This window comes from Bombus bifarius, unplaced genomic scaffold (genome assembly GCF_011952205.1).
Source record: "Bombus bifarius isolate JDL3187 unplaced genomic scaffold, Bbif_JDL3187 scf7180000008210, whole genome shotgun sequence".
Lineage (NCBI taxonomy): Eukaryota > Metazoa > Arthropoda > Insecta > Hymenoptera > Apidae > Bombus > Bombus bifarius.
This window is the reverse complement of record NW_022884513.1, coordinates 38,761-327,118: the sequence shown is the minus strand read 5'-3', so window position 1 is coordinate 327,118 and position 288,358 is coordinate 38,761. Positions and strand designations below refer to the sequence as shown.

The window sequence follows — 288,358 nt, the reverse complement described above, 5'->3', positions numbered from 1 at the left end:
TCTACTGATTTGTAGCCAGCGCCCGAATAAAAAACACGAGCCCGCGCCTTATTTCATCTCGCGCAGCTTCGAAACGCTGCATTAACGTCGCGCGCGGCCCTCGTAAAATACGTTTCAATAGAAACGCAACGAAAATGGAAAGTTTGGAACTGGCGTTCGTGTGTTTCCATCGTTCGCGCGAGAACCTAGCCGATTTTTTGAAAATTTTAGAAACATTGAAAAGTTAGAAAATCGTAAGTCACGCGTGGCCTTTTATCGACGAGATACGAATCGCGCGTTAATTAAAAGCATAGGATAAGGGACGATTTAGAGTAGCGACACCCGTGGAGGACTACGGTCGGGCGACGGGTCAGGGTAGTGCAAGTACGTTCGCAAATTAACATAAACTTCCATGCAGCCAGTTCCGTCAAATTGTACCATTTAATTAAGGTCCCGGATACACATAAATTTTATTCCTGGCAAGGCTCACCGGCGCAAAAACGAAGCACGAAAGTGCAGTTAATTAATTATTCCCTTATTACGAGAGGGCACACAAGAGATGGGGGCATGGTTTAGGTTGGTGGAGAAGGGGTAGGGAATTGCGGAGGTAAGGGGTCGAAGGGTTTCTCTGGAAAAGTAGAGAGGAGGCTAGGAAAGCGACTATGTATACGTGTGTATGTATGTGTATCTATATCCGTGAATGTGTATGGGTGCGTGTGTGTGCATGTACGTATACACATGTGTGCAGGTCGTCTCGTTCCTGACTACCTGGCGAAAATTTCGCTAAAGTGCTGCTCATGTGGAAATGACATAATTCGCGTGCGGCAAGGGCAATTGGCAGTAATTAAAGCGGGGAGGAGGTAAAGGTGGCCGGGGGCGGACGGGGTCAGTGCAGAGGGTATGAATGAAATTAAGGCGGGTAGCGAAGATGGCCGTTTACACGGGTCCACGTCTGGTCGACTCTCTGTGCCGCGACAATAAAACGAATTTGCATACGGGACAACTCGTCCCCGGACGGATGTCCTCTCTGTCAGAAGAGACAGAGAGAATTTTCCATGGATAGATGGCAGACCGGTCGAAATCATCGGCGGAAAACGTGGAAAGAAAATTGTCGAGGGGCGGATTAAAACGGACCTGGATCGGTTCCCTCTCGCCACACCCCTGTCTCGTATCAAGAATATACATACACGAGACAGGACTTGTACTTACTTGTACGTGTGTATTAATTAATTTTACAGAGAATGTTCTACGGCGATTTATAAAATCGGATAATAAAGGTGACGTCGAAATACGACCGATTAAATAGGATTTCCCGATGTGCAGCGTCTGTTGTAAAATACAGACAGTGGAAAATTAATTTTCTCCTTTCCCCGGGGTCGCTCTCGCGTCTTTTTCGCGTAGCTGTACTCGTCGACGATGGGCAGGTCGATTTTCGTTCTGTACGTCTCAATGATCGGTCCGTGTCCGTTAAAATGTATTTGTAAACACCCGAAGCTCGCACAACGTTTGAGAAGACTATCAATTAAGACTGCTATCCTTTCTTTCCATTCTTATATTTCTCATCTGACATATTACTTTCTACGAAATCTATGTATTTTCTTTTCTTTGTACGATATTTACATGTTCTTAGATGTGTATCAAACACATTACGCCATACGTTTACTGATCCAACGCTACTAAATGGTCAATAGCTTTTGCGGTCTACGAGAACCAAAGTTGAAAACAAATCGCTAATTAAAAAAAGAAGAAAATCCTCTATTCAACATATAACTTCAAATTTCGACTTAATCGTCGAAAACCGAACTATCCACGGCTGTTGGATCGCATTCGACGTATTCGAATAGCGGTCGTTACCTCCTTCTCTGTTCAAGCGGGGATTGAACAATTAAAAGTTAAGGAAATCCAGCGTTAATTAACTGGCTGTTGGAGGCCTAATCACCGAGCATAATGAGGTAAGAGGTAGCACAGAGAATCTGGCCGACGCGACGGTGAATCGAGCACAGTACGAAAACAGAGCCGTTGATATAGCGCAGGTCAGGAGTGCATCGTTGTTTGATTGAGACGTCGCTCAAACGTGTATGTTGACTGATAGCTCCATTAACACGCTGACGCACTATCTATGTTTGCCAGCGTACCTAGGAGTCTGCGATGTACGTGAGCCTACGCTTCCCTCTGTATCTCCTTCCGCTAGCCATCCACACTCATCCTCACTCGTTTACGCTCCAAACACCGGCTGATCGCGAGCGTTGCGCTTATACGCGTAATAACGCGCCGCGAGCCAGCTGTATGAGTCGAAATTCTAGTCGAGAGGCGAATAAACATAGTTCACAGTGTATCTGTACATGCATTTTAATGGGAAACTGAATGTACGTTCATAGATGTTAGGACAGCTGCTGATCTTATACGAAACGCGAAAATTGAGTTGCAGTGTGGAGAAAGCGATTAACAGACCAGAATTTTGTACTGATGGAAAATAATGATACAAAGCGTGCAACAATGTTGCAGGAGTTACGGAGCAGGATGTATTCAAAATCATAGATTGCTTCTGACAATTTCTAGATTGAAATCTTATTAAGAAAATTGTGCATGACTTAAGGAAGTTTATCTAAACTCCGAGAGAGGCAATTTGATTTTATAACGATATTACTTGATATTACTTATATCATTAAATACATGAACTCTTTTTCATAGCCTGAAGTTTCTCACGGAATAGTAATTATTAAAGGTTTTTATTATTATTATTTAATTTGTACTTTACAATTTATCCAGCTGGACATTCGGTAAATTTTTCTAGCTTTATAGCTAAATAACATGTGGATGGCTACCCCCAGCGGGATACCATCTTCGAGTTTGACTATTTTATTTCTTTAGTGAGGTCAGCGGGGTCATCTATTATTAAAGGTGTTAATAATTTCCTAGGAGATTTTTAAATTTGCTGTGTTTCCCACATATTTGCGAGTGGAAGTGAACAAGATGCTACAATTCGTGCATTTATAGCATGACATTTCCCGATTTGATTAATTTCAGTCTCTAATGGGTACTTCTCGTGCGAAAATATTCACAGGGAAATGAAAATATTTTGGAATAGAATTAAATCCTATAGTGTTATCAAATGATTGATAATTAAAAGCAAATCTCTGGCAAACAGAGTGTATAAACGGAGTGAATAAACGGAGTGAATAAACGGAATGGTAAACAGGTGAGTCGAAAATCCGTAGAAGTAAGCAGACTGCGATCGAAATGTTGTGCTACAAGTTGCGTGCGTGCTGTGTAGAAAGGCGGGAAAAGTTTCCATTGCGCGATGAAAACTTTTAATTTGCGTGGTTATAAGTATCTGATATCAACGCTACGTGGAAAAAAAGATAGCTCGTGGGGCAGACAGCAACGTGTGTTTGGCAGTTTTAAACGAGCAGCTGCACGGTTCTGATGCGAACGATAGAGCAAGTCGATGCATTCTTAACGAAGTTAGTCCGGCGAATATGCGCTCTAATGGGATACGTCCGACGAATTAATTTACCGGATTCGTTCGTATCTCGAATCTTAACGGTCGATACCAGCAAAAAGCCACGATTCTACGTATCGAAGTTGATGGAAAAAAGAGACGAGTGCAAAGCAAATTTTTCGTAGGTTCTCTTTAAATATATTTGAATTTACAAATCCTTTACAGTCTCAACAACGTTTAACTCTATTAGTTCATAGTCGGTAAACTGTTTCCAAATTTCACGCAATTCTAAAAAATGTAATAATATACCTAATACATTATAATACTACAAGAAAATATTTGTCATATATCAAAAATTGAAAAGGTCAAGTAGAATCGAATGTCAAGCCCAGACATAGGACCAGAGTCTAAAGGGATAAGGGTTGATCGATCGAGTAAAATCAACGAATTAAATCATTCGAGGACCGATGTAATCGGTCCATGAATTCCCGAATGGTCGAACGCGCACGAGGCAATAATAACGCTTGATGGGAGTACATTTTACATTGAAAATCCGAGTTAGAAACAATAACTGTATAATTTATTTAGTATCCTCGTAATTACACATAACCGAAACTTTCATATACACGAAGTTACGGAGAAACAAACAAAGACACCGCTAATAAATTTCATTGCTATTGAAAACGCGGATATGAATAACTTAGTTTCGGAAATTAAACATTTGTTTCACGAACGCCGCCGTATTTCGATCGGCCGGTTGAACGCGTATGTTTATGCTTATACGATATACTACTATATCGAAACGAGAGCGAGAAGGGACAGAAGATACAATTTTCGTAGTATCTTTTAACCTCTTGCCCGCGCACTTTATTGCCTCTCCATTATTCACCCCTCAGCCAGCAAGTTATGCCGCTTTGAAACATTCAGCCGAACGTCCACCGAAGTGTCGGTCGCGCCTCTTCTCGCGCTCGTTCCCGTGCTCGTAACGCGTTAAGAGTGGAAAAAGAAAACGAAAGAAATAAAGACGTACGTACAACGCCATGATAACGCCAGCAAGTTAATATTAAGAACCGGAGAAACAACCCAACGGTACATATCAAGACCACGCAAATCTAACGAATCGAAAAAAAACCCCTCGGTATTCCCGTCCGGGACCGATAATGGAAACGATAGAGCCGGAAAGCGATGTCGGTTGCGCGCGGATAAAGACGAACGGGTTTCGATTTGAATAAAAAGAATGCGGCAAAGTAGCGGAAAAAGCGGTGAAAACAGGCCGCGCATCGATCGGTTCAATTAAATTATTCGCGCCCATCCCGTGTTACCTCTCTCACCTCCTCCTGGCAAGCCACCCCCTGCCGCCACGCCACCCCATCCTCGTCCGCAACACCACCCTCCTCCCTCCCTTGCCCCGACCAGCACCGCCGGTCGGGGTAACAAACCGAGGCAATTAACAATCAATCACAGGTGTCTCTCGCGTCATTGAAATGACGTCAAACATTGTATTTGTGTAATTGTCCATTTATTCCAGTCTCTCGGCTGTCACCTGACAAATTGCGAGCCCCCCGGCCACCCCTCCGCTTCCGCGTACTCGGTGACGAACTCCCTCTACGCCGACAGGCTGCCACGACACGATCGACGCGCGCGAACGGAAGCGAGCGAACAGAAGCGGACGAATGGAAGCGCGAGCGGAACCGACGAACGAACGAGCGAGCGGCACCAGGCGAACCAACTCGAACGGTGGCTATGAGGTAGCAGCCGGTGGCCACGATGTCGGCCTCCGCGCATTTTCCTGTCAATCGCGAACGAATCGTCGCCGGTTATATTAATTAGCGGCGGCCCTCCGGGAATCGTTATCTACTGGATAATTGCGATTGTCGGCTGGAATCGACGTAACCCGACGACCACCCCGCGAAGAGGTCCTTCATCCGCGCGTCGACAATTTCTATACTCGGGTCGGGGCAAAAAGGGAAGTCAAAAACGCCGTTCGTGAAAATCGGTGCAACTTTTTTTCCCCCCCAAGTGGACACGTTCCAGCGATATTTGTTGGTTAAAGTGGCACATTCTTTCGTCCATTATCCGTATTATTATATTTACAAAGGATTGTGTATTCGAGCGTAATTGTACTTGTTAAAAAAAATGAAGAACGTAGTTCGTAATTATGGAGATTTTCGGTCATAATGGAAACGCATCGTTAGATCAGTAAACGAAGCGATAAAGCTTGGCTGCGTTTCGGGTAGCTAATGGAAGGCCGCGATTTACCTCTCTGTCGGACGGTTCTGCCAGCAAAACAACATTCTAAAAACGCTACTCGTCGAACGGCTTTGTACTTTCACTGGTTTACAAAGTACCACGTGCGCATCACTTACGCTACACTGGAATTTACTTTACGATCGGTATTAACATAAATTACCGAATGCCCGCCACAATTTACAGTCCAATAATTATCCATTTTCTGTTTGCATTGTTCTCTGCGGAGGCAACCGACAATTTAAGGAAATTTCCATAATAAGCTACGGTTAAGAGTAGTATTACTCGAGACATAAATCCCTGGCGCCCCCTTTCTCCACCTTCGTCCTGTTACATCGGCTTCCACCAACACCACTCTGACCCTGTCTTTCCTCCCTCTCGTTCTTCCCCATCCCCTCGCCCTGTGTTAAACCCTCGACACGAGTTCGACCCACGTAGATGTAAACGATAAGGTGTGCTTTTTATTTCCATACAATTACATCGATGATATTACACCGCGTGTCGGTTCCACGCCATGCATTCTTACGTTTGGCCAGTTTCGCCGAGCCTTGGGCAAATCTGAATTTATTCCACCCCTCCACTTCCACTTCCACTTCCACTTCCACTTCCACTTCCACTTCCACTTCCTCCACGCACAGATTTATTGCATTACATTACATCGAGCCATGACACTGCCTTATTTATGAACGTTATATGATTTTCCGCTCACGGTAGCATACACTTACGAGACTATTACACATCGTAAAGACTAATAGCTCGAATTCCAGCAACTTCCTTATCGCATACCATTTGAATTTCGTTATACCATTTGGTTAACCAGGATAGCGGCAGCCACGTTCAATTTTATCTCCCCAATCGACTCGACGGAGGCTACTTTTAAAGGGGTGCTCGATATACGGGACGATCCAGAAAGATACACATCTCGATGTGTCTGTCTTCGATCGCGTTAAAACGTTTTCGTTAATACATTATGGAAACAAAAGTTGGCCCACTCGAAGAGTAGAAAAGTTATAAAAGTCCCGGTGAGAGAGTGACGGATCTCCCTAACATCCATTTGCACCGACAGAATCCGATGCAGAAGTTGCCGAGTTGTTCCACGGAGTGAATTTCGTTTCATCAAGTAATCTACCTACGCTCTAAACCGAGTTACGTGTAAGAACCGGAGAAAGTTATTTTAGATGTCGTAAGGTTTCGACGCCGATTTTAATCTGTTAGATTTTCTATAAAAAAGAAAGGAAGATTTATACAAGTAGTTTTATGGGATAGTTCGATGACGAGCGCGATTTAATCGTACGTTCGATCATGGAAATGGTATCAAAACTAAACAAAGGTAGGATATACCTAGGTGAAAAAATCGTTTTCATATCGCAGGCTATTCCACAGCCTACGATTCACGATACCTGTTTCGGCCTGACAGATGCTTGGAAACCTTCATAAATCAATACCACTTTATCCCACGAAATCTCTATTTTCGCTTTAGCCTGGATCACCACTATGCATATTCAATGAAACTGATACAACTGGGCATTAACAGGAGAAAGAAGAACGCTCCGTACAAACTTGTAATGAATTTTCTATGGTAAACATTTACCGAGTATGGCAACTGTATAAATGCACGTGATTAAACTGGTTCTTATTACCATACATCACAGTTTATTGCCTAAATCGATAGTAGCTTTTGCGAGTTATCAAAGCTATCTAATTGAAGAAACAAATTTTATATCATCGAATCCATTATTTTTAATTTAGTTCGTTACGAGAAAATTACTTTCTAGAGAATTTTAAAAGTTTGGGGTTATTTTCTACGGAATGCAAAAGTTCACGAATAACTTTAATTAGTTTTCCTATGCCGATCCCGAAACTATTTCATTTATATTTCATTCGGTAATTTTTCTTTATTCCTCTATTAGCGTGTCCCTAATCGTCCAAATATAGCCGAAAGCATTCTATCGCCATAAGCGTAAAACGTTCGACCTTTCTTTTCTTTCTCTCTACATTCTTTTCCTTTTTACGTTTAAATGAGCTGTTCCCGCCAGAGACCACGACACTCCGTGGATGTTAAACTTAAGCTTTAGACATGCAAATCAGGACTCAGAGAAGTGTATGTAACTAACCCGTTCCCCCTATCTTCTTCATTCTTCCTTCTCCGTCGGCTAAAGAGTGTCTTCGCGACGTATTTATAACCCCTTCCTTCCTTCCTTCCTTCCTTCGAGCTACGCTCCTCACTGCGTCCTGATGAATGCCCACCTTCGCTTTAAGTTTATTAAACCAACTTGCGAAAATTATGAATAATTCCGTGCCATTGTATCATTCCGCTATGGCAGCGTGCCATCTATTTCGCGTTCGCGACAAGTCCCGGCGAAGCCTGTTTGTCGTCCCGTTCTCTATCCCTTCCGGAAGAACGATAGAGTCGTCGAGATACCAAGAAAATGAAGATGTCATCGAGAATTCGCGTTCCATACGGCATATTCGATACGTTCGCTGATATTCGGTAAATTATCGCAATGCTAGTGCTCGAGTAAACAGGCTATTGAACATCGATTACTCGACGAAAATGTCTGCTACGATAATTTTAAGTCGTAGCACTCCATCAGCTTAGACGATTTTAGGAAGAAAAATTCGAGGAACTCGTTCGTTCAAGATTAATTCGTTGGCTTTCACGTGAAACGCGTGTACATACATCTCTCTATGACTATTCGAACGCCCTACAACCGCCGGTTCTATGTCATCGATTATTCGCCAATGTTGGAGCGATTTATGATAGCGAACAGGGTCAAGAACCGTGAAGGCCGAGACCATTAGGAATAGATCGAACATAACGACCATGTAAGGCTCGTGGATGATCTTTTGTTGCCGTTCCAATGTCCAGCCGCCGCGCCGTTTGAATAACAGCCAATCGTAATAGATTCATGGCAGTAGTAACGGACTTCATGAATCAGCCATAAGGAGGCCGATGTAAAAGTTCGATCTCGAACTGCAATAAGCTATTTTCGGGATTAATGGCTCCGAAATTCATGGTTGATTTATTCGCGACAATATAGAATGCTCGTATTACGTATTTCAAGTAGAAATTCTATCTTAAAGTGTACTAATACCTTCCACGTTTACCATTTATATCTCCCGAACGATTTTACTACAATATCATCTTATAACGTTAACGGGATTAGTTTGAACTATATCGTACTCCTGACGCAAGAAAGAAAGTTCCGTTCTTCCCGGATGCCATTAAAGTTGATGGTATATCAAAAGTACAGCGGCATTGTTGGAAAACATAATCAAGAATTTGGAGCGTGTTGCTCGCGCGTATTTAACTGCGCAAACTGGTTTGTACGGATTAGGCCGAGCATGTAGAACCGTCTAAATACGCCGTGTTGCCCGTGCGTACTGAACTGCACAAACTGGTTTGTACAGGCTGCCTCTCCTGTAGCCTTAACTCTGCAAACCAGTTTACGCGGTTATTCCAAGAGGAATAATTGAGCGTGTAGGCCTCGGTTTATACCAAATGAGATAAGGAAATAAATTAGAAAACAGAATGTCCCTCATTTAACTATCGTTCCGCTAAATTTTCCCTACAAACCTTTCTTTCTTTTGTTTTCTTCGACCGATACAATTTATAGCTATCTTTCTTATTTTCATTCTCCGTTACGCAAGTCTATTACGCGATCGAAGTACCAAGTAACTTAAACAGTTTTCTCATCGTCGATTATTATTTAAAGAAACAATGAGACACTGTAACCGTCGTTCGATTTATTAAAGAAGATAGCCGTATCTCGTGGATGTTCTAGTATCGAGTGGTTCGAAAAGCAGCAATATATTCTGCTATAACGTACATATTACCACTTGATATCTACGTATGTAAATGTTGCCTGAGAAATTCTGGAAATACATTTATCGAGAGAGTTTCTAACAAGATTTCCAATTTTTTCAAAGCTTTTTTCATAATAAGAAATTGTATAATTTACAAACCTGAAGAAGGCTACAATACTTTAATTCATCGCTAAAATAATTTTTTGGGAAAAGCGATCATTATGCTACTCGACAAATAACAAAAAGTTACCGGAAGATACGCTGCATATTCTGTTTAACGATCTGATAACTCTATAAAGATACGATATCTTCAAATTTGCTCTCAAATTTCTCGACGAACTTTATGAACAACCCAGTAGAAACATCGTTTATTTTCATCGATTTCGAAGATTTCGACGGCTAAGCGGATATCACCGCTAAACTGGTGTTATTTCACGGATAGGCAAACACGGTATTTTGCACGCGCCTTACGCACCGCTCGATACAAAGCCGAAAATTTAATCCGACTGTTCTAAATCCGACGACACCAAGTTGGGAAGCGCGAGTACGACGAACGATGTAAATTTTGGAATGGAACGGTTTGCACTGTAGACGATGAAGAGGAGAACGACGACGACGGGGGAGAAGGTATCCCAAATACCTGCAGGAAATCTGCGAAGCCCATGACATACCATCGTGTTTGTCTTGCGTTTTAGGTGACTCGATTCCTGTGCTTACGTTTCCACCAGGTCGAGACCTCACGGCTTACGGATTTGATTTCGCGCATAAATATTAATGCATCGTGATCACCCTGGCCTCTGTGCGCCGGAAGTGTCGATGGATGCTGTGTGACTGCATCGACGAAAGATTAAAAAAGTTCGATTGAATATTTCGGCAATTAGATTGTGTTCTATAATTTTATTATATTCCATTATTTGATTACCAGAGAGAGATTTAACCTATTAATCTAGTCGTCTTGTAATCAGAAACTTCTAATCACGGAATTAAAACTTCAAGACTGCACGACAGAAGTACGATAAATTAAGTAATTTTTTAAAAAATAGATAACGTCAGTTTAGTTATTACGTTAATACAAAAACATACTTCAGCCCGAAATCACATGAGAAAATAATATTGAAGTGGAATTGATCGACAATATATTGAATTTTTAAATTATTCTTCTACGAGAGAAGTTTGACTTATCATGTTCTCCACCTACGTTTGTTTTATTTTTTGCAAGTATAAATACAATCTATACATAAATTTATACATGTATATTATTCTGCCTAAGAGCGACGACTGAACAGGTTGGTGAAATCTGGGTACTAGATTTACTTATCAAAAGATATCATTCTAGGAAATTATTCGTTTCGATTCATTCTAATCGATTACGGTGGTAAAACAAAGAACAATTGTAGTTGGTTAAACGTTGGTTATGATAGCAATCCAAGAGATGACTTGTGCAGACTGGCTGAATCTGAAGGCGCTATGTTGACAAAGGGGAAAGGACAGCTGAACTCGACATAATCGTTCCTAACCACGGCGAACGCGGTTCTGACAAGCGTAGGCGAAAAGGAAGGAATAGGCGTATAATTAACGTGTATCGTATCGCGAGAATCTAAAAAAGCCCGGATATTACTACATGTCTCTCAACGACTTGGTATTAAAACTCGTAGCATTTTTCACCTTTTATAATTGCTATGCCAACATAAGGCGATAAGAATCGAAAATTCCAATATCGCCGTATTTATACTAGAAATAGTTTAATAAATATCTGCAATCGCGTGATTTCACGTTCATTAACTGTGCCGTGGTATTTAAAAGAAACTGTATTGCCACATCATTTTGTCCCATATGTAGTTAATACTTTACGATGTACGAAGATACAATAGCCACATATCCAATATATTTTCTATATATTCTATATATAGTCTTGCTTATATATTTATAAATACAATTTTTTAAAAAATATTAATGGAAACCGAAGAAGACGAATTAACTCGTCACACGAATTCCTAATCTCTTGGACAAAGTGATTTCATTATTTATAGATCTTCGTTCAATTTTTCAATATACCGTTTTCAATATAAAGTTTCATTTTTGTTACTGATAAATTATATTATACTTAAATTTCAAAGGATTAAAATCAACCTAACTAAACTTGATCTGTCTGTACCAACTTTAAATACCATGATTATGGATCTTTTTGGCTGATCTATGATCCAATTAACAAATTAATAAGCGCATCGTTAAAGAAGTTACCACCCTAAATACAAATTACCACACGCTCCTTAACCCAGAGAACATCTTCCAACGTATAACATTCAATGTATAACACAAAATTGTATAAAAAAGAAAAAAAAAGAAGTAAATGAATAAGAATGTTCTAGTTGTTTATCGATGAAGTTCGTTAGGGGAGTAAGTTGGTCGTACAAAGCCGGTCACACAGGAGGCGAGCGTCGGCGTCTAGACGCGGACGAACGACGTTGGAACGGAGCCGGTCGATAACGCGGTGCAGCACCTCGAGCCGTGACGAGGCTGCGACATCGGGATTGTGATTAGGGGCTGGTCGGCAAACAATGCCTAATTACATAATTATTGTGCCGCGGGTCCGTAATTAAGACACATTACTCCTCCCGGCTAGTAATTCATTACGCTTAATGTCTTCCCTGCCTCCACCGTTTCATCGCGGATGACAGTCGCGACGGTTCCGCTAAATACCGTTACCGTGAAATATTACCGACCACGACCACGACCACGGCCGTGGCTACGACCACCAGCACGAACCTACGCAGACATTCTCAGTAAGAGGAGTCTCGTTGCTTTCTCCTAACAAAGCAGACCCTAGTTAGACGCTTGTACACGGGGATGCCGTTTGATCCTTGTAATGATATTCCTCGCTCGTTTATTTTATTGGACTACGCGAATAATTGTAAGATTAATTGATGCCGATTGTTCGCTTTAGTGAGAATAGGAGACGAATTGCTTATATCTTGAAATACATAGTTAACGTTATTCTGTAGGCGTTTTTGTTGCAGTTTTAATGAGAAAATGGATTGTAAGAAGAGATGATGTTTCTAAGTATAAAATTGTTAGTAAGTTACTGTGTTAGTTTCATGAAATAGTAATATAACTATATATAGTGGGAATTTTTAGATATTTTTGAGAAATTTAAAAATGCAAAAGTGCATGGGATGCACGCAACCGACCAGAAGTATTAGGACACGTTCTAATATTTAGCGCGCGCATTTCAACATATGTGTTTTATAACGTAAAATATTAAAATAATCAATGTAGAATATTCGTTATAATATTTAATAAGCAAACCAGCTTTCTGTTTAGAACCAATCTTTCTGATAGTGTCTATAAAGGTATAAATTTTCATAAATATGACGAATTGATCGATCTTCTTCCCCCATAAATCCTGCCATTAAATACATTTCAAGAAAAATCCCCGATATTGAATTCCGTGTTCCAATTCTCGATTCCGTAAATTTCAAACGTTCATTTGCAAATCCATATTCCCTGGCGTCTAACTAAATGCACCACTTCACTCTAAAAAACTAACAAAACACGGAAAATTAACGAACATCTCTACCAATCACGAAATTCATAGAATACATTGCATTATCGTCGACGTGTATTTAAACCCGTGAAAAGAGGGAATAAAACGAACAGACCGACGAAACTGAATGTTTTTGTTGGAAGGGTGACGCGTGGATTCCTAGGACAATCCACATGCCAGGGAAAAGTATTCAGTATCATTATGTTCAACACGAAGTCACGAGATCCCAGTGGACCTTCATTGAAACTCGCGGCCGGAGATTGGTGGATGCTTGATAGGCAGCGTTTCCTCGCGTAATCTCGATATGACGCCAACCTCTGTGTCCTGGATCCCCGAGGACTCGGGGCGGGTTAAAAAATTACCGACAAGTCACCTGGCCGCGTCTTTTCAAACCGTCTAACCTTTTGTCAGCCTCTCGCTTTGCCAACGACGAGCCATGTTTATTGCGTCACGCGTTAAGTAATTATGACGTTTATTGTGATTAATTGCCTCGTCCGCGATCCTTTTTACCGATCACCGAGGCGCGTGTTGAGGGATTACGCCGAATGAAAACGTGAAAGTTTCCAACGAACGTAGGAAATGATAATGTTGCAACTACGATTGCAAAGATATGTGTTGAAATACGTGCATTAACGGTTTGAGTAATTGGAGAATTCAATTGGAAAGAAGATTCTATTAAGGGAAGATCATTCGCGATCTCACACGCTAGGTCGTGGTTTAAATTTAACGACTTAAATCTTTAAATAATTGAAATAGTTCTTTTTTCATTTATTTCACATTATTACTTATTTTTACATTATTATTATTTAATTTATATTACAGTGAATTTTGAATCATTAATTTTAATATGTCAAAAACAAATAAAACGAATTTAGAGGAAAAGATCTAGTGGTAATTTAAACGAAATGAATGGGACAAGTAATCGATAAAATAATTGATTCATCAATTGTCTTGGAAATGAAAAACACGCAATTGGGTTTCAGGTTCGGGGCGTTTCCTTCTCGCCTGGCGTATGAAGTCAAAATTCATGGATATAACGCGCTCGTTTGATCGACCTAGCGTAAATTAAATATCAACAAAATACACGTTTTCAGTCGTATAACCGTCCTAATTACGTCTGTGGTTGTTTACAATGGACGTTTCAAACCGAAATCATATATAAATTAACCCTGAAATTGGCAATATGTACGACCAATAAAAACGATCGTTTACAAGATGGAAATGTCAAATATAGAAGGGATTAATATTTAACCGATGAATAAACGTTAATAGCTTTATGTAAAAAGAGAAAAAAGGGAACCACGGTTATCTGATTCTTCAATTGCATGGTACACATTTCTCGAAACAATGCCTTACTTTCATGTGCGTTTAACCACCTGTGCTTTGTATCAACACACAAGATATCGAGTTTGTTGTTTCAATTCGTTTTTATGTGTCATGTTTCGATTGACATTTCGAACAGTTATTTGAAATAGATGAAAATTATGTCCTTCGTAAAACCTTGACTTGTCATTTGAATAATGCACACTCTATACTTCACGTCTAACAAACCTGTAGTTACAGTGGATCCGTGTCCTGACAAATTGTCATTCTGACGAATACGTCAGAACAATCGAATATACGAGGGTCGTCCAGAGAGAACTACCCGTTTATATATAGAAGTCACATAAAACGATAGAATGTAATAGGAGGTTGTCTAGCTTCGTTCATGTATCGACATAAATCATACAAAATTTTGTGTTTAAATATTTAATATTGTCGTTGTATCATACGTTTGAAATGATGATGCGAATTTCGAACGCTGAAAAAATTCTTCCAAAAGGAATTCACCAGTTTACAGGAATTACAGGAATTACCAAAGGAATTGCCAGATTACAGCAGTTAATGGAGGGTTTTGTTGAATTAAATTAAGTAAATTATTAAATAAATTAAATGGAAATTAAAGTAGGTAGTAGAGTTATGAATGAACTGTTGGTAAGATCATGGATGCGGGAATTCAATAGGGACAGAAAAACTGTACGTAATTGCGAACATTCGTCTCTTACTACAAAGGAGCTCAAGAACGTGTCTGCGATTTTGCTGCAAATGATGTTCATCGCAGTTTTTTGCAAAACTTAAAGGATTGTTTGGTCGATAATGCTTCACAAGAAACGATGATTTAAAAGATTGCGTAAGACGATGGTTATGTGAATTGGCGGCGGTAACGTATGACGATAACAAAAACTCGTATAACATTACGATAAGTGTTCAAATAGAGCTGGCGGTTATATTGAAAAATAACTTAGTATATATACTAAAATTATAAATATAGATCGAGAAATCTGTTTAAAATGTATAATATTTGTATTGCTGTTATTTCAAAACGAGTATTACTTTCTGGACGATCCCTCTGTGCCCATTGTAATCATAGCCTAACATTTTTACAATCGAATAGACAATCGAATTTTTATATCGAATCGAACTTTTATATCGAATAGACAATTACATAGCAAAATTAATTATATTTATTTAATAGACATTCAGGGCATCTATTGAGTGTCATGATATTATAATGTCGACCCTTATTAAATTGATACTTATTAATTTCATAATTAGCATATATTTAGATACCAATATGCATAGTGTCATTTCGTATGAAATTGTAAGGTTGGAATCGTACTTACCTAACTGCGATTCATCCTTTATTATTGAATATATCATCCATCCACATTTCGGCTTCATTTACACGTCTCACATTATAGGGAACACACATTTATTCAGTTGTTTGAAAGAATTGCAACAAAAATAGCAACAGAACGATCCAAACATCGCTGTACGAAAAAATGTACACACCGAACGCCTGATTCCACAGTTGCCGCCTTTTTGCATCGTGACGTCACGCAACTAACGAATAGAAGCGTAGATGCGAGACATCGTTAGCTCGATTCCACGCTCGATTCCCATGGTCGGTAGATAAATTCGCGTCATTAGAGGTTAATGGATAAATTCACGTGTCTTATTGGAAACCTTTTTTTATCATCGGATTATTGTGTGCTAATAAACGAACAGCATCAATCATCGTTAGTGAAATGAAACAGACGAATGCACACACGGAACATATAAACGGTAAGTAAATATATACGATTGTGGAAAAATTTACTAAACGGTCACGCCAAAAATAGAACAATTGCACGTAGGAAAAAAAATTCGAACGCCATTCGATCACTCGAAACAAATTAAGCGCAACGGCTGTTATAAATTTCATCTTGACGAACGATAAAATCGCCGCTACAACCGCACTCGATTCGATTGGATTTTTTCCTACCCCTATTAATAATAGTCACGCACAACACTGTTCGCGTGTTACGTGTTAAAAAATTTTAAATTGAACATCGAGACCTTTTAAAATTCGTACGGGCAACACTGTAAAGTATACGCAGGGGAATTATAATTTTCAACACGTCGCGCACACGTTTGTACCCATTCGACAGCGTAAATGCGAAAACTCCCTTAATAAGTCGTAACCGTTACTACGAGCAGCAACTTGAATTTTATACAAAACGTCGAACTGCCGGATAACTGAAAAAAGATCAATTTTTCATTTAATTTTTTTTAAATAAATTACGATGCAAAGGAATTTGATCGATTCGTTCGTCATACATATTCGAAAAAAAAAAGTAACAAGTAGCATTGACAATTGTAAATAGGCTCTCTTGACAATACCAATTCTTTTTAATTTCGATAAAACGGTAGATAAATACAACTCGTTCGCTGAATCGGTCAATTTAATTAAAAGCCTTTTCGTGTGTGCAATTTTCTTCAATTAGCGAAACGGCTCCCTTTAAACACGCTCCTTTCACGAGTGTGTCACTCTATCTTCGTTACAATTTATCGAACGTCCTACTGGTAATTATACGCCTTTATGCCTCGCTCGTCCAGCTAATACGTCACGTTTGCGCGCGAAATTTTTATCCTAACAATCTCGCCGTATCGCGAACAATATTTCGGAGCGCAAGCCCGCCACAATCCATGATGGCGCTACTCGATCTGCATTAATTGGCATCATTACTGCGCTGCCCATTTTTTGGGATAAACCGATTTCCCGTCCCTTGTTCCGCATTATACGGTGCACGCTTGTTTTACGCTTTTTGCCTCGAGTGGTGTTTCTTAAAACCCTGTTTTTTCAAGCATTAAAAATATTTTTCATCGAAAACGTGGAAATTTAAATCCATGAGTACAATAGTAATAACAATAATCCGAACTTGTAATTAGCCGCCTTTTTCTCCCTTGTTCTTTTTTTTTTTTTTTTTTGTTAATGATCCTACTTTGGTGCTATTCTCTTTTAAATATTGTAACGATTTCAGCTGTCGTTTAAAAATATAATATCATACCTTTTTTTAATACGATACAATATGATTTATAAAATAACGCGTTGTAAAAAATTTTATCGAATAAATAGAAATATACGTAATTCAACAGGATAACATCGGAATCCTAAGCTTTCTGGAGATCTTCCGTAGCCAAATACAACGACGACGACGCGACAACATGCTCTGGGAGTTCGGAGGTCTGTTTACACGAGTTCGCAAATATAGCCATAGGTATCGGAGCCAACCGAAGCGAAGAATTGATAAATTAGTTATTCCGTCAGTCGTCTGCTGCTGTTCCTCCAGGTACGTTTGATTTGAGGTTTCGAATAGTCATGCCTATTTATATTGAAGACCTTTGGAGCTTTCCCAACGTTCGACTATCTAAGTACATATACGCGATGACTGGGATAAAATTCGATGGAAATATTCTCTGATCATATTCTTTTTGTTCTTTCTTGATTTCAGAAATGAAGGACTACAGGTCTTGTGACGATCTAATGTTGCAGAATCAAAAAGTATATTTTTCCGTGAAACTGACATAATTTGATGTAATACATGTAATCTGATACATGTCAGATGTTAGAGATTATACAAGGTTATAAATTATTCGGAAAAGCTTTAATAGTGGGCGTAGCTGGCCCGTTTATCATCGGATAACAGTTCCAGAGTATATCCTTTGAATGTAACTCTACTCTTGGGCAAACAAGACTAAGGGTTATGACCATTCTCGTTTGTCTTTGCATCCAGAGAATCTTCGCGCGAAATCCCTAGCCAGGACCCAATTAACTCTCTAAGAATTCGATCCTATCCCATGGTAATTCTAAGATAGTACGACTCTAACAGCAGATTAGAAAAGACAATATTTGCTTCGGTGCTTCTGCGTCTAATCGCAGATGCGCCTTCACTTAATATCGCTTACTATTTGTCTTCCCTTACAATGGAAATTTGCGACGTGGGTATTACACAGATAGAACAAAAATCGAGGCTAGGATAATCCTTAAAATCGCTCCATTCAATTCTTTAGCATATTTAAATTAGTATTGAATTTATTTTTTTTTTTTTTTCACAATTCCAACGTTCACGAGTTCCATATTTTTTCTAACAGGTCACGTCCAAAATGGCCAACATCTCATGCGAACTGCAACGCTTCTAAGAATCCTTCGTCTCTGACCACAGAAACCCGTATCCGCATCGACGACGGTTTGAATTGAAGATTTTTGCGGACGGTAACTCGTTGGCTCACGCGCTAACGTATTTGCAAGATCCGCTGCGCTGATGGACATATAATGCGACGTGTGATTGTAGGCCCGCCAATCGCGGCCGATTGTGCCTCTGAAGGCCCGCTAACTATCTCAAACTAGCCCCATTCAAACCGCCACGACCTCTCTCTAGCCGTCTCTATCTACCAGCCCAGCCTCTGTGTCTCGCTCGTTCCAACCCTCATTCACCGCCACCCTCCCCCTGGTACCCGTGCGTCTCGTTCATCACCAAACTTCGCCTCTCTGTTGCTCTCAACTCGCGTCTCGTTTGCACCGACTTCACAGGACGATTTTCCCTCCTACTCGGTGAAAACTCAGTTCCTCATTCGCCGTTCGAATTCGACGTACGTTTCTTGCCGCACGTTTCTTCTGCACGCCCTGTATCCCTCTCTAATTTTCGACCGGCTCTCTCGCCACACACGTAATCTTCTATTTCATTCGCTTTACTTTTCCTAATGCGATAGCTCGCTCCATACACATACAATCGTAGCCTCATCTCTTTTCAATCTCACCTCGCGGATCGAATGTTTTGCCTTCCATTTAACATCCTTTATCTCGCTCCCTCTATTCAACTCTCTCAAAAAAAGTTTTTCTCTTCGAGGTTCCGGCGATTCCATTCGCCCCGCTATCTGCTCTTCCGTCCATCTAATGTTCCCACTTTCTTTTCATCCGTTAAATCGTGCATCTCGTTTAACTCGACTTCCGTCGTTTTCTATTTCGCAAATTCATACATTCTCGCCTCTAGCCATTCCTTTTAAGAATGTAAGCCCTACATGCACTTTCTTCCCTGCTCCACCCTCACCGCTTCTCACTCGTTTGATTTTCGCGTTCTTTTTCTCGACTATGCAGCACTGCTTCATTTTCCCCCTTCTTGCTCCTTAAATCTATGTTCTCTCTCACTTTCGTCTATCTTTCACTCTCTCTCTCTCTCTCTCTCTCTCTCTCTCTCTCTCTCTCTCTCTCTCTCTCTACCCTTTCGAACCGCAACCAACTACCTCTCCTCTTTCAACCTATTCCCCCGACGTACCTTATCTCCATTCTCGGTCTCTGTTCGACCTGCTTCATTCATCGACACAATCACGCATGGTTACGTAGGTACATTCCGCTAGGCGTCACCGAGTATTCGTCCCGATTCGAATTCTCGACCCTATATAACCGTGGCACGTTCTACGTGGGAATTTCAAATCTATCAGCGACCCAGACGAATGCAAATCGCGCATGAAGCGCGCTTAATAAAGCCTCGCACGCGGCCCGCAACTCGCAATTTTCTTTTCGACGCTACGTGTCGCACGCTCCTCTTAATGAAACCTTCGCATGCACCGTGCGCAATTCGCGGCTACGCTCCTATTCTACACGCATCTCCGTCCCGCGATACCGTTAGAAAAAGAACGCACTCGGGATCGTTAAGCTTCGGCCCAGGGGAGAGAACGAGGACCATTTCAACTCCCTTGTAGAAAGAGATCCGTTCATAAGAATACAAGTTCCATAGAATAAAACTTTTCTAGTAAATCACGGAAATTCTATTATCTAATAAACTTTATGGATATCGCATAAATAAAATGAAAGACTTAAGAACTATTTTCTTTTATTCCCATTATAAATAGAAGACTTTATATTACGAAACTTCTATTTTGCTTCTATCTTTAATGGTCAAGTTCAAAGCGATAACATTTATAGGACCTTCCCACAAAATGGTCTCTATCAAGCTTAAACTTTTGACTTACTTTCGTCAAGAAATCGCTTCTCGTACCATTGCGCCATAAATTCATCCCCACCACCCTGAGAACGTACACCGATGAACCGTTCCTCTTTCCAATAAATTCTTCTCGAATCACCTGTCGTCATTTCGTCCAGCTTTCAAGCGATTCCGACCAATCGTGAGACACGCCTCAAAGCGTCAGTGCAAAAACTGTGACGACACAGCGGATATCGATCATGACGATCAGCGTCAGGAACAATATCGAGCTGAAGGAGGATGTCGCTTTTGACCGGGCGTATTTCGACCAGGCGAAAATTGAATTTCGAGGAAGCCGAGTCAAGAGATAAGCATGGAGAAGCGTACCAGCTATTTGCGTGGCCTTAATAAGGACGTTTGACGGCGTTAGCTTTCCCTTAACAAGACGGCTAATATCCCGGGGCCTTGGCTCCCCTTGGTCTACCTTCTCTGTCCTTCCCTCTGTTCCTTCGTCTCCCTTTCTCCATCGACTCGCTCGCCTTCCGCACGGCGGACACCGTCGGGAATCACCAAAGCTTGAAAACCGAACAAACTCAGTTAGAGAACTCGGTGTGAGGAGCAACCGGACCTGCCGGCAAAACTCATCCTTCTCCGCATCCACGATTCTCTTACGCAGCTTGCCACGTTTATGGACTGACTTTGTTTCGTCCTGGGCGATCATTAATTTAATAGCGGCGATTGTACTGAAAGATTGTACATTTTTACTGACAATCACAGTGCAATTTTCTGTAAAATAATTTTCTATAAAATTGAAGTAAAAAAGATTGAAAAAATTAAGGTAGGGTTGTATATAACGAAAAGTAATACATGACATGACATGGCTCATAAAATATAATATAAAAATTTATTCTGCATATACTCTAAAAGTTATATAAAACATTTCGTAAACGTTTCTAGTAACTGCGTCTTAATATGACCTTACTAACGAAACCTTGCTTTATGTGAGTAAGTCGATCTACGACTTATAACGATGTGAACACTATTGTCTACAATGGTGTTTAAACCTAAATAAGTACCGAAAGAGGGACAAACAAGAGAAGTAAAATTTCACATGCGCCCGACCCGAAAATTTTACTTTCAGTATTGCATTATCCACAGCATCATAGCAGTGGTTTAGCTCCAATGTGTTTATAAATGTTCAGCAAGCTATTCAATCCTGATGCATGGATTATGTTGTGACCCCATTAGGAAAATTTTGACTTCTCTGTAAATCAAAACAGAAGAAATTTTTAACTAGAAAATATTTTTAATATTTAATCTTTGACATTTACCCTTTTCTTCTTTAGATCATATAATAAGAGACTTGCTGTTGTTGCCAAATCGTTATTTCCAGCGTTATTTCCAATAGGAACAATATTTTCGTCCTTTGGTGCCGGTAACAATCTAAAAAATACAAAATTTTGTAGGAGTTCTATGAGTAGTTAAAAACATATTATTTTTAACTCACGAATGAATTAACGGCGAAAGCAGTCTTTTGTCAACAGAAGAAAGATCCGTAGGACCAGTCCACCAGCTAATGAAATTGCCTACGACGATAACGATTAACGTGCCTAAACCAGTAAACCAGTGGTACGATAATCGATACAGAGGAAACACATCGTCTTCGCTAAAACAAAGGAGAGTTCTGTTCAATACGAGGATAAACCAGTATCGTTACAGTTTCAAATAAGATAATAAAACAATTTACAACTCTGATCATACGTTTCAACGATGACGCTGGTGGCCACTTAGGATTTAATTGATTATGAAAGACTTAATAATTATAGCCAAGGCTAAGGTTAACTTACTTCGGACGATCAAACTGTTTCAGGAAACTTTCGGAGATATTGCCTGGGCAATGAGAAAGGGGGACTGGAAGTTTCTTAGGAACCAGCAACCCAGCACCGATAGACCAATTTGCACCTAAGCTCGCCCAGCCAGCGATCACGAATCCTACGATAGCACCCATAAACGCACCCTATTCGACGGAACAAAAGTATTGAAATTTTTATATCTGTCTATTGCGATGTTGACGAAAGATATCAATAGACCGCTTTTATGCATTTACAGGGAATTTAATGGCGTAAAAATGTATAAAATGCACATGATGTGAAAAAATACGGTACTTGCTACAATATTTAATAGATGGCACGAGTCTCTGCTTAGATCTCATTTTTAAACATCCCATAAATGTCCACAGTCGAGGTATCAGATTAAGAAGGCATGTAGGAAAGAAATATAAAAAAAGCAAATTCAAGCCTTTCAATAATTCACCTTAGCATTCGTCCATGGGAAGAGTATACCTAGCGTGAACACTCCGAAAGAAGTGCCTGCAGCTATTGCTGCTAGACTTCCAGTTATCTATAACAAAATAAGAGAATCATGCAATCTTATCAAAAAATACTTAATTTATAAGTAGAATAAATGAAAAAGTATTCACAGCTAAAACTCCTCCTAGTTTCTCGACCAGGAATAGCAAACCCAGAGCTATGCAACCAAGCAAGACAACCAGACATTTTACAAAGATGTGGGAGCATCGGTCGGTCAGTTTCAAGCCGAAGCAACCCTTCACGAAATCTTCCAGGACCACTACGGCCGTTGAATTAAGGCCTACAGACAGGGTACTGAGACAAGATGAAACATATTTTAACAAAAAATCATTTATAGATAAGGATAAATTCATGATAAGTACTTACCTAAGAGCTGCTCCAAAAATTCCAGAAATAAAGAGGCCCGGTACTCCAGGTAAATTTTTCGCAATTTCCATTACATAAGCGGGCAATAACTGATCGTCAGCAGTTATCAGACCGGTAGCTCTAGGATCGCACTTAGGTGGAGACCACCAGGCTATAAGGACGAGGCCGCACCAGCAACATAATGAAATGAATAACATAATACTGATAGTAAATATCGCTAATGATCTGAAATCACACATTTATATACAATAACAAACAAATAATATATTAAATAATTTTACATATATCGAAATGAATATTGTACTCACTTACAGTTTGGACGTTTTCAAATCTTTCAACGACCTATACCGCTGTACCATAGTTTGATTGACAGCAATGTAAGCGGTGCTATAGAGCCACGAACCAATTAACACGGTCCATACTGTATGCCTTATATAAGGAGACGTATCAAAGCTACAAAAAGGAAATATAACATAAAACGATGGAGTTGCAAACTTATTTTGTCTTCTTAACGTAATGTTGAATACTTCTTACTTTAAAAATTCAATTCTATTGGCTTCCAATGACATCTTCCATATTTCAGCGGCGCCCATTTGATAAGTACCCAATATACTAACAGTTAGTACAGCTGCAATCATGACTCCGACCTGAAGCGCATCCGTCCAAACTACTGCCCTGATACCACCCTAGTAATCACATTCTCCAATTAACCCACCTTTCATCTATGTATCCATCGATAGCCATGAACAATCGTGACTAACTACCCTTTCATTGAATTCCGTCTCATCCATCGTTACACTTAAATCTACAAGAAATAGTATATGCCACCTGCAACCTGCAAAGCGTCATTACGCGCAGCTCCTTTATCATAACAACAAGAACCATCAAACTTCATGAAAGAATGGCCTCAAAAGCTGCACGAAAAAGCGGACTACAGTCTTGGTAGACGCGATCGTTAAGCGAAAGACAAGCTTACAGACACGCGAAAGCGACCATGGCGGTAATAAACAAATTTCCAAGGAGTCACTGGGCCGCGATAAATTTTCATTAATTCGCGGGCTACAACAAATTGCTTGAATAATTACAAGCGCGCGCGAGCATGCGATTAATCACTTCGGCGCTGGCTTTGTGATCTGCTACCACGGGGAACGAGCACTCGACGTGCTCCGCGCCATTGTTTCCGCTGGGCCATTGTCGAGCTTTCAGTTTCCGTCCATAAACATTTCCAGTAGCCGGGTCCGCGTGAGAGATTCTTCGCGGCATTGTCCACCGAAAATTGTTTCCTACCAGCTACCGGCATCCTCCCGTCCGAGGAACTCCAGCTATCCCCGGGAGAATTCGCTGAACCGGCGTCCTTGGAAAATTAGCTGCCATATACCTAGACACCGAGTCACCCGGTCGGGGCTGGACTTCTAGTCTACCCTACGCTCGTTTTACATGTGTTCCGTCACCGCGATACGTCTTGTTAAGTCCTCGAGGGTTCACGATGAATCAGCTTCGTCACGATAATTCAACGCGATCACATTCTCCTAATTAAATACGTTTGTCGATTTTAGATCTCGATGCGTAATCGTTGAATCATTATTACCGTCATGGTTTCTACGAAGGTGTTTCTATTTACGATTTGTTATTTCTGTTTATTTTATTTATTATCATATCTAGTTTATTATTACTTATATTTAACAAGACTGCAAAGACATAGAAAAATATATCATTACCACTTGGATCAGTGCCTTTCAAAGTTATATCAAGTTTGTTGGAAACTCGTTCAAAGGCATTTCAATTCGCCTGAATTTTTAGAAACCCTCAACATAATTTTCAATACGGTAAACGTCACTATGTATAAATATATCGTTATTAACTACCTATAGAGTTTAATCTCGTTTCTTCGGATATTTATAAACAAAGCTAGCGAGGATCAAAGAGAAAGCTTCATGAAACTATTATTAAGAGGAAGGAAGGCTGGTAAAAAAAATTCACACGAAATACTGTGGAGGCATGCAAGTTTTACAGCTCGTAGAAGCTACGTGTCCTTGCCTCGCACTGCCCGAGTATTTTTAACTTCAAATACGTGACCCCAGAATTTTTTGTGTACAACAGCGCACACAGTTTTCTACGTATTCAATATTTATACGAATTCATGGGATCGAGACGTTCACGAAGCAAAATCGAATTTATTGATATAGAGGTATTGCGAGTTATTGAGTTTCGAAAAAGTCAAAGTAAGCGAAAATCACTAGTGATATAACTCTAGTCTAACACAAAGATCATTTGGACAACAAAGGAACAGTTTTTGTAGAATATTATTTCGTTTTATTAACGACAAATCGGCTAAACGTATATCGTGATGAATTTTCAAAACGAGAACTTACCAGAACAGTGTAGAACACGCATACAAGGCATACAATGATCCCGATCAAATGTACATCAATGCCGCTGACTGTAATTAATCAGAAAGATTTTGGTAATATTCGGTTAATATTCTATTATAGATAATATGGGCACGTAATACCTTGATTTAGCGCCAACGCTGGAACGTAGACCACGATCGATTGGTAAAGTACCTAAAATTGGTTTATTACGATATTATTAATGCAACATGGGATCAGTCGGTACCATTGGTCATTCTCAAAGAGAAGCAAATTAAAGTTTCGTGTTTTCGTAACGTAACGTGATGTAACTTTGTTATTAATCATTTTTCGTCGAATTAAAATCGTTAATAAATTATATTTTTCGAACTTTCGAATTTCTTAATTGTGCCTATCGAATTTTATACCCAAGCTGATAGGATAAATAGGTGCTACATAGCAGCTTCATCGATACTGTCGCACTTACCACATCAACGAGGAAAATCGCCGATATGAGAATCCTTACACCACGATTGAATCTCATTTCCAAATACTACAAGAAAATCATAAATAAATTATGCGTACATGTTATTAGCATGTTCATTAGATACTCCCGGTAGATATACCTCGTAAACGGAATTCAATCCTAGCGAAACGAAGACTGGAGCGTAAATAAAAGCCACGACGACGCCCGAAAAGAATATTGAGATAATAGTAATCCAATATTGTGTTCCAAAATTGTATATCTCCGCGGGTGTTCCAAGAATCGTCACGCCAGATATGAAGCTGGAAAGAATAAAAATTCCATTTCCTATACTTATATTTTCACGGATCAATCACGATCAAATTTCTGACGATTTAATTCAGTGGCAATTAGAAAGATTCAAGGGAGAAACTACCTGGCGATGAGGGAAGCGGACACGGGAAAGAGACCCATACTCTTTCCTCCTAAGAGATAATCTTCCGTGCTCGACTTCTGCGCTCGCCTGTAATGCCATAATCCTGCGGCGGCAGATACGGCTAGCATCAGCGCGAACACCAGCCAATCTGCCCAATGAAAGTATCCCCTCTCCTGTGTTTCCAGCATTCTGGCTCCGGGAAGCTGGAAACGAGCGAAAACCTGATTTATGAAGCCAGATTTGCTTGATAACACCGATAATAGACGTAATGGAAGTCAAGTAACACATATGAAAGCTTAATAGCTCTTGCGATGATACGCATAATGGATCTTTGACGGCCATTTACTTGCCCTCACTACTATGCAATATGTAGTAATAGGCAAAAATCCGTTTTTACTAATAAATAAGCTTAAATAAATTGTAGCTTTTATTGAAATTTTGAAGAAATACGAAATAAAGATTGTTGTTATTAGAATGGACCTGAATATAATATAGTCTTGAAAAACAAAAATATACCGATGCGCATAGTGTTAATGGAACGTAGCAGACGTACAGAGGTCCATAGTTCACAATGAGTTTGTGGAATTCTTACACTATTGCATGTATCTATTGCGTGTATATCCCTAATTGGTAATTGACACATGCGACCTTAATGCGACTCGCAGCTGTTAGTGTTTCAATAAAGCTTGTTAACTTGCTAAACGTTGCACTTTCTGAACACAGTATCGGAACAAACTGCTCGTTTCTCTATGTTTTCCTTCGATGAATAAGCAAATTAATTTTGCTACACTATTCACATTTTTTCGATAGAAACATTTGTGAGACATTTATTTATCATAATTACATATTTACTAATGTATTTAGCAGCAATTATGGAATATCAAATGTTTGAATTTGGCGCCGTTTGCATTAGTATCACCTGATGAGTCACAGATGTCAGAGCCATACGGAAATCAATTTCAATTCAAGAAAGTGAACTGTGTACCACATTACCGGGTAATATGAATAGTCAGGGGTCAGTAAATCATGGGAGAACAAAGCGAAAGATACTAAAGGATTTAATGAAACACCATTCCAGGAATACGAGCAATAATTACGTATCACGGATATAGACTTGCGTAAACACTACACCTCATTGTAAGTTTTTACGTCTTTCTTCACAAAACAAAAGTCTAATTGCTTCTTGAAATTTTTTTATCCTATGGCGATGACATAATTCTTGATCATATTAACCATTACATTGAAGAGAATTCTAATATATAATATATTTCACGATCCACATCTTTCTTAATTACATCGGTTCGTTGTGAATCGTGCTAGTGGAAAAAATATTCGGTTTCATATGCTTTCTTGATACATAACTATCTTTTCTCGTTACTACTTACATGCAATTATACGCATGCAACTTAATACAAAAATAATATGCACATACGTGAAGGTTGACTAAATGATATTACCGACTGAACTGGACAATTAGCAAACGATGAAGTAGAGACCGATCGTTGATAAACGTTTGCTATTCAACTTTATAAATAGTTTTCTGTATATTTAGTAACAATTTGTGATGCACTAGTATCCGCTTTACACGACTAAATTTTTGTCCTCTACACATTCACGTCATGAGAATATTACGGACACATCTATTTCGCGTTCACAAAAAGGGTTAATTATATTTCTGACAGGGACACTTTGATGTCGATCGATAATCGGTAAAAGGTGTGCAAACAAATAACTTGAATTCTTCAGTTTTGACGTAAGTTGCTTCTATTTTACCTGAGTTGATCCCCATCTTCTCTGTCTCTCTCTTGCCTCGTTATTCAAGAGATACTTTCCACGAAACAATTTGCTTCTAGAGAGTAATGTTAGAAAGCAATCGATCTTTTTCTTATTTGCTTTCTTTTTTAGTAAAGTATTTAGTAAAGTATGCATGGCATAGTTAACTTTAAATTCAACAAAAAAGTGGAAAAATTAAATTTGAAATATAAAGGAATTATAGAAACTGATTATATCGTTACGAAAATTCCATATGATAACAAATAAAATTATCATAAGCTTCGAAAAAACATTTTCAAATATTGAGAATAAATGTATATCAACCACTAATTTAAATACCCATACAATAGAATGTGAATAAATTGCCACACAAAAAACAACTTAATATTCGTAGGGCAGAAACGATATCCATAGGGAAATGATGTGACATAATATTGTTTATTTTTGTCGCAAATATTTTGGATTGATATCTATTTTGTCACGTCACAATCTATCGAAAACAATTAGAGAAAATAAAGTGCCGCTGATCATTTCACTTGTATATTTTATTTGTCTTGACTTACATACCGTAACAATATTTCAGAGCTACCAATCAGGAAATTAAGCGCGTTCCTTTCACACAAGTAATGACATAGAACGTCAAACAAAACCGCGAAAATTACAATGAGAAAGTACGATTACGCGGCCCGTGATGTTAATGTTGATATACATATTTCCATCGATAGGTTCATACGATTGAAATATTAAAAAAAAAAAAATTAGACAAAATAACACAACGAATAAGTATAGTCGAACGAGGAGAATAACGTAACGAACAACCATGTACCGCGATCAACAACCAACTGTCGTGAAGTCAGAGACTCAACACAGAGCAACCGGTTTCCTCGATAGACTTAAGTCATTCAACTTTTTCCAAGCATTAAGCATGCAGTAACAAGTTTAAACACATAATTCATTCGATCGATCCTTATATCGATCTTTGAACAAGGGCGAATTCCAGGAAAGACCGTAATTATTACTGAGGCCGTCACAAAATTCAAAAGGCGATTGAATCAGAATAATCATGGAAATATTCTTATGTCACTTCAAATTTTAATAAAGGAATATTAATTAAGAATATAAACTTCCACAATTTGAAATTAAAATAATAATCTCATAAATATACTAATCATGGATGTAAATAAATATCCTCCTTCTTAATAAATATGGTTTAACCTACTCACGTATCCTGTTGCTTTTTTGCTTTCCTCAATTGAGACATGATAGATCTATGTGTATATTCCTGCACATCATTGATTAATGATGTAAGGTAGATAAGTATATAAGATGTAGAATAAAACAGAAATAAGTGTTTACAGCAAATTACGATCAGTGTAAAAAATATTCGTACAGTATCTAATTTCAACAAATAAAAAAAATATTGTAGAATATCGTTTATTAACAAAATTTTAACAAATAAAGAATATGTCCATATTCTTACAAGTCTGCAGAATAATTTTCATAAAAAAAGATGGGATATCTATATCCTTTGTGAAAATATTAGCAAATATCTAAAAACTGGCAAAAATATATGCGTAATAAGTACGCATTCGTAGTTACAATTTAATAGAAAAAACTAATAAGACTTACCTAATATCCAGAAGATGAAATTACTAGGTTTAATTATTTTAATATTTAGTTGGGTCTTTTTTGATTTTATTATAACTTGAAGTAGTCGAGGCATTAAATTTATCAAACTGATGAGTATTCTACTCGAAATATTTCTCCATTCTTCTAAAAGAGCTCTCTTTAAGTTATTTCAGTTTCAGGTATTCCATATATTTTCAATAATATCTATATTGCGATTGTGGAGATATTTCTATGTGTTTCCGAACATCATACAAGATCCACTCTCGCGTATTAATAACATTATGCTTATAACGTTATGATCGTTACCTTGCATCAGAATGAAATTGTCTTTTAAACCCAGTTTTTCTGCAGTTTGACGCAGATTATGTTTTTAAATATCTATGTACATTTTATCCTGTGAAACGGTAACTGTACGAATACTTATTACGCATATATTTTTACCATTTGCAAGATGTTTATTAATATTTTCACAAAACAAATAGGTATCGCATTTCTTTTTCTTTTAAAATTATTCTGGAAACTTGGAAGAATATGCATAAATTTTTATTTGTTAAAATTTTGTTACTAAACGATGTTCTGCAATAATTTTGTTAAAGTTTAGTACTTTACAAATAATTTTTATACTGACTGTATTTTACCATTCTCATTATAGATAATTACAAGGCAACAATATACAATCAGCTTGCAGGATTTTTGATATAAAGCTTTAAAAATTCGCATACCGTTTTTTCGCAAAAACCACATACTGTTAAATTTTGAATATTTTCTATAACGTAAAGTTTATTCTGTTGCATTTAATTGTTGTAAGGATATTATTATTAACCAAGGTATACACATTCATTAACCACACCCAATATTTCAGTGTGTACACATTATTTGTCAACCAAAGAGGGACACAAATATTTTTAGTAGACAAAACCATATACAATTCCATTTATTTATATTCTACTTATCCTCCTAAATATATGATAGAAAAAAAATTGGAATGTTGGAATTAAAAATCTATTCTTCCTACTAGTAGCTCCTCTAAATTTGATTCTATTATACATGAAAATAGTATAAAAGTAAAGAAAAGATACAAACCCTGAAATTTAAGTATAACTGCTGACAACATTTACTGCTGAGTTAGCTTAAACATTGATGAACCATGTGCATATCTTACGATGTTAGTGAAAATAATTATTTTAAAACAGACATGTTAATTGTACAAAATTGTAAAATTACAACATAACAGTTTTTGCTGGCATAATCCAGCATATAATCAGTCATATCATTGTATGTGTGAAATTCCACCATCAATTTCAAACTTCTACTAGTATGCAATTATTTTTTTTTACACACTATTCAAAGTCAGTTTTTTATAAGTTTGTGGTACAATACAGGAATCTCTTTTATAAATTTCCATAAATCAGGTTCTCAAGGTACACTTACATTGCTTTTAAACAATGATATATGTAATACTTATGACATTATGTATTATTTACTTATCATTTGTACACACTCACATTGCATGCTCTTTTTACTATTTCACATTGTATAGCAATAATTACATTCATTAAAACATACATACCACATACTTATATACACACATAAGTATATATACGTTGATTTTTCTTGTTCCACAAAGAATTATTCGCAAATTCTTAAACAATATGAGTGTTTTTAAGTAATAACTTCTCAATTATTATTGGTCAGATTTTTAAAAGCATTATATTCCACGTATGAATCGTAATATAATTCATGAAGTAGAAAGATATTAATAAACCAAGATAACATTCGTTTGTTGTGAAACAAGAAAACAAAGTTGTATATTCAATTTTTCGCACTTTTGGAGTTAAAAGTTGAGTATAGAAATTGTGTACTAATCACAGTTTTTGATGTCTTCCTTCTCCAAAAAGCCATAAACAGGCTCTATCAACTATATATGCAAGGACAAAGTCAGCTATTAAAACTTGAACTAAAAGACTTCGAAACTAGAAGCAGAAAATGTTTAAAAAATTAATATTTATACAAATATGAAAAATATTACATTTTCCTTGCATAAACTTACATCACTTGGGAAATCCACAATTTCAAATTGTGCTGCCAAATCGGGTAAAAATCCACATGCTAATCCCAATATAACAGTAGCATTGCCTATAAGGCTGTATAGTAAAGATTTATTTTGTAACAAACTCTCCATGTATGGATGACCCTGTATCATAAAATTATGTTAAATTAAAATAAAATACATAAAGTCTTCATTAATAAATATTTTATTTATCAAAGCACTTTACCCGATAATTAATTGCAAAAGTAGAAATTTGAATCGCCATGGCAATAATATAAACTGTACTGTTTAATAGATTGGGTTCAAACAATTCTTCTTCGTCAGTCAAGTTCATATTTAAAGCTGTACTTCCATTAGATGAATTACTTGGAGCTAGTATTGCTGCTAATTTTTCACTCCTGGTTAAATTGGAACAAAATTAATATTAATTCAAGTATCATTGTACACATAATCTTTTAATCGTTTTACTTACTTTGGAGATAATAAAGTAGCTTCCTTAACCAAATAGACAAGAGAGATAAAATGTACTGCAAATTGAAGGAGTACGGTAGCAATCGTGTATAAGTTAAAAATGTTCGGAAGAGGCCTCTGTTTAGACAATGTTTTTAATGGCTTTGATCTTGATATGAATAAAAAGCAAGTGGCCAATAAAACACCCTGTAAGGTAGCTTGTGCATCACTGAATTTTATTCCACCTAAATAAAGAACAGATTGGCTGTATGCAAGCCCTAATGCATTAAGTGCTAAAATTTTGAACATCTGCAAGGTGGTAACCAGGGTGCATCGACCTTGCTTAATAACATGGCATACTATAATAAAACAAATATTAACATAACATTAATATATTATCATATCTTTGAACTGTTATAAATCATATACAACAGAACCTACTGCATTGAATTGATGACATTTTGCTTGTAAAAGGTGCGGCAATTGAAGCATCTCCTAACTTAACTATAACAGATTGTTCTTCGAGTTCTTTTAATATCTTTTGTATTCTCGCCTTGGTATTAGCAGAAACTCTCGGATTGTTTCTTGGACCATTTGTTACTGCTGAATTTGAGACAGTATGTTCGTTCTTTACATTATCTTGCTTTTCGGCAGATACTCTTTCAGGTTGGCTTGATAAAATGGCGACACCTGAATAAATTAAGTAATTAATATGTATGATTTATTTTATATATAAATTTAATAAGCTTTTACTAACCCACTTGAGCATGTTTTAAAGCACCAACATCATTAGTGCCGTCTCCGCACATCAACGTTGTGTATCCTAAATTTTGCAACGAGACAATTATAAATTCTTTTTGTTTTGGTTCACATCTTGCAAAAATTACGATGTGTGGTAACAATTTACGAAGTAGATCTCGTTCGTTATCTTTTAAATATGTTAAACCCTAAAAATTGTATCTTATAAATCTAATGTACATTGTATTTTATAGTATGAGTATGTATTTTATATCTTTTTATAACTTACTTCTCCCGTTACACAAAGAGTGTATTCTCGCCAAATTTCATTATTCCGAGAAATATTCTTCATTTCCAAAGGTAAGTTTATTTTTCTATCCACGCTTTCCCATATCCACTTTCCATCAGCTGCAGTTAATATAAGCGTAACTGGTTTCTTTGTAAAATGTAATTCGCGACTAACGTGACATGCTGTTAAAGGATTATCACCAGTAATCATAACAACCTGTAAAAGCGACGTGAATTTGCATAATTTATAAATAGAATAATTAGAAATAAAATTAAATTGTTGAAAGAGCTACCGAATGTGAAGCATTCACGATTTCCTTAATAACAGCTTTAGAATCAGGTTTAAGTGGACAACTTATGATTACAAATCCAGCAAAAATGAGATTCTTTTCTAAGTCTTCTCGTGTTAATTCCCTTAAATCTTGCGAAGATAGAGGTCCAGGAAGTTTTCGATATCCTAAAGCTAATACTCTTGCTCCGCGACGCGAAAGTGACAAATACGTTGATTCATAATTATCTGGTATAGACAACAACTGGAAGAAAAAATTAAAATATTTACAACACATTGTGAGAGGAAAAGAAATTACTTGCGATTTACCACACACCATGTCCTTAATAATTTCAGGAGCACCTTTCACAGTGGTCATGTAATTGATTTCTGATGATCCTGGCATTGTGTATCCTGCTACGACTGACATTCGCTTTAACGCGGAAGAAAAGTGATGTCTTTGTACGATTTTTAAGACAGGCGATTGTCCTTTTCTTGGTATCATAGAATCAGCTTAAATAAATTGAAATTGTTACAACATCGTCAAAAAAGAAAAAATAAAATATAATAAGAATAAGAATATCAATAAATAGAAGTATACTTTTTGTAAGATTCCATTTAATAGCTTTCAGCGTAGCTTTCTCAAGGGGATCTCCAACAATTCCGTCGTCTAATTGTACAAGAGAATGGCACGTTGCGAGTACTTGAATACTTTCTATAGGTGCATCAGAAAGCTGCATAACATCTGGTTTTCCTCTAAAATAATAAACAATATCTTAATATAAGTATTTACATTTGAAAATATTTTGAAACTTATTTGATTCTTACTCAATCCCCGCTATACCTTCGACGACTAAATTATCACTAGTTAGAGTACCAGTTTTATCAAAGCAACATATTTGAACCTTTCCAGCAAATGGAATTCTAAAAGGTTCAGTACAAAATACACCTATACAGAAATTATATATTATTGTATTAAAAAATATAGAACTGAATATCATCTTCATTCATCTTCACTTTATAAATACCTAGTTTTGATAAGGCCAATAATGAAGTATTAACGGCTAATGATAACTCAATAGGCAATTCTGGAGGAACAACTGATGTAAGAATAAGTGTACATTCCAAGAACAATTTGTATCTATTTCTTGTAGGATCTTCACTTCCTGTAATTAATAAATTATTAGTATAGAAATACAGCTTTATTCTTTTTAATATGTTATATACCTTTAATCCAGACATATGATGCTGCAGCAATCGCAAAAACTAGCAAAAATAGGATAAAACCAAACGTTTCCAAGTTGTTAGCAGTAACACATTTGACTCCAAATAATATTGTCCTCAAAAGTTTTCCTTGCGACGTTGAAAAACCAGTACGTAAAACATAGGCTACACAGCCATTATCAGTAGCTAAAATTTTTAATATACATGTATAAATACAAAATATACATGATATTAAAATATAGTAATTTATTATTTACTGTTTAGATACCTTTAAGGCCAGATACACTTTTACTTGGTGGAGTATGTTGTACAACTTTCGTGCCCCCAAAAAGTATGTGAAGCTTATCAGTTTCTATATCCAGCTGTCTATTTCCATCAATTTCTTCTATGGGCTCTTTCATTTGAGGAACTGATTCCCCTATTTATTCATAATGGACGAATGTAAAATATATAATACACTAACCATAAATTAATATTCTTCCTAAGGAGAAAGTCGAGGCTTTCACAGCCTTTTTAAAAAAGAAATTCCTTATGGACACAGCTTCTACTCAAAAGACTCAAACAGTGTTAAGAGTGATTCTTCCTAATGACTTACCTGTTAACATACTCTCATCAACAACACAAGGTCCTCTTAAAAGTAACATATCACATGGCACTAGATTATCATTTTGAGATCTTGTTATGGATACAATATCACCAGGAACTAGTTGGTCAGTAAACATGGAATGCCACCGTCTATTCCTGTAGACCTTTGATGAAAGCAATTTTATTGGAAATATTTGGAACATATTTTATTTACTTATGATGTTTACTAACCATTATAGTATATGGCTTATTTCCCATTTTCCTAATTTCAGCCATATTTCGGAGTTGTTGTTGCACAAGTGTGCATTCAAACATAATAAGCATAATTAATGTAAAGATACTATAATACCAATATTTATCGAAACACCATAATGCTACACAAAATAATTGAAAAACAAAGAATGGTGCAATTGCTCTTTCTTTAAATAGTTCTCTAAATTCTGGTACCACCATATCCAGCCTATGTGAAAGTAATGAAAAAAGTAAATAAAGCAATTTATGTGATTCTCCAACAGTACATATAAAAAGATATATTTACTTATTTTTCCCATATTTTTCTTCTGCTGCTGCAATATCTTTCTCATCCAAGTATCCTCTCCATTCGCAATAATGTTTGATAGAGTGATTAATTGGAAAATGAAGGCCTTCGAAACTTTTTTCATGCGAATTCCAATAGTATTTGGTTTTTTGAAATATGAACCACGGCTCATGTTGTTCAGAATGATGTAGTTTAACAAGCTCTGAACTTCCATTGTTGGGAGTAGGCACTACTTTTGCTATTTTCGCTTTATACGGATCTTTTTCCTGAAAAGATTTCAAATGACCGTATTCGTAAAACCACAAATGCTACATTTTAATAATTTAAAATTTCCCGCCAATCAGCCATATGATTCGTACGATCAGAAGGCCGGTTCGAATGGCTGCCACGTTAACAAAACATATTGGACAACGTAACTTACACGTGCGAATTATTTAATTAGCATATATTGTACCTTACGGTAAACGATTGTCAACTCACCGAGCTACAATTAAGGAAAGTGTGTATATGCACTGACCACTGGCAACACAAACATATGAAAATTTGTAGTACACCGATAGCTGCAATACCCACTAAACCCGCATCATAATATTCGTCAATTCCATAGACAAAAATCCAACTATAAATCCACACAGCGTGTAATATCACAGAGGGCAGAACGTAGCCCGTAAATAGCAATTTTCGAGGATTATGAAGAGTAACAGTTTGTACAAGTTCGTCTACTCGCGACGAGGCAATCGCCATGGCTATGATTACGCTATGCCGCTTATGCCGTAACAGGAGCGTATATGATCTTTAGTATCGAGAGGTTCTAGTTCCTTTCACATCAAATTCAATAACACGAACAGAACAAACTCACACAGCAAAACGTATACATAGCAACTGACCCGTACAAAAGGTGGTTGGTCTGCTGAAATTATGTTTACCCCTCTCACCTTTCGCACCTTTCCACAGTCCACTATATATGTATATACCAATTTATGATAACAAGACAAAAATGAGTTTTATGCGGATCACTTTCGTGGCATCTTGTGGCCATACTTTGAACTATTCTTCTTTTTTCCGATAAGATTACTTTCATACATCACGTACTCAAGCTCTACGAATTAAGATTCATTTGTCATAATTCATTACTCCCACGAAAATCCATTAATCATTGCGTTAATCATGGCATTTGAAACGTTAGATTTTAACTTTGATTTTTGCAGTATATAATATAGATGAGATAGTGGTCTTTGAATTTTGGTGATAGTGATTGAATTTTTTAATTATTTTAAGATGTCGAGATGCTCTTAAAATATTAATTTTAAGATCGTTTAAGTAATTTCAATTACAGTACTATATTTCAACCATAGGTGAATAAACTCGTGGAAATATTATCAAATTAATATTAAGTTCTTAATGGTATACCTAGATGGCACTGTTACATATTCGACAAAGCGCGCGTGACAGAATATTTCATTTCAAAACTAGCGCTTCGCTTTCAAATTTCAGAAATTTAACAAAATTCGGAATGTTATCTTTAACTTATAACTGACGATGATATTGTCAAAAAAAGACATAAAAAGACGTTTCGTATAGTATATATGGAAACGACAATAGAATCAGATTGTAAAGAATATTCTCTTTAAAGACATTGCCTTAAAGCAAATACTTTCTTATCATAAATCAATTTTTATCCTTCTTCATCCAGTCATTCAATGTATGTCAAACGAAAAACACATTGTTATTAAAGCTATTCTTTAGCTTCGTCATACAAAGAAATCGTGTATAAAACTAGACTCGACTCTCACGTCGTCAATAGAGAGATAAAAGCAAAGCTATTAAGAAGTCGACCTTCGTCTCTTTACGCAATTTCATTGATCCCGTTCTAGCGACACGATCTCTGTCAACGTGTAAGGTCGAACGAGGAACACTAGGGAACACGGACACCAGTGAAAGTACGGTAGTGCTTTGGTAATTGGCCGCTAGTCGCGAACGAATCTACCCAGTTAGCAAGGAAAGATCCATACCAGAACCGTTTCGTAGAATTGAAGTAAAGTAATTAGTAAACTTTTTTACATCTTAAAAATGATCTTAAAATTGCAAATTAATAAAATATGAAAAACGAACAATTGCTCGGTATTTTGTTTATCCTGCTATCTCCAATGTTAAAAAAGATAAAAGTAAAAGAATTAAACGTCCACTCTCGAAACAATCGAAAAGAAAGATATAACGACTGGTTTTTAGTTTAGGTGAGCAGGGACATTTCCAAGTGGTGGGGATACGGAGGGCGAGTTAGCAAGGCAAAACCTCGGTCAGTTAGCAAAGTGCAACTATATCCCACCCATGGTTGCTCGATCGGAACTCGTGCACGCGTGCAAGAGGAAGGGGTACGAGCGCGAGTATGGGTATCGGTACACCGAGTTACCCACGTTGCTAGGTAAGATCGCCGCGCGTAAAATCGCACAGGACAAACCCCGACGGAATCTGGACCTAACGCCACGGAATACATATATACGAGTGACAGTGGCGGTGACTAAGGTATCGACAGTCACACTCGTCCTCTACAGTTCGACCATCGTCATACAGTGGTGCTTGTATCGCAGTTACTCGTGACTTAAATAGGATATCAAATTTTCGTATACGGAACGAAGGAACATTTCACTTGCTTCGATAAGCTTTTAATCGCGTTTCAGTGATTCATGTTCGTCCTGTAGCTCAGTTGAGTAAATTTCATGTTTAACAAGTTGTTCTCTTCGGAACATTAATCACTCGCGCGGCGAGACGTATTTTTTCGCGGCCAACGATACTTGTCAACGCTCGCACCACGCATGACTCGATGATTGCACATCGGCGTTTCCGCGATCCGTCTAACTTGCGAAGCGCATCCGCGGTTACCGGCACGTGTTTCACTGAACGGATAATCGTTTATCGTGTCATAGTAATCCCGTTCCGCGAGGCTCGCGTAATGTCATAATTATGTGATTTGACTTCTGATCGAATATCAGCCCTCGCGAAAGGACTCGCGGTGTGGTTCAGATCGGTAAAAAGAAGAAGAAAGAGAAAAAAGAAAAAGAAAAGAAAGTGGTGATACGATTGTTTGAACGTGGTGAAGTGTTTTCGAATTGAATCTGTTACGGTGGCCAGCATCGCTATTCTAACACCTTCGAAAATGAAATTGATCTTTTCCTTATTAACGATCGTAAGTAGAAACATGATTTTATTATTTTTGTTATTAGTAAGAGTTAGAGTATCGCAAGTTTCTATGTCCGTGGTAATTCTAAATTACAGATATGGTAATTATTGATTTTAGCCGGGGTTAATCAAGTATGCCTCGTATTAACATATAATCAATATAAAATATACGAACAGGATACTTGTGCGATATGGTTCGCCTGTTTATTCCAGTCGGTTTAGCGGATGCAGTGATGTAGAACAATCGAGTTCTAAACACACGAGCGTGTGTGCATGTGTCTCACGGTCGAGGCGGAACTTTTACTGTACGTGGTTTAAAGTCAACGTGGTTAGAAACGATAAGGATAACGAGTAACTTTCTAGCCTGCCGGTGAATGAAACGGTTCCGATATAAAGAATCGCCCTAAACCTCATTTCGCTACAATACAAAACTTATCACGTATGAGACGCGTTTGAAGAGGTCTTACTAAACATAGAAAGCTTATGTATATAATTTAATACGTTTAAAAACTAAAGATAAATTCCCTGTGCTGTAAAAATGTCTAATGTAAAAATCTCGGATTTCAAAAGTCGTCGTTACGCGTTTTTATCGACCGATCGAAGATGAAAGTAATTTCGAATCGAATATTTTACAAGTGAATACGCATTTTACGATCGCACACGTGACCACTCTGTGTCAGACATCGTAGCTAGCTCGGATCCGTAGAACGAGTTAGTTTCTTACACCGTGAAAGCTACGAGTGAAATGTAAAACTCAAGCCTGACGTGTATCGTAATATCTGGCGTAAGATTCTCTACGTTTTGTAAGATTGCGTCAGTTGCCGCTGAATTCAAGCTTTTTGTAATACCGGATGCACACTTCGGTGAAAATAAAGGAACGATTAAGTATATGTGTAAATGATCATAAAACGGCCATAATTGTGTAAACGCCTTATCATAGTATCACAGTATACAGGATGATTCATTTTTGTTGATCGAAATTAAAATTACTTTCAATGTATGATTCTTGACTACGAGAAAATTTCAATATCCTAATTTTATCGAAACTGTATGGATACTGTGATTTTATTACGATAATAATGTTTCAAACAGTAAGTACCATTTTCATTTATAACCTATAACTTAACCCACTTTTTTTCCTCAGGGTTGCACATGTACGACGAAAAATTGCTTTTCTTCTTTTTATAAGACATTTGTGTCCCAATTGTATTATCATAGAAACGAAAGTTGCTTCGCGGTATATGAACTTTTAGGGTGATTCGGAGATAGATAAAAAGTGACACCAACCGTGCCATGCGATGAGTCAATTGAAAGTGGCATAAGAAAGCTCCTAAATAACGTTCTATTGGGTTGACAACTAAGTGATTGCGGATTTTGTTATTACCACCTAATGACAAAATCCGCAATCACTTAGTTGCCAACCCAATACTAGAATATTACATCAGGTTTAAATGCGTTCACTGATTGAAGCAAATAATTCGGATAACCTTAAAGTTTCCGGCTGCGGTTCTACAGCAATGAAAACAAGCTCGTGAATAAGAACTTGATCTTTCTTTTTTTTTCTTTGCGCAAACATGATAAATTATTTGAAGTCCGTACAATTGCGAACGCTAACGAGATAGGTCGTTAATAATATTTCCTTTTTCCTTTTTTTTTAGTTTTAATAAAAGCTAGGAGAGCGTAGATTTAATATTCCTTATATAGCGCCGCGAGCCAATGGAACCATTTCAGAGAAGCATGATTCACCGGGGTTCCGCAATAACCGAGTAGAAGATTTCTCCTAATAATCTTTATAGAAATTTTATACAAATAACGTTCTAGTTACGTTAGTATCTCGACGATCTTGTTTCATCAGTGGAAACGTTATTCTCATTAGATGGATAATATTGCAAATATTTTAACCGCTATCGTTCTTCCCGCCGTATCTAAATCAAATCTATAGCAGAATCTAAATTAAGATTTTATGTATTTTGTAACACATTCGCGAACGCATTTTCATTCGTTCATACGGAATATCGAGTAAATATTTCTTTGAAATGTACAATGAAGATGCTCTTCTAATTCATTACGGGCGATGTATTTACGTTGCGATGAAAGAAGGTAAACGTTTCGTACGCTCCAGCCCGTTGCACTTAATCGCTGTTTTAATTGTCTCATCAAGGCCCTTTGAACGTTATTCTCGATTTGGTTTCAGGTGTCCTTGGTGAACGCTCATGGCGAGCCTTGCCTCGAGTACGGATGTCCAGGTCGACCACAATACGAACCTTTTGTACCTGCACCTCCGGGGCACACACCAAATTGCGCAAAGCCAGGACAAACGTTCTGTGAAAGTCTCGATCATTATCCTCGGTAAGAAGACGATTTCGTTTAATAAAAGAGGAAGTCTCAATTGCTAGATACGAGTTCTCTATACGCAGGAAAACGTGATTTATATCCTAAGAAGCTTTCGATGAATGTTGAATACTTATTAGATATTAACCCTGCAAAGAATGTAGTTTGAGAAAACTAACAGATATAGTGTTATAAGTTTCATATTGAAGTATCATTATACATAAAGCCAATTATTAATATTTATTTTCTATAAAGAATTATGATATTGAAAATGCAGAAAATCTGGAGAATAAACCGATAATCATTCTCTGAAACGTTCATTTTCAGTTCTTTCTCATTTTATTGTACCGCTCGAAGGTTAAACGCCATGGTTCAAGCCAATTATTAATATTTGTTTTCTATAAAAAAAAAAAAAAATTATGGGTATGCATCCGACACTGAAAATGCAGAAAATCTGGAGAATAAACCGATAATCATTCTCTGAAACGTACATTTTCAATTCTTTCTCATTTTATTATATCGTTCGAAGGTTAAACGCTTACCTATTTCGCTGTTACTTTCAAACTACAGTAAATTTAAGGAATAGGATAATCATTCATGATCTTCTTTCGTTAGTTGTTGAATAATTATCAAAGACTAAGAGATCACGGTGATCATCATTTGAAAAGATTCTGTCGAAGACTATGTATCTATTGAATATAAATTACATCATCTGTAGGCACATGTGCATACATCTTAAAAGAGACGTTTTTAAAAAGATAATGATCAAGATATACGGACATTCATCTTAAAACAGGGTTTTCTAAGAAATGAAAAAGAAACACAGCCACTGAAAATTATTTCGCGTTAAAAACGATTCTTGAAATGTATACATCGGACAACCTTCTTTCAGATGATAAAGACATTCTTTCGCTCGTGAGCAATAGATTTCGAAAATGACGAACAAATGACATAACACAGATGCCGGATGGGTTTTTGCAAGACTCGCGAAAAAAGCTGTCGTTGTAGTGTGCTACTTACGCGTACACTATGTTCGTGATATACCGCATGGCAGATCTATGATGTCAGGCCTATAATCGTATTTGCATGATAATGCTGCCTCTTAACAGTTGCGCGAGTATTGCACATTATCATTCCAAGGTATTGGTCATTTGTCGTTTATCCTCGGTCAATTAATCGCGCGGAACGATCGAAAAAATTGGATCATTCGTGACGCACGAGGAGCGAGACTCGCTAAGAAGCTCGTCCGATTCCTTGAGTTTGCAGCAAGTCCTTGTGAGATGTAAAATGAAGAGTCTCAGTATGAATCAAAGTAACTGCAAAAATTAGATGACTTGATATACTTGACGACTGTTTGATAAGAAACTCGATAAGAAACTTGTGTGTCTTTCAAATCTTAGTTATCTAATTATGTTTTTCTAGTTCTTTTTTACGATCTTAGTCTTTTCCTTTCTTTTTTTCCTCTTTTTTTTTGAGGATACAAATAATTGGAAAAATAACGGCGAATAAAATAGGGAAGGACGCTCTGATACGCGAAACGGATTTCTAGGACAGCTAGTTTTTTCCGCAAATGTACATGAAATTGTTAGACTTTGAAATCATGTAAGACAGTATCGAAAGAAAGAATTTCGTGGGTGGATTGAGCTGTTTCCTCGAATTTCCAAAAGTCTCGCGTCTGCGGAATTTGTAAAAATATGGTTCACCGTCTCGTTATTAATATTCCCGGCGTGTCGGGCGTTACCGTTCCCGCATACGAATCAGCTGATCGTGCGTGGCGAGACGAATTTGAGGAAGGGAAAGTTCCAGGATAGTGAACTTGCTTAAAATTACCCCGACGATATCCTGGAGATCGTCGCGTTCTTGCGTCATCTGACTTCTATTCTGCTCGTGTTCCATCGTAAACAGTTTAGTCGATACAGGAAGTGTGACGAAGAAGAGCTTCGCTAAAGAAGTACGGAAGACTTACTACAATAATCGATAGGATTATTTTATATCTTGTATCTTCATTAAATGTGTCAACTACCGGTATCCTTCTATTTTCCATCGTTTATATCGTTTCTTTCGATTATTTCTGCTTTTAAATTCCTCGTTAACGGATGAAAACGTCATTGGTAAACGAGGAAGAACGAGATTGCAAAAGTTAACTAGAAAAGTAACTAAATAGGTAGAACAACAGAAAGCAGCATCGTATTATATACAATTCATTCGTTCGTATCATTTTCACGATCTTTCCTCTTTTTTGCGCCGGAGCCAGATCGATTCGAAAGCGACAAACGATTACGTAAAAACCGACGTCTTTCCCATACGTTTTATTTCTCGATCAGCGTAGCGTGACCGTGGCCTTGACGCGGTCATGCCCTGCTAGATAATTATCGGAACCGTTACGGATCGAATTGATACTAGGAGCGATTCGAAGTTCCACCTATGCGTTGTGAGGTTGTCCGTGGAACGTAACAGATTTATCGACGAGAACGATCGTTGCTAGTCATCGCTATGGATTTCCATACAGTGCTGTGGATACTATGTTCGTCACGATGCTTCCATTTCCGTGCTCGTGCTTCTGTTCTCTACTTTCAGAAATTAATTTATCGTACACTGAGAATATCGATCGACGATGAACGATTAGAGAATTTATTTTTCCTTCTGAAGACAGAAATGTCAAATAAGTGTCATAGAATAACGAAAATGCGTGTTGATCGCATTGACAAGTGTTGACCAGCTTGAACAAAACGAAGATGCTTGTTACGACGTGAAAGGAATCCTATACGCTTCAGACTTGTTTCAGCACACATGCAAAATACGTATTCAAGGAACAGCGGTTACTTTGAATACTTTCTATTGAAACTACATTGTGTAATTTACAGAATTTCTATAGATATTAGGTAATTGTTAAATTAGAAAGTCGCGTGTTTCTTAAACCACTTCAATGTATGTGTTACACGAATGTTAAAAAGGTTTTTCTGTCTCTTGTCATTGATATCGTAATTGCTATACAATTTTTCGTCTTCGTCGTTTCATTCATCATCTTTGATCGATACCGCTTCTAGATAACGCGATCGTGTCAATACAAGCACCATACACTGTCTCATAAATCTGGATAAATGAACGCGATCAATTACAGCAAATTGGTATTTACGTGCGCTCACTAGAGATTACGGAAGATTTAAGGAAACGATGATTGCTGGTGTTTATCGTTGATGAACGAGTTCTCGACTGCGCGGCACGACGGCGGCATGCCGCTGCAATTGTGTGCAGACGCGTGGTAATGCGGCCTGCATAACAGGAAATGTTAATACCTCGCATTGTCCGCTATTTCCCGCCAATTCTCGCGGATTTTCATCCGATTCAGTTTTTCCCCACAAGACGTCTATCGACTCAAGAACTTCTCTCCTACCTGCTGCGACGACACGCTAATAAAAAAGTTTCCTCGTATCTTTTATAAGAAAAAAAAAAACTTTAGATATACATACGCATCTTTAAATTTTCTAAACAATTTTTACAACATTGTGAAAGACGAACGACTTTGTTACTCGATGCAATATGATCGAGGAGAATACAGTAGTATCGAAAATATAATATGTATGGAAGATATAAAAGAAAACATAATACAAAAGACAAAAATAAAAAGCTATGGATATAAAAAAACAAAAAATCGTAACATTTTTTTACCATCTCCCCTGTCAAACGACAATTCGAAGAATACGGATGAACGGCATGGAAGAAACGTTGGAAACTACGTTGGTCAAATACAACGACGGTATCGAGATTGTAAGTTAAAACGTTGTGTTGGGATTCGAGGTCAATCCCTGTCTCTCCCGATTTCCGTCGTCCATTGACGAATCACACACGTTCGAAAGTTGGCCGGGCTCGTGGAAGCACCACGACACTGATCGAGATGCAGCCCGCGAGAAAACAGCTTTTAGGCGTGGACCATGAATTAAACATCGGGACATATCTTCTAGCCGGTGTCTTTCACCGGTAGAGAAAGTTCCAAGATTCGCGGGCCTTCGACCACGCACGAAATTCATGCGCGTGTTTGTATGAACACTTCGCGCGGCATTATGGGTCGCGGACTTTTTCAATTCGTTTATATTTTACTTATCTCGTGACGTGATAATGATTTAAGTATACATCGAAATTTTTCCTTTCCTCCTGTTTCTTCTCTGCAATTGAATGCTTTAAAATTTACCGACGAAGAGCAACTTATTTTAAGAACCGTGAAACATCGAATTATGTTTATCGTTTTCTTTCGTTCTTCTCTTTTCTTTCTCTTTTTTTTTTTTTTTTTTGTCTTTTACAGGCTTTTGAAAGTTTCGAGAGAGACGTTAATGTATGTAATCTTTTTCTGAAGTTTCTCTTTGAAAAATAGAAATTAAAATTTTACACCTTTTTTTTTTTTTTTAAGAAGAATGAGAATACTATGGTAGAGGAAGATATGAAGGAATATAATTATCCAATTTTCTAATTTCGCTCGAAAACAGTTGCGAGATATAGGAAGAACGACCACAGGTCGTGGAACCCGGCTTCCGCGAATTCATGAATAATCCATGAGATAGATAACCAATTTTTTATTCATTTCTGAAACGATTCTATTAAAAGTTAGGTCAAGAAATCATACGCGACACTTAGTAGCGCGACGCGGGTCAAAGATCATTTCGAGGATGCAATTGAAAACCTACGCTTTTGCATTCTCTCTTTTTTATTAATACTTTGTCTTTCTTTGATTTCTATTGCAGACAGTTAATTAAATTTCTTGTGGACAAATGCAGCTTCGACTTCAGTTCTGTATTAAAGGACGAGTCCAAAGAGGACTTCGGTGATTACAGGTATATATCTCTGTATTCATTGTATCCACTTATAGATCAGAAATTACCCAAGCTTTTTCTAACAACGTACATTGCGTTATCCTTCAAGAAAGAATGCAGGTTATCCTAGGTTTTTCATGTCAAGAAAAAGATGCTGTAATAACATAAATCGTCCATAAAAAATTTAGAACGCAATTTTATAATGTATCTATTGAGACGAAAGAAAATCAATAAGAAAGTCGTAATGAGATAAGTTCAAGTTAAAACGTAAGTTAAAGTGTAATAATTAAAATGCTAATAATAATACATATATACATAATATGATATAAAATTAATGTAATAATAATCAATTATTATTAATTAATGTAATAATAATAAAAATAATGTAATAAAATTAATGTAAATATCAGCATCGTTCCTAGACTATATTAAACGAGGAATGGATCAAGGACAGAGTGCTTCTGTTCAAGGTCGGTGCCGGATTACTCCGAGGGATATGATTATCAGGCGCACGGGGAGGGTCAGTTTCACTCGTTACCATTCTTGCCGCCGCCTCAGTATCCCGTTCGAGGGCAGCCGCCGCTCATTTACGGGACCCCGACGAACGACACTCAGCAGAATGGGTAATTTCGATGCTAATTTTGCGCCTACCGAATTGTCAACTAAATTGTCCGTTTTCCGTTGGACGAGTAACTCGTGCTCTTGTTTATAGATACAGGTACACGACACCGGCCCAAGGGAATCCGTTTTTACGCGAGGAACCGGCGCCCGCCAAGTTTCATCCTACAGAGCAAAGAGTCACGCCGGATCGTTCTTTTTACGCTCAGCCACAGACTTTGAACTTTGGACAGGGTCAAGCGTGGTGGTCAAACAGGTGATCATGTTTAATATTGAATTTCTCGATTGTAACGATATTGGTCAAATTGTAGTGCTGTAAATTTTGGTATAAATTTGAACTGGTATAATTTTTGTAAATTTTGTTATAATTGCGTATATATGTTTATATTTATATTTATTCAGATACGCTAGGAGCAGTAAAATTGCACCACGTACGTCCTACGAAAATCCGTTATTGAAATACAGCAAATTGAGTAAGACGCGCAACAAGAGGCAGTCGAATCTCGATGCAATTCCACTTTGCCCAACGGAGACACAATATATCACTCCGAGAGCGGCTCTGAACAACCAAGGGAACTGGATGTACGTGGTGAATCTTCAAGAGAACGACCGGAAATATTCGCAGGTAGTGAAGAGTGAGAAATGCACGTGAGTAGATTTATTTATAACTTTGTTAGATACGTTTCGAATCCGAAAATTTAAATGCCTGTTGAGATATGAAAATTTAAATTGGAATTGAAAGACAGACAATGGTATATTTCACTGCGATTCAATAAGATTCTAAGATAATTCGAATTATATTTTGATTTTCCTTAGGATGGATGTTTGCAACGGTATCTGTTCCGTTCCTGCGGGATACACCAGTAGATGTCAGCAACAGTATGTCCAAAAGCGATTGGTGGCATTGGAAGGAAGCGGAAACCAGTTGTACACCGACGTTTTCTGGTTCCCCCATGGCTGCGCCTGTGAAATTATAGCAAACTATTGAAAACACGAATGAACCACGAAGTCTGAAGAAATTTCACTTGTGGACAAACTCAAATTGTATATCCTTGTCAGCAAAAAATGCAGTATTACGAAAGTCTTCGTGATGAATTTTTGGGACAAATTATTTTGTCATACTTTGGTATTAAAAAGCAGAAGAATATTGGACCGCCATGATAGCCAATGGATGAAAAAATGAAGAAAGAACTTCTCGAAGTGCGTGATTTATGGATTCGTACGTGTATAAATAATTGAATAATCAATGATTTCGAAGGAAAATTCTTAAAGGAGATCGAAGGAGCTTCAGTTTACATAAAAAGGAAAATGAATTTAAATTATTAATTCTACGTATTAATTAGTTACACGACCTTTATATTTTCTACATTTTTAATTTTATTTCAGTCGTTTCACTTCAGATAATGTTAATACGAGTAATTTAGTAGCACTTAAGTAGTTCGGATATTTATAGATCTTCACGAGATATCTTTTGCGAATTTTTCTGTAGTTGGTAATATAGATGAACACGTGTATACATAAATTAATCGATGCTCATCGCGATTTTATAATAAGGGGGAATAAATCTTAAGAATTAATTAAAACATATAAAAACAGTGGGAGAATAAAAAAAACGTTTCTACGTTATAATGAAACGGGATAATGCTTTGATTCGTCGACAGGTGTCGCTACTTGTCTCGAAATTCAAATTGTTACTCAAAGCGCCTGAAGTACAAACTTCGCGAAGTCGTACCTTTTACATGCTGTTAATTCGCCTTCACTTTGTATCGCTATCATCGATAATTAATGCAGTCTCTGCTATATCTCGTACGACAAAATCACTTGACTTATTCATCAGTTCGTGGGCCATCGATCGTCGCTTGAAACAAACTCCTGGAAACTGGTCTTAAAGTGCAGCACGCGTTGCCACTTCAAGGCCAACATTCTCGACATTTACACATAATACGGCATCCTTGCAGATATTTAGAAAAAATCGGTAAGAGAAAAAAGAATATTTCTATGGTTAAATTTGCCAAGATCCTTTTCTATGAAAATAATCAGGTTCGTGGTCGATCGAGGAACGACGAATCTCTCGCTTCTGCTTCGATAGAGACGCAGCGAAATCCGATCCAAACTTCCAATTTACACGCGATAAACGTCGTTGGACTAGCGAATATCACGCGGAAAGCGATTCACGGCCGATCGTAACAGTTTATCAAGGACAGAGGGCGATATAGGTTAAGCCGCGTGGATCGTTGTGAAACGCGGATGCGACCTCGCAGCCATGAAATAAAAGTATCTCGACTCGCGTCGACCGCGATAAAAAGGACTAAAAGGAGAAGGACAGGGGCGGCGGGAGATGTCGGGGGTGGAAATGGCGCTTGAGTGGCAGGGGGCGGGGAAATAACTGCCAGGAGGTCAGACACGCGCAGGATGCGCGGAATTTTCTCGCTGCGAGGCCACGCACACCCTTCGTTCTACGCGGCTTTTTTACGATCGTTCGACTTTTCAACCCTCCGCGGTGCCACGGTTCCGTTCCTTCGATTTCCGCACCGTGGTCCTACCAAGGTCGGGAAATTTCTCTTAATTCCAAAATTACGAATTTTATATTCATGTAAAAGAAAATTTCGATCACGAGGAAGAACAGAAATGAAGGTTTGACGAAGAGTTTTAGAAAATCACTCGAGAATAATCGAGATTTATTTGCGAAACGTAAAAAATTGTATGTTAGATCGAGTATCAATGAGTGACACACGCGGTTCAAGTATTTTTCAGGATACACGAACCTCGCGCTTATCGTCCGTTTCGCCGAATCATAATAGCGATTGTCGAAAAATCGGAGAGTCATAGTCGAAATTAAGAAATACTTCCACCTAGTGCGAGGCAAAGTGAAAAATTCTTTCGTTCGATTTATATAGAAGATATTCATCTACGTTATGCAAATAGCGTCTAAAATTCGGCTCGTCGAATCAAACAATTTTTAAGCAAAGCAATAAACGATATTCGTCGCAACGCTTCGTATTCAAAAAGAAAATAGTAGAAAGAAGAAGACAGACTAAATATGCGATTTTCCGCGATAGATTAAAAATTCTTCGAAACGATTACTAGAGGCATGAAAGCTCGTACATCCTTTAACACGACGGCGCGGAGTATCGCGCTAGAGCTAGGCTACGCCCATGGATGGCGCGTATTCTTCCGCAAGAATCTCGGCTTCCGGCTGGTCGCGAAGGCAGCAGGAAAAATTGAAAGCTTCTCCCTCTCCCCTTCCCTTTCTCCCTCGGTGGCAGTGTCCTCGGGGTGCGGCGGTACGCGTACGCGTATACGCATATACAACCGCGTAAGTGCGTGCTATAGATTTCGTTCCACTCTCTGCGAAACCGTGTACTTGTGCGTGCTGCTCCTGTATGCCGTATTCACTCTCGAGGCCTGCTGGTCCCCTTCCATCCCCTCGGCCACCCTCGCCTGGCCAACCTGCGCCGGAGAGAGAGAAAGCAGAAAAAAAGGGGTGAATTTCTAGGCACGTAAGCGCTCGTGCAACGCACCTAACATCCACTATCCGCGTGCACTTGTGCTCTACGCGCTTCCTACCCTCGGTGCCTGCAACTAGCGATGGCCTCAAGACGCTTCGGATCCCTCGCGATGTGCCAGCCGAGTTCTCGCAACTCGAGAGTTCGATGCCGGAGAGACATTCTCGTCGAGTTGCTTGTTTACTGATTTTCAAAGATGCCAACCTATTTTGGAAATGCATCGTTTTGAGAATTCTTATTGAAGTCTTTGGAAACATCGTAGAAAACATTTACTTATGTTCGAAACCGAGCGCTTTTATGTAACGAGATAGTAAAACCCCGTTTAACTTCTTTTAATCTTTTCGTCCAAATTTCTGAAACGATCGCAAAGAGGCTTTATATGTCGTTGAAACAACTTCCAACTGAAACTATTTGCTTTATTTTACTTTCCGAAAATATTGCAAAAAATCTCTACGTCCTCCTCAAAACCTTCATACCTCCGGTTACTCGCATGTCCCGAAAATTTCAACTGCCTAATTTTCATCCGAAAATTCCCGCTAATTAAACAACAGCTATTTGTGCAAAATCTCATACGTTCCCTAATAACATCTACATTCATTACCTACCCCCACTGTGTCCTTCCAATTACCGCAAACCCTAAAGTTGCCAAAATTCTTCCAAATCTAAGAGTAAAATTGAGAGGGAAGGGAACGAGCGTGGCTAGCCATCGGGTTGCACTATCGTCGTCGAGGCAGCCCTCGCCGAGCCACCCCCGTCCGCCCCCTTGGTAATCCAGAAGCGCGTACAGAGGGAGGTACACGCACACGAGGTGGATGGCAACGCGGGCACCGAGGCTACTTGAAGGGATTCCATTTATATGCGCGCACGCACCCCGCGTGGAAGGGCGCGCGCTTCCGCGCACGCAGCTCCGAAGGGCGAACGAAGCGGCCGACCGGGAACGGAGCAGGACAGACCAATGGGGGCTGAAATCGCCTGCTGGAGGAAAGTATATATTACATTCACCCTCTCTTTCTCTCCCTTTCCTTCTTCCTCTGTTCACGGTGGTAATAGGCCAACTGTATATCGGCGCACGCAATTATCCTGCGCGCTGCTGCGCGACTTTCCGCTGCCCCAGAGAAACCCGTTTTTCCTAATTTTTCCCATTAATTTCGTCCAGTTTAATTTTAGTTAAGATCGTCTGAAGAACTTTGGTAGAAGTGGGATTTTTTGTTCAGCTAAATTTTCTTCCGTATCGTTGGAAGAACGCAAAACGATTGTCTCTACCATTGGAGAGTGAAGTTTGCATTTGGCGGAGAACGAAATTGCTTGTATTTAAGAATGACTTTTGTTGGGTGCTGTAAAATAGTTAGCCTTTGGGAATGAAGGTTTGTTGTCTTTTGAGGGTGGAATGGGTAAGATAGGGGGAAAAGGTGAGAAATGACGTTGGACACCTGTTTTGACGGTTCTTTTGGGCTTATGGTTAGAGGGTAGGTAGCTTCAGGTTCTTTCCCTGCGGGGGTCATTGGAATAGGTCTTTTGTGTTTCTGTTTGTTTATCGTTCTTCGAGGATTACGCGGCAAACATTAACCGATACAAACAAAAACATTACCTGCAATCCGATTGTTATTATTAATTATATTATTTACATATAATATAATTATACACATTAATTATATACATATATATATTTTTTTTCGTCTAATATTTTACAATTATAAATTATGGCCTGCGCTTGGAATATTTTATTTTTACACCGAAATAGGAATTATTTTCCACTTCTTCTTTTTTTCCCTCCCCAAAATGAATTCATAATTTAATTTCCCTACTTTAATTTCACCTGAAAGATTCTGTTCCCGCGCACGCTGTTTACAACGAATTACAAAATGTTCAATTGTTCTGCGCTTCTACTTCCATCGTTAATCCTCAATTTCCCTGTTCTACTTTCCTTCTCTTTGTCGTTTGCTCGTTGCCACGCAATCAGAGAAAAAGGAGGGCGAGTAAGACAGTCTCACAGCGCGGCTCGATTTTTATCCTTCCTCCTTTCCTTTTCCTCCGGGCTCGATTATACCGCAACGTCTCGATGAAAGTAAGACGTACAGTTATTTCCAGCAACGGGCGAAGGAATAAACTGCGCGGCATCAAACTCTATGCGATGCCGGAAATTCTATCCGACGATTTTTATAGCCGAACATCCGGCGAACTCGTTACACTCAACTTTTGTCGAACGCTTTCCACCGATTCGAAAACAACAAATCCTCGTCGTCAAAATAAATTTCCTGCGATCTGGAAAATTTATTACTTCAAGGAAAGACGAAATGTTAAGAAATTACAAACTGTGTCTCGATTTACATCCCGATATTACGAAATTTACTAGCAAATGGAGGGAATACGAGCACGATTTAATTTAGACGTAGAAGATACGTTTCTCTAATCGGAAATATTAAATTTTATCTTGCAAATTATTTTTCATATTATCGTCTGCTTTTAATCACAATATCAACAGAGAATGGAAATCATCGTTTTATAGGATACCTCTGTCTCTTAAACCAAGTTTCAACCAAGATACCACGAGAGAATTTACAGTTAATCAAACCTGTAAGAACTCCGGCTCACCCTCGCATCCGCCTACGCTCGCTTTAAAGCTTCTCGATCGAAGCGCCAACCAAGCGCTCTTCCGACGGGTCCAGGATCCGTCAAGCTCTCGATTCTTTCCCTCTAATAACAATTTTCGATAAGAAACGAGAAAACGTTCCACCAACGCATCCGATATCCACCAACTTCTCCACCTTTTCCTCGAATAACAACGTTCGATGTTATTACCTTAGATATTTCACAAGATCTTAAGAAGATCGATACGGACAAGAAAAGAAACGACAAGAATATCAATCTATCGTTTTCCCAACGTATTCAATATCCACAAAGTTCTCCATTCTTTCTCCAATTGGAAATTCTCAATACTATTACTTATCGCAAAATCTTAAAAATAAAATGACCAGATAGAAGAAGGATGAAAATACTTGCTGGGTTTCCGTGGTTGAACGTTGAACGCGAGTCGACGGGTCGTCCCTTTCTGATTCGTGGCTTTCTTTCGTTCGCTCTTATCACCTATCCCCGTTGATCGGCTGGAGCGGAACGAAGCGGACGGCACGGCCCCGGTCCAGCGACGTTCAGCGTCGGGATAAAGTCACGAGCAGTAATTATGAACGATAGCTGGGGAGAGAGAGGATATAATTGTGATTGATGGAGAGACGAGGGGGAAGGGGCAGGGTGGGGCAGAGGGGGTGACTTCCTTTTAATCTCGAACCTCTAACCCTTTCGTTCACCCATTGCCGCTTCTGCCAGCGCGTCGACGCGCGGCCTTTATTACCTTCAACCGGATTTTTCCGGAAACGGAATTCGTACTCACCTCCCTTTTACCTCCTACTCGAGAGGTAGATCGATTTCAATCGATTCCGAACGATTTTCATTGCGGAGTTTTCTAATTACTAACGACGAACGATATTTTATTATAATTACATCGTAGGTTACTTTATACTTGTATGGATTCAGTTAATGAAATAGAATAGTTTATAATAAGGAAGTTTAGAGGAGGAAATAACACGTTCAAAGTAATTTTCGGCCTCATAAACTGAGATCTATAAAACTTCTAAGTATACCACGAGGATGACTAATCCATCAGATTGTCACTCACGTTTATTACGATCACTAACGATCGTGACACTGGTCGTAATTTATGCTTACATTTCCAAGAATTCTTCTACGAGTAGGAATGGAAACACGAATGTTTGCACGAATCATCTAATGCCGTTGTAAATCCAGATACATTGTACTACTCGAGTCATCGCTGAAACATAAGATAAACGTAGATGCTGTATTGTATACATAAAATATTCACAAGTGCTTAATACCCGTTCTGCTCGTTCCTCTCATCTTGACAGAGAAACGCGCGTTGCCTAAAAATTTCACAGAAGCACACTAGCAATGTGTCTCGTTTGCGTCTAGATCTCACGTGGGTCAGAAATTTCGTCATTTTACATACCTATACAGGCAGCATGGTCACAGAGTTTCGGCGGAGTTTGGTTAATATTTAATTTGACCCACTTCCGCTTGCCTGACACTGGTGCACAATGTCCTAAGCGCGTGGTCAGATAGGTCAAGTTTACGAGATACCCCAATTCTCCATAAACCCTTTCCGCTTAGCCGAAACATCCCGCGGTCTTGTGTTTTGCTTTAGGTAGGGTCCTCCCGCCTCTTGTTCCTCGCCTCCGACGTTCGCCCTCCGACACAGACCCTTCCGTTGCATGCCATTTCGGTCTCACCCCGTGAACATCGTCTGCACCCAGCGTTTCGACGATCGTCCCGCCTGCCCTCGACCCTTCCAATATCGTTCGCGCGGACATAGGAAAGAAAAGCGATGCAGTTCCGTATTTTGCGAACTTTGATTTGATTTGCCAAAAACCTGCTCGATGAATTCTTTATTCTTACGTTATACGTTTCTATGAGCTTCCTACAGAACTTTACACGAAACGATCTACATCCTCCCGCTTCGTCTCTTGTTACGCGTTACTACTTATTCCAATTCCACTCTAAATCCAATCTCTTTGACATCACACACATCTCTTACGATATCCAGAAACATCCCTTTCATCCTTACTCTTCTTAAAAATCCAACCCGCACGAATGTCTAAGAATTTACCGATTTAAATTCGAAAAGCTAAATTCTACCCTTATCTGGTTTCTGAAAATTCGAATGCAAGATATTCTATCGTAAAAATTGAAACTTAAACGGAACTTGGTTAGCGTATCATTACGCGTAAAATACAAACTATCGATGCTCTTGTAAAAGCGAATTTCTACTAAAATTCACGGACCCCGGATGGAGTATGCCAGCACCCGGAAGCTAAGCATGCCCCTGCCCTCCGTTTCTCTCTCTCCCTCTCCGGTTTTTTCCTCGGCCGCGTGGAGGTGTACGCTCGGCAATATATATAGAGTACGTACACAAGTGCCACGTGCTCGTTGCCGCTCGAAGTTTGCGGGACATCGATCGTTGCCTCGGCCCGCCGCGCCGCGCCATGTACACGCGGTCCTATGCGACTTTCCTCGTGGCCCGTAGGATAGCCTCTTCTGTGTGCGTGCCCCGTACGCTTGCGCCTCTGTGCTTACGCACGTGCACGCCTACACCTAACTAAGCTTACGCACCCTGACGGTGTGTGAGTGGCCATCGTTGCGCCGTTTCACGCGTGCAGAAAAGGGTGGATTTTTTCTTTTTTATTTATAGAATGCTCTGGTCGAGCTATGTGTCAAGGCAGAGTCCTGACTGTAGACCTAGATTCTTGATTTTGTATTTGCAAGTAAATGTTCGTTGTTATCGAGTTTTATTTAGATCGGATCACGAGATACGTAAGTGTTCAGTGTCCTGGTTTCAAGGAAATTAAAGTTAATTGTAGGTATGTAAATTAATTGTAAGGCAAATAAGGCGGCGAATGTTAAATTGTTTTCTCGAACGATCGTTGATTGTGGGATGGATAGTGTGGTGATTTATATTTGCTAAGAAATATAGCATTCCGATATTCTCGTTTTAAGAAATTATCATGTTCGTGAAAATGAACAATTCTAAGCTAAGTTGCGAATGCGTAGGTAATTTCTTTTTTCAAGTGATTGCTTCTCGCATGAAATTTAAGTCAAGGTTCTTATACCAAAGGCAAACTTTCTTGTAATACCCTTAAGAAGTTTCGGGACATGATTGCTAAAAAATTCTCGTAGGTAGTTGATTATTTAATTTGAGCCATATATCTCGAGGGTTGTTTTAGTTAAAATACGTAAATTCCCCGAAAATGTCCTCTTAGAGACGAAGTATGATCGTAGGTAGGAAGTGACAGGATGTAGCGTGTGTGTAAACGTACATCGTTATATGTGTATTCTTCTTATATGCATTTCATTGCTTGACAAAGGAAAAGTCATAATACCAAGTGATTTTTAAAGTATATTTAACAGCGTATCTGACTGTAGAAAAATTCAATATCGATTCCTGTCTACTTTTTATACCTTGCTTATTCAAATACTTACCTTGTACTGGAAGATCATCTTACCATAAAAATTTCTAGAATTTCTAAAAAAAACCAAAGTAAATGGTTCGTAACAGAGACTGTTCTAACATTTGATTTGCAAGATTCCCTGGCAAATTTACAAATTATAAGTTACCCGATTATCCTACCTAAGGAAGACCGATGAAGTCATAGAAAACGTGTCTATAACCAACAACTTGCCACTAGTCAATTCGCCGATATTATCACGCGCTTATATAGTAAATTATCGTGCAAAGGCGTGCTGATATCTCAATAAGAAGCGTAAAACCGTCGTTCCTTGTCAGAACCACATCAAGTTACAACAACCAAGGTACCAACCTCCCATTTCTGCCTTCCCCTCCAAACTCCCAGTCCTTTAAATCTTCATCTAAAAATTTCCAAGAAATGCTCCCCGACTTTAGATATTCCGAGACATCCATCAAACTCGATACGACAAGAGCGATATGAAAATGTTACGAAACGGCAGAGGCAATAGTCTGGTACTTCGGTAAAAAATGTCAGCCGTGGTACGATTCGATTCGCGAAACGCAGATTGCGAGTTCTCGCAGCTTCCGCCAGCTCCTAGAGGCTCGAGTGTGTTTCTGAAAACCTCAACCTGGATCCTTACGCACATAAAGCGGCGGTAGGTAGCACGACGCGACTCGTGCCCCTCGCGTACGAACTCACATGCACGCACGCACACACGGCCGCTCGTGTACACCCCTGACGGTGCGGTGGTTGAGCGCGAGCGCACCAGGGGCCAGCGGGGCTACGCGAGCACGCACTTACGCACGATCGAGGCGGATCGTTCGTTCGCTGTGCGTGGCGCGCACCGTTACCATGACGACCGGTGCCAGTGCCACGCATTGATCGCAGACTCCCGCTCGACGGTGCGTCGAGTCGAGTGCGTAGAGACGAACCTCCTGACGGAGAAGAAGGGACGTAGGTAGGTGCGCGCGCGCGCGCGCACGCACGAACGCACGCACGAAAGAGATACGCGCTCGGGGATGATGTATGTGCGCGACTCGCCTAGCTGGCTGGCTACTGTACAAACCGACTTTTGCCTCCTCCTCGTTTTCTATCTATTTCGTTACAGGCTCTCCTCTCTTTTCAGTGCTTTCGCTTAACCCGTATTTGGCAACGAAAATTTTCACGCTTCTTTCGTGATCAATGTACTACAGCTAAACTACGTTACTGTACGTAACATTTTGAAATTTTATTAGCACTGTATCGAGACTCGATTTATCAGGGTCGTATCGGTAGAGTTTGAAACTTGTAAATATGTTTAAGGCATTAATATTTCAAATTTGCTCGCGCAATTATAGCTTAAAAATGTAAACCGACGTAGAAGTATCTAGCGAGTAAAGAGAAGATGATTAGGAAGAAATAGAAATTGGTGTACGGTTACGGAAGGTTACCGAGTTGATTTTAGTACTTTTTACTTGAATTTTCAATTCTATTTTTAATTTATATAACGATGTATTATGGAGGAATTCGTATGGTGTTTGGTGTTTTGCGGGGCTATAGGAGTCCTTAGGATTTTTCCTAGCGTCGTGTGTATGTTATACAATTCCTACATACTTTTTAAACGACAATCTAAATCTTACTGTTTACGTTCGAAGGAGTTTGTATTACGAGAAAGTAGATAGAGTTACTTTTATGTACGTTGATAAAAGAAATTGTTCTCAATATCATATATATATTTGCTACAGTAGGGTTGGTGAGGGAGCGTATGGCTACAAACGTTTTTGCCGATTAATTTATTCCGATTTCTTGGAAAGGGAAACGCTCATCGAACCGCAAAAGGTTAATATCTATATTTCACGGAAACGGATAGGGGAGTGAACAGAGGTGGAAAGTCTTGTGTCGATTTCAACCCCATGGTGGATTTACTGGGCCACCGTTCAATCATCCAGCACGTCGATTTTACAGAATCGAATCAGCTCGAAAAATCACGTAACATCGAAATCTCAGTTATTTTCATTTTCTTAGCCATACTTTCTCGTATTGTCAAATTTCCTAACTTAGAAACATTCTCTCTTACAGAAGCGGTTAGCGCTATTCCTGTGATCACCCCCTGTCGAATTCCCTGCGTCAATCCACGCCATACACATCCGCAATTAACCGCGATTATCGCCTGACTGAATACACAGCCGGAGGAAACGCATTGCAAACCGATATCCAAATAGCAGCGTTCTTCTCTCAGCCAATAATTCACCAGGAGCGACTTCCTCGCATCTGCGCTCCCTTCTATCGAAACAAGACACTGCGTCTTGTGATCCAACGATCTAAAACGATCCAATAGGCGCACAGTTTCCAGATGTCACGCTCTGTTCGAATAGGAAATGTCGGTTCTATCTGGTATAACAGATAGAAGTAGAAGAAGGAAGGGAAAAATGGAAAAGAAAAGGGAGGCCCGCGAAGCGGGAAAGTCGATGATCTTGGGGTTCCTTCGGGGATTATCTCGTCTCCGTCGGTCAGTTTTTGCAGGATTGAGCGCGTGCCCGATCGGGCATAGGAGAAGGGGACGGTTTGGGCGGGAAAAATCAAACAGTAGACTAAAAGCTAAAGAGAAGGGAAATTTGGAACAGCTGTTGACACACTGGGAACCCTGAAAAATCATCGACCTCGGCCTTCTAGACGGCTAATTTTAGGGGATACCTGCCCATGGCAGCCGTGTGTGAAAACCCGGACAAAATTGTCACTGACGAACCATTCTTCTCTCGCCACAGTGAAACAATCGCGCCCCAAATTGTTCGCGATTATTCACGTTTGCTCGAAATCGTAGATTTTATTGGAATTTATAGGTTTGGATTCTTTTGGGTTAGAATTTGTTCGTGGGAAAAGAAAAGGTGAAAAGATTTCGTCCGATCATTTGTATCGAGAATACGATCGTGTGTAGTAGATGTGCGTTTACGTGGACTTTATTTAGGTTGAAACAAATTTTAGTTATTTTGCCTGGTGGTTTAATTCATTCGTTCGAATGAATTTAACTACGAATGAACTTTCAATGTCACGAGTTCAATGAACTCCTGTGAAAGTCCAACGATCCCTCCTTCTTTATGATTTTTCGTTCATATAGTAGAAGTTTACTTTTAGGTAAATGGGTTTATCCGGAAAAAGTTCGTTTAATCAAGCACTAACTGCAACTACTTGTTCGATAGGAAGGTAGAGAAAGATAACTCGATGTACGAAGGTGTGGAAGCGAAGACGGACATCAATCGAAGATGGAACAATGCACAGAAGTTGTCTCGCGACCAGACGGGCTGCATGTGCCCCGTAGGCTACGGGCACGGCAGATGTTTCCGTTGAACGATGAGCCGGCCTAAGTATGAGAAAATATTGATCCTGATACTACAGACCGGTGGCATTAATTGTAACCTGAAATGCGACGACGCCAGATTCGAATCGTTCTTTATAGACCTCGAATGTACAAACGCGCCGTCATTCGTGAGAAAAGAATAAAAACTTCGGTATTATACAGCAACTTTAGTATTATACTTTTAATAGTATGCGATCGAGATCAAGCGATCGAAACGAAATTTCCGTTAGATTATATTATAGACAAAAAAAAAAAAAAAAAAATGCAACAATTGGCAGAAAAATATGTAGGTGTTTAAGGTTCCCTATAAAAATATATTAATAGAAATTGAGTTTGTTATCCGAGAAAGACGAGTTGATACGTCCCCAAATTTTCAACCTCTGAACATAATAATTTCTTTATCCGTGAATTTTCTATTTTATTACATGTCAGTTTATATCGTATTTACATATGTGAGAACTAAAATCCACCTAATTAGAATACATTTTTCTTCCCTAACTTGTAATCGTATAACTAATTACTAGACTGCGAATTTGATAATACAGATTCATATTTTTCAGAATACATTTAAAACAAAGTAGAACCTCGGAAGATTGTTCTACCCAGAAAATATCATATGAAGCACTTTACTTTAGATATTTTTCAAATTTGTTCATATCACGTGTATTTTCTAAGATCTTATACTTTCAAATTTCCTACGAGACTGTAAAAACCTGCGCTCTACTAATTACGTGATCGAATGAGAAGTTAATTATCATGGGACGATAATTTTTCCACCAGAATATGACTCTGCCTTCACAGGAAAATTCATTAATTAGAATATTCACTCGGCCGATCTTCCATCGTTCCGAACTGAACCCGCAAGTTAATCAGGTGTGCACAATAGCAACATTCTTCGTTAATCCGTCGGAACAACATCGAGTGTAGGCACCTTGCGTCAAGGGGTGAAGAAAGAGGGTGTCGTGACCGGTGAAAAGTCACTGAATTCGTCGACGGAATGCCCCTGATGCGAGGGTGCAGGGGTTAGCTTTAGGTGTACGCCCGAAACGGGGGTCCCGTCGGCACCCGGATAGCTAGCGCGTGCCCTCTTCACTCAAGTAGCCTGCCTCTCTGAATTACCACGGTGCCCTATCGGAAAGGGGTTAAATGCTCTTTTCTTCCAGTAGCGAGCCGTTGACCACCCTTTGCGGTGAAAAATCAACCGAGGGTTAGGTGAAACGACCGCGACCGTCGTCGGCCTCGCGGTTATCTGGCTCTTGTCATTCGGCTCGTGTCGATGAGCCTGCTATCCGACGAGTTTGCCGTTCGGTTTGATACCCTTGCTCCGTTATGTTTGCATCGGCAAATCGATTAGTCTCTACGAGGAGCCTCGTTTGATTGTAACTGGACTATGGATTTTCACGCATCTATAGAAAATTTAAAAAATGCATGGAATGCATGTAATATGCAAAGATATGTAAAATAACCAAAGTAGAAAATTTATTATCATATACGCGTCGTCTTGTATCGATATTGATGTACGCGCACATAATTTGTTTTCTGAAAAAATTATGATATTTTCTAGCACCAAAGTCGGGAAACCGACGTTATTCGACTGATTGATCCGCGCTTATGTACATCGTATACTGACTGATTACACGCGTACTTGATAAATTTAATCGATTATGAATCGATGTTAAATTAAATGAAACATCAGCATCAGGAAGGCTCGTTACATCCATACGATTTAATTCAATGATTGCGTAAACGGGATACAAATTGAAAAGGAATTCGAGAACGGTTCACACGGGCCGGTGATGCAGGCAGAATGCGCATAACACAAGGAAAGTTGCCACTTTTGTCCTCGGAGTTCGCTATCGTTTGGCTTTTCCCAAAAAGCGTCTATACGTCGTGGTCCAGGTGAGCATCCCCAACGTAACGAGAACTCGACAGGGCCAGTCGTAAAGGGAAAGGACTACAGGGTAGGGAGGCGATTTTTCATGTCTCGATGCCACGGAATACCGACAATAAACGCGTGTCACGATCTTGCAGCTGCTTTTGCCACTGTATTTGTGCTGTACACATGGTACACGGGGCGATGAACATGTATCGCAATATCCAAAGGAGCAACCTCGAGCGCAAGAATTAAAAATCGAGGAGATTGCCTGAATTTCCACAGCAGGGCTGCACCTTTTATAGAAACTTTGAACTTGGGAATTTCGATACCTTCTTGCAGAAGATTTACAGTGGCTATAAGAAGTATTGGCACATCATTGTATGTATTATTTATATTATAATATACATTGCGTTTACATTAATAACTTGATAATTAATAATTAGATTACTAATATATAAAATTCCATATTATTTAATGTAATTATCTATTTAATCACTTCTTAGTGAAATGTAAGATCTGATGAAAAAAGATTCAAAGGTATGTGCCAATACATCTTGTAACCACTGTAACACTGCTTTACTCAATAACAGAAACTTTGATGGAGACACTTCAATGAACATATTTGCAAACGGTATGCAACTAGATGACAAACAACCGACAAATTATTCACGAGTAGCACCTGGTCACATAGGAACGTGGACGAAGCTTTCGGGACGAAAAGTGAAATCTTCGTATTAGATTGTCCATAGGTCAATATACGTTTGATAAAGTCGATATCAATAGTTATCGACGAAAGGAAGCAAACTACAACGCACTGGTGATTCTGCCGCTTTCTAACTTATTAAATGATACTCGATCTTAATGAAGTTTGCGATGAGCTCAGCAGCTGCTACTTCACGATTCGTTCGGATCGATATTGGAAAGAATCCAGGGGATAGATAAGATCGGTCTGTCGATTTTCGTCGTACGGCGAATATCGGACTAGTCGAAGCTAAATATCAGGTGGACGTTCGAAACCGAATCTCGCGTCAGGGTTTCTCTCTGTGTATTGTTATCTTTTTAAACATTTAAAGCGCGCATCAATCTACCTGTCATCTCCTAACACAAGAGCCTACGAAACAAATATTTAAATACCCTCTTACGTGTGCTCTTATGCACGTAACAGCAAAAAGTAGAAGAAAACAGGCTATTCTTTCTTCAATGTGAAAGAAAAATCCGCAAGTCCGATTATCAGTTTGTCCCAAGCGAATACGCAAGAGAAACATTTACCTCCGGTGTTTTCCACGTACAGTAGCACTTACGGGAAACAAAAACGAATACCGTTTCTTTGAAGCGGAGTTTCTTCGTCGTAAAGCACAGCATCGAAGAGACAGAAGCTCTTTTTCCCGTACAAAGGAACGCTTTTAAGATGAGTCGTGCATTTATCATGCGTTAAAAGTTCCATCCCTCTTCTGTCTTTTATTTTTTCTGGCTCGTTCACTCGTCGATTCATTCGGCACGATTGAGAGTCACTGATCGGATGCAACACACAATGCCTCGTAGACCATTGTAGGTACAACGGAACGTCCCCACCTACCTGGTCTCGATAAACTGATTTATTTCGACATCATTGTATCGGGCCAAAGTCGCATCTGTGCCGGCGAATTTCGTAGCCGAGCGAAGTCCATGATTCCCAGTGCCATTGCCGAAACCTCCGCACACTTCGATGAAATATACACCGTTCGTTCCGACCTTTCACATCCTTCTTTCTACCTCTTCCGCCTTATTTCATCTTTTTGTCTTTTCGGCTTCTTTTATCACGATATCGTCGATCAAGTATACCGGCTGGATTCAAAGCCGTTTTTCTATGGGTATATAAATAACTGTGGAAACGTTATGTTGTTTTCGTGGAGTCGATGTTATGTAGAAACTCGATATTTTGTCACTGAATTTTGCGAACATATGTAAGTACTCTGTACTGCAAGAACAAGAGGATAGGTAGATATTAGCAAATATAGGTTCGATATTATCATATCCTGAGATTACGGTTTCGTTTGAAATTTTAATGTATAGCGTATGATTAACGTTAGTTTCATCAATAGCCACAGAAATAGTTCTTACAGTACGATCTGTTATAATTCAGACGATTATGATTACTAAATTGAGAATTTTTATGAAATCATGGAAAATTCAAAGACACAAGAATACTCAAGAGTCCATAGAATATGCAAAAATCTATAAAATATTCAAAGTACAATACCCTTTACACTATTTAATAGATAAAGCATTTTTCTACTTAAGCTTCATTTTGCAAAACACACAGATAACCTTCTCGTTGGTTCCGAGGTCGCAAATCTATGTATTTGCAAACTTAATAAAAGAACTGTTTCGTGCTTATTAGAAAAATGAAATATCGGAGCCAAAAATTATTATCCAAAATATGATAATGAAATGGTAAACATATTCGATACTTGCTACGATATAATACATGTTCCCATTTACGATGTAACGCTGGTGTTAACAGTAACGTGCTGCTTGAGAAACGGAAGATCCTCACGGGACCCACCGGCAGCAGAAGGATGCATCTCCTGTCAGTTTGTAGAAGCCATCGCGTCGTCGACCCTTTCAAGAAGAATACGCATTAATTTATATCTGCATACGCCGAGCATTATTATGTTAATCATGCGGGGTGCCAGCGTCATTCACTTTGAACAGACATTTTGCGTCCTATGCATGAAGTACTCTCGATTAACTGCGTTCCATCATTTACCACGAAGGACATTCTCGCATGGGAAAATCGTCAGAAATAATCTTCGATTGGAAGCGCTTTAACGTTAAGGGCTAAACGATTTTTCCTTGTTTGTGGTGGCTTTTAAAAGAATTCTATGGAGTTGACGATGTTCAACCCTTTCGAGTTTCGACAATTCAGCATTACCTCAATTTGAAGGGGAATTAAATGCGTCATGATTGCTGTTACACGACGTATCTATCAAACCAAGATTGAAAACCTTCAAGTAGAAAGAGGGAGGAAAATATTGTGGAAGAAGAATGGATTTTAATATTATGGTGGATTTATGTAATTTATGAAATTTCTCTGCTGGATCGATTGGTAGGACTTTTCGTATTGAGAACGGTTCGAGGACTTCTTCCGTTTAGATTGACAGTATCCATCAGGAAACTCAGTCATAGCGACCCCATCGACAGAATTTGTATATATCGGAAAAAAAAACAACCTCAGGCGCGATGTAGACCCTTTTCCGGTACAGTGTACTCGTTCAAACACAATATAAATAGAATTTTTATGGAAAGTATGGCAAACTAAAACGAAACGTATAGATATAGCGCCCGATTGATTTCTCAATGTTTCATTAAAAGGTTCAATAACATCCTGGCCTCGATAACATTTGCGACTTTTCTGTCTGAATCCATAGGCGAAGTACATCGAGTACTTTGTAAAAAGGATCGCGTTTAACCGGCACAGGCTATACGTTAGAATCAAACGACGTCTCTATCAACTAGCACGTTTAAAAATCCTTGAATGTACCCGCACCCATCACGAGTCACAAGGGTATTTGTTAAAAAAAAGTCGGCCCGTATGCACAGCCTGTACCACGCCGACACCTTGGACAAATATCTAACTGCACCATAACGAACAGCGAATACCCTCATGAACTGCTTAACACGGTCATCCCATCTAAGAATTCTTCCAAACTCGAAAACAAACGGAGAAGATTCTCTACACTCGTGAATCGTTATTTTGTCTTAGTCTTCTCGGAAATAATTTCGCTATCGATGTACTTGCCGTGGAATTAGACTTCCATTTGCGAGGCTACCGACTTTCTTTTCTGGGACTCGTAAAAAATGCTCGTAAAACGTGGTCTCGCTATCCCGGAACTTGCTCCGGCCAATCCCAGCGGCGGTATACAACATTTCTCCTCTGTTTCCCCTTCTAGTCGCTAACGATTTATTTCGACGTGCCTCTCCGATTCGATATCAACGACTTTTCGGTCCTACAGCCGAGCTACAACCCTTCTCCTTCAGGGCTCGATTTTCCTCGTCGCACTCGACCCGAAAATTACCAAGATAAAGGAGGTGTCGCGCGTTCGACACGTGATAAACGCCCCGTGTCCTTTTCGTCTGCTTTGTGGTTGGGCATTCGTTCCGAAATTTGGGTTACCAAATCCCGATTAACCCTTCGCACGGCTGTCCTCAGTGTGACCTGCTCGACCGTAAGGAACGGACACTGTGTTGTTGTCCCCTGTGAAGAAGTTGATGTTGTTTGGATAAACTGGAAATGACCGTATAATGTTAGAAATGTAGTAACGCGGTGGAATAATAATTTTTTTTCAATAACGTCAGAAAATAAAATATAATACCGATTTTTTTACTTTAAAAGGATATCATCCCTGTTCGTAATTTATGTATATTACAAACAATTTATAATTTTGTTTTTTATGTCACAATTTTACAGATTGAATAACACCATAGATATGAGAAGGAAACATAATGTACAGGCGAAATTCTATCGGTTCGAAAAAATGTTCCATCAGACGGGAAAAATTTTCTCAGGATTTCCCAACGGTGGGAGAAAATCGTTGGTTAATCAGGAGCAATTCGAGGAGTAGCGAAGAATGTAACTAGAAGAGCGCGGAGAAAAAGGAGGAAACAGAAGAAGGCGAAAGCTTGGCTTTGGGTCGAAGCAGGCTCGCAGCATCCCCTTGTTGCTTAGGCATCGCACGAGGGGTTGCAGCCCGGTCTATCGCGCTTGCGCGTGCTTCTATCTCCCCGCCACTCCCGTTGATCACCCCCCACTCCAGAAACGCATCGAAATCTTTCGTGCTTCGTCTTGTATTCGGTCAACTAACTCACTCTCGTTTCCCTCTCTCTTGTTCTGGCTCGCTCTCTTTTTCTTTCTCCGTTACCGTCTCGTTTGCTTTTTCTCGCGTATACAACAGCAGCAAAGAGAATAGGAGAGGGAGAATAAGAGACGCGGTGCACGAACGTACGCTCGAGTTCCCCTTTCCCTTTTCCCTTTCCCTTCCCACCGATGGTCCTGGGTATATCCTGGGTTCCCGCCATGACGAACGGGATGACACCCGAGAATAGCCGAACAGGCCCGAATCGCGACCGACGGCCGAAACGCGGGCAGCTGCGACTCCGGACGGACAAAGAATACTCTTGGAGCATACAGTCACCGCGCGGCGAGCACACTCACCACGGGGCAGTCCGCCGAACCAAAGGTATAGTGTTTTGATACGTCGTCCAAGAGTAGCCGGCCGACGTTGTGCCTCGTAAATGTGTGTTGTGTGTTTCTGGGTATTATTCGGCCAGGATTACACAGAGTGTGCACGTAGTATGAAGCGTCGAACGCGAACGTGTACGAACGAGGGAGCGCGAGAGGAAACGAAAGAAAGCACGAACGAGTGAGACAGAAAGAGAGAGAGAGGGAGGGAAAGAGAGTGAGAAAGGGAGGAACGTGCGAGGTGTGCGTGCGTGGTTGTATGTGCGTATGCGAGCGTGCGTGAGTAGGAGCAGGAATATTAAAAGACGACGCCGGCTCTAGGTGATTTCTCGATCGACGCGCGACGATTCGTATGACTGGAGTGGAATAGGAACGAAAAAGAACGGTGTTACTATTGTTGCGGTTAAATAAACGGAGAAGTTTCTTCTTTGAATGGCTCTCGTAAAAACACGTGTATGTTCCGCTCGTGGTTCATCGTTTCGATCGTTTAGTGTGTTGATAAAACAAGGAACAACAAAGTGATCGGGAAGTATATGTATACGTACGGTGGTACGAGACGGAGAAACAGTGGGGAAAAGGAGCAAAATTTCGTGATAAAAGCAAATCGAAGGGACAGGATAGGGACACGGGTAGCAGGAAGAACGAGGACGGCAGAGACAGTGTTAAACGGTTTCCGCGACCAGAGTTCCTACGTCTTGCCGTGTCGATATTATCGGTGATTGTGGATGAACGTTGGTTTTTGGCGCCTCCGATATCGATCGCAGCGCCGGCCGATCGAAGAAAAATTTGGAATGTAACGCCGGTAGGGCATTAGAACGGCAACGGTAGTGGCTGTAGTGGGTCCGCCGCGGCTACGACAGCGACAACGGCAAAGGCAACGACGGCGACAGGGCGACCGGACGGGTGGAGTGTGCAGCAAGAGGGAGAGAGCACGGAGGATCACTCTCGCTTTCGTTCGGCTCTCCCTCTTTATCTTTCCTTCTCTCCTCTGTCCCTCTCTCCCTCCCTCTCTTTCTGCTTCTCTCCTTTCTCCCTTGCTCGCGCAGCGGCTGCTGCTGCTACTCGTCGACTAGTAGGAGAACGGAGAGAGAAAGAGAACACAAGAAAGAGAGCGAGAGAGCGCCGGAGGAAGAGAATCGTCGCGCGGAAGACAGAGCTAGAGCGTGTGCCGGCCGAGCAACAAAGAGAGAAATACCTCGTCCAGCCGAAGAAACTGAAGAGAAGGAGAAGGAGAAGGGTAAGTGCGCGAGCTAAGCTAACGTTTCCGTGGATCTATCGATGCGCCCGATACCAATCCGTTTCGGTGGGAACGATGTGTTTCGATGTGTTTAGTTATTCATCCTGTATCGTTGTGTCTTTCTCGTTGTCGTTCGTTGTCTATTGTTGACATTGGGAACCTGTTCCCATTGAACGTACACGCCACCGAGGACACACCAAGTGTCCGCAAACGACACGGATCAACGAAAGCGAACCGTGTCCCGATGTAAATCCCCTTTTCCCTTGCGAACGATCATACGGAAGTTCTCACCCGCGACACGTTTCCGTCGTCGTGCTCTTTTTGCTAAGTCCGCCGATCATCACCACCGCCATCAGTATCGGCACCACCTCTACCACAATCTCACAATCTCACCACCACCACCATCACCATCGCCACCGCCACCACCACCACCATCGCCACCACCACCTCTACCTCTACCACCATCACCATCGGCACCACCACCACCACCACCACCGTCGCAACCGCCACCACCACCACCAGACCACTACCACCGCTGCCACCACTACCATTGCCGTCAACGCCTCCTGCTAGCCGGCGGCGATGCACGGTAGTGTCCTCGAGCACGGCGTGCACGCATCGTGCTGTGAATGTTTCACGAGTCTCGCGCGGTGCGTCAGGCAAAAACACGTTGTGTCGTCGTCAGACGGGTGACGGGCCAAAGTGCATCCCTTCGAGATTCCCGGTGTTTTCGAGGCTCGGCTCCGACGGTTCGTCGCGTAGTGTATGGGAAACAGGTTCTTAAACACCATTCTCTTCCATATAAACCCGCGTGCATCACGACCTATACCGTACACGTAAAGTTACATAGAGAAAGAAAGAGTGAGAGAGAGAGAGATCCTTTTATTTTGTTTTTCGCCTCGATTGCGCGTGAACCTAGCCTAGCCTGACTGGGAACAAACGCCGCTTTGGTAAACAGCATTATCGACTACACACGGAGTGCTGTTCGTCGATTGTGTAGAGTTTGGTGCCGGCTCGCCTGGTGTGGTGAAGAAAACGGGAGAAAACAAGAAACAGATACATGATTGATTTTCTAACGTTCGAATCCTGCAGTCACTGCTCGCGTGTTCCTTGGTATACTTACATAGTGCTTGTATATGTAACTGTATGTAACGTGTGTTTCAAGATTTTGTCTATGCGATAAACCGCGTGGTGCGGCACACACGGTTCGTCGAAATTTCGATCGTGATCCCGTGTCAAAAATTTTCATCGGCAACGGCCGTTATCGGGCTCCAGCAGTGGTATCGGAAGTGGGATATTGTGTGGCAACGGCTTGAGTACACCACGAGGATCAAGCACGAACAATTTGACCCTGATCTATAGACGTGTGTATCGTACAGAGAAAAACGCAGCCCGGTAATAACGTGCAATTTGTAGTTTATGCGATAATAATCGACGCGTACACACGCGATCGACTTCGGGATCGTTAAGGGTCGTTTTAACGGCCACGTCGAATCATAGTCCTCGTGCTAGACAGGGAAAAGATCAATTTCCATCGGACAACCTTTCATTTCCATCTATCGTAAACGGTCCAAATAGTAACATATCCGCTTCTTTCTCAATCTTTCTGTAACAACGCGTGGATCTAAAAAAACGATCGGTCGAAATCGAAAATTAACGTGCGCGTTCCTAACGACAGGAATGCAAAGTAATCCGAAGGAGAAGCTCTCTCTGTTTCGCCGTCGCGAATGCGATCAATTCCCCTTTCTCTCTCGCTCTATTCCTATCTCCTTCCTTTTTTCCTCCGGTTCCCTTTCCTGTGGGTGTTCCTCCTTTTTTGTGTTGGCGAGCCGCGCGCTACGGCCGCGGATAGGGAGGTGGGGGTGGCGGCGGCGGCGACGGCGGAGAAGGTGGTAGGAGGGGGCGAATTTCGGCCTACTCGCTTCACGGAACGGTGGAACGGATCGGAACGGACAAGGAACTAACGTCGTGGACCGCGAGAACAACGGGCGCCAAGAGATTTAAGGGCACGCACAGTATCCCTTTTACCTGTTCCATGTTACTTTTTTCATCCTTTTCCTTCTGTCTTTCTCCTTTCTTCTTCCTCGGCGATTTTTCTTCTGCTTTCTTGCCCCCTTTCGCGCCGGCACTGTTCGAAAGGGTTGCGAATGAACTTGGCCGCGAATAGACCGCGATGAAGTCGGACGCGCGAGTACAGAGTAGGTAGAGTCGCGAGGCAAAAGTCGATGTGCGGTCGTTCGAAAAGCGATCAGTTGTTTTCCGCGTATGAAATAGAGAATACTTTCGTCGCGTACTTTTCTTTTCTTTGCTCCAATAAATATATTATTAGCCGAGGCGTTAATACTAGAATCACTATGAGACTTGGGCAATCCATCAGGTAGGAAAGGAAAGAAATTTCGCAAGAAGGTATTCTGTATAATTTAAATCCTTTAAATATTTATCGATATCAACGACTTGTTGTCCTTTTTGCTACTTTTATAGTCGTTGCCACCTGTGGCTGTTTTCCAAAACGAGGACTTTTTTTTATCAGTTATTTATCATATATAGCATATATTTTGACATTGATGCCATGCATAGAGAAACATAGTTTCAGTACCTTCAGCATAGTTTTTATCAGTTAATTTTGTACTCGTAATCGTTTTTTGATCGTGAATCTTATTTACGGACGATCTGCATGAACCGTTCGATAGTTGCTCTCGCGCCTAAATTCAGACTGTTCCGCAACAAATTCGCGGAGATAACAAGTCGACCGGACCGTGCGCTCGTTGTACATTGTGGTTTGCGTGCCGGGACAGTTACGCGTACTATGCGTGAAATTTTCATATTATCGCGTGTTTTAGACCCATTCGTAACCGTCGTAACCATCATAACCGGTCTTCAGTGACTACGCGTTCCGTGATCTAGCTCGATCGAACGAGGTAAAAAGAACGAAAGTAAACCAACGGAAAAGGCGAAGCAGTTGCATGAAGTATCGAACGACGTTGATAAAGAAACGAAATACATATGCATATGCGGTGCTCACAGCAGTGTAGACGCGAAGCGAACACCTGTCCAACGTAGAAACAGGTATCGATGGCGAAACGTTGTTTTCGAAGGATCGCCGATCGGCCCAGAACGGAGCGTATACGTTATAGTTTCTTGTTCCTTTTTCTCCCTTTCGTAGTACGCCCTTTTTCGAAGCCCGCTCTTTGCGTGGGCTGTCGGACGTCGTTGTGCGCATTAATCCGTGGTTTAGCGAACCAATTTAAATATCAGCGGCGCGCTCGACGCAATTTTATATCATTTCCGATATCATGTGCTTGTGTGGGTGGGTTTAACAGTGTGCCCGCCCCCCTTACCCCCACCACTCTTCTCCACCTAGTCGGACCGTTACGCACCTCTTTACACGAGAATGCCACTGCTGTCGTTTTTCAAACATATACGTAACGTCTTCAACAACGTCCTCAGCATAGGCATTACATACAGCCGTTCTTATTACCTCGTGTTCCTCTAGCGTTCTTTTCTATTTCGTTTCGCCCCGGTTCTTACCCGTTCTACCGTTTCGCTCCGTATGTATGCTCGGTGTACGCCGGTGTACCGCATGTTACGTCGTCACGACGTACGTTTGCGGTACATATCGTGAAAGTGCACGAGCGCATGCGCACTCCCTGTGCTCTTACTCGCGCACGTGCGTGCATGTGCAGTGTGCATACGTATCGCGCGGCCGTGGTCTGCGTGGACGTTCGTGCACGGTACAACACCAGCTGTGGTCCGTTTTACGACGGCCAAACCAACGTGCATACGGCGAATACACGCGCGTGTTACGCGTACGTGTTCCAGCACACAGAGCCGCGCGCACTCGCGCGAATCAATGCGCACTCGAGCGCGTTCGTCCGCCGTCGAACACCGTACGCAGTGCCGTAAAAGCGTCGCTTGACCAATACCCGTCCCCGCGTCCCGTCCGAGCGATTTCGACGCCGGTGCACGCCAGCAACAAGTGACCCGGTCGTTCCTGGGAACAACGTCCACGTCTATGATCGTTTTGCCGCGTTTTTACTCCATTTTCTCTTTCCCTTGATCGATTTCTAGCCTTTTTATCGAACGTGTAACTCGCGACAAAGAAAGTGACACCCAGGGATTTAGAGAACTGAAAAATGGGTGGCTTAGGGTAAACGGGTCGGTCGGGAGGAAAAAGTTGAAATCGGATCCAGGGTGGAACGTTTCTGTTGCCGGCGAATCGATAATCGTGGTACTTACGTACGAATGTTGAGCTACGGTGTGCTTCGTACAACGAATGCACTGGCATCGAAGAGAGGTTATCAATGGCGTAGTATGCGAGGCCGTAGCTTTCAGCGGATGAATAAGTTATATATTCTTCGACGATGCTAGTAATCGCCGCTACAAAAACAGTATTGTTATGACTTGAGTAAGTGGATGACGTCAGTTATCACGGCTTCTTTCTTCGCTATTTATTGCTACTTAATACGGGAGTAAATACCGTTTCATGATACCTTCAGCTGCGACTTTCCTTCCGACGATCGCCGGTTCGTTTTCTCCTCTATGCATGAGGCTATCTTTCACCATATTGGAAACCGTGCTCCGAAATACTTCTCTTCGAATTTTATTCGTTTCGTGCTTGACACTCACGAGAGCGTGCTTGGCCCAGACATCGAGCCAATACTTATCGTTCTTCCGATCCAGATAAACTTCCTCCAAGTTCGATCTCGACACGCGAATCTTATCGATAGCTCGTGTAAAGTTAATGCTTCGCTCGGATCCTCGATTCACGCTTCGCCCTGATGCTGTAAATCTCTTGTAAATTGTGTTTTGCTTAAATCTATTGCTACCACCGTCATCTTTTAAGTTTGTCGATTCTGTGGTTCATGGTTTTGCATTCACGTCTATTTTCAGATTCACGATCCTAATAGACGACAGGCGTTGGACTTTTACAAAGTACTGCCGTCTTCTACAATCGCGTCGTCTTTATAATTTTGATACTTTGTTCAAATTTGAAGCATTTTCTGCCATAGTTTGCTTCATCGTTCACTTTCATTAGCTGTTAATTTTTCCATTTCATAATGTTCCAATTGTATCAACATACCTTCTCTCCTGTCCCATTCCCTATCCTACCAATCACCTCCTACTCCATCAATCTACAAATTCACAGCTCCATCAATTCTTCCAACCTCTCAATTTCCTTCTACATCCAAATACCACCACTAAACTATTTATCAAACTCCTTACACTTTCATCGATTCCTCCAATCTCTCCTAGTTTCCTCTCGTACGTATAAGTAAGTCCAACTCGATATTTCACCAAATCACTTGTATCTTCTTTCACAGCAGCTAACAAATAATTTTATTTTGTGTCGCTGTATGTCCTTCTTAATCTCAAAGTGGATAAACGTAAAACAGCATTTCGTTTCACAAAGTAGCAGTGAACTGACTTACGTCCTTATGACCTTCAGCTCATATGTGCATCAACATGCTGCGAAGACTCGAAAAATCAAACAACACGGGGAACGTGAAACGTTTCAACGTATCTCGAAAAATGAAAAAATGTTAGATAGGAGATTCGAACTGAGGAGGGCTGTGCCGTACCCGTATTTTCGTGGGGCACCATATTAGCTGGCCACGCCGCTGGCAGCATGCGCTCGGACGAACGCGTGCATTCGTGAGCCCGTGTGTATGGATCCAGCGACGTGTGCGTGTGCGTGGGACCTTGAATCAAGCAGCCTTTGTCGCGAGAGTCGAGCGGGCGCGGGTGCGCGCGCTCGCCACCACGAGGTCGGCGAAAGTATACCCGGAGCTTTTTTGCTTGGGGCCGCCGCGAGAGAGGAGAGCTCGTCTTTTTTTCTTCTTCGCCTTTCCTTTTTTCGGCCTCTAGCGGGGACGGGGGACGTGACATGAGCGCGCGCGCGCCAGCGGGCGACCGAGGCGCACCGCCATTTTTGTTCCTCGTCGCCGTAATGCCGGAATTAGCGCGCGACGTACGCCGAGTCTCGTGAAAAACCGAGCTTATCGCTGTGGATTTACGCCTGCGGAAACGGAGATAAGCGGAACCGGGCCCGAATAATAATTATGAACCCCCGCTGACACTCTCGCCGATTTCCCACCGGTTCACCTACTGCTCTTGCTTCCTGCTCCTCGACCATAGGGTAGATTGCATTTCAGTTCGACTTGTTAATGAATTTTTCGTTTCTAGGATCTTTTTCGTTGGTTTTGTTAGTATTTGCGAGAGTAGAATCTTTTCTGGTAGCTTGTGTCTATATTAGGAAAAGTTATAGAGTTTTATTTAATTCTTGGTATGCCATTGGAGTCGCTTTGGCATCTCGTTACAGGCCTTGTCGTTTATGAATTTACTCGTTGCTAAAGTGCCTCTTTCTGTCTTTCCATGGTTTTTGCTGAAAGATGATTTCTTTCTAATTTGCGTATCACGAAGAGTTGTAGAATTCTGGTTGACAGTTTCTATTCCATTTGCGTTGACTTTGATTTTGCTCTTCATGTCTTCAGGTTAATGAATTTCTAATTCTTAGGATGTTTTTCTTAGGCTGATATATTTGGATCTTTTGATAATTTGCGTGTTAATAAAAGTTATAGTTTTATTCTGTTTTGGTGAGAAACAGATAAGGGAAATGATAAATGATAAATCATCTTTCCACTGATAGTATATAAACAAATTGTTAGTTGAATTTATTTTCGTTTAATAAAGGATAAGAGAAAATGTCACGACCAACTTCAGTAAAAAAAATATTCAAATTGTTGATCATTTGTATTAAAAGTTCTTGGAGTACAATTTGTAAGTGGTTTATAGATTCGTAAATGATATTCTAATTTTTGAAGTGAGAATTATCCTGACGTATAATACCTACGCCTTTGTGTGAAATTAAAACTACAGTCGGTTTAGTTGAAGGTTGTGGTTGAAGTTTGTGAGCTACAATGTCAAGTTGATAATGATAATTCCCGTGTAAAATTATGATTGTTTAGAGTATGTTAATGATACAGGAACTGTTACATCGAACATTACACCGTTTGACACGCGATATCTGAGTTACATAACTTGTCGGAACTTTTGGACTATCGAACACCTCCGTGAGGGATAAGATTACCTAAACTGTGATTCTCTCAAGCATATGTATCAATCAGTATATGTATGTATACATTCGTCGAGTGCCTCTTTACTGGTTTTCGTCTGTGCATCATTTGAAACTTGGTTTTGGAGTGCACAATGTTTACAAGAACGTTTAAAATACCTATTTTTTCTTTTCCTAAACTTTTCTTTCGAACAGTTGCATAACTGCTTACACTGAACCTGGGTAAAAACCGGTTGCACTAATCCTTTTTAAAAAAAAAAGGAGAAGACATATAATTGGAACGAATCAACGATTCATAATTTTCTCTAAGAATATTCCGGAAATTTTCAGAGCTTCAAGTAACAATTTTGTTTGCCTCAGATGATATATTTCTAAAATTACAGGATACTTTTTTTTTAAATAGTTACGTAGAAAAAAAAAGGAAGGAAGGAACACGTAACTTCTATCTGAAGCAAATAGTCAATTCGACATTCTTTTACTGTAACTTGCTCTTTAGCTGAAATTTTCTGTTTTTCCAAGCATCGCCGTATCAGTAGGAAGGAGCAAAGTCTGCGACGAATCGACAATTCCATGCGTGCCGTGCGGCCGCGTGCAAAATCGTCGAGGCGAAATTCGCCCGCGTCACGATAACGCGGCGCGACGCTGTGGCCGAGTGGAACAAAGGAGTTCGAGCCAGCCGTAACTGCTCGATACGGGTACACGATAATAACGAAACGAGACGCGCAGAATTCCGCGGCGTCGTTTCTTGTAAAAATAAAAAAAAAAAAAAAAGGAAGAAAGGAGCACGCTACGGTCGAACGACGATATACGCACGAACGTGTCGTTGACAATTATCCTTCGCTCGATGTACAGGGTGCGATGCAGCTTGCGCTTCGATGAGATATACATACTTAAGAGAATTGATTTTTCAAGATAAAATATATCAAAAGGGTAGCGTCTACCGATAAGTGTCTATAATTTAAAAAAAAAATTAGTTTGCAAATCATACAAGGAATGAAAGTTCCCTCGTTAAAATCACATAACGAGATTGGTTTTTTAATAGAATTTTTTATTGTTTAATACCTAAAACTGAACGTAGGTTTTTACAAAGAAGTTTAAGGAGATATGAGTTTTATCAGTACGAGTTACTTCTCATACACGGGAAGTTTAGATTCTTTTTAGCGAATTATCAGTCTTGTACAAGAAGGTGAACAAATTTCCACCTGATACTAATTCAATCATTATTCGCCACTCAAAAGGCAAACTTATTATGTAACATCATTTTCTAAAAGTTTTTCAATTTTAAGTACTAGAATAATTATATACATAATTAACATTTAATTTCTCAAGAATCAAGTTATTTGCATTATTCTCTAATCAATTTGTTTTCGACGGTACATGTAAATTTCATCCTAAGGATATCTCCTTCTTTCTCTCTCTGTTTAATTACACCAAATGAAACCACTTTTCAACACCATATTTCTAAAACTCGAAACATTTGACAATTGAAATTCATACGATAATTATTCAACGTCTCTTGCCACAATTGTTATTAATTTTCAGCAACGTGTGTTCGTGTGCGGCTGTAGAATATTCCGCGCGCACAAAGGTCCGGGTCGCCTCGTAGCACAGGTTTCGTTAGCTCGGTTTTTTCGATGGCGCGCACTCGTCGCCGTCTAATATTAATTCCAAGCGCGCGGAATCTCCGATCTCTCTTTCTGTTGGCCAGCTGGTCCGCGGCGCGTTGCGCTTCTGGGAAGCCGCGCTCCTGCGTGCCGACGACGGGATATATCGTTCGGTGTCGCTACGCACGCTAGCGCGACCAGCGCGCGCGCTATTGAATTTTTCTGCGCGCAACTCGTACGCACACAAAGCAGTCAGGGCCCTCTCGTACACGGTCGATTCGACGAGAGTGCAACAACGCGACCAGGCGCCAGCTGCGTCCCCTCTTCCTGCTTCTTTTCACGGCCGCGACGTAGCTTTTCGAAATTTCGTCTCGTCTTCCGCCGTCGCGACGCCCCTTCCGCTATGCGTACTCATAGATCCGTTCTTGCACTCTCACATCTTATTTTCCGACAATTAGTCTTCGCTGCGCCTGGAAATTTATGGTAATTCTTGAATCTATTCGGTGCTATAATAATTTGAGATTTTTCTAGCAATTTGCATCTTTTTTTATTGATTATTCGAAATCCGGTTGGAGGCTTATTTGTAGCTTACACGAATACATCTATGTAGAAACGTATGAATTAAGTTGTTGATCTTATCATAATTAGTTCTTTAAATTCTATAATGACATTCTTCAAGGGGAATTAAGGTATAAAGACTGCAATGAAATTTGTAGTTTTGTGTTCGATGTGACAGTGAATTCGAAAGATTATGTTGTTGAAATTTTTACGGCATAATACAGACAAGCGCGTAATACACCTACACTTTTGGTAAAACTGGTAAAGTCTATCAGACAGGTTTCTACAAATTGGAGTAACCGTGGGTTATGTTCTGAAAATCTTTTGACTGTAAGTTTTGTGGTAATTTCCGATGATTCAAGTTACGCATTACAAATTACTCATTACAAGCCCATAATTCCTTCTAAATTTCATTGCTCCACGTATCTTGCGTCGCTCACTCCAATATTTCCACCTAAAAACAAGCCCATAAATTCTAATTACGTATCTTGAAACTCGCCTCTCTTCCCAAACGTACAAATGCAGACACGCACGTGCTTACCTATATGTACACATCGGTCCATTTCCAAAGGAAATCGAAATCCATTCGAGAGATAGCTTTAATTTATACCGATCCCGTGGCCGGAGGAATCTGAGAAACGATAAAACATCTCGAGGAAGCGGGAAAGTTTCGCGTCAAGTCGGACGCCGATAGCAGCCGAATCGATTTTCAAGCGACTGCAGCAATTTATATTCGAGCAGGCCGAACATATACCCGTGTCATGAATTCGCCGGTTTCTTTCGAACTTCTTTTCTCGAACTAATGTTTCTTTCGCGAACAGAAGGGAACGCAGACGTTCTCCGCGGCCGTGCTATCAGCGCGGCGAGTTTCGCGACCTTTAAAGACTAAAGTTCGCGGTATTCAGTGTAGATTAGATTTATGGACAGTTAGAGGAGAGTTCAATCTCCTGTGGCCTGCGTGCTGATCCTTCGTGCAGGTGTTTCCACACAAAACTAAAATATCGTGACTTGGATTTCCTAATGAACCGTGAATTTTGAATTGTTGGAAATTTCAACTGAAATAGAAGTGGAATTCTCTTAGTATTTTTGTAGACAATTTATTGCAGGAATTTGCGAAGAATTTATCCTTGGAATTTATTTTAGGAATTTATTTTCCTGCCATTCAATTTGCGTTCTTTCTTTTTTTATTCATTTTTTTTTTTATTTGATGAAATTCTTTTTCGAAAAGTGGACTGATGTTTGAAGACACTTGTGTTTTTCTGAAAGACGTGCTAATAGGTGGCACCCAGTGGATCGTAGTCTCGTGCTGGAACGAAGAATTCCTGGCAGCGAGCTGTTCGCTCAAATGTCGTTATTTCTGATGCACAGCGGTTCGTTCAAGGAAATTCGTGGAACTGTTCGATTCTTCGTTAATTCGACCCAACTGGCCGAATTTGTCTTTGTCCCATGTCACGTGTCGACGCAGCGTGGTATGCGCAAGATGTAGTGTGCCTTGAAATTTTTAGTCTCGTCGATCTTATTTGTATAACTATATCTTCGGAAAATTTTGTTTGTACCTGCGCTGTGTTTCCTTAGGAAAATATCCTGAAAAAATTGCTGCAATTATCGTTGCTATCTTACTGTACTCGATATTAAAGATATCGTAGGAAAGAATCTTAATACGAAGCTTAATTAATCTTAATTGAAAATACTTTCTGGTGTATGAAAGCTTTTTTATTTTTCATTATGAAATGTGAGTTAAATTCTTACGTTCGTATAAATAATATCGAATAGCGTATTATCTTTCCTCGTTCGAAAATGGGAAATATCAACGTTCGAGCCCGAAAATGGCGTGCCATCCAGAGAACTAAATTCTCTTTCTACTACAAAAACAAAATAAAGGTCCCCGATTGACACGCACGATTCTTTATTACATTAATAAATTCTATTTTAATTGCACCATTGCAATTAAATTACGAGCTGTGGCATATACCGTTGGTTATTCTGTATGCTTGTAAACGTCGACAATCTGTCTGAAAAAGTCGAAATGGAGTACGATCGATGAAACGCAAGACGTGTTAAAGCCAGAAGTGTGCGTTTCAAAGGCAAACAAAATCCTTGTAAAGGCCACTTTCAGCTCGTACAATTCTTTCAACACGTTTCACCGTTAAAACGGTTCTTAAACGATTTTAAATTGAGCACAATCGAATGAAACAATTCTCAAGCAATCTCAAATGAAATATACTCGGAAGAATGGAAGAAGGGACGAACAGCATTCGCGCGCAAGTTCGAACGAAGAGGCAACGTGACTCGCGTTTTAATTCACAGCAAGCGAAAGTGCGCGTCGAACGACAGTGCAAGTTTCCAACGATAGCGAAAGCTCCGTCGGCCACAGCTGTAAAGCTATTAGAGAGAGTTTTGCAGCGAGAGTGGCGCGGAGCGATGGAGAACCGGCCGCGAGATAGCGACAGAGCTATTGCTCTCTCTATGTACCGGCCATTATGTGCATCCACCAGCCGTGCAAAAGCTGGCTGGCGTGCGCGCGCCAACAGCACACGTACACATTCACATGTCCACACACACATGAACATACGTATAGAAGCGTAGCATTGCTGATCGTGTGGATGTGTACTTACTCTATGCACTGCGAATAAGAGACAGAGAAAGGGAGAAAGAGAGAGAGAGAAAGATAGAGAGAGGTTGTTAGAAGGACAGAGAAGGGTTAAACGGCGGTCGATATCTCACAGAGGACCAACATCGCACCGCTTTTTGACGATGGCTTGGAACCGCTTGCGAATCGCTCACTCATTGAATTCTGTAGAAGAGTTCCTTTGATTTCTTAATAATGCGTGTATTAACTTGTTGTACGATAGTTTCATGTTATTCGATATTTATCGATCGAATATTGGAGTAAACGAGGGTAGATCGTATAAGAAAGGAAGCGTAGAATCAAAGGTTAGGTGGTATAGTAAATGTACTTCGATGATAGTACAAATTAAACATTTTAGGGTGATTAATTTCTTAAAACAGGGTAAGTTGACGGTGGGTCAACGATAGAATAAAATAAAATACAATATGATGATATATTTATTGGTTAAATAATGTGGTAGAATATCAAAGTTTAGGAGTTGTGGAGTTCCATTTAATGCAATACCTGTATGACTCTTTCATAGAACACCACGTTCTATTCTGCAAACCATTAAATATAGTATATGTAATATATAATAATATATGTAACATAACAACTATACTTTTAACATACAATGCTATTTCTTCCACCTTAAACATTCAAAATAATCTCTCAAAATAATTTCATTTACCATGTTAAATTATTTACCATTTACCATGCGCGGACCTTGAACCATCCATGAATTAACAATACTACAAAATATGAATATTATATTTCCAGAATTAAATCGAGTACAAAATATACACATTACGAAGATCAATGACAAAGAGTGACTGTGCAGTTTTTATGAAAACAAAGAATTGTAGAACGCGAAAAGCTCGTAGCCATCATCAGCGGTCTAAGCAACGCTGAATGAACCGTCCGGGGACTAGGGCACAACATTCGCGGGTATCAAAGCGAGCGAGTAGGTGTGCAGACACGCCGAACGTAATAGTAACCTTGGCTTAGCGATGGTCACGTTATGGTAACGTCTATGACACGTTCCCACGTAGTCGCGTGTCACGTTCTCGCTTACGATCGCCTCACGTGACCATGGAGAAGGGGGAGGACTCAATGAGCCTCGTCATCGGGGCGTTTTTATCTCGAAACGCTCCGTTTTTTCCGAAGCAACTCGTCACGAATTTCGATCGTCTGCCAAATTTCTTTTCCTTTTCTTATATTTTCTTTTTCTTTCCTTTTTTTTTTTTTTTTGAGAAAGTATAGTGAGATTATTTTCATCGAAACCTTTTTTATTCTTTGTGAGAAATTATAAGAATTCTTTCTTTCCTTTTCTGGAGGCGTTGAAGTGTACGAAAATGATGATAGAAAGTGTGGGAGTGTGATGTGAAAACTTTTTATTTCTCAAGAGGCTAGAGATAACTACGATGGCTACAGAAAGTATTTATTTGCATCCCATTGTATTGACTGTAGCATTTACATAGTATGTAGCTAATTAGATCCAAATATATGAGTGGAATTTAATCAGATAAGACTTCAGTAAAGAATAAGGATTCGTGCAAGTACATTTTGTAGCCATTGTATATTCTTTTTGTTTCTGAATGTTGAAATGTTCGTCCCGAAAAACGTAAGAGTGTGTACAGTGAAAATGATCGTTGTGCGAAGTTATGGATGAGAAACGAATTATATTAACTGTGTTATAGATTTAGTTGTAAAACGACTGATTTTAATATCGTGTTGTGTCTTTCTGTTGCAGATCGTACAAATCAACCGCCTTCTAACAAGCCACATTAACCTCAAGTGATTTCTATTTTCTTACGAAACGCGAAAGAAGTAATTAGTGTGTTTATATCGACGTAAAACAAAGGAAGAAAGGAAAAAAGCGAAAAGAAAGAAGAAGAAGAAGAAAGATATTCCAAGAGCTTAAGTTCAGAAGAAGACAAAGCATTAAGAGCTATAGTATCTAATTAGTGTACAAAGTATATCTGAAACAAAAAAAAGAAAAAATAAAAAAAAGTCCGCCAGTGCCAAATCGAAAGACGAAACGAAAGAAAAAAAAAACGAAAAAGGAAAGGAAACAGAGTAAGCAAGTAAAAAAACGGAGAAACGCGTTTAACACGATTGTTGTACGTTTAAGATCAGATTTAAAAACAAAAGACAAACGAAACAAAAGGGAAAAAAGAAGAAAGAAGAAGTAAAAACCGTAAACCAAAGAATCTACCATTTCTTTTTTTCTACTAATCACTCAGCGAGCTAACGATATACTCACTAACCAGCTAGACGAGCGGCGATCTCTTCGCGAGCAGATTTAATTAGAAGAAGAAAAAAAAGCGCAAAACAGAAGCATACGAAATAAGTAAATGAAAAAATCTGACCGACAAAGTTTTCTAAGCTTATAATAAACAAATTTTACGTGATAGGCAAACTAAAAGTAAGGGTTGACGTTCTTTTTTTTAAAAAAACAAAAAAAAAGAAAAAAGAAGAAAAAAGTAAGACAGACGCACCTACTCTTAAAGAGCGCGTATGAGAATATCTAATTAAGGAAAGAAGAAGAGTCCCATCCAAAGCGAAAGACAGACGGAGAGAACGCAGGCCGCCCTATATATCCGGAAAAGGGGACTCGCATATAATTACTCCCAGAGAAACCGATCTACTTCAGTTCGTAGCCTAAACCTGTTGAGTACAAACGACAGAAATAGAGTTATAGAGAGCGAGAGAGAGAGCGAAAGCGTACGTACGAACGAGAGAACGAGAGCAAGTGAGAATAGCGACAAGAGTGAACGCGAAAGAGGAACGAAGAAGAGCTCTAAACGAGAGGCAAGAGGAAGAAATTCAGGAAAATCACACATACACGCTGATACACATCGATACACACCGATACACACGATAAAGAAACACATACACCGAGACAACGCAAAGGTACGAAGCTAGAAAGAAAGGCAACACCAGCAGAGAAAACACACCAGAAGAATCGTTAGGAGAAACCCGCGTTTCAGTATCGACCAACGGAAGGTTTGAGGCACGGAAAGGCATCGATAGAGAAAGAATATTCGACCCGTTCTCCCAGATGTCACGGTGCTGTGGAAACGAGTCCCGAGCACGCGTCGAGCAAAGCGGATAATCCCGATAACGAGCGTCCAATCACGATCGTGGAAAAACGAGCGTCTATAAAATCACCCGATAGAGGAAACAAGATCGAAAGATCGGAAATTCGTGTGCGTATACAGCCGCATACGCACCGTATATTCTTTCGCGCTGTCGTTGATTTCGTCCCGGACCAGTGTCAGAAACATAGTATTCTCGGAAGCAGAAAAGTAACACGACCTCCTGCGTGCAGGGGGTTCACGTCGAGATGACGTGGCGGGGAAGATGAGCGCCGAGGTAACGAAGGAGGTCGTCGCCACCGAGAGGGTAACAGGAAGCCCTCCGGCGGCGGTCGCGACCTCGCCGAGCTCGGTCGGTCCAGGTGATCCGGCGCGTCACCTGCCGCCATTCAGCAGCTTCGCCGGGGATAACGCGATGGACAGCTCGACAACACTGACTACCCTTCACTCCCAGGACGTTGGACTCGGTCTGACATCCTCCTGGGACTACTACGAGGGACTGACGGGTCGCTTGATCGATTCACGGGGTGAGGTGGTTCTCGCCAGCCAGTACAGGCCATGGGAGTCGAAGAATGCCGTTGGTGGCGGTGCGCCGACCGCCGCGCCAGCCGCCGAAGGTCTGCCCAGCTTCGCGAGTCAATTTACGGCTCCTAGCGAGGCAGAGCCTCAATTAACCGCGCTCACGCCATTGTCGCCAGCCTCGATATCGCACTCTCCACCTGTCACGTCGGCGGTCGGCCTGCCTAGCTTCCACACGCTCGGCACGCCGCTCCCAGCCCCGCATCCGCATAGAGGCAGCGTCGGTTATCCTTTGGTACCGGCTCCCGTTCAAGCTAGAGAGGTGCCGGCGCTTCAACAGCAGCTACTCGACGAAAGGCACATTCAGTTGCTGGGTTCCAGTCCGGTGCAGGCGTTCCCGCCTCCGCCTCCTGGACATCCTCATCACACGGTGTTGACCGTGGTGAAGCCAGAGTATCCTCAGTTGCATCACGCCAATTTCCAGAACCCGATGTCCACGGTGCTTGACTCGTCACCTACATCCAGGCCGATCGGCATCGACGGCAGGAAAAAAGAGCGTAGAAAAATGCGAGCCGGCTCGATGGAGTCCGAAGACAGCGCTGGCGCCGGAAATGTCGAGAGTTCCGGGCAAGTAGCCGCGGTTTCATCCACTGCGAACAGGGGGGCCCATCACCTTGGTGGCGGCATGGCCGACGCCGACGGTGACGGCGGACTCAGCGACAAACCGGCCAAAAAGAAACGCAAGAGATGCGGCGAGTGCATCGGATGTCAACGCAAGGACAATTGCGGAGATTGCGCGCCATGCCGCAACGACAAGAGCCATCAGATCTGCAAAATGAGGCGGTGCGAGAAACTCACCGAGAAAAAGGTTAGTATGTTTTATCAATCAATTTCGTTTTCATCGACGAAGTTTGGTATTTTCACGATCACTTATCAATGGTATATGCGAAATCCTTTCGTGGTTAGGAATATGCGAGGATCGTTCGGCACCCAAAGTGAATTTAAACTTAATCTAATCAGAATGGAGTATACGTAGAACAATCTACAGACTTATATAGAGCAGATATTAGTTACCAACATTTACTATTTTAATATACAAAATATACTTTTCTGATTGAAGCACGTGATATTTCTTTAAACGGGTCTTTCCTAATTTATTAAACAGTCCCGAAATTTTCGTTTGCAATCATTTCTTTACTGAAAACTTCTCCCCTTTAAAAAAACACATCGGCGCGTAAAACACTCGAAAAGTTACAAATTCGCTCTGTCTGCATTCACTTTCGCTGGGAGAGGAATCCTGTTGCGCCGCATGCGTTCGCGCCCGCGTAACTGGAGTAATTCCGCGAGAACGAGTGGATCGAAGGGGCGATGAAACGAGCGCGAAAATGAAGGTGGTCGGCACGCGACATCGTTCGAAGGGTGGGGTTGGTTGTCGGCCCATGTTTCCCTTGAAATTCGTGAAAATCCAGGTGCACGCGGCGCCCGCTGGGAGAAAGGGGTGGCGCACGGATGCCAGGATAGGATAAACACTAGCATACAGCCGCGTTATAGAACGCTCCGTGTATATATAGATAGAGGCTGAACTTGGCCCCGATGCCTGAATGTGCCGAGAATCCCAGAGGGAAATACAGAAATACAGATAACCGAGGTGGTTTATTATTGTAACGACATTGAATAGGGGGTTGGTGGGTTGACTGGCTCGTTGGCTGGCTGGCTGGCTGGCTGTTCGGCTGTTCAGTTGCTTTTCCTAGCGACGGATTCGAACTGTGCTCAAAAACGAGCATTGTAAAATTTGTTCTCCTATATTTTCCCTCTCCTGGTTTTTATTCCTAAGAAATTGTTGCGCTTTATGAATTTTTATTGGACTTGAGTGAATTTTTAAATGAGACAGAATATTATCGAGAGCTGGTGACTCTATAATGTCGAACCAGTATTTTTATTAAGTATTTAAAAGGAAAGATTGATCAATTTAGATGTTTAAAATAGACGATGTTCGTTTTTGAAAATGTGGAACAAGTGTTTAAAAACGAAGACTGATCAGTTCAGAGTTTTAAAATAGGAAGAAGCTTCTCTCGTGATTTTTTGTTGAAACAACGGGAATGATTTACTTCCTTTTATTTATCAGAGACGTTGCGCTGCAAGTGGAGGTTATCGTCAATTATGCATTTGCAATGCTACGGTTCAATTGTTTGATACCAAGGAGCTACACATATGAAAATTATTAAAAAAAGAAGGAGACTGTGACGTTCACGTTGATACAACAGAAAATCACATGCCATTCTAACAACGTCGATTTACCAATAACTTGCCGCAAGTTGATTATACCGAATGTACTGCTCCTCGACTACCGATTCTGATTAGAACAGAAAATTGCATTCCTCGCCGCACACCACACGGTCGCAATTTATTTGCAATCGCAATTCATTTCGTAAGAGACCGAGTTAAATATTCTCAGACCCATTTAAGTTTTATCGAAACATCTGCAATAAAATTTTCTCAGAAGTACTACTAAATAATCATCGAACAATTATTAAAATTATATTACTACGAAATAGTGAAATTTCTCAAACATGCGGACAAACGATTATCAAAATAGTGAACCTCTTCAATCCCTCTGCAAAATCTATACGATGATAGGAGATATTTAAAATATCTTTAATTGCTTCAATTCGATAAGATAGTCATCGAAAAGTAAAACGAACTCCAAAAAAATTTCGAAACCCACATTTAACCTTTATTGAAAAAAGAAGCACGCTTTAGAACGATTCGATTCGATAGGATAATGGCATCGAAAGCAAGAACGAGCCACGAGTAGACGTGGAGAGTTCGTTTTGAAAACTCGAATGCACGAGGTCATTGTACTCCGACGCGAGTCAATTTAATGGCAAAGTCGCGGGCAAGCGTGTACAGAGCGGTGTGCAACAAACAGCCGCGCGGCGTCGCCGTCTCGTAAGCAGCTCCGCTTATCGTAGGGCAAGTTCAAGGCTCGTCGCGGGTCATAATAATCGCGTATCGAACTCAGACTCGTTCAGAAACAAACGTGTTGTTTGCTGCCGATACGGCCTAGCGCTACTTCTCTCTTTCTCCTTTCTCTCCTTTGCTTTCGTCTCTCTCTCTCTCTCTCTCTCTTCTCGTCACGATAAAACATGCTCGCCTAACAATTAAAACGAATCGATTCGTTCCTCGACAAGCAAAGTTTTCTCATACTAATCACGTGAAAATCGAGAAGTCGTAGTATTTCATTTAAACAATATTTTTTAACTCGATCTTTCTTTTCTTGCGTAAGATTTTTTGTCCTTTCTCTTCCTTTTCTTTATTTTCTCTGTGAAATGGAACTGCGATAAGAAAAACATTCAGATCAATGTTCGGCAGAGAATCGAACGGCCGGTCGTTGATACTGATAAGAGGAATGTGTTCTATGAAACGCGTTTATCCGTTAGGGATTCTAGAGATGTGGGTGTAAAATGAGCGATGTTAGCTGTTCTTACCAATCGTCCAGCTAGATCTGCCAGTTTCCATCCTATCATTCGTAGTCAATAACGCTTCTCTCTCGCGTTTCAGTAACAGCAATTTTGCTGCATTATAGAAACTCAACAGTACCCTAACATGTATTTAATGCTTCTTAGCGATTATAACATGGTATACGTTCGAAAAATTTTGTTGAAATATTTTGAAAAATATTGAATCAAATTTCTTTCTCGGCTTTCGTAATAAATTACAACTGAATGGAATTGTAAAACAGTTAAACTTCCTAAGTTTCTTAGAACATATGTCGGACGTGGCAAGGAGCGAGATTTTACTGGAAAGTTCAACAGATCGACGATGATTTTCACGAGTCGTCGACTCGTAGTTGCTTCTTGTCTTTATCGTGCCACTTTCCGAGAGCTGACCTTAAGTGAGTCACTGACAGCTATTATCGTGACTTTCACGGACAGCCGTGCGTAGGCAGAGCGCATCTCGTGATGAGCCGCGATTAAACGAGAAAATTGTTGTTCCGCTCGATGATAGCCTGTCGAGTGCAAATAATATGCGATTCTCGAAATCGATCACTGAATAACCCGTCATCGTATATGCATCACCTTCGTTGCTCCATTATGCCGCGACAATGACAACCGATTATGTTAAACTCCTCTATGTTCTACGCCTTGCTAGAAGAGGGACGCGACGTCTCTGCCCTCCAACATTTCATAATAATCGCGACAGGCAGTTGAAACTGGGGCATCCCGATTTTTTAGACTTCTGTCCCTTGTAGCAGGAAAAAGGACATCCTTATTTCGTCATTTTAATTAGATAAGAATTATAAAAACGTATAAAGTAGTTTTAATAACAAATTTAAATTTTCCTCTACCAAATAGCTTTTATCTCTATCCCATTAGAAAACTAGCAAAAGAAAATATAAATAGCACAGAACTGTCGTTTTGTAGAAATAATTAAATAAAAAATGATCGCGCTATAATATCGCGATAGTATTAGAATCGTTAGACGATTGTAACAATTAAAATTCCAAATATGAAATAGCCATCTGTAATTTCACATTCTGTGCAGCTACTTTTGATTTTAAAAAACGAACAAGTTGCACATATAACACTTCTCCAAACATTTCGTGATCTTTACGAGTACATTGAGACAGCGTCGATCGGTTAGGAGTTGCGGGACGACGCACGACAAAGGCAAGGTAAAAAGGAAAAAGAAAAAGAAAAACGAGAGGAATGGGAAGAGATGCTCGGATGATAGATGGGCAGCGGCACGAGTCGAAGGCCCCGACCGGTATACAAGCATTGCCGTCACAACAACCCACACCATCGCGGATCTTAACACCCTCTTTATCCCGAGGGAAGGCTCACCCCCCGTGTCTTTCTGCTCGCGAAACAGGAGGCCACCCTCGAGTTCATCGTACACCTGGCTGCTGTCGAGAGGCCATCCGCGATGCCCCAATTTTTATCGCCTTTCTCACTGTTTTGACCCGTTTCATGACCGAGGGTAAGCGATTTTAACCCCTCAAATTCCTCCACAAGTTCTTCTCCCTTTTCTTTTTCTCACTTTCGTTTGCATCTTTTTCTGTTCTGTGAAACGAATGCGTGTATTACTCGAATAAACAAGAAGCTTGATTCCGACTGGAATTGAAGATGAAAGACGAAATTGCAATCGTGCAATCGACGTATTAGCCACGTCCTCGGATATCGGTTAACCCTTTGAAGTATTTTCTTCTTTTCTTTCGTGTAGAAAAAAAGAAGGTGATGTAAAGAATTTCTGAAATGGACAAGGAAGATAATTTTGATGGATTTGAGGTCGAAAATTGCAGAACAAATCGCTATTATGCGACTGGTGCAATAGTTTTCCATCGAACAACCCTTTGAAACATTTTCTTTCGTTTCCTTTTCTTTCGCGTGAAAACTTGTATTTCTGGGATAGAATGAAAGAGAAAGTTGGTCTCGAATAGTTTGAAGTTGAAAGTCGGAGACGGAATTGCGATCGTGCAACTGGCATGATATCCTCGCCCTCCGACATCGATCAACCCTTGAAAACGTTTGTCACTTGCCGGGTTTCGCTGCAATTGGATCGATACGTATACTCTGCGGAGGAAAAGTATCCCTACGCGCGAACCGGTTAATTGGCTGCATTGTCGCCTTTTTATGCCAAGGTTGCAACGATAAGTTATCGAGGGAGGTGGGTCGAGGCGCGAAGAATTTTCTTAGACGTCGGTCTTACGAAGAGAAATAATTCCAGAAGCTAAGAATGGAGAAGTCGACTTTGGCCTTTGGTTTTCTTTCCAATATGATTCAGTAGAAGTATTTGGTAATGCTGTTCACACCGTAAAGAATGTTTCGTTTTAAATCGTAGAATTTCAAGAGCTGACTTCTTCGCAACTGCAGATATAATTCAATTCCCTTCCTTTTCGCTATCAAAAATAGGTATCAAGCTCAATTTCCCTCAAGATGGAGACAATTTCATATTAAAGATTTCATTCGTATTCGTAAAAACACTTACTTTCTTTCGCTTTCTGCCTTGCGTCTTGCGTCTTACCGTGTTAAAAACGTAAGATATAACATTGGAATTATGAAGAATATATATGTCGGAGATGAAAGGAAAACCGGAGCCTTCCCTTTGCAATTTTGAGGAAGCCTTCTAACGCTTTAGCCTAGATTTTATCATAACTGTAATTAAGCAATTGTCATTTGTAATTGTTTGATATTTGTGAAAGCGAAAGTGGGTTCGAGGTGACAACTGGTCGCTGAACGTAGCCACGGTCACGGGATAAACGTTTTGCCTGACGAAGGTGTGGATCGGTTGTATTGTTCTCCCTAGAAATCACATAGAATTGTACTTTAGAGATGTCGATATAATGGGACACACGTTGTATTAGGAATCAATCTCCAAACAGAAACTGCCTAGTAACAGCGTTTCGATCTTTCTCGATGTTTCCAAAGAGTATACAACAAACTTTTGACAGAAATTGCCTAGCAACAACGATTGGAACCTTCTCGATGTCTCCAGCGAGCATATAACAAACAAATGCAGTCGTATAGCGAAAAAGATTTTCATCAGATATTCATTCGTGTGATCGCCTTGGAAAGTGATACATCGAGCAATTTACCGAGTGTCTCAGCAATCGTATTTTTGTGTTTAAAATTATTCTACGCATAGTAAAGAGTTATCCCGTTGACCGTGGATTCGTTTGAACCCCGGAACATTGTTAATAGCGTTAATTAAATTCATTATTCGTAAAACCTATCAATCGTTAATCTCATTATTCGTTAAATTTATTATTCGTAAGACATATTATTCGTTCCTCTTATTGTTCGTTAAACTTATTATTCTTTAATCTAATTATTAGTTAAACTTATCGTTTGTTAATCTTATCATTTATTAAACTCATTATTCATAATATTTTGTAAAATCCTGTTTACTCGCGTAAATATATTCTCTGTTTCGTAAATCAATGGCTAATTCAAACGAAGAATCATTACGCGCCTTAAATCCTAATGATAACCCGACATATATTATATACACTCGACGAATACTTGCTGTAAAGACAAAATTATGAAAAGAACGATACATTAAGGCGTTGACTAGCATGTAAATGCAATAATAAATACAATCGTCTATAAATACTTTTCGTAGCCACTGTATATAAACAACCACTTGTGGAACACCCTGTAGGTATTTACTACGTCGTTGCTACAATAACAAGAAAGACGGATAGTCCGGAGGCAACCGAAAGAAGTGTCAACGCCCACGCCGCCTCTTGCGCGGTATTACGTCGTGTTACGTCGCCGGGAGCGGCGATTCACACGTGCCGGTCGGGAATCGCGCGTTGGAACCGCCGGGGGCAGCGATCTTCAACGAAGATCGCATCAGTGACGTGCGATACGCCGCGCGTTTTGCGGTCTCTTTTGCGGTCGAGTTTTCGCGCGATTTATTTCTACGCTAATGGCATCGCTGGAAAATTTTATACGTGACCTACGCGAACGAAGGCACACGCAGCAGGTTCTAGAAATCGCTGAACATCATGGGCGGAGCACGACATGAGGATCAAGCAGTGGGGACCACAGTTGAATCAGCCTGGAGCAAATGGGCAATGGGTGATCTCACTGACAACGTGCTCGTCCACGCGCTCCGCCCATGTTTTGTCGCGATTTCTGTCCTAAATATTGATATGAATTTGGGAAACGATACAGAAATTGGGAACGTTCGTGCGAATTCACATTTTTGGAAAGTGGAAAATATCGTTTTGTGTGCATATGATATAAATGCTGCACATATTTACACATACGAAATTCTCATCAACGATAACAATTTTTGCAGACAGTTAATCTGCAGAATACCAGCCACCAACGTCATACTCATATGTGCGACGTTTATGGATTAATTATAATAGAATTTTAAGACACGAAACAAACGGATATATTATAATTGACGTGCTCTTGGTTAAAAAGAATACAAATTGCACGCGATATTGTTGAGGTATGATATATACACTTCATCCTCGCCAAATAGTGTTTGAAGTTTTATATAAATACAATAAGTAGTTCAATTTATTATAGTATAAAAACTATTATCACGCGCTTAGACAAACGAATGGTATCATTTGATCAACAAAACAATTTAAAATCGTATCTATACACCGTGAAACCTATACATTCCAATCCATTACAATCCGATTCCTCACACGGTGCTCCAACTCCGCCAGCAATCCACGGATCATGCCGCTCCATTTCCAAACACATAACCCATTCCATCCTAATCATCATAATCATCAATCACCCTCCCTATTGCAATCAAACAAAAGCACCCTATCAATGTCACCCGGCATCCAGCCGAAACATAGTCATCGTTCAATTTCCTCTGCGATCAAGCAAAGTCAACAAATCATGAAACACGTTTCGTTTTCGCTTTCCAAGGCCGTGGAAAAGTGAATGAGCCGTTTCTCAACGTCTTGCCAGGCCCGAGTAGAGTTGATTGGCCTGATGTACGATAACCCTGAGGCAATTGCAGCCGGTTATCGGACACGGTTATCGGTTCGACGAGTGAAACGCGCGCGAATCGTCGGATCCGACGCCGTCCAGTAACCGAACACTCGCCGGATCCTCTTTCTCTCCTCTTTGCTACCGTTGACAGGCTTCGTACAGTTCGATTTATCGAGAAACCGGAACCGAAAAGCCCGCCCAATGCCGATTATTCGGTTCGCGTTCGAACCAAAGGGAGAATCACCCCTTTCCGCGGATCGATCCAAACCAATCGACCGATCCGTCTACCATTCGATGTTCTTTTCTTTCGGGGTGGATGAGGTTGCCGATGATGGATGAATAAGAGGATTTTCTTTGTAATTTTCTTTGGACTTTTTTTTTATAAGAGAATGACGTGGAATGGTAATAAGGAAGAGTTTTTCGATGGTTTGGAACGAGGGCTTGATTCGTGAGATTATGCATTCTGAATTCTAGTTTAAAGTCATATTCATCATTAAGACTATGAAATTTGTCGAAATGATGGAATTCACATTATTCTTCTTATGGTTATTAAAGTATGCTAATTTTGCAAATTAAAATTCCAACATGATTAGATTCAGATAAATTCTATACATTTACGTGTAATATATTTAAGTAAATTTAAAAGATTAGTAATTCTAGCGTTAGTGGATCGACTATTGAGAAAATTTTGTACTTTTTCCCTTTGTAGAAAAATACCAGAGCAGCATAAGCAAACGTGTAACGATAATTCTTTGATGATAAATCTACAAACACTAATTCTTTTTACTTTTACTATTGCTAAAGTCTCCATTTACATACGCGAGATTTGCCATCATTCCTCTTCGTTTAGGCTTATGTGTATTATATACGTTATATACTTGTTAAAGCGTATAATCGTTCAATCGCGTTATTATCATTTTAGCATTGCAAGTATCGAACATTTGTTTAATTTAAATCTCTATTAACGATCTTTGGGAAACATAGAAAATTATTCGATTATTACTCGTTCATTAAATACGATTGGAATCTCTCTTCCATTTCTATAAAATATTTTACAACTTTGTTATTATACGTATATCATAATTTCGTAGAACTTTCACTATCAATTCTTATTTAGCTTTTACTCGATTTAGGATTAAAGTGGATCGCATTAGGGTTAAACGATCCCACAAATCGGTTGACGCGACGAAAAGTCGATTTTCGGAAGAGGAGGAAAAAGAAATTCAATTCGATTCGTGTAGCAAATGAAGCGAGCGATTAAAGAGCGTTTCGATTCGACGTCGGCGCTTTCGCGTTTTCACCGGTTTTTTTTTTTTGTCGGCAAAAGGGAGGCGCCGAGGTGCGCCCGCGCGCCTATTTCGTCGTAATAATGGATATTGAGAGCCTGCCGGGGCACAAGGGATCGATCGAGCCGCGGAAGTCGAAAAATTCGTCCCACTTCCTGACCGCCTCTCGGCGAAACGTCTCGCAACGGTGAACTACTCCCTGCCCTTGCCTCCTTTGCTCGGGTTCCTTGCTTTCTCTCGTGCTCCTTCTTCGCTCCTTTCCTTTATAAAATCTCCCGACATCGTTCCATCGTCTATTTTTTAGTCGCTTCCACTTTTTCCTACCACTTTACGACCATTTTAGAAACCATTAATGATATTTAGCAGGTAAAGAATGGAATAAAAGAAAGTACGTATAGTCCAAAATTAAATGATATGTCAAACTGTTGTAATATACCACTTATAATCTAACAATACCAGTTCAAGATTTAAGAAAAGAAAGGAACATCTTACAAATGTACAGTATAGTCTTACAACTAAAAGGAATTTATTCGCGTTACTGTATAAGTTTGATCTCAATCGAGAAGCTAACTAACCATAATTATAAGGCAAACTGTGCCTCTAACGCCAGTAAAAAATCATCTTTGAAAAAGAAGAACTTATAGAACGAAGAACTTGTTCACCTTGTCGCGTAATTTTCATCTCGTTCAGAAAACACGGAAGATGTGAACAGATTGCTCGCTTCACTCCGTTCATTCTGCGAAAGGAAAAGTCGATTAATCGTCGCCCAGGACAATTGACTCGATTAAGAGACGCGGACTTAACATTTCGTATAAATTAACACAACCTCCCCTTTCCTTCCTCTCTCCTCCCGTTTTCCCTTTCTATCTTGGTAAAAGGGAAAACGGTGAAAACTCGATTTTCCTGGAAGAGAGGCAGGCGCGAAGACGTTGCGACAGCGAAATCGCGCGAGTAACGATCGACCCGGCCACCTTGCCAAGGGAATTTCGTCCTTGGTACACGGGCCGGGTTCTCTGGGACGCGGCCTTCATCAGCCGAGTGTGAAATCCAGTTTTCGTGGTCGTTAGCCGCGGTTCGTCGATCCATTGCGACGATGGAGCCGCGTCTAGCCAAATTTCCCGAGATTTTACGATGTTTACCGTGTCTTCGATAAAACTTTTTCCCCTTGCATAAAAATATCACAGGAGCATAGGCAAACGTGTAACGATAATTCTTTGATGATAAAACTACAAATATTAGTTTTTTAAACTAATTTTTTTTACTTTTACCGTTCCTGAAGTATCCATCTACATACGCGAGATTTACCACGATTCCTCTTCGTTCGAGCTTCTCTGTCAGAAGATGTAGAAGACAGAATACTTGTTTCTATTTAGCGTAACGGTAGTTACACACAGGTGATTTTATCTCTAACATGGCCAGTTCTCTTTAACATTTGACAATCGTAAAGGACGAAAAGAGGTTCTCTCTGTAAAGAAGAATGAAAACATCGCGACAAAACGTATCATCTATCGGATTACCCGTTCCGAACCGGAAACCTTTGCAGCTCGATCGTCAAAGGCAATAAGAACCGATCTCAATACCATTTCGAGCCAGTCAACAAAAATTCTATCTTGCATTACGAGAATCTAATTATCCTCGTACAGCAGATGGCGTTTCGTGTTTCGAGCGATCGAATCGCCTTTTGGAAATCTCGCGAACGAGATCTGCTTTTCTTCTTCTGGTGTCTGCCATCTGCCGACCGGCGTCCTATTTGCGAAACTGGTTAATGTCAATAGATCGTCCTTGCTCGCATTCGGCTCGACCGAGTTTAATTTTAGTTAATCCTGAAATACATATACGTGTATTTGAAACACGTACGTGTATGCGTGTGCACGCATGAACGTTCGCAAGTGTGTGTACAGGAAGAACGAGAGGCGAGTATCGATCGAGCGACGACTGTTTTTCGACTCGTCGAAACACCCTGAATCCCGGGGCGGCTTGTGCCAAGCTAGCAACGAATTCGTGGCGACGCGCGGCCATTTCTCGCATCGCCATCGAAGCATCTGTCGCTTTAAGTACATCTGCTCGCATTTAAACGCGCCGTTTTCCGATAATCTTTGTGCGAAGCCGCGACCAAGGAAGCGACACGATCGTTTCAAGCACGTTTTACCCGAAGTGAAACAGTTCTTTTCGCCTCTTAATCCTTCCGCATCCATAGACGCGGTTCGATGTCGTGCTCGCGACGTATGGATGAGATATCGCTGATCTTTTCAGAACCGAATTTCGTTTTGGTTTGTGAAATACGTCGATTCTATTTTTTATTAATGCGAATTTTTATACAATTATAGCTCCGACAGGGAAAAATGCAGAAAATGCGTACGTGAGAATACTTATGTAAAACATATTATACATGACACATAAGTACGTCTTATGATATTTAGTGGATACGAAGCCTTTCATCCGGATTTTATTTGTTTAATTAATCAGTTAATTAATTAAATTAAAGTACGGTGTTGCGTATACGCAACATCAAGCATGAAAGAAAGGGTTAAGACGTGAGGTATTTCATTCATAAATTCGAGACAGAATTAGTTCGTAAGACATGTTGTCCGTGAGCGTGAAGAGGTTAATGTAATTATACAGGTTGTTAGGAATGAAGATATCATTCACCGTAGGAAATCAAAAACGACTAGTCAACGAAAAATTGATTCTTCGATCGGGAAGACCGTGTAATTAAGAAACATGTCAGAGAAATGTTAGCTATAGGAAAGTTCAGCAACTAAGAGAAGCGGAAAAGTTTTTTTAGGTAAAAGAAGTAATAAAATAAATAAGAAGATTCTCCAGGCTCTCGACATAAAATATTTAATGATCTACGACCGAGGATCTAGCATAAAAAACGTCCGTTACAGCGCAAGTATCGTTCAGCCTGTCTGTGTTGCTCGAATAAATCTTAATTACCATTATTCAGTACGATATCTCGTTCTTCTCAACATTCTTCTTGGAACGAATCTTAATTACCGCTGTCAATAACGATATTTGTCTTCTTCTTCGGATAACAAGTTACACAATTACATACATTAAAACGATAATTCTATAGGTACGTGTATTATTGGATTCTCGCAAAAGTTCGTGGATTTGAACTTGATTTATCTCAATTTCCACTATTTCATACGAGAGAGAACATTCTTTTTCGCCATCCACTGATATCGGAGTAAAAACACCGATAAAAATAATTTCTTTTTTTTTCCTCTAGCCTTCGTAAGTTTCTATCATTAGAAATTGACAAAGACCAAAGCGTTTTTTCCATGTCTACGAATTATTTTCGTTCTGAATCCACTAATCGGTGAAAGACACCGATTGAGAACCTCTGGTCCAGCAACCAACACAATAAGTTCCCTCGTAATGCTATTCAGGAATCCAATTTTAAAGGACGCAGTCATTGCGCGGCGTATGCGCTCTCGAAACGAATCGAATTTGTGTCGCTCCCCCCTCCCCCCGCCGCCACCCTCCGAAAACTCTTCTCGAAGTCGAACGGAAATGGTCTGGCGACGACGTTCGCGAATCGATAGGCCTGTGGCCGAAAAATGGCCAAAATGTGCTTTACGCACGCCGGATGTTCTGAACGTGACCTCCTTGACGTCATCGTGCCATGTCGTAGCAGGTTCGACGCGCTCGCTGAATCTATATCATCCACTAGATGTCACGTGGACCTGAGCAGTATGTACGCTACCAGCGAATTGTTGTGATTCGCGAATCGTCGACTCTGCAGCCACTGAGAAACGGTAGTCGACAAACCGAGACGATCGATCGTCGGGGGCTTCAGGTCTCCGCTTAACGCCGATGGCTCCGTGTCGATTTTCAGTGTCGAACGTACATTGGAAGTTGCAAGGGTTTGACGATAACGGGTAGTTGTACACGAAGGTGAAGAATTTTTCATCATTTATCTTGTGATTTTTTTCTTTTTTTCACGTAAATATGGTATGTACGTTGATTTTAGATATTTCGATCTTCAGGAATTTATTCGAGGACAGTATCGAAATACGACAGTGAGATTAGAATTTGTAAAATTGAATTCATTCTGAGACAGATAGATAATATCTTCGTTATATTTGATCTATAGTCCATGGCAGAAGTGTGACTCGATATTGCGAGACAAGGGGTTGAAACGTTAAGGTTAAATGCGATCGAACAATCGTATGATTCGGGATTTCTAAGCCTCTCTCGAAGAAATCGATTCTCCTATTTTCTATTCATCGCTGTAACGGTCGAATAATTTGGCAAAAAAAAAAAGATTCCTTTAAAATTCACCCCTGAAACCTCGAGACGTCTTCCTTCTCATTTAAAACCCATATTTCTCCCAATTGAAACGGACGAAAAATAAAAGGAAGAAAGAAAAGGGAACTTAAGGCAGGATAAAACGTACGACGGTGAAATTCCAGCGTCGAAAGGAACAAGGCTTGGAAGCGGACGGAATTTACAGTTTTGCGCGCATTTGTTCCCCGGCTACGGGAAGAAGACTGTGACTTTGCGGAGCCGCGAGAGCGAGCTAGACAGCCACGCAGAGAGAGAACAGAGAAAAAGAGGACCTTGAATCTACGCAGTCCTGCTAGCGGCAGGAACGTTTCTCGAGTCGATATATCGATCCCCGCCCCCACTCGCTGCTTCCTGCCACGGGAACAGGACTCGCTCTCTCCCCCATCCTCTCCCCGTCTCCTCCTCTTTCTCCCTCTCCCGCAGGATGAGTCACAGCCTCCCCGTAACACATCGGCAGCTACGATGCTCTACGAGAACACGCGCGCGCACGCACAATCGCACGTACGAGCAACGGAGAAACACAGAGAAAACCATTCTTTTACTCTGTTTTTCTCCACGTCCTTCTCCTACTCCCTCTCTTTTTTCATCTTTTCTCCTCCCCCTTTCCTAGTTTACCCCTACCCCTTCTTCTTTTTCTTTTCCACGCTCCGATGAACTTTTTCTTCCTTGTTGAAAACCTCGACTCCTTCTTCTTCTTCTTCTTCTTCCTCTCTATTTCTTTTCGTCGTTTCATGATATACATGATTACTGTATATGATTATATATTTCATACTATATATGATTATGTTTGAAAAATTGCGCTCACATTATTCCATCGAACATAAAGTTATACGGTTTCGTGTATAATACACGGGAATTGTGCGAACGTGAACTGTATAATACTTTGCTTTCTCCAGTTTCCGCCCTTCGTGAGAATTCTTTGCCTCCTTCCATTTCTTTTCGCAGTTCCCTACTGTGTATCGATTAGGTGGAAAATTTCGCGCACATTATTCCAGCGAATATGAAGTTATGTATATATATATCCGTGAACTTGTTACGGAGGCGAAAAATTGATTTTGGTTTTCCTAATTTCCAACGTTTATGTGAAGCTCTCCGCCTCGTTTCGCGGTGGCCGTGTTCCCGTTCCTCCCAGTGCTCGTTCGCCGCCCTCTGGCTGCCCTCGGTGCGTCACTTTCACCGTTTCCCTTTTGTTTCACCGCTCGATTTCGCCGGCGACACTTATCGGAAAAGCTCGGCCTCCGCCGTTTCCGGTTCGCACAAAGTCATTCCCTTTTCCGCTGAATCTACGAAGACGGAAGTTTCGCTCGTTGCTCGATCATTTACGCAGTTCACACTTGGAAAATAATATTACAAAGCAAAGTCGATGCTTCTCGTGGCTCACTCATTTACGAAACACAACAATTTCCTTAAGTCACAAAACTTTCGTGTCGTTCAAACGTTTTGACCAATTTGAAATACCATCGAAAAATAATCCTAATAATAGATTATTAGAAAAACAAAGTCGTCAATTCCCATAAGTCCTAAATTACAAAGTTGCCAAATAATCAAAACAGTTTGCCAATTGAACTCAAAGAATTTTCCCGAAACGATCGTCGAGCGTAGACCAAATTCCCAAAGTAGAATTCCGCGTTGGCCTGGCAAATTCGTACAACCTACAATCTGCACGAATTCACGTGCTCATGATCAATCTTCAGATTCCATGGATACTTTCAACCCCCGCGTTCGCGATGCTTCCATAGGAAGTCGGCAATTTCGTTGCGAATTATACGCGTGTACAGCAGTTCTAGCCAACATTGGTGGACTTGGCGAAGAATGTCGAAGTCGAAGAGACTTGGACTTCGTTAATAGGAATAACCACGAGAATTTTCCTGATCGTGGTCATGGGTTTGCTCTCGATGATCGAACGAGTGAGGCTAACAGAGTGTGCGAAGTCGAGAACCTTGTCGCGAACAGGACACGCAGGCGATACGCGTGCACGTGCAACCGTTCACGTGCACTTAATGACAAGGTGGGACACCCCAATGTCCAATTATAGCTAAAAAATGCAAAATACCTTGCTCACGTTGTCCGTCCTGTTGTCCTGTCACGATTCGTTGATAGATTCCATGGGCTGATCAAAAACGACGAAGCCTTTTGCTTCTTTCTCGAAGCTATTGACAGATAAATATGCAACTTCGTCCATCTTTGATCTCAATTTTTATTATCTTGTTGCTTCGGAAGATTTGTAATGAAATCGTTGATTATTTCTTTATTAATTCTCGTCTAGGCTGCTCCCATAAATGGAAGTTGATTTTTCTGTTCTGAATTCTTGGATCTTTATTTGTCCTTTAGATTCTTCATAATTGAAGTTAGGCTTTCTTTTTATTAGAGTTCTTTAAATTTTTTCAACATTTCTAATCCTTTAGCAATACTTGAAAGAAATGAACAACGCGAATTAGATCTCCTATTCTTACACTCGGATATTATCGTCTCTCCGAAATGTCTGTATAATTCTTCAACGTACAAAGCGCATCAACGCGAAGAATCCGTAGAAACAGCGATGGAAAAGTTTTCAATTAAAAAGTTGATAATTTGTATAAATACAGTAAAATTTCATTTATCGTCGGACATATAACTGCAATTCATATAACATACATATACGTATGAAAGATATAATAGAAACACTTTGCCCACGATTTATAATTATTCGTTCACAAGAATTCGTTTAAACTAAATAAATATCCTTTCCAATAAATGATGCTACATTGAACGAGATAATGATTAAAAAGACGACGTTTTAATTAAATGTTTAATATTTCGTACAATCTACCTACATTGACCGAAAAGCAAAGAAAAGGCAAATTACATTTTGCGTGTACAAACTTAGAATGAAAATACGAACTTAGTCAAAGACAAGTTTGAAAACGTCACCTCGTAGGGCCAAACTGCGGCCACGGTTTACCCGTGGATTACGAGCATTGCGCGAAGCCCCGTGAAGGAAATAATCCGGCTAGATTCGCCATATCGATTTTGAGCTGTGCACGACTCTAATGCGTCAGGCACGCGTCTCTCTCTCTGGCTGGCTTTCAGCGTGCGTGCACGCACACTGTGGACGCGCGCGTATTTCAAACGCCGCTGTGACTCATGCGTCGCCACACACGTGTATGCACTTACACACACACACACACACACACGAGAGGGTTGGAGCTCTCTCGCTCGCGCGCCATCGTTTGTGCGTGTGTATCGCGCGTACGAATCGTGCGACCTTGCGCACGCATTATATGCGTGCTTACACGCTCCCACGGTGGCGAGACTCCGCCGCGACGCCACATATTCCGCGCAACTTTTCGACGTGCTCGTTTCGATCGTGATCAAAGCGTAGCTGCTTTTCGTGCTTTCGATCGTCTTGTGAATTTTACTCCTTTGCAGTTTTCTTTTCTCCAGGCATTTATTAACGATCTAGGGAATTTTTCATTTCGAAATTTGGAAGTTTTTTCGAAGGAAATGTTTGGAATTTTGCTTTCTGTGTGGCTTTTTGGAGAGTCGAAGTTATTTTGGCTTTGACGCGGGTTTCTAGTTTTTAGCTTCTCGTAGAATCTAATGTCTTTTATGTTTAACATTCGAAGCGTACATTTTTGGAACGGACGTTTAAAATTTTTCCTTCTTCTTATGATCTTTTGGCGATCGACGTTCTCTTTCATGCAGAATTTCTAGTTATTTGTCTCGGTGTAGCTTTAAAGAAGCTATTAACGTTATTATCGTTGCAAGCTTTGTAGGCTTGTAGATTTTAATTTTCTTTCGTTTAACGTAAACATTATTCCAAAGAATATAAGAATAGACAAGATTATATTCATAGAAATCGTAGAGACGAAACTCCTTTAATTAAATGGCATTGAAATACAGTCTTTCAATTTTCGTACTTGCACGTAAGCTAGTTCCAATTGAAAATGTAACTTGTTAGTACCTACCTGCTTCAGGCTCGTTTCAGAATCGTTTCTGGGAACAGAAGGTGCGAACGTTCTAGCGGGAACGACTGGAACACGGTACTATAACTCCAGCAATATTACTATGTAGAATTACTCCCTTTGAGTAAAACATAATTTAAGCGAAGAAAGAGGAATTTATATTATTCAGTATAAATTAAAATTACGTCTTTTTCTTTTCATTTTAATTAATGTTTTAAATCAAAATGCCTGCAATGAGAGGCACGTTAAATTTGAAAGTAAACAACTTTGTGAGAAATGGATTGCTGCGTTACGAATTTATAACGACCATAAATGAAACAGTTTATACAGGGTGTGATTTAGATGAAAGGCGAACAGATCGGTGATAACCGCGCGATCCTGTAAGATGTCTATCAAAGACGTAACGAACGGAAAACGTGACCAACGATCTACGTATTCTGTCCGAGGAATGAATAGATAACCTAGCCAGACAATCGAGCCGTGTTGTTTTTTTACTAAACTTTCTGTAATTTTTTTTCTTCTTTGATTTTTCAAGCGATGGTGGTAAATTTATCCCCTCGTTTTCCAGCCTATGTTTCTATGTTTACGTCAGATTGAAACATTAAAATGCGAATATATCCCTATCCCATCGTGCAATAAACATCCGACGTAGATTAAAATAAACCTGAATACGAGAAAACGTGTTTAATTACCGAATAGTTCTAGTAGCTCTGGTAAATTTATCAGCGTATTTCTCGCGGAGTTCTCTTTATTCTACGATTTCAGTCACTCTACAATTGCAACATTCTTTACCTATTTAATTCTGCAACAATTACGATAGAAATATCGTAAGAAATTTAAATATTCTTTACGTTCCTTCCTTCTGTTCATAAAGATAGCTGTTATTTTAATAAACTTACATATAGTGGTTAGAAAAAATATTGGCACACCATTGTATTATATACAGGTATATTATACTTCGTGTTATTTAGTGTTATAAAAATTTGATACTATGAAAATGAAATGTAAAAATTGGTAGACGAACGCTTTATCAGAAAATAAGGCTGTATACCAATAGTTTCGTAGCCATTGTAAATTTATCGAAATATGTAGGTAAATATTAATTTTCCAATCGAAATCACAACGTGGCAGAATCGATCGAAAAATGATCGCGATGTATATCGAAGATTATCTCGCCACTTTCCGATTACTCCTCGATTTCTCTTCTTGTACGCGAAGTTTGCAAACGGTTTAACGGTGCCGGGTATTTGTTGTTCCTCGAATTTTTGCCGGCGACGCGCGCGCCGCGTGTCTAATTTCGCGTTTGCATTCACCTTTTCGCTCGGTTTTGCGTTTGCGTCGAAGATACTACATCCGGCAGCCAGTCGGATCGATACAAGCGTGCGAGAAAGAGAACCCGAACACGGGAAGGAGAGGTACTGTACGAAGAGAGACACAAACGTGTCCTCTTTCTCTTTCTCGCCGTTTCGCACTCTCCAGGCCGTGGCACCGACCCTGAAGCCAAGGCAAGACCTTGAGTTCGCGCGTCAATCCCGTGAAAGGGAAACTCAAGACACCCCGTCCGACGAAATTCCTCGCGAATTCTCTCGATAAAAAAACCGTCGACCCTTCAAGCGGATACGGGAAAAAACGGACGTTACGTTCCTCGCTCGATTTCTCTGTTAACGGGGGATGATTTGTTCGGGCGAGTTCGCGTTCGTTATCTGCGATTGAGAATTTCCGATTCTTCACCGCGTTTCGCAACTGGATCTATGCAGTGGCTTGTACAATTTGAATTTTCATCGCTGATAACGTAATTCGGATTTATTTACGTATTTATTTAGATTCCAATTAAAATATCGTATCGTAAGATAGAACGGTACACCTTTTGAACATTGAATTACGATTTTTCGTAATCTTTCTTTTTTTTAACTACGTACGCCGCCTCGTAAAATCGTACGATAAGAATCCACCGATTCTCCCCTCGTAACATCCCCATCTATCCGTCGCAAAAATCAAACGATCCAGCTGAACAATTCCCACGAACAAACAACAATTACGTATTCATTGCTTGTTTCCTTGGAGATAAGAGAAAAGATATTTGTTGCTTTCACGTCGATATGGTATCGTAATCGGCGCTGTGATCCGCAAACCTAACCCGAACCGTAACTTCGAGGTGGGCCATCGCTGCATGGAACGTCGAAAGGGTGTGGTTATTATTTTTTTCGATTCGCGGACTGCACGTGCTGGCCCTCTATTGCTTCCTCTGTCGCCTCTGTACGAACTTTTACGATATTCCCTGCCGACGTTCGGCCACTTCTCCATTCTTTTTTGCCCGTGGATGCGCCACGCTACCGGACTCTGTCCTACGTACGCTGGATGAAGCAGGTAAAAAGGCCCTTACAGCTGTCTGACAGCTGCCGCCTCTGTCCTATATACATACGTGATGAACCACTTTCCTCCACATGTATATATTTACCCTCGTGTACACGCATGTACGTTTATACGTACACACGTAGAGAAATACACGTATCAGACAAATCGAACGAATGTTAGCCGGAGTCGGAACGCACTTTGTGTTTTGGTGCACGTGCAGCATGCTCGCGCGTACAACGCGTAACGAATGCGCCGCAGGATCGATCGTACAGCATAACGGAATTAGTGGCGCATCATTTCATCCCTTTTCTACGATTCTACGCATCCTCCCTTTCCCCAACTTGCACACGCTCAGCGAATCTCGTTACATCGCCCCGCGCCAGACGCTGGTACACTCCGTTGATTTTCGCTCGATTCGTCGTCGATTCGATCGCTGTTCCTTGCCGATGCCATGCTCTCTGTCCTGTCCGTCTTTACGGATCCTCGCGGAGAGAAACGCGCACGCATAAATATTCGATTGTCCGTCGAAACGGGGCTGGAACTGGTTTCTGTTGCCGAGACGAGTACGAGATTCGAGGCTTCTGCTAGTTGAAAGTCGAAACGTAAAGAGAACCAGAAATTCGTTTTCGAATGGATTGCGAGACAAGTCTGGTGGAGGTTGTGAGAGAAGTTGCGCGTTTGATTGTTCGAAAATTTTGGCGAGATTGCTTCGCAGAATTGTGGGTGAATTTTATCCGAAGAATTATTATTTATTCCATAGAAAACCATGTTGCCTTTCAAGTTTACAGTTACTCTTCGCCACACTTTTTTTTATCCCACCACACCTCCTTAAGCTTATTCGGAGATTTATTTAAAAACGAGGAACCAATCAGGTTTCCAAAATTCTTTTAGAAATATAGAAGAAAATATAGAAGAACTCGCTTATTCTTCATTCTAATTCCAAACTTCATCCAAAAATTAATCCAGAAGGATTGCTCTAATTTTTCCATCAAAACCGCGCAGGTATTAAACTCGAAAGAAAGACAGCTTATATTTTCTAAACAACGTCCCTGTCCTATCCACTTGCTAAACACCGAACACGTTAGAAAATAGAAAACGATATACTCGGCCAGCAATTAAAACGAATTATCGATTACAAGTTTCTAAATGGCAATATCAAATCGTAAGACAAATGTACGAATGAAAGACGAGTTTAGAAGTCGGCTAGTCTGCAAGACAGTCTTCTGTCGTGGCCAGGAGCATCCTTTCCGGGGCAGCTGCTCCTTTGTCACGGGCGAAGGAACATTGGCGTGGCGGCCGGCAAGAAGCAGAGGAAAAGTCGAAAGGAACGGGTCGGATAATGGCGCGAGACCGAGTGAGACAACGGCACGGGAATTATGTCGACAATGCTGCTGATTGCTGGTTCATTATGACGTCATAAAAGCGAATCTAGTTGGTGCGGTATGTACCTAGCGCCGACGATGAAGGATAATCGGCGCAGAGGCGCGCAGGCCTTCTGCGCTCCGATCGACCAAGTTCACCGTAAACGCGAATTGTGAATTCGCCGCTCAAGTCTTTTTAGTATTAGGTTGTCCGAAAAGTATCTTTCTTTTGCAAACGTGTTTTTTACAACAGTGCACCTTCATACAAACGTGAAACCAAGTCTGTGAAATGTCGCGGTGTTAATCTCAACAGAGCAAAAAAGGATCGTGCGTAATTCGACAAAATAATATAAAAACGTTGTGAGTCTATTATTTCCTCATAAAAAGAAAGAAACTTTTCGGTCAACCTAATAGAAACTCTAAAGGATCGATATAATACGATGGTTCGATGAGAATCTTTCTTGTACGATTTTCTTTCTCTCCTTTCTTTTTTTACATTAACAGGATAATGTCTCGAAATAACTTCTGCGAACATCGCTGAATTATTATATCCTTCTCTGTCATTTATCGACATTTGTTGAATCGTATGATCTCGTTATAAGAGGGTATCACATTTAAATTATCTTTCTTCGAATTCGAATATATTATAATTTGTACGAATGTACAACTGTTCGATTCGTCTTAGTCAGAAATTTGTATAATCAAGAAATTAAAATTGCCGATCATCGTCTTGTTATAATCTCGATTTTGTTTCATTCACACACAACCTATAGTCATTTATCGTACTGATGCCATTCCCGTTTCTTCTATCGTACCCTCTGCTGTGACTCTTCGTCCACCTGTCACGCAAGTCCATGTCTCTTTACTCTTGTGATCTCATTCGTCACACACCCCCTTGTGTTTGTAGAATATCGCGCGACTTACGTCGCCAAAGGCTTTCAGCTCATAAATAATGAGGTAAGATTCCCTTCTTTCGTATGTATAGGTCAGCGATTGTTAGTGGGGTTTTAAACTGGGATATCGAAGGAGATTGAGAAACGTTCGTTAAGTAACTTCGAACGAAGATTTATAGTTTGGGCTGAAATTATAGTAGGGCGGAATGATTAGAAATCGAAAAGAAACATTCCCTAAGAAGGAAAGAATCCCTTGTTGTTGTTGAATCTTCACGTCTCAATCTCTCTCTCATTTCGATAGATCAGTAGACTTCTAATGTTTTGAAAGTATCTTTAGCATGAAATTGAAAAAAGAAATTAGGCGCATCGACGACAATTCTGTCATATTTTCCTGAAATTAAACAAATATTTCCATAATAGAGAAACACGATTGTGTGCGAGCAGGAGTCGAAAATGATCTTTAGAACGGATTAAAGAGAACGAAATTCGGTTTCCCTGTGGAAACACAAATTCCACTGGAAAATAGTTGAGCGATCTATAAGTACAGGAAGTTCATCGAGAACGATGAGAAAAAGTTCGTGAACGATTCGCTTTTAAAACGCAGCTTTCGTTCGAAACAAGCTTAACGAGCCATAGATAGAGAAAGTTCATCAAAAACGATAGAAATGATGTGTTAAAGCGGATGATAATTAGTCGATGTATAGGAAAACGAGCCACGTTCGCTGCACCGGCTACACGGTGTCTCTAATCATCGAGCTGTCAGCCCAATTGGGTCAATTAAGAGCGTCGATTCGAAAGCCCTTCCATTTTCGCGCGAGCAATTTCGAGTCGAGTGCGTCAGCCAGTGCTCGGTGCCATGGTGTCCCATGGCGCAAATAAATCACACGTAAGTGTACTTGCACGTTGCCGCGCACCCGGCCTTCTGCGCTATCGGCCAACGTGGATATTAATTATTCGTTTGTTCATAGAGTTGTTTATACAGCCAGCTATTGAGATCTGTTTTTCAATAGATAGCAGATTAACGATGCTGTGAAATTAGCGATATCTCTTCCCCACGAAGAAGCCGTGGAAATAAAAAAGTACAGAGGTAAAATTATTTGCCTCACAATGGGAATTTGCAACGTTGAATTTTTGAAACTGGCACGTGAAAATGAATTTTTCATTCGCCTTGTTTTCCATATTTTTCGTACAATTCCGGTTGATTCGTATCTGCAATATATGTAGAAGCCAGTGATGTTTTACGTGAAGATACTACGCAGAACAAAATTGAACGGTAATATTCGTTTGTGCGCATTTCGCTTCAATTCGGCCACGTTCACATAAAGTTCCATCTATACAATAGCGAATTTATTGCATTGTATCTCCCTATTAGTCACAGTCTCCCAAGCGATAGCAGCTACAGTGTGGAGGTATATGGCAGTGAGTTCATCGGTTGGGGTCACCGGTGACTCAGACACAGGAAAATCGTTAGGCGACGTGTGTTTACAGAAAAATCGTTGCCACTTATTTGCTGGACTGTCGGTGAGAATTATTACAGGAAAAAGCTCTTGCGCCACGTGTTCACCGATCGTTTCATTTACGTTTGATTAAAAATTATACTTGAAAAATAAATTTCATCGTTGCTAAACATACATTTACCATCCTTAGGATTTCTTTTTACTTGCTATTCTTAGATGTTACTTCCAGTTCCATAAGACACTCGTTAATGAAACATAAATTGTTATCAAAACTGCGAAGAAAAATGCATCGCACGTAGATCTTACTCGAAAATTTATAATTTACTACATTGTAATAAGAAGATTTTTACTCTTCGTCTGAGAGTGTAATGCGCAACCTTGTGTCATCGTACAAAAACGAACAGTCCTCGAGACATTGTGATAGCAATAGATACATTTCTTTTTTATAATATTCGCGTAACTATCAATTCCAAACGCTCGACCATCTTAAGATCCAACCACCAATCGCATCTATCGAATTACCCCATATGCCTAACATTTGACCTGAGTCTATCAATTTGGCCGGTGAATTTGACAGCGAAATCCCTGTCTGATATCTGGAAGCTAGTCGAATGGGACCCGGGCAACGACCTAATTCCATCTTGGTCCTTGTATGATCGGCAAAATGGCTTGTTCCATTTCGTTCAAGTCCACCGTGTACAACCCCAATGGTACAGTAAGCCGCTGCTAATTCCAATTACGAATGGTCATTAGTTTCATCCCGAAGGAAAATCGGGTCAGAAATTGTACACCGTTTTCCTCTACCCTCCATCCTCTTCTCCTATGTCGCGTCGTGGTTAGTTGGCCACATTCGTAGACCCAATCGATCGTTGCCTTGATTTATGTTGCACGCTAATTACGCTCATTTACATGAGGATAGATCAAGCTCGCTCCAATTAGATTCGCCGTGGCGATTGACACGCGCGTGCCATCCGATCGACCGTGATAATCCGCGGGTTCCCACTCTCCAATGTTAATGTTATGCTTGCGACATTTGATCGACGTACTTACATGTAAGACGTATCGTACGTTCACGTTTTGAAAGTGTCAGTTGGAAATTTTGGAAAATCATTGCTTTCAAATTTGTATTCGTAAGTGTCAATTTTAGAGGAAAGATAATTATATGGAAATTGGGAAACATTTCATTTCAAGTTTATATTGGTGAAAGGTAGCTTCGAAGAAAAATTATTGCATGGAAATTATAGAAAATTTGATTTCAAAATTGCATTTATAAAATAATCTGTGTTACGTTTGAGGGACTTGGAAACAGATGAAGCAAATTACAGAATCTTATATTTCCGTTCGGATTGATTCGAATCAAACTGTAATAAAGAAATCTGTTTGCTTTTAAATATTATTATTAAACTCGTAGAAATTCATAACCAAATCTTACGAATAAATACGGCTGTTAGATATTGTTTTCTGCTCTTTCTTCTGGAAATATCCATTTGTACCATTCCTTCACAAAGGCTATTATAATTAGAGGATTCGTAATTACAGCGAAAATTTGTTCTTTTCTAAAGCTGTTCAATATTTAAGAATTTACGAACGCGATACGTGTACAATCCTTCTCGATTTGAAAAAATGGAAAACTTGTAAAAAGCAGAGAATATGTCGACTAGTCTGCGACAATTCAATTAAACAAAATTCGCTAACGAATCAATCCAATCCCCGTTCCAATTTATATTCACTTTTCGAGGCAATTTCGAAAAAACAGCTGAAAGTTCGGCTAATCCCACCCCATCTCTCGCAACGAGAGATCAATACCTTGCTCCAGGTTTCATTAAACGGGCTCGCAATTCGATTTCGCGGTAAACATTAATCACCAGCTCGGCTGGAAGAAGTTCAGCAAACAGCGAATCGTAGACAGAAAGAGAGAATCGCGAGAACGAGAGAAGAGGAAGATCATTGGGGGTAGAGGGTTGATCGATTCTTTTCGAACGCGTCTTTCGTCGATAGCGAGGCCTTCGAATTTTCCCGATGCAGGCCTAGAAACTAGATCCTCGCAGCTGTCGCGGCGAAACCGGAAGCTGGTCGGCCATGGTGTTTGTACAGTTACTATGGTTACCATGGGAGACATTTTTCTCCGGAGAATGCACGGAGTTATAGTTCGCATTTGAGTCCTCTTCTCACCACGGGGATTTTTCCCATGTCTAATGTGTCACATTGTAGAGAATTCTAGGGTGCCGGTTTTAGATTTCTGGAAATCCAAATGGCCCGGGCCACCCCTCCTCTGTGCCACTTCCAACCCTTTTCTCTTTGACCTTAAATGGTAACAGTTACGATTCATTCAGTTATTAAGTATTTCATTTCCTATTAATCCGTAAATTTCTATTAATTGTTAAATCTGTTCCTTAACATAACAGAAGCACAGTATATTGATTCTGTTTATATCTATCAAAATATATGTAGAAATTCACTTCAGCGAGATTAAAATCATTTGAAGAGGTGATTCTAATCTGATTGTAGTTTTTCGACGTTTTTAATCCTCGTACAAAGATCAGAAAAAGTCATCGAAACCTTATGAAATATAGTAGTTAAAAAATCTGAATTTTTCTTTCTTTTATAATACATTTGTAAACGCCACTGCACGCGTGCCTCAATACTTTTTTAATATTTCTCGTAATAGTTTCCTTCTTTCTTTACCTGGTATTTATATTGAACAAGCTTTTAATCGTCGTTAGCTATCTTCTTAAAAAATTCTTCTTAAACGATATTGAACAATGCGAACAGTTACCGTAGGAATCGCGGAATAAAGTTGGGCAACGTAAAAAAGCTATCGTGTAATATCGAAGGATAAGACGGATATTTCATGCTACGTCACATACTGACTCTTGGATAATAATCGCAACGCTGTATGGCGTCATTTACAACGAGATTAATCGAGACACTGCTTCGGTTTAGGGTATTGGCAGACCCATGGTCACACGGACAAGAATTATGGAGAATAATAAATTTCATAGGAGCTGCAATTGGTGTTTTGGAGGGTTCTACGAAGGGAGTTCGAGATTATTAAAATATTTAGACCCAATTTGAAACCGAGGGTTGCGTATCGGAATATATCTTCTCGCAACTATCTATCGGATTTCTGATGTAGTTTTAGAGCTACGGAGAATACTAAATTCCATAGGAGAGATTGTTAGAAGGGTTGGTTGAAATATTTAGACATCGTTTTCAGAGTTCGCGGATCGTAGGAAGTATTCGGAACCTGCTCAAGCTTCCAATATATTCTTGTCTATAGGAAATTCTGTATAGTTGAATGAAGCAAGAAACGGAAGAATTAGTGTACCTGCGTATCGTACAATTTCTACCACGAACGCTGCGTGTGTTCCACGGAGAAACGTAAAGATTTTACGAGTAAATTTTACATCTTTTATCAGAACTATCTTTCACGAGGAACTGGAATGCTATATAAAAGGAAGTTGAACATCCAAAGAAGGAAAAGAAGATGAAAAGACCTTCGAAAGGATTAATTAAGCTCCCATAGGCAAACACATTTTTGTAGATTCTTTCACGAGATTGAGTCGTTCTAGTCTTTAAGGAAAATCTAGCAAAGTCCTGGCGTATTTGTCAACCTCTTTGAACTTTTCTTCGATAAATATGGAAATTCTTTTTGACGAGGAGTTTGACAGTGAAATTTGGATCATTAATAGCCTGCAAATTTTTGTGCGTTTCTGCGATACCGTGTGAAATACTATGTGCTGTGTAAATACTGATTAAGACAGAAGGACTGACTAAGAGCGAAGAAAAGAATTTTAAACGAATAGCAACGTAATTCTAAATAATATCTAATTATCCAATAACATCTTTGTTACAAATAAAATTCTTCAGCAAATTCTCCGGGCCAATTAAACCCGAGCAAACGGAGATCAGCGCAAAAAGGGCGAAACGTTTAGGAAACAGGGGTGGGCCATCGGCCCATCTATTCGTCCGCCATCTTTCCTAGAAATGACTGGCACATCTGGTTCCCTCGTTAATCCGCCGCTAATCCTCGATGATTTATCAGCGATCGCCAGCGCGATATTAATTCGCGTGATTCCAGATCAAACCTACTGTAGTTCCAGCGCTGAAATCGATTCGTTCACCGTTTCCGATACACGCGCTCGGCGATGATCGTAACGATACGTGGCGCATATAGTCGGTCGACAACTGTTCACAGCCACGGACAGATGTTCTCCGTTGCCTCACCAACATGGAGGCTGCACGATTTCTGAAACGAGCAGCACGTGTGGAGGAAATCCATTTCCTTTTACGGTGGAAAACGGCACGCGGGAACCGTCAAGGAAGCGCAGATGCGGCCGGATGTTTATTTCGATCGTTAGAATTTCTGGATGCAGTCGAAAGTAAACTGTTCTTGTTCTAATTTCATGCCGCAGTTAGGGCTTTTCTATGCATCGATGGCTCCTTAAGCTTCTTGGCGTCTTATCTCGCTTTTTTGTATTTTTTCTTTAGCGAGCTGAGATAATTATCTTAGCTTCTCTTGACTGATTTAATGGGTTGCAATCAAAGCTGCCGATATTATATAGGGCGTTAAGATGTAAAGGTCGTAAGGTTAACGCGTTGCTGGCACTCACCGATCGCTGGATTGATGTCTACGCATTTATGGGAAATTCCAGGATCAAACGATTTACAGAACACGTACGTATAATGTATAGAGAGATATATGAAATAAGCAAAGTAAAGTTGACTAGCTAAAATAAGTTTCTATTTAGATATTGTTTTTGAATGCATCTTGTATAGATGTAGAAATAAAGCTTCGAAAGCGAAATACAGCTTAAACAATCGATTTAGCTATTCGACTGGATGGATGTTTACATAAGTAGAAATTACAATCAAACGTTTTGGATCAAAATGTACAAGAAATTTTGAAAGTAACTCGAATATGTTTCGTAGTAACATATTAGAAAGTTTCACAACAGTTTTACATATTGTATCTCCTTTCAAAGTAAATAAAGTTAAGTAACTTTGTAGAAATACGAAGGTACACAAAATATTAATACATTAACAAGTGTACTAAAAGATATATACGATATTATACAAGTTTATAACGTAGATACATCAAACACTGAAAAGTTATTAATAACACGTGTTCTAAGACTTTTCAGTCGATGCGTATTCGCACGAAACAACGAATCTGAAAATACGTATCGATTAAAAGAAACCCAACAGCAGAACGCACAGTGGTAAAATTTACCTTTCTCTTTCTTACAAAAGACGATTTGCTAATGTGAGAAAATTGCAGAGCAGGAATTTAATCGCTGAAATTCCCTCGGCCCGAGCTAATCTGGTCTTCGATTCAAAAATTACGCAATGAAATACCTCGAAGAACGGCACACCGATTCAGCGAGGGAAGCAGAGAGAAATGACGGCAGGATGCAACTAATCCGTTTAACATGACAAAGAGGACGAGCACGATGCGCGTCATCGATTCTGGGGCAAAATGCTCGCGCGGGAACAACAAAAGACCAGGTATATCTCGGATAATCGTTCTACGACATGGAGGGAGGGGCTAACGAGAGCGAGAAAGAGATACAGAGAGAGATAGAGAGAGAGAGAGAGTACCAGGTCAGAAATATAATAATTGTAGACAGCTGCTCTCACACTGGGAGAGGATCGCTTGCTCCTGACACCCGTGCTAAATTGAACGCAGCGCCGTTCCGTACCGACTTGGATTATTTATTTTCTTCACCTGATTACTCCGCTAGCTCAACTTTCCTCGACAGATCGTCCATTCTCGTTGAACTCGCGGAAATTTTGTCGTTTCTCAGCACGGTTCGAGAAAGAGGATCGAATTAACGCGTTTGGATGATTTCGCGAACGAAGACACGCACAACGCATCCATTGCTGAAATCGAAAAACTGAGCAAAATGATGACATTGTAAATAGCATATCTGAAATTCAACTTGGAATTCATCATTGTTACTCATCTTCTTAAATTATCTCTAACGAACGTTATCTCGCGGAGATAAGCGGTTTGTTCCTTAAATATTGAACGCTAATCGCGTACTCGTGTAACGAAATTCGGAGAAACAAAGAAAGAACGAAGTTAGATCAGTTGGACGTGTGACAAGCTCAAATGATGCGATGAAACGATACTGAAGGATTAGCAAGATGAAAAATCAGAACCACCGTGACGTTTTCCCGCCGAGATTTTCCGCCGTGATAGCTTCCCATCTGTGGCGCGTGAAAAAACCGGCAGAGGGGGATAAAAAAGTAGAAGAAGGCGAAAAGGCATGAGAGATTGTTGGAGGGGTGAGAAAGAGAGGAGGAAAAAAGGATGAAACGATGGCGAGAATGAAGCGTTTCGGTGGCTGAAGCGTGTAGACCGTTACGGGCACGGGCATCGCAGACAATGCCGGATATTTTTATAGCGATTCGCGACGCCAGCTACATCAACACGACCGGTTTTCCACTCCGCGTTTGAACATCTGCCGCCTCTGTACGCGTCTGTGTGCGTTCCGCGCATGCGTGCGTGCCTGCGTGAATGCACGCAACGCCGCGTCGCGGCCGTGGCGTCACGCGCGTTTCACGATCCTCCTCGTGTGCAACAGCCATCGCCGCCGAATTACGAGAAATCGGGGAAAAGCTATTGTCGATCCGGAAATGGCCCGATTCCACGATACAGATTCTGTCGACGATAAAGGTTATCTTTATCTGTTTTTTACTTCTGAAAAGGTTATGATTGTCGAGAATGATGTTGACAGAGGCGAAGGGTCTAATTTGGAAGGCTAGTAAAAATTGTAGGGTAAAAGTAAATTTGTTCGTTCGCGATGGATTGATTTTGATACTGAAACAAGCAACCCTTGTTGCGTATCTGAGTGTAATATATACTACCAAAAGTATTTGCACATACTTTTATTTTCCTAACGAAGCATCTCTTTTTATCGGGTTCCATATATTTCTGTTTCACGATATAACGTTCGTGTAGTCATACGGAGGTACTGATAACGATACGAGAAATATACTTGGATGTAATTAATTGACGTGTAAATGCTACTAATAAATACAACGGTATAGTAGATAAATAGAATACGGTGTACTTTTCTCAGTCAGTGTATAAGTAATTCTAATTATAAAGTGGTTTTACAGCGGTGGGAGATTGCGTTTGGAAAACAGTAAAAATTGTAGAATAAACTGGTAGATAGTCAGTATCGGAGATAAGATACAGAGGTAGAAAAGCGTAACTTTTTTAGTTTCATCTTGAACCGAGATGAAGGAAAGAAAAGTTGCGTTTTATTCCAGAAGTAGTTAAACTTTCCTAGCTACAAAGTTTTGGTTGAAGTAAGGTAAAGCAGGGTGATTTTGGAAGTTCGGGAAACGATCGAAACTGTAGATTAAATTTTCTTCCTTGCGGAACTTCGCTTTCGCAGGAACTGTCGAATAAGGGAAGCTTTCACGAAGGCTCTTTTATTGCTCTCGTACGGTTACGTAACTCAAATTCATTTTATATCGTCGATCTTATATAACCTGATAAACAATTGAAAAAGTATTTCCCTTTCGAGTAAAAGTAGCAATATTTCAAAGGAAACAAATTTGTAAAGAGCCTCATGAACACAACGAATTTTAATATATAACAAGAAAAAAGCATTTAAATTTGTTTAATTCTTCATTCAAATTATAAAAGGGCACTTTGATCGATTCTGTTGGTTCAAAATGGTACTCGAAGCGCGTCATAATAACTAAACAATATATCTGGTGAGAATCACTCCAAACCAGCGGAAAACCGAGGAAACAACAAGCTCGTAATTTGCTAATAAAACAGGATTATTTGATTAATATCTCCGGTGTATTTTATGAAAATACACTAAAGAGGTACTAAAAAAATGAACTAGTGGATTATAATGGCGACCATAGCCAGGGTCAGGGACGTTCCACGACGAATCGTTCGGTATCAGCGTGCCGTTTTTCGCGACAGACGCAAACGCGCGCGGTTCGGCTCGTACGAGGCTGAAACGAAACAGCCAATCAATCAATTCTCTGCCGGTACAATTCACCCAATGAGATCTGAGTGAATTGCATTAACCTACAGACATACATTACGCGCGTCTGTGCGCGAGCACGGTGCGCCCGAAGGATTGACGATGATGATTATGATGATGATGACGCCGTAACGCTGGTCAACCATAGGTTCCACTGTCTCACGTTCATTTTTGCATTTTCCGTACGACTAGCCCCGTCATTCGTTTCTGATAAATTTCACAATTTCACGTTTCTTTTCCTCCATTTCCTTTATTTCTATTGGAAAATTCTCAATATTCTTCGCTATTTGAAGAATATTAATATTACATTATTAATACTATTTGCGTTATATAGTTTCAGAAATTTAAAGATATTTTAGCGGTGATTTGTAAAATTAAGCGTATTGGAAATTCGAAGATTTACATTTGAGAGCATGAAAGTTCGAATCTAAAAGTTTAGGAATTTGAAGATTGAAATGGCAGAGTTTGCGAATGTGAAGCGTCGAAATTTACATTATAATATTTCGAGCTCTGAATCAAAACGCTTGGTAAATGTAAACATAGATGTAACAATTTGGAAATTTACATTCGAAAGTGTGGTAATTTGAATTTAAAGATTGAGAAATTCATACTGAGAATAAGGAACTTTGATGTTTCAAAAGCGAAAGTCGAAGTCTGCGATCCTACCAAATCTTTGCGCAATCGTTTCGTTCCACACCGAAGGATAGGACGGTGACCGTTTTGTACGGTTGTTTCTTGGATTTAACTAGCCCTCGAGGATCCCTTCTCTCTAGGATGCAACGATTATAATTTCAAATAGTTCCCTTGGTCGTTCGCGATTTCCCGCTTCCAAGCGTTAAAATGTGACTCACGAGATCTTGGAACTGATGAATTCAATGCACAATTAAAGTCTCGATGCGAAGGGGAACGTTAAGTGTCTAATAACTATATACCTGAATGTTTTATTCATGCACCTATCCTTCTATTACTCTTCTATCTTCAATTACTCTTACAAGAGAAAAAAGCAACACGATAAGTTTCTCCGATGAAATTTTCCAAACTCCCAAAGACAAAGGACGTACACAGAATGGCTCGCAGAAATATTTGGACGTTTACCACTGAAAACTTCAACGTATATGTCGCACGTGTTATATAAAAGATTTTCAAATTTGATTAGTATCGCAGTGAGAGGCGACCGGTTATCGTTATGTCGATTTTAAAACCAGTCTAAAAATAATCTGGATATTGAGGCTTATTACATAATACGATGGACAATTGACTACAAATACTTGCGTAATCTATCTGAATCTATGTACTTGCAACAAAATATCTTGTAGTTTCTACAGCGGCTATAAAAGGTATTCGTTACCTTTATCCATCCTATTTAGTGTTTAGAACATTTTTATACTAATTAAATAAATCTAAATTTAATAGATCGTGACAAACGATATTTCTAAGGTTACGAAGAGTGTGGAAAATTACGTGTCTAAGATCGAATAGAAATACAACTTCAGCAACCTATTGAATTTTTAATCTGTTCCCATGTAAAAAAAAATGGCAAACGCGATCTATCGTACACCTGCTGTATAACCTTTGTACAAAATTCTCTATAAATATTCAAATGAAACTTGCAAAATGAATTCGACGAACGGCGATGAACGAACGAGCGTGTTCGTTAAAATGATGGACTCTTAGAAAATTGCTGGCACTTCCGTCTCCACGACGAATTACCCAATGACGAATCACGTCGGGCATCGCGACGATCGAAGAACACACGGCGCATTATGCACAGGCACGTATATCATGTGCATACGGTCGCATACGATCCGTGGATCACGTGGATCCCGGATCCTGTAGGAAGATTTCGTGGAAACGGCTATTCCCTTCGGCGAACCGGTCTCTGGTACTCGACACCCTTCGGAAAAAGACTTATAGCCCCATGGAAAACCGTTCCAGTTTACCTACTTGTGTAGGCCGTTCTACGTTTTTCTGTTTCTGTTACGCGACCTTTGGTTCGTTAGTTCTGCACACTTTCTATTTTCGCCAAGAATTATTTGGAGAAAGGTAGAGGTACCACGACGATTGAGAAATGGGATTGGTGGCGTTATTAAAGAGCTGTGTATAATTGTGGATGGATTTACGAGTCTTTCTATTGAAACGAAGTGTATGACGACAATGAAAGAAAGTAGAGATACGAATTATGAAGAAAATTATAGCATTTGTGTGTGGCGAGAAGAATGCAAAGAGTATTTCTTGGTGTAAATTCTAAATTATAGATCTTTAAATCTTATTATTTTCCCTTCGAGAGAGGAAGAAGAATAGACGAGAAAATATTGTATGAAATTTCTTAATTATTTCTTCGCGTAAAGTCCCTCCTTCTCTGTAATATAAGTAAATCTCTCCAAAATGAAGTTTTTCAGTTTTTGAGGGTTGAAATCTACTTGAAACGTAAGGATTATTTTCTCTGAAATGTTATATTTATAAAAGTTTTGCTTTCCAAATTTCCAAGTAACATCGTTCTAACGTCGGTTTTTATCGAGATCTTTCTCCAACTTTGCTCAACGATAAAAAGGAAAGAAAGCGTGGAGTGGGGGCTTATCTGTTATGCATAAATTTATCTACTACAGCTCGTAACTATTCGTCGCGCGCCATAGACGATTTCCCCGATAGATAGAGAGACACAGTTAAGTTCGTGTCAGGTAAGAAGGCCGTACATAAATATTTGCCGCGATAAAACGCTCGAAATTTCGATAGCGTGTACTGAAAACACCGCAGTGAGATACGCGGCCAAGTAATATTCGAAGCTCTTCGCCAAACCGTTCGAGACATTCAAGATCAATATTTTAGTGGATATGATAGCGGTGGTGAAGGAACTTGAAAAAAAAAAAAAATTGACTGAATGTTTTACTAAAAATGTTTTCTGATACGCGTGTACATATACATTCGCGTACATATATTATGTATTCTTCATTCTATTTATAATATGATATTCAATAATAAATTTAATGAAATTACTAGCGTGACGAAAGGACATTCTTTGATGAAAATATGATCTTGAGGAAAAGATGTTTGTTCTAAAATATTCTTCAAACGGATGGAATAAATTTGTATACCTTTGTTTCTCTGTCTATCTTCATTGCATTATTCTTACTCATCCTGATTAAAAGTACGTTTCGGTACGTGATATTAAACGGTTGTACGACTTGTTATAATCCATCTTTAATATTTTCTCTTCGTTTTCACAGAGCTAAAGTCTCTTCTGAGAAACTCTAGATCAAATCATCGGAAATTTTCTAAAAGCTCCGATTCTGTCGCGAAAACACGAAAGACACGAAGTTCGCGAGGGCAACGATGGCGACGATCGATATTCCGCCGTCGGTCGTCCCATTGTTCGACGGATTTAATTAAAATTGCCAGGATTCCCGCGAACGATGCGCGCCGCCTCAAGAATTTCTTCATAACCCCATGCAAATGTCGCCGTGCAACGGATTCCAAACGGTGGCTGTTGCGTGTAATTGGGCTCTGGCCCGTGGTCGATTCGTCTCGCGTGTCGATCGTTTGCACAACGAATACTTTCCTCGAAACACGAGGGCTCGACATGGCGCCCCTTCTTCCGGGACGTTCACGACGCCTGCCAGAAGTCGGTACTTTATTTTATTATGTATGAAGATGATGATCGTCTTTTTCTCTTCTTCCTTTTTTTTTTTTTTTTTTTTTTGATGACTATCAAAGCGATCTGTTGCGCAATATAACGCACCTCTCGAACAAAATTCACAAGGTTCTGTTGGAAGAACTGTCAAATGTTGATTCGTAAAATTTTTGAAATAGGACGAATAGCGTGTCCAGTACGAGAAATGGTAGAAAGTATTGTAAGTTGACGTATCTACGTTACCGAAATAGATTGGTTAATTTGAAAAATTATTTGATCGATCGTCGAAATGATTCTGAGTTGATAAAGGATAGAAAAGTCAAAAAATCGTATTTACAAGCGTTACATCGCTCCATTTTGACTTTAATACGCTTTGCCATGCCTTGCAACGATTTTCGAATTTTCTCTGGAGAACGCTTTCAGCATGCTATTCCGCGGTTCGCAACGAGTCTAATATTTTCTTTTCCACTTGAAAACATCTTCACTATTTTCCTTCGTACTTGAGAACGTTACGTGAGAATCACTATTTTCTTTCCTACTTAAAGATAGCAATATTACTGCCACTTCCGTTTTAAAGCAGCTTCGTTACCTCGTAACAAACGCTTGATGTTTCTGAAAGAATGAACAATGTTCCATGGAAACAAATAACCTCACCGTAAAACAACTCTGAAATGTAATTTCCATTCGCAAGACATGCTCGTAGGTAAGAATAGGAATGAATTTAAAAGACTCCTTTCTTATCTTTGTGTTTTTATCAAAGTGAATAAATCCACTCGAAAAATGTTCTACAATAACAACATCATTCCATTCGCAAATTATTCCAGTTAGAAGAAGAAAAATAAATTTTCCTCGTAAATTTGTGTGCTGAATAATTAAATACTGAATATGATCCAATAAATTGCGCGGTATCTACGAAACGTAGCAATGCTATCAAATTGACATTCAACTAAAAACTGTACCAAAAGTACATAAAGCGGCAGTTACGCGAACGGCTTTTGGTCGATGAAAATTTACAACATGCACACTTTTATTTCGATGCTCGTTAAACGTCACGCGTGTGCGTGACATGTGCTCCACGCTTTGATCAGATACACATACACATGCCACCAATACAGGCATAACCGGTATGCCAGTATAAAATTGCGTTTCGAGGCCAGTAATTACTTTGTCAGTGAAATTTATCTGCCTTCCCGTCGATGATCTTGCCCTTACCTTCCTGGTGACGCGAAATTACAGCCTCGTTCTCATTAATACATTAATTACCACTTTATACATTCTCCGTGTATTAACGTATTAATTAACATAATTATGCTGCAACTTCCCTCCCCTTCTCTGTATCCATATTTCTGGTATACAGTGAAACCTTACAAAAGGCGACGTAATTAGAGGTCGGAACCAATTCGCATAGTAAAATAACGTATCGTTTAACGTAAGCCGAATAATATCTAGAATACTCGAGTATATATCTATATATAAGTAGGATACTTGATTTGAGTAACGGAATTCTAATAATATCGCACTATAAGTAGACTGCGGATATTTATGCAAATTTATAATTTTACGACAATAATTAAAAGAGTAGGACCTAGGCAAATATTTGCTTCGTCTAAATATTATAATATTTTACATGCGTTTGCACTTCTTGAATTTCCCATAAATGCATGGAAATCCGTAGTCTACTTACGAGTAATTTAAAGCCGAGCGTTACGTAAGTAGAGATTAGAAATTGTTTAATTTCCAAAGATTGAAATCGTAGAACGACATAAACAGGGAAAAGAAAAATTCGGTGAAATGGAAATTTTGGAACGGAGAGATCGAGAGGTATTCGAGTCTGAAAACTGAGATATCGAGAAGAGTTCGGATTTTCTAACAAGAACAAATTTAAAGAAACTTAGATTTTTAAACTAAACGATAATTCTACACGGTCCAATGCTTCTATCAAATACAAGAACATACCAATTTAAATATCGAAGCATGTCAAGCTTTCTAAAATTTCTTATATCGGCAAGAGACCACTTAATCTTAATATGAAAATAAATTGCCAAAACGGAGGAATTCGAGAAACGTTAAAAAACGATTAATTGTGCGTAAATGACAAGAACGGAAGAATTGGGTCAGGTTTTAAAAAACAGCCGTTTTGCTTCGTTTCGTTTTGCTTCAGGAAAGTTGTGGTTTATTTCCGGGGCGTGCAGAAACCAACCTGACCGTGCAGGTGAATTCTTATCAGCCAGCGCAAACCGATAAATTAAAGGATGAAAACGGTGTTACGAGATGATGTCACGAACGCGACGATTACTTCGTTCGGGCTCTGGTAGCAAAACCAGATCCTCGAAGAGGATCGACCAGGAAGTATCGCTCTCTCCCTGCTTATTGAGGATCAAAGGCGGCTGCTCCATCCTCGACAGATAAGAAAGCGTCGACGTGCTCATATACCGTTCCCTCGAGGGTGTGATTCATTTCGTAAAGAACGAGAAATGAAGTACGAATCAACATCCTCGTAGTCGTTCTTTCATTTTTGTGATCATGTTTTCGTGTTGAGGAAATCTTTATGGATAGCCTTTATGTTACATTTACAGGGTTTTGCGTTTTTACGACTATACGCTCACGAAAATTGTTGTTTCGTTGAACAGTTTAGCCTTTATCGCGTCATTTATAGTATTATTTTATGGAATTGCACGATGACTTTCGCGATTGCCCGATTTTTATGATCGATACGTGGACTATTGATAATTTCGGAAAACCTTTACGTTCTTCTAATTCATGAAATCCATTTTATTTGTTTATTTATTTTTTCCACTCGAGTGAGATCAGAAGCCTATATTTTTTGTCAGCAGCGTGTACAATCTGCAAGTCTGATTATCGTTCGTAATAACAACGCACGTGTGTGCAGTTAATGCGAAAATCCATTAAAACGTGAAAGAAGAGTGTATAGTATATAACGTACGATATAAAAAGACACAAGAGGAAGCTGGAGAAACATCTCCAAACTCCGATCCACGACCAACTCCAATCAACTAAATCCCAAGATCGTTGATCCTCCTGAAACACCAACGCTGTCCGATCACTCTGGACAACCCCCAAATCCACTTCTGAAGTTCTTCGGCTCTCGATTGATCAAGGAAAAGGTTCTCTTTTTCGCTGTGTTTTCGGGCGGCGTTGAATCGGAACGATCAGATACAATGGGCGGCGCAGCTCGCGTGTAATCATCGTTACTTTTATGAATCTATAACACGGAGAACGGAAGTGTGACAGCGTCGACGGCATTCCAACATCTCTCTTTCTAACAATCCCTTTCCATCTCTGTTCTTCTCGCCGGCAATTCAACGTTACGCCATCTCTTGCTCTCTCGTACTCTCTATTTTTCGCTCGTCGCGATCAAACGACGTCAAACGAGGATGAAGTCAAGCGGAGAAAGAGACAGAAAGAGAGAAAGAGTGAGTGAGAGAGAGAGAGAGAGAGAGAGCTGAGCATGTAACGCAACGATATAAATTGATTACGTTGGAGCGAGGATGGCCGGTAGTTTGGTCCGAGCCAGCTCGGCTGCGATCGTGGATAGAAAAATCCTGGGAACGAGACCCTCGCCAACAACGGGCCCGAGAGCGAGCCAATGAAAATAAAAAGGATGTCAGATTGCCGCGGCGTCGGAAGTTACGGATTAAGTTAGGAAGTAGACAGTTAATGTCGCCACGGAGAGAGACCGACCTATCAGGAGAAAATGAGAAAGAGACACATCGTTGGATCGTTCAGCGTGTGTCGGACACGTTGGATTCGTTCGTGTGTGTACGTTCGTTCATTGGTTCGATTGCTGACAACGTCGTTGAAAAAATTGCGCCTCGCTTACTCGCGAGAGACGAGCGACCGATTTTTATCGAGCATTCGCTCCGTTTTATAGTTTTTCATCGCTTTTAGTAGACGTTTGATAGATGGTGGTGGAAAGTTGAGATTTACCAACCTTCTAGAAGGAAAATATTGGAAAACTTTCGTTATAGTAAGATCCGTTTTGCAAGTTCTAATTATCTGGTCCTGGTTGAAAGTCGTTTGCACTGGTTGAAAGTGTTCGGATAGAAAAGAATTTGTAGAAACTTATTTTTGCCTCCTCTTTGGTATTTTTGAATATTTGTTAAATTATTAGGTTTGAAGCATCGTTACAATTATATTTTTCTCTCTTTTAGTCACACTACGGTTAACGACTTTTTATATTAGATTAATATCTTCGTGCTGCTTTCTGTGCAGTGTCGTTCATATATTTCCAGAAATATATGTACAGAAAGCAGATTTGTCCAAAAGAAAACCATCGAAGCGACGACATATCGATCTCGAACGTCACACTTGGCTTCAATAGTCGACGTCACCGGACAATGGCCGTGTATTGACCTCTGGAGGGTGGGTGAGATGGCGATATTACGTCTGAGAGATGAAACCTTGACCCTAGAGCGAAGGCTGTTTGGGTGTACCGGTCCGGCATTGGACGTTTCCGCGTTCCATTTCCTCCTGCTGTTTACTCTGATCAAATCAAAACCCATTAAAAATCCGTTATCATCATTCATTCTCGATAACAAACCTGGAAATAAATTCATTTCCTTTTCGAGCCTCTGATATCTTCAGGTAAAATCTTAACAAATTACAAAATAGATAACTATGTATAAAGAGGAAAAAGTAAAAATCCCAATATTCTTCGCCAGATATTCATCGCTTCAAAAGAGGACCCACTGAGTTAAAAGAAGAAAATACATCTACTTAAAGAAATGGGACAGTGGAAACCTCAAATTGTCTATCAAACCTCCAATGCTTCAAAAGAAAGTTGATCAAATTAAGGGAAGAAGGGATACCTGTTAAAAAATGTAGAAAGGTAAAATGTAACCGTGAATGTAAATGTAAAATAAAACTGTAGAATGTTTTTCAAATCTCTAACGCTTCAAAAGAGAAAAATATGAAAGTAAGAAGGGAACAGATATCAAATTGAAAGAATAAAAATTCCAAATTCGCAACCAAGTTTCCGTTAACTTCCAAGCATTTCTCTTTTCTGTGGAACAATTTTTTCCAAGTATCGAAAGCTGCCTGTTAAGGAAAAAAGAAAAGAAAAGTCGAGAAAGTTAAGCACCCATGGTCCCGTTGACTCGAATTTCATTGGTTCGATGATATTTTTTTGCCGACGGTACCGCTACTCTGACCTGAAATAGAGCTGATTTACGGTGCCCTAAGGGATCCTTTTCAACGATGTCTCGCATTCTGATGACGGATCATTGTTCCGCTGAAACAATGTCAACCGATGGTACCTACGTTAAAGGCCATAGACCACGAACTTTCATGCTGAAGAACGATGTCGACTCGATCCTCTTGATTAGAATCGCTTTTTGCTACATTGTCGATCAATGGCGATTGTTGCGTATGGTGTTCATTATTGAGTGATCGCAATCGTGCAGACTGTTGTTCGGTTTGATGGGTTTGTCGATTGTTTCGCTACTGCGTTAACGATCAGATGATCGTGTATGATCCGACTATCTTTTTCTTCTTTATTTGTTGCCGAATGTTTTGAATGTTTAACACAGTGTGATATCGATCTTGTAATAAAAGGAACTGTTTTCAGTTACGGTAATATGCAAAAGACGCGTTTAAATTTCTTCGTTGCAACCTTCATTCTGAATTCCATACATTATTCATTGCACAGGGAATTTTGATCGTTATGCAATCTTAATTACCAGAACTATTAAAAAATAATTTTTACACAACTTCTTCGGATCCTTCTTCTTACAAATACTCTGCGACATTATTAGTAAATTCGCACGATATTCTCGCTTGTCTTCTGACACACAGGTTATTTGCCTATAACTTTAAAAAGATCAACTGAAAATTCAAATAAACGTAATAACATCCCTTATAGAATCAACGATCCAAACAGTGGCACGTTTAAATAAAAAGAAATCTTATTTCATTTATCGATGAACGTATCCACAAATTGAAGTAGCATTGCATCGATGACAAGGCATAAAAAGTTACATACTTCGAGAAGGAGAAGAAATGGAATGGATGAGAGTTAACAGGTATACAGACACGACTGCAACGATAATTCGTCCCCATCGCTTTAATATCTTCTTTCTCACACGAACGTCGTTTATCCCGATTACGAATCTCGATTCACCGATTTAAGATAAAAAAAACACACGCTCGAGGTTGAAACACTTCCCTTTCCCTTTGAGTTTGAGTCGGTGCGTGTCTCGCATGGGATCCGCAGATTTGCCTACACCTTCGGCAAAAAGAAACGAGGGTGATGGAAAGAGAGAAAAAAGGAGAGGATGAGGCACGATGAAAAGGGGCGGGAGAACGAAACTGTGATAAAGTAGAACCCTCGATTGTGGAAAGGCCCTCTCTCCGAATGGAAGCGGGCGGTTACAAGGGTGGTGTTACGATTGTTGGCAGGGTCGGGGACACGACTGTCTCTCTTTCTCTCTCTTTCTCTCTCTTTCACTCTCTGTGTCAGAGAAATCCATCCTATTTCCGATATCAGGGTCATAAGACCAAAGCAAATCGACCGTCCGTGGTACCTTTAAAGATATTCTATTTCGACAACTCCAATAGGAATTCAGCGAATGTAAGTGGGTTTTTTTTTTCGAGAAATGAGATAGACACACGTGTCGTTTGCACCTGTAGATTGTTTCTCAGTGGTTGGTTTAAGCGTCTCGTTTTCTTTTTACGATGGGTACGATGTAAGATTCGGATGTTGAAATGTTTAAGTTGTGAGTGATACAGTGGATACAGCAGTGTAGTATTAGAGAATTTGATGTAGGTTTGTGATTCAAAGAAAACGCGATTACGTATTCCTGGGCAAAGATTAATTCGAGCCAATTAATTCTAATATAAAGTGAATATCAATAATAATAGCGAATAAAAGTGAATATCAGATATCAATGATAATTCCCTTCAAATAGATTTCTTCGTAGATTTTTGACCAAAGTATTTTCTGACGTAAGAAGATTTGAAATTCGTTCTTTCAAGTGGAATATCGTATTGATTGCGAGCCTTTCTCAGTAAAGACATTACAAGTTCCAACAAAATGAAATCAGTCGCTGAGATCGCCTATTAAAGCTTCGCATAATCTTATGATTTTTAAAGAATGTCTCCTTACAGAAACTATGTACTTAATGTTTTCTCTAATCACATCAATTTTTACCTATAATTATACGTAAAGTCTCACTGTCACGATGTTAACTCGTAGCATTGAAATGCTTACTTAACCAGCTATGAAAAAAATCATAAAGTAACGAATCAACTACCTAATTGTTAAAGTAACTGGCACCTAAAAAACCCACTTCTACACCCTACAAACTCTCTGTCTGTCTGCATCTTTTCCTCTCTCTCTCTTTCTCTTTCCGCTAGACCTAAACTCAAACACCTGCATAGGCGAAAAGGGAAAGCCGAATGGGGTTCGATGGCCCAAAATGACACGCCGTACACGTTGTACCGCACCTTATCGTTTCCAAAGCCGGGTATCATCGGGGCAACGCGATCCAAGAACGAGGGACAGAAACGAAAGGGATATCCCGAAATCGAGGCAGAAGGGACGGTAACTGACCTAGGTCTGGCTCGGTGGCAGAACATCGGCGTTAAGTAGAATGCAACGTGAGGGCGTTGTCCTTGATACTCTCTTCTCCTCTCTCCCATTTCCCTTTATCCTCAACCCATCTCTCTCTCGCTTTCTATGTTTCCGTGTCATCCCTCCGGTATTAAGATATCAAATGGCCAAATACGAAGTCTCCCCCGTCAGCATCTCTTGCTCCAGATGTCATGTGCCTCGTGGCTTGTGACTACGAGTTAGTCCAACAGGAGAAACACGAAGAAAGAGAGAGAGAGAGAGAGAGGGAGGGAGGAAGTCAACGGCTACCCTTTTCTGTGCTGGTAATGTATCGCTTGCCCTCACAGCCCTTAGAGAAACTCGGGACACACTCACTCGGGGGTGGGTTTCGGGATCATGAATGAAATCCCTCCTGGAGGGTCGACTCTGGGGTGCCTGACCCTCCGTACCCATACCCTCGGCCGTTCCTGGCCCAACAGAGAAACGCCGCCGAGAAACAATAACATGACCACGTGGACTGTCCACGTGTTTTCATCTATGGACGTACATAGAACTTTATAGGTGTATAGGCGCAAGCAGCGACTTCGATAGAAGCTTCTTGGTGGTGTGGCGTGTTGTAGCGGATAAGGGTAGTCTGAGGGGGCTAATCGGAAAGGTGGTAAAGCGTTGATTGGAGGGTGACTGGAGTGGTGATGGCTAGGTTAGCGAGGCACCATCGTGTTAATGTTTTAACAGTTTAGCGCGTCTCACAATCGGAGAACATTAGGGGCGTTCGTGGTGTTGGCTCGCGCATGCTATGTTTCGTAGTATATCATGTAAATAGAGTTTGAGAATAGACAATTTGTCGTTTTTCGAATTAAATGTCGTTTGCAGAATTAAATGATCTTTTGCTACATGTTTATATAGAAAATTGTTTTTTTTTTGCGGTGAATGTCGGATTGCAACTGCATTCTAATTTCTTTGGTTCGTATCAGTATTATACGTTAATCGTCGATAGTTCTACTGTTAGAAGATAAGTCTAAAATATTTAACGATAGAGGATAGAGAGAAATTCTATGTAGCGAATATTATTAATTGAAACAATTAATTTGGAAAACGTGGTTTTTTATCTCATTAGGAGTTTCGACTTGGAGTGCACTCTATTCAGAATAGAAGAGTAGAAGCGAACGAAAGAAATTTAGTATCGATATCATATTCGAATCGAATAAATTACTTAAATTTAGCCTTCACAAATATGATTACTACAATCTTATTTTCTCTTTAGTTCACGTTTACATTGAAATATTTTATCGCTTGCAGCTGCTTCTTAAAAAATTACCATCCATTTTAAAAGTTATTGGGAAATATTAATTTTCCAAGAAGAATCGATTAGACACATACTTGGTTGTTCCTAACGATATGAAGGCACTTACTATTAGAAATTTGAGACATGTCGAGGAAGAAAATGTTTTATAAAATTTGAAGAGGCGGTACACGCAGATTGGGATGTTTTTTATCGAAAGATGGAAACGAGGGGGATAACGACGACGAGTAGTTCGAAGTTGAGGCAATAATAGATTGGGTGAAGGTTGTTGCAGAGCGTTTAAAATTAGATGAATGAAATATATCGATCGGCAGGGTTACGTAAATTCCTAATGAGAACGGTGATATTACGTAAAATTGTAATGAAAAGGAAAATGCTGCAGTAACCAAAGGAATTTCGTAATAAACGCTATTTATCGTGCGGTAATAAATAACCCTTTGAATTTACCCCTGCTTTTTCTTCGCATCCCCGTTGCGCAACCTATACTCCAATTGAATATTTCAAAGCCAAACATTCATCATTTTTTGCAAATATTCCTCGAAAATTGTGTGTTTAATCATTAACCAAATAACGCGTTAAGCCTCTAATCAAAAAGTAGAGTGCACATATTACAACATGTAATATAGTGTTGCAAAAACAGAATCTGGAGAAGACCATCTCTTCCACGAGCGTTTGTATTAGGTTGTCCGAAAAGTTTTTTAATTTATATTATTTTGCCGAATTACGTACGATCCATTTTGTTCTGTTGAGATAAACACCGCGACATTTCACAGACATGGTTCAGATGTTTGTATGAAGGTGCATTGTTGTAAAAAACACGTTTGCGAAAGAAAGACACTTGACGGACAACCTAACACCATTCTCCGATAGTCCGCGTACTTTAAGATTACGATAACTTGAAACGATTCTACAAAACTAGAAGAAAATGTATTATTTAATAATTTCTTTCTCCCACGGACGATAATCTTCGACCATCGATACCATGCGAATGAAGAGTATTATTCTAATTCTCAAGAGTACTTATTGCTTTCTCTCTGCCAGAAGCGTTCCGAACGATCATTCGAATAAAGAAATTACACAGACGATGGATACGTGCTTTGCTATAATACCTGGTGCAGAAAAACACGTATTAAGTATTCCCCTGCTGTTTTAAAAGCACGTTACATCCATCAGTTACACCTGCTCGGAGCGCAGCGTCGCGCGATGCTTCCGTCGCGTCGTTTCCACCCAACAGCGTAAAAATGGCGCGTAAGTTGCTGGAAATCAAGATAGAAGACCAAACCGCGTGAATTATGTCGTTGTATCATCCATATTCGGGATGAAACGTGATCAAGCCGGAAAAATAAGAATCGATTCGTGAAAGGATTGTTTTTTTTATATTAGATTAGATATTAGAGTGGAATAGAAGATGAAAACCAATCATCATCGTAGTCGAAGAAGAGTATCGGAAATTTCTGCACAGTTAAACTAGTACCTATGATAGTGAAATTCTGTAAAATGAAAGTTACAAATTAATTGCACCAGTTAGCTTTCTTACTTAATTGATAGAAATATCGGCCCGTAATAAAGCAAATGAAATTTTACAAAAATCGCAAAGAAACATAAAAGAAAGGCGTAAAATCGGCGTAAGGTCGTAAAAGAAGTCTGGAACCTACTACTCGTCGCTTGTCTATCCTTACTAACTAGTATTATTAGTTAGTACATTATCGTACAAGAGGAACCAGAAGTCAATTTTTTGCAAAATTGACTCGTTGTCGGTACCGTTACCATACCGATTTTATGGTCCGTGCAGAGTGAAAGTTAGTTGGTGTTTGAAAAATAGAAGCAACGAGGGATATAGCAAAGGTATTAGGGAGCGACGTATCTTAATTTCTCGGCTCTTTGACAGTATAGAAAGTTACATGAGAAAAAATTACGAGAAAGGGATAGAGGAATATATTATAGTTGTTGTTATTCGTTATTAGTCAATGTTTCAATTACATAACGCTATGTAACAAATGAAATAAATTGCATAAGAATACGTTGCATGGAATTTTGTTCGCCACAATAATATTTAATAATATTAGTACTATTCAGCACCGTGTCCGATAAAATATATTGCTATCCATCGAATCCATTCGACCAGGTTTCCCTCGATTCAAACTGAACAGAAACGTCATAAAGCTGGTGGCAATTTTCTCCTCCGCTTTGTTAATCATATTTCTATGAGCTCTTACAACCAGTTCAGTTTTCTCAGGAGTTGCCTACAATGGGCAGCTATCTGGGCCGCTCGTTTTCCCATGAACAAGGTTGGAAGGTCGAGGAGGGCTTGTTACATATCCGACCGCTTATTAATCCACTCCGTAAACAGACAGAACCTTTTCAACTTGACGGCTCCCCTAGCCTCGCAGTATTTCGCTGAATTACCAAGCGATTCGTTGAAAACCACAGATTGAACGCGATAACCGCGCGATCTAACCCCAAACCTAGCAGATTCCTACCAGATGTCAATCGATCCCTGATGATGTCTTCGAGTTCCATGGAAATTTATGCAAACCATCCCTGTACAAGGAGAAGACCAAATAGAAGAAACTTCGTTCACGTGGAAAGAAGATCTTCTGCGAATCTTCTTGCTTTTCCCTCTGCCAATGATAAGCTTTGGATCGATAACGTTTTAGTTGAGTTTGTTCGATGATATAGCTATAATATGAAAAAATTGGAAATGGAAATTGTTAAAATTCGTGCGTTACAGTTTGAGGCTGAAGAAAAAAGAAGGTAGAAGAGAAAAAACAGAGAGAGAGAGAGAGAAAGAGATGATCGGTGGAGAGAAAAGCTACGAACGTTTCGATTTATACAACAGCGATTTAGGAGATTTCCGATTGGAAATTATCCCTGATTGATCCTTATACGAACAACGTGTTTCTTCTTTACGTCGTAGTCGTGTTGTTCGGCTTTCTCGTCTGTTTCGTATTACGTTACATTCGCAACAGTACCGATTCGATTTAACGCGTCGATTCCTTGGAAATGACGAAAAACTACAAACTTGTATGCTCGCGACGGCGTACGCAATATATTAAGAAATTTATCAAAACGACAAGCGATAAACGTATTACAGGATGAAAGGGGAAAGAAGAACAGCGTGTAAACTTCGATCAAGTGAAAGTTTCGAGTAAATGAATAAAAGAGAAAGTGTAAAGAGAGAAAAGGTAAAATTTTATTGAAAGAGAAAGATAAAAGTTTGTTGGAAAAATGGTATATCCTGCCTGTCTCGAGAACATAGCTGCAATTTCAGGCTCTTAGTGCGTGAATCGGCGTGCTGCGCCGGTTCGTGTATGGGGCACCCTAGTACACGGTGTCACGGGGTTGTATAGAAAGGCAGCTGCAAACCGGCCAAGCGAGACGGACCTAAGGTCGCCGTATACTCGGAAACGTTGTAAAAATAATTATTAAAGCCGTTACCGTTGACGTGATGCGCGTCCACACGATCCGCGCATGCAAAGCGCACCGGGGAACGATCCTTTCGTGGAAAACCAACCGCGAAACATTACTTTCTCCGTGGATTTTTCATCAAATATCGTTATTAAGGTCCGTTACGTTATAGATTATTCCCGGGAACGTTTATACACCTGGACGCGGGTCATATTTCACTTTGTATCGTTTAAAAGGATAGTTTGCGAATAAAGAATATTTTAGCATAATCTTTAAATATGTACAATTTTGTGTAACTATGGATCTCTGGTGTTTCAAGAATTCCTATGCAAATTGTTTATTAGAGGATATATCGGAAGTGTCTTCAGAAAAAATGTAGTTTCATTTTGTTCTTCTAATTCATAATTAACGAGTATGCATTTAAATTTTTAACTCTTTCGAAAGGGTGAATTGCGAATAAAAGATTTTTTAGTATTATTTGGATAATTTTCAAATACGTAGAACCGATGGATTCTACGATAATAAGAATTTCTATAAAAATGTCGAAATGTTAGCTTGGATCATGTGAAGGTGGTTTCTTCGTGTCTAAACTTATTTCTAATAATTCTGTACATCGTTCGTATCGAAAGGCTTCGAATAATTAAATTGAACAAAGAGTTAATTGAAATTGTACAACGCGGATACACTTAGATTGTTGCGGAAGTAAAGATCGTTGTCGAATTGCAACAACAGCGTTTATGATGCAGCTGCAACCCTGTGGCACGGCGTCGAATTGATCGTGCTCTAACTGCAACTGCTGCTTTGCGACGCATTTACGATGCGTTCACACGGACTGGCTCCACAACAACATAGCTGCAATTGGCGTGCCACGATGTAGTTGCAACTCGTTAAAGCCGCTGAACACGTTACGCAGCCTATATACTTATTTTTCAAAGCTGTTTAAAATTCATCTGAAACGCGTTATCTTATTTAAACTGTAATCAAATTACAATATCGGTATATTGACGTGCGTTTGTTGGAAATATCCAACGGAGCTGCCAGCGAAACACCTTGATATAATTACAACTGCGAGAGAAATATTTTTACTCCACCGTAATTACCACGTTTTCGATAGAAATTCGAAATCAGACGTCGGATTTCTAAGAGATCCTTTCGCGTATGAATTATATATGATACTGATAGTATTTTAACGAATTTAGACGTGAAATTATTTTTCTACAAAATGTATGTGAGATTTATTTCTTGCAGCAGGATTCTTGTTTATAAGTCCATCAAAAAAGCCAACTATAATATCAGAGTTTTGACTATACGTATATAAACGAGAATTCTATTCCAATATAAAATTTTATATACGTTTTGTAAAAAAAATAGTATCCACGTCTATAAATGTTAATTGCAGTATAAGCCAGAATCCATTAATAATTATATTGATAGTATTTTAATGAATTTAGACGTGAAATTATTTTTCTACAAAATGTATGTGAGATTTATTTCTTGCAGCAGGATTCTTGTTTACAAGTCCGTCAAAAGATCCAACTATAATATCAGAGTTTTGACTATACGTATATAAACGAGAATTCTATTCCAATATAAAATTTTATATACGTTTTGTAAAAATAATAGCATCCACGTCTATAAATGTTAATTGCAGTATAAGCCAGAATCCATTAATAATTATATTGATAGTATTTTAATGAATTTAGACGTGAAATTATTTTTCTACAAAATGTATGTGAGATTTATTTCTTGCAGCAGGATTCTTGTTTACAAGTCCGTCAAAAAATCCAACTGTAATAGCAGAGTTTTGACTATACGTATATAAACGAGAATTCTATTCCAATATAAAATTTTATATACGTTTTGTAAAAAAAAAATAGCATCCACGTCTATAAATGTTAATTGCAGTATAAGCCAGAATCCATTAATAATTATATTGATAGTATTTTAATGAATTTAGACGTGAAATTATTTTTCTACAAAATGTATGTGAGATTTATTTCTTGCAGCAGGATTCTTGTTTACAAGTCCGTCAAAAAATCCAACTGTAATAGCAGAGTTTTGACTATACGTATATAAACGAGAATTCTATTCCAATATAAAATTTTATATACGTTTTGTAAAAAAAAAATAGCATCCACGTCTATAAATGTTAATTGCAGTATAAGCCAGAATCCATTAATAATCATATTGATAGTATTTTAATGAATTTAGACGTGAAATTATTTTTTTACAAAATGTATGTGAGATTTATTTCTTGCAGCAGGATTCTTGTTTATAAGTCCGTCAAAAAATCCAACTGTAATATCAGAGTTTTGACTATACGTATATAAACGAGAATTCTATTCCAATATAAAATTTTATATACGTTTTGTAAAAAAAATAGCGTCCACGTCTATAAATGTTAATTGCAGTATAAGCCAGAATCCATTAATAATTATATTGATAGTATTTTAATGAATTTAGACGTGAAATTATTTTTCTACAAAATGTATGTGAGATTTTTTTCTTGCAGCAGGATTCTTGTTTACAAGTCCGTCAAAAAAGCCAACTATAATATCAGAGTTTTGACTATACGTATATAAACGAGAATTCTATTCCAATATAAAATTTTATATACGTTTTGTAAAAAAAATAGCATCCACGTCTATAAATGTTAATTGCAGTATAAGCCAGAATCCATTAATAATTATATTGATAGTATTTTAATGAATTTAGACGTGAAATTATTTTTCTACAAAATGTATGCGAGATTTATTTCTTGCAGCAGGATTCTTGTTTACAAGTCCGTCAAAAAATCCAACTGTAATATCAGAGTTTTGACTATACGTATATAAACGAGAATTCTATTCCAATATAAAATTTTATATAGGTTTTGTAAAAAAAATAGCATCCACGTCTATAAATGTTAATTGCAGTATAAGCCAGAATCCATTAATAATTATATTGATAGTATTTTAATGAATTTAGACGTGAAATTATTTTTCTACAAAATGTATGTGAGATTTATTTCTTGCAGCAGGATTCTTGTTTATAAGTCCGTCAAAAAATCCAACTGTAATAGCAGAATTTTGACTGTACGTATATAAACGAGAATTCTATTCCAATATAAAATTTTATATACGTTTTGTAAAAAAAATAGCGTCCACGTCTATAAATGTTAATTGCAGTATAAGCCAGAATCCATTAATAATTATATTGATAGTATTTTAATGAATTTAGACGTGAAATTATTTTTCTACAAAATGTATGTGAGATTTATTTCTTGCAGCAGGATTCTTGTTTATAAGTCCATCAAAAAAGCCAACTATAATATCAGCGTTTTGACTATACGTATATAAACGAGAATTCTATTCCAATATAAAATTTTATATAGGTTTTGTAAAAAAAATAGCGTCCACGTCTATAAATGTTAATTGGAGTACAAGCCAGAATCCATTAATAAACAAAATTATAATTTGTCAATCTTCCATTCAGTATTACTCGCTCACGTCACTATACGTTCAAAACTCGCCCAACCACCTCATCTTCACTGTCTATAGCTTTTCTCACTTTCACGTCCCTTTTCATTCATCTTCGTCAAACTAACCACACGCAAAGAAACCGAAAGAAAAATCCTCCCTCACCGCCGTTCAATTTTCTTACACAATCGTTTCCATCGAACTTACACGCGTAGTCTTTAATTCCTCCGCCACCACCCCATGATGGCGCACGCACGTTGCGCCCTCGAAAGTCATCGATTTCGACCGGCGACGCGGAAGTAATTGCAGATTATTATTATTTCTTTACTCAGGGCCAAGCGTTTCGATTCCAACGAAATGGCCGATCGGCTTAAGTCTCCTCGGAGAAAACGGGATTCCCCATTGGCCATGTTTCCCATCCGATTATTACGTTTCGCGCAGCCCTCTCGATCTATCGGGGAACTGAATTCGATGATCCAATAGTGTTTTATATATATATCTTGTCCTTAACTTATATTACTTACGTGTATAAGTTAATCCGGAAGATATTTTATTATCGTCGTATTAGGTCGTCCGAAAAGTTTCTTTTGTTTTATAAGAAAATAATGGTTGCACCACATTTTTCGTTTTATATTATATTTTATCGAATTACGTATGATCCATATTGTTCTCTCAAAATAAAGATTACAACGTTCGACAGATTAGGTTTCATGTTTGTATAAAGATGCGTCGTTGTAAAAGACGTGTCTGTGAAAGAAAGACACTTTTCGGACAACCTAATAACTTCGTTTATCTCTTTGCATTTGAAAATATCGATAGCAATTCGGATATATTTCTCGATTGTCTGAGGGAGCCGTACTCGAAGCTGATTTTGCTTTTTAATTTTAAAGTTACAATTTCATTGTCGAGTTATAATATAATTTAATTTAATTATTCGCGATGGTTCGAAACTTTTCACCAATAGCGTTGGTATTTTCGTTTAGATCAATAGGAAGCATTTTTGTACGATGTATTGTGAGATGTGGATCTTTTTACGTGGATATGGATATTTTTTTGGGAAGCGAATAGTCGCAGGTAAAACGCATTCGAAGTAAGAAAGCGATCTGTTCGTAAAGTTTCTGCGTTTTTCCTATCGATACCAGTGAAGTAACAATTCCATAGCAACTGCTCGCGTGTTCGCTTACGTCCTCGCATTTCCGCGTATTTCGTATTTACCGCGATCAATATTCCGTGTTTATTGCGGGCCATGCCGATTTAAACTGCCGCGAATTCAAATCGATTCCGCGGAGAAAAAGTTATCGTAATACAATCGCAACGTTTCATTTAAATCCTTGAGAAATTGGAAGATCGGAACAGAATTTAACCCCATCGGTTCAATTTCACATTTCGATGAAAATTATTTCGAAACGGCAGAAGACGATTGTATTGAAAGTGTGTAAAAATATGTAAGAATTGCATAAAAAATAAATAAGAATAAGAATGGATCGCATTTGAGTAAAAAAGTAGAACATTATTGCATTCGAAACTATCTAACTAAATATATTTGTTTATTTCAGTTTGATATAAAATTAATTATTGCTATATCTTCAGTTGTTCATATAGGAATTATATCTTTAGGTTTATTAGTAGGTAAAAATGGTGGGATTTTAGGTAGATTATTTATAATAATTTCTCATGGATTAGTTTCATCTGGCTTATTTTATTTAGTTAATATAATTTATATGCAAACTAGAACACGTATTATTTTTATTAATAAAGGTATTATAAATTTAATACCTTCAATAACAATAATACGATTTTTCATATGTATTTACAATTCTGGAGCTCCATTATCTTTAAATGTAGTAAGTGAAATTTTTTTATTAATAAGATTAATTAGTTGGTGTAAATATTTATTTATATTTTTATTAATTTATTGTTTAGTTAGATTTATTTATTCAATTTATTTATTTAGATTTATACAATATGGAAAAATTTTTTATTTTAAAATAAATTTAATCAAAGATAGTGAAAAAACACGACAGCGTTGAAAACAACACAAGTGCCATAAGAACTTAAAACATACGCTGCATACATAAAATGCACTAGTTGTATCAGTAGAGTTACGTAAATAATACATACACGCAATGAATAAGTAGGTGAAACGATGTTCGAAACGCAAAGCTTGTTGTAATTAACCAGCTGTTACTTATATTAATTTTCCATAAGAATCGATCGTGATTAATTCGACTAATTAAAGAAAAATTCTGCTTCACCATTCGCACACAATCTCACGCTAAAATTTCCAATTGCGCGATATAAAAGAGGAAAGAAAAGCAATTTACAAGAAGATAAATGCACGAAAGAGAAAAGGCTAAAACGCGGATCATCGTGTCGAGAAACTATCAGTGGCATCCGCGCGAAAGTGCGCCGGGAAACAGAAAGAGAGAATGCACACGCGGTTGCAGGCGAAGAGTGCACATGGTACGCTCGATAACCTGTCCTTCGGACGTACCTACCATTTTTAACCGTCGCACTTCTAATGGGTGCAACGGCTCTTTCGAACGGCGCGCCGACCATCTGTCGCCCGCTGGATACGCTTTGACGAAATTAAAGTCAGCTGACCGAGAAAGCGGACGTTTTTAACTATCGCGGGAATTTCGACAATCTTTTTTCTCGTTCATTTCCATCCCGTGCTTCCGTTTTCCATTACGTTCCAAGCCAGCATATAGATAATTTATGGGAATATTAACCGCCTAGGTTCGTGCATATGAAATGTTTCCTTCCTATTTACAAACTTAATTTGATGAGTCGATAGCAACCATTGTAAATTATCTTATCGTTTGTCGTTGGCAACCTGTCTTGAAGAAATTGAATTTTCACGCGATGCAATACCAAAATTTATAACTAAGAAGCAACGGAAAAGAACGTTTGTGAGATTTTTTTAATTAAATTAATAGAAGATGGGTCAGTATAAATATTTGCTGGCAGAATACTCAAGAAAGCTTCACACGTTCCCAGAAATTTCTCCTAAATAAACGACATTTATCTTTATGTATCTATGGTAGATTTGAAAGTGCAGAAACGCGTAGAATACGCGTAATACGCGAATACAGGGTGGTTGGTAACTGGTGGTACAAGCGGAAAGGGGGTGATTCTACGCGAAAAAAGAAATCGAAGATATAGAATAAAAATTTTTCGTTTGAAGCTTTGTTTTCGAGAAAATCGACTTTGAATTTTCGCTCGGTACGCGTGCACTTTATCGCGTCACGTTATAACCGATCTCACTGTAGATCGTTGTTTCGATGGAAAAATGAAAAAAAAAGAAAAAATTTTATTCTACATTTTCGACTTCTTTTTTCGCGTAGAATCGTCCCCTTTCCGCTTGTACCATCAGTTACCAACCACCCTGTATATCGAAAATATTCTAAATATAATAGTAATTCCTGTAACGTTCAGTGGATGGAGGAAATCTCCGCTCGAATACCAATTATTTAATCGCGTTTGTAAAAGTACGCGTTCGCATAGAAATCCGCGCTCTACTCGTAGATTATCGGTACAACTTGGTGTGTGCGAAATGACGATAAAAATTTCAGCCGCGTCGCGAAACAATGACGAGCGAGTACAGAGACATGGAAGGGAGATGACGTTTCGAAGTCAGCAGCCGCGTAATTCTCGGACGAATTTTCAGTCGCTTTGCGTGGAACGTGTTTCCACGACGCATATACATATGCACGCTATGCCATTGAAACGAACGTTTTGGGGAACGCGTCGCGACGCATTCAACATTTTTATCGCGAACACCCTCGACTGTGCGCGCGGCACTTTCACAGAATCGGCCGCGTGAACGCGAGCACCGGCGAAGAGAATGAAAAGAGCAGACAAAGGGGCGCGCGGAGAGAGATCTCGATGTCGAATTCTTTCATTAGCCGAAGGACCAGTCACGGAAATCCGGGATTCCGCTCCCGTTTTGTACCCTTCGTCCCATCCTCTGTGATTATTTTTGTTTTCACCGTTATTGTCTGATTTTGCTCTCCCTTGTTTGTCTCGTTTCCTTTTTAATTTCACTCCTCTTTCTTTTCTGTATCTTTTCGCGCGGTCTGCTTCGCAGATTATTCCGTTTAATTGGGTAAAAATGCGAAATAAGGTAAATAGTGGAGGAGAAAGACGAGAGATTTGTTCTTTCTCTTGAGGATACAGTATCAGAGAATTCTCTAGCGAAAGTGTCTTGATGCGTTAGATTACGCGGTGATGCTACAGGGTAATTTAAAAATTTAAAGACTATTAATATATAATATAACTATTAATACACGTGTAGGATTGACATTTTACTATTCGAAATTTCGAGAAATAAAATATCTATTAAATCGGATGAAATATTTGGAAAACTCCGTTTAATTAACGTCTAAATTCTTCTTCAAGTATTCGAAAAATTTAAGGGTGGAATTTTACTTGCACGATCGACCATCCAATTTACCTGTGCACGGTTAAATTTCTATAAAAATAGGCTAATGATCATTTCGGTGTAAACGAATATGAGAGTACAAAGGAAAGAAAAAACACACAGCACAAGGGATGCTATAAAGAAATACAAAGATACAAAACATATTTCAAAAAAGAAACTTCCGCCGGAACTTTATAATTTTCCACGCAAAATAAGCGAAGATAAAGAAACCAGCAACGTAATTAATCCTCTAGAGGTACGACAAGATAAAATATAATCTACGAGAATTTGATCGCAATTTTAAAGAAACTCGAAGCACGGTTTTAACGACGACAGAAGGCAAGAAAGGGGAATAAAGAGCAAGAAGGGAACACATCAAAAGAAAAACATGTTACATAGATTGGAAGATCGGTATCGTTTTAAAACAGAAAGGAATCTGAGAATTTACTACTATTTCCTCGCAACGTTTACTGTCAACAGAAGCAGATGTCCCGACACTAATCATTTCATCTGAACAGGCCCGTGTTTGGTTATAATACCATCTTCCTGGGCAAATGTTCGGCGTCGTTGGGACTTTAGACAAATACAAGGACCGGCTGCCACCGTGCTGCTTCCCCTTTCTTCGTTGTTTGGAAACTTAAAAGTATATACTCATTTTTCTGCGTCGTGGGACGAGATTTCTACTTAAAACAGAGTGAAGCGGGGCTGCAACCCTTGAGAATTATTTGGACCACGGAGCATCTTGTTCCAAGTTTCAAGAGAGCAAACCTCGGTAAGAGGATCGAGGAGAAGAATTGTAAAATAAAAAGACCCAAGTACGAAGACTCGTGTTTCTTATCGAGAATCGTCGTACATCTGTCGAGTGAAGATGTAACGAAACATACGTATTTATCAGATGTTTTAATTAGCTTATCACGAAATCGATGACAGTTGGCTGCGAGGTACGTGCTTCTAATTACTGATCTAGACCGCAGATAATTATCAAGCACCCTTGTTCCTTCATCGATTCTTTCTTTATTATTAGTCGCTAAGAAATATGTTAAGTCTGTTCCTTCTGTCTGAGAACATTTCACTTTTTCAACGAATTGTTTCTTACTCAAACATTTTTCTAGGCAATGAATGACAAATTTGTAAGATGTAATTAATTTTAATCGGATAGATTTTAGCAAACGAACGATTAGCAAACGATTGATAGATTCGAAATATTGGAAGAAATGCGCGAATCTCTATATTCAATTGGCATTCTATTTGCTTTCGGAGGAAAGAATTATTACTAATTGCAATTTCTTACTTCGATCTGAAAGGTGGATCGATAATTATTTGAAATTTCTTTTGGTTCGGAAGGTTATTAAAATCGAGTGAGAAAATTATTTCACAGACATATTTTCCTATTGCGAAAGTTGACGCTACCGAGAACGCGAGAATGACGTGATTTATTAAAATTACAACTTATCTCCGCTGATATTACGGTACAGTACCTAATGCATTCATCTCGTAAGACTAATAAGCTAATTATAACGCTGTCAAACACGTGCTTTCTCGTGCATCCATCCCGTTAAACTTCCAAAGAAAGCATCCAACCGAACTTGAAACGTGGGGCAAGAGAGCGAAGCGAGAGATCTTGCTGGATATCTTCGATAAATATCGGTTAATAAAATCGTTTATTCTTCGTAATATTCGATTAAAAAAGAAGGGGATTAAATGTACAAAGGGTCGACCCTTCTCTTAAAGGGCTCGTTAAATCGTTACCAAATGTAAACGGAAAAATTAGCACTGATATCGGTAAACTGATAAAAAGTGTACAACGCAGGGTGAACATAAAATTACGTGGAAAAATGTACGACAAACGTATTACGTAATATGAAAGCGAGTAGATAAATTAGACCTGATTTGACTCGTTACGTTTGACTCAAAATATCGATCAAACTTATACAGGGAATTTTTTTTATAAAGACTCATTGTGACAACTATTTATCATCCTACCGATTTTTTATTTTTCTACATTTAAATTTATTTAATTTATTCAATTTTTTTCTTTTTATTTATTTAATTAATTTACTTAATTTCGTGCGATCTTGTTGGCTCGAAATTACGCTACGAAAGATTCCTAATCTCAATGGCGTTTCAACAGCATGATACAAAGGAAAATTACGATCCAAACGTTTACACACAGTACGAACGTCTGTATTTTCTCATTCTCCATTTGCTCGAACCGTCTGTCTTCGACTCGAACTTACTCTAATACAGGCCATCGATGAAATGGGATTTCTCACGTAATACAATGCAAAATTAAATGAAATTAAATGACCCAAGTGAAATTCAACTAAAACAAGCTTCTCTTCCCATATTCGTCGATATTAAAAAATTGCTCGAAGGAATCCGGCGTTTAAAACGTCATTCGAAACAAGACCAAGCACGCGGAAAATTCGCCGCGTGACACCACCACCGCGACGGGGGAGGGGGAGTGCAGGAGGTAGGAAGGTAGTTACGCGGGTCGGGGACAGGACAAAGAGAGAATTTCTTTGCTTGGACGATTAATTACGCCCTCATTCCCGCCCCAAGTGCGTCCTCTCTTGACGATGCATCGTCGATATTGACATTTGCCTTGCTTCCCTTACTCTTTCCACCCCCTTTCAGTCTCACCCCTCTCTCTATTCCCTCTTGCCATTGCTTTTACCCTTCTTCCTCTATCCCTCTCTGTTCCACCAGCATCCGTTCCGCGGTCTCATCCGTGTACGAACATATCGAAGGAACGTCCCGTTGCACGCGTGCACGAGCAGATATTCGCAACCGTGTGCGTGCACGCATCTCCTTGCGTTTATATACATATACAGGGTGTTTCACAATTTAACAGGCAAACTTTGTCATTATGTTCCCGTGTATGATTCAACAACATAAACGGATGTTAACAACGTTGATAAGGATATAAGGATTATCAAACCGCGTACGTTTATGCAAATTGAAAGTCTTTTTCTTTACAGAGGAGCAGCTTTAAAATTCGTTACACGGTCGATCGACGTAATATCGCCATAATTATCCTTCCTACTTGGTTTTAAATGTCTGTCTGTTTCATCGTTTCTATCATTTTAAGAACATTACTTGTCGGTTGACATTTCGTTGGTATATTTTATAAATTGTTCTATATGAATAACATTATACGATATAAACAATAATAATAATCTCATAAGAGAAGCATACGATAAGTCACATATTCGATTTTTCATATACAAGCATCTCTAAAATTCCTGTATTAGCCAAATTTCTGTTTCTCTTCTCCTTCAAAATTCTCGAGATATCGTTCATGATATCGCACCATCGCGCGTATTAAAACATTCCATTAACTGTCTGTTACCGACAAAGCAGAGGACCAAAACCGAGGAAGGAAAAAGCATGACGAAACCATAAATCAAACGCAGAAATCGTAATCTTATGGTAAAATTTGCACAAAAATCTGTAGCAACGACGCCTATGTTTTACGTGACTAACGTTCCTCTAACTTCGTTATATATCTGTACCAACGTACCGATAAAGTTTGGCATAAAGCATTTGAAACACCCTGTATACAGACGTATACGTATTACACGTATATGTTACTCCCGCCGCGTTGTGTCCCTCGTTTGCCCGCTGCGTTCTCCTGTTTACCGAGAAACCGCGATATTTACGCGAGAGAGCAGAGGGGTTGGAAGGTGCAACGAGCCGAGGCGCGGGGAGCGGTTGCACGATGGCGAAGAGGAGAAAGAGGAAAAACGGATGGCGAGCGAAGAAAGCGACGAATCGAAGGGAGCTGGCAGAGCAAGAGAGCGAAAGGGAGGTTCACGCAGAGAGGAGGCTGATAGGGGGTTACGAAGGAGAGAGAAAGAAACAGGGTGAAAAGTAGATATTCAGCTGGAGATGACGAGAAGAGAGGAGAGGCAGGCAGAAAGGGAGGAAAGAGAGCCAGGGTGAAAGGGAGAGAACGAGAGATATGGAATTAAGGGGACACACCCCTGTCTTTCGAGCGTACGCTTATCGAATGCACCGACAACTACGCTTTTCCTCGTTCGCTCACCAAGACGGTTCTGTGATGCGAGGCAGCCAGGTAGGTTGGTAGGTAAGCTAGGTAGGTTGGTGGGAATGCGCGTACAAGGGAATTAGACCATAATCGTCGACGCGTGTGCCGCGCGAAGGGGACGTTTTCCGCCTGCCTCGGACCTCGATGTTCACTCGCGCGGCGGGGATCCGCTTGCTCTTCGAGTGTGCACCTTACAAGCACCGACCACCACCTACTCGGCCCGAGTCCCACCTACTCCACGGCGCTTGTCTTTTTCCTTCCTTCTTTTATTCCATCGAGCCCCCTCCCCCCTCGTTCGCCAACCGATCCGGGGAGGTCTCACCAAGATTCCGATCGCGAACCTATTTGAAGAGGAATCGGCGTGTACCTGAGGAAGATCGCGTGATATCCCAGCGAGATGGTAGTAGTCCCGAGGAAATGATTTTCGAGATCGTATCTGGTTTAGCTGCGTGTACGTAATTTCGTTTTCCAGTTTTAGTAGGTTCATTAGGTCTACTGGCGAGGCTGGCAGCAATTTTAGTGGAGAAATTTTAGTCGAACGATCGTAGGGATTAAACGCTAGAGTTGGTCATTTTTAAGCAATTTTGCGGAAACGGTGGTACGAAAACGAGTAGAAACACGGTCTTGTGCGATTTATGTGCCATTTTCTGTATTTGAATGCGAGATGTTTCTATTTTTATTTCGTGTACGTTACCCAGTACTTAAAAGGGAACGACAGTAATTCGAGACATAGTTCTCAAGAAATGGTTTGATCTATGTTATTTCCTTATTCTGTCATTAATCTTTTGTTTGATTATTAACACAGGACTCGGTTGTCGTAAACTTATAGTTAGGAAATTTTCCCGCGATACGTCGACTGAAAATGTGTAACAGCTGCAGCAGCTACCGCGCACGCCATCTACGATTGTACTTCGAAGGTAGCGATTCTTCATTCCGGGTGGTAACGCAGGTCTCTGCACTGAGCGGCTGTCGACAAGAATCGATCGTTTCGTTTAATTTAAAAACATCGAAAGAACTATAATTTCTCTTTCTCTTTTATATCTTTACACTGACATTTATTCACGTCTTACTTGCTTGCAAGCATGCATTAACAACAAGCTCTTCAAATAACACTTTGCTTGATATTTTACCGATCGTGTAACAGTATCCGCTCTTCCTCAGACCGGAAGCTAAACCATTCCCAGGAGACACAGCAATACCTTCCGAGATCCGCCATTTCGCTGGTTATTTTTTCTCCTGACATACCAGAAAAGTATAAAAGACGAGGAAAGAAAATAGCTATGTATGAAAAATAATATCGCCCTTCCAATTAACCTTCTGTCAACAAAACCGCAGGCAAAGCTAAAAATAGACAAATGTGAGAGGTCAAGAAACAAAAGACAAACGCGATAAGCAAAGCCAATGAGCAACGAATGGCGAATGATAACGACGTCGATGAACAAAAGTTACGAAACAATGGCTGGCGATAAAAATGACGAAAACAACGAAATAAAGAAGGGCAAAGATAACAAGGAAAGAGGACGTAACGAAAATGGAAAACCAGATTTTACCCTCGTCACTGGCGTAAACGGCGATGAATTTTCACCATCGTCGAACCGCGGACCAATCTCCCTGTTCCAATTATCTCCGGTCATGTCTCGTTAATTCCCATCGAGCCGATCGAACGTCTATCGGGCCCGCGGGCGACCATCTCCAACCATCTTTCGCCCCGGAATAATCTAAAACGTTTTGTCGTCGGGAATCTAATCTAATACCGCTGGCCCTGGAAGGTTATACTTTTATTGGCGCGTCTATTGGACTTAACGAGGTCAATTGAGGTGATACGGTTGCCTTGATTTTACGATAGTACATCGCCGGAACGATAACGATCCGAGAGCACGCGAGATCTCGCGGTTTTAATATATACACATATGCATATTTATATTATAAACTTAAATCAATCGTAATGTGATTTATGATCGAGAGCGCGCGCGCGCGCGCGCGCGTTTAATTTCTTAGCCAACAGCGAGTCACGTTTTAACCAGAAATTTCTACAATTATAAAATTGGGCGTTAATCAAAGGCAGATGGCTTTTATTTAAGTCGTGTCATTTTTCCAAAAAATTCACAAAGACAAGTCAATCTCAGTTTAGACTCTGTACGTATAAAATATGATATACTTTGGAAGAAATGGAACGATACGTAAAACAATAGGAGATCTTTCAACACGTAGAAATTATAGCGTTGGCGAGATTGGCGAACCGAGTTTCTTACTCTTGTCGTTAATATCGCTGGCAAATGTAACACGGTGATTTGCTCTAATGAAAGTTTTCGTCTTGTTTCAGCATCTGTACCACATGCAAACAGGCGAGGGTGCGTTCAGAGAGAGAGGGAGGGGTCGAGGCAAAGGTACAACTAGGGTAAGTGTACTCGTTTTGAATTATTTCATTTTACAGAGATAACGAAGTTTGTTGCAAATATCGTGAAAGTATTCTCAGTCACCTGAAGGAATCTTAAACCATCTGAACAATTTGATATCTCGTTGATACATCGAACAACTACTTCTTATTAGATTCCCGTAAGGCGAATACTTAAAAAGATGGAGAACCGAGGTTGGCTGGCGCGTGAAACACCGCAGGACGATGAACGCTTGAAAAATAAAACGATAAAACACGACGCGGACCGTGCAAATGGATGATTTCTTTCGCCCTGCTTGCGATACTCTTTTTCGAGCGAGATTTCAAAGAGAGGAGGTGGCTGATATGCATTTGCAGCATAATGTCGCGCATTTAAGCCACGTTCATCGTGAATCCCATTTCCAGGGTATCTGCGTTTTCTTCTTTTTTCTATACGCCTTTTCTTTTCGTTTCTTTCATCTTTCTCTCCTTTTCTTTTCCTTCTCCTTTTCTTTATTTCAATTTTTTTTTTCTCACTTCTCTTACTTTTTCCCTTTCCATTCCTTTTCTCTCTGTTTCTTTTCGACCAGCACTCGTGTTTTTCGTGCACACTCGGCTCGCCACTTACCCGTCACGTTTCTAATTCTAGAAACGTGGTAACGCACGAGTAAACGGCCTCGTGTTTGCCACCACTCGAAACACACGCTCGTTGCTCGCCCTTGGAAATTCCAGAAAACCCTTCGAGATCGGTCGTTCGTCGATGCGTTTATCTCTTCACGCAATTCTTTGCTTATTGTCGACGTTAACTTTTACTTCGATCGTATCTTTTGTTCTCGAAAAGAGCGTATCCTCTTGATAAATGAAAATTTCGAAGTATAAAAGTATAAAAGATATTCGAAGCAGAGCAGCTACTTTCTTCCTTAATAAATTTGGGGAAATAAATCTTTCTATAGTTCCATTTCCTTATTGTGTTAATGAAAATAGAAAATCATATAAAATTTCGCGGTTTAGTCGTTGGTATATACGCGGTCTATTTTCCGTTAGCCTTTCCCCTCTGTTTTATAAAAGCAAAACTCGAAATACATGAACTTACTCGACTCGAGATGGAGAACGGCGGGAAAATCGTTGCTGTACGAGAAGGGAAAAATAGCGCGTGGTCGAGCCGAACGCTCGACGTTATGTTTGCTTTGCAGATGCGTGAACAGCCGCGCTTTTTAAACAAAACCGCGGTGGTCGCGCGAACTTGGCCAATACGAGGAAATTTGATTGTCTTGAACGGGGTTCGCACGAATTTTCCCACCTTCTCTCTGAATCAGAGTACAAACATAGTCAGGTGGAAGGTAATTTGGCGAATAAATCGCTGAGATATACGCACGCCTGTGCAAATTTGAATATATGAAAAACGCGAACGAGAAATTTGATAAAAAGTTTGGTAACGATAACGATCAAGAATTGCGATTAGGCTAATTAAAATGAATCGTATCGATTATTCCAGATATTCCAAGGTGAAAGAATTAATTAATTTCTTGAACGACAATTATAGAAATTCTACGAAAAATAAATTTACAATTTTATTTATTATTCGATATTTTTACATCTTCACGATATAATTTGAAAAATCCCTCCTGAGTATTTTGTCGTTCTAATATTTTTTAGCAACGTGACGTGAAAGTTACGAGCTCATTACTGCAAGAAATTAATTAATCGTAAATTCGTTATACATACGAAGCAAAATAAACAAAACGTTTCTTCTACTCGATTCTTCTAGCTCGCGTGCTGTTTAAGGCTCGTAAAATGCAGTAGACAATTCTACCAGCCATAAAATCCGTTCACAAACAATCTCTTCTATCGCGAGGATATTTCTCCTCTATTTTATCGCCTTATTGCCGATATAAAACATACTACGTACCGAGAAAAAATCTCTTCTTATAGTCAAAGAGGCCGAACTGGTAAAAGAGTAAGAGATCTAACGAAATTAACATAGTAGGATATTTCTAGTAACAAGAAAGTTAGATCAAAGAGTCGTTGAAAAGATAAAGAAATAAATAAAAATGTATCGTTCTTGGAAAAACACAATTTTATTTACTCTTACAGAAAGATAATTTAATAGAACGTTAGCCGTTGCGTTTTGAATTCGAAGATTTGCTATCTTACACGAAATTGAGAATTTGTAAAAAAAAAAAAAAAAAAAAAATGGTTAATTCATCGATATATGAGAATAGCATCATATTAAAAAATGACATAATCTGCACACTTCGGGTCAATTTCGACCGAATTGTACTGTCCCATCGTTAAAATATTTCTGAAATTTCACGAAAATGTAAAAGAATCCTTATCGATGTGCCTGATTTCTCGTTTTATTCTAATTGTATGCTAATGACCTGAAACGTTAAAATTCTGTTTCTCGGTCGAAATTAAAAGTCATCTTGTTCAAATATTAAATGTCCTTTTCTCGGTTGAAATTAAAGCGAGATTGAGACATAAAAAATTCCAAGATCGCAACAAGATTAAACCACTTCTCTTTTTCTATATAGAAAATATTAGATTCCAAGCATAGTTACTTTATGTACCTGCTGATACATCGAGACGAACAAACACGAGTATAAATTGATCAATTTAAAAATCTATTACAAAACTAAGGGACATAAGTTTCCTTTAAAAGGACAAATCTTTTACATCGTTGAACGTCCTGCAATCCGATAGATCATCCTTTTTCTACATTTGCTCCAAAGGTTCCAGGTTGAAATAAAGGGAATAAAATTCCGAATAAATTTCTCGTCGCTCACAGAACAGCCACGGAGGAGTTTGAGAACTGACATTAAGCAACGTGCTATGTTGGTAGGGTATTGATCGAAACGGAGAGCGCGTGTGCGCGTTGCACCGCCATGTTTGAAATGTGTTCCAGCTGCAAGCGTAATCTGGCCGCCGTCGTTGCATTTCACTTCGGTGGTTAAAAAAGAGTTTGATACGTCCTCGCGACTCTCTGCCACTACTTTTTGCCGATTTATCTACAGCCATTTATCCCGAGTCGATACACGATGGAAACGCGCCTGTGTCTTTCTTTCGCGCCCAGAAGCTACACGCGGACGCGCGATCCATTTTTCAGCGATGGAACTTCCGGCGAAACGATTCGCGGTCATCCACCAAATCGTACGTCGCAATTATCTGGCGGAGAATTTTTTTAAATGACTCGATACCGAGAATGTGAGGGAGGTTAAGGAGAGCTTTGAAACCGATCAGTGTAAGTCAGCTTTCCGTTAAAAATCATTGATCGAGAAACGACACGATCCACGTCCTTCCACCTTCTCTTCTCACCTTCCTTTGTCACATAGAATTCTCGGGGACACTGTCGAAGAAGACGCGTGGCCATCGTCGAACATCTTCGAAGGAAAGAAAGCAAATTTTCCTTGAAACATTCTCTGTAGGATAAGGAATAGTTCAGGAGATAATTGAACGTAGAGTTTCGAATAAGATGCTCTGTATATCTTCGTACGACTACTCGATATCGAAAGAATCGGTAGTTACGATTCCAAAACAATGTCCGTGTCTGTTACGTAGAAGAAAATTGCAACGATCAGAAGCTGACAGACAAGCGGTAACGTTGGCTTGAAGCGGCGCGTTGGCATCGATCGAGCGCGACAACTATAAATTGAAACAGCGAAAAAGCGGAATTGCGTTCTGTCACGAAGACGTTGCGTCGGCACAGGTGCCGGTACACGTGTGCAACCGTTCTATTCGTTCGATCGATACCGGCCCGCCGCCACAAAGATATCAAAAGCTCGTCGAACGTGGTGCGATATAAATCAGCCGCGGCGCTATGCACTTGAGCTGCGTTCCAATAGGAAACACGCGACCATCCGCGTCGAGACGCTCCCCTCTGTACGTCGCGTCGTACAGACGTCGAACAACTTTACACACCTTATCAATTATTCTGACGGGACGACGTGTACGCGATTCCACTGCAAATGCGATTTCGTTGCACGGCAAATTAGGATGTTTCATTGCAACGAGTTAAGTGTAATCTAAAGCTTTCTCTGTTTGCACGGTTGTTATATGAACGACCATATGTTAAATTACACGGCTGTAACGACGCTGGCAAGTGGATACTTAGAGACTCGCGTCGATTATCGCGCTGACTGATTTGCTTCAAGTGCATCGTAGTAATTTAGGTGGAGCAAATTGAGGATTTAGATACGAGTAACTTTACAACTACAAAAACGATAGTTTTTAGATTCTTTAGTTTTGCAATTAAGCTACGTTACGAGTATGCAAGTACTTTCGCCGTGATTGATGCTCCTTTTTTGTTGAGATGGAAGCGTGATTCTTTTATTTGCATTTTCATCGTATATCGTTCTAATTGTAATTATCTACGGTGTATTTAGGGTTTGTTCTTTTCCTTTTTTTCTTTTTTTCTTGTCATTTCTTTTCACGCAGATGAACAATACTGAATTGCCAATTAATAGTAACCATACGGTTTATACGGTGCAGTTTACAATGCGTGTAATTAAAGTCCAATAATCAGTACGTAGTAAAGTAGGTGGAAAGAGTTAACGACGTCATTAAAATTAAATTGATAAGGAAAATGATTATTAACCTCGGAATGATGCAGTTTACGATATATAAAATAAACTCTCTCTCTCTTTCTCTCTCTCTCTCTCGCTCTCTCTGAGAGGTAATCTATTTACCGTTAATAAAACTCCGATATCGACTGAATGTACAATATGCAATATCTTTTTTTTATTTCTAAGGATAGGAGAAAATTAAATTCGTTATAGATAGAATATTTCGATGATAATGGAATCGAGTTTGGGGGAATAGATTTTGTAGCGAAAAGCAATCAAACTTGACCGGTTCGATGTTGTTGCTGAATAACAGACAGGGTTTTGCGTTTGATCAATAAGGAGGTTCCAACGAGAATTTCGTTATCACGGCCAAGCAAAGATCCGTGGAAACTACAAGCGAAGAGGAGGGTATTTCGATACGAGCGATGATCTTATCGAAGGAACTTTTAATGACTCATAGAATACTATAACGTTTGCTGAAACGTTCATCGAGGTCATGTATAAGATATCGAAACGTACGAAACGCTTGCAAACTAAATTCACGGAATCGGTTTCATTTATTACGGAAACATTGATAATTCATAAACATTGTTATAATAATATTTGATAAACATAATAATTGATAAACATTGTTAATTCGTTTCGTTCGACGTGGAATTAATAAATCTTGGTATGGTAAGAAAGGTAATATTCTATTCTTACGACAAGGAATAATCTAGATACATTTTACATAGTAGAAACCACAGGAGATAGAATCAAAATGAAGTAAGAAATGTCGTAAATATAAGAAATTGGAAAGATGATGATATAGTTAGATTAAAAAGAAAAAAAAAATTGAATGCAAAAGAAGAATTACAAAGTAGAGAAGTTTCTTAACTTAGATTAATTATTCTTTTTAAAATGAATAAATGTTCATTGTTAATGAAAAAGGTGGACGTTTATAAGAGGAAAGTGGGAACGGAAAATCCAGAGGAAGTACTTTCCTTTCCTCTATTATTAATGTTCTTTGATGATCTTACCGTCTTTGTGCTCGTTTGAAGTACCTCTGTGGCTTATAAAGAATAGGTCGCGTCTTTTTGTTTACAGAAGGAAGTGACCTTTACACAGGAAGAACTCCACCTACGGGGAATTCATTATCGACACGATACGTGTAGATTATGCAACTTGCATCGCTTTCATAAGAACTTCACGCTTTTAAAAATAATAATCTCGCACAGCTTAATGTCGGCGAAGAAATTTATATTCCATATGCAGATACTCTAAATACAAATTATACATATAGAACAAAAATTAACTTCACAACCGTTACGTAAATCAAAATGTCACGTTTCTAATTATTTTCAGCACTGTGTAATTATAAAAATCGCAAGGATCTCCGAGATCTTCTCTGCGATCGCGAAGAAACAACATCGACCAGCAAAACGATATAAACGAAGACACAAAGAGCAACATAAAGCGAAATTAAAAATGAAGAATTCACTCCGAGAACGAATCTATCGAACCCGATATGTAGTATTTTGAAAGTAATTCGCTAAAAACGTGCAACGAACGATCGCACGAATCGATTTCCAAGCCCTACGCGCCAACAATTCGATATGAAATCGCAATCGTGCCTCGATCGAGCCAGACATTCCCCCGGTTTCCAAACGATTTAATCCAAAATCAATGGTAATTCGCAATCCACGGATTTCAGCTGGCAGGTAGAAAGATCATCCTAGCGGGTATCCTAGGTGAAATAATTAGCGGTCTTCTGCCATCAACCCATCCCCTCGTGGTTCCTCTCTTTTCCCTCTTTACACCCCTGGCTCACACACACCCTCCTTCCTCGTTCTACCTCATACCTACCCTCGTCGGCCCTGGTTCTCTCCTCCCTCTCCTTTCGTCGACCTAATGCAATTTAGCTTCGACGAAACGGAGGGGGTTACGAAGAGGGGTGCGTTGTTGGCGGCAGTGGCGGCGGCGGCAGAGGTGTCGGTGCACGCCATCTTGAATTCGCGAACAATGTGTCGGCTCTAAAGGTTCCAACCGGCAGAAAACGAAGACGAACCTGCCCACGAATATCGATCGGTCGCGGCACGAATAAAATGCTAATTCTTCTCTCCACCCTCTGCGTCTCTTTTCTCTCTTCCTGCTTCTCGTTCATCTCGTTTCTTCGTTTCCATTCTCCGGCTTCCTTTTTCACCTGTACGTTCGTCGCGAAATTGGGTAACGTGAAACGGAAATTCAGTATTCGTTGGGAAAAATGAAATAAAAACACGGGGAGGAAACCGATTGTAATTCCAATTTTACGTTTTACAAATTTCTTCATTTCATATTGCTAGTAGAGTAGTTCCAATTTAATGAAATATAAACGTGTAATAAATAAATATTCTATAAGACGAATAAACATAATACAGATATAGTAGAAATGGATATTCCGTAATAAAATTGTATAATAAATAGTAGTACATTCTAAGCTAAATTTCGAAAATAATATTTGTAGCATCATAGGTTTTCGCTTTTCAATTTAATTTTTCCTTACTATCGTTCCATCTGCCTTTTATCTCATCTTTCGTCTCCTCCTCCCTCTACCGTTTCTTCGTTAAGGTTTTGTAATGAACAATATTGGACAGATATGAATATTCGATACAGTTTAAAAATACATTCTATCTATATTTTAAAGCATAGAAAACAGTTAATTTCGGAGTAAGCAAAGAGACGAAAACGGTGAAAAGCCGCTGGCAGATCATTGCCACGGCCAGTTTCCTACCGCGTTGTTGACGTACCTACACAAACGGAAAGTGTGGAAAAGAGGGAAAAGGAAAGAGGAAGCGATCGGGGTGAACGAAGAGCTTCAAAGGAATGGCAAAGCTCGAGGAGGTAGGACGTTCGCGAAGCTGACAATGCTCGAGGGGGTAGGACGTTCGCGAAGCTGACAATTCTTCCTGTGGTAGATGCCCGCGTGAACGAAAATGCTAGTTAGCATTTACAAGTATCGCGAATGCTATGGAATCGATGTGCAATCAGTTTCAGTCGTTTTTAGTCGAATCGAGAATACAGAATTTTCTAAAATTCCTCGATTATCTACCTCCGTTATTATTTAACTTCTTTAAAAAAAAAAAAATGATTAGTATCGAAAGGAAGAAGCACGTTCTTATGAATTTTACGAATCATTTTATTGTCCACGATTGATTGATTAAAGAAAGAAATTAAAGTTATTATGATGGAAAGAGGCTGAATGGATGATTAAGAAGGAGGAATTAATAATTGAACGCTGAGTAGAGGAAAAAAAGGCAGGAATTTCGAGGGATTGATGAATAAGAACGAACCAGTTGGCAGCATGCCCGCCGTGAACTGGATCATTAGTGCAAGTCGGAAGAATAGTATGGAATGAAATCGTGATTCAGTGCATAAGTATGTCTGATGAGAGGATTTTGCAATCGTCCCATACATAAAGATCGAAAGATTTATGCGCTTCATGCACGGTCCTACCGAAACGCTTACCATCGCACTATGCGCATTTTAATTACTAAACACGAAGTTAATATATTCACCGTTTAAGTGAATATCATATTCTGACAGATCGGCCAAAGGACCTCTAAACGTAAATATTAATTTCCCATTGGTTTAACAAACATCGATTTAGCTAAATTAAATTTTTTAAAATTTGGTTTTAGCCGAAAGACCCTAAAATAATTATTGTCTTCAGGTTAAATCCTTACTATTAAAAAAAACTACTGCACATATCCTTATTTTCCAGCGAAACATTTTTTTTCCATTTTTATAGTATCAAATCTTCGTAGCCAGTATTATTAAATAATACGAAATTCGATAGACTGGAATCTAATATTAATTAGTATGTTAATCCTGTAATAAACGACATGTAAATACTTGTTATAGACGCTATATTGCACTTCGTATGTCTCGGCGTGGAGTGTCCTAAATAACTCATCGACAATTCTTGAACCTAACAACAAATTAAGCAACCGTTGACACGGATAAAGTTCACTATCACTTCACGATTACTCGTACAGTTTCAAGAATTTAAAAAGCAAAATTACTCTTTATTCGCCTTAATCCCCCTTTATAGACCGAGTACCGATTACCTTTTCACCATATTTACTACCTCATCAGAACGACAAGAAGTGTAATTTCCGAAACGAAGGAATATTACGAAGACCGCGTTCGTATAAACGTTCAAATAATCAAGCGAGCCCCGGTGTTTCCATTAGGCACTCTACATTATCCAAAACGCGATGTTATTTACGAGCGTTTCTTCTGGCGAGAAGGGGCCATTAAGTATTGCGAGGCTGGCCACGGCGTAATGGAACCCGTGGCGAACTCTTGCCTATAATTTTCGTGATTAGGATAATTAAGTTCCGCGCCGTGCGAAATAATCGAGTCAGAACGAACGGTGACATTATTTATGACCGGTCTGTGCGAACTTTCCGCCCTCCTTCGAATTTCTACGCCAGATAACCGCCATCATTCTCTCTTCTTCTCTTTTACCGTTTCCTCTTTATCATTTTCGATCCAGTTATCCAGTCACGATTCTTCTGCCTCTATACCAAACAACGTATTTACGATTAACGAGATTTTAATTAATATTTGACGAGCTGGTGTTTACGTGTCTTCGATCATTGTCGAAGATTTTGCACATCAGCCTCGGTTAATGTGTACACTATGGGTGACAAGTATACAGGATACTTGCTTATTTTTTGACAAGATGCATTTTGATTATCAGATTATCACTAGCATTGGTTGATTATCGAATTAATAAATCGAGATACAATGACCTTTGCTGCTTCATAATTTCTATAGTTACGTGTAATACGTAGAATAATTGCGATGCGTGTAAATGTTTAAAAACCAATATGAAGTAATGAAAGTAATATTTATAGAAGACTGTTTCACCTATCGAGTATCATTATCATTTAATAATTAATGCACTAATTTAATTAACGCACTATATGTCATAAATGCTATGTGCGTTCCGAGCAAGTTGCGCGATTTTGCACTTTTCAATTTCCAAGAAACGTATAAAAATGCGCTGTCCAGTCGTAAACGATAGTGTATTTATATCAAGCAATTCTATTTTAAAGTCGTTTCTTAAGAGTCGTTTACTCGCGTTCTGTTGCGTCATTTTTATGTAACAGTAATTATACGTACAGAATAACCAAAGTACGAGAGAAGTACAAAAAATTGAACGACACGAGGATCGAGTGTCTTTTAGATTTTTACAATACTGCTACATGTAGCTGGAAGATACTTTTCTCCGTTGCTTTTATTACGTTGATTTCATTTTTAATGGAATTGTATGCAGATATATTGTATGGTAATTGGATCAAAGTTTAATGGTAGATTTCACAAGACTGTAATTGTATCTTGGGGCTTGACTGTTATTATTATTGTTAATTAAGCAAGGAACATAGAAGAAATAATTGGGCCACGATTTCCGTTCTGGGTCTTGAGTGGGCCTTTCTCTTGTCTAATCTAGACTCGTAGATAAGATAGTACTACCCACGTATTTTCCACTAAACGAGTCGATAAGAGTTATTATTCAAACGCGATGAAAAATTCCTTGCGTTTAACGAAAATCAACGACAACTCGGCAAAGAGATTTTATTTTTATCTTTAACTTAAAATGAAACATTCTAACGATTAGATAAAAGATAAACATTTACAAATGAAAAAAATGTCAAATATTCAAGAATCCATGATGCTGTTGGTGAAAGGCCGGGTGACCTTGACATCTGGAAATCATCTCACCCTGCAAGTCAAAGTTTCACTCGCAACAAACGCACCTCAGGAGATAAATTAACCCGAAACTGTGACGGTAAATTTAATAGCGACCGTCTGTAGCGAATCTCGGCCATTAGTCGAGTTTCTCGAGGTTTCCACCTGAAGAAGATTCCGGGAACGACGATGATCGATGCGACATTACGACGATTCCTCTCTCGGTTATCAGAAGTTAAACCGTGCTACGAATAAATATTTATCGTGTGATAGCAACGGGGAAAAAAAGATGCTATATATATATATGTATATCTGTGTGCTGCGCTTAGATTATTACATAAATCTCGTTTGTCCCGTGAGACAGGTAATTTAAAAAAAAAAATATTACCTGATCGAGTATCACCGTTTTACGGGCCATTCGTCACGTTTTTATTCTTTTTTTTTATGGATACAAATGTTTATTTTATCGTGGAATCGGATTTTTCTTATTAATCGAATAACAGCGAATGGATCCTCTTCGAAGTTCAACGATAGCTTTCTCTTCGTAAATTATTCGCGGGTAGTTACGTTTTATTTTCTTGCAACGTTTTCTCGAAAACGAAGTAGCATCACATGAAATGCATAATGGCAAGAAAGGAACACCGAATGATGTACACTGAAAAGAAACTGTGTATTATATCCTAATATCTTCTCTTAAGTTAAAGTAATTTAGAGATTTAAGTCAAAACATATGACTCCAGTCAAATTAGCCTGAAAAAAGATCAAATCCGACATTAAATGGTATTTGAAATCTTTTTGCACGAACTTATAGAAACCATGTTCAGGAACACATCCTATATATTTGCCATTCGAAATTTCTTGCACGGAATTTGTAAACAATTTCCAAAGTTGTCGATGATAGTTTTTTCATATAATAACAAACCCAATAATCTGATTATAAAAAATTTAGAATAAAATTTGTAGGTATTAAAAATATCTATTTAAAGGTGACACGTCACGCGATAAAATTGGTTAATTCGTTGAATTAAAATTAGACCACGACATTTTGGCTGTCTATATAAGCATTAATTTTACTGCATCCTTCGAGTCATTTTCAATCCAATCGTGTTTCTCAACAAATTTCCTATATTCAAAGACGAAACACGAGGATCCCTGTTAATCTGTGTAATTTTCTATTCACATTTTATACACAAACTTTTCAAAACGTTAATGACTTTTTCGTTTATCGAAACTAAAGTCAGATTGAAACACAAAAATTCGTGGATCGAAACAGATACTATCGCAATCTCTTTAACCAACCAAAAAGGAAAAAAAGCCAATCGCGCCATAAAATAGACTGCAAATTATCCAACCACAGTAGATTGCGCTATACAAACAGACTCTGGCTAAAAAATACAAGAAAAAGTATTCCAACGATCTCGAGAGGATAATTGAATGTTCGTCCGAGAGGAGGTTGATAATTAACGCTCAATCTTCCTGGGGCTGTCCATCGAATCGTTACTCGTAATGGCTCACGATTAATCGATCGCTTGGGGCCCACGCGACTCGACGACGAAAATTAAACGAAAAATCGATTGCCCTTCGTAAACGCGGCTCGATTAGATAGGTTTCTCGAGCATGTTTCGGGGTATCGAAGTCGTTTCGTGGCTTGGTTGCCGCGTGAAACGTGAAGGAACGCACGTGTGTCGCCGATAACCGATCACAATCGAGAAAGATCATGTAATTTCAAGTTATACGATCACGATGAATCATACCAAACGTACTGTGGACGTTCCACTTTGGTTGGATCGCTGACAAGAGAGAACGATTGCACTTGCGCGAGTACTCTCGTTTTGCCGGGATCACATGTGTAAATAATGTGATAGGATGGAGAATAGCAGAAAAAGGAAATTTCAAATGTCGTATTCCAAAAATTTTTGTATATTAAATTAGAGAGTTAGCGGAACAACTAAAGTGAAAGGAACAAAGTAACGATAATGTTTCAAATGCATAATGTGGATTTTATTGGAACGGTGATAATGTATATATGTCGGAGATGAAAGGAAAACCGGAGCCTTCCCTTTGCAATTTTGAGGAAGCCGTCTAATGCTTTAGCCTAGATTTTATCATAACTGTAATTAAGCAATTGTCATTTGTAATTGTTTGATATTTGTGAAAGCGAAAGTGGGTTCGAGGTGACAACTGGTCGCTGAACGTAGCCACGGTTACGGGATAAACGTTTTGCCTGACGAAGGTATGGATCGGTTGTATTGTTCTCCCAAGAAATCACCTAGAATTGTACTTTAGAGATGTCGATATAATAGGACACACGTTGTATTAGGAATCAATCTCCAGACAGAAACTGCCTAGTAACGGCGTTTCGATCTTTCTCGATGTTTCCAAAGTGTATACAACAAACTTTTGACAGAAATTGCCTAGCAACAACGATTGGAACCTTCTCGATGCCTCCAGCGAGCATATAACAAACAAATGCAGTCGTATAGCGAAAAAGATTTTCATCAGATATTCATTCGTGTGATCGCCTTGGAAAGTGATACATCGAGCAATTTACCGAGTGTCTCAGCAATCGTATTTTTGTGTTTAAAATTATTCTACGCATAGTAAAGAGTTATCCCGTTGAACGTGGATTCGTTTGAACCCCGGAACATTGTTAATAGCGTTAATTAAATTCGTTATTCGTAAAACCTATCAATCGTTAATCTCATTATTCGTTAAATTTATTATTCGTAAGACATATTATTCGTTCCTCTTATTGTTCGTTAAACTTATTATTCTTTAATCTAATTATTAGTTAAACTTATCGTTTGTTAATCTTATCATTTATTAAACTCATTATTCATAATATTTTGTAAAATCTTGTTTACTCGCGTAAATATATTCTCTGTTTCGTAAAACAATGGCTAATTCAAACGAAGAATCATTACGCGCCTTAAATCCTAATGATAACCCGACATATATATAGGCACTGTCATGTTAATTGTAAGAAATCCACCTTTTCTTTATTGACGATTTAAAACTTTGATGGAATGTACTTACTTATACATAAATACTGTATAGTGGATCTTTATTTTCCAATGAAGCGCTTTTTACCAGGTTCTATATATATATCTCATTTTTGTACTATTAAATGTTTGCAATATTATTGTTTATATGCAATATCAAACGTAAAATAATTGAAAATAAAATACCTCTAGAGCACCTTTCGGCGACCTTATTTCAGAAATCACAGAGATCACGATCTTTTTGTTATTTGAAAGCGATTAATGTCTGTGGTTTGAGGTCATTCCAGGATGATCTTGAACAATCGGTAAATTCTTGATGACTGAAAACTTTCGAAACAGTGCAGAATATTTGAAACATGACTGTAATCGCGACTTAGTACCTTGCAACGCACTGATTCATACTTCTGATCTCATAGTTCAACCGTTTATTTTACGTTTTATACTACAGCTGATGTAACCGAGGAACATCGCCAAATTCCGTCATCAGTTCAGAGAAGATCGTGTTGCGATAACTAGTAATAAAATTAATCTCTTTTTCAATATCTGCTAAAACCTCACATTTGGAAAAGATAACAGTTCGAGAACACCTTTCGCCCGATGTTTCCACAATCTCGTCGAACACTCCACATTGGCAGAGTCCCAAGAGCAACAAGCAACATTCACCCCCGAATGCACAATCAAAAACACCAGTATTTTCATTTCATCCCCTCATCGGCAGCCCCGTTATCGCTGTTGCTTCATGCATCCCTCTGCATCGTCAAGTAGCCATCCTCTCCATAGCATTGAGATGTTAACGCATCTCATGGGTGTTCCACGATCATTTACAGAAATTAATCTTACATGGGACGAAGAAAACGATAGAAATTTAACACGGATATTGAAGGTTCTAATTGTTATATTATATGTAATATTAATGAATATTAATGAAAATTTGTACTGTGTAAATAGTGAAATATATAAATTACAGATATGGGGAATCTATTATTATTTCTCAAATAAAACGTTTAAACAGTAAAATTTTTCGTTAGAATTTAGCAAGTTTCACAGGTGTTGCCATATTCGTATGGGATGACTGTTGTATAATCTAAGTATGATACAAAGAAGTAGGTTCTAAATAAGACTGAAAGACTAATAGATAAGTAAGGAGAAAAGGGAAAAAACAGCTTTACTATTCTAAAATTGAACTAGAATTCGTAAGAAGGTAGCCTGTTAAGGAACGTGCTAAAATTTAGTCGAGAAGTATACTTAAGCACGAAACGCAGTGTCAAGGACACCGACAGTCGAAGGATGAGCTTCGAAAGCCAGACCGCGATTACGTCGAGTGGCAGAAGCGATTTGGCAAATGCGGAAGCACGGAGCCACAGAAGGGCGTCTCGGTTTCCTTGAAAGGAGCGCGCCGTGGACAGGGAAGCTTCCGGAGAGGTCAGAAGGGCGTTATTCAGAGGCGGCAACGCGGCCAGCAACAAGTTGCAGCGACGTTAATAAACGAACCCTCCAGCCAGCGTTTCAAATATCCGTATCTATCGTGAGCTACGCTTTTCGAATTCGAATTCGAACTGCGATTAGTTGCTTCGTTCTACTCCATCGTAGCTTTAACCTTCTACCTCATTTCGAACTTACTAGCCTGATAACGTAAATTATTATATAATCGGGAAAAAAATAATTCCTCGCGCAAAAAGATAATCAATAGTTCAAAGCAACGTTTGTTCATTCGAAGTTTGGAAAGTTTCAGAGAAAATCGAGTGTACATGGATTAATTCTATCAACAATTATAGAACAGCTTGTAAGTTAACGTGATGTTGTTTAAATCTTTTTTCTCGTTTTGAGAAAATATGCAAGGAAACGTTGTTGAAGAGACCAATAGAGCGTCGGGAAATCGCAACGCGAATCGATGAGGCGTGGAAGGGGAACGCAGGAAAGTTACACAGCTAATTGAGTGTTATGGCACACGATCGCTGATGCAAGCGAGTCGCCTTGACGAGCTGGAACAATTAAAATATCGATGTCGTGAAAGGGAGAGGTCTCTCGCCCTGGTCGCTTTTTATTTGCTCACGCCGCGCCACGGCGGCCAGCGGCCTGATTCACCGGTTAACCGGTCGCGGTATACACGAGCTTTGGTCCAACTTTTATTCCTCTTCTTTTTTCAACGTGTAGCCATACGTGTATGCACAGTGTCGAGAATATTGAATTTTAATTAGAAGAAATCTATAGAAATTCTTTCTAATCTTTTGAATTTTATAAGTAAAGAATTTGTTATGTAAAATGTCTCTGTTAATCAGACAAGACAAATTAACTCGGCATTAGTTTACTAATCTCTTTCTTTATTTATAAATACTTTTTACATATTACAAATTATATGTATCGCGTGAGAATTGAAACCGATATTGGTTCATCTTTGTTAATTTGAAGATTTAACAGGCGTAAAAAAGCTTTTTCAACATAAAATAGCCTAGCGTGTTTTTAAAGGAAATAGGAGTTTCTAGTTAACAGATTCATTAATTACGAACGGAGTAAAAAATGTATCCGTTCTAGAACTGATGGGGAAAAGAAAAATAGACGAACCCAAAGTACAGAAGATAAAATAAGAAGCGAAATTTAAAAAATCTGGAAAGAGTAAAGATGAAAAGCTCGGACGAGACAAAAGGTGTCTAAAGGCTGGGATCAAAAAATTGTATGCTTTCGTAGTGATACGAGCAATCGACCGTAACCATCGAAAAGAATTCGAATCGAAAGTGGTGGCTTTTGTCGCGAGGATTGCTATGGCTACCTGCTGGTGGTCGTCGTGGCGTCTGCAACGACGATGCCAACGACAGAGATGGAAAAACCGTAGCAATGACGAAGGCAGAGAGAATCCTAAGTGGTGGTGACTGCACAGGTGGGGGAACGAAAGGGGTTGGAGGTTCAAGGGGGCTACCTGACTCTACCAGGGATATGTATCGGAAGAAACAAAAAGTGGGAGGCGGGGGTGGAACAGTAGCGATAGCTAGCGATGGAATTAATTCCATTGGCAGTTAAACATATTTTTCTTTATGAAAAGAAGTTGAAATTAGATTAAGGAACTTGTAAGTAGTTACAACTTAAGTGAAAAAAAATATAAAAATGTTTGATGCATTAACTAGATACTCGATCTTTAATAATCTCATACACTGTATAGTTAGATATTAATTAAGATGATTTGTATGCTGTATATTTTAAATAATAATATTACAAGCCTGTCGAGTAATGTAATAACAGTTGAAGTCGACCTACGATTTCCATGTTATCTTTCAGTTTTACCGAGTTTTAAGATAGATGACATGCCTAAGGGGGGAAGGTTCTTTTTCTTATCTATTCCTCGGTGTTCGTCATCATTTTTCTGAGTCCCCCAGCTCTTTCAAATTTTTCGAATGCTTTCCTCAACCATATAGTACGCTATTCTGATACTGTATACATATTATTAAACCTTGATTTAATTAGCCACCTTTCAAAGAGATAGAGACTATTACAATGATTTTCCTACACGCCACGCAGTATGGGGTATTTATTCCAAGGTTTCAACAGAAGAAAGTGTGAGATCTATGTATAAAAACGAGAATAGGATATCATGGAGAGAAGTACTGCATAGTACTTCCTGTACTTTAATGGAAAAGCGAGGGGCTTCCACGGTAGCGTATCGATACAGTTTGCGAGGGTATCGTTTCCATCGCTAGAGTTCTCCACGTTGGTGTACGATTGGTAGGACTCCGTATGGGGACCAAGTAGGGGAGACAGAAGCAACGAAAGAGGCGGGGGGCAGAGAAAAGTGGGAGGAAGAGAGAGAGACGTATAGAAACGCGTAGGAGAATCAACTCGGGTTAGGGAGAAGGGAATACAGGAGGAGAAACGAAACGAAGACAAAACGAGACGAAAACGAAGGAAAACAGCGATGAAGGGGGAGATGTTGGGGGGGGCTTAGGAGGGAAGAAAAGAGGAATGGAAATACGAAGAGAGAAAGAGGGAGGAAGCGCGAAAGCGGAGCGACACGGAAAGGCACGAACGGTTCCGAGCGACGAGTGACGAGTTGGAACACTGAAACAGCGCGGAGGCGCGCACTTGACGCGCTGCTATAGCCTGACTTCGAACGACAGTATGAGCCAACGAACGTTACCTCAATACATCGATCTCTATCTCTTGTTTACCGTTTATTTTTTGCAGAAAAAATATCACAACAGGGAAATGATATCGAAAGCGAAACGAATACGAGGAATAGATAAAACTAAAGGATCTCCAAAAACTAAAATAGATCTGTAGATCGATCGATGGATCGAGTGAGAAACAGAAGGGGCAACGTATGGCGAAAAAGAGCGGCAATTTTAAAAGCAGTAAAAGCTAAACAAGTTCCCAAGAGACAGGATCGCGTCGCACCCTCGAAAACTACGGGGAGATCAGGCTGTCACCGTGACGCTCTCTTGCTTGCTTGCTACCTTCCTTCATCCTCGTGGTTCCGGGGTGTGGCGTGTGCAAACGGGCCGCGTATCACGCTCGTGATAACTGCCACCCAACGTTGTACGTGCTTTTAATAGCCAGCGACAGGCTGTTACCAATGTTATGACACCGCGGGACCAGTGTCGAGTTCACGTAGCCGGTGTCGCCGGCCGCCGGAATTCGTGATAGCGCGCCCACGATAAGAGCGAAAAGGATAACCTCTCCCGTCGAAGGAAAGAAAAAGAACACCGTAAAAGGAGAAGGACAGCGACACGAGAACAAGAAAGAGACAACCGGCCAAAGGGGGAATAAAGGGGGGAACAGGGAGAGTATACTACTTTATATGTATAAACGTCTACACAGACTGCGCATACACGTACTTACGAAGCACACAGAGCAGTGCACTGTTGGTGGGGGGTTGAGTGGGGGGTGCGAGGGAGGCGAGGGAGAAGAAGCCAGAGACCGCGGTGAAGAGAAGAGGAGGGGAGAGCATCAGAGGGGGAGGGGGAGGCGCGAGTGAGAAGGAACGAGGGACAGCAGGGAGGGAGAATAGGCGAGGAGGGCTGCAGAGGGCGGAGAAGCGTCCCACGGGAGTTTTTCGGCGGATCGCTGCGCGTCTAGTGTGATCTCTCGCGAGTAGTGGACTCGATCGATCTTATTGACGGTAGCGAGCAAGCGGAGCGGAGCAGTCAGTGCACGGTGAGAGCTCCGTTCGGAGGATCGCACACGAGACTCTCTCTATCTTTCTTTTCCTCTCTCCCACTCTGCTGCTGTCTCCTTCCCTATCGGCTCTTTCTCTGTGTGTCGTGCATGTTGCACGGTGTGTTCACGGTTGTTGCACGAGCGAGAAGCATTCGCCGGGAAGCCGAGCCGCGCGATTACACGCGATAAATACGCCTCCGCTAGAGACTCGCGCAGTGATTCTTCGAGATTGAAATTCCGGTGTCGCGACGCGTGTTGCTTCTTTTTTCTTCTTTTCGTGTACAAAAAAAACAATCCTTTTCTTCGAGTGATTCAGTGTTGGCTCACTGTGTTGTCTCTTTATTGTGCGTGAAGAGAATCGGAGCGACGACGTGATAGGAAAAGAGAAGAGATTTCGAAGTGGAATTTATGGTAAAGAACGCAGTTGCAGACGTGGTCCACAGGAAGACGCAGAGTGAGTTTCCCGCTCTTTATATTGGAGGAACCGTGTGTCCAGTCGATTCTCAAGTCCCGCGGAGATCGTTGCAAACTTCGCGAACCGGTATACTCGCGAACGTACTACGTATTTTGTATGGTTTCAATTGAAGTCCTTGGACCCTCAAGGCAACCTAGAGAGATTGCAGACAAGCGATAAACCTTTATGGACGCATGCATAGTGCACGATGCTTTTTCTTGATCATATTATACCAACGCTTCGGTACATTGTGATCGATCGAAAGCAAAACTAATTCCCTTCAATTTTTTAATTTAATTAATTGAACGACTTCACGGCTTAGCCTTAGAAAGTGTACTACTTTACATATTAAATCGTATTATATAGAATGTGCTATTATTAAATTTTATCAGTTACGAAAGGCTAAAAATACGTATTTTTAATGTCGAAGGACTTAAAGAATAATTATTCTATAAGTTAACCGTTCTGAATTCTTCGTAATTTTATTACGCCGTGAAAGGTTTCAACGTCTTTTATCTTTTCCATCTTTTCTGTCGTTCTTTTCTATCGCTTCCATCGAAGGAAACCTCATGCGCGCGCTTTCAACTACCACAGACATTCAACGCTGCGAAGGTAAAATATTAAAAATACCAAATCTTCCTTATTCTATTGACAGTTTGTTTTTAGAGCACGATTAAAACCAACTGTCACAGTTTAAACGAGTTTTCGTCAGCCAATCTTCGAGTTTAATCGTCTCTGACGCACACTATCGTGAGCCCGCGAAAAAAGCAGCATACAACAAACCTAAACGATCCATCAGCGTATACGATGCTCCGAACATCCCGTTGGTCCTCCGTGAAACGCATGTTCGTATATGTTACGAAGACAGTAAAATTATACAGGGTGCTCCAATATTTTTTCCAACTACAATTCTTTAGTGTGTTTTATCTGATCGTTTTAGTTTCGAAAATTATCAGATCTAGAACCATTACACTTTTATGTATGAAAAATATTGAAATAAAAAGTATATTGAACCTGAATTAGAACGCATGATGAAAATGAGACTAAGGATTTTCTTAATGGTTCGTTCAAATGAAATCATTGAAAGGAAAAATATATCAAGCGAAAATTAAAACGGACAATGAATATAATAATACAGAATAATACACATCAAAGAATTCTTTGTCGACTCATTAAGCTGATGCAAAATCGAAGTGAATTTCATATAATAAAATAAGTCTCTTATTACTATCAGCCGTATATCTATTGCCAGGAACAGTGAACACACTGTAATGGAGTATTAATAGCTAGTGATTATGTTGATCGAAAATATATTCTCGTCTTCTACCATTGTAACCGTAATTTTTATTCTAACTGTTAACAAAGCTTCGATCAACTTATATAACATTCCTTTTTTTATTTGTTCTTGTACAACATATTAACATAGTTTGATCAGAGAGGAACACCTCTTGCAAACAACCGCCAAGTGGTAGACGTTCGTTCGGTGGAGATTCGTTCAACTCTTTTCTCTCGTTTCTTCCTTCTCTTTCCCCGTTTTTTCTCTCAAGGACCAACGCGAAGCACGAAAAAGCGAGTCCACAAAGCACGCGTGTGTTACTGTTACGCAATCATTCGTCTATCATGTACTGGTGGAATTCAGGTCAGGCGTTGTGTGTCCTATGCGCTAGCTATTCGTCGGAGACATCGAGCTTCGAGGCATCGATTCTTCCTTCGTGACTTTGGAACCGATCACGTGGAATCCGATGGAAAAAAAGGGCAACGAGATTAGAAACTAATCCTGTTAGCTGTAAAATAAATAACGATACCTATCAGCCAGTGCTCGTGAACCGTCATCAAAGCATAAGATAGTCATCTCGAGATGCAAGGATCATTTATTCATCGCGTAATAAATTCAAGACAACGTAACGGAAGGCTAAAGGCAATTTTTTTATATGAATAACTTTAGAAGATAGAGACTTGTGATCGGTTATAAAAGACGTGGAAATTATTCTTCAAGATTTTGTTTCCAAGTTTTTGTGAATTTGGTAGCTGAATCTTCTGGGTTAGGTTAGAGAAAAATTAAGCAAAATCTATCTTCCTCTGTTTTAATTTGTGATTCTTTGCGAGTGAACACTCGGAAATTGACTGTTATTTTATCAGGAAATTATGATCGGAAAAAGACAGGAATTGATTCTTAGGGTTTTTTAAATTTTCCATGAATTTAGATTAGGTTCAAGAGAAATTAAATTTAATCTTGATCCTTTGTATTTTACAACCATCGTTATAGCACATACACATTGATAATTTAGTTCTGTCTTTAACGATAAAGGAATGGATAAGAAAAGAAGACTGCTGTATAAATAAATGTTCAGACAGTTATAGGTCTTCCCTTCTCAAAACGAAACTTTTGATTTAAAAAAAAGAGCTGCAGAAACTGCAAATTGGCGATATCGTAAAACTCGTTAGAGTGCAAATGGTCAGCATACCATATAGGTGATTGTTTTACGCGAGTGGAATTTGCAATCGGTCGTGAATAAATGCTGGAATCAATTCGAGGAGCCCGTTTGTCACAAAGAGAACATTCCAATCACCTTTACCTTTTACAATGAGACTATCAGGTTAGTTAAAACAACCACAAAAATTATCAATTTTATAATAATATATTTTTTGACATTTGTATGACCTTTTGTAAGAAGATTAAAACCTTTTTTTTTATTTATTTATTTATTGATATTTACAATCAATTCTCGCATTGAGAATTTTCAGTAATTAAGATTGAAAACTTGACCCTCGTTTTGCATTATATATTTCGTCGTATATCTTTCACTTTAACTATTTTGATTTCTACAACGTCTACGAGTCTCTACTTCGTATTTTAGTCGTCAATAGTTCCAATGTAAATATAACACGTCACCGATTACCATATCGACCAATTTTCTTCCTTCTCAATCAATCGACCATATTGCAAAAAAGAAGCACTTGGATTTCGTACGAGTTTAGTCACCGAATCGTTTGGTTTAGAGATGGACGGAAGACAAGCCGTCGAGGTCGGAAGCGGTCATTGGCCACGCGTTTCGCCACGTGGGTTGACAGATTTTCATTCAACCTCCTCTTTCCTAGAAATAACCGGTTCGAATGAATGAAGCCGAGAATTCCACGGCCGAATCATGAACCGTGGTCGTCTTTTGGGCGAGACACAAACCTAAGAAGAGAGATTCTTCCGAACGATGGTCACGTTTACTGGAAAACATGGCACGCGACCATTCTCGAGTACAACTACGTTATACAAAAATTCTTAAGTTGAGTATATGACGTTTTTGTCATAAAAAGAAGTTCTGAAATTCTCAAGCATAGAATTCTTAAGTACGTGATAAGATGCAACTAGTAGTTGATCTTTTATCGACCAGAATGATGGTTGCTAAACGTATCGAGATGTTTCGTTATGTAGACGCAGTTGGAGAACATAAAGCGTTAAATGGTTAAGAAAGACGCGGGAACGGGTATCTCTGTGAATGGGAGTGAGTTATCAGGCTGTCAGAGTGATTGATGATAAGAGCTTATTACGGACATTTATCGCGATTCTGATAAGGGGAAGAAACGAGCGTAGCTCGTTAAACGTCGCTTACGGTACCCTTCGTTATTTGTCGCGATAACGATTGCCTATCCTTGGTGGTGCACGCAAATGTGATTTAATTGATGTCCCTTGAAATCGATGTGGAATCGTTCTATATTTACTGACGACCTTCTTTTTTGTAACTTTTTGCGTCTTGGAGAAAATAGAAAATTTTTAATGGACACAGTGTAAAACTTAAAGCGGGCTTCTTATCATGTTCGTTTTATTTTTAAGGCAACGTTTTGACTGTAAGTTTGATATAATTATAAGATTGTTTGACTGTTATAATAGGTAGGTTTACATCCTTTCAGACAATTATAGCGATAGGTCCGAGGAATTTTTATTTAAAACCACTTGATCAGTAGAATTTCTAATTTAAGTTTAACTTCTAATTCGACTTGAAATATCCTCTCAAATTTCTACGCATGTTCTCATTAATCAAATCTTTCATTTCAACTCCTTTGAATTCAAATAGTTTATTAATCTGGACGTGGTTCAACAGTGCTATACTTTTTTAGCTATCTCCTCATCTCCGCATAATGCGACCTAACTTAGGATTCAGATTAATCATCCCAACCATTCATTAAACTTCCATTTATCTCGTTTTTCCTTCCCATAATACCGACTCGTACATAACACGGCGGTTCATTAAGAAGCGTAATCAAATGGAACAAGAACACGAATGAAAATCTCGTTAATGAGAACTCCTGCAAAGGATCGGAAAAATGTAATCGATGATGTGTGTAGTAATGAGAACAGACGGTGGCTAATCAAAAGTAGGATTTATCAGTGGCAATAAACGGCCACGTGTTCAAGCACGTGGTGTGCCGTGCACGTTGTATGGCCCCCACGATTCGAGGGTAAATCGCGACCCTAACAACTGGCCTGGTATAAGTAGACGGCTCGGTCCAGGTGGTCTTTACCCCTGGGCCATTTTTGAAAAGGTCGAATCAGCCACGCAAGATCTAAACCCTCGTCCGCTTCTCTGATCGATGATTGATGTTTTAAAAGAACCATCATCATCGCCGTAACTTCTCCATCCGTAAAACGCATCTATCGTTTTTCTCTAAATCTTTTCTTTCTTCTTTTTCCTCTTTTTCTTATTACATTCGGGAGAAATGGTTTTCGTTTCTTCGTGAAGAATCCGTGAAGCGTATTCAAGCCGGCCGCGTTTAAACAGCGAATAAAAGAAGAAAATAGTTGGTAGTTACGTTTGTGGCTTATGCGTGTACCTGGACGGCTAAACTTCCGGCGGAATCGGTAATAAAAGAGGCGAGTATTGGTGGGAGTAATGATATAAAGCCACGTCGCTCGTATAACTCGCTCGTAAATTCTGTCCGTGGCCCGGATAGATACTGGGACAGGCACGTATGCACGATCCCGATGCTTCCGCGGGAATTACGATGACGTTTGAAACGAGTTTGTCTTTCAGACGGGGAATATCAGCTCGATATTGTCTTGAGGACGTTTCAAGGGTGGAAACACCATACAGTGCGAACTGATTTTCATCTTGTCAAACGCTATTTAAGAATTATTTCTTGGTTAGAAACTTTTTTATACAATTATACAAATTAATAGTTTGAGTTTTTGCAGATGCAAATGTAATATAACGTATTTTATGTAGTGATATGTTAAAGAGAGAGAATTCTTAAATTATAGCAATTTTATTGAATTGCGTAATTGAACTAATTTTATAAAGAAAATTTTATCAATGCTAATAGTATCTTTTACACAACACACAGTCACAAGTTTGACAATAAGATAAGAAATTTTATAAATCACAAACAAGATAATTGTTCTGCACGACTTAAAATTGTAAGAAATATTTATGTAGCAGAAACCAAACCTTTATTCTTCCTTTCTTCTTCTCTCTTTCTCTTTCCTCTCTTCCTACGATATAGGAAATTTATGAGATTAAATAATATTAATCGTGTTATGAATGCTACATTAAATAATTGTCCAAAGATAAATCCAAATATATACGAGATCAGATAAGAACGTTAAATAACCTGATCGAAATAGAACGTCCAAGTTTCGCTTTCTGAGTCATGATCGACCTACGTGTGCCGATTTTATCTAACATCTGATATAATGGTTTCGCTTTTACTCTTTGGAATACGTTGATTAGTATTGGAGCAATGAGGTAAATGTTACATGACCAGTTACAAACTGTATCCTATGATAGTAAAACTTATCTTCCAGGTTGATATTTTTCTGTACAATCGACGCGATACATAATCCTGACACTGTTGAAACAGTAACATTCATAAATCTGTAAATTACGTAGCAAGAATTCTGTCTTTCCTTATTTCACAAACTTAGGATTGTAATTAGCCGGCATATCTACGATCGACAAGAAATTTCTAAATGTAGCAAAAGTAATAAATTTAACCTACATTCCTTAGATCATTGTAAGTCCGATTATGGCCTTGTATTCTTAAATAAATTTTTTATCTGTAAGGCAGGAACGAGATAGTTAACATTGCTATGCACGATTAAAATCGACCCGTGAAAGTTGGAGGATCGCAAGTTTAAAATAGAAGCGATTAACTAATCATGATAATTCTTATCACGATAAGTATTAAAATTCGAATGAATGGCGACAGAGTGATTCGATGAAACGAGAACGATTTCGAAGAAATGGAAGAAACAAGGAAAACAGGCGTGAAGTCCATGATCCACGAAATTCATGGACTCTTGGATCATTGAATCTCGACCTCTCTTCTTAATGAATTTCCGTGCTCAGTTTCAGTCGTTAAGGCCAGGATGCGCTTTTACTTATGCCCGTCATTAAAAAGCCGCGCTACGTGGCGCAGATAAAGGGAGAACGTCGTTCGCCTTTTTTTTTCTTCCCTCTTCTCCTTCCCTCTCCTTCTTTTCTTTTTTCTCTTCTCTCTTCTTTTTTTTTTATTACCGGCTGTGGCCTGTTCCATGGCTCAGGGCAGATTTATTTCCGACGAGATAGTCGGAAAAATGAGCTCGCGGACAGAGAGATGCAAATGCGCTCCTGGTACCGCCTCGCTCCGTTAGAAAAATGAATCCTGGCCGGGGTTCTTTTCCTGTGGAAAAAGACTCGACGCGACTCTTTGAAGTGGCTCGCCAATCTACCTTCTTCTCGTTCGATCGACACCGATTGAAAATTGTCGGTCGAGTGTGTGGCCTGTCACCAGAAGATACTCTACAGTGACTCACGAAAGTATTTGAACAGCCACTATAGTAAATTTTTATGTATATATCGTGTACGTTATATAAAACATTTTGGAATTTCTAAACATTTTGGGAACTAAATAGAATACATTTACCTACTCCATATTATTCTTGATTATAAATGTAACATTTATTTATGATCTAATAGATGCGTGAATTACGTGTATTGTAATATGTGATAGTTATATGGAATTCCCTGAGTGGAATCCTGTTAAATATTTTCTGGAATTATTTGGTCGAATTCACCATGTGGAATTTCGTGATATGGAATCGCTGATCGCAAAGGGAACGTTTAGAGACGAATATAACTAACCAATGGACTGGTGGTCTGTGCTGGTTTAATTAAATTTATGGAACGTAATATCCTATCAACTTTGTTGGAAATCTGAGCATGAAGTTTGTGCATTGTTAATAGTAGTTTCTAAATGCTATTTTCATCCGCGATATATCTTCAGAGTAGAATACGGAATACTGTTCTTTGTGCAAAGAACGTAATATCGAAGAATCCAGATCAATCAATTTTCCAAATTACGATCACATCAATTTTCAATCTCTTGGTCCTTCGTGCGACAACTAGGTCGTTTATGTTCACCTAATTCTTTTACCATTCTAGGTTTTCAAAGCACTTGAAAAAATTCCAAGATACTTATCGAAGTCTATACTATGTTACGCAATCGGTTTCTAAGTGACACGTTCAAAATATTTTGCAAAAGAAAAAAGAAAAATTCGCTTTAAAGTGGAATACGAATGAAATTTTGTCAAGTCGTGTGCACAGTGTTAGCGGAATATTTCATTTCAAAGGAATATGAATTTAACCAATTTATTCTTCTCGAAAACGCCCCCGACAGCAGACCACATCGTTTTACTATAAATTAGTACTCCGACATCCAGCACCGGAATTTCCTCTTTTACAGTTAGGTCCGTGTAAAACACGCTTGTCTCTCTTTTAAACGCGAGATATTACAATCGGAAACTTTTAATTGGGCCGAGAATTTATAGCTAGCTACCGTACGAGTTTCCCATCGAGTCGTTTTCTCTCGAAACGAGACTGCCGATTATAATCACAGCAAATTACATTACGGTGGAAGATGGCCGTGTTCGACGCGTTTTTAACGACACGATCAATGACACGTGTACACACCAGGAGAACAATAAAATCGTGGCGGGATGTTGCGACTCGCGTGGATGTTCCTCCAGGTTTACGAGCGTAACCATCGTCGACGTCGTTAGTGGCATCGCGAAACTCATTTTCCACGACGATCGATGAGCGCTCGGAGATCTTGCAAGCTTCTACAACTTTTCACAGATTCACATGTGTACGCGTGTGTCTGTAAAATACGATGCCACGGTCCCGGCTGGCCATTATGCTCGTTTCTTTTTCTTTCAAGCCATGGTCGCGAATAATAAATAAGCCAGCCAAGAAACCGAGAGACCTGATAGTTCGATACAAATGCAAAAGTCCAACGTCTGACGAGAGATACGAATATACCAGGATTGTCTGCATTTTGATATTTCAAACCGTACAATGAAATGTCTCGTCAGCGAACGTTTCATTTCGTAGAGCGGTGGAGAGGAGGAATGAGTTCACGCACGTTTTTGGTGTTCGCGAAATCATTCGGAATAATTAAGTGACCGACCTCAAGTCGAATCATTACGTGACTCATTCTACCGTGCATTAACGAGCATTCTGCTCGAGAACGGGAACATTTAGTATTGTTCTCGAACGGATAGGAAAGCCTTCTTTGGCAATTGACGGCAAAAACATGGTATGCAAACTTGTAGAAACAAAGGAATTTGATAATTTTCATTTATGCAACTGTTTTTAAAATTATTATACATATTACAATATAGGGGGCGACAGTAACGTGTACAAGCAGATATAAGGTGATTCCTTATGAAAAAATAAGAAGAAAATGTGGAATAAAAATGTTTCATACGAGGCTCCGTTCTCGAGAAAATCAATTTTCAAAATTTATCGGTTATATCATGAATTTAGCTAATTATCGGCATGGTATGTACGGAGGATTATTCTACGTGCAAAAATAAATCAAAAACGTGGAATAAAATTCCCGTTTAAGGCCCCATTTTCAAGAAAATGGAGTTTGAACCTCTTTTGTTAAGAATTGACCTACTACGCTATTTAATAATAAATTTCCATATTTATCTTTCTCAGAAACAAAGCATCTTGTGGAAAGATTTTGCTCTACATTTTCGATTTGTTTTCACACGTAAAATAACCTCCTGTCGATTATTTGTTCCCGTTCAGCATTAGCCATGTTCAAGTATACTTGATAAATTTTCACGTTCGATTTTTTCGAAAGCAAAGCGTCATATAAAATAATGTTCTTCTATATTTTCTTCTTATTTTCTCGTAAGGAATCAGCTTATGCCCGCTCGTACGCGTTATTCAACCGCATAGTAACTGTATAGTTAAGATATAGTCAAAATATATTATATATCCGTTAAGTGTAATAATTTTCTCATTTAGTAGCATTAGCTTCAGAGATGAATTCAAATGGAATTTTATCCTATTTGTTATTTTATTACGTGCATCATGTAAATTCCGAATTCGATGAAATTTTAAATTCCACTCTAAGATAGCTCACGTATTTCGATTGAAAGCACCGTTCCAATGGAAGTTCGATCGTGCGGATCAAACCACGCCGAACGATATTCCATAAAACGGAGGTAACGCGATACAGCTCCGTTTCCCGTGATATCGGTATCACTTTTCGCACCGTACGAAGAGTCTAGGCATTGATAAATTTTGACTTTCCATTATTCGCGTACGGAGCTGAGCTCCGATGCCCACTCGAAGATAAACGATTTATGAAACCTTGAAGGGGGTAACCTTGGGAAGTTGGAGGAGGTTATTGACTATGAACACTGAACACCACGACGGCCAACGCAAGGTTTTTCATAGCTGGTTTCCCTTCCCAAGAGGTCTTTTCGTCGTCGATTTCTTTAAACATCGAGTGTCTTCGATAATAGAGAAACTCAACGGAGCAGAGAACTTGGATGCTTGAACAGTTTATAAAGGATTTATAAAAGGAAATGAACCTTTGTGATCGAGAAATACGTTTAACTTTAGGTTTCGGCGAAGGATTTTTTGACTCTTGGATTATATTATCCGTAAAATTATTTTATATAATTAAGTTAGCTAGATTAGACAGATATAATTTTTGGGAGAAATTTTGGATACCCGTTGCAATCTAACGCTAAAATTTTGTTCAGATTTATAAGTAATATACTATGCTAACGATACAATTCATACAGCTATCCAAGCATAAAATATTATAGTTTCGGTTCGATAATGTTGACCAAATCACCACGAAGCGAGTGTATTCACTCTACCGGTGTATCCAACACCAATTGCACGTTTCTACCAATGTACACGCCAGCATAATCTCACGGGCGTACACGTTAAGAGATTAATCAAAAGGATTACATGCTTTATAATAAAAAAAGAAACAACTTACGATGCAAATAGATATACTACACATTCTTTATAAAATACAGATATTGCTATTTTATTGCATTAAATGATTAAAATCCTTCCTGAAACGAAAACAATCTCAAAGCTCAATAAATAGAGACAACAAATATTTTAATCGAAAAATTTCTAGAGAAAATTGAGTTAATCGATATTGACTAAAGAATAGCTCGTAGACCGATTAACAGAAACCCGATCTCTCGTAACATAGTCGAGCAGATTGTAATTGGCAGTCAGTTGGCCCTTGCAAGTCACGTTTCCGTTGGAGCAACGATATTCCAGGCGATCCATGAACGGAAGCGGCATCGTTCTCGCGGCACGTGTTACAGCTGGAATCCTCTGTCACTCTGGCTGAAGAGTAAGAGAAACACAAGAAGTCGAGTAGGACAGAAACCGGGGCGAAATATATCTCAACGAGTGCGACCAGACGATCGCCGTTCAAGCGAACGCACTCTCTAGCCGTGGGCTTAGCGTGGGCCCGAGACCTTGTCTATTTATTAGGTTAAGTAAAAAGTTCTGAGCGTTTTTCGCTAGATGTCTTTAGTGAGCCATATCTCACGATGTGCACATCGCATCGAGTCATAGTATACACCGATTTCAAGGTGATATTACGCATCAAAAAGGTTCTTTGTCAGTTTTGTGTTCGGTGAAGCCAGTTGTGTGTTACAGCGTTCGAAAATGGAGATAAAAAAAGAGAAAATTCGATACATTCTTCAGTACCACTACGACCAAGGTGAAAAGGCGGAGCAGGCGGCCAAAAAAATTTGTGCTGTTTATGGACCCAGTACAGTATCGAATGCAACAGCAAAGCGGTGGTTCCAACGATTCCGTTCTGGTAATATGGACGTCGAAGATGAGGCACGCTCTGGTAGGCCAATCGTCGAAAATGTGGATAAAATCATGGAAATCGTCGAGTCGGACCGGCATGTGAGCACTTATTCCATTGCCCAGGAACTGAAGATTAGCCAGAAAACCGTTTGGAACCATTTGCATAAGGCTGGTCTCAAGAAGAAGCTCGACGTATGGGTGCCACATGAATTGACGCAAAAGAACCTTTTGGACCGAATTGATGCCTGCGATTCTTTGTTGAGACGTAACGAAATCGACCCATTTTTGAAGCGGATGGTGACTGGCGATGAAAAATGGGTCACATACGAGAACAACAGCCGAAAAAGATCGTGGTCCAATCGCGGTGGGCCGGCCCAAACGATCGCCAAGCGTGGATTAACGGCCAAGAAGGTTTTATTGTGTGTTTGGTGGGATTGGAAGGGAATCATCCATTATGAGCTGCTCCCATCGGGGCAAACACTTAATTCGGACCTCTATTGTCAACAACTGACCAGACTGAAGCAGGCGATCGACCAGAAGCGGCCAGAATTGGCCAATAGGAAAGGTGTTGTGTTCCATCAAGACAACGCCAGGCCGCACACATCTTTAACGACGCGTCAGAAGCTCCGAGAGCTTGGCTGGGAGGTTCTATCGCATCCGCCGTACAGTCCAGACCTGGCACCAAGCGATTATCACCTTTTTAAGTTTTTGCAAAATTTTCTTGATGGTACAAAACTGGCCTCAAGAGAGGCTTGTGAAAATGAGCTGGTCAAGTTTTTTACCAATAGGGACGAGGACTTCTTCAACCGCGGAATTATGAAATTGCCTTCAAAATGGACAAAAGTAATCGAACAAAACGGCGCATATTTAATCTAAATCGAATAATCTTGACTATGTTAATTTCATCGTCGAAATAAAGCGAAAAAGCGCTCAGAACTTTTTACTTCACCTAATATAAAGTATACAGTGTATATGCACACACGTGACGGCGTAACGCGTCACGATTCCAGCGATGCCGGCCAGGTAGCGCGGAAAATCGAACCGCAATAAGTGATTGGTAATTTCAAACCGTTCTGCAAGGCTGTTGTCCTGACACAGAACACGTCTCAGATCGTACAGGTGCATAGGTGGTATTTAACATATCTTCGAGCGAAAAGCTACGTGAATAACATTTCTTAGGTAAAGAACGACTCTGCCGTGGCCTTCTATTTTCTATCTCTATTTTTATTTCTTTTTATCGGTATTTATATATCGCAATTTCACTTTCGTTTTAAGAGCATCTTAAGTTCAAGTGTTAACTTGAACATAAGAAAGTTTCATATATCGATTCATTAGTCAGATCAATAATGTACAACGAATTGATATGGTTTTTAAATTGGAGAATTTGCAAATTCCAAAATTTCGAACGTTCGAAGCTTGACGGATCAAAAATTTAACGATACGATAATTTGCTAATATGAAGAAGCCGATGATTTAAAAATTTAACAGCTCGATCGCGATGTAATCGGATTTCATCGAAACGTGAAAATTCGGGAACTCGAAACGTAATTGTTAACAAATTTAACCGCTTGGCAGTTCCATATTTTTGAATTTTAAAGTTTTTTTAAATTCAACAATTTGAGTATTCAAAAATTCAGATATTTGTACTCGATTAACTTCCTACGAACCCATTTTCTTGCAACTCATGGTCGACTTATAATACCCTTACTTACCTATAATATTATTTGACGTATAATAACAGTTTCACGGATAATGAGCGAAGGATGGTTCCTCGTCCAAGAGTCAACAGGGTTCCAAGGGCACTTGTTCGATCAGCGCGGAAAGAGTTTCGTAATCCGATCGGCGACGATGTTACAGAATATTACTGATTGTATCGGGCGGTGAATTTATTGGGTACGCCGCACGGTGGAAATTTATGCGACGGAATTCAATTTACATTTATGACGGGGCTGGCCGCGTCGCGGTTGCGGCAACCTGTGCCCGCAACGAATAAACAACCAGCTCTTTATAATCTCGACCATCGTTGCTCGTCAACGTGAAACTCGATGTTCCCGTACTAATAATTCACACCTATCGGTGCTGGTTCGAGCTGGAGAATCGTGACTCTTCGTGAAAGATTTCTTCTGGCGAGTAGAGACGTGTCAAAAGGAAATGTCAGCATTATTGTGAGCAACTTTGTGTCGTAATTACGCTGATGGATTCGCGATGACAGTCTGGATGGATTTGCGGCCTATTTAACTCGGATTTACGCTACTTTCATTGATCGGGTTTCTCTGAACGTGAGATTGATTATTAGGGACTTTTACAGATTCTTGAGAGAAGTAAAAAGGATTTGGAATCTTTTAATTTTCAGACGTTCGAAGTTTCAAACTTTCATACCACCGAATCGCTTAATTTAAAAATCTTTAATTTTTTGAATTTTCGAGATTTTGCGTTATTGACATCTTTTATTTTTCTTTTCCTGTTTCTTTATTGTGTTCATAAAAATATGAACTTCCATAATTATTCGTAGTGCGCAAGTAAGATAACAATTCTTAAAGGTTTCAATAATTTCGCTATTCAGATTAATTATTCGTAAGTATCCTAAGACAGATTTATCGGTGATTAATGAACTCCATATTATACTTGCTTAAATAGTATGGATGGTACTTGAAGGTGGTCCTTGAAATTGTTAGTTTAGTTTAGGTTAGGCTCGTGCGCGGGATCAATTGATTGTTCAAGGCTAATCGAGAATGATCATGGTATTTATAAGCTTGGTACGTTTTATGTTTTATATTTGTAAATGATAGAATGATATAAACGTGGATGCAATTATTGTAATTGCAGTATAATTCACATTAGAAAACTATTTTAATATCTATGGATATACTAGCTACGTTAGTTAGTTATTACTGAAGGCAGTTATGAGAAGAATTCTTACGAAATTCCAAAGAATTTCCAAAGAATGATAGTTGAGGATGATGAAGTCGTTGACGTAAATTTTTCCATCATTTCTTCGTTTTTTTCTTGAAAACGATTATTATATCGAACATATAGCAGCGCCTAAATTATTCGTGCTCGCGTTTTCTGAGTCAGAAAAATCACGAATGATCGAAAACTATATGAGAAAATTATAATAGGATAACTTTTCCCTGGTTTTCTGCTTTTAACTATTAAATTACTACTAAACGAAACTGCTGATGAAAATGTAAATTCCTAGATTTATAGGTATTTTACCTGTCATTTAAAAGTCAATATCTGTTAAATATGCACGAGAGAGGTAAAAATAGTAAACTGTAAACCAAACAGAAACATTTTTTAACAATTTTTTAATTGCTTTCTATCCGTGACATTGTTCAGTTATGTCGACGTTTATTTATTATTTTATTTATAAATTAACCCGTTAAGAGCTAACGACGCGTTATTTCAGTCTGCAATTTTCCTCTCAATGAATGTACACCGTAAATTTCTATATTTTCTAGCATCGTTATTTCCTCCTCAACTTAGACCTTAGAACTTTATAATGACATTCGATCAATTTCAATCTCAATCTATAACCATTGTTTCTTTGAAAAACGCTCGAAATTTCACCAGCGTTGTTTCATCGATGATCTTTGTAAGTACACCCGCGAAACGTTTACGAGAGATGGTGATACCTCGAGGGACGTCGTAATAATTGATTAAGTTTGCGTTTGTGGCGGGGCATTGGGGGCGGTTGGGTGGCCGGTTATAGCTGTCGGGCAGCGGCGCTTGTTGAACTATGGAAACCGTTTCAGCCGGCTCGGCCTACTTAGGCCACCTTTGTATTTTTAGCATTAGGGTCACACCGTACGTCGTACGGTCGGCTACCGTGCCACACACCATCCTGCCTGCCTACCTTCCTTCCTTCCTCGCCATTTCAAAAGCGTAGCCGCCTCTTCTGTTTGTCGTGTGCCCGGCGTGACGTGACGCGTCGCTCGTGCGTGGGTGATTACAACGCGGCCCAATACAAGAAGAAAACACTTTGCTCGAATGAAGAGGAACAGGCAAGAACGCGTGTGTCGTTCAACCTACCTCGACGCCCCTCCCGAGGATGAAAGTTATTGGATAATTGGACGCGAGACGTCGCGCGTATATGTCCCGTAAATTTCAACCTCTTTCAGATTTTCTTGTTGTTCGTGTGAGAGCCTCTTTGCACGAACAACGTTTATGCGTTTCCAAGATATAGTTTATAGATGGCTGTTGCTCGTTGTGTTGCGTCGCGTTCCGTCGTGCTTGAAAACGACGTAATCGACTATTGTGAAAATACAACTACGCTATGACGAATGTGAACTTTCAACTTTTTCTGCTTTTTAAATTTTATAATCTTTTAAATTTCATAGTTCTCAAACTTTTAAACTTTCAAGCTTTCAAATCCCAAAAAGGTTTCTGAATCTTTCGATTTTCGAACTATTCAAGTCGAAGTGGCTGCTGCGATACGTAGGCAATTCCACTTTCCACTCGCTTCGACGAAACCCAACTAAGAATCAAATATTTCTCTAAGAAAATTGTGCTATTATAAATTCGTCGACGACGTTAATTACCTATACACACATAAATTTTTGCACTTTCGTAATTTTGCACCTTAGAGTACGAAACTCGCGCCCCTATCTCTCTTCCGATAAATAAAATTGATATATTAGAACTGTGTCCGTTATTTCTGTAGACGTTTCAATGACCAGATTCTAAAGTTCTTCAACATACGAATCTTCTGAAATTCCACAACTTTTCAATTTTGTAGAACTTGGAATTTTCAATCGAAGATGGATTACACAGAGCTTACAGCCGGAAGCTTTGAATAGAAACGACAGTGCAAACCCATACCATAAAAATCTGAAAAATATTTGAATATTCATTTTCGAAAGCTACTATTCATGTACCTGTCTGACGAAAGATTAACTTTTGTATTTCAGAGTTATCGAAAGATCGCGCGACAAGTGAGTACACCAGATAGCGCACCAGCAGGCTTAGGCAGTCCACAGGCTGGAATAGGCGGGCTGCAACAGCATCAGCAACAACCGCAACAGCAAACGCAACAAACGCTTCATCAGCCGGATCCCATGCAGCAATCCAAGGACAATCTGAATCCCGCGGCGAACCAACAAACCGGGGCACTTAGGAACGGAAATCCTCCGCCTCCTGTCGTTTCTATGGTAAGTACACACTCGGTCTCCTCTTATACATTACAAGATACTCTGAACGTTATATGTTTCGAATATCTGTTGAAACGTGTGCTTAATGTTCTTCGAATCCTCCTCTGATATCTATGACACGTAATCTCCCGTAAAACGTAGGTAAATCTTATCGCGGGGGAAATTTATTCATAGGGAAGAATATAAAACTGTAAGAAATTGCCATGTTTTGTGAATAAACTGTACATAATAGGAAGACACGTTCAGAGAAGGGAAATATTAATTTATCTTTATACGAGGAATATCTCGTGCATTGATGAGATACCAGACATAATCACAATATTCCAATTTTAATAGATGCTTCAAAATCGTACATATTGGAATAACTGAAAAAAGAAAATGACAAAAGGATGAACAAATTATGAAAATATAATTTTTGTAGAAAAAGAATATTAATTTAACTATACATGAGGAATATTTCACACGTCGATACCCAGAATTAATTAATCTGTTAAATATTTAAACTAAATAAGTGATCATCACACGCAAACACACAATTCTTTAAATTTTCAATATTTTATCTTCAATAAAATTTGCACGATTAACGTATTATCCTAAAATAAAAAAGAAGCGAAGATGTTACGTAATTGGATTGGAAATTTGTAAATATTCTGCTTGGAAAATTTCTTATCCGGAGTATTAGCCAGATTCTAGTTCGCGTGTTAGAGGGATCCGATTGTCTGGCACGATCTCAAATGGAGTTGAAAATCCTCGATGAGATTACAGGCGTCTTGGTCCCCAAGGATAACATCGATCCCTTCCTGCTTAGCCACTCCTCTCCCGTAATCTGGCACAGTATATCGGCATGTAACACGTAGCACTTGAGGGAATAAACAGTGCGGCCCTATCGGTATGGCCCCTTGGTGTATTTCGTGTATACCAATGCTAAACCGAGGCCAAGGACCTTGACCTAGACCATTGCGGTTCATTACTTCAATTTGTCTTCACCCTCCAAGGGAATACGCTTGCTCCTCCCCCGCTGTGTTCCACAGATTGCGTTTCACCAAACCAAAGAAAGAACCAAAGCAAAGTAAAAGTCGTTGCTTTCAAGAACCAAAGCAAATACTCGCGGTCTTTTCTTTCGAACGAACTGAAGCCTACAATTTGTAATTTTTGTTAAGAGCGAAAATAACATCTTGTATTTTTGTTTTAAGGAAGTTTTGCAAGATAGCGAAATATAATCAAGTAGAAAATTTTATAGTAAAGGTTCGAAGTTTTCTAATAATAAAAAATTATGATTGATTAGAATATACATTTTTCAGATTATCTTACTCTTCAGGAGGGATAACGGGATTGGAAATTTCATTAAAGCAGGAGTTATTAAATTTTCAGAGTTTCCCGTTGATAAAAGATTCGACTAATTGGAACATAAATCTTGCAAATTCTCCAAGGAGAGTGATAGAATACAAAATATCGTAGAGCTTCTATTAAAGTTTTTACGGTAAATATTATAAAGTTTAATACAAATTTTCCAAATTATGTCACATTTTCCAGCAATATTTCTAACTAAAATTGAAAATAGGGAAGATTGGAAATCTTTTGTCCAATTCCAAAAGTACGACAAAATTTCCACGGTACACTACCTTTCAAGATAGATTCTACTTACATAAAAAAAGAAATAGATTTTCTTAATGGGATATGATAGGTCCACTTATAATGAAATGGTGTATCTCCTAAGTCAGATGTTATTGATGTTAGAGAAATTATAACAACTCAGAGCAATTAGACTTAAAACGGTTAAACTTTCGTCCTCATAGAAATTCTTGCAGAGAATAAAAGTTCTTGAAACGTATGTATTAGTCTGGAAACAGTGGAAATCTTATCTTCGTACAAATTCTTACAGAAAATCTGTAATATCAAAGAACCTGTAATTTCATTTAAGAAAAGCAACAAAGTTCTAAAAAATGAGAAAACCTCCTCGACTCTCGCATCAAGCAGCAACTTGCACCGGTATAAACCAGTCTTTCAATCTCGAGGAGCTTCCTCGACGAGCGTCATCCGGACTGTCACTTTCAACGAGGCTGAGAGGAAGAGGAAAGTCGATCGAGGAGTAGGTTGAAACGTCGGAAGGAATGCGGTTCTCCACGATCGTTTCGAGCTTGTGCATCCTCTCTCTGGATTCTCTTTGGCCTGGTACTGCGAGGTTACTGGGCAAACCAGTCTGTCCAAGCGCGAACCGACTCTGTTTTCTGCTGACGAACACGTGTGAAGATTATCCGTGTGCAAAAATGCGCGTGTTAAACCCGCGATGTCTGTGCCGTGAACGAGGTACCAGTCGATCCGCGACTCATCCGGTTTGACTACCATCCAAGGCTGTCCCGTTCAATCCTCAGTTCAATTTTCTCCCTTCTGGCAGAAGAACGCGTTTCCAGAACAAGTAACGAGCAAACGGCGAAAATTTACCGCTCCGTTACTATCAACCATCGTCAGAGACATGCTAGAAATTAATCCTTTACTCATCGTCTTTTATTCTTGTAATTTCGTTATCGAAGGTGTAAGAAGTTGATTACAAAAATGTTTACTTCTCCATATTTAGTTTTCAGAATTGTTCGCTCTAGGCTTTAATTTATTTTCAAATGATTTCGTTCTTATTTCAAGCCATCAAATCTCCCAGACTTCGCTCGTATCATGAATTTAGGCTCGCAATGTATACGCTTTCCTATACTGGTTAATCCTTTCTTTAAAAAAGGCTTCCACGTTCATTCTCTGCAACGTATAACGATCTTCATCCTCCGAGCAACATCTAAAAATCTCCTCACAAAACCCTTCCCAACGAACATCTTCTTCCTCACTCGTACCCAATGTTGTCCACGCTGAAAATCTAAAATTCTTTATCCATTCTATCAAGGTGCAAATTCCACTCGTCTTCGTACATATGGACAAAAGGCAGGGATACAAGCACGTGTACACGATCTCTTTGATGATTTTTTTCTCCGTAGAATCTCGAAGAGTGAAAAACAGCGCACCCGCGGAAGGAATCACGGAAGATAGAGACAGGTATCGGCACTTTGCTCCACGCCGTTGGCACCCTGGGTGCGTCGATGTGCCAGGCTTGTTCCTCTCCGCCCGTCATTCTCCGCCTCCAACCCCGCTGCCACCTCTTGCTCCTCTCTTGATACTGCTCGCTTTTCCTTCCCCTCTCTCTGCTTCTCTCTGCCACTGCCTCTGGGACGTTCCCTTTTCTCTACCCCTCATGGCGTGGTCGCTGTCTCTCTCGCTAGGTCGGTGGTTCCTGTTCCTGCGGGTATTGATTCGCGTTGGCGGGCGGTCACCGCCCCCATAGTCGCTGTCTGCCGGTAGTCTACCCTTGCCCCGGCGTTATGCTGTTATTTCGGCAGCCGATTTCCTCGCAGCCCTTGTCACGAGGCAAAAAACCGCGAAAACGCGATAGCCAGCCAGTGCTCGCGCCGGATCGACACGCTACCTCGGTAAGAGCACCGTTCTTCGCATCGCGATACCTCTTCCTTCGTATCCTGCTTTTTTCTCCCCTATCCTCCAACGGTACAATCTTTAAATCTTCTGTTGGATAGAATTGCCATTTCGGTTTCATTTTATCGTTCCTTTTTTTTAGAAGTGAGACAGGAATTTCTGGAGCGTATTTTCTTGGGGATTTTTAGGTGAAGATTTTTTGGTCTTGAAACGAGAAACGAAAGAATTAGAAAATTAGAATGAAAAGTTATTCAAGTGTCTAAGAAAGGACATTGATTTTAAGACACAGGTCAATCAACTCTAAAAAAAATGAATTTTCTACCAATTTTCTTCTCCCTGTGTTAAGTATATTTTCATGCATTCGTTCGCATATTTTTCCTTATCCTTATTTTTTCGTACTTTGCTCGCCACCAGTTCCAAAGCGGGATAACGTATAAATCTAAAAGTACACAGAATGCAAAAATATATGAAACATCCAAACTGTAGTATTTGTCATGATATCTACTAGGTGAAACACATTTTTGTCTGGACTATATTTTTTAAATTACATTCATAGAAATTTCCGTAACTATATGTACTCCAGTAATCGCTATCCATTCAAAATCCCATTCCACCTTTACCATTCGCATCTCCAGTTTCTTCACGGGCTAAGGACTGATAGAATAGCTCGTGATCGTCTTAGATAGCTTGATCGTCTTAGGAAGCTTGATCGAGGTTGGAATAATTGCGGCAAAACGGCGTGTTGCAGTCGGTGACAGTCGACAAAGCAGCATAGCGACTGAACGAACGTACCAGAGGGCGAGCAGAAAGGGCAGCACGACGCGAATAAAGGGCTCGTGTTCTCGTGGAAACACGTGTTTCGTGCCGCGTTCCGGCGCGCTTGGCACACTCGCGTTATAAACGACGGGCCGCAGCGTTAATCGCGCGTTTCACCCCGTGTTAAACGAGGCTATCTGAGCGCGTAAACGCGGTCAGTCCTGCGATACGGTAATTGGCAATATCGTCGCCGATAAAGGAATCAACGTTACAGCCGGCCACCCGGCCCGACGCACAATTATGCAGTAAACCGAAACCGCGAAACGCGGCACGCTCGTTGTCCGAATGCACGAATTGCGTCCGACCGCGAAGCACGTGCGGTTTTCGCTCTGTCGCGATCCACGCACACGCCGTTGCGTACAATTCAGTTTGCTTTCTGCTTCTGTCACACGATTACGATCATTTTCTACGAATTGTCATACGAGTATACAGAAGAGCGTAGAAAAATGAGTAAGATAGACGTGGCAACTTCTTTTATGTGTACGATCGTGAATCGATTCTAATTGTTTTTAGATCGAGGAATACTGCTTACTTGCATCGACTGCATTTACAGTTTGCTACATCGGAATGTTTAGAGAGCTTTGCGTTATTCGTGGCTAACTTTTAAATTGGGAGTATTGGAAATAGCATGAAAAAGACGAACAGTTCCAATTGTGTTTTCTTGATCGGAATTAAGCATTGAAACGCTTACAGAAGTATCAAAAATTGATTACGAGATTAGTGAGAAATTAGGGATATTTTAAACAACATGTTTGGAGAAAGCGTCGTCGAACTAGTGGAATTGCGGATTGAGATTAACGTCTAAGGATTATTTTATAGAAGAGTCTTTAAACATTATAAATATGTAAATGTCTCAAGTTTAGTCAATGTGTGGCGAACTGCGTCTGTTCAAAGTTTTAAGACACGGAGTAAAGATCGCGCGAAGTAACAACAACTGTTGGTGAACACTTGTGTCGCGGAGAATGTTTGAAGAATATATTTGAATCTCTAACGGTTCGAGGAAAAAATAGTTGCGCTACTTATGGAGCAGAAGGTTGCCAGCAAGGTATACAACTCAAAGAATGTGTGCATTTGAATTCTTGATAAGTTCTAGGAAACGTAATGGTGTTACTGAGAATCGGTTCTACGAGCATCTAAAAGGTGATTAGCCTCGTATCGATGGAAATTTTAAACAGAAAGTCGAAAATCCTGGAACCAGAAAGTTAGGATATTAAGAAACCAGAAAATTAGAAAATCGCAGATCGAACATTGAAAAATCCGGAATCCGAGAATCCGATAATTTCAATTATTGGAAAATTCGAAAATTCGGCAATTAAAATTTCCGGAAGAAAAATTCGCTGCAGTCGTTTCATTCTTGAAACAAACTAGTTCCTATAATTTTCGATATCTATATTTCAATCCCATGGCTATATCCTTTATCCATACCCAATTCACAAACCACCATGAATTTCTCGACGCACGTCGATCTCAATTTCACCGCCGGACGCAGTGGTCGAACCGCGGACGAAGAATAAGCTCGCTCGCATTTCTTAGAGAAAAAGCACGGAAGGTGTAAGCCCACGGCTTTGTTTCGAGATTTTTTCTCCTTCTCCTTTTCTCTCTACGCGAGATCGTTTGAGGCGCATTGTTTTCGCCGAAAGCGAGCCAGTCGTGAATAAAACCGTCGGCTAAGATGTAGATAGCGCGGGATACCCGTTTCTGCTGTCCCCTTTCCTGTTTGCCAATTCTTTCTCGTAGGCTCGATTTAAACACGCCGGATTGTGCGCGTATAAATCCCGTGTCCCCCTTGCTCCTCAGGGGTGAGACGAAAAAAGGAACGAAGACGAAAATTCCGTCGAAAAGCTATCGACAAAAGCGTCGAAAATTTTATGGGCCCGATACAGCATCTGTCGACGAGACTATCCTCGAAAGGAACGTTTTAACGAATGAGCATATAAATCTTGCGGGTCGAAAAACCCGAAAAAAAAGAAGTACGGATGGAGTGCTTGAGAAAGTATCTTCGAACTGATAATTTCAATATCGAGACTTATATTCTTTTTCCATTCGATGAAGAATTGTATTATTCGTGCGAGAGTTATATTAATCGTTGTAAATTGTTCGTGTGTTTAGCAGTCTACGCCTTGAAATGTTTTAATATGAGAATCTTAAAATGAACAGATGTGGAAGAAATATTCTTAAAGTAGATTTAGATGTTCTTCGTTATTATTCATGTTATTCCGATATCGAAATATTGTTCGAATATTCTTTGAGAGAAAATATTCTTAAAAGTTGTACAAACGCGAGTCAATCGACAATTCCTCCACCGCGAACTTTATATTACAGTTAACCTTCTTGTGTAATATGAAACATTTTCCTAAATCCATCGGACCATTCAACGTCAACGTAAGATCAGCTGAAAGCAACGAACTAATACACCATCGTGTCTCAGGAATAAATTCAGATCGATTTCGTCGTACGATTGCAAAGCAACGGCGAGATAGAAATTTACAACGAGCCACTCCTCAACCCTTTTCCTTTCTGCTTGTCGCCGTCGGAAAAACGATGGAAGCGTCGGAGGCCGCGGTTACCGCTCTCCCGTAATCGTCGCCCAACATATAAACAACGCGATAAAAGCTGTTTTACTGCGCAAACGATTCCGTTTTTATCGGGTTTCATGGCATGTGCCGCTCGCCGATCGCTGGGTTAGAAGCGACACAAAAAAAAAAGAAGACAACAAGAGAGAGAGAAGAAGAAAAGGGAAGAAAAGAAGAAAGAAAAAGAAAATCATATTAAAGCGATACGCAAAAAACAGAAAAAAGATCGTTTAGCACCGTTATCTGTCGTACCACCAGAGGAAAGGGCTGCAGAAACGAGCTCCAATGGGGACATCGCGTTGATAAATGAATTTTCGTTGCGATCATCCGCGCGCACACGCAACGGATCGCTTAATGAAATAAGCGTATCGATGCGGGACTGATTGCTGTGGCTAATTCGTCGATAAATTTGCAGCCCCCTCTTGTTTGAGTCCGATGAACGACTGCCAGGGCTTCGAAGATGAAACGGGGAATGGAAAGGGCCGTAGAACGTTGGCAGAGAGAAAAACGGACAGAGAACGGTGAAATTAATTTCTGGCTCGATTTTCAAAGCGGTTTAAATTCGCCCCTGCCGTCACGCGTTTCGGCCGGCCTACGCGTAATCGAATATCGGTCGATCCTCTCGCCAATGTTCCCCTCGTGATCATTCGCGGATGGAACAGGTGTGTACATGGGGTAATTATTCGTTGCGTGTACTGGGGCGGGTCTGCTAGTTGGGGAAGATGAAGAATTTTTTTGAACAGCATGGGGTTGATGGGGTGATGCACGGGGTGGATAAAGCGAGGCGGAAGTATTTTGTCGAGGAAGGAACTGAAAATTCCTTGGATTCTTTTTCGTAAAATTGACGGAGAATTATGGGGTGGAAGAGAAGAAACGATTGACCCTGTTACGGTCCCTAAATGTTTCAGCTTTCAATCTCATTTTAATAACAATCTAGAAAACAACTTTGCATGTTTTCAGAAAATTGTTAGTATACGATTGAAACAAGACAGCATATATGTCAATAGCTTGTAGGTAACTCGATACGAATTCTTGTAAGGTTACGTGTATTATAAGAATAGGGTTGAGGGTTTAATTATGCCAGCCGTAAAATCTGATAAACGTAACGATGTAATAATATGTTTAACCTTTTACGTGACAGACATAGGTCTGATGCGGATCGCTCACGCTATATTCTTCTCCCAAAAAGGATGGGAGTGGCGAATGAGTTAGAAAAAGAACACGTGTGTATCGCAAACATTGTAACGTTGGATTATGTATCGCTTGCTTTAAAACATATCGTTATAGTATAAATCAATTCTTAAATATTTTTTACTTTTACCGGTATATAAGTGATTATTACGATATTTACTTCTCATTATTTCTTTTTTGTTTTTCTCTTCTTCTTTGGAATTAACTACATTTCACAATCTTTGTGAGCAGTTTCTGAATTTAATATTTATATTTATATTTATATTGAAATTATAAATTTCATTATATTGGTCACAACGCACAAAGAATTAAAAACAGAAAGTTGTAGTAAAATCGAGCTACTCGTAACAAAAATGATCACTTTACCAAGCCCATTCCACGACCACTTAGAAACTACTTGCGACTTTTAAGATTAGAAATGTTCTCGTATGAATTTTCTAGAACCTTTTCTACCGTAGGCAATCAGAAATCTAATAAATTATTCGAAAATACCGAAACTTGTCGTTGTTACAAAGTATATTTTCATCATTCACTGTGAAGACGTTGTGAAGGAAACAACAAGTAGGAAAATGTAGCCTACGGTTTGAAAGGCTGAAAGGTTTCGTTTGGTTGATTCGTGAAGTGGTTGGTAGCCGGGGAGGAGAGAAGGATGCGTGTAAAACACGATCCTCGACGTTCTGACGTGAATAAAGGAGGCGTTGTTGCTGGTCGCGAGCGCGCACACGCCTCTAAAGTGGAAGCTATAATGGGGGTTTAAATTATGTGGTGTCTTAGAGGTGCGCTGAACGAGCTCGTTGTACACGTGTCGTATTGTTGAAGTGAACAGCTTTATCGCTTCGAGGGCTAGCCTCTCTTGCTGAGATTGCATTAAATTTTACCAAATTCTATTCTGTAGAATTTCATTAAAAATTAGAAGAATAGTATAATCAAGATTTTGTTATCCTTTCAAGGAAATTATCGTTTTGTCAAATTTACTTTCTTTCTTTCGTTTTATGAAGTAATTAAATAAGTTTTAAGATACGATAACGTAATTATAAAAAATAATTACGAAAAATCCAATACAATATTTTTCACACCTGATTCCGGAGAATAATTGTAAAAAATGATTTCGATCGTTACACGTGTTTTTCTCTTCCAGAAAAATCCTCTTTTAAACAACCTACCTTAAAGAATAACCCGAAAAATCTTCGAGTGAAGCTCACCAAAATATTCCAAGCGCGTAGACCTGAAAAAAAGTCAGTTAGAAATTTAAAGAACAAGCAAAACACAAAGCCGTAAAGTTGGAAACAACGGAACAAACAACGTCCAAACTCGATAATCCGAAAGATCCATTTCACTCAAAAGTCACGTACACGAACGAATAACCTGTTCATCTCGAAAAACGCGGCAATGGCTCGACTACCCTACATCTTCCCGTTGCATCCTCGTTGGGACCGGATACTCCATCACGCGAGAAGCGGCGAAGCGTTCCGTGAATCATCGAGAGAAGCCCAGGAACCAGTCACCGGCGCTCGAGCACGTCGGATGGAAAAACGAAGGAAAGGAAGAAAGGAGCCGGAACGGAAGGGTTCGAGGTCATTGAACAGCTCGCTTGGCGAAGTTCCTCGCTGGCTGGGCTTCAAGTCGGAGAAGGAGCCACGCCGTGAGAAAGAGGAAGACCGACAAGGAGGGAGGAGCGTGGCTCCTGAGGGTTATGTTTGGGTGCTGTCGCGGCACATCCCGTTTTATCACGCCTCGGGTTTACGTTGCCCTAGGTCACGATGTCAAGAGAACGGAAGGATTTTCCCCCTGAGAGCTCAACGCCACGGTCGAGACTCGCTCTCACACAGAACTAGACAGAGAAAGAGAGGCCAGATAGAAGGAGAAAGATAACGATAGGAATGGGAGAGAGTGGTAGAAGAGGAAAGGAGGAAAACACGAAGGAGAAGCCAGGGGAAGGTGGCTCGCTGAGGGATCGCTGACTCGGTTGGCGAGACGCCCGACTCTTCGATGCTATCAACCTCGACCACAAACACCGATTCACGGCCACTTTGGGGGTTCCCCGGAGTTTCTCGGCCCACCAACACCTTTCACGCTCTCCTGGACCACTCCACGCGACCCACTTTTTCAACCATCCACCCCGACGACTATGGATTTCCTGGCATCACGCGGACCTAGGATATTCTACGTGCTTCCCCGGCTTTCTACGATCCTTTCTCCGGTTCGTTTTCACGGGCAGCATTGGGTCGGAGGGAAAGTGATGTCGGTTTTTGATACTGCTGACAAAACTAGCTTCAAATGGCTCGTACGTCGTATACGTTTATGATAATACTGTTTTATGAGGACGGTGTTCTGTACGTGTAAGATGTTAGTAAAATGTCAGTCATAACTTCGCCCCGAAAAGTATACGTGATATAACGATAGCGTTTCTTGTTTCCTGATAATTTCAAATTTAAGAAAGATCGTTAGGATTTACAGATTACAACGAATTTGTACAATGTACACGCACATGTATACGTGTAATAAGCTATTCAAGAGGATTGAGGAAGTTAGTAAATGGGTGAATAGTTGCGGTATTTAAACAAAAATTACCGTGCTCTTATATTGTTTCAATAAAGGGGATGGAATTTTGGAAATTTGGAGGTAATGTACGGGCGATTATAGGATTGATAGATCAAAATTGGAAGAATTGGTGATTTCGGAACAAGCAGGATGATTTTTTTTTTTTTTTTTTTTAGACGGCTATTAATTATCGTTTCATCGACGGCACTGAATAAACCACGTACAACTTGTTGCTTCGTCGAAAATGGATTTTATCAGGGTTTTAATTAACAACAATTATTTGATTCAGCGTTGAACTATCATCTCTTCATCACGAGCTCTAAAATCATTTAAAAATGACGAAGAGTAGAGAAATTACAAATATTACTTCTTATAACGACATATTAAAATATCTTAACGATTACGTCTTTCATCTTTATAAATCTTTGTCTACTATATCTCTGGACGTAACTGATTCTTTCCACTTTTAGATATTTTATATTAAAATATACTCTTTCTCTACCAATAAAACAACCAACAAAAACGTACACACGTATCGCGTTCTTTTTCCCGCGATCTTCAAATGGTAAATAGAACGTTTTAATTACGTGGTTGCAATCTTGACACGATTCGATCTGACAATCGGTATCACGAGAAACGTGCTCAATTTCCACGGCCGAATATCCCGAGGAAATTTCACTTCCTTGGTCATAGGCAATGGGATTACCGTCGTAACTCAGTTAATTGAACTGTGCCGCGTAACGAGGGTAATAACCCGCAAAACGGTTCGTAGCGGGCGTTCAACGCCAGATAAACACGAAATGCACACGAGGCGACACTGTGGCACGCGATACAACTTTTATTTCAATCGTCCATTTGATTTTCACCCGTGTTCCGGAATTTCCATCGAATTTTTAAGTGTCGACCGCGAGACACAATTATCCGGGACATTTTTCTGGCCGTCTAGATAATTTTACCTCTCACGGTCCTTCGATAATACCGATGGAACTTTCCACGAGAACGTCGACAAATGTGGGAAAATTTACGAGGCATTTCAAAATCGTAACAGACTTAAATCTAATGGAAATAGAAATACAGATAATAGACTATAAAATGTTTTTTAATATTTACATTTATAATTTGTAATTATTAGACTGTGAGCCTCTATGATATCTTTATGAGTATCTGTTATTAAACAAGTAGGTAGAATTTAGAGATTTGGATGATTATACGGAAAAGAGCGCGCCTTACCGATTTCGATGACCTTGAAATAAATTGTCCAGAACAATATTCTAAATAATTTTTTCCCATATGTGTAACCGCCGCATGATCTTCGTTTTCGATATATTCGTAAAAAGCTTCGATCAAATTTAGTTTCCGTTACAGTTGATTCTGCCATATAGATGATAGTATCTTTATGCAGTACAACCTAAACTTAAATCATCGACGTTAATCTACTGTAATATAAATAAAGAAAGACAAATGAATGGGTTATAGGTTGAGTTAGGGTTAGATGTTAAATTAATATCCGACCGCCGTGCCACGAGATTGTTAGTAACGCAAGCATGACTTAAGTTTCATTTCGTACGATTTTATAAGAGTGTCGTAAATTCGATTGTTACTATTTATTATTTATACATAGTATAATAAGAAACATAAATTAACAACACCTTGTGTATAACTGAAAAAACTAAGACTGCGCGTGGTATCATTATCAGGTTACGTGTAGGGGACACGTATACGTGTATCTGCTGAGTCTAATTATTAGTACGTACGTGACGAGTAGATAAATAGGACACAGTGCAACATTTCATGCATCGATAAATTCATTGAAAATTATTTCACGCCAGTATTTCCATTTGCATCAACCGGTCGGATATTACTTTAGCCTAATTCACTTTTCTTCTTTATTTATGCAATATTTAAAAATGCTAATCTCTCTCGTCAATCGAATTAAATTGAAGTTGGACTATTTAAAAATTCGCCTGACTATTCCAGAATGAAGTGCAATCGTAAGGTAAATTGTACTAAAGTTTCTCTCGGAAACTAAGGCCGAGTAGCGGTAACATGTGTAGTAAAAAAGTTGTTCAAAATATTGATCTTGATAACATATTTCAAGGTCATTGAAATCAGTGAAATGTACCTATACATTTTTGCGTACTGAAATTTTCCACAAGCGTATAAAGGTTCGTGGTCTGATAATTGAAATAAATAAAAATTCTAAATCCGTTAAATTGTAAATTATAAATAAATAGTTTAGAATGTAGAATTTAACGTTTGGGATCTGAAAAATTGGAATATAAGGAGAATTTAGAATTCATGAACATATTAATTGAACTTTTCAATTAAAAAGGATGAAAACACCGGTAACTAAAAATTCCTTCTGGATTATTCCCCAAGTTTTCTTTCTCAAATATTCGACAGAAATTTAGATCCTTGAATTCGAAATTGGATAATTTTGTAGGAAATTATTCCCGTAATTACAGTGGAAGGAAGTTACGGTAAAACTTTCTTTTGAAGTGTCTACTTTCGGATACTCTTAAAATCCTTTAATATCCTTTAAAATATGCACATAAATTTATACCTTTTTTCCATTTTAATTAGCGAAACCCTTTGTACACCTACGCGTACACCCAAATACGATACAATCGCATTAATTAAAATCTCAAAATTCCTGCGAAACAATCAATACCTTCCAACATAATACACCTACCAGTGTATATACGTTTGTCAACATTTCCTTTCTCCTTCTCGGACGTACACCCACGCCTCCAGCTACGCGTAAGTATAATATTCTGAAACAGCCTATACACAGCGACAAAGAACGGAAAAGAGAAATTCTCCAGCTGTGCGAGTGGTCACGTTGAATATTTCATTCGCTCGGTGATAACCGGCCAGGAAATGTTGAACAAGAAAAACCGAATGAGTACGACAGAAGAAGGACAAAAAAAAGCAGATGAAATAGTAAAAGGAAAAAGAAAGGGGAATAAAAGAATCGTGGACTGGGAAAGAAATTCCCGAACTCCGCGAGGAGACATCTTTTATTTAAACGAGCGTGTTCGGGGCCGGCGGGGCGTACTTTGAAAAAATCGATCGACGAGAAACGAGAGACGCTTGGGTACGCGGGAGAAAGTGAAATAGAATGACAAAGCTCGTCGGTGGTGTACGGACGAGCAAGCTGATCGTTCGTGCTCGTTGCTTTCGTTTTGTACGAAGTTTTATAGTCCGGTTGCGAGTTTGCCAGTTGTTGCCCTCCTCACCGTCCCTCCTTTTTAGCTCTTTCTCCATCTTTTTTCCACAATCTATTTGCGGTACTGTCCATCTTCCTCTATCATTCCTTCGTCGTCCTCCGTTCTTCTTTCTCGAGTTTCTCGTTCCCATCCAATGAGCTTTTCCCGTCCTCGTCCATCCGTTTCTTCGCGGGGAGGCCATCTCGCTCGCGAACCACACGCAGATACATGCGGATCGAAGCTGAAGGCCCTCTTTCCCTCTCCTAACAAGCAGAAAACGGTAGTGATGGCCGCAACACGGAACTCGAGCAAGGTTGAGGACTGAGTAAATTTTGAGCCGAGTCCGAAGGAATTCGAAACAACTTCTCTTCTCTTCGTTTCCTTTTCTAATTGTATATTTTCTTATAGTAATATATTATCTATATGTGCATAAACATTCTATTTATATCAAAAACATTTTCATGTATATTATAAATATCAACGAATCGAGCAATTAAATTGTTCGAGGTATGTTAAGTATAAAGAAAGATTTGAGAAAATGATGTAAGGCCGAGAAGCTGTCCTAAGCCGATAAGTGAGATCTATATATAATAAATGATAAATAATTAATAAAAGATTTAAAACTTTGGTCAAGATTGCAGGAAGGAATTTTTAATTCTTCATAAAGAAACAGAATATTTCATCCTTAAATTTCTTCTGAATTCCTACTTCTATTAGAAGAAGTTTCAGATGTTTGACTTAACCGAATGGTTACATAAGGTAGCAAAAGTGTTGAAAAGTGTTTCAGATTTTTTTTAAATTTTTTGGAAGCTTGGTATAATAAAAGAATTAGATTTGGGTATAAGCAAGCTAGTTCGTCCATGGAGATCGAAATTCGATGTATTATTTATTTGGAATTAATATAGGTAGATTGAAACAAAATGTTTATTATTTGAAATTCTAAATGCTGTCGCAACAAAGAATCTTTGGAATTTTGTGAATTTAAATGAGACGAGTCAAGGAGAGATTTGATTAGTTGAAGAATTGAATATTAATATAACATTGAAAAATGGAAAATCAATTTTAGAAGGGAATGAAGTATAGAATGATGTTACTATATTTCGACATCGTTGTACATCATGCTATAGAGATCGGAGATGTCGCAACATTTTAAGACTTTCTACCATTCTGAGAGCGGTTATATGATAATAATTGTGTTTTCCTTACCTCACAAGTTTTCAAACGATTCAAGGCTACAGAGACAGTAGCATAAAGTGTCTGTTGGAAATTTCGGAAGACAAAATCAAATAGCGTTGTATGTCCTACATTTCTTCTCTGTTATCTTTATAGTCGTGCACTCATACGGTTGCAAAGTATAATTTTACTCCTTCATATATTCTATATATCTTACGTCTATAACAGGGTAACCTAAATTCCCTATCAGACTTCAAAATGGTACTCTTCCCAACAATTCTTCCCGTTTTATCCTACAGCTTCAAAACCTTCTTCGATAACATGATAGGCTTCTTATGCTTCTAGTAGAAATTTCAAAAGACAAAACTAACATCTTGAAAGATAAATTAGACAATTCATTTCTCTTGCTATACGCACGCGTTTAGCTTATGTTTAATTCAGGTATAGTTCCAAAAGATACGGTGACGTAACAGTCACGTACATGTAAATATTCCATTTTCCTCTCTCTCTATCTTAAAACGCTATTACACACTAGCTTCTTCCATTTAATGAATCTTTCTCATTTAATATCATCTGCCCCGCGTAATTAATGAACACAATTAAAAATGAAAAGATAATTGCTCTCTCTAGTCTCGATAGTTTATATACAACGATCCAGTTGAAAAGTGCAATTACTATGTTTAGTATGTGCCAATAGCACAAATCAGATCAGAATGAAACTCTGTCCCGCAACTCGTCCGATCTTACAACACATCATAATTTCAAAACCTTCACTGAAAATACCCTCTCGATGCTGCAAACTTCTTCAAGCCATCGCTGGTCGGGACTCGAACGAAAATAAACGAAAGTATGTACATCGCGCAGGTATAGTTCTTCATACGTGGCGATTCCATTGTATTGTCTCGCGGATCCACTACACGAAAGTTCCATGTGTCTCAAGGAAGAAGACCATCGTCGACCGATTATCATCGCCGCCAAGTCCTGGCATTTTCTCGGCCCGGTTTCGCAACATCGACCAATTCCCCGTGAGATTCTCCGCGTTCCACGATGGTTCATTCGTTTCCACGTTGACCTCTGTTTCACCCCCGCGTCTGCATCGAACAGTCACGGGAACACGTCGAAACTACGTAAAAGGGGTTGCATTCGTCAAATCGAGTCACGCGACTCTCTCTTTGTTCACGAGATTGATAGCTTTACGAGGCAGCGGGAGGTCGAGAAGCAAGTTTTGACCATGAGAACGCGCGAAGGCATGCAGGAAATAATGGTAGACCACGGCACGGCGGTGCCCGCGGACCACGCGAACCCACCTCCCGGGATGATTAATGGCTTTATTACCGCGCTGCTTCGAGCTCTTTATTTAATTGGGTCGCGAACGTGTGCGTATATACCGTCGTAGCTGAAGGAGTTCGTAGAATCGTTGTAGAAGCGTGTGCTCATTATGCTGCTCGTTGGACGCTGGAAGAAGTTGAGAACCTCTGCGCTGTGCATAGTTAAGGAACCATTGCTGACGAATGGCTATTCCCCCACTCTGTACACGACAGTGGCTATCAGTTCGTTCGAGCTTCGAATCGTCGAACACTTCCGAGTGTAGTCTCGTTCAAATTAGTCATTGCTTTAATTTAACATGGAATCACCTTTTTTTGGTGCGAACTTGTTGCTGCGATTTGAAATATTCTATAGTTCGCATGCTTGCCTTCATTAGTTAAGTTATTTGACTTCTGGTTGATGGTATTCGAACAACTCGAAAACACTCGATCAGTGTGAAATTGTTGCTTAGTCGACTTGAAATATTTCTCCGAGCTTCTATGCTCATCCTTGTTATTCGAGCCCATTGTATACAAATAACTTGATACTAGTTTATTAAAGATTCGTTTGGATTAATCAAGTTACTTGATTCACGCTGATTGTATTCACTTAACATGGTTTCAAGTTTATGTTCACACATAGGTACATTGGTCAAATAACTTCACTTACAAATTGTCTAAATCCAAGACAATCTATCTCCGAGTGAATGTCTAAAATGGCGAGTATTTAAAGTAGACTTCGCTTGAGGAACCAGTATCGAGGCTAGAAATAACATTACATTACCAATATACCAACTGTCGATTCTTCCGCATCAAGAAATAGTCCAAAGAACCTCGATCAAAGTTTGAAAGGATATTTCAAGACAAACATCACATTAACTCTGAACTTTCTACTCTTTGTTGAGTAGAACAAGTACAGCTACTTTTTCATGCTACTTTTTTTTTTTTAGTTGAAAAATTTACAACGTACGAAAAAAACTTGATGTGTATTAGAAAACCATTAAGAGCTTCGATTCAAGGTGAAACTAAAGTTAGGTCCCATGTTGATGTTACAGTCACCCGGAGTGATGCCATTCTACGGTGATACTGGCGCCGGTTTTCGGCCAGCAGCCGGCTTTGGGAATACTGTTTGGCACCAGGGAGTCGCTCCCGTGGGAGCAGTTGCGGTTGAAACGTCAGCAGCACCATGGCCACCTCAGCAGTTCATTCAACAAATTCCTGCTCCGAATCAGCTCGAAGAGCTGAGGTATCATACCCAATACACCGCCGCAGCGCCATACCATCCACAACCAGGTAATTGAAGAGGGAATCGATTTTGAAGAATTTACGAATTTGTCCGATACGTGTCTCTTCTTTTTTTTTATTTTACCTTCTCAAGTTTTATCGAGTAGAAAATATTTATTCTCGTTAGAAATTTCACAATCCTTTTCTTGACTTATCGATCGTGAGATATTTATATTCTTCGACTATTATAAAATAACGTCATAGCATATGCTATAAAATATTTACTGCCTTGATGCTAATTTTAAAATTTCAATAGATATAAAGCAACATTAATTTTGATAAAAAAAAAAAAGCTAGATTGAGTCTTTCAGCCACTAATATGCAATTTCATTGATCAGTTTGTTACAAGGAAATGGTACAAACAACGTTAGATTTTAAGATTAAAAAAAAGATTTTAAGATATTAAAAAAAATAATGTTGTAACATCATCGTCTTTCTCTATTTTTCGATTTATAACGCTGATGAGTATAGTTTCTGAACAGCTCAAATATGATAAAATTCGTATTCACAGTTTCGATCACTTGAATTCGACGATTCAGAATTCCTCGCGAATGAGAACGATCGTGGAATGCAAAGTGTGCAACTATGCAGGTCTTTGTCCCGCCGATATGCCGTCAGTTTCCGTGGAATCGGCACGTGAATTTTCTGATTACAGTCGCATATCAGCAGCAGACTTTCATTACTACGGATCAGTCGGCATTTCAACGTGCCGGGGCGACAGGACAATACACAATCACGGGACAACCCTCACCCTTGCCACCAGTCGCCCCACAAACTGTACCATCGACAGCTCAGAGGCCACTAAACGGTCAATTCATGGATCCCGCTGCTACTGCAACCCAATCAGTTGGTTATGAAAGGCAGGATTACGTCAATGGTTACCAACAACAGGTACAATTAGAAATGAATCGCTTTTAATTAAAAGTCAGCTCATTCGAATATCTTCTCGAACACGAACGAAGATAAAATATTGAATTTTAGAAAAATCTAAGAGTCACGAAAGATAGAAAAAAGAAAGTTTTTCTTATGTTCATAAAGATAATCTAATTAGAAATTAATTAATTGTTAAATCCTCTGGATCATTTTCAATTATGGTGTTCGGTCCTTAAAAAATTAATTGAATTTTGAAGTTTTTCTGTAATTTTCTCTCATATCTTTGAGATGGTAATATGAAAGTTCGAGGACCGTTGCACCATTATATATATCTAAAAATATCAAAGCATAAAATATTTTTTAATGCACCTAAAATTAAAGTTAATCTGTCACGAAGCATCCTCGTGAATAGCAATAATATACAGTCAATTCCCGAACGTTTTTGAGTTATAGATGGAATGATGCGTTTTTCCAGGACGTGACGATGGCACCGCCGCCTTCAACCACTCCGACGAGTCGTAGCAGTTCCGTACACATGGACAACCAGCAGCAACAACAGGCCTCTCAGCAACCGCCGTCGCAACCGCAACAACAGCCAACGGATACGCAGGTGAAGGGATTCGCGACGATCGCGGCCAGCAACGTGTCGGGAAACGAGATGCCTGGGTATCCACTTCAACCGGGCCCACAGAGTTTACACAACTCTAACGGATATCCAGGCTACGTGGAAATGGGTCAACAAGTACAGAACCAATGGCAGCCGCAGCAGGTATCTCAGCAACCACAACATCAGCAACAGCACATGCAACGGCAACATTCGATACCTGACGGTGGCCAACGGCATTTATGGTCCGATACCAGTACCGGTACGAAAATGAGCAACGTGAGCAACAACATGAACTGGTCGGATGGGACGTTACAGCAACAGCATCAGCAACACCAGAAACCTCCTCAACAACAGCAACCGGGTATGCAGAGCAATAGTATGAAAGGACAAGAGACACAGCAAAGTATGCAGATGCAAGGACAACAAGAATTACCCCGACCAGCGAGCCATATGAGTTGGGAGAACGGTAGCGTGAAGGAGACGCCACAAACTCCGCAGTCGTGGACAGATAATACGGACAACAGTCAGCAGCAACAAACTCAGGGAAATTGGTCGCGGCAGAGTCCGAAGCTGAGGGACGCTTCGCAGAATCCGAGATTGACACCGTCTAGTCAACAACAGCAGCCTCAGCACCAAGGCTGGCTGCAGCACTCGCCGAAGTTGTCAGACCATCAGCAGAATCCGTCTCATCAGAACGCCCGGATGACGCCCTCCAACCAACACAACTGGCAGCAGAGCAGTCCAGAGATGCAACAGAACTCGAATCAACAGAATCCAAGGCTGACGCCATCTAACCAACAGATGCCGCAACCTGGGACGCAGCAACAGCAACAACAACAGCAACAGCAGCAGCAGTGGTCGCAACAGACGAAACTGGAGAAGAGTCCTAGACTTACTCCGTCTAATCAGATGTCCTGGCCAGACACGCCAACTAGTCAACCGAATTGGTCGCCTAATAGTATAAAGAGCGACAGTAGTCAACAACCTCAACAACAATGGCCAGATTCGCAGCCTAGTCCGAGGAGAACACCTGGCCATCAACCGGGAACGTGGCAGCCTCAGCCACCCACACAAGAGAATAAAATGGAGAACCAAATGTCTTGGTCACCGAACTCGGTGGCCGAGAACCAACCTACCTGGGGCCAACAAACGACCAAACAAGACATGCAGAATTCCGGAGAAAGAGTACTTTGGCAGCAGCAGGACACCGGAAAACCGAATGGGTTCGTCGATACGCAAGATACTCAGGAGAGTAATGTATTTGCTCAATCAAATCGCGTGAATTTGAACAGTCGACTGAAATCGATGATTCTAAATAAACAACAACAGCAACAGCAGCAACAACAACTACAGCATCAACAGCTTCAACAGCAGCAATCGCAGCAACAGTCTCAGCATCAAATGAGCCATCAGGAGCAACAACATCACAATATGCATCATCAAATGCAATCTCAACATGTGAACAGTAACAACGGAGCTAACGGCGAATACCATACAGAAGACAGGATACGAGACACGCATGACAATACGGAGAAATTGCAAGAGAAGCAGGCGGACCAGTATTTAAGTCAGTCGAATATCATCTCGATGGCGCAATCCAACGAATCCTTGACCGGTAATTTTTTATTGCATAGCCACCACCCTCGGGTCGATAGTTTGCCCGATGGTGGTGGCTTATGGGAATGGTCAGGAGGAAGTAATAACACATTAAACAACGGTACCGTTCTGCCGGAAAACGGAATGATGGTCATCGACAGCTTCATGAAGTTTGGTTCAGAGGATAAGTCCGTGCTGGACAAACCATACGAAAAACAACAACAACAGCAACAGCAATCACACTATCACCAACAATCACAACAACAACACGAGCAACGACAGCTATGGAAGGATGAAAGTAAGAGCCATGACAATCAAAACATCGAGGATAAATCGTTTCAGAGGAGACTATGCATAGAGCAGCCAACCAACGATAAGACTTTCGAATCTTGCGAAAACAGCAACGCAGACAGCGAGAAGAACGATGGGACCGAGAACGATGTTGGTTTTTCAGAAACTCCATTAGTCGCATTAGTGAACAAGAACGACACATCAAATTATCCAGAAAGCAGCGAAAAGATCGCGTCGACGGAGCCAACCAACAGCTCTAACTGCGATTCCTCTCAGAATATCAAGCAGGAGAACATCGTCGAGTACGGTTGCTCTAGCTCCGATTGCGTTCCATCGCCGACGGTCTCGTCAAAGAGCGATGGCTGCGCGTCGAAGGAAATCAAGAGTGAACCGGACCAAAGGGCGCAGGAAGGTAACAACTACAAATTTCGTGGCGATGGCGGACCCGCTAAAGTGTCTCCGGGTGTCGGTTCGTGGTGTTGTCGACGAGGCGGCACCGAACAACCGACACCCGAACATTTGCGGGAGGGTTGTTGCCAGGGTTTGCAAACGAGGGACGAGATACTGGCCGACTCAGCGGACAAGTCCGACGTAAAGAACGAAGGCACTCAAAGTCCACGTACCGGTAGCGTGCCTTCAACGACTAAGTTGCAAGATCACTTGGACAAACTGAAGAACAATGTCAGGAGCGAAGTGCCGGACTGCAACTGCTTCCCAGCTGACAAATGTGAGTTGCTATTGCGTATTCAGCACGACACTAACATTGAGAGAACACACTAACCACGTTCACACGAAAATATAGATAAATAAATAATCAAAAAATGAACAAAATTTTCTTAAAGAAAAAAATATATATATAACTATACTACTACTACTACTGCTACTACTACTACTCTATGTACTACCACTACTAATATTACTGGCCAACAAAAAATAAACCGAGCCTTGATTCAGTGACCCAAAGAAGAATGCACGTACCTAACTTACCCCCCTTTCCCAGGGGGCATACCTACTACATACGTGGCATAAATGTTTCCGCTTCTGTTGCTTCCTTTCCGTTGAAACGTCCAGTTTCGTAAGTAAAATGAGGTTCAACCACAAGGTCCGCCAGAGCCCGGCTCGTACTACACTCATCTCGGGGCGGCTGCAAGCCTGCCTGACCTACGGAACGATCTTGAAAGAAGAACCGGCCTTAAGGGAAACGCCATTAGATTCGAAAAGGTCATCTACACCGGAAAAGAAGGGAAAACCACTCAGGGATGTCCGATGGCTAAATGGGTAAGCATATTACTGTATTCTATATATTCCCCATACTTGTACCGAATGTTTACGCATTTATAAAAAATTTAAATAATTTAAATTTTTTGTAATAATTCGAAATAAGCAAATTTTGTATAATATATTGAATAATATTTTGAAATTAATAAAACAGATATTTACATCTCCATTTGTCTAATAACATTCATAAAAATATGAATTTGCATAGAGATTCGCAGTCCACTAATATTTTAGATCGAAGTCAAAGCGAATCCACTCGTCTCTTTTTAAATTGAATTTTATCCAACCTATTCCAGTCGATAGCTTTGAATCGCCCACTAAGATTACTCTGTACTGCTTTGGTGATGGGATTGTAATATCAGTGATTCGCTAGATACTTCGACGATCTGGTCTGGAGGAGAAGATCCTGACCATAGTGAAACATCGACAAGGGCACAAGTGCCCAACAGCTTGGATCGTCGTGGCCATGGTTGCTTGGGAAGGCGTACCCACTCACGAAGCCGATCGAATCTATTCCCTGTTAAGTCATAAGCTGAATCGATTCGGTCTTCCTACTACTAGACGATGTGGAACGAACGAACCGAGAACCTGTGCTTGCCAAGGTCTCGATCCTGATACTTGCGGTGCAAGCTTTTCCTTTGGATGTTCCTGGTCAATGTATTATAATGGTTGCAAATACGCCAGAAGTAAAACCGTCCGTAAATTTCGATTGTCAGTACGATCAGAGGTGAGGAATATATCATAACAATCTAAATTATAATTAATTGTTAATAATTTAAATTATCATATTTTTGTCATAACAATATTCGTTATCTGTGTTGAATTTAACAAGGATACCATCGAAAGTCTTAACTATTTGCTATAAATGTCTATTTACCATGTAGATTTCATTATTAATGTAGAAATGTTGTATCAAAAATTCTAAGTTCAAGACCTACCTAGTTATAATATATGGTACTAAGGGTTAATCGTCATTCTTGTCTTCCTTATTGTATACAAATATAACGTTTCGTTCTTTTTTATGTTTATTATAGGAGCAAGAAGTCGAAGAAAGAATGCACGTCCTAGCAACACTTTTATCGCCTCTGTATCTCAGCCTTGCACCGGAAGCATTCAACAATCAGACACAATTCGAACGGGAAGCGAGCGAGTGCCGTTTGGGATTTAAACCTGGCCGACCCTTTTCCGGTGTTACGGCCTGTATCGACTTCTGCGCGCATTCTCATCGTGATCTTCACAACATGAACAACGGATGTACAGTGGTAAGTGACTTAAAGAGACACTTAATTTTTTCCAATGCTTAATAATTCTGAAAAGGTAAAGATTTAGATGAAATAACTATGCTGTAATTTTTCATCTTAAAGGTGGTCACTATGACAAAACACCGATCTCTATCGAAACCTGAAGAGGAACAGTTGCACGTACTTCCCCTTTACATCATGGATACTACGGATGAGAATGGGTCGAAAGAGGGACAGGATGAGAAGGTTCGCGCTGGAGCTGTAGAAGTTTTGACAAAGTAAATAATTTTGTTATTTATATGACAAACAATCACTCGCACAGAATTCTTCTAGTAATGAATTTTACAAATATGTATCATCTAATTCATAGATATCCTTGCGAAGTGAGAGTTCGATCGGTTCCACTCCAACCCTGCAGAAGACACGGCAAGAAAAGGAAAGAAGACGAGCCAGATACCATTAGCAATAAGAAAGATAGTTCCAAAAGCACTGCTGAAAAAATGGCGGACCCAGGACGCGTACCAGGACACCAAGAAATACCTAGACCGCAAATGAGGGACTCCCAACTATCCCTGGAAATGGCGTCTATGTTCGAAGGAATGGATGCTCAATTACAAAGCTCTCAGGTGTCCTCCACTGTTTTAGACAGTCCAGTGTCCATGTACCAAGGATGGAGTTACCAGAATGAACAACAGTGGGGTAGAAACGGTTGGCTCGATCAGCGAAAAAATAATTGGTTAAACCCATGGAGAGAATACTCGTTCAGTGGTCTGGACAGAGACGCAAAAGTTGACCCAGACAGTACAAGTCTAGACGATATCAGGCCTAGGAGCACCGTTTCTCAGGATGAACATCGACCAGGTTCGCGAAATTTGCCTAATTCCACCATGGACTCGCCGAGGAACTGTTATCCACACTCACCGAGAGCTCATCCTATTTCACCAAGGAGCTCTCATACAGGAACACCAGGGGATATCGGTTACTCCATGTCTCCTAGAGGATGTCCAACTACACATCAAGACCAGAAAATCGCTTCGCCAAGAAGCTCCGGGTATCCGGACACGGGCTATGGCCACCCACCCCCCAATTCCAGAAGTTATCCGAATATGTACGACACCAGGCAGGGTAGTACATCCCCGAAGACAAGCTGTACAAATTTTCCGGTCCATTTGGATCAGAGGAACGCACTCAACCGAACGAATCATCATCATCAATCGCACAACGTAAATAACGTTCGAAACGTTGGCCAGAGCTGCGATCAGTCGAAATTGCCGTACTCCAGACCTGCGCAAGATTCTAGTCAGCAAAAGTACCCTACCACGCAGAACTACTTAGAGGCTCAAAAATCGCAGATCGAACAGCCTTTCGTGAACAGGATACCAGGCCATTATCACCCCCCTCATACCGCGCAGTCCGGAAGAAATCTTCCATATCAGGGCCAGCATGATTCGAACTCGGACATGTTCACTGGCCTGTCGGTGTCTTCTTGCATGGGTAACACTAGTCACAAGCCATTCAGCGCCACGAATGCGGATCTATTGCTACACAGCTCGACGCATCTTCCGCCCAACAATCCACCAAACGGCACTCAGAGCTTAGGATCATTTGATCAGAGAAAATATCGGATGTATAAGGTTCCTGAACAAAAGACACCCGGAATTAGTCAAATGTCACCGGCACCCTCCGACCAAGTGGGAAGCTGGAACATGCTAGGTACTTGGTACCCCGACCAAAACAAACCTTTCGATCAACAACAGATTTATAACGATCAAATAGGTCCTGATAGGAATCACCAGCAACCTACAGACCACCAGAAAACATTTAATTGGAACGATAGAGTACCGCATCCGGACCAGTCGAAACCACCTTGCTGGGAAACACCCTCGGATCCTTCTCCGTTCAGGGTGCCAAAGGGCAGACCACCGTCGAGGACAGCGTCAAACCAGAATCCAAACACAGACAATACATATCAAAATTCTTCCAATAGAACGTTCCTTAAGCCTCAGGAGCCGACGCGGAACGGTGTCTACGCGGACAGTCCAAGCAACAACGCGGTGCAAAGCAGCATGACGACACATCAAGGTAACCAACGAAGAACAGAGTGGCCGGAAGATAAGACGAAGGAGGGTTTCCACGATTCCAGGCAGAACATCGCGAATCCAAACTCGAATTGTTTTCCATGGGCCGAAGAGATGAAACAGGTGCAAGACTTCCACGGGATGCCGGGCTTGGGACATCCTCACGCTTCCTTCCCACAATACGGACTGTATCCAACATACCCTGTCTTCGACAAACCATATTCTAATTCTTGGGAAGGCTACAACTATCACCAACCGTATCCACACCATCAGACGCCGGAGTATCCACCTCAATTCTATCAGCAACCAAAGAGAGAAGCCTGCTTTCCTTCGCCTCAATATCCCTATCAAGGAGTGCCCCCGTATCAAGGTCTGAATCCGGGTTGGGCGAGATGGGACACTCCTCGCTGGGATATTTACGGACCACCACCCTACTTTCCGGTGTTACCAGAGCCTCCTCCAAAAGCAGAACCACTAGGAGAGATAGCCGACTATTCCGACAACGAAGAGTGCTTCAAGGACTCGCAGATGGGTGGAGTCGCCATTGCATTGAACCACGGTAGCGTGTTGTTCGAGTGCGCCAAGCACGAGATGCATGCCACCACGGCTCTCAAAAAGCCTAATCGTCTGAATCCAACCAGAATCAGCCTGGTCTTTTACCAACATCGTAATCTTAACCGACCAAGACACGGATGGGACGAATGGGAAGAAAAGATGCGACTCAGGAAACTAGGTGTTGCGAGTACCACCACCACCACTACTACTACATCATCGTCCACTTCGCAATCACTGTCTACTCCATCAACTCCAACCAGTCCAGCCAGTGCAATCAACACCGAAAAATCCACTCCGCTACCTTACATACCCAGTGTTCCTAGTTCTCAGTTCATGATGAGATCGCCTACGTATACCACCATGACCTGGACCACCCTTTTCCCAATGCATCCGTGCATGATAACTGGCCCATATCAGGAGGGAGGGGCCATTGGATGAGTAAACGTCGGAGGGCGCGATTCCAGCCATCGATGAGCAAGAACCGTGCCAGGAATCGATCGAGCGATCTCGTCGAACTGATCGAGTGAAAAAGTGGGTTTCAAACGACACGAATCTCACTTGACGACGCTGTTCCGTGCCGTGCAACTTCGACACGAAGAACGTGAAACGAGTCACGAGAACAACGAGAGAAACAGAGCAACAAGCAGCTAACATTGAGAGGGGATCAACGAGCAAAAAGAGCAAACTGTCATCATGAGAGGCTTTCTATCGTAATTCTATCAGGTCATCGTCCTAGATGTGTATAGTTGTTATTGACGAAAAAAGACAAAACGAAGATGAAGAAGAAACAACACGTTTGCACTGCCATTTTTCTATCTCACGTTTTTTCGGGAAATAAATAATAAACGTAACAGACAGGGGAAACAGAGGAGAAGCAAGAAAAGTTAGCAGCAGGTAACTGGTTCGCAACGCAGACGTTTCGTCGCAGGATTCAATTTTAATCGGGGCTTCCCTTTTTATATCGATCTTTTACACGAATCACGGTAAAATGTTGCGAGCAGACAAGAAAAGGAAATCAGATCAACAATGGATATCGAACACGATGAAGATGTTTGGTATCTAGAACGGCAAATTCAAGGCTGAAGGTGGAGGAGGAATACGAAGCAGCTGATCGACAGAGACGTGTCACGCGCTTAGAGAAACACTTGATCGCAATCGAGGCTAATTTTCACGGTAACTGGATTAACGGCACAAAAGGGCGATCGGCCATGTTCTTTCGAAGAACCATTGTTCTTTTCGAGAAATGACTTCGAATATGTTATACGACCTAGAGTAGAATAAATGGAAAGTAAAAATATGGGAAAAAGGACAAAAGAAGAAAAAACGATGTAGAAAAGTAAGATAATGAAAGGAAGACGAAGAACGAATGAAACGTATCCAATTATATATCTTTGATTCTTTTTTTATTTTTTCTTTTTTTTTTTGTTATTTTTAGGAAAAGGTCTCGTATTCTGGTAGAGTCGTAATCGTATTTAGCTAGTCCATGCCTAGACGCGATAGATAATTGTTTTCTTCGCAACATTTTAACACACGGCACACGGAGTTGCAAACATGTACGCTGGTAGCACGTGCGCGCTTGCTATGATCCATTTTTCTACAAAGCTGGATCAATTTTGTAACTATGAGAGTCGATCTGCCGTTTATTTTTCCGCACGTTCTCCTTTTTGTAACACGTGTACCCCATTGTTGTTGTTGTTGTTGTTGTTGCATCATCACACACATACATGTGCATCATGCAGGACCAAAATCGTCCTTAATTCTAATTCGATTAATCGGCGCCATCGTAGTAGATTTTTATCCAATATCGTCCAGCCCATAAATCATCTAAAACGCCCACAAATCATAACTCCAAAAAATCGAACGACGATATGCATATATAGTTTCGGGTGGATCCTTTGTAAAAGTCGTCTGGATAATCTTCGATGCTCCACATGGAAAAACGGAGCTCACACATAGACACGTTACACACGTACACGCGTATAATACATATACTGACACGAAAATGATCTCAAGTTTTTAAGCTAATTAATTAAACGGTAAATATCAACGTTTAATGTATTTCTTTTCTCTTCTCTCTCTCTCTCTCTCTCTCTCTCTCTCTCTCTCTCTCTCTCTCTCTCTTTCTCTCTCTCTCCTTCTTCTCTTAAATTTCTCTCTTTCTTTTGCACACATTGTCTAAAACCTTTCTTTCTCTCGTTTTCTCTCCTTTCGTTCGTCTATTGTACATTGTGCTTGTTAATCATCGTATTTATTTCGTAATTCACTTGCACGTGCTTGCATCCGTAGCTCTATCCTATTAAATCGATCACGTAAGAAAGATTCAAGAGCAAGAACGATGTGACGAAGAGGCACACACAGGCGATTCGATGATATATATATTATACATATATATACAATAATTGCTATAATATTAATATCGAATTCTCGGGTCGGTTCAGTACAAACACACACAAATATACACATCATATACACACGAGAGAATCGTGAGATAATTTTTTAATATAGAATATCGAACTGTGAGGGGGAGAGAAATGCGTCGGTCGTCGTGGTGCCATTTCCTTCGTCAGCTACGATCTTCTCATTGTTTCTTTTTTATTCTCTCTATTTTTTTTTTTTTTTTATTCATTCTCCAAGCCCTTTAGAGTCTATAATCGCGATTCCAGATCCACGATCAAATCTATGGATCTCGGGTATCCTGATTTATGTTATAGATATATATATATATAAGCCTTTCGAGAGGCGATCTTCTCGAGCGAGGAAGACACGCGCACAGAGATCCAATAGTTTCGCGGTAGATCACAGCGGCCAGCCGGTGAGGTTCGACGTTATTTAACGAGTGCCAGTGTTGGAAGATGAGCCAGAGAGCCAGAAAATGAAAAAAGAACAAAAAAAAAAGAAAGAGTAAAAACCGGGAGCATCCGTATTAATCGTACGCGTCGTTCGAACGATCCCTATGTTTTCTATACATAGACCAGCTACGTTTGGCGTAGCTACCTCGAGACATCCATCGCCACTTCCGGCTAGATCCGCTGCTTTTCCTTCGATCGTATTGTTTTTTTTTTTTTTTTTTTTAACTCATTCATCGATCGTTTGTGACTCGATCGATGAATATGAAAATCAAAAAAAGAAAAGAATCGTGGTATCGAACGAAGGGAATGAGAAGACAGAGGTGGAAAGGAGAATTCAGACGATCAATATTATTGTCAATATTATTGTCAATATTTAAGGTTCTTAACATTGTATTGACAATATATATTGGTCATCTAGAGGATCTTGTACGTATAATACTGTTGAAAATCTGAAATATTGACAACAATATTGATCGTCTGAACGCTCCTGAAGAGGTCTTTTTAATTGAAAAGAAATAGCTAAAATCGAGGGATATTTTGCTCGATGATAAGACCGAGGATGAATCATGATCACGTGTTAGTTTTGTTTAATTGGTTCATTGAATCGAAACAATCGATCGATCGGTTTCTTGCCTTTCGAAGTTTCGATTCACGACCACGCTAACGCGTAAGCGTATGCGTGGGGAAGAAATCGAAAAGAGAATCGAATAGAAAATGGAAAATCATGGTTGTTCGTGGAAAATCGATGGGTCTGCACGATAATCGACAGAGAGGCGCTACTATTGTAAGAGGAAGGGTGGTGAAAAGACGCGTCCATTCCTCGCCCATCGAAGTATTATAAGAATCATTAATATATTATCATTCATTATTATCATAATGTAGTAGTAATAATAATTATTAGCGACAAACAGTAATAATTAGTAATATAATCTAATTTAATCCGACTATTTATTAATTAAGTTTTGACAAAACGCGTTGGTCTATTATATTTTTATTATTATATTTTTTTGCTGTTCTATCTTCCTTTTCTCTCCTTATCTTTTCCTTTCCTCTCTTTTTCTTCGGTTTAACTTTTCTTTCGTAACATCGAACGATCGAGTTCAAGTCGAGAGTACGCACCAAGCCTTTCCACTTATTTCCCATTTTCTTTTCTTCTTTTAATTTTGTGTTCTCTCTTATATTCTCTCTCTTTTCCTCTCTGTTTTCTTTTCTTTTTTTTTTTTTTTTTTTTTTGTAAAATTGTTTAGCACGAGCGTGAAACAAAATCGTCGATAACACACTCGTACCTTTTTAAAACGCTAGTCGTCCCTTCCGTTTTCTAAATTTCTTTCCTTAATCGAGTCTTCTTTTTTCTCGTTTTATATCTCGGTATCGTCCTTCGTTTTACCGTACGACGAACTTTTATTCGCTAAGAGCGTAATCGTTCCTCCATTTTTAACGCACGACTCCGCAGTCTCTGCGTTCTAAAGTAGATGATATCAAATAAATAAACGGTGAATAAAAATCGACTATTTTTCTATTAGACGAGTACCATTTTTCGATTAGGTTTTCTAATACCGAGAATCGATCTCAGCCAGTCAATTAAACATCTTACAAACAAAAAAAAAAAACTCACAAAACCAAAATAAAGAAATAAAAATTCACGCTGAAATCGCAAAATACATTTCTATTTTTTTAACCGTTTTGAAAGATCGTCCTATAAAGAAAGGAAACAAAAATGTAAGCTTGGTTCGTCATCCAGTTCTTTCTTCTTTGCAAGCAATCGTTTCGATCACGACACTCTTCTTGTTTCTTACGAACGATTTGCTAACGACGAATGTTTCTAGTCGATCGTGAAGCGTCTTCGGCTGTGGCTTCACCCCACGTCGGTCTTCATCGAAGACTGTTCACGTTCGATTTCGTAGAAATGATTCTCTGCTTTCGAACGCTCATGCGACGGTTAAAATGAAATTAAAACGATACAAATAAGAAGAAACGCACGGTGAAACCAGAAAAATGATTGGACGAGAAAAGAATGTTTTTATGAGATTTATTATACACTCTCGATCGTGATCTATCGATTTCATATAGATCTATTATCGACAACTATTCGTACTTTTTACAATCTGATGAATTATATATTTTAAAATAGATGAATTTTAGAGATAATGAAATGAAGAATCAAAACGAAACCAGTGATTATTATAACCTTTTTTAGATTCGATTTATCATAAATGTTAATTCTGTCTCAATTTTACAAACAATGAAGAAACGATACGTTTTCTTATTTTGTTATTATATATGTCTCAGAGCGATCGTCAGCCGTGGACGGATCGTCGTTTGAAACGCTCCTGTTCCTTTCACATTCGCACACGTTTCTTTCCTCGATCGCGATCCATGGATCCGCTTAGATTGATCCGCGCGATGCACACAGACAAGGTTTTCCTCTCGTCGACTTCCGAATGATTCTCAGTTGCGTGCGTGAGTACAATGTTAAGGAATGTTTGAGAAAAGGAAACTAAATAAGAAAAGGAACAAAAGGAAAAACGAAGAGAAGAACAGGTTTCGTCGCAGGATTTTTCGAAAGGAATATTTTCGTAAAAATCATACGACGAACCGGTCGAACTTCCAGTTACGATCGATAAACAGAACAAACGAAACAGGACAGGACGAAACGGAACAGAAGTGAAAAGGGAAAATCGGCTGGTTATCGTTGCTGTTCTTTTCTTTTTTTTGTATAGGATGCGTGGAAAAAATTGTATCGTCACGATGCCAAAATAGTATTAAATATTTGCGGTAATAATTAAGACGTAAGAAGAGGAATCGCTAGCTGTTGTACTCGATGATGATTGTCGTGTGTAGCGAGAGCAGGAAGAAAATGAATGTGACGCACGCGAACGAGTTTTATTGCCAATTCTGTACCTTTTTCCTTTCGAAAAGAAGATCGGAAGTTGGATGAGAAAATCGATTCTAGCGTCGATCAGGGCATGATTCGATAACGTGGTTGTACGAACGAGGCGGAATGAGAGCAGGAAAAAAAGGAAGGATGAAAGAAAGAAAGAAAAAGGTTGAAAACTGTATTTTTTCTTCCAATACCAAAAAGATGCCATTTTGTTTTGTACGAAAAAACCTATGAAAAAACTCGTAAAAAAAAATATATAAAAGAAAGAAGGAGAAGTAAACGAAACGAAGGAGATATTGTGAGAATGTGTAGGAATTAAATATAGGAGGAAGTTTGGGGAGGAGTTGAAGCTAAGCGGGGTTGAACAAATTTTTTAAATAGTTTGTAGCGAGCGTAATATAACAGTTGTAATAACGATTGCAGAACAAATTACAAAGATGCAAAACAGATAAATATTTACGCAACAAATATACTTGATGTATATCTGTCTCGTGAGATGAATAATAATAATAATAATACTAATAATAATAATAATAATAATAATAATAATAATAATAATAATAATAATAATAAAGTAAAAAAAATAAAAAAGAACAAAAAAGTAATGAAACCACTTGTCCGCCTTATGAAGCCAGAATAATACAATAGGTGATCGATCGATAAGAATTGACAAAACAAAATAAAAAAAAGTAAAGTAAATTAAAAGTAACAGGTTAATTAACGGTAAGTGCGAAAATCGCGAAACGCTCGTCACATATTTATGTTTACCTCTTAAATATGTATATGTATATATTTAAGGAAACTTGTATGTATATACACAAGCTCGTATATACATACAGGGTGTGTTACGCTGTTAGAAACAAATAAATAAATAAAATCGAGTAGAGAATCAGAAAAAGAGAGTCAGGTCAAAAATGAGGGAATGATAAAAAGAGCGTCGCTCGCAATTTTTGCACTTAGGTACCAAAACAATATTCCCTGGATCCCCCGAAATAGGGCATACGAATATAGCGCTACGTATACACCGGTTACATATGTGTACATATATTTTTGGATAAAGAACCCAGAAGAAAAAAAAGTTTTAAATCGAAATTCGGGCCGCGACGCAAATCATGAAGTTGTTTCGATGGATCGTTTCTCGACGCGATGATCGTTTACGAACGAACAAACATTCAAAACGGAAAACGAATAGACAAAAAAAGTAAGAGTTGCAGATTTAATAGTATAAAAGAATTGAAACGAGTAAAAAAAGTACTATGATGATGATTCTTTTCTGTTTCTTTTCATGATATTCCGTGAAATCGATTCGATTATTGGTATCGTAGATTACACTTCGCGATCGTTTTCGTTCAACGATCTATGACGAGAAAAATCGTCTCTCTCAATCGTGATTGCAGATAGTGCTTCGAGAATAAACGAAATGAAAATGGAATAGGTATCACGAAAAAAGATACGAGACAGAGATATAATTAAAAGATAATAAAGCATAATGGAATGGGAGAGACACGAAGTGATCCATCGAAAAAACATTCCCCATGCATCCGGTCCAAAAAAGTGTATTTATGAATATTTATTTACGCGAGACTAAATGAGATGGAAAAAAGAGGAAAATGATGAATGAAAGAAAATCTAATATATTGACGATTTAATAAAATAGATGGTCATAAGTTTAAGATGTAAGTTTTATAATGAATATATATATATTATATATATATATATATATATAAATCTACATATATATATATTTACTTGTAAAGCGTTTTATTGCCTTTCGCCAAGTTCGATCGCGCCAAAAAGAGCCGAACGAGCGGAAGGGATAGCGAAGCAATGATGGTCGAAAGAAATGAGGAAAAACTCATTCTCGATTAAAAAAAAAAAAATTTAAAAGAATAAGAAAACGTGGTAATTAAAAAATTATCGGTCAACAATGAACGTGAGCGAATGAAACGAACGTAAATATTCGTGAAGATTTAATTGAAGTGATTAAAGTGAAGTAATTAATTAATTAATTACGTCAGAGAGTGATCTTCGTTTTTTGTCGTACCATCGTGAACGTTGACGATGTAACTTATTATTATTACTATTATTATCATATTACTATTATTATTACATATTGTATTTTTTTTTCTTATTTCTGTTTCCAGTCCATGTTTTTAATTTTCAATATTACTTTTAGAACAGGCGACAACAAAAAAGAGAAATGTGACAAACGATTAAAAAAAAAGGTCAAAGCATTGATCGGCGTGCATTTCTATTCCGATCGATCAACTGAAACGCGAAATACGTAGCGAAATGCGCGTGGATCAATTACGAAACAACAAAACACTCACATACAAAAGAAAAAAACGAAAGGAAAAAAACAAAATCACGGGTGTGCTTTTGAGCGATGAGAAATCAGACGTACACACGTATACACAGTACGCACACGTACAAATAAGAGGAAAAGACACACAGAGACACGGATACACACGTACAAACACATACATACACACCGTATGCTTAGAGTTTAGTAGCGATTTATAGACGATAAGCGATAGAGTAATTTAAACTGATCATTGCTATCGATGACTATTATTGACATAAGAGTACATTTAGACGAAAAATATGTTATTAAGTAAGATGTAATTGTCCTTTGTGAATATACATAAGAGAGAAATGAGAAATACAAGAAACTTTTATGATAAAAAGAAGACTTGATCATTTTTCGTATTTCGTGTAACCATTCGTCGAGAAACGAAATAAGACAGAATGAATGCAAAATGAAAAAAAGAAGGAAAAGAATTATTTTAATGTTTTCGCGCGTAGGTAAATGATCATTAACATGTACACATATTTTTGGACAGTTCTGTTGATCATTCGTGTACATGTTTATGAGATATTATAAAAGCATTGAGAAGATTCCATCCTACATATACGTGTGAATGTAATAAATTTATAATGAATTTCTTTTAAATACGATACGTGCCGTTCATTAAATTAATATGAAAGATCATTTCAAACGATGTATAACAACGATGACAATTTAATTGAATCCGCGGTTAAAAAAAAAAAAGACCAGATCTCGATCGATATTTTCCTCATCAATGTTAAATGTTCATTCGATTGATTGAGATTAATATAATCGATCAATTTGCTTCGATGCATCCATGGAATCAGATACTTGTATTCGCTCACATATAACTCATCGCATGTCATTTTCTACACGATCATTTCTCTTATTTATTGTAATAAAATTGCTTTTTCCATATAGTAAAGAATATGTAGAAGTTGGAAAGAAATTCGCTACGCAGATTCGATAAACGGAAGCATTAATCATGCATATCATGGTACAATAAAAATGTTATGTATTTAACACAAGTGTTAAATGAATTGTACTCACCGAATGACCCTATTCTCTCTAGACTCTTGAATTGATTGATGTGTGATAGCAAAGTGATTTAATTTTCAAAGCGTTTGTCGCGTTTAGAGAACGTTCAAATTTTTTAACTGAACACGATTATTGTCCGATTACATAAATCGATCAATTAAATCAATCATTACAGCATTACTGCTAGTTTCCCGATAGTAGCCGAAATTCAACAATTTAAGTTTTTCTACATGAAACCACTCCCCCAATAGATGTATTGATAGTGTTAAATATCAATGATTATAAATACTGTAGAGATTTTTTTAACATTGTAACTAACACTTTTACTTACAAACACGCGTCAACAAAGTACAGACTTTGCTAATCAAAACAATTTAATTACACTTACATGAAATACTTTTCGTTAAATTAACACTATGTGAAACTGCTAAATATTCGAACTATCCATATCTATGGAAAGCGAAATGAAAATTTAGCGGTAAATTAGAAAACTATATTATACATAATTTAATATTTTAAGTTTCATTTACCATCTGATAAAAGGCGTGAAATTGAAGATGATGAGCCATATTTTCAATATATACATACATTCATTGAATGTACGCATTTAAAAATAAGGTCGGAATATTGATTTTTTTACCATTTTGATGTCAAGCATTGTAAAATGCGTTGAGTTCGTCTTACAACAAACTTCCACGTTATCAATAGATGTCAGAAGTACAATACACATTATATAAATTTCATGGGATTTGTTTTATTATAATAAAATTTGTTACATTCATAATATCAATAGTTTCTTTTTGCTGTGCACTTTTTAATAACATCAATTAATATATAAACTTATAAGCGAAAAGATAATGTCAATTATCGCAAAACAGTTACTGCATGCAAATATTATATACCCAAGGAATCATCATTTACTTGTTCTCTCCAGTAGATAACAAATGTAATTCAGGGCTTTGAGATTGTGTTACATTTGAATTTTTCATTTTGATTTCCAATTCTAAAATAATATGCCTAATCCCAGGCATCCATGCACTACACAGACTAGCATGTTGCATCATTAATAAAGCATGTATCTCATCAGCTTTTTTAACATTCCCCTCTCGTAAAGCTGGAAACAAATTTTCCATTATTCTTCTACCTCCAAAAAAAAATAATGTATTTAAGAAATGATTAGTCACAAAACTAACCTGTAGACAAATCTAAAACATTCTTGTATATCACATTATTTAATTTATCTTCAAGCCATACAGCCTTCAATATATCTAATCTCTTCTTTACCTCCTTAGTTCTATCTTTTTCCAATATATGCTCACTTATTACAGTTTCCAAATTTTTCAAAACACGGTTTAATGTCTCCTCCTTATCAGTCTTTATATTGTTTGCTTCTATATCTTTGTTTGAAGGACATAACAATGGAGGATGTGGTGCTATTAATAGATCAATCCAACCCTGTATATGTGGTGGCATTTTTAATGGCTTATTTACAGAAGATTCTTTATCTATAGCTTGTATAGATTCCATTGGAAATGCTACTGTCTTGTTCAGTACTCGCTTAGTAGGCGTTATGGAACTTTGTCCAGTAAAATATATCCATTTTGGAGAATCATTCCATCTGGTGTCATGACCAAATGAAACCTTTTGCGTAGAACGTTTCTGATCTGTAAAATAAAATTACATAAAGATAATAAGACATGTTACAAAACATATTTCTCTATCATACACGTTATTATTGTTTATATTAAATATTCAAGAGAAACAGCTAAATACATATGTCAAAGTATTTATGTTACTTGTTTCCTTCAAAAGTTTGTTTAATGCCTTTTCTTTATCAACCTCTATATTGTTGCCTTCTATATTTTTGTTTGAAGGACATAACAATGGAGGATGCGGTGCTATTAGTAGATCAATCCAACCCTGTATATGTGGTGGCATTTTTAATGGCTTATTTACAGAAGATTCTTTATCTATAGCTTGTATAGATCCCATTGGAAATGCTACCGTCTTGTTCAGTAGTCGCTTAGTAGGCGTTATGGAACTTTGTCCAGTAAAATATATCCATTTTGGAGAATCATTCCATCCAGGGTCATGACCTAATAAAACCTTTCGCATAGAACGTTTTTGATCTACAAAATAAAATTACATAAAGATAATGAGACATGTTACTAAATGTATTTCTGTATCATAAACATTATTATTATACTAAATATTACAGAGAACTAGCTAAATACATTTGTCGAACTGCTTATATTACTTGTTTTCTTTTCGCTCATCTTTGATTGTAATCTTATCGAATTTTATGTTGAAAGAAATGTCAAAAGAAAATGATATGTAGAGTAAAACTGATTTAAGATTAGTATTGATATTAATTTTGATAAACACTTATAAGCTGTTATAAGCATATTTACTTATACGGTATAATCGTAAACATATTAAGGTTGAATAAGTATAAAACAGACTTGATGATATGACATTATATGGGATCTTGTGTCAGACGTTCTGTAATATCGACTTCGAAAAAATCCTCTGGAAACTTTCCTCACTCTGCCACCAGAGGTCTACAGCAATAGTGAGCAATTTGGTTAGTTTTTCAAACTTTAATATATCAAAAAGGGCTTTTTACATGAGTAAAATGTCACAAAAGAGATGTCGCGAAGCATTATAAATATTTTTAATTTTACCTTAGGACTAAACATACCCTCAATTTAACAAAAACTCCAGAATGTTTCATCTTTTCCATTCTGCGATTCCTGTAAAGCTAAACCGATAAAGTTGTCGATGAAGAACATTTTTTCCGATTTCGATAATTTTGAAATATGTCATAAGGCTCGACATTTTCAACAACTTTGATCTGAACATATAACCGGCGATTGTCTTTAGTTTCCGAATTCTATTCAAAAATATCTCACCGCTCGGCCTCAGTTTTCAAGCTGAGTTGGGTTAAGAGTACTATTAATTCAGCCGCCTCATGGCAGCCGGATTAATACTGCTACTATAACCCAACCCAATGTGGGTTGTTGAGAAATGGTTTATGAGATATTATAGAAGCATTGAGGAGGTTCCATCCTACAGATACGTGTGAATGTATTAAATTTATATATTAATTTCCTTTAAATACGATACATGCCGATCATTAAATTTAATGACTTAATGATTTAATTGATCGATTTATGTAATCGGAAAATAATCGTGTTCAGTTAAAATGTTTGAACGTTCTCTAAACGCTGTGAAAATTAAATCACTTTACTATCACACATCAATCAATTCAAGAGTCTAGAGAGAATAGGGTCATTCAGTGAGTACAATTCATTTAACAGTTGTGTTAAATATACAGGGTGGTTGGTAACTGGTGGTACAAGCGGAAAGGGGGTGATTCTACGCGGAAAAAGGAGTCAAAAATATAGAATAAAAATTTTTTTTTAATTTTTTTAAAAATCTACAGTGAGATCCGTTATAACGAGACATGATAAAATGCACGCGTACCGAGCGAAAATTCAAAGTCGATTTTCTCGAAAACGAAGCCTCAAACGAAAAATTTTTATTCTATATTTTCGACTTCTTTTTTCGCGTAGAATCACCCCCTTTCCGCTTGTACCACCAGTTACCAACCACCCTGTATATATTTTTTTTTTATTTATTTATTTATTTACATTTTACAATTTGTCCAGTAGGACATTTGGTAAAATATTATAGCTTAGTGGTATAATAATATAACATGTGGATGGCTACCCCCAATGGGATACTATCTTCGAATTTGATTAATTTATTTCTTTATTGTGGTGAGTGTTTGTTTGTTTGTTAGGTTATGTCCTTTGTGAGATCTGTTGGGTGTTTCCTTTTTAATCTTCTTTTTATGTTTGATGACCGTTTGCCGACCGTTTCCGCTGCTAGCCGGTTTGGGTGCGTTACTATTCTTTCTCTGTACCTTCTTGCACATCTGTTAATCTCCTTCTTGACCGTTGGTATTCCCAGGTCTTTCCGAAGTACCGAAGTCCGTTTCTAACGTACCATGGCGCGTTTACTATTCTGAGTATTTTAGATTGCATTGCCTCTATTTTGGTTATATGGCTCATTGCTGCTGTTCCCCATAGTGCTATTCCGTATGTCCAGATTGGCTTTATGACCATTTTATATATTTTTAGTTTGTTTTCTAGACTTAGTTTGGATTTTCGACTTGTTAGCCAGTACATTTGTCTCCTTGCTATCTGTATTTTGTCTATTATTGCTTTAATATGCTGTTTCCATGTGAATCATGTATCTAAGTGGAGTCCTAGGTATTTGACTTGCCTTGTTTGTATTATGTGTGTGCCGTTTAGTATAATGTTTGGTGGTTTCTGTTTTTGCAGTGTGAATGTAATGTGTTTGCATTTATCGGGGTTTGCTTTAATTTGTTTTGCTTGAAGTCACTTTTCTATTTTTGTGATATGTTCTTGTAGTAATTTAACTGCTGTTCCAGGGTTAGTGTGCCTGATTAGTACAGCTGTGTCATCCGCGAATGTCAGTATTTTGCTATTGTTAGTTGTTGGTATGTTGGCCGTGTATAATGTGTATAAAATTGGTCCTAGGACACTTCCTTGCGGAACTCCTGCCTTGATTTCTTTAACTTCAGAGTATGTGTCTTTGATTTTTACTATGAAGGTCCTGTATATTTAACACAAGTGTTAAATGAATTGTACTCACCAAATGACCCTATTCTCTCTAGACTCTTGAATTGATTGATGTGTGATAGTAAAGTGATTTAATTTTCAAAGCGTTTAGAGAACGTTCAAACTTTTTAACTGAACACGACTATTTTCCGATTACATAAATCGATCAATTAAATCAATCATTACAGCATTACTGCTAATTTCCCGATAGTAGCCGAAATTCAACAATTTGAGTTTTTCTACATGAAACCACTCCCCTAATAGATGTATTGATAGTGTTCAATATCAATGATTATAAATACTGTCGGAATGAAAAGCGGAAAGCATATCTACGGAAAGCGAAATGAAAATGTAGCGGTAAATTAGAAAACTATATTATACATAATTTAATATTTTATGTTTCATTTACCATCTGATGAAAGGCATGAAATTGAAAATGATGAGCCATATTTTCAATATATACATACATTCATTGAATGTACGCGTTTAAAAACAAGGTCGGAATACTGATTTTTTACCATTTTGATGTCAAGCGTTATAAAATGCGTTGAGTTCGTCTTACAAGAAACTTCCACTGTTCGGGATTTGGAGTGACCGCCTGGTAATTGCCGTGACGCTTTATGTGAAATAGATGCGATCCTCGGGCAGGACGACCGTCAAGGGTCTACGCTACCCTAGTGCGGACCCATCATAAACAGTGGGCCTATTGTACAGTCAGGGTACTTTAGGACCCCACGGAAAAGACTCTTAAATCACGAAACTTCTTTATTTTCCGCAAGTGTAAGGGCACCTGCGCGCGAACCTTCACGAAGGCAGGCCAATCCTCAAACATACGTCTTTACCCAATGATCAGTTAGGAACAGACTTGAGACACACCCACCACGAACCTTCCTCTACAACAGCAACATCCCCAAGACTCACTCTTGCAGCAGTATTCTAAGAGTCAACACGTAACAGTATTCAGTCAGTGAACATTATATTTAACAGGATAGCCAGTGAATTAAAGACAGTTGTAGTCAGAGTATTGAGTGGAATAAATAAGGTGAACTAAACCTCGCTCTTTACATTTATTATAATCCTCCACCTTGGGCGCTAATAACGTTCAAGGCTCGCGATACCAACCGATCAGTCGTGCCTGACTGGTCGTTAGTTAGTTGTGTGTCGCAACATCCCCGTTATCAATAGATGTCAGAAGTACAATACACATTATATAAATTTAATGGGATTTGTTTTATTATAATAAAATTTGTCACATTCATAATATCAATAGTTTCTTTTTGCTGTGCACTTTTTAATAACATCAATTAATATATAAACTTATAAGCGAAAAAATAATGTCAATAATTATCGCAAAACAGTTACTGCATGCAAATATTATATACCCAAGGAATCATCATTTACTTGTTCTCTCCAGTAGATAACAAATGTAATTCAGGGCTTTGAGATTGTGTTACATTTGAATTTTTCATTTTGATTTCCAATTCTAAAATAATATGCCTAATCCCAGGCATCCATGCACTACACAGACTAGCATGTTGCATCATTAATGAAACATGTATCTCATCAGCTTTTTTAATATTCCCCTCTCGTAAAGCTGGAAACAAATTTTCCATTATTCTTCTACCTCCAAAAAAATAATATATTTAAAAAATGATTAGTCACAAAACTAACCTGTAGACAAATCTAAAACATTCTTGTATATCACATTATTTAATTTATCTTCAAGCCATACAGCCTTCAATATATCTAATCTCTTCTTTACCTCCTTAATTCTACCATTTTCCAATATATGCTCACTAATTACTGTTTCCAAATTTTTCAAAACATTGTTTAATGCCTCCTCTTTATCAATCTCTATATTGTCTGCTTCTATATTTTTGTTTGAAGGACATAACAATGGAGGATGTGGTGCTGTTAATTGATCAGTACTACCTTGTACATGTGGTGGCATGTTTAATGGCTTGTTTACAGAAGATTGTTTATCTATAGCTTGTATAGATCCCATTGGAAATGCTACCCTCTTGTTCAGTACTCGCTTAGTAGATGTTATAGAACTTTGTCCAGTACAATATATCCATTTCGGAGGATCGTTCCATCCAGGGTCATGACCTAATAAAACCTTTTGCATAGAACGGTTCTGATCTGCAAAATAAAATTACGTGAAGACATGTTACAAAACATATTTCTGTATCATATACATTATTATTGTTTATATTAAATATTACAGACAAATAGCTAAATACATATGTCAAAGTATTTATATTACTTGTTTCCTTTTCACTCATCTGTGATTGTAATCTTATCAAATTTTATATTGAAGGAAATGTCAAAAGAAAATGATAAATAGAGTAAAACTGATTTGGGATTAATATTCACATTAAATTTGATAAGCACACTTATAAGCTGTTATAAGCATATTTACTTATACAGTATAATCGTGAACATGTTAACGTTGAATAAGTACAAAACAGATTTGATGATATGACATTATATGGGATCTTGTGTAAGACGTTCTGTAATATCGACTTCGAGAAAATCCTCTGAAAACTTCCTCACTCTGCCACCAGAGGTCTACAACAATAGTGAGCAAATTGGTTAGTTTTTCAAACTGTAATATATCAAAAAGGACTTTTTACATGAGTAAAATGTCACAAAAGAAATGTCGCAAAGCATCAAAAATATTTTTTATTTTACCTTAGGACTAGACCTACCCTTAATTTAACAAAAACTCCAGAAAACTTCATCTTTTCTATTCTGCGATTCTCCTAAAGCTAAACCGATAAAGTTGTCAATGAAGAGCATTTTTTCTGATTTTGATGATTTTGAAATATGTCATACGACTCGACAGTTTCAACAACTTTTATCTGTACATATAACCGGCGGTCGTCTTTAGTTTTCGAATTCTACGCAAAAATATCTCACCGCTCGGCCTCAGTTTTTAAGCTGAGTTGAATTAACAGTTCTATTAATTCAGCCGCCTCATAGCAGCCGGATTAATACTGCTGCTATAATCCAACTTAATTTATGTTGTTGAGAAATGGTTTGGGTTAAGGTTATATTTAACTCTAGTGGGCGACTCGCGAAATAAAAATGACGAGGTTTTTTGAGATTTTTCCTAGATTGAGGTTAATTTTAGGTTTAGTTCTAAAGTAAAATTGAAAATATCTATGAATTCTATATTATGTAAATCTAAATTTATTTAAACAACATTCTTTTCTACTATTTGAAATACTGCATCTTTATTTTAAATGCGTTGGAAAAGTTTATGAAAGTAGTTTAATTTATATCTTTTCTTTATATTATATTTATAACTTTATATAACATCTGGTGGCATTAAATGTGAAAATCTAACAAATCAATCGCAGCGTTATGACTAACGGCCTATGTATAAACTAGACCTCTGGAACCTTTTTTAATTTATTTATTATTATTACAATATTATTATTACAATATCTTTTCATTATTCATTATTATTATTATAATATTTTATTATATACATATAAACATCTACTTATGCTTAATATTACTTGGGATATATTGCTTTATATACATATACGTACATACATATAAAACGCGAAGTATTTTTATGTTTGTTCGCTTATAACTTAAGAGCTACTGAATCAATTTAGATTGTGTTTGAATCATTTGATACAGAATGTGATTTAAAAAATTTAGAATGAATAAGTTACACGTTCATTGGTGACGCAACGGTGAGGGATAGCCCGAACAGACCGATCGTCATTCTTCGGCTGTACTCGGAATAGGTTCGAGTGTTGTATGCGATAGTAGGGAACATGAGACACGTCTTACGTCTTATATCTTGCAATTAGGATAAAAATAATCACACTCGTATTTTCACCGGAACGGGCATTCATAATAATTTTTATTAAAATACATAATTCTTATGCTTCTTTATTTATTATATATATAAACAAGGCCCAAGGACAAACATTAAAATACTCAGCTGTAGATTCACGGTACAAACGTTTCTCTCGCGGCCAAATCTAAGAAGCCTGTTCATGATTCAATAATGTGAATAATCTGACGCTATTACTTGAAGACAACACGACACAAAAGATTGTATATAAAGAAATATTTTAATATGATTATTAAATACATAATTTCCTTTAAATAATGTTTATCTATTTTCTTTTCGTTTTGACTTATTCTTTGCAATATTAACATCTATCTAAAAATTCATTTACTAAAGACATATACCTGGACAAGGACAGATATATTTGTATTATAATATATATAATACAATAAAAATGTATATATATGATATCTCTCTGACAATATTATAATATAGCTTTATTTGTTTAATTTACAAACATTACTTTTATGAAATTAATTATTTAACTCAATTTAATTTAATATAACATTATAATAATATTTATAATAAAAGTGTGTAGTATTTAATACGAGCAAAATATAATTGATCAATTACAAAGTAGTGATTGTATATCTACTGATACTAATCATAAATCGAGTGTTGTAAAATTCCTGGTTAATTATTCAATATCAACTGACACGCAAGTGAAACTATTGACAAGTTTAATGCGCTAATGTAACATAATGCGGATTATGATTTCCATCTATTTAGTTGAAACTTTCACCGCGAAGAAACATAATCATGAAGTTGTTCTGCCCTTCTAATATTTACCAAGAATCTTGGTTACTATTGAGTATAACAAAATTATTAGGTAAGGAATTGACTAAATAATAAAAATTATGAAATAAATTATCAGAAAATATAAGATTATAAAAATTAATTTAAAGAAAAAATCATATTATTTTTTAAAAATTTACTTTCATATCAGGTTTTGAATATCTTTTCTTTACAGGTTTATATCCTATCAAATTTTTCAGAATTGCATTTCCAAATTATTTATATGTATCTATATTAGTGGCGCTTTATTGGTTTTGTCATTGGCAGTTTTTATATTATATATTTGACATGTTTGATAAATTTCGTTCTATAAATGACACGTTCTTACTTAGATATGTTCGAGTTTACTTAAATATACTTTCGTATCCTATAATAATAATTTCAAGTATGTACAAATGCTCAAAAGTAAAAGAAGTATTCGAACTGTTAGATACCGTTGACGAAAGCGCAATGTTCTTAAATATAGAGATCGATCATTCTTTATGTATGAAAAATGATATTGTTAGAATAACTACTGCGATATTTGTAGTACTAACTTGTAATTTAATGGATTACTATGGGTTATTGGATAACGATTCAGACTTTATATATCTTCTTATATGGGTAATTGATAGATTACCCGATTTTGTTTGTGTAATAGTAATATGTTCTTTTACTGTATTTATGTATAAAATTGAGATTAGATTTATGCAAATAAATACGATATTAAATATTATTACAAAAGGAAAACATTTCATTTCTATCTCTGAGATGTCCGATATGAACAATGGTATGTTTCTATTATAATAGACATTTTTGCAAATTATTTTACATTAAAACGAATGGCTTATGTTGAAATTTAGTTTCCAGATATAGATTATTAAAATGGCTTCGATTCGAATTACACAAAACAATGTTACTTTTAAATGAAGCATATAGTTTTCGATTCAAACTCATGACAATAATATATATTGGATATATATGTCTACATGTGTGTATCATCTATAACCATACTTTTAACACATTTTATGCACCTGATGTAATACTGAGTTTTACATGGAGTACCACTGATTTAATCAAACTCGTCTACTTAATTCATTTATATGGCAATCTAACACTAGAGGTAATTTAAAAATATTATTGTACATATAAGTTAATTACATTCCCTTGTTATATTTTGATTTTTCAGCATAATTAAAGGAATAGATAAATAAAAATATCTATTAAACTTTATCCTCGAATAAATTTCAAATATTTTATAAGAACAGTAATCTTAACAATTTTTTAAATTCATGCGCTTGTATAGATACCAACTGATTAACAATAAAGTTACAAAGCGCACCATCTTTTATTAAAGAAGTGAAAATATTCGACCAGTTACTCGTCGTTCACCGCTTATTCAACTATTTCAGTAATTTTATTATAATAATAAATACATGATGGAACAAAATATATTCGTGTTTTTACTTAAATGTCCTCTTTACAATGCTCTAATTTTTTATTATGACGTGTCTCGTCAGCGTGCATTAAGCGCATGCGCAATGCCACCTTACGTGGCATCGGCAGCAGTCACTATTGCAGCGAAATATATTTTCTTCATTTAGTGTAAACATTTGTGGAAATATTAACCTTTGTTATGGTTCAAGTACGTTTAATGACATAACGTAAGTAATTTATATTACAAAAACATTTTGTAAATTACTCATTCGAAAGACTCGTTTATAAGCATTACTCTGTGCAAAATGGCTTATTCTATTTTACTACTCTAAAGTAACATTTGTTAATAATTTACCACATAGACTGAAGGTCGCTAAATAATGAGCATATAAGATTCATTTAAAATCAACGTCCAATATGGTGTACGATAATCACATATTTAATTTTGTATAGGTTATCTTATGTCTGTCAATATGTGGCATATTTTGAATGTCTATCTTTAATTTATGAATTTGTAATTGTGCTATGGAACGTGTCACTTATAACATTACGCAATCTTAGTTTATGCATTAAAGTTATATGTTTCATAAATATAAGTCTGTTTATTATTTTTAGAAAATTTAATTTTTTCATGTATGCTTTATAGACATTAAAAAACTTAGTGTCAGAAAATGACTTAATTCGGTTTTGAATAACGATAAGATCATATATTCTCTGAAATAATTAAATTTTTTGAGATAATTAAAATAGTAAAATTATAGTATAAAGAAAAACATTTACAAAAATAATTTGTTCTCTTTTTAGGATCAAAAATGAATCCACAATATATACAGCAACAACAGTCACAACAGCAGCAACAGTCACAACAGCAACCTAGTTATTTCTCTGGTCCTCCAACTTCATCTCCATATGGAGAAGTAAATTCTAATGTTCCATCAAATGTGTTAAAAAGACCCCCAATGAATTCACAATTATATGCTTCTCAAAAAACAATGCAAGGACCTCCCCTTACTAATTTACATCAACCTCAAGCACCATATTATGTGAATAATATACAAACACAAGGTAATATGATTTACTTTTATTCTTCTTTGTTAGAATATGTTTATTTTTATAACAAAATAACTTTTGTTTAGGAAATACTCAATATGAATTATCTACAAACAATCCACATATTATACCACCTCCAGCAAGTCAAAATAATATAGTTAATCAAATGTCAAATATGTCTTTGGGAGATCAACAAAGACCATCATCTGTGGTAATCATATAGTTTATACAGGGTGGTTGGTAACTGGTGGTACAAGCGGAAAAGGGGTGATTCTATGTGAAAAAAGAAGTCGAAAATATAGAATAAAAATTCTTTTTTAATTTTTTTTTAATTTTTCCATCGAGACAACGATCTACAGTGAGATCCGTTATAACGTATCGCACGCGTACCGAGCGAAAATTCAAAGTCGATTTTCTCGAAAACGAAGCCTCGAACGAAAAATTTTTATTCTATATTTTCGACTTCTTTTTTCGTATAGAATCACCCCCTTTCCGCTTGTACCACCAGTTACCAACCCCCCTTTATATGACATGAACATACTTATAAAGTACTTGATGCATTAGTTTTCATTTTGTATCACAGCAAAATTTCCCTCCACCACCTTTGCCTGGAAAGAACAGTCCGACAATATCTACACCTTCAAATGTGAATGGTTTTAATAATTTATTAGAAACATCATCAGGGAGTGGTAAGAATAAAAAACTCAATTAACATTCACTAAAGTTAATAGAAAATTAAATTTCCTTTACTTTAACAGGTTCCACAGGGCAAACTGATCCTGGTGGAAAATCTGGATCAGCTATTTCTGGACAGAATGTGCAAGAGCAAAAAGCAGCTTTAAAAGCTTCTACACCACAGCTTACTGGTCTTCCATTTTCAGGACATTCTACAGGGACTACTTCTAGCCATTATTATACTGGACAAACTTCACAGCCTGAACAAGCATTCAATGCAGGATTGTCTTTAAATCAACATCAACCTGGTCAAATGAACGTTACTGATACATCTGAACAATCGAATTTTCCTAAGCCACCAATGGGGCAGAGATCTACAGCTCCACCATTACAGGGGCAACAAAATGTATCTAGTTTATCTTTGCCTGGGCAGCAAAATCTCTCTAACCCAATAATACCGGGTCAAACAAATATATCAGAGCCTCCATTATCAAATCAACAAATACATAACAACATGCTCATGCAAGGTACACATGGACAACAAAATTTAATAGGACCACCAAAACAAAATTTGTCAAATCCACTGTCACAAACTCAACAAACATTGTCTGGTCCTCCTATCTCTACACCACCCTTACCAGGACAACATTATTCTTCATTACAAGGACAACAAAAATCTGGTCATTCCTTTGGTCCACCTCCAATACCAGGCCAGCAAAGTGGTGCCCCACCTTCATTAACAACTCAACAGGGCTTTAATAGGCCACCATTATTAGGACAACAAAATTTACCAAATTCACAAATGCCACCTCCATTACCTGGTCAACCAATGGGACACATGATAAATTCTGGTACAAATTTACCACAATCTGGGCAAAGACCATACACATCTGGGCCACCAATGCAGGGACAACATATGGGAAATCCTGTAGGAGTTAGTCGTAGCTCACCTAATGCAATGCCTATCAACTATCAACATACAGGATATCAAGGCTATAATAACGTACGTTGTTTCTGAAAGTAATAATTATTAAAATTACTAGAAGTTATTTATTACAAATCTGTTTCCTTGTTTTAGGATATGTATAATGCTCAAAGAGGTTCATATCCAGGTATTTCACCAGGCGTAACGAGTGGATATCAGCCAGGTATGCAACCACAACAAACTAGACGTTTAGATCCTGAGCAAATGCCAAGTCCGGTAAGAAATTATATATGAAATTGTCATAACTTACAGTTTGGTTCTTTAAAATAACCTCAAACATATTTTTAAAGATTCAAGTAATTCAAGATGATCAACGTGTAAAAGGTGGTGTATTCTTAACAAATCAAAAGGGATTGGTTCCGCCATTAGTAACCACCAAATTCATAACGCAGGATCAAGGTAATGCATCGCCTAGATATATCAGATCTACTATGTACACTGTTCCTACCACAGCAGATATTATAAAACAAGTACGTTGAATAATTTATGTGTACGTGAAATCATTAACTTAATTTTGTACAAACCTCAAAATAATTTTCCTTTCCAGACGAATGTTCCATTTGGTCTAATAGTAAGTCCAATGGCTCGTATAGCGGAAGGAGAATACGAACCACCTATTGTAGATATGGGTGAAATTGGTCCAGTGCGCTGTGTGCGATGTAAAGCATATATGAGTCCATTTATGCAATTTATTGATGCAGGAAGAAGATTCCAATGCATGTTTTGTAAAGCAACAACTGAAGGTACAAATTTATTTTCTTAGCATATTTTATTTGATACAATTGTTAGTCTTTTTTTGTTTTGAATTTAGTTCCAGCAGAGTATTTCCAACATCTGGATCATACTGGACAACGTATGGATCGTTATGAAAGACCAGAATTAATGTTAGGAACATATGAATATATTGCTACTAAAGATTACTGCAGAGTAAGATATTGATTAAAAGACTATTTTATTATAACACTTTCTATTACCTTAATCTTGAAATATTCATTTTAGAACAATGTTTTTCCAAAACCACCAGCTATTGTGTTCGTGATTGATGTATCATACAACACAGTTAAATCTGGTTTAGTTAATTTATTATGCATGCAAATGAAGTCAATCTTGCGACATTTACCCGTTGACGCTGGTCAATCGAAAACGAACATGAAAGTAGGATTTATAACGTACAATAATACGGTGCACTTTTACAATATTAATTCCTGCCTTGCTCAACCACAAATGATGGTTGTGGGGGACGTACAAGACGTTTTTATGCCACTTCTTGATGGATTTTTATGCGATGTCGAAGAAAGCGAATCTGTTATTGATGGTTTAATGACACAAATACCAGCAATGTTTGCAGACACACGTGAAACAGAAACAATTCTTGCACCAGCCATCCAGGCCGGATTAGAAGCATTAAAGGTATCTTTACAATACACAGTATGAGATAAAACAATTATGAAATATATCAACCAATTACAATTTTAATAAAAAATTTTAAGGCTTCAGATTGCTCTGGGAAATTAATGGTTTTTCATTCTTCTTTGCCCATTGCTGATGCACCTGGTAAACTGAAAAATCGTGATGATCGTAAAGTACTTGGAACAGAGAAAGAGAAAACTGTATTAGGTGAATTGGTTTCATTACTTCTAAGCTAATATTATGCCCAATTTATAACCAAAAATTCACTTTCCTTTTCAGCGCCGCAAAATAATGTTTACAATAATCTAGGTCAAGATTGCGTAGGTGTGGGTTGTTCTGTAGATTTGTTTGTTTTCAATAATTCATATGTGGATCTTGCGACAATAGGACAAATTGCCAGATTAACTGGTGGAGAAGTTTATAAATATACTTATTTTCAGGTAATAGTAGTAACATTAATTTAATATTGGCAAGTAAAAAATGTATACCATGTGTGAAGTTTTGTATTTTTTAGGCTGATGTAGATGGTGACCGTTTAGTTTCGGATGTTATTAATAACATTAGTAGACCAATTGCATTTGATGCCATTATGCGCGTACGTACCTCTACCGGTGTTCGCGCAACTGATTTCTACGGTCACTTCTTTATGTCAAATACTACAGATATGGAATTAGCTAGTATAGATTGTAATAAGGTAAAGTGTTGTTGCAATTTAACTTTGTATTTTATTACATATTTTAAAAGTTAATTCTTGCATTTAACATTTCAGGCCATTGCTATAGAAGTGAAACATGATGATAAACTAACAGATGATGAAGGTGTATATATTCAAGCAGCTTTGTTGTACACTTCCTGCAGTGGAGTTAGGAGACTACGTATTATTAACCTTAGTTTAAAAACGTCGTCTCAAATGGCTGAATTATATCGGACTTGTGACCTAGATGCTATCATAAATTATTTCTCTAAACAAAGTGAGATAAATCATTATTATGCCATGATGATCTCAAATATATTAAATATTAGTTTATTAAACCTAATTATTACTTCAGGTGTGTTTAAACTAATTGAATCAACTCCAAAAACCGTGAAAGATAATTTAATTTCAAGATGTGCTAATATATTGGCGGCATATCGAAAACATTGTGCTTCTCCATCAAATGCTGGTCAATTAATATTACCAGAATGTATGAAATTACTCCCACTCTACATCAACTCGTTATTGAAAAGTGATGCAATATCTGGAGGTACATAATTTTGTTCCTAATTCCGTACGTTTCACAATGTGGTCAATGCTATAAATTCAATTTTCTAGGTGCTGATATGACTATTGACGATAGATCTTTTGTTATGCAAGCAGTTGCAACTATGCCAATTTCTATATCAGTTGTGTATATCTATCCGAGATTACTTCCTTTACACGATATTGACCCTCAAGATTCAGAGTTACCACAAATATTGCGCTGCTCCATTGATAAATTCACTGATGATGGCGCGTACTTACTGGGTATGATTTCATTTACCAATTTCTTGATAAGTTTTCAATTTTTAGTTATATCTATTTTTATTTTATATTTTACATTTTTAGAAAACAGTATCCACATGTTCCTGTGGTTAGGCCTGGCACTTTCCCCACAATGGGTACAGGCAGTATTCGGTGTCCCATCAGTAGTTCAAGTTGACACAGACTGTACTGCACTGCCAGTATTAGATACTCCACTAAATAAACGGATTACCGATATCATTAATCGTGTACGTATGGAAAGGCACCGTTGTATGAGGGTAAGTAAATCAAAATTTATGAAATGTACTAAAAATGTCATGAAACTCATGTTTTATTAAATCTTTTCAGTTAACTATAGTAAGACAACGTGAAAAATTAGAAATGGTAGTACGTCATTTCTTGATTGAGGATAGAGAAAACGATGGAAGCCCGAGTTACGTTGATTTTCTTTGCCATATGCACAAAGAAATAAGAACACTTCTTAGCCAATAAAATGAATATTAAAGAGCAATCAGTTACCTTATGTTGAAACCCTAGCTTGCTACATGTTTGTGACTGTTGTCATGTTATGTCGAGGATCAGTTAGATTATTAAAACGAAATTCATTCAAAGCTCAATGGAAAGCATAGGTTGTGCGTGCATTCATATGCATCATGACAAAAAAAATATGAAGCAAAACTTAACATATATTTGTAACATGATACCTATAAAAGGGCAATGAGAACTTTACAAAATAACTAATCATTCCGTGGAAAAGAATGGTGTATTTGACATCATATGAAAACATCCGAATGCACTCATACAGTGATTTATACATGAATTGTAAACGTAAACTTGTATTATTACATTTTATTTTAACTAGCTCATTAATGTTATCATTATGTTAAATTAAATAATAAAAATGTATTAAATCATTATAAATTTATATATGAAAACAATATCTTGTGTTAATTGAATAATACTACTGCAATGAAAGCTATTTGTATGTTAATACTATTTTACTAATATTATATATTACAATTTCAAAAATGTTTTATATTTGAGAGTGCATATAAAACAGTTATATGACATTTTTTATTATATTTTAATTTCCACTTTTAAATATAGCGTTATTGTGAGTTATGTCTAATAAATTTCATATATGTACATTATCAATGCATTTAATTTAATTATTTAATCATATAAACACAAATATTTAAAAAAATATATGTAGAAACGACCAAAAGCTATAAATAAATATATATTTCTATTTATATATCATTATATTTTGTAAATACTTGAAAATTTTTTATTTCTTTCTAAATATGTTTTGAAGTTATCCAAATTTATGGATATTTTATTATTCATGTTTTTTATTTAATGTTATCACAGTCATACAAATAGATCGCTAGAAAGACTCGTTCGAAAATTGAGTCGTGAAAAATCACCATGGAAGACAACAAAGTCCTCGTTCTTGCAAGACAGACACAGATAAGTAGAGTGTCTCTTCATAGCATGTCATGAATGCGCAGAACATGAACCTCCTTGTCTTCCATGTTGATTGTTCATAACTGTCGTATCAATCCACTGTATCTTTATATCCCTATGGTATAATCAAAAATGAATAGGAAGGCCATCAATACGGTGTTTTCGATACCTACGTTCTACATATTTCACTCTGAGCTTTTTCCTGTAAAATCATTACGTTTCTTTCTACTTAACTCGACTATAAAATTTGTCACAGAGTAAATGCGGATTATCCATTTTATATCTTGAAAATATTTTCTCTATTACTTTTGCAATGAAACTTTTTGTCAGAAATCGGATGCCACTTACTTCATTGCTCAAATTGATTGAAGTTTCTCATGCATTTTATAAATGTCAGGTAAAACATTTTTTTAATATGCTTATATTTTACTTATATTATTTAAAAATAAATATTTTTTCTAAGTGAAGGGGGCGGGATGATATTGGTTGCCTTCTCGTCCCTCGATGTCCCTCAATCGCTCGATCGATTACCTTGATGTCACTCGATAACAAGTATATTTATTAATATTCATAAGTAATAATTGTTAAATTATAATGAGTACACATTTGTTATAATTACAAAAATGTAGTGTTAAATTTACGCTTCAATTTGATTTTACCTCTATAATAAATACGTTTAGCCAGACAATCAATAACAAATACGCATTGATTATAACGTGTCATTAAAATTTGTATTATTATCTTATAGATTATCTTATACATATGTTAATTGAAAAATATGTTAATATCAATTTTGTAAATAATTATACTAGGAAATGATATAAATATTTATGCAACGATTGAATGAAAATTATTTGCATTATCATTAATAAAACTTTAATTGAAAACATAAAATACGATTTAATATGTTTTAGTTTCTAAGCATGTGTGTTTTGAATTTGCACATTGAGGATATATTGAGGATTGTATATATTTAATTTACAAATATTGTCTGTTACGACCGTTCGCGGAGAGACGCGGTCGCGAGGAAAACGCGTCAGCGAGAGGCGTAAATTCTCGCTACGATTCGGTGAATCGACGCCGCGAAGTAGTCGTTCCCCTGTTTCGGTTAAGATAACAGAGGTGGTTGAATGAATATGACACAGTAGGGTAAGTTATATTTCACCGTTTATTCCACAACTTATAACGAAGGCAGTTACACTGGTGCGTATGTACGAGATGAGTGAGTGACTAATCTACGGGTGTGTGTACCCGGTTAAAGGATGTTGACCGTTCGAAGGATGTAAAATCAGTGCTGTCTTGGGAGACGATGCTGTCTCGGAGGAAAGCTAAGGATGGGTGTGTCTAGCGCACGGGACCATCGGATTTGTTGGTGCCGATGTTATTTAGGAGAGTGAGGGAATAGGCTTCGTTTTTAATTGGTTAAACGAAGGGTCTTAACCGCCCTCGAGAGAAAGTGGTTAGTGGGAGGAAAGTTGCAGCGTACGTGAGAAAAACTAACTTTCCCTTGTCCAGTCGGGGTAGACAATAGTCTTTAGAAATTCTTCCGAACCAGATGTTTGTTTTGTTTGAAGGACCTTTTCTAGGAAATCTATGAGATGTATGGAAGGTACTTGAAACTATGGAGGATACGCTGCGAGTATCCGAAGACATCTGATTGCCATATTGCCCGCGGTGTGTGGTCTGGGCTAGGTAGAGTGTTACGCGACGTAACATTGTCAAATTTGTCAATACCGCCTGACAAAATATGCAATCACTTAGTTGCCAACCCAATATACTTTTTAATAAAAAAAAGTCTCTATTAGGACCAACTATTCGAACCAACTTTTAAGATCAGCAAAACAAAACTGTGTAGCCCTTTTTTAACCAAGTATTTTGCTAACAATTGTTACACTAGAGCCGCGTTGGTTTAATGGGCTAGGCTTAAGTTCGTAATCGAGAGGACTTCGGAGTTCAAATTTTAATGGTCCAGTCAATTTTCAGCAGTTTTTCTTACCAAGAGTTCATTGGTGAACAGTGTAGCCGTTGACTACCAGAGGCCCTCATTCTTAATGTCCACTTTTAACTGACATTTTTAACAGTGCTGTAGACCTCGTACCATGGAAATCTCCCTATTCGTTTCCGAGTGTAATCATTAACATCAAAGAAACGTAACTATATTTATATTTAAAATCTTTTTCTGATTTAGTTTGATGTGATATATTTACATAATTTTAAATACAACTTTACACAATATCAAACTTAAAGTAATGTTATCATTATTATTTATGGATTCTTTATACATAGTTATTTATAGGTTATTTTTAGGTTATGTTGTTCTATCAATATATTTTAATTAGTTATTATGTATTATATGAACATTAGAAAAAATAAATAAATGATTATATACTTTTTATTTACGTAAATTTTGTCTTTTACTTGGTTTCAGAGATTTACAAAATGACAAAACGAAAACTAAAATCTGATAATGAATCAAGACCAAAGAAAAATAAAACAGAAAATAGCAATCATATATATAACAATATAAAAAATAATAAAGATAATAAACTTAAAATTGAAAAGACAGCAAAGGAAAAAGGTGAAGAAGTTGTAACAAGAGATGGCAAAGAGAATCATAATATCAATAATATAAACGGAAAGTCCAAGATGGTAAATAGCAACTCTATGGAAAAGCCAAATTGGCAAGAATTTAAAAAGAAAAAGAAAGAAATTAGAGAAAAATATAAAGCAAAACGTTTTAGTAATATTTATGATATATCAATTGTAACAAAGCAGCTTGGTGAGAAATTACGTAGGGTTGACTGTTCAAAACTGGAACGTAAAAAATTAATTTTAAAGGCACATGATTTACTAAAAACTAATTACAATAAAATAATATTTACACATGATATGTCTCGTATCATTCAGTGGATCTTCAAGTATAGTGACGCAGAGATTCGACAGGCTATTTCTAAAGAGTTGAAACCTTCATTTTTGTCTATGATTGAATCAAAATATGCAAGGAACTGTATAAAAACAATGCTAAAGTATGGATCTCAAGAAACTAGGCATGAAATTATTTCTACTTGTTATGGTAATATAGTAAGATTCATGAGTCATTCTGTATCTGCTCCATTATTGGAACTTATGTATTCAACGTGGGCTACAGAAATAGAGAAAAGATACTTTAAACAAGAATTTTATGGTGACATGTATAAACAGGCTAAAGATAAAAAAATTAAGACTTTGTCTGATACATATGTAACTGCAGAATATATGAAAACAGCAACATTGTCTGCAGTAAAAGGAAATTTAATGAGAATATTAAATAAGAAATTTTTAAATTCCACTCTTTTGCACTGTGTCCTTTTAGAATTCTTAAATAATTGTTCTCTTGAAGATAAAAAGGAAATAATAGCTATGTTAAGAAGTTCAATAGTAGAATTGTCTCAAACAAAATTTGGTTCACAAGTTGCTGTAATATGTATATGGCATGGCTCAAACAAGGACAGAAAAATCATTATGAAATCTATTAAAGGTAATATAAAAAATATTTCAATGTCTGAGTATGGATATTTGATACTATTAGCATTATTTGATTCAGTAGATGATACTGTTTTAATAAAAAAAATTATATTCTCAGAAATACAAAATGATCTGACAGATATAGCATTAAGTGATCATGGAAAACATGTAATATTGTATTTAGTAGCTAGAAGAAATTCCCATTATTTTGCTCCCAGTATAGTGAAATACTTAGAGCAAGGAGACAATAATGCAACAAGCAAAAAACCAGCTCATATAAGAGAGAAAGAACTTTTAGATTTAATTTCTGATTCACTTCTTGAATCTGTAATTATAAACACGCCGATTTGGATGTCCAACAGTTCTATTGCAATGGTAACATTAGCAATACTGAAAGTAGGTACTAAAGAAAAATTAGAAAAAGCCTTCAAAGCTGTTACTGTATTTATCACAGACTTAAAATCAAAGATTAAAGAAGGAGATGAAGAATATAAACCTGTTGAACATGCCGGTTTACATATGATGTTAAAGAAGCTAATACTAAATGACAAAGAGTTGCAAGAGAAAGGTGAAAGCTCATTTGGAAAAATATTAGTTAATCATTTAGAAACAAATATTATAGAGGAATGGATAGAATGCAATAGAGGATGCTTTTTGTTAGTATTATTACTAGAAAACGGAACAGTGTCCACTGTGAATACTATACTTTCTAAGTTAAAACCAGTGATGAATATTTTGAAGTCAAAATCAAATCCAGGTGCCAAAATCTTGTTAAAGAAGTTAAAATAAATGAATTATTTATGTAGATAAATAATGAGCAACAAAGATTGTACTAAGTTGCAGAAATAAAAATTATAAATACTAAATCATGTTTTGACAGAAATTATGAGGATGTTTAACATGTATGGGTGTATGTTACTGCATTTCATTTATAACATAAATATTAGTAATAATTCCTTTTTTCATCTTTTAAATTTGTTAACGTATATAAATAATTACGTAAAAATTATACATAATATAATGTATAGTTGTTACTTATGTATTACATATTATTTTACTATACTTACCTATACCTACCTATACAAATGCACAAGTATATGTAAACTTGTGTTTCAAATGCAAACTTTATTAATTTTATTTATTTAGTAAAGTTACTCCATCATTCCATTATCATTTGAAAGGAAAGGTTTTCCTTTCTTCTCTAAGAAATATATAATAAACAATTTCTTTTTCTGAGGGGACTAAATTTAATTATTGTGCAATTTTGTTATTTCCATATTTGTTCATATCGAATAGGAAAGTTTTCTGTAGAACAGTACTATGAAATAGGTTCTTGTATAGACTAGCCTGGAACTAAAAAGAGCAGATCCCTAACTTTATAGGTTTTTGTATATGTGAGCATGGAACGCTTTCAGCACTTGGCCACGGGTGCGATATCTGTACTGTGGAACAACTAAACTGCAACAACTTATACTTTTATATTTGACACGTATATTGGAAAGTAAATTTGTTTTTAGTTTTTTTTTTTTAATTCATTAAAAAGTTGTGATAATATATATACTTACATTCTTAAAATTAACGTTATGTGGCGCTTACTTAAAATGACTATGGAGACTAAAAAATAGACGGAGAGAAGGATAAAGGAAGGAGAACGGGAAAAGAATGTTTCGTGAACCTGCTATAGCTAAATTCGTTACTCATCAATAAGGTTTATCTAGCAAATCCTGCCTTAGACATAGAGATAGAAGAGGTTGTGCGGAAATCATATTTGTAGAACGTGCTTGGAGTAAGAACACTAGCGAGAAAATCTCACATGTAGACTTCTGGTAGCAGAGAGGAGAAAATCCCCACATAATTTCACCAGTTTTGTTGCGTAGATGATCATATAACCATGTCTCGACACTCGTTAGAAAGAACCGTCCGAAAACTGAGTCATTAATAATCGTGAGAAATATGGAAGACAACAAAGTCCGCGTTCGTGCGACACAAACAGAAACGATTAGAGTGTCTCTGCTTTATCTGAGACATTCATAGCATTCACGAATGCGTAGAATACAACCTTCTTATCTTCTGTGTTATTTTGTCACGACTTAATTTTCGAATGGTTTTTTTCTAGGTTTCAGCTGGCTTCGGTATATAAGTGGTTTTCACCTATTTGTTTTAGGTTTCCCCTTTAGGTCAACAGTGCCATTCGCAAGGACTAACTGTCCTTGTATTACTCAACGAAAAACGTTCCTTCGGCTTTCTACGCTTTCTCTTCTTATTTTTGTTTATCTTTTTTCAAATTCTCAAATCTCATTCTTTCTTTCTCTTTTTCATATCAATAGCATACGAGTTGAACGTGCTCAATGCAGCTTGTGCGGTATTCTTGTAATATCTGAGATCTTTATATGATCATGGCTGGAAAGGGTTGACTTTAGGGGCGATTGGGGGTTGGAACCCCTACAAATTGTTTTGATAGTGTCGAAAAACATTCACGCTAAATTTAATGCGGATACGTTGAACAGTATAGAACCCTTTTCAGAACATACATACATATTTTTACTTTATATATAGATATAAACATACTTTTCTTATCTTTTTATAATACAATATGAAAAATTAGAAACAATAAAAAGTATTGACTCTAAATTATGTATTACTATGCACTTGTTTTTAGCTACATAATAAGTATCATTAAATAAACATGTATTAGTAGACATTATACACTTCGTCATTGTTTTAAAACGTTTGAACACGAAGTTACTAACTTCCGCATATGTAACATTGATTAAAAAGTACTAAAATTAATTATTATCTTCATATTTTCAGCATTTCTTTAATATCGATGATTCTAGTTCGAATTTCTGGCTCATTATCCTTCGTTAACTCTGGTAATGCCTCTTGAATTATTAAGATCATTTTATCAAATTGTTCATTATTGTTTGTAGACCGTAATTTTCTGCCAAGAGATAGAGCTATATTTAAGGCTTCCTTTCTTATTCTGGTATACGAAATACCTAAAAAATATAAATTTCATATTATATAATTGTAGTTTTACAAGATAATAATACAATACAGTTTTAGTTATAGACATACAATATGCTTACCTATACTATGTTTTAAAATTTTATTAAACGTGTCACAAATCAAATTTAACTTTTCTCTTTCCTCAATCGACAATTCCGAAATATTTATTTTAAGTAAAGCAAGTTTATCCACAAATAAATTAAGTGCTGATAGCATGGATATTTGTATTGTTGTAGATTGAACAGGAAACATCTTACCGTAATGAGTTATAAATTCTATACAATATTTATCTAAACAAAAAAAGATTACAAGATAATTAAAGGGTTAATTAGTAATTCATATTTTTATATTTAATAGTTTTCAAATGCAATAATAATTTACCCTGAGTGTCTTTGTAAGATGGCCAAGCTTTTCCAAGTATTTCGTAAACAGTTTCATATAATTTTATGATCTCATCTCTTTTTATTCTTTCTTCAGAGGGTAATGATTCATCTCCATCTTTCCTTGATAGCTAGATTATACAATATTTATATATCAATGTATAAGGTTGATCACTTCTTGCTTTTTATTGATAGTACATACCGTTGATAAAATTTCTTGAACAATTTCGTATACCTCTTTAAACTTATCGATATTTAGTTCATGCAAAACTGTACCAAAAGCATGTAATGCGTGTCGGCGATAGTCTAAAGCTTCCTTTTTACTTTCCCGATGTAATATTTGTACTATATCCGCAGATATTCCACTGTTCTCTTTGAGAGCTGTCCTATATTTAGATTATTAAATTTTTAAAAATGAATATCACAAATGTAACATTGTATTTGCATACATTTAATAAGAAAAATGTTAATATTGTTACATGCATACTTGCTATTACATGCCAACGTAGCAAGGGCATTTAACAAACGATCTTTTCCATCCCAAGTTCTTCCGCGTAATCCATCCGTTAAAACCTTTAACAAAGTATTTCTTACAGTCGCATCAATATCGTTCCCTAACTTTTGTGCTAACGTATGAACTGCATTAGCCGCTTGTGCTTTCGTATTCCACGATGACGATTCTAATGACGTGCGTAAAATATTTGTTATTGGTTCTATGTTTTGTTTAATTCCTGCTTCGGTTCCTGGAGTAATTTCGTTCCATAGTTCGGTCCACAAATCCATCATACTTTCATTTTCTATGAAAATACTGTAAATAAATATCACGATATTTACAAACTTAATTTCAAAGTTAAATACAAACCTTGTGTTTTTTGTGCATGCATTGCAAAGAAAGTAAGAGGTATAACAATACTCGAATAATTCTTTAATACCTCCTGATTATAATTATTTATAGCTTGGAACGTTTGTCCAATTACTAACTTAGTCGAATCATCTGAAATTCAGAATTTTGTAAAGTTTTATCTTTCCTCTATAAGTTCTATAACTTTACAATCTTTAAAAAGATTTATTATATAATGCACACCTCGTTCCATATACCATGTATTAAGTGTTTTAAATAATTTTTCAAGACTTGATTCTTTTGCTGACCCGACTATATGTCCAATAGCTGTTGCATTATTTTTCCGAACGACAGAATTACGATCCAATAATCCATTCATTAGCGCGTTTAGAACTTTACCTATATATAAATATTAAATCACAATAATTTTTAAGCATTGTTTCTTAAACTGAATAGTAGTTATAGAGCAAAACTTTCTTACTAACCGCTATAAGGTTGTAACTCTTGTTTGAAGTGAGTACTCAAAAGAATGATAAAGTGCAAACATGTAATTTTTGTTCCAAAACCAACACTAGATTTTATTAATTCTATCACTTTTGGCATTAATTCCTTTAAAATGTCTGTATCAATGTACTGTATACACTGCATTAGAAGGAAACATTGATGATTAATAAAATATGATTTTTTCGAAGTTGTCTTTTTGTCTTAAATCACTCACTTTTGTCATTGTTTCAGTGGCATAATGCTCTTTAGCAGCACTAGCTCTGATCGTATCAATAGCATCTCGTGCCTCTGACATTGTTCCACATATATTACTCAAATATGATAAATTTGGATTTTCTGATTCGCCAATTGTACTTAAGAGAGCAGGAATTAGTGTAACTAAAGATGGCTTAAGCAGGGTACCTGCTCTTGAAACTAACTGAGATACTGTTTGTAAAGATACCGTTCTTACGCTGCTTACAACGTTCACAGCTCCGATATCTAATAACACAGGTAAAATTGCTTGTAGAACTTCTTCTCCTTCTTTACCATAGGAAGAATCACAATATCGAACGCAAACCTATATTAATAATTGATATAAGATATAAACAATATAACTGTACATACAAATATAATACGTATGTTATGCATACAATAAACGAATTGTTTCAATAACAAAACTTACTCTACTTAATGCTTTAGTTGTATTTGTAGCAGCTAATCGAGTACCCTCATGAATATCATCCATTACTCGAAACAGTTTCTTCAGTAGTTCTGGAGCACATTTCGCCAAATTTAAACGAACATTTATTCTTAATAAATCTGCAAGTGCATTGCAACAACTCATTCGTACTCGCCATTCATGATTTGTTAAATTTTCAGTTATATCATTCAAAATTTCTTTATGATATTGTTCAACCTATCAAACATAATTTTAAATAACAGTTACAAAGAATAAAAATATATTTTAGGCATTGATGTGTGGATATTCGAAAGTACAAGTATCTAAGCTTCAGATTGGATTGAGGAAGAGATTACATCAGGGTAAAAAGAGAAAAATACCCGTAATTTCGAGTATGCGCACACTTCTAATTTTAAGTATTCTAAGCACTTCCACGTACAGCTTTACTTGTTGATGGAACAATCGCACGCCAAATACTAGACATACTATGCTGAATCTTGGGAGTAGGATCGAATTGATATCTGTATAAGCGTGGAATTATATTGGGTAAATATTTATTTAACTCTTCGTTTGCAACTTTAGCAATTGCTGCAAATCCAAATGCAGCACCTTTTTTAGATGTCCATACTGCATTATGATTTGCTAGATGCATGAAGTAGTATACTAAATCAGGTTTTTGTAATTCTGTAGCCAAGGAACAAATTTCTCTATACGTTGATAAATTACCACTATAAATAAAATATTTATAAAATTAAACTGAACCTATTAGATTGAAAATATAATATGTAAATTTATAAATTTATCTTACTTTGTTGGAGATTTTCCTAATTGACCTTCTTCAAATAATTTTGTATCTGATGTAACTTGTTGTACACTTTTACGTCCTTGTGTAAATTGATCTAGTATGCTAGAAACTAGAAGTTCCTTTTGTTCCTTGCTACTATTAATATGTATCAAACTAAGTCCTTTTGCCGCCATATCTTGCACTATATCTGTAATTAAAACAATGCACTTTAATAATATATTTCTATTTTCTTTTTTTTAAATAAGAAATATATTGCATAACTTACCACTATCATCTGAAAGAAAATCCATGAATGCATGATGCAATGATGAAAATTTTTCTTTAATACACTCCCTTTGGATATTATATTTTAAAAGTGCTAATAACCACACACAGACGGCCTTATAACAAATATTTATGGTAAAAAAAATGGAAGAATTGTACATTTAAATAAAAAAAATAAAAATAAATACCTGTCTCAAATTAGGATGCGGATCTTTATACATTCGAAGTAATTCATCCAATGTTTGTATTAATAATTTAGTACTGATATTGCTGTAAGGTACTTTATGTTCAGTTGGTAATGTTGTCCAAGCATCTCGTTTTTCTGGAGATGCTTCACTTTGAACACAACAAACCAATGCTTCTCCCATGATCAAATGGATTTCAATGTCTTTTGTCTAATAAATATAAAAGTAAATGTAAAAAGTACTCCTAAAATTTTTAATTATAATTACCGATGTACATTTACCTCCTTGACAGTTGTAATTATTTTATTTACTATATATGATGTATGAGGAAAATTTTCCCCTACGCACAAATAACCTAATGAAAGTGCAGCTTTTTCTTTAATCTAGAAATATAATTGAATCAGTATTATATCCTATACTCAATAAATTTAGTAACTATTAAAATACGAACCTTAGTATTTAATTTTACATTATTCAATGCTGAAAATAATATTTCTACAATTGCCTTTTTATTTGTTTCTCCCTCGCCTTCATCAGGTAATGGTAACCCACATATTTTCCCCAAAATACCAATACTCTGAATTGCGGCATCCATTAACAAAATTGTATTATTGTGTAGAAAATTGCCTATAATATTTTTGAAAGAGAATTGAAAAATAAATTAATATTAATTTATATAACCAAATATGTACATACATATCATTTTCACAACATTAATGTACAGATCCCAGTTAAAGAAATCATTGTCCATGTTATTTCTTTTAAAAACTAGTCTCCTTTCCATCATACACGTTAAAGTTAGTAATGAGCCATGTTGAGCTTCTAAAGAATTTTTATCCATGATGTTCATAATCTCAGAAATTTGAGTTCCAAACTCATTATTGGAAAGTTGAGTAGTTATTATGCCATAAATTTTAGCAACCAGTTGTCTTACATCTAACTTAGTAGATATAAGCAAAGTACGAAGCCATGATAACTCATTCTCATAAATTCTTGTTGCAAACTGTGGAACAGAACCAGTCACTTCCAATAAAGCTTGTAGCGTAGTTTGATCTGCGTTATATAATTGTTTATACATTATATCTTTCAATACAATTCTTAATATATTTTTAAGTTTATTAGAAATATTATATACAATTTTACCTGCAGAAGCATGACTAAAAATTAAAATCATATCAAGATACTGATCTAATGTCTCTAGTTTATCTTTAGATAAATTTCTTAAATAATGTGTAATTAATGGCGTATATTCACAAGGATGTTGCAATGGTTCGTTGTATTTAGTAACATTAGCACTTTTTGCTAAACAAATACGGAGATAAGTAATTATCTGTAAAAAATATTAATTATTTTCTTCAATTATAAAAATATTGCCAATAACAATAAATTATTTTCCCATTGAATTAATTACCTCCATAAATACAGTAACACTATAAGGAAGTACTTTATTTTCTATGTTCATTTTTTCATTACCAGTAGTTGACACCCTTGCTTGCATCTTTGAATAAATATAAGTTACAAGTTTTGGAAAATCTGGTAATGAAATTTGATTACCCTCTTGTTTATCACATTCATTTTTATGTGTAGTACCATATAAAACTTTTGTAGCTTCTGTTCTTATTTCATGTTTCTCATCTCCAGATGCCAATAGTAAAAGATAACGAGAAGGTATATCATCAGGAGGAAATACATTAGCAGCATAATGCATAGCCACAAATCTGTTCTCAAAAAATATTACTGACATATAAGTGATATTATTCTATACATATAATGTATCTAATTAATATATACATGCCTAACATTGGATTCCGGTGACTCAATATATGTAGATAATAATCCATTCATCAGAGATATATTAACTTCGTCATCTTTATTAAGTACAAATGCAGATGTTATTGAAATCAGTGTATCTCTTACTGTTCTTCGTAAATCACCTTCAGTCTTAAACATCAAGAAAAGTTCAGACTAAACTAGAAACATTCTAGTAATGTAACATACATCTGAACTTACTACTTTTTCTATTGCTAACTACATACCGATACAAGTGTATCAAATAAATGACATAACAAGTTTGAATTTTTATCTATCACTGATGGAATTCTTTGTCCTAATTGTCCAATAACAGTGTATGCCATCATTTTATGATGAACATCTTCACCCTCAAAAATTAATTTTATCATGCCATTTAAGATAATTCCTGCTATACGAGATAATGGAGCAAGACTACACCTTGAAAGATTTAAACATATCACAACATATATATATATTTTTTATTGAAATTCAAATTCATAAATAATTTGTAATACTTTTTACTTACTGTTGCACTATGTTTGATGTAAATTGCAATGCCATTGACTTTAATTTTGCATTTGTAGTTTTTCCATCTCCTTCTTGTAGGGAATGAAAAACTACCTGTATATTAATTACAATTAGCCACCAAGTAGTATAAAAATTATACCTTATTTTATAATAAAATATACCTGAATACATGGTGGTACAATAAAACCACCTGTAGTAACACGGCAAAGATAATGTAATAATTTTAGACGAATTCGTATGCCCGCAGGCAATCGTTTCATTTCTGGTTTAACATCTTTATGGATACCTAAAGTATCAGTACCCAAAAATAATGTATAAAGTGGTGCTGCTAAATGCATTGAAGACCAATCTAACGTGCTGAATATTTTAAAACAATTTGACATTTAGCATATTCTAATAGAATATTTATAAAAATAATAGAAAAATCTTTTTAAACATACTTAACAATTTTCTTTAATTCCAAGTCTGCTAGATTAGCAACACTAAATCTGGTATCTGCTGCAGCTACTATCAAATGTATAAGAATATCTGAATCATGGAAAAACCCTCCAGCTACGAATTTTACAATTCCTAATTTTGTTTGTTCAAGTTGTTCTGCTGTTGGAGGATTTTCACCAATTACCCGTTTAAATGCATATTCACTTAATCCTAGTGGTACACGAAACCGTGACCAATCAATAGCCTGATCTGACTGTTGATTTTGCATTTGTCCTACAGCTCTAGAATAATTTTGTACAATTAATTAATATAAATAATCATTAAGAAATTTTCCTATTGTATTGATGAAATTATTAAAATATAAATTATATGAATAGTGAATAATCTTACCCATAAGGTAACAATAAAACATCAAGCATAAAATTGAGTAATTGTTTTGCTACATATAGTTTGTCTTGTAGACCAAGAAAGGATGCTCGTTTCTCTGGATCCACAGGAATATTAATATGACCCAATGCAGGCATAATTATAAGTAATAAACTGAAATATTTTACATACCTTTTTACCTAATTTTCATTATTTAAATTATGTTAAATATTTACAAACCTGTCTTGATGAGATAAAGGTTTTCCTTCAATAGCATTTAATACACTTGGGATTAATTCTGCTTGTTTTTGCATTTCCATTCTAGGATAGCCTAATTTTATATATATAATTGTAAAATTCTGTGAACAAACAAAGACAATAAATTCTTATTCAACCAGAAATATTTTTAATTGATTCTCTGTATCAATAACATACAATTACAAATGAGCTGGCAGCTGGATCTTGATATTGTAACAAAAGTGTTTCAACTGGCAATTGGACTTGAGGTCTACTCTTTATCCTTTTATTTATATGAATTAATAATTCCATTACTTTCTTCCTAACACCTTCTTGACCACTAGAAAGCTTCAACAAAACTGGAGGCAAAAATTTACATACTGATGCTTGCAGTTGTTCATCAGTATCTGCAGATCCCAAACGGAAAAATACTCGCTCAAGTAAAACTTCCATGAAACAATAAATTATACATAAAATAATTAATTTATAAATATGAAATTATATACAACTAATTATAACTAATATATATTATTTTTCATAATATTAAACAAAATATATTTTGTTTAGAATATATTTTGTTCAAAATAATAATTGTTCATTACACGATTCAAAAATAATACTTAATTGCAAAGAAACAATATTTTGTATTCATAAATTCCAAATCATTCAAAAACAACGTGCAATATTTAAAATTTTATAATAAAAAAAGTAGTTGTATAAATAACATCTTATATACTGCACATAGAAATTTAGGTGATAAGAGGAAAATAATTATATGTACATTATTTATCATCACTCATTTAATTAACAGATGTGGACATATACTAAAAATAAAGTAAAAATATACAAAAGAATCGAAAAGATTGTCTTTTATGATAAATTTGAATATAAATTTAAAAAAATGATGTAAAATTATACATTTGAAGTTGTTTTCTATAAAACTGCATGATAATGGCATTTTCTGCAAGCCATGATATATATAAAAATGTTTTTATCATTAGAAATAATGTTTTTATTAAAGGAGGAACAATATAATTAATAATATAATTTGTGTCATCATCAAAATAAACTGTCTTCATGTAAAATAAATTGATTTTTTTTCCGAATTACTTACTCAGCTCATCCGTAGGGGCTGCCATTTTGAAGTAATGTGTAAAAGAGAAAGCGAATGATAGTCAGTGACAAGTGACAAGAAATATTACCGGTCTGTAATTAATCTTATTATGAAAACATTATTTAAGCATATTTAAGTAAAAATAATACATTTTCCCCCGAATTGCATATCTTTTTGATGTCTTTAAAAATTTTCTTCTTTTGTATAACGTCTCCCATAATACCGAGGGTCAAATTTCGTACAATTTTTTAGAGGAGAAAAGTTTCCTACTTTATTTTTATATCACTATAAAATGATTCACATATTAATAATAAAAATATTGTTAGAAATTTTTTCTAGTACTATATAGTTATCTACCATCTTTCATGTGCATGATCATATAAACTAATCGTGCTCATGTGATCATATCAACCTATTTAATAAAAAAGAGAGATATGGATATTTTTCAACATTTCGCCTTTTATTCCTTTAAATATTTCTATTAAAATTCTATGATACGCAACAGCCTTTAATTTACAATTTTAATTAGTTTATCGCTCAATTTACAATGCAATTATATAATTCTGATATTATATGTATGCTAATTTACGAATAACAAGAATATTGTAAATGTTAGCTTAGAAATCTAACTACATATACATAAAACTAATTCTACAAATAAATTTTAATTACATGTGAATTATATGTAATTATATAAGTAAATTTATGGTAACGAATCCAAATGCAAGAAAATTATGAATTTAAAAAATTAACTTTTTGGAAGGGAAAACATTTGAAGTTTTAACATGAAGTTGCCGTGGATGACTACCCAATCAACGTGTTCGAATTTCTGCAACCTGTCGTCTGCTTCTTCCGTTCCTTTAACAGTTTAACTTGAACCATGCTCTCATTTTTGTGACCTTCAAAGTTGTCTTTATAAAATAGAGGTCAAATTCGAAAGAAACACATTATTCTTTATTAATATTAATGTATTATATAGTGAATTATATAGTGAATTATATTAAATTATCTTTGTAAGAAACTTACAATCTGTTTTTTGTTTTGTTAATTTATACTATATTGTTTCGCGTATATTATATTTTCTTGTTATTTTTTAATGAAAGTATAATATTTTTAGTCTTTAGAACGTGTTAGCAGAGTTGTCAGGTATGAGAAAAAGAGAAATGATAACTTTAAGGGAAAATAGTAATACTGTTTCCTAAAATCTTGCAAATTGTTATACTGCATGTGCTAATTGTTTAGAGTAAACTATTAATTGTAACTTTACCTTTATTAACCCACAAAATACATGTGAAGAATTGTATATGTATATTGATATACATACATTTAAATTCTAATAGTTATAATCCTGTCATATGTAATAGTTTTTAATGTGCTTTCATATATATAATTTTTCTGGTTCTGTAATTTTATAGTTGTATAACAGAGTTGAAATAATTGATGATTCAATGTAAATCTTTCTTATACAAATTTTTTAATATTGTAAAAAGACATATATGTATGTATTTATTTTATATGTATCTTTAACTATATATATTATGTACTTTTGAAAAATTAAATAAAATAGTTTTTTAATTACATCATCTTGTTTTAATATAATATATACAGCAATAATTTTGTAATTAGTATAATAAAATTATTTCCATTCATTTTTAATGTACAAAAAATTAATTTCAATTTTGATTAGATTAAAAGCAGTTAATAAGCAGCTTCTTGTAATTAAAGTTTTCCTTTATATTTGTTATAGGTAATACAAAAGTGGTATTTGCTTAAATAAAAGCAACAGTACATAACATAAATGCTATGATAACATAGAACTAGTTGAAAAGTCATTGTCTTCGATAACAATTTCAGCTATATGATTTATTTTGAGAATGGGTTTTATACTTACAATAAGTTATTTTTTTTGTGATGCAACAAGGACATTAATAAGGAAACTTAGGAGCATTCTTCAACATCTTTGCAAATGCCGCTATTTAAAATGCCTTTATTATTATGTAAGTTTGGATATAATCATGATATATATCTTAATATCCTCTGCACTTATATCTTTAGAATGATAAGGATATTATTGCTGAATTTAATTGGAATTGATAGCATATCATTGTAATGTCTTTGTAACATTTGTCTAATATAACTATATAATGATCTAACCAAAGGAGGTATCTTGCACACAGTGTTAAATATACTATCTTTATTATATATGAAATGATTTATATTTCAGGCTAATATTTCAATGTTAAAATAGTGCTGAATTATTGGAAATAATAACATCTCTATTAAATTTACTAGAAATGTAGTAGTAGTAGATAGATAAAAAATAGTAATATAAATAGACAATTGATGTTATGTAGTACAAAGTCTATCCCATGTTTATATTATTACAAAGAGGTAATCCAAGCATGTAGAGTGAGAATATCTCTGGACTTTATGTATGTTCATGCAGCATAACTTTGTAATCTAATACTATGCTTTTTGCATGCTTGCTAGCTGCTTTGTGTTGATAACTTATATTAAGCGACTTGTAGACTAAGTATTTATTCATTTACCACAGTTCACGTGTAAGTACTACTCCTAAAAGTACTATAGGTTTGTCAAAATTGTATATATTTTATTAATTTAGTATATCATTAAATAATTATTCTCATATCTAAATGTTTATAAGTATTTGTTATATGCACACTTTTTATTATCTAATTTCTTATTCTAAAAACTAGATAAAATATTTACAATAATTTTAGAAGGATAAAAATTTGTATAAAAATAAGAATATATTACAAATAATTAAAGAGTAGTATAAAAAATTGTGTGATATTGAATTACAAAATAGGTGCTTGTGTCTTTAGGCAATGGTAGAAGATATGACGGAACACATGTCAACAACTGAAAATCACGAGTGTGAACAAATAAGAGTCTTAACTCTAAATAACGGGGAACATCTGGATGGTATATTATATAGATTAAAAAAAGGTATGTAAATTCTATGTTACTTATAATTTTGAGGAAAATGAGTGTTATAAATTAGAACAATTTTTAACAGGATGGAGAGTAGAATTTCGTTTAGGTGCTTCTCTTTTTGGGAAGTCACTTGATCTTTTTATAAATTATCCTTTAAGGGAAAATAAAAAATTTGAAAGGCATACATATTATCCATTAGAATGGGTTAGTGAAACAGCTAATATATCTTTATTCTTGGCTGGTTCATTTCACTATTATCTTATAGATCCTAAGTAAGTATTAAATATAAGAAAAGATTATTGACATAATAAAATATATTGTTCATAGTTTTTAATATATCAAATTTTTTAGTTCTGAAGATATGAAACCTATTGCTTCTGGATATTTACTAGTGGATCCAGAACTTAAAGTAGGAGAACATGGAGATGATTTACCATTGGATTGTATTCAGTGTCAAACTGTTCTTGCAAAATGTCTAGGACCATTTTCTACCTGGGAAGATAAACTACTAGTGGCTAGAAACTCTGGATATAATGTGATTCATTTTACACCAATTCAGGTATATATTCCATTTTTTTGGATAATATATTGAACTAATACATCTAACTTACATAATTTATGTTTTAGGAACTGGGATATTCTAAGTCATCTTACAGCCTTAGTGACCAGTTGAAATTAAATCCTTCTTTCAATGATGATGATAAATCAGTTACATATGATGATGTTGAAAGACTAGTAAATAAAATACGCAATGAATGGAATGTTAGTGTAATATATAATTTACTATATTTTATAGCTTAATCTGTTATAATATTCTATAATATCAGCCTGTAAATGTTGTGTGTTTCAGATGTTGAGTATATGTGATATTGTTTTGAATCATACAGCAAATGAAAGTCCTTTTTTGGTATCTCATCCAGAATGTACATACAATTGTTTGAATAGTCCTCATTTACGTCCTGCATATCTTTTGGATGCTGCACTGTTTGAATTGACAATACAAGTTGCAGCTGGAGAATGGGAGTTTAAAGGCATTCCTTCAGTAGTTGAAACTGAAGAACATTTAAATGTGAGATAAATGTATTATATTAATAATTACTAACCAGTACAATATATTATGTATGCTTGTTACTTCTCTATTTTTAGTCAATTCGTCATGCACTTCATACATATTTTTTACCGCTTGTGAAAATACATGAATTGTATATATTGGACATCAATGAAACCATCGCGGAGTTTTTGAATTTAGCACGAAATCAGATGCCCCAAGATACTGTTGAACCTATATCGGAAGATATCAAAATAATAAAAGATCCGAAATTTCGTAGATTGAAAGCAACTATAAATATGCAACTTGCTTTAAAAAAATATAATATATATAGGTAAATTATACCAATAATGGTCAGAATACCAACTATCAATTCAAAAAGGTTTCGATTTAGTTAATGTTCTAAACTTAAAGCTTTATATTCTTATTGCAGAACTGATTGTTTTGATGAAGAGACTCGTTTGAAACGCTGTGCCGAAGACTTAAGAAAGAAATTACAAGAACTTAATAACATGATCACTAATGAAATACAAAATCATCTAAATGCTGCAGTTGAAAATACTATTGCTGGTATAAGATATTTTAGAGTGCAAGGTGATGGGCCTAAACTTAAAGAAATAAGCGAAAGAAATCCACTTGTTCCTAGGTACATAACTGTTCTAAAATATTGCTATTTTGATATTTTATTTATATAAATTATGCTAAAACATATTATCTTCAGATATTTTACTGATTATGGAGCACCACAAACATTAACTGAAAGAGAAGCAACAATGTATTCTGATGAAGGCTGTTATCTTATGGCTCATAATGGATGGGTAATGAATGGTGATCCTCTAAAAAATTTTGCTGATCCTGATTCTAATGTTTATATAAGAAGAGAACTTATTGCTTGGGGTGACAGTGTAAAATTAAGGTAATGCTACTACCTTTGAAGTATAAAATAATAAAAAGATATAAAATAATTAAAATCAATAATATACTACATTTGTTACAGGTATGGAGATAAACCAGAAGATTGTCCTTTTCTATGGCAGCATATTACTGCTTATGTTACACAAACAGCTAAAATTTTTGATGGTATTCGCTTAGATAATTGCCATTCGACCCCTATCCCAGTTGCAGAGGTATATTTAATTTATTAAAATATTAAAATATATATCTAATGTAAATTTATGTCCATATTAGTGAATTCTTAATCGTTCCAGTACATGCTTGATGTTGCTCGTCGAATTCGTCCAGATTTGTACGTTGTTGCCGAATTATTTACAAATTCCGATCAGAAAGACAATATATTTGTGAATCGACTTGGTCTCACTTCCTTAATTCGAGGTTCGCAAATTTATTTTATAAGCTGTGAAGCTTTATAAGATACCAATATATAATACATGTATTCATAAATTTTTATTAAATCTTATGAAATCTTTTTCATTCACTCAAAACAGAAGCTATGTCTGCGTGGGATAGTCACGAAGAAGGTCGTTTGGTATACCGATATGGAGGCGAACCAGTAGGTGCATTTTTGCAACCACGTAAACGGCCTCTAGTACCAGGCATAGCACATGCACTATTTCTAGATTTAACTCATGATAATCCCAGTTCTGTGGAAAAACGTAGTGTGTTCGATTTACTTCCAAGTGCTGCTCTTGTATCAATGGCTGCGTGTGCTAGCGGCAGCAATCGTGGATACGATGAATTAGTTCCTCACCATGTAAGTTGGTTTTATTGTAATATTTATAGTTATATTTAGAAGATTTCAATTATAATAATATTTGAGAAAAGAAATAATCTACGTCCTCTAATCCTAATAAATCCTTACAGATACATGTTGTAGATGAAACAAGACAATATTCATGCTGGGCAGATGATGAATCTTTGATAGATGGTATCAAATTTGTAGGTTTAAAGACTGGTATAATTGCGGCGAAGAGAGCATTAAATGATTTGCATTATATTCTCGGGCAACAGAAGTTTTCTCAAGTATATTCTCATAATACATAACGCATAAGAAGTGCTGTTTCCGTATAAATTTTTAAAATATTATTTATTAAATTTACAGGTATTTGTTGACCAGATGGATAGTGATATAGTAGCTGTAACAAGACACTCTCCAACAACTCATGATAGTGTAATTTTAGTCGCTTTTACAGCGTTCAAACACCCCGATCCTAATCCCATTGATTTGAGAAGATATGTGAAACCATTACGAGTGGAGGGTGTAATGGAAGAAATTATTCTGGAAGCATCCTTATCTCATATAGAAGCTAAGTAAGAAATGTGAAATCAATCATTTTTCATGTTCGTTATTACGTATTGACATTTTGACGATATATTGTTTTCAGAAATGGTACTTCACCTTTCCATTATCCTGAAAAATATGTACAAGATGAAAATTACATAAATGGTCTCTCGGAATATGTACTAAGACTTAAAGAACACATACAAATTTGTGATTCAGAAATCCTGGAGAAAGTTGATTCTGGTGATCCTAAAATAACTCAGCTTAATTTTGTAAACTTTCAACCAGGTTCTGTCGTTGCTATTCGGTAATATTTAATGACTCTTTTTGTATAAATTTTTCATAAATTTTATAACATATATAATAAATATTGATATATTTAATTTCAGAGTATCTCTTCATGCTAATATAAAACCTGCTCTTGCAAAACTTCATAATACTATTTCAACTGTAACATCACAGAGAAGTTCCGATATACGTGTTATTGTCTCTCGTATGAACTTAGTAGATTTAAATAAGGCCCTATACCGGTGCGATCAGGAAGAACGCGATGAAACTTCGAATAGATTTGATGTATACGATATTCCTGGTTATGGACCCCTTGTTTATGCAGGTTTACAAGGTAAGTTAACAATTTGAGCTACTTCATATCTATATTTTCCATGCCTATTAATGTAATACACATTACATTTATTTTTAGGTATAATTTCCTTGTTAGCAGATATTCGTCCTAATAATGATTTGGGACACCCAATGTGCATTAATCTCAGACACGGTAATTGGCTAATAGGTATGTACTAGAACAAATATTAAAACAAATCCATCCTATTATTAACATCACTATGTTTCATTATATAATTAACGATTGTTAATATGTTTAAACAAATATATACAGATTATACTTGGCAACGATTGAAAGAAGATGAAGGAACTAGAACTCTTGGAGAATGGCTCGAAGAAGCTACTGAACCATTTAAATTAATACCTCGCTATTTAGTTCCTAGTTACTTCGATGTTATAATTGTAAACGTTTATATGATACTTCTTGAGCAATGCTATAATCTAATGTCAAGGTACTTTACACTAAATATATCTTTGTTTTTAATTTTTTGTAAACATTTACTAATTCATTGCCTTTTATTAGCTTTGTGAAAGAAGGTTCCACTTTCGTTAAAATTCTATCTTTAATTTCTATTCAAATGGGAGGAATAGTAAAATCAGCTCCGTTACCAGATTTGTCTCCAAATATAGATCCTCCCAAACCAAAGATCAAACAATATAATGGCGAAAGTGAACAAATATGTATGACATTGTCCGCTGGTTTACCACATTTTACCACAGGATATATGAGAAATTGGGGAAGAGACACTTTCATTGCCTTAAGAGGACTACTGATATTAACAGGCAGACATGCAGAAGCACGATTTATTATCCTTGGCTATGCTGGAACTATGCGACATGGTCTTATACCAAATTTACTTGATAAAGGAAAGAATGCTAGGTGACAAATAAATTTTTAATTATTGTTATATGAATACAATTTCTAATTATTGTTGCACCTTTTAAATAACTTTTTTATGTTTTTTAGATATAACTGTCGAGATGCTTTGTGGTGGTGGTTATATACAATTCAATGTTATATACAAGAAGTACCAAATGGTTTAAAAATTTTAACAGACAAGGTTTCGAGGCTGTTTCCAACTGATGATTCTCCCCCACTACCTGCAGGACAAGTAGTACGTAGAAAATATTCTTTGTAAATAAATTATATATATTAACATTTGTTTTACACATGATATATATTGGAAATAAAATTTTAGGATCAGCCACTACATGATGTTATTCAAGAAGCTCTCTTGATACATTTCCAAGGACTTTGTTTTAGAGAAAGAAATGCTGGAAGACAGATTGATGAACATATGACAGATCGTGGTTTTAATAACCAAATTGGAGTGCACCCAGAAACAGGATTCGTATTCGGTGGAAATGATGCAAATTGTGGTACATGGATGGACAAAATGGGATCTTCTGAAAAAGCTGGTAATAAAGGAAAACCAGCTACTCCAAGGGATGGTTCAGCAGTAGAAATAGTGGGTCTAAGCAAGAGTATTCTCAGTTTCTTGGCTGAATTGTATAAGCAAAATCTTTTTCCTTATGGTAGTGTGCAAAGAAAAAATCGGGATGGTAAGAAATAAATTTTGTTTACGTTTTTCATTTATTTCTAGCTTTTTTCACTACAGTTAATGTTTATTCCAGGCTCTACTGTAACATGGAGCTATAAACAATGGGCAGATAAGATTTCATTAAATTTTGAGAAATATTTTTACATCAATGAAGTGCAGTTAGAAGGAGAACTTAAATCAGAACTTATTCATCGTCGTGGAATTTTCAAAGATAGTCATGGAGCAACACAAGCATGGGCTGATTACCAATTACGATCTAATTTTCCAGTTGCAATGGTTGTTGTAAGTACATTTTTATAGTTTTTTTATTCTTAAAATGTATGTGCAATTTGGATAATATTCAAATATCATTATTTTGAAAGGCTCCAGAATTGTTTAATCCGGAACATGCATGGATAGCATTAAAAAAGGCAGAAGAAGTTTTATTAGGGCCGCTTGGAATGAAAACATTAGATCCTGCTGATTGGGCGTACAATGGATATTATGATAATTCTAATGATAGTGGAGATACTAAAATAGCTCATGGTTGGAATTATCATCAGGGGCCTGTAAGCAATGTTCCTTAATATATTACTTTAGTATAAACTGCTCTGATATAAAACTAATAATTTCATGGCATCTAATAGGAATGGGTTTGGCCCATAGGCTATTTTCTTCGTGCTCGACTATATTTCGCTCCATTAGTTGGAGGAAAGGAAGAATTACGTCGTACAGTCGAATCAACTGAAATTATTATTTCTCGACATTTCATAGAGGCATCTACAAACCATTGGAGAGGTCTCCCTGAACTTACTAATAAAGATGGGGAATATTGCAAAGATAGTTGCAGAACACAAGCTTGGAGTGCTGCTTCTATATTAGAAGTTTGTATATATGCTGTTAATGGTATTTAGAAATAGTTCCGTTATGTCATTGATTATCACTGTACCATATATTTCATTCTAGGTTCTTTACGACTTAGATAAAATTAAACGGGAATTACGATCCGAGGAGAATGAAAGAACGAATTGATATAATTTTGCGTGTGTTCACCACCGCCAATTACACTTAGAACATTTACGACTAGAAAAAGAACGTAGCGTTAGAAGTAAAGATCACGATAATAAATGGCACATATTTAACACAGCTATAGAAACACCAAGCACGGAGACACACGCATTTGGTAATCCGCACATAGACAAAATCAGTATGCTACCGTGCAAATTTATAAATGTTGACACCAGATGTACAATTGATGACGTTTTCTTAATGCAAGAACTTAAGAAAAATGAAAGTAAAAAAGACATTAAACATGATTATGTATCTTCTACTGTTGTTAGCAATTTGGAAGTAATTGAAACTATGTCAAATATAACAGAATTGTCAATGATATCAGAAGGTGAATTTCATAAATCAGGACAACTTATATATGGAAATGAACCTTTAAAATACGAGAATAAATCTCTAAATAAATTTCAAAGTGATGTAATTGACCAAGTTGATATATTAACAAAACAAAACATAGAGAAAAGTAATGCATTGACGAAATACCCATCAAAAGTGGATCACGTTTATGAGGAAGTCAATGCTCTTGAATGTGATATCATGGATTATTATGAAAAATATAGCCCTACAACGGCGAAAACTTTGATAAATACACTTTTTCTTCCTCTACATAAAATTTGTAAGAAATGCGCCAATTTACAAAGCAGTCCAGTATATTCTGATCTTTTGATATATGCAAAGAAGCCTTTATATGCGAAGGAAGTCTATTTACTGCAACAAAACGAAACTTTACAGTTTAGGTATTGTTCAGAAGGTGGTAAACATGACAATACATTATATTTACAGTACAATAACGTTCAGCACTGTTTACTACTTCATAATTACTTAAAAACTAATGCTTCTAGTATATTCTATTTTTATGGCTCACCACAGGATATTTTTGATTTAAAAACAACATTAAAAACAAGTATCCTTGTTATAAATAGCAATACGAAAGGAATAGTAAATACAGAGTTATATCATCGTTGTACAAGTAATTTTTATACAAGGATATCAAATAATGGTATTGCACCTGCAGCGTTTCGTATGGATCATGCTAATATTATACGCTCTATAAAACACGTTGAATACGATACTGATTTGCAAAACTGGATGAATTATCGTAACGATGTATTTCGATCACACAATCTCAAACAAGATGATGTAGTTGATCATCGCGCGAACAGATCTAGTTTATTATTATTAGAACCACTACTGTTAATGCCAGAATTAGGAAATTCTAGGTATAGGCACAGAAAAAATCGTATTTCACAATCAGAGCACATAAAAATAGTAAAAATAGTAATTGCCTATACTCTTTCTTTCTTCATTTTAGCAACAATCACATTTTATATAGTTTATTTCACTTAATAAAATATAATATTCTTTTATACTCGTTCTTCTATTTTTTGCATGGAACATTTTCAGAATCTAATTTTATTTAGTATTTAAAACTATTAAGTTTTTTGCTTCAACCTTTTGCTACATAAATACCAATTTTGTCTTTTTTCGTGTATTCTTTTGCATGAAACTTTCATATAATAAATTTAATATAAACTGTATGAATTGTTATGTTTATCATAATTGCTCTGTAAATCATTAACATTTGTTACCGTAATTAAAAATTTATTAATCTTTATATAATTATGTAGAGTATTCTTATACCGTTTTAGAAAATGATTTATATATGATTCTGTTAAAATCATAACCATACCAAAATGTACAAAAAATATATTTAACTAAAAATAAAAATTTCAACTTCAAAAGATTTCGGTGTTTTTAAGATGGTAAAATGCGATTAATCGAATGCTCAAGTAAGGTTATTAAAATTTGTTATTTTTATTAATGATTAAATGAAATATTTATTAGCAAATACTATTACTATTGCACGTATATTTTAAATACATATTTTTTTATCCGTTCCCATATCTGTATGAAATATTTGCAATAAAATTGATATATATATTCAATTTTGCATAATGGAGAAAATGTCTTTTTCCCTTCCAAAATTCACACGTCTACTTTCTCTATTTTAAAATGTAAATAAAGTTATATTACAGTATAATATAATACATATAATGTTATATAGAACTTACAATGATGAATAAATTAAATTACTAAATTACATATTTATATGTAATATAAATATCTATTATTTACAAATTTAATCATTTTCAAAATTAATTAAAACTTAATGTCAACCTGAAATATTAAAAAATGTACAAAACTACATAATATTTGTTTGAAGGTTTCATCAAAAGTTCTTAAAATAATCTTTCTTATTACACAACATGAATATCTGTTTATGACAAAAACTTTTATGATAGAAATTCTAAATACATACTATGTAATTTATATGTATATTATATTATTTTAAATATAGTGAATCATTAAGCATAGTAAATTACTCGTATCTTAATGATCTATAAAAGAAGAATAAATATAAATATTTAATATCATTCTCCTCCTAAACTTTACTATATTTTAAATAAAAAGTGATTATATCATACTAAAAAAAAAACAAATTTATATCTAGTTACGTTATCTCTATGAATGAAGCTTATAAAAATTATATTATATTTATTTCCCTTAAATCAATATGATTTAATAATAACTACAGATAAAAAATAGAGATAACAAATAATAAAAAATAAATTTACCCATTAGTATTTATAGTTCACTAAATTGCTGAAACTTTTATAATCTAAATGAGTTATTTTTTATTTTATTCTTTATTTTATTTTACATTGCTATTTTATACTTACTTAAATATGCAGTGCATATATTGTAAAAAATATCAAATACTGTATGAAAAAATTCAATTTTTATATATTAATAAAACTACTAATGTTATTATATTAACGTTGTATAAGTTTGTAAAAAGATTATATAAACTGAAATAAAATAGTAAATCATAACTCCCCAGAATGCGTTTTTATTTGTCTTCTTGAAATTTAGTAATAAGCAATAAAAATACAAAAAACAAATTTCTTAACCACATTGTTTAATTCATTTTTTAACTATATTATTTGTAATATAATTATATGTTATATGATTTGTTACTTGTTAGATGTAGGACTTAATTATATTCACAATTTTAGATCCAATATTTAAAAAATTCTATCATATATCAAGAACAGATCGAATATTTTTTAAATACGAATGTACCTGTTCCATAATTTGTTACTGAGCAAAACCTAAACACTATTAGCTTCTATTTAAATGTCATCGAATAAACCTCTTTGTGGAGGTCCTATGCGATTAGTATTTGCAATAAATGCTCTTGCATTGTCCATATGTCCTTCATAAAAATCATCGGCTTGGTAGCCTGTATCATAACTATTATTTGCACCATAACTATCAACTCCAGTTGCCATACCAATATAATATTCTGCAGGGTCAAAGTCACGTAATAATCCAGCTCTTGCGGATTCTACCGATTCATCTCGTTTCAAAGGCCGTACTATAATTTAATTAAATACAAAAATTTAATGACATAGATATAGCTATTTGCACTATACAGAGTGTGTTATGCAATTGGATCGAGTTATATCTCAAAATCAGTAAGAGGTATGAAAAAGCTATAAAGGTGAAAGTTGAATGGTATGATTAGATCTTAGGTATTCACTTTTTTAGTATGTAGCGGTGCCCTGGAAAAGTGCAATTGCATTCTCTTTTTAAGTGGAACTCTATAATTTTTTATTAATCACTTGATGTATTTTTAATTCTTCACAAAAAAGTATTAAGGTATTTGAATTGAAAAATGCTTAGTTTGAAAGATATTTGAATTCCAATGTTGAACTTAGTTTATGAATAATAAGAAAATATAAACATAAGCATGTGCCTTATGTTTTTCCTCCTCCCTCATATGTAAAGTTTCATAAAATTAAAATCGAAATATCCTTTAAACCAAGCACTTTCTGTCACAAGTATCTTAATACTTTTCTGTAGAGTAATAAATAATGCATCAATTAAACAATAAATAATTATAGAGTTCCATTAAAAGAAAAGAGTATAATTGCACTTTCCCCGTGCATCATTGCATATTAAAAAAGTGAATACCTAAGATCTTATCATGCCATTCAACTTTTCTTTTTATATTTTTAACTCTCTCTTTATATTTTTATCTATATCTTACTAACTTTGATATATAAACCGGCTTAATTGCGTAACGTACATTGTATATTATCACTTCTTTTAAATAAATTACAAATACCTGTATCGGTACTTTGCCGTGAAGTTCTGTAGCGAGATGAACTGGTAGCGCTACTAAATCTTTCTTGAAATTCGCGTCTTCTATACATCAAATCTTCTGTTCTTTGTCTCTTACGTCTCTCTAAAAACGAGAACATAGACGTAGTTATATGAAAACAATGTTATTTTCATTTCATACAATTTAATTATGATACTCATTATTACTCAAATAAAATAGTTTTACCTCGTTTTATTAACTCTTGACCTTCCTCAACAAGGTCTGTTGTAAACTCATCATCATCAAGAAATTGTTGAAAACCTAACATAGAAAGCAATCTACTTCCTAGACTAAAGTATGTTGCTAGACAAAATGCTAGAATAGCCATTGGAAAGTATACATTAAATCCATCAGATATAATGGAAATAACATCCATATGCCCCATTACCTAAATAAATAAATTACAGAATGAATTTCAAATTTATTATGAAAATCTTATAATTACTCATATATTTACTTGAGTGTAATGAGTTTCCAAAATGTGAGTTTTAATAATATGAGAATCCATGTGTATAAGACCCAGAAAGTTTAAACACATCGGTGGTGTAAGACGGCATAACATCATTCCACTAAATATTAAACTATACTCATTAGTCTGATGATGGGGTGCCAAGTAATATAAATTCAATACACGAATTTTTAAAACAGTTGAATAAGCGCAGTAACAAAGGTAAGCAATTATCATCATTGATAATATCTACAAAAAGCATTTTAATTATCTCTTCCTTCTTTTTGCATTAATTTTTAAAACAAAAGTCTTATTTGTTAATATCAAATCTAAATATATATTCTTACCTCAATGGTAAAATAATCGTAATTTTCTTTAGCTAGATTCAAAAATTGTGCAAATAATGATAACACTGGAGTTTTATTAAAAAATGTTACTTCTGACCATACTACAGCTATTGAAAGACATCCAGTGCAAACAGCTATAATTTTTTGTACATAACTCCTTATGACACATTTCCAATACCACTCTAAAAATTTTAATATATTTATAAAAGCTAAAGAAAAGAGCATGTGTTTCTACAATTATTTACTGTTTAAAGCTTACCAATAACTGGACTGTAAACAACACGAAGTGGAAATGAACGATGTGTAGGGAAAGTTGTTTTAAACCTTTTATCATCACTTACTTGATTTTTTGCTATATCCTCTAAATCAATTATTTTATCAACCAAAATTCCCCATTGAGTTTCTATACGTTGTAAAGTTTGCAATGCTTTTATTGTCTAACAAAAAATAAAAATGAATAAATCATTATGCTTACATAAACAGTGCATTCAAAATGTTCCACGACTCTATTATTAAGAAGCCAGCTTTTAAGGTAAATGAAATTTTGTTATCTATTATGTAACATACATTCCTTTTCCCTCTATATAAATTTTAGATCACTCATACAACTGTTGAAAGGCGTATGTGTAGCCCTCTTTTGAAATTGTATTTAGAACAGCTGCCACATTTTCGTTGCTCTTTTAGTGACACCTTTAGCTTAGGAAACAAAAAGAACTCAACAGGAGCAAAATCTGGAAAATAGGCTGGTCCCAGGCAATCCATCAACCAAGTATCAAACAGCTGAATGGTGCAATCCAGAAGATGTATGACTGACGAAAATAAAGGCCACAAAATCAAAAATGAAAACAATGTTGATCGCATTTTTTGATTCAAGAGGATTCATTGTGAATTTATATCCCCTAGCCAGACTGTAACTAGATCATTTCAGAATTACTTGATCGCCTTTTGAAAAGAATTTGTAGGGTCAGACGGGGCGTGTACTAATCACACTTGATTACCTTGCAATTTTTTGCTAGAAAATCTACTTCTCTACTTCACTCTACTTCTCAAATTTGACTCCTGCTGACTTCTTCCTGTTCCCTAAGCTGAAGGTGGCACTAAAAGGACAGCATTTTGACGATATAGAAACAATTTAAAAAAATGTGAGTCTTTTGAATATAATTTCAAAAGAGGACTACGCACATGCTTTTCAATGGTTGTATGAATGATCTAAAATTTGTATTGAGAGAAAAGGGATATATTGAATACTAGATAATAAAATTTCATTTACCTTAAAAATCGTATTTTTAACAACATTAGTCCTGGGATGATCTGAATGCACAGTATATTTACACATTAGATATATTTAGATATATATGATTAATAACAAACTTGTCTATGTAAACGTATTAATGCTTTTTCGGATGGTGTATCTGTTGGTGTATCATCTGGTAATTGTCTTCTATTCATTCTGTCTTTTAATTCTGCAGGAATTTTTTGAAAAATCGTTTCTAAATTACAATGAAAAGGATGTCCTGGTCCGATAGATACTGTAGCAGCTTGTAAAGACTAAAAAATAAAATAAATAAACACAATGATAAATATAAATAAATGAGAATTAGATAAAATATTTAATTACCTCAAGTATGTCATCTACTGTTTCCTCTGCTTCACATTTATCCAAACTTAATTTAGCAACTTTAAAATAGCTATAATTCAAAGTGTATCCAGGTTTACTAGCATTCCATAATCCCCGAGGAACTTCTACAAGTGCATATCCAAGTAGTAATACCAGTAAGAATAAACCCCAGGTATTTGATGCAGATGATGCTATAGCTTTTAATTTTTGACTAAAACATATACATACATAAATCCATAATATATATTTTTACATTTATCATACTAATGTATCTTACCCATCAAGATCGAAACCAGGTTTTAATGCTATATATATTAGAAGGATACCACATATGAACAAATAACTTCCATAATATATAGCATTATCTATTAAAGCAGACTTCAGCTTTCCTTGAACTGTGAAATCTCCTGCTTTTATATAAGATTGCATAAGTGGTAATATCAACCATGTTAAACATTGTGAAGTCCAATACACAATCCTCCATAAATTTGGAAATATATGTTCTGGTACATTAGGCCAAGGTTCTTTACAAGTATGAAATGGGACTGTTGTTGTACTGTCAGAGTTTATTTTTGTGCTATTATAAATATTTTGTTCATCACATTGTCTATAAACAGTCTATAAAAAAATATTAAACTTAAATGTATTAATTATTTTAATATTACTTAAATTAGTAAATATTATTACTTACAGATGAAACATCTAAGGGTAAGATAAATATTATCAGCAGTGAAAAATACCATGCTATGAGTACAGAGATTGTAACGATAATATGTTGCCGAAAAATATTACCATATTTATATAATAAAGTGGCAGCAAGGCAAAATGCTACCACAATTTCTGTCAAGAATATTCCAAGAACCATTTTGGTGATTTCTAATTTTATCTCACCATAACTTTATAATTATTTTGATACTTTTTGCCTTTAGTTTTATGACTTATTCATTATCATTTGCATTATTATATTCTACTGCTTCTCGGATCTTTAATTCAGCATCCTTTTGCATCTTCTCTAACTTTTCTAATGTAACTGATTTTAAAGGAATTAATTTAGGTTTACAAAGTATATAATCCAAATTTTCTTCCTGGTATAGCAAGCTTTGCCTAGGAAGGATTATGTCAATCTTTTCTGAAGAATTATCCATCAACTCTGACATTTTTGCTGGAATCAAAACGGATATTTGTGTTTATATATATGAGGTTATATTTAATTTTAAATAAATATTTCTAAATTTTTTCCAAATAGATGTAGTACATAATTTCTCATAGTATGTATAAATACATTTTATATTTTTTAATTTACTTTATATAACTTTAAATAAAAAATACAAATAGATTATATACAAGAATTATCGTTCTCAAAATCAATCGCTTGAACATTTGCTGATAGATACAAAATGTAACTATTATAAACACTTTCGAGGGACGCATAAAATATTAAACAATGATAAAGATAATAAAAAATTCGGGTGTAAAAATTAAGAGAAGGTTATTTGTTAATCACGTTCCACATATTTACTTCGATGGCTACCAAAGTCATCTACACTTTAAATTATCGGTATTTATATTATAACGTACTTTTATCATTGAAAAATATACTTTATCCATTTCTTCTTTACAGTAAAATCGTTAGGCATACATTGCACGATACAGTCAAAAATATCGACGTCACATGCACACCGTCAAGTTGTCATTTACGAATAATACTACACGTCCAGAGCCTACTTTAGATCAGATAGATACAGGGTATAGGCTATACAGAGAGTAAATCTGGCAACAATGTCAGGATTCAGAATTCTCGTCTCGATATAAACATAACCTAATGACTATGGCCCCTTCCATAGGTCTCCCGCGATTTTATGAAATGTTTATGTATGGTAACGTTTTGTTATAATAGATGATACTAATAATGTTCTAGTAAAACAATGGTAACAGTACACTAGGACGTGTAATAATAGTAACTTTATTCGATATACTGTTTGTCCCAATTTTACCTGCTTAATATATAATTTAAAGACAAAATTCTCAAATACTTATTTTGTACCTTTTATGTATAGAGTTTATCTCTACTTTTATTAAAATATTTTTAAGATGATATAATATGGTAATATTTCATAATTCTTTTTAAATTAATAAATTAATTAGATGTTGCGATATTCCCAAAATAAATGCAAAATTCTTGTATTTATTGAAATAGCAATATAATAGCATATTGTGCTACAACAGTAAATCTAGTAAACTAACCGCATGACTTTTGTTTCACGATCTTTTTTTTCGGCATAGGTAAATCACGTTTTCCTAGCATTAGCATCATCTGGTCATCTCTGTAAAATCACTGATTTTTATAAAATTAATTTAGAAGAGTGAAAACTATTGCTGCTAAATATATCTATACCTACTCCGTAGTAGACCCCAGATTTCCACATACTAGTGATGAATCTGCGCAAATGTTGTACATACTTCAAATATGCGAAATTCAAAATGTGATCAAGACATGATTATCCTCTGACATTTAAGCAATTAAACGATAAAGAACGACTACGACGATTGATAAAAGATATACGTAATTGCGAAATGAAGAGGAAATGAAAAATAAACATCTAATGAAGTATACCAACGCAAATATGTGCAAAACCCTATTTAATTGTTAAAATAATCTAATGTAAAATGATACAACATATTTTGTCCTATTTTATATTCTTTTATATTCAGGATACCCTGCACTATATATTTTATATATTTAATATTAATTAAGAAAATAGTTTATATTTTACATAAATATATATTTATATATAATATATATTTTACTTTATATATTATTAGTAATTATACTTTATACATTTAATACCAGCCTTGCTTAATAGTTTTAATATTATCAAATGTTACTTTAAACGATATCATGTAACGATAATATTTATCACTTCTAGAAATTTTTTTTCTTGATAACGTACATTACTATAAAACAATATAATCTATTAAGATTTATTACTAACTAGGAAACCCCGCCTTTGAAATTACGTATGTATTATGTTTGTACGTTAAAAAGCTATTTTACTTAACCAAAAAAATATTTTATTATTTGTTCAAATAATCTTCTAAATATGGCAAATGAAGGAAATAAAAACAAAAGATCTATTATTGGAAACAGCACGTAAGAAACTTCTATATTACCAAATCAAATAACCATATCAAATAATTTTATTTATTGTACAAAATTAATAAGGTCAAACATTTATTTCTGTATTAGACATTGTACCAGTTTTGGAGTATGTAATCGAGTGCCGTTAGCAAAAATTGAATTTCCAGCTGATTTATGTGCAGTATTAAATAAGACAAAACCCAAAAATAATAAATTATACAATGATTATATGAAACTTATTAACAATCTTCCAAATATAAAAAAAGTAGAACCTGAGTATTACTTAATATTGTTCAAAATTTTATTATATTTAGAAGAGCATGAGCTTCGTTTAATTGCTGCAAAACATAATTTGGAAAATCAAAAGCTTAAATATGTTTCTGACACATCATTTGAAATCACAGTGCCTACTTTAGATGAAGATGATCCATTTATCACTGTTGGTGATACATTAAAAATTGAGGTGAAAAGATCAAAGTCTAAATATACCTGTAACATAACAGATATTATAGGGAAGAAAGTATATACAACAATACGTAAATCGTAAGTACGTTTGCATTAGTTTGTAAGAATTAAACAATAGAGTACAAATCATAGTTACTTACAAAATGTTTAGATCTCTTGTATCTCAACTTCTTGAAGAAGAAGTTAATATTTCTTTCTTTCCTATGAATTGGCAAATAAGATGTTTTCATTATGTCTTACACATTATGTTCAAGCATAATTTGATAAACACAGTATATCCCAAAATAAATACAAATCTTTATACTTTACTAGAATTGTAAGTATTTTTAGTAATTATTCTTAATATATATGTTACTTTTTCATATACTTACTAATATATACTTATATGATACAGTGACTTGGATTGGGCTAATAAAAGTATAGCAAAAAATAAAGAACAGAAAATAGCAGTGAATAATATTTTGAATTATTCGGCGTACCCTGCACCATACATTTTATTTGGTCCTCCTGGTACTGGCAAAACAACAACATTAGTTGAAACCATTTACCAAGTATAGATCTACTACTATAATTTATAGTGTAATATGAAAAAAATATGTTTTTCATTCTAAGATCTTGATTATGTTATCTTATAGATTAGGAAACAGTGCAAATCAAAAAATATTTTAGTATGTGCACCTTCAAATGCAGCAGCTGATGAAATTGCAAATAGATTATTATGTTTACTTCCTCATAAAGATGTATTTCGGATGTATGCAGCAAGTAAATGTTGGTAAGTTATTATTCTCATGAATACTTGATACTTTATTAGTTTTATTTCTTTTCGCATTTGTAGTAACAATGTAGATGAGAAAATTTATCCAAATTCAAATTTTATTGATGATATGGTCCTTTATTTACCAAAAGAAATTTTTATTTTGAAGAAGATTGTTATTACAACATTAGTAACATGTATGAGGTATGTTTTCTTTTTATTTTTTTCAGTAATAATTACATTTAGAATGGTATTTATAATTTATTATTTGCAGATTGGCGAACCTTAAATTACGAAATGATCACTTTTCATATATATTTATTGATGAAGCCAGTCAAAGTATAGAATTAGAATCATTAATTCCACTTATAGTCATGAATTCGAAAAATGATACTGAAGCATTATATGCACAAATTGTTATTGCTGGTGATCCCTATCAACTTGGTCCTCTAATTAGATGTACAAAAATTCAACATTTGCTTGGTATGTAATTTCATATTATTATTTCATATTAAAGTTAAATTTATGCATTTTATTAACTGATATCGAGTTACATTATGTTTCTAGGAAAGTCTTTATTGGAAAGATTAATGGAATGTGAACCATATCAAAAAGTAAACAATAAATACAATTCGCGTTATATAACAAAGCTAATTCATAATTACCGTAGTCAAGAAGCTATTATACATACATCCAATAATTTATTTTATGAAAAGGACTTGTTATGTGATAAAAAAGAAAACAAACACAGCATAATTTCAAAGTGGACAGTATTATCCAGGAAAACATTCCCTATCTTATTTCTTGTACTTAAAGGCGAAGAAGTAAGAACACCAAATGGAAGGTAATTATAACATTTCTATACTAAAAGCAAAGTTCTTACGTAATTAGTGAAATTTAAAAACATTATTTTCTAGTTTAATGAAGATTAAACACATTATCTTTTTAGTGTTTACAACGAGACAGAAATTACGGCCGTAACAAACATTACAAAAATATTAATGCGTTCCAAATTTGGTAATCGAAAAATTGAAGAAAAAGATATTGGAATTGTAACTCCATTCAAGCAACAAAAAATTATGATTAAAAGAAGTTTAAACTTGTATAAATTAAACAACATAGCTGTTGGGACAGTAGAGATATTTCAAGGACAAGAAAAAGAAATTATAGTCCTAAGCACAGTACGTTCACAAACTTTTAAGCACCATGGTAAACAATATCTCGGTTTCTTAGCTAATCCAAAGGTATAATTTTACATAATATTTAAAGAGCAAATCTTTTTTGGTATTCTACATATAATAATAAGACTTAATAATTATATTTATTTGTTTTTTCAGAGGTTTAATGTTGCCTTAACAAGAGCAAAAGATTTATTAATAATAGTAGGAAATCCATCTATTCTTTGTGAAGACAAATATTGGAATACTTTGTGGAAATACTGTCAAAAAAATAATGCATATATTGCTATTAATGAAAATCTTATCTAAAAATTATTGACGTTTTTGATATATAATAATGAATTATTCATTGATAGAACACAAACTATTTTTTTATGAGATGAATAATCTATTAATATGTATAGAAACTTCTTTCTGTGTGTTTATGTTTTCATTATTTATGCATTTATTATGTATATATTCATATTAAGATTTTAATATTTAAATAAGTTTGTTAGATATTAACTTGGATATAAATAAATAGATAAATACATATAAAAAATAAAAATTTGCATTTTCGTTTAATATGAATTTATTTTAAAATATTCTACTACCTGGAGACTTTATAAAATTATGTATTGTTATGACTTGTGATTAACAAACATTAAATTTTTTTCGAAATCGAATAGTTTGTAAATATTTAAGAACCACTTCTTTTAAATTTCAAACTTTAGTTAATGATTTTAATCTTAAACTTTGTAAGATACAACTTTATTCTAAAAGAAGTTTAGCAGTATTTCCATTAACATCATTATTAATACCATGACGTACAGCAAACTCATGTTTCACACTCGCGAAAAGGATATCTGTTAGTAAAAAAATTTGTGCTATGGCAAATGCTAATGTAACTCCAAAATAAAAGTTTGCATTAGCTGATCTGGAATATATCCACTGATACCAAACAGTAGGTGCAAACACTGTACAGAAGAGCATAAAACAGACTACAATAAATCCCTGTTGTGTATCTGTAAAAGAATATAAAATTTTGATAACACATCATATTGTCTACTTAATAGATAAACAACTAGTTAATATGAAAACTTACATTGGAATAAATGCTTCCATAATGGTAAAAGAGACATATAAAATCCAACATCTCCTATACAAGGGTAAGATTTAAATATTGCAGTAATTGCTAAATAAGAAAATGCTAATAGCATTGGATCATGTCGTAACCTCAATGCCAGTGGTACTATATATAATAAACTGACATTTATTTGAAAAGAAGCAATGAAAAGCCATCTAAAGTGCTCAAATACTTCTGTAAAAAAGTACCAATAAAGTCCAACATTTGGACGTAAATCAGGAACTGTTAAAATAAAGCCAAGTGTGTTCGAAATAAATGACCAACTTCCCATAATGTAATAGGAAATACAAAATAGAATGGTTAACATGCTTGCAAATATTATAAGATAGTTCGCAATATTGCTTCTTTGTTTTGTACTATTAGAACGAGCAATATAGATAATTGTTGGCACTATGAGTGAAACAGGATAAAGTCCTTGTAATGTTAATAAAGAAATTGATAAGCAATTCCAAAACATAGATCTTGTCATGGAAACCAATGCTATGGAATACAACAAATTTGTAAATACTGTTGTTGTATGTCCAACACAATTAAGTATTATGTATGGATTAAATAAATATCCTGCTGAGACATACATCATTGCAGTATATACTACAGAAGCGTCATTATGAATTTCTTTATTTTCATTGCATAATTTTTCCTCTTCTTTTTGTTTAGAAACCTAAAATTTAAATTATTTCATTATAATTGAATTATATTACAGCAATATTTTAAATATGTGAGATTTAACTGACCAATTCAGTCGTATATTGCTTTGCTGTAAGTCCAAGAAATACTGCTGTTAACAAATCAATGGACACAAATAAGCAAAATAATACCCATTGTGATAAATGTTGTTGTATAAAATTGAAAATATATAATCCGATAGGTGTTTCATGAAACAAATCTCCTGTATAAGGATCAATGCCACAGTTATACAAATACACTCCTTCAGTTACTAAAAATCAATCAGGGGAATCATAACAATTGTCAATCTAATTATTGTTTGTAATATTATAGTAATAATGCTACTAACGATATAAATATATACATGTATAAATAGCTTACATTACTTATAATAGAGAATAATAACGAGAATTTTATTTAGGTTATTATTATGTAAAATTTAAATGCAGCAAAATGACATTTATCCTAACCTCTCTTCCAAGAATTTAATGCAGTAGAAATTTCCACACGATCGCTAATCACTTTTTGGTACTCAGAATTCATCAATAAAAATCGAATAGTACCAGCTAAAATAAAATTTGATAAACATTGTTTCTTCATTTTTTAATTAAGCTATAAATCATTTATGTATTTGCGCGCGTTTTACGATCTACTTGTGACATGCAACCGGTATCTGGACAGACACACCATGCTATATATTATGTATTATATACCTTCTTTGTTTATTTAAACAATTGAATTTATCTTTACGGCTTTTTAAAAATATAATCTTTAATAACAATAACCACGGTATTATTTTGCATTTGATTGCTGCTAAGGAGAGTTATAATCAAAACATACTATTGGAGTGGTTTTATCTTTCCTTAATGAATCTAATTTATTTATCACAATTCAATAAAATAACTGTAAATATACTAGAGATCAATTTATAATAAAACCTATCTTCTTCTTATTCGAAATATTTTAACACATAGTTTATATTTAAAAAATCATTAATAGTAGTACATGGTAAGCATCCTCATCAATTTAAAAATATAAATAAGCAAATTGAAAATCTAAACAAAAGGTGTTTGTATTCTATTTGTAAAAAATCTTATTTCTTTTATTTTATTACATTGTAATTACTAGTTTACTGTACCATTTTTCTTATTTTAATCATCCTGCGGCAGAAGTTTTGTTTTCAAAATATTGCAGGAAGTTTAAATGTTTAATCGTGTGTAACAAAAAATGTGGAACGCTTCACGATTTTGCGTGTCATCCTTGCGCAGGGGCCATGCTAATCTTCTCTGTATCGTTCCAATTTTAGTATATGTACTGCCGAAGCAAGTACATTAGTAGATCTTAATTTCTCGTATATATAGAAACGAATTCATATTTCTACCACTAGCGAGAAGAGAATACTCATGGTAGCCATCTGGTGGCGTATTAATGTAGTATGAAACATAAAGTTTAACACGTTGACTGCCACGACACCCGTATTCGGGTGTCAACAAAGTTTCTGATCAGGCTACGTAACCCGTATTCGGGTGTCGCTTATTTGACTACTTGCGAAAGATCGTCGTTAGTATTTGAAAAGATATTCCATAATAATAAATTGTTAATTAATAATTAATTGTAATAATAGTTGAATTGTTATAAAATAAAAATACGAAAATGGTTTATCAAAAAAATTATTTAGAATGTAAAACTTGAAAGCATTCTATACGTAGCTGAGGTTGGTCGGGACAATTTGGACAATAAGTTGTTGTTTTCTTCAAATTCTTTTGTGCCTTGGTTCGGTCCATTCGACGTCTTTTATTCGCATAACATAGTTTGCATGCGCGTCTAATGCTTCCTCCGGAATCATTTTTCCGAACGGCGATATGATGCTGACTCCGTCGAAGACAAGGATTTTTTGTATTTTCAGACAACCCTAATAATTTTGCAACTAATAATTGTCTAAATATTCTAATATTTATATTTTTTCTTGTTGCAATTTTGTAAACCGTCAAAGCGTTTACAACAGAAATTCCCAGAAAGAATTGAATGCCAAGTTTTCTGTACCATTTGATTCCTTTTCTAATTGTGGTGGCATAAGAAACCATTTGGTTGGTATAATCTATGCTATACTTTCTTTCATCATATTCAACAACAGCTAGTGGTTTTAATGTTGCGAACAAATGAAACGAAAGATCATTCTTAAGACCACCACTTGAGCGATTCGCATTACTAAAATATCGATGGGAGCACTTAGTAGAGAACGCTTGGTACTGCTATACGCGTGGCCTGACAAAAATTTCTTTGAAAACACGCGTGGTAGTCAATGTGTTAATTAAGATACATATTACGTTAAAGAGACGATGGTACTTATTTATTTATTAAATCTTCCTGCGACAATTTTAAATTTGTTATCTTTATACTTTGATTTGAAAGGTATTATAGTATTACAAAAATAATATATTATCCTACTAAAAATGGAACGAAACAGTAAAACCATTTTAGGTTAACTTTTGTATCTTAAACTACATAAAATAATGTATAATTTATTTGTAAATCGTACTCATTGCCAATTTTATTCTGTACAAAATGTTCTATGTGTTGTGTAATGTGTACAATTTATAATTCGTAAATATATAAAAGATAATTTTAATAATATGCTTCATATTTTAGCGCTTGACAGGGTGGCGATATGTAACATTTATAGGAACAATAGTAGGATTCATAGGAACGTTTTGTTATTTTACAATGATTAGCCCCATGATCAATCCAGAACCATATAGTATGTCTATAACATTTATAGTTATTAAATAAAATTATTTTTTTATATTGTGTGACATAAAAATTTCAGAACAAATTCGAGAAGGTGTGGCAACTGAAAGTGCAAATAAAAGAAATATAAGAAAAGACACAAATATTTAAGGAAATATAATATGAATAAAAAAAACAGATTAGAGAGGACATTTATTGTACAAAATTAATTTTTATTATGTAGTTGGACATATGTCACTAAGATGTTGGTGTATATAAAATAGATTGAAGAACATTTAGTGTATTATGTTAAAAAATCAATAAATGTAATGATTTGTACTCTTCTTATAATTATTAATATAATTATTTTACTGTACAGATATCAGCTGCAAGAAGTTTCTTACTTGAAATGACTAGAAACTTCTCTATAGACATATCATCTTATAAATACAATATAAAGTTTGTGTTAAAAGTCATCATGATCACAAACATCTAGGAAGACATCAAATGCTTCACGGTTACAATTTCCGTCGGCAGTAAAAACATATTTATGAAATGTTCCGTCCACACAAATGGCTAGAAACAATTTAAAATTATATATTATACAAGCATCGGAGAACTGCTTTGGCTGTGAATTCTAGACAGAAATACAATAAAAGGAATTCACATACACATATGCCCTATTTGATTTATATTTGATATGGCCTCATATATATATAAACTCAGATTATAGCAAGTTTCTTCTTGAACAAACTTTATTTACAAAGCTCCACAAGATGTGTTGAAAATGACCTTGCTGCATCAGAACATAAGATTGGAGACATTTTACCATGGATTGTCTAACTCTCCATTCCACCAGGTATTGCTGGTTAAATATTGTGTTCTATTTGTAAATAGGTAAGTGAAACTAGCTTAACTATTTCTGTCTTTCAATAGAAGTATTCCAATATAAAATTCGCTATAACTTGTAAGCAAGGTGAAATAGGACATTTGTTTATATGAACTCTTTTATTGCTTTCATATGAAGAATCCACTGCCAAAGTGGTTCCCCAATGCTGTGGGACATCCTATATAATATAATAAATAGTTTTATAAATATTCTAAGTCACTATATTCAATACGCTTTTCATACAATACATACCTATAACAGAACTTCTTGTACCAAATGCACATACACAAGCACATTCTGGTGGTACTGTAAATGTAGCCAATGCCCATTGACTTTCAACATAATTTCCCAAAAATCCCATTTTTGAGAAACTGTAAATAAATTAATTATTAACTTTAATCATTAAAATTTATGAAAGTTTGAACTATATTTACGTACGTCGATCTACGATTCAAGTGTGTGTCTTTTAATGCAAATATATGTACAGTTCCCTTATCACTGGAAGCACATAGAAATTCCGAATCTCTACTAAATGTAATGCTGAAATATAAATTATACTTTATAATTCATTATAATAAAATCTTTAAAAGTAAAATGTTGTTTTATAATTAATTTGTCTGTAGACGTATTTACCAATAAAGTGTTGCAGGGTCAGCACCTCTTCTCAATTCCACTAATAAGTGTCTACGTATACTATCCCATACTCTAACTAAAGTACCTTGAGTGGAAGCAGTTGCTATCATTGTTCCACTACTGTTAACTGCGAGACAGGCCAGTGCTCCCTAATAGTATTGTTTATAGACATAAAGAAATACTAGGAGAAGACGTGGTAATATAGAAACATTACCTTCATTTAAATCTGTATATAAAATACATATGTACCTGGTGTGCTGCTAGAGTTGCAGGAGCACTAGAACTTCCAGCTTCTGTAGCACCAAGGTCAATCAATTGTACACTACCCTGTTTATGACCAGGAAAAGCAAGAAGTTGTTTTTGTGCAGCAGCTAATGTAGCAACTTCAACTAATCCTTTTGGATTATCTCTGGTTTCTAAAGTTAACAATCTTCGTGTTGGCATAGGAAATGAGAAAACATGTATTTCTCGCTGAAGTGCCACTATCATTCTGTTTTGTAAAATTATTCCTAAGTAAATGCAACATTTATACTGATTAAAAATAAAAGTCAATTTTATTAATGAACTTACTTGTCCCTACGTAATCGTATAGCTTTTATAGGACTGGTAAATGTAATTTCCATTACGAACTTTTTCGATAAATCATCATAGATAAGTACTGTATTTTCTGCAAACTTTGGTTTTGTACCACCACCTACTATGGCAATGATATTTGTTCTCCAAAGCATCTCTGCAATAGCTATACTTCCCATTATGTCATTATCTAAATGTGCTTTTTCAACTAATGGTTCTACATTGTATACTCTAAGACCAGATTCCATGCAACATGTAAAACATCCTAAAAGAATACAAATTAGAAACAAAATATCAAACAACAAAACTAGTTTAATAAATGATAAAAAGTTACTGACATTAATTATCTGAAATCTTAATAACTAAATTGAACATTGGCACATGAGAATATATAATGACAATACTGTTATAAATAAATCAGATTTGTTTTAATATTATATTTTATTCTTTATTCTCTTATAACACTATATATATTTATTTTTCATTAAACAAAGTTAAATATTTTTAACTTTTTACTTTTAAAACAATGTAACAGGGATATTAGATTCTAAATTATTGAAAATAAATTCACACCGTGATTCTTAAGGATTTAGGTAATTAAAGTTATAAGCAATGGTTACCTTGATCCTGATTAAATCGTAAATTAAGAATATTTCTTTCTCCAGCCATTTGGTATTATCTGGTGTTACATTAAATTTAATGAATGAGTATTTCTTCTATCGATATATGAATTTTTTTCTAATAACTATACTACGTGTTTTTGTTTACATTCTCCTTTCACAATCAGCTGTGACTACGATACAATGTTTGGCACAGTATTTCATTCTTTATGTGGTACGTAAGATAGCATTGTAAGGCTGATTTTCATTTTATGAATAGCGCAAGCAAATATCTTTTAATAGGTTTATTATTTTCTCTGGGTGGTACAACAGTTATTTTTAACAAATATCTTTCGTATATAACTAATGAAAATCATAATAATTCTTATATATATATATATATATATATATATACGTATGCATGTATGTTTGTATATATATGTATATATATTACTGAGTTACATTTAATAAATTAAGAAATTAAAAATATAAACTCGAAATAAATTTGGTAATATTTTTTTCATGTATCAACTGTAATTTAAATAATTAAAAATATTGTATAGAATAATAATTATTTTTATCATATTATTTGAGAAAACTAGTAATAACAATAATGAAAAATTATTTCAAAGATAGAAAGTAAAATGACACTATTTCTATGAATAAATAAAATCTTTAATACAAAATGTACTAAATGATTTCTAGATTTACGCCCAGTTTTATGTTTACAACATTGGCTGCAGTGATATGAGAGATGAGCACAGTCATATACCATCGTGGAAATGAGCATTGAATAACGATTATATTCGAGAGGAAGTGAGAGCACTCATGCACATTGTTCTAGTTGTTCCACGATACGTGCTGCACCACGCGGCCAAACACTGAAGGTGTTTTACGCTACCATATGCAAGAACCTGTGAAGTTAGGAGTTTGCCCTGTTTGATTCCATGCTAGGATATAGAAAAAAAAGAAAAATTATAGTATAATTTCCAATAATGAAAAAATATTTATATTGTATAACATTTGTTAGGTACTAGGTAGATACAAAATAATAATAATAATGTAATCATAATAATCATATATGTAACACAAATACATTATCATGGTACCGCTGTTTCTTACCATTCCCTTACTATGCGGTCTACTGAGTCGAGTACACGATCGCATTAAGGAGAGAAAGAAAGAGACAGAGATAACCGGGTACGCCCCATTTTTACACGATGGTGTTACACAAGGAATACTAAGTTCTTCATTGAAGCGCCTCTCTGCGTCTAAATTAACCAACGTCGTTTGGTTACTAAGAACAGTTAAAAGCCTTATCTTCACCAGAAAGGAAATTTCTCTCTGATATAAGTATCTATAACGGACATTTTTAATATTAATTTCTTTCTCCTTCTCCATTCCCATTGTTCATTAAATAATTTATTTAAAAAATCATATAAAATCAATTAATTATCGTATATTCAAAGCGCACATGCACTTTTTTATATATTTCATGATGATTATTCACTTTTTAATGAGATAAGTTATCATACACGAAGTGTAGACTAAACCTATATTCTTTTTCGTATCTCATGTTTTGATAATCACCTGGAACCCTTACCATTTTCGTGTCTCATGCAACGTTATCGATTCGGTATAGTAATGGTTTGAATTTAAAATTAAAATTTTCTATAAACTTCCAAATAATGGAATAACATATCTTATAACGAAACAGAATTGTATACTTTTATAATACTGCAAAGAGGATTATTTCATTACGCTATATTAAAAAAAATATAGATACTTTGATAAATCAATTATCTTATTTATTAAATAAGAAGAAGTAAGAAATATCCAAGTTATATAGCATAACTTTGTACGAAAAGTACGCATAATGAGTTTATGTATATGAATATGTATATCTATCTTATAATTAGTTAAAATTAAAATGCGTATGTTTGGCTATCCCACAATGCAATATTCCCCGGTGACCCACGACGGGTGCTAATAGTTTACTTATTAATAAGTAGCTTCTATAGTCCAGTTTAAATGAATGAAAGAAGAGAATTTAGCAAAACCTAAACTGGATTACAGAGAGTGTAGTTTTTGGCTTGACGTCGTTATCCAAAAGTTAATTGATTGATGTGAACATTAATGGTTGGAAAATGATGCCAATTACCAGGTCTCACCCCAAGGAGGTAACAACGTACCAGATCAGCCCATGAGTCACTCAACATTACACGTAAATCTCGACATTCAAGACTATGATAAATCTATAAATGGCTCAGCTTAGCTTTATCTTAACACTGATCAAAGACCTATATTTCTTTTCTAAAAATAAGTCGAAAAGTAGTAACAAATAATAATGTTAACAACAATAACAGTTTCTTTTTAACGAATACTCCTTCAAAAATAACCGAAATAGTCTTCCACTGTTATTATAATTAATATATGCCACAAATATGAACAAACTTATACCTTGGATGTTTGCTCAATGAAAAAGAAAGAAATTAAAGGAAAGAAAGAAATGATCAAACTTATACTGACGAGCTTCACGTCGGTAGAGGTTGTAGCACGATTGTAAAGCAAGGCTATTTTTTTAGTTGAAATCTTAAAATATTAAGGTATTATTAAACACAATTTCAGTTTCTTTCGCATTTAATAGTCAGACACGTGTTACGAATATGATATTTTCAAAGGGTAACATGGAAATACGTGTAATAGTAAGAGTTGCCGAACATGTAGTTACCCTCTTTTATCATTGATTATATATTTAAATTAACTTTTATATTCCTCGAATGATTTTACATTTTATTGTTATAATTACCATGATTGTATCTCATTACGACACCGATGAAAAGTTATACAACTTTGAACTTTTTGAGCCTTTCTACAATCGAAGAATTCTATTCACCAATATGTTCTATGTTACTTTCCAAATATTTTCGTGAATAAAAACACAACTTTTACATAAAGGTACACAGCTTAGCATGTATCGAGATTAATTTGTACTTTTGTAGTAAGATTAGAAACATTAATACTTTTTCAAATATTATAAAACAATGGAATAAGAAGACTTTTGAGCGAAAGTGAATATGATTGATATGAATAAAACTGGTTCTTAGAAAGAATATTTGACATTTTAAGGAAATATCGATATCAGTGTCACTCATATATATACATATATATGTACAGTGAATGGCCAGCGTTCGATAACGACTTTATCGTTAATAACGATAAGATAAGTGAGGACTTCTCAGTAAGAAACGAACCACGAAATCCGGTACACATATTTAAATTATGTTCGTCCTTATATTTTGTTTCATCAGTTTGAGTCGCGCTGCTATCAATTATATTTCGAACATCACGAAGATGAAAAGCCTAGCGCATTCTTTTCGAGATCAACCGATCTCGCAGGATCCAACAAAGGAAGTAAGAGAGACACGTCCTTTTTACAAACATCTTTTATTTCGTTTTGTGGAAACTGTTATTCGCCTTTGGAACAAATTGTATATCCGATTGTTGTTCACGGTGATTACGTTGTAATTAACCGATGAGTAGATAAAAATTGTATATGATGTCAAATAACGTTGCTGTTTACTATATATTTGCCTGAGATGAGATCACAGGAAAATCGGAAATAAGAAGACCCTTGTAATTCGTTATTTTCAGAATTACTCCATGGACTCCAAGGAAAATTTAGATTTAATTGACGCTAAAGTAGTAAGTGGTATATCGTACAGGAAGGAAATCGTACAGAATTTCCCTATACATAAAGACGCAAAAATCTATCCGATGAACAATAGACGTGGTAAATGCGTGATATTCAATAATGAGACCTTTATTGAAATGGAAAAGCGAGATGGAACTAAAAATGATGAGGAAGCGATAAAGCACACCTTCACTAATCTGGGTTTCGAAGTGATACCTCATTCGGATCTTGACTACGTTGGCATCATGGAGATTGCTGCAAAGTGTATGTCTTCAGTATGTTCATTGTTTGATTTCAAAAGGTCCGCACGTTATCACTGATATTGACAGTAATCTTGACAATGCACATTGATAATAATATTGTCAATACACTTTAATTTTTTTGAGACCACACACGATCAGTATTATTGACAATATTATTGAAAATAATAAGTTGGAAGGTGCTTTTAAAAAACGTATTATGTATATTGTGTTATACTGCGTTTAGAGTACATTTCAGTTATTGTCTAGTTTTTGCAATATTTTGAATAATATGCAAGTTCTTAGTTACAATGATTTTTGTTCTTCGAAACGCTATATAAAACGCTATATAAAGCAATATTCACATATGAATTTATTGAGAGGAATTACTTTAAATAATGAAACTACTTATTCGAATTACATACTCTATAATGAATTGAAATATGTTTCAATAAGTTACTGTTAATCTTAGCACACGGCTAATATTATTGTTAGTATTGACATCACTCACCAGTATTGATGTTTACGTGGCAAAATATTCAAATTTTCGTCAATATTCTGCCTCAGTCCTCTGATATCGATCGCACATGAGCAATAACATTGTCCATATTTGGTGATATTAATATTATTATTGGTCGTGTGCGGGTTCTTTAATTATATACTATGCATTGATCGTTGATGTTGATTGTTTTGTAGTGTCTGCGAACAATTACGAAGATTATGACTGTATCTGTATTTTTATATTAAGCCATGGCACTAGTGGTGATTATGTATACGCGAAGGATTATCCATATCGGGTATCTGATATTTGGGGAAGATTTACCGCAGATAATTGTCCATCGTTAACTGGTAAACCAAAGCTATTTTTCATACAGGTCAGTGTCTCCTACGATTTTTTGCAACACTTCATTTTTAATCTTTTTCAATTAATTTATGTTATAAAATTTTGTGTTTTAACGCTGCGATTATAAAAATAATCCAAGTCCCAAAGATTTGCCTAATATTTCTCCCAGATACTATTTCTTCTTCACTAACAGTACATTACGATTCCATTTTCTTTTATTTAAGTTTTTAATCTTCTACCTTTACGAAGTCGATAACGTTAAATTTGAGATATCTGTGGGTCACATATTTCAAACTTATCCACCAGCTTTAAAAATTCGGCCATTTAAGACTTAACAGTTTTTTTACTCTACCTATTATTAGTATATTATACATATTGTAGTATTGTGGAAATTAAGATATAAATTTTTTCCCGATTACTTACAATTTATTAATAGTGAATTGAATATACAGGTATTAATTGGACAGAAAACGATGTTTGTTTAACTGAAACTAAATGCGATACTCGTATCTATCTCAAATAACTTTACAGTTATTTGGCAACTCTCGTCACAACGAACCTAACACTCTCTCTCTCTCTCTCACTAGCAACTCTAACAACTCTACAACACTGACAACTCGATCAATTCTCTCAGCTCTACTCTTCGATGTCTCGATCAACTCTGACTCTCGCAACACACTCGCTTTTCGATTCGCATACTCTGACCTCTCGGTCATCCGCCCTTGAAACACGAAACCGTCCTTCTGCTCTAACTTTGTTTCTTGTTTTTCTCATATCTCTGTAAGAACTAGGTGACTTTAGTCACATAGGCGCTCTTAAATGTAAACGAACCACAGAAGGACGACGTACACGGTTTTTTCTATTTTCAACCGATCTCTAATTCAAATTACTTTACGATATTACATTCAGCCTTTCCTGACAATCACATCTGCCCTCAGATGTGCTTCTCATCGCTGCTTGCACTTACATCACTATCGTCAACATTCCACGACTTCATGTGATCGGCTGCCGTGGAAGTTGTACGTGGCCTTTCGTGCTCGCTGCACTATGTATCGGTCATTTCGCAGGACTTTTACTTTTAGTTAAGGAACTTCGGATGGCCTTCTTGCGTCTCTTGTTATACGCCCACTTGTCTCGGGCTTGGATCTTCTCGATCCGCCTCTTTGCGCCTGCACGCAACTGATCTCGTTCCTCTTGGAACACCACGGCCTGTTCGTCCTCGATGCTATTGCTCTTCTTTCGCTCTTCCTCTATCTTCCTTTCCGTTGTTTGTTTACACGTTTCACTCTTGTCAGGAGCTTTGATCGTCGTGGCAGCGTCGTGACATTTTCGTAGGCTCGGTTCGTACGTGGAAGACGTTAACAACTTACCATCTTCCGAGACTATGGTCTCTCCTTTTTCGAAGGTCCTCACGCTCATCATGTCCTCGACAATCCCATCGTCGTCCTCGTCATCCACATTCTCTGTATGTCGAATCTTCGTATCGATATTATTGGAGAGATTCCGCGCGTGCGATTTCCCTTGTCTTTTCGTTCGCCTTGCATTGACTCTCTTTGAGTCTATCCGAGAACTTGGAGCAACCCTCACACCCGCAATGCTATCCTTCTCAGTAAATTCGCAAATATCATCAACAACATCCTGTTGCTGTTGTTTAGCCAGATTCTTCCTGCTCGTGATGTTCGCTAAGTCCTCCTGCTGGCCGCAAGAATCCGATGAGGACACCATCTCGTGGTCCACTTTGCCAATCACCACGTGCCTTGCCACTCGTCTCCGTTCCTCCGACACTTGCTGCACAGCTGCCCGATACTTCTTCAAAACTTCTGCCAACTCTTCTTCATTTTCTTCTAATTGCGACAGTAGCTCAGTTCGTTCGCGACTAGCTACATTAGCACGATCTTCTGCTTCGGAACGTTGTCGCAGTGCTTCCTCCAACGAAGCCTGCGTCTCATTCAGTTCTTGCTCCAGTGCCTATTTCGCTTTAACTGCAACTGCTCTAGCGCATTCTGCATCTTTTAACTGGTTCTTCAGCTGTCGTAAAGCTGCTTTACCCGTCGAGTCACCTTTCGATCTCTCCAGCATCGTTTGAGCGTCTCTTAGCAATGCTTTGGTTCTCTTCAAACCTCTTCTTAGCCTATGCATGGTATCAGCTTCTGCCGTACGTTCAGCACGATCCTGTTCTTCGATAGCTACCAAACGACGTTCCAATTCATGCTTCTCTCGAAGCAATATCGTCCTCTCTTCGCGCTCGTTCTCCAACTGCGACTCTAGAGCTTTCACCTTTTTCAGAACGTTACCACGTACGTCTTCTAACTCCTCGTCCCTCTATTGCATCTCTTTGCGTATTTCTTTGCGTTGTTGCTCGATGCTCATCTCGAGCCTTAACTTCACCTGCTCGAGCAACTGCACCTGACCAGCTAAGTCGTCCAACTCTTCTTCCTGATCCTTTACTCTTTTCTCCAGCTCATGCTTCGCTTTCTTCAGCTGTGCTACTTCCTCCTCCGTTTTGCTACCAAATGTTAACTCCTCAAGCTCTTGGCCCAATGTCCGCAATCTTTCTTCCTTCAATTCGATTTCCAATCTTGCGTCACTAAGGTTCTGTTCTATGGTAAACTTCTCCGCGATCGCGATTTCTTTTTCTCTAGCTAATCTTTTACGTTGCGCTTTCTCTTGCCGCAGATCGTTCATTAGATTCTGAGTTTCTGAATCAAATTTGCGCTGTTTCTTTTCCAGAAGATTATTCCTAGCTGTTTGTTCTTCCAACAGTAGTCTCAAGTCGTGCATCTCGCCATTCAGTCTTTGCGCGCGTCGTTTCCATTGTCCAACAACCTGACGTTGTTCCTCGACCTCTTCGTAAGCATCAGCTAATTTCTTCTCCAATTGCTTCTTAAATCCAACCAGTTGCTCAAGATCATCCTCATGTTGCTGGGCACTTACTACATTACGTAAGTTGATACTTACGTAAAGTTGATACTTGGATTGTAGTAAGAAGGCTGAGTCGTAACCCAACTACTAACTTTCCTTTTTAAAACTTTTTAATAAATTTTAACACTTACAAGAATAACACTGAACCGGAGAAAAGAGGTTGTATGAGAACAGCAACTAGAATAAGAACAAGAACTGCCCGAGCTGGGTGAAGTCTCGGTTTGTATACGTTTTGGTTTTAAGATGTTGAGGGGCTAGGTGTAGGTTATGATGTGGAAAAGTGTCCGAAGGTCGGCGGTCGATGTCTTATCACTGATGTAGGTTGAGATGTGATTGATATCACAAAGGCTTGAGCGGAGTCTGCGAGCAATTTCTTTGGGTTGTCTGACCAACCCCACACTTCTGCCATTTCTTCGAAGTCTTCTACCCACTGATTTACACTCAACAGATCATCCCCGCTGAATTTCTCTAATAAATTCTCTACGTCTTCAACATTTGCCATTTTTATTCTTTTTCTACTCTAGCACAAATAGCTCCGCTAAACGTGTTGTTCTCTGACTTATTCAATTCCGGACAAGCCCCCACTTGTAGTATCGTGGAAATTAAGATATACATTTTTTCCCGATTACTTACAATTTATTAATAATGAATTGAATATACAGGTATTAATTGGACAGAAAACGATGTTTGTTTAACTGAAACTAAATGCGATACTCGTATCTATCTCAAATAACTTTACAGTTATTTGGCAACTCTCGTCACAACGAATCTAACACTCTCTTTCTCTCTCTCACTAGCAACTCTAAGAACTCTACAACACTGACAACTCGATCAATTCTCTCAACTCTACTCTTCGATGTCTCGATCAACTTTGACTCTCGCAACACACTCGCTTTTCGACTCGCATACTCTGACCTCTCGGTCATCCGCCCTTGAAACACGAAACCGTCCTTCTGCTCTAACTTTGTTTCTTGTTTTTCTCATATCTCTGTAAGAACTAGGTGACTTTAGTCACATAGGCGCTCTTAAATGTAAACGAACCACAGAAGGACGACGTACACGGTTTTTTCTATTTTCAACCGATCTCTAATTCAAATTACTTTACGATATTACAATATATTTGTATATTCGTAGTATATACATATAGTATAAATGTAAAGATATATGTATAATATATTACGTTTAAGTATTCATATATTACAAATATATATGTTATTAATAATACAGTATTTAACAATTGTTACTTCTTATAGGCTTGTAAAGGAAAGAATCCCATGCAAGGTATTCGTGTAAAGAGTGCAACTGATTCGGTCCAAAAGAGTTACACAATTCCTACTCATGCAGATTTCCTGTACGGCTACAGTTGTGTAGAAGGTAAATATAGTTTAAACAAAAAAATGTCATTGTTTACATATATATAACGATACAAACGCATTGAACTTTAATTTTCGACATTTAAAGTTCTTAGAAACGATGAAGATCGCACGTAATTTAATCCAAGTATTATATATATTTTATTTAAGACTATAAAATTTGGATCTTCTTACTTTCGTGCCATACTTACGTTTTCAAATGTTAAGACGAAATTTGTACTGTAAATGGTATTTGCAATCGTTAAGTCGGAGATTGTTTCTCAATCGAGACAAGCATTGTCTCATATTTTTTAATTTTGTCAAAGTCTTCTAAAGAGTTTTACTTCGTTCGCAGGTCACTACTCGTTTCGAGGTTTAGAAGGTAGCTACTACATTCAGGCTCTATGCGAGGTGATCAACGAACATTGGAGGAATATGGATCTACTGAAAATGTTAACGATAATATCGCGCAAGGTCGCTTTCGAATTCGAAGTTTCACACAATAGTTCATTTCTACATGAGACAAAACAAATGCCTACCTTTAGCTCAACATTGACTAGAGATCTATATTTTTTACCGAAAAATAAGTCATAGAACAGTAACAATATGTTTTTAACGAATGATCTCTTAAAAGTTTTGAAAACAGTCTTTCATTGTTATTGCAATTAATATATACAAAAAATGTGGTAAAAATTCAGGAAAGGGAGAAGTACTTACACCCCCGTTTATATACTATTAGGACACTTACAAAAAACAAGGTGAATCCGACAAACCGTTAGAAAGTTATTAAATCTTGTTAAAAATTTTATTTTAAACTTAGCTACTAGGAAAGTTCTTGTAAATTGCTCCCAATATTTTTCGCCTTGTCATCCCTATGCAAATTCAAAATTTTTTCTGATCCATGACTTTCTTAACAATTTTAAGGAAACCACCAAATTTCCTAATAAGTAATTATGAACGAGGATGTATAGAAGTATGCGTTTAATTTGCAGCCTTTTGTGTTTCCAACGAGTGCGCTGTGAACATATATTCTATATAGTACGGAAGTGGATGCGGCGTTAGATCACGTTGGCCTTGAGCGATTAAATGATTTTGAACAGATTTCAGTCCTGAATTGTTGTATTGTGATTAGCACGTGAATGTTCGAGGATAATGTAAGTCCTCTTTCGCGATTTACAATTTTATTAACTGCTTCATTTCCTTCTAGTAATCTGCCAATTTATGTTAAGGATATTCATCGTTTTACGTGACTCGAGCTTATTATAAATGAGAGGATAGATGTAAGGATAGATAAAATTTTGTGAAGCCAGTATAGTATGGGCTATAACGAAGTTATAAATTGAATCATAGTATTCCAGTCAGAATAGAAGGCACAAGGTCTTCGTTGGCAGAGGTTGTAGCACGATCGCAAAGAATGGCTATTTTTGAGTTGAAATCTTACGATATTAAAGGAGTAACGAATTGCATGTTTCTTAGAATTTCAGTTTCTTTCGCACTCGATAGCCAGAGACGTATTACAAATTTGATATTTTCAAAGGGTAACATAAAAATACAAGTAGCAGTAAGAGTTGCCGAACGTCCCGTGGTAGTTCAGTACATATCACATGCTTCTTTATTATATATAATTATAGACATATTTAAAGTAACTATTTATATTGTAATTTTTGTATGTATTTCTAGAGTGGTTTCATATTTTATTACCATAATCATGATAATCGTGTCGTATTACAGTCGTATGAAAAATTTTGTGCTGTAGATAGAATATATTTACAAAAATTTTTTATAATCATTGTACAAATACTTTCATGAGTTATTGTATACATACAGTGGAAAAATTGATATATTACTCATTTTGCAAACAGTAAAAGGGCAATTTGAATTTCATACATTTTAAAGCTTAAAGTGATTAGAAAAGAGCCAAAAGATTTGAAAGATCAATTTAATTCAACGAATG

The 288,358-nt window shown here is 37.2% G+C and overlaps 18 protein-coding genes, 3 long non-coding RNA genes and 1 other non-coding gene across 41 annotated transcripts in view; 12 read left to right on the top strand and 10 right to left on the bottom strand.

Moving 5' to 3' along the window:
• Window positions 1-15,946: 15,946 nt before the first annotated feature.
• On the top strand, window positions 15,947-18,861 carry LOC117210724. The gene is made up of 4 exons (XR_004488145.1): window positions 15,947-16,124; window positions 17,478-17,671; window positions 17,834-18,182; window positions 18,474-18,861. It is a non-coding gene; the product is annotated as an uncharacterized LOC117210724 (long non-coding RNA).
• Window positions 18,862-21,184: 2,323 nt separating this feature from the next.
• LOC117210722 (sodium-coupled monocarboxylate transporter 1-like) lies at window positions 21,185-28,843 on the bottom strand. Of its 2 annotated transcripts, none has more exons than XM_033454012.1 (15): window positions 28,625-28,843; window positions 26,285-26,487; window positions 26,012-26,171; window positions 25,873-25,938; window positions 25,550-25,601; window positions 25,410-25,477; window positions 23,572-23,723; window positions 23,350-23,490; window positions 23,038-23,262; window positions 22,782-22,965; window positions 22,616-22,702; window positions 22,150-22,319; window positions 21,810-21,968; window positions 21,634-21,745; window positions 21,185-21,566 (listed from the first exon to the last, which is right to left on the bottom strand). In XM_033454012.1, exons 2-15 carry the CDS (start codon window positions 26,470-26,472, stop codon window positions 21,531-21,533), a joined length of 1,800 nt encoding a protein of 599 aa, XP_033309903.1. In that variant the 5' UTR covers window positions 26,473-26,487; window positions 28,625-28,843; the 3' UTR covers window positions 21,185-21,530. The 2 variants fall into 2 exon arrangements, with proteins under 2 accessions (XP_033309903.1, XP_033309904.1); XM_033454013.1 differs by lacking the exon at window positions 28,625-28,843 and adding an exon at window positions 28,058-28,133.
• On the top strand, window positions 26,946-28,299 carry LOC117210725. The gene is made up of 2 exons (XR_004488146.1): window positions 26,946-27,421; window positions 27,967-28,299. It is a non-coding gene; the product is annotated as an uncharacterized LOC117210725 (long non-coding RNA).
• Window positions 28,844-30,437: 1,594 nt separating the features above from the next.
• LOC117210721 (manganese-transporting ATPase 13A1) lies at window positions 30,438-36,571 on the bottom strand. The gene is made up of 18 exons (XM_033454011.1): window positions 36,308-36,571; window positions 35,828-36,093; window positions 35,521-35,749; window positions 35,300-35,453; window positions 34,973-35,122; window positions 34,708-34,890; window positions 34,509-34,646; window positions 34,309-34,429; window positions 34,082-34,236; window positions 33,818-33,993; window positions 33,506-33,745; window positions 33,214-33,429; window positions 32,944-33,133; window positions 32,628-32,876; window positions 32,209-32,545; window positions 31,963-32,134; window positions 31,737-31,880; window positions 30,438-31,659 (listed from the first exon to the last, which is right to left on the bottom strand). Exons 1-18 carry the CDS (start codon window positions 36,569-36,571, stop codon window positions 31,552-31,554), a joined length of 3,492 nt encoding a protein of 1,163 aa, XP_033309902.1. The 3' UTR covers window positions 30,438-31,551.
• A 1,684-nt stretch (window positions 36,572-38,255) lies between these two features.
• On the top strand, window positions 38,256-48,034 carry LOC117210723 (protein spaetzle 5). 2 transcript variants are annotated; one of them, XM_033454015.1, is made up of 7 exons: window positions 38,256-39,011; window positions 41,199-41,353; window positions 46,072-46,161; window positions 46,611-46,763; window positions 46,853-47,014; window positions 47,161-47,406; window positions 47,575-48,034. In XM_033454015.1, the coding sequence occupies exons 1-7, from the start codon at window positions 38,982-38,984 to the stop codon at window positions 47,744-47,746; spliced, it is 1,008 nt and encodes a 335-aa protein (XP_033309906.1). In that variant the 5' UTR covers window positions 38,256-38,981; the 3' UTR covers window positions 47,747-48,034. The 2 variants fall into 2 exon arrangements, with proteins under 2 accessions (XP_033309906.1, XP_033309907.1); XM_033454016.1 differs by lacking the exon at window positions 38,256-39,011 and adding an exon at window positions 40,069-40,095.
• Window positions 48,035-66,630: 18,596 nt separating this feature from the next.
• On the top strand, window positions 66,631-208,989 carry LOC117210742 (DNA N6-methyl adenine demethylase-like). 8 transcript variants are annotated; one of them, XM_033454044.1, is made up of 13 exons: window positions 66,631-66,725; window positions 67,049-67,964; window positions 81,560-84,294; window positions 145,666-145,740; window positions 180,625-180,864; window positions 198,195-198,432; window positions 199,079-199,314; window positions 199,772-202,517; window positions 202,893-203,068; window positions 203,442-203,795; window positions 204,103-204,330; window positions 204,433-204,587; window positions 204,680-208,989. In XM_033454044.1, exons 3-13 carry the CDS (start codon window positions 83,173-83,175, stop codon window positions 207,378-207,380), a joined length of 8,271 nt encoding a protein of 2,756 aa, XP_033309935.1. In that variant the 5' UTR covers window positions 66,631-66,725; window positions 67,049-67,964; window positions 81,560-83,172; the 3' UTR covers window positions 207,381-208,989. The 8 variants fall into 8 exon arrangements, with proteins under 8 accessions (XP_033309935.1, XP_033309939.1, XP_033309934.1 ...); XM_033454048.1 differs by lacking the exon at window positions 67,049-67,964 and having other exon boundaries at window positions 66,637-66,725; XM_033454043.1 differs by lacking the exons at window positions 66,631-66,725; window positions 67,049-67,964 and adding an exon at window positions 68,534-68,740.
• On the bottom strand, window positions 144,066-145,080 carry LOC117210743. The gene is made up of 3 exons (XR_004488149.1): window positions 144,893-145,080; window positions 144,473-144,578; window positions 144,066-144,308 (listed from the first exon to the last, which is right to left on the bottom strand). It is a non-coding gene; the product is annotated as an uncharacterized LOC117210743 (long non-coding RNA).
• A 7,784-nt stretch (window positions 208,990-216,773) lies between the features above and the next one.
• Window positions 216,774-218,697, bottom strand: LOC117210739 (steroid receptor RNA activator 1-like). Of its 3 annotated transcripts, none has more exons than XM_033454037.1 (4): window positions 218,297-218,697; window positions 217,836-218,168; window positions 217,233-217,703; window positions 216,774-217,153 (listed from the first exon to the last, which is right to left on the bottom strand). In XM_033454037.1, exons 1-4 carry the CDS (start codon window positions 218,313-218,315, stop codon window positions 216,957-216,959), a joined length of 1,020 nt encoding a protein of 339 aa, XP_033309928.1. In that variant the 5' UTR covers window positions 218,316-218,697; the 3' UTR covers window positions 216,774-216,956. The 3 variants fall into 3 exon arrangements, with proteins under 3 accessions (XP_033309928.1, XP_033309929.1, XP_033309930.1); XM_033454038.1 differs by having other exon boundaries at window positions 218,256-218,696; XM_033454039.1 differs by having other exon boundaries at window positions 218,274-218,696.
• Window positions 218,698-221,902: 3,205 nt separating this feature from the next.
• LOC117210740 (steroid receptor RNA activator 1-like) lies at window positions 221,903-223,531 on the bottom strand. Of its 3 annotated transcripts, none has more exons than XM_033454042.1 (3): window positions 223,400-223,531; window positions 222,360-222,830; window positions 221,903-222,282 (listed from the first exon to the last, which is right to left on the bottom strand). In XM_033454042.1, exons 2-3 carry the CDS (start codon window positions 222,814-222,816, stop codon window positions 222,086-222,088), a joined length of 654 nt encoding a protein of 217 aa, XP_033309933.1. In that variant the 5' UTR covers window positions 222,817-222,830; window positions 223,400-223,531; the 3' UTR covers window positions 221,903-222,085. The 3 variants fall into 3 exon arrangements, with proteins under 3 accessions (XP_033309933.1, XP_033309931.1, XP_033309932.1); XM_033454040.1 differs by lacking the exon at window positions 223,400-223,531 and adding an exon at window positions 222,955-223,100; XM_033454041.1 differs by lacking the exon at window positions 223,400-223,531 and adding an exon at window positions 222,918-222,948.
• A 1,650-nt stretch (window positions 223,532-225,181) lies between these two features.
• Window positions 225,182-226,534, top strand: LOC117210733. Its single transcript, XM_033454029.1, has 4 exons — window positions 225,182-225,391; window positions 225,533-226,126; window positions 226,200-226,459; window positions 226,526-226,534. The coding sequence occupies exons 1-4, from the start codon at window positions 225,322-225,324 to the stop codon at window positions 226,532-226,534; spliced, it is 933 nt and encodes a 310-aa protein (XP_033309920.1). The 5' UTR covers window positions 225,182-225,321.
• Window positions 226,535-226,846: 312 nt separating this feature from the next.
• LOC117210730 (protein transport protein Sec24C) lies at window positions 226,847-233,369 on the top strand. Of its 2 annotated transcripts, XM_033454027.1 has the most exons (18): window positions 226,847-227,000; window positions 227,578-227,838; window positions 227,910-228,034; window positions 228,407-228,512; window positions 228,582-229,501; window positions 229,577-229,699; window positions 229,774-229,953; window positions 230,031-230,226; window positions 230,295-230,410; window positions 230,483-230,893; window positions 230,974-231,100; window positions 231,173-231,333; window positions 231,408-231,587; window positions 231,663-231,864; window positions 231,943-232,137; window positions 232,206-232,397; window positions 232,479-232,672; window positions 232,743-232,886. In XM_033454027.1, exons 2-18 carry the CDS (start codon window positions 227,586-227,588, stop codon window positions 232,884-232,886), a joined length of 3,825 nt encoding a protein of 1,274 aa, XP_033309918.1. In that variant the 5' UTR covers window positions 226,847-227,000; window positions 227,578-227,585. The 2 variants fall into 2 exon arrangements, with proteins under 2 accessions (XP_033309918.1, XP_033309916.1); XM_033454025.1 differs by lacking the exon at window positions 226,847-227,000 and having other exon boundaries at window positions 227,586-227,838; window positions 232,743-233,369.
• A 2,394-nt stretch (window positions 233,370-235,763) lies between these two features.
• Window positions 235,764-238,268, top strand: LOC117210737 (protein penguin). 2 transcript variants are annotated; one of them, XM_033454034.1, is made up of 2 exons: window positions 235,764-236,011; window positions 236,290-238,268. In XM_033454034.1, the coding sequence occupies exon 2, from the start codon at window positions 236,301-236,303 to the stop codon at window positions 238,152-238,154; it is 1,854 nt and encodes a 617-aa protein (XP_033309925.1). In that variant the 5' UTR covers window positions 235,764-236,011; window positions 236,290-236,300; the 3' UTR covers window positions 238,155-238,268. The 2 variants fall into 2 exon arrangements, with proteins under 2 accessions (XP_033309925.1, XP_033309926.1); XM_033454035.1 differs by having other exon boundaries at window positions 235,764-236,107.
• A 1,715-nt stretch (window positions 238,269-239,983) lies between these two features.
• LOC117210734 (proteasome adapter and scaffold protein ECM29) lies at window positions 239,984-248,644 on the bottom strand. Its single transcript, XM_033454030.1, has 28 exons — window positions 248,489-248,644; window positions 247,573-247,820; window positions 247,378-247,496; window positions 247,162-247,311; window positions 246,774-247,052; window positions 246,495-246,690; window positions 246,332-246,426; window positions 246,051-246,243; window positions 245,810-245,955; window positions 245,426-245,732; window positions 245,158-245,344; window positions 244,711-245,067; window positions 244,466-244,641; window positions 244,296-244,397; window positions 244,018-244,224; window positions 243,831-243,945; window positions 243,569-243,752; window positions 243,200-243,488; window positions 242,764-242,997; window positions 242,314-242,658; window positions 242,081-242,237; window positions 241,839-241,994; window positions 241,617-241,748; window positions 241,242-241,551; window positions 240,957-241,140; window positions 240,756-240,885; window positions 240,455-240,664; window positions 239,984-240,364 (listed from the first exon to the last, which is right to left on the bottom strand). The coding sequence occupies exons 1-28, from the start codon at window positions 248,511-248,513 to the stop codon at window positions 240,165-240,167; spliced, it is 5,433 nt and encodes a 1,810-aa protein (XP_033309921.1). The 5' UTR covers window positions 248,514-248,644; the 3' UTR covers window positions 239,984-240,164.
• Window positions 248,645-249,516: 872 nt separating this feature from the next.
• LOC117210735 (glycogen debranching enzyme) lies at window positions 249,517-258,170 on the top strand. 2 transcript variants are annotated; one of them, XR_004488148.1, is made up of 26 exons: window positions 249,517-249,634; window positions 250,236-250,485; window positions 251,335-251,458; window positions 251,529-251,718; window positions 251,798-252,005; window positions 252,074-252,208; window positions 252,297-252,515; window positions 252,593-252,828; window positions 252,928-253,140; window positions 253,216-253,410; window positions 253,492-253,621; window positions 253,703-253,826; window positions 253,940-254,205; window positions 254,316-254,474; window positions 254,554-254,762; window positions 254,837-255,040; window positions 255,123-255,355; window positions 255,434-255,523; window positions 255,629-255,806; window positions 255,878-256,234; window positions 256,322-256,469; window positions 256,554-256,917; window positions 256,990-257,198; window positions 257,279-257,464; window positions 257,562-257,779; window positions 257,862-258,170. XR_004488148.1 is itself a non-coding variant. In XM_033454031.1 (26 exons), exons 2-26 carry the CDS (start codon window positions 250,363-250,365, stop codon window positions 257,925-257,927), a joined length of 4,803 nt encoding a protein of 1,600 aa, XP_033309922.1. In that variant the 5' UTR covers window positions 249,518-249,634; window positions 250,236-250,362; the 3' UTR covers window positions 257,928-258,170. The 2 variants fall into 2 exon arrangements, 1 of the variants encoding a protein (XP_033309922.1); XM_033454031.1 differs by having other exon boundaries at window positions 249,518-249,634; window positions 257,543-257,779.
• On the top strand, window positions 258,030-259,642 carry LOC117210738. The gene has a single exon (XM_033454036.1). The coding sequence runs from the start codon at window positions 258,105-258,107 to the stop codon at window positions 259,308-259,310; it is 1,206 nt and encodes a 401-aa protein (XP_033309927.1). The 5' UTR covers window positions 258,030-258,104; the 3' UTR covers window positions 259,311-259,642.
• A 1,212-nt stretch (window positions 259,643-260,854) lies between these two features.
• LOC117210736 (LMBR1 domain-containing protein 2 homolog) lies at window positions 260,855-266,387 on the bottom strand. Its single transcript, XM_033454032.1, has 11 exons — window positions 266,183-266,387; window positions 265,296-265,766; window positions 264,882-265,222; window positions 264,605-264,815; window positions 264,358-264,534; window positions 263,246-263,423; window positions 262,987-263,168; window positions 262,649-262,888; window positions 262,378-262,579; window positions 262,156-262,275; window positions 260,855-261,402 (listed from the first exon to the last, which is right to left on the bottom strand). Exons 2-11 carry the CDS (start codon window positions 265,467-265,469, stop codon window positions 261,158-261,160), a joined length of 2,070 nt encoding a protein of 689 aa, XP_033309923.1. The 5' UTR covers window positions 265,470-265,766; window positions 266,183-266,387; the 3' UTR covers window positions 260,855-261,157.
• Window positions 266,388-267,552: 1,165 nt separating this feature from the next.
• On the top strand, window positions 267,553-270,452 carry LOC117210726 (putative helicase mov-10-B.1). 2 transcript variants are annotated; one of them, XM_033454018.1, is made up of 10 exons: window positions 267,560-267,755; window positions 267,852-268,286; window positions 268,360-268,524; window positions 268,603-268,759; window positions 268,844-268,980; window positions 269,044-269,166; window positions 269,237-269,445; window positions 269,530-269,806; window positions 269,912-270,206; window positions 270,300-270,452. In XM_033454018.1, the coding sequence occupies exons 1-10, from the start codon at window positions 267,706-267,708 to the stop codon at window positions 270,447-270,449; spliced, it is 1,998 nt and encodes a 665-aa protein (XP_033309909.1). In that variant the 5' UTR covers window positions 267,560-267,705; the 3' UTR covers window positions 270,450-270,452. The 2 variants fall into 2 exon arrangements, with proteins under 2 accessions (XP_033309910.1, XP_033309909.1); XM_033454019.1 differs by lacking the exon at window positions 270,300-270,452 and having other exon boundaries at window positions 267,553-267,755; window positions 269,880-269,975.
• A 252-nt stretch (window positions 270,453-270,704) lies between these two features.
• Window positions 270,705-272,625, bottom strand: LOC117210727 (phosphatidylinositol glycan anchor biosynthesis class U protein). The gene is made up of 4 exons (XM_033454020.1): window positions 272,403-272,625; window positions 272,001-272,203; window positions 271,225-271,927; window positions 270,705-271,144 (listed from the first exon to the last, which is right to left on the bottom strand). Exons 1-4 carry the CDS (start codon window positions 272,530-272,532, stop codon window positions 270,891-270,893), a joined length of 1,290 nt encoding a protein of 429 aa, XP_033309911.1. The 5' UTR covers window positions 272,533-272,625; the 3' UTR covers window positions 270,705-270,890.
• Window positions 272,626-273,155: 530 nt separating this feature from the next.
• On the bottom strand, window positions 273,156-273,262 carry LOC117210747. Its single transcript, XR_004488150.1, has one exon. It is a non-coding gene; the product is annotated as a U6 spliceosomal RNA (small nuclear RNA).
• Window positions 273,263-274,044: 782 nt separating this feature from the next.
• Window positions 274,045-275,003, top strand: LOC117210729. The gene is made up of 3 exons (XM_033454024.1): window positions 274,045-274,274; window positions 274,582-274,690; window positions 274,760-275,003. Exons 1-3 carry the CDS (start codon window positions 274,272-274,274, stop codon window positions 274,828-274,830), a joined length of 183 nt encoding a protein of 60 aa, XP_033309915.1. The 5' UTR covers window positions 274,045-274,271; the 3' UTR covers window positions 274,831-275,003.
• On the bottom strand, window positions 274,987-277,655 carry LOC117210728 (WD repeat domain phosphoinositide-interacting protein 4-like). Of its 3 annotated transcripts, none has more exons than XM_033454021.1 (7): window positions 277,375-277,655; window positions 276,752-277,019; window positions 276,431-276,671; window positions 276,182-276,330; window positions 275,987-276,088; window positions 275,801-275,919; window positions 274,987-275,235 (listed from the first exon to the last, which is right to left on the bottom strand). In XM_033454021.1, the coding sequence occupies exons 1-7, from the start codon at window positions 277,421-277,423 to the stop codon at window positions 275,126-275,128; spliced, it is 1,038 nt and encodes a 345-aa protein (XP_033309912.1). In that variant the 5' UTR covers window positions 277,424-277,655; the 3' UTR covers window positions 274,987-275,125. The 3 variants fall into 3 exon arrangements, with proteins under 3 accessions (XP_033309912.1, XP_033309914.1, XP_033309913.1); XM_033454023.1 differs by lacking the exon at window positions 277,375-277,655 and adding an exon at window positions 277,093-277,177; XM_033454022.1 differs by lacking the exon at window positions 274,987-275,235 and adding an exon at window positions 275,515-275,726.
• Window positions 277,656-280,281: 2,626 nt separating this feature from the next.
• Window positions 280,282-288,358, top strand: part of LOC117210731 (caspase-1-like) — an 8,400-nt gene continuing 323 nt past the window's right edge. Inside the window, exons 1-5 of the mRNA XM_033454028.1 lie at window positions 280,282-280,767; window positions 281,008-281,311; window positions 281,983-282,161; window positions 286,306-286,426; window positions 286,760-288,358. The exon at window positions 286,760-288,358 is cut by the window's right edge and continues 323 nt beyond it. Of these exons, the coding sequence (XP_033309919.1) occupies window positions 280,636-280,767; window positions 281,008-281,311; window positions 281,983-282,161; window positions 286,306-286,426; window positions 286,760-286,998 (975 nt within the window). The 5' untranslated portion in view covers window positions 280,282-280,635 and the 3' untranslated portion in view covers window positions 286,999-288,358. The remainder of the gene's footprint in view (window positions 280,768-281,007; window positions 281,312-281,982; window positions 282,162-286,305; window positions 286,427-286,759) is intronic.

Bases quoted from the DNA above. Each gene is read 5' to 3' on its own strand.
- LOC117210736 (XM_033454032.1), bottom strand. From the start codon at position 265,469: ATGGTTCTTGGAATATTCTTGACAGAAATTGTGGTAGCATTTTGCCTT. The intron at 264,816-264,881 runs GTAAGATACATT...TATATGTTTTAG, and splicing joins CCTGGTTTCGATCTTGATGG to TCAAAAATTAAAAGCTATAG. The intron at 263,169-263,245 runs GTAAGCTTTAAA...TAAAATTTTTAG, and splicing joins TGTTTACAGTCCAGTTATTG to AGTGGTATTGGAAATGTGTC.
- LOC117210726 (XM_033454018.1), top strand. From the start codon at position 267,706: ATGGCAAATGAAGGAAATAAAAACAAAAGATCTATTATTGGAAACAGC. The intron at 268,760-268,843 runs GTATAGATCTAC...GTTATCTTATAG, and splicing joins TAGTTGAAACCATTTACCAA to ATTAGGAAACAGTGCAAATC. The intron at 269,807-269,911 runs GTAATTATAACA...TTATCTTTTTAG, and splicing joins GTAAGAACACCAAATGGAAG to TGTTTACAACGAGACAGAAA.
- LOC117210729 (XM_033454024.1), top strand. The intron at 274,691-274,759 runs GTATGTCTATAA...TAAAAATTTCAG, and splicing joins GATCAATCCAGAACCATATA to AACAAATTCGAGAAGGTGTG.
- LOC117210742 (XM_033454044.1), top strand. From the start codon at position 83,173: ATGAGCGCCGAGGTAACGAAGGAGGTCGTCGCCACCGAGAGGGTAACA. The intron at 145,741-180,624 runs GTAAGTGTACTC...TTTGTATTTCAG, and splicing joins GAGGCAAAGGTACAACTAGG to AGTTATCGAAAGATCGCGCG. The intron at 204,331-204,432 runs GTAAGTGACTTA...TTCATCTTAAAG, and splicing joins TGAACAACGGATGTACAGTG to GTGGTCACTATGACAAAACA.
- LOC117210737 (XM_033454034.1), top strand. From the start codon at position 236,301: ATGACAAAACGAAAACTAAAATCTGATAATGAATCAAGACCAAAGAAA.
- LOC117210722 (XM_033454012.1), bottom strand. From the start codon at position 26,472: ATGCTGGAAACACAGGAGAGGGGATACTTTCATTGGGCAGATTGGCTG. The intron at 22,966-23,037 runs GTAAGTACTTAT...ATCTTGTCTCAG, and splicing joins ATTTTTGGAGCAGCTCTTAG to TACCCTGTCTGTAGGCCTTA. The intron at 22,703-22,781 runs GTGAATACTTTT...ATTTTGTTATAG, and splicing joins AACTAGGAGGAGTTTTAGCT to ATAACTGGAAGTCTAGCAGC.
- LOC117210727 (XM_033454020.1), bottom strand. From the start codon at position 272,532: ATGAAGAAACAATGTTTATCAAATTTTATTTTAGCTGGTACTATTCGA. The intron at 271,928-272,000 runs GTCAGTTAAATC...TTTAAATTTTAG, and splicing joins AGCAATATACGACTGAATTG to GTTTCTAAACAAAAAGAAGA. The intron at 271,145-271,224 runs GTAAGTTTTCAT...ATTCTTTTACAG, and splicing joins ATGGAAGCATTTATTCCAAT to ATACACAACAGGGATTTATT.
- LOC117210739 (XM_033454037.1), bottom strand. The intron at 217,704-217,835 runs GTAACATAAATA...TTTATTTTACAG, and splicing joins CAAACTTTTGAAGGAAACAA to ATCAGAAACGTTCTACGCAA. The intron at 217,154-217,232 runs GTTAGTTTTGTG...ATTTGTTTCCAG, and splicing joins TGTTTTAGATTTGTCTACAG to CTTTACGAGAGGGGAATGTT.
- LOC117210721 (XM_033454011.1), bottom strand. From the start codon at position 36,571: ATGGCGATTGCCTCGTCGCGAGTAGACGAACTTGTACAAACTGTTACT. The intron at 36,094-36,307 runs GTGAGTTGACAA...AAATCTTTTCAG, and splicing joins CTTTCCTTAATTGTAGCTCG to GAAAAAGATCCGTATAAAGC. The intron at 34,647-34,707 runs GTATATAACATA...TATTAATTACAG, and splicing joins ATCATATGTCTGGATTAAAG to GAAGTGAAGATCCTACAAGA.
- LOC117210734 (XM_033454030.1), bottom strand. From the start codon at position 248,513: ATGGCAGCCCCTACGGATGAGCTGA. The intron at 243,753-243,830 runs GTAAGTTATGCA...TTTTAATTACAG, and splicing joins TTTTCTTTCAGATGATAGTG to ATATAGTGCAAGATATGGCG. The intron at 242,238-242,313 runs GTGAGTGATTTA...CTTCTAATGCAG, and splicing joins CCACTGAAACAATGACAAAA to TGTATACAGTACATTGATAC.
- LOC117210740 (XM_033454040.1), bottom strand. The intron at 222,283-222,359 runs GTTAGTTTTGTG...ATTTGTTTCCAG, and splicing joins TGTTTTAGATTTGTCTACAG to CTTTACGAGAGGGGAATATT.
- LOC117210735 (XM_033454031.1), top strand. From the start codon at position 250,363: ATGGGTTTTATACTTACAATAAGTTATTTTTTTTGTGATGCAACAAGG. The intron at 252,829-252,927 runs GTAAATTATACC...TTCTTATTGCAG, and splicing joins AAAAAATATAATATATATAG to AACTGATTGTTTTGATGAAG. The intron at 255,524-255,628 runs GTATGTACTAGA...AAATATATACAG, and splicing joins ACACGGTAATTGGCTAATAG to ATTATACTTGGCAACGATTG.
- LOC117210738 (XM_033454036.1), top strand. From the start codon at position 258,105: ATGCTACCGTGCAAATTTATAAATGTTGACACCAGATGTACAATTGAT.
- LOC117210733 (XM_033454029.1), top strand. From the start codon at position 225,322: ATGAAGTTGTTCTGCCCTTCTAATATTTACCAAGAATCTTGGTTACTA. The intron at 225,392-225,532 runs GTAAGGAATTGA...TTTTCTTTACAG, and splicing joins GAGTATAACAAAATTATTAG to GTTTATATCCTATCAAATTT. The intron at 226,127-226,199 runs GTATGTTTCTAT...GTTGAAATTTAG, and splicing joins GATGTCCGATATGAACAATG to TTTCCAGATATAGATTATTA.
- LOC117210730 (XM_033454025.1), top strand. From the start codon at position 227,586: ATGAATCCACAATATATACAGCAACAACAGTCACAACAGCAGCAACAG. The intron at 229,502-229,576 runs GTACGTTGTTTC...TCCTTGTTTTAG, and splicing joins GATATCAAGGCTATAATAAC to GATATGTATAATGCTCAAAG. The intron at 231,865-231,942 runs GTGAGATAAATC...TTATTACTTCAG, and splicing joins AAATTATTTCTCTAAACAAA to GTGTGTTTAAACTAATTGAA.
- LOC117210728 (XM_033454021.1), bottom strand. From the start codon at position 277,423: ATGGCTGGAGAAAGAAATATTCTTAATTTACGATTTAATCAGGATCAA. The intron at 276,331-276,430 runs GTACATATGTAT...CAATACTATTAG, and splicing joins CAACTCTAGCAGCACACCAG to GGAGCACTGGCCTGTCTCGC. The intron at 275,236-275,800 runs GTATGTATTGTA...AATTGTTTCTAG, and splicing joins TACAAGAAGTTCTGTTATAG to CCATTTGTGTGGACGGAACA.
- LOC117210723 (XM_033454015.1), top strand. From the start codon at position 38,982: ATGAAATTGATCTTTTCCTTATTAACGATC. The intron at 39,012-41,198 runs GTAAGTAGAAAC...ATTTGGTTTCAG, and splicing joins TCTTTTCCTTATTAACGATC to GTGTCCTTGGTGAACGCTCA. The intron at 46,764-46,852 runs GTAATTTCGATG...TCTTGTTTATAG, and splicing joins AACGACACTCAGCAGAATGG to ATACAGGTACACGACACCGG.